Source organism: Micrasema longulum, unplaced genomic scaffold (genome assembly GCF_059751315.1).
Source record: "Micrasema longulum isolate JH-2025_06_02 unplaced genomic scaffold, ASM5975131v1 h1tg000546l, whole genome shotgun sequence".
In the NCBI taxonomy this organism is placed as follows: domain Eukaryota; kingdom Metazoa; phylum Arthropoda; class Insecta; order Trichoptera; family Brachycentridae; genus Micrasema; species Micrasema longulum.
The window spans coordinates 1-234,732 of NW_028277742.1; the positions used below are offsets into that span (position 1 = coordinate 1).

Sequence of the window (234,732 nt, forward strand, 5' to 3'; positions counted from 1 at the left end):
TCTAGTCACAGTGAAAAATTTGTAAGTACTTTTACATTTGACAATTATGTTATAAAATATATAAATTATATAGGAAACGCTACATTATTTTGTTATAAGTTTTACTATTGTCCGTAAAATCAAATCGTTCGCCCTCTTCTAGAATATGCCTCCGTAGTCTGGTGTCCATTCTATATGAATCGCATAAATCACATTGAATCAGTCCAAAATTGCATGCTTTGCAAAGTTGCGTGGATGCTTAGACTATAGAGAGGTAATTATTATGCTGGTATAGAGTCAATGTTAAATATTTCTAGTCTACAATAACGTAGAACTAATATTAATTCCATTTATATGTTCGGCATACTAAATGGCATAATCGATGTTCCATCATTACTGGGACAAGTAAAATTCCATACTCCGACTTGTAGGTTGAGAAACAATGAAATACTGTTCATCAATCAGCATAGAGCAAACTATGGGCTTAATTCTCCAATGACCTGTCATTGTCGTATTGTTAACTCAAGACAAGATCTGGACTCTTTTGGCTTAAGTTTACAACGGTTTAAACGACCACTAAATAAATAGTCTATATCTTGTCTTGATGTTCTTTACGTTAGTCAATCCTTCTTTTCTTTAAAAAAAAATGTTTTTGACTATTCTTTTATTGTAATATTCAACACTTTAAATTTTATAAATGGCCAATGTCCGTTAATAAATAAACTCAATTCATTCCCAGAGACATTGGACTCCTTCGGCAAAATATGATTTATCAACCATCCTACAAATCTCTGAACGACTTGAGTTAAGCTAACATCGGTCTTCCTTAAGAATTATTCACTTCTCGGTAGATTTTTTTTTTGTATTTATTTTTATTTAAGGAGGTAAACATGAACAGAAAAAATATAAAAGGAATAATAATGAAACCCACTAAACTTTTTATTTTTCCTTTACAAAGAAAAACGTTAGAGAAATCATATAATTTTAAAAAGAAATATAAACATTATTAAGAACTAAAAGCATACGTATTTTCACACAAAATTTATTTACAAAAAATTGAATAAATGATTGTTAACATAAAATAATAATCAATATAAAGTCTTGTAACATATGAGCCATTTAATTATTTTTTCCTTAAAAGTTTTATCAAGATTTTCATTTAGGGTCTGCTAAGGGATCTTATTAAAAAATTTAGTAATTGCATAATGAAGTGTTTTTTGGCCATGCATTTTAACATACCTCGGTACTGACAAGCTTTCACGTTGTGCTAGCCTTGTATCTGTGTATGTATATACCTTTTCTGGTGGTTACTATGAAATCGATATCTAGTAACAAATTTGAGCCAGGTAATAGCATTAACGGACAGGCACCCTTGATTTTTTTAAAGTTCGGGTACCTCTTCCTTATCAATTCTAGAAAATATAAACCAATAGCGTAATGTCACAATGCGAGAATATACAAACCAATAGCGTAATGTCACAATAAAATGTAATCAATATAATCATATATTATATTCTGCGTGAAGCTGGATATCACTCCTAATTACATAATATGTAATTCTACAAAGCCAATGACACTTTAATTAATAAAGCAATTCATTGCTTAGAAATTCAATACACTTAGCTTTATCTATTAATAATCCTTGATCACAGAACAATACGACAGGTAGAAATTAATTTGGGGATAATTAACAGACATGTTTGCGTCATCAATATACAATATTTGTGTGAAATATTATAATGCCAGTTTTTATTTATTTTTGTTATTTATTAAGAAGCAATAGTAGATTATATAATTGATCTTTGTTTTAATGCATAAGGATGCATGGGAGCTCCTACCCAGTTGGAGGTGACAGAAAGAAAACGATGATATGCTTTAATGCGTGTTTATTATAATGCCTGTCGTTTAAGACAATTTTATAAAAGATGCCGTATAAGACAGATATTTAAAAAAAAATAAAAACATGCAAAAATTGATGCATGGGAACTCCTACCCAGTTGAAGGTAACAGAAAAAAACGATGATATGCTTTATGAGTGTTTTTTTATAATACCTATACATGCCGCATAAGACAATTTTATAATACAAGCCGTATGAGACATATTTTTTTTGAAAATTTTTAATTACTTGATATACTTGTTATTCTTTCTTTTTCTCAGCTACGCTTGACACATTTTTATACTTTTAAACTACTTTTAATTACTTTAAGAATTGCTTTTAAAAATTATATAAAGCTTTTATTACTATAATGTGTCATTATTTTTGAAGATATTTTTAATAATAACTTTAATTTATTGTCTTTTTTTTAAGTTACTTCTCGTTTTTTCATTTTTGAATTCCTTAAAATATGTTTATTTATATGCACATATATGTTTTTCCTTTTTGAAAATATATTTTTTGCATTTGAACATGTTTTAATATTCTTATTTATTTTTCATTCTTACCTTTTAATTACTTTTACATTATTTCCATTTATGTAAATACGTTAGAAGTAAGATATAAAAACTTTTAAAAATAACCTTTTAACTTTGATTTTAATTTTTAAACTACTTTCATTTATGTTTTTTCCCCTTCTTTTTACACTAAAAATAGTTAATTGATAACCTTAGATCATAGAATTAAGATGACGTGTAATGCTTATATACTTAATCAGCTTCACTGGTCCATTAGAATTAAGTCTAACTGTTCATACTATAAAACTATGTAATTGTACTGTATGTGTCCTCAATAAAAAAAAGACAAGTAGATTAACTGCGTAGACATTTTATGTTTCCCACTCAATACCTCCCACTAAGGAAAATCCATAACACCCCTTTTGAAAATACGTTTTGTCCTTGAGAGTTTAATACGCTCATCCAAAATATTAAACTCTGTCGTTGGGATAAAGAAGAGATGTCTCTAAAAAGACGCGTGCGAGTTTTGAGTATGACATGATTCGTGCTCTGAGAAAACCTCGTACGAACATTTTGCTGAGATCTCTCCTTATTCCAGAATTGTGTTAAGCCAGGGTTTCCTAGGACAGCATTGCCCGCATCTTAACGGCCGTAGTGAACGGTGATGCGGTGGACAGTCATCGTAACGGTGACTAGAGAGTGGTTTTATTTTTTTACGTTGTTATTTACACCGTTTTCCTAGGAAACCACTCTCTAGTCACCGTTACGACGGCTGTCCACCGCATCACCGTTCACTACGGCCGTTAAGATACGGGCACCGCTGTCCTAGGAAACCCTAGCGTTAGTGCTTCTTTGGTACAGTTGTTTCATATCCAACACCTTCATGTATAGGAACAATTGTTCTGACGGGTATGTTTGAGGGGTCCAATATATCGTCAAATAATGAGGAATCTTCATTAGCATATGCACCCGACTCAAATTAGTAAATCTAACTTTGGTGCGTTAAAAGAAAAAGAAAAACCGAAGAGTTTAAAACAATATTCAAAAAAGTGTTGGCTTATTTAAAAATAAAAAATATTTTGGTATCAAAAAAGACTTTAGATTTATTAATATTTTGTTTTTTTTCTTTAATTTTTTTGACATATTTGAGTTTTTTTATATTTTTTTATGTATACATTATATTGTGTTACTAAAATATTTGAAGAGAGTAATCCCTGCTAAAAAAACCTGCCTTTGCAGTTTGGCGGGAATTAAACGATTGTTAAAAAAAATGCTCATGTAAAAAAAAAAAACAATTGAAAAAATTTTTGAAAATTAAAATATTCAAAGAGGGATGCCAGTTTCGCGTGGTTTTACAATGTTTGGGTAACATATTATATATTTTGGGGCCCAGAAACCTGAAATTTCTTTGCCCGAATTCAGATTTTGTGATAGACCTCATGTCTCATCCTCTAGTTTGACTTCTGGTGGTGTGGGAGTGTTCCTTTTGGGATTTGGTAGAATAATTGGATTTCACAAACATTATTATTCTAAAAATATATAATTGCCTTATTTCTAAAATCACAAATTCCTCAAATAACTTGATGCTGGGGTACCTGAAGGGCTTTTTAAAAATTATTTTAACTATTGATTTTTGAGTATATTCGAGAGGTTTTAATATTGATTTATTAGCGCCTCCCCATCCTATTATGCCATAAGTTATAATTATGTTGCATAAAATAGAATATAGTTGTTTTAGTTTAATTAGGGATAAGATGTTACTTATCGCCTTGAAGATGTGAGAAAGTTTTCTAATTTTTTGTATTATGTATTCTATGTGTTCTGTTCATTTAAAATATTTATCAATTATTATTCCCAAATATTTTATATGGTGTACTGATTTAGGTATTTCAGAGCATATTTTTAATTAAAGGTTTTGATTAAATATTTTATATATTATAAAGATACATATATTTTTGATATGATGTAATTGGATAAATATTAAATACTGTTTGTCTCTTCTTCAGGGGCGGAGCTGGCGGCGTGTACGGCGCGTCGGGCGCGGCGCCGCGCGAGCCGCGGGAGGCGCTGCCCGACGTGCTGCCGTCGGCGGGCGTGGCGTCCCCGCCGCCCGCCGCCGCGGCGCTGGCCGCCGCCGACAGCGTGGACGCCGCCGACGCCGACGGCGACGCGCCGCACCTCCGCAGGCCGCTGCGTAGAAAGGACTCTGTGGCGAGGATGACGCTGTCGGGACTCTCGTACGTCGTGACGGTGAGTCGAACTTACTTCTTACTCAATCAAATCGGCCAACATTAAAATAAATATATTTATCATTCTTCACATGGGACAGGCATGAGTTTCATTCTTATTTGGGGCAAATTACCAATTTTCCTCCAAGTTGCGGGCCAGAATTTTAGAGAAATAAAAACTGTAACTGAAAAAAACTGTAACTAAAAACTGTACGAATGGATATCAAATAACACTAAAAAATCATTTCCTCAAATTATTTCTCGATAACCCTTGACCTATGTGATTTAATGTTAAATAATATATTATAATTTGTATTTAAAAAGGTCTCCGAGATATGTCCATTTTTGTTTTAATTATGTTCAACAAAATATATTTTTATTTTTATCTGATAATCTTTAATTGTATCAATCCCTGAATGAGTTTGCTAACTCATGGGAATACAATTGTGTTTTTGTACATTTTTGTATTTTAAAATAAAAAATAAAAAAATAAAAAAAAAACAAAGTTTGTATGCATTTTGTTTAGTAAAAGATATAAACGTTTTTTATTTATATTTTATATAAACTCAGTAATAAAATAAAATTAACAATTATAAAATTTTCAGAAAGACGTGAATAAAATAATATGAACAGTTTTACATTTTTTTTAAAACTTTATAATTAATACAATAGCAATAAAAATTAGTAAAAATATACATTACGTGAATAAAGGGTTAAAAATATTAAATAATAAATAAATTTTAATGAAAAATATAATTTTTAAAATGGAGAAGAAATCATAAGTAATAATAAAATAATTAAAATATGTACCTGAAAAACAAATTTAGTAAAAATTTAACTAAAACGAATAACACCACCAACACCCATGATAAATATTTTATGTAATTATAAATAGGTTTAAAATATGTATTAAATACCAGGTTGATTTATAAGAAAACATTTTTATGAAATATTACTTTAAGCCCGCTGATGATATTATTTATCTAAGAATTATAAAAAAAAACTTTATCTAATCACCCACATGTTCGATCTTTGTAGTTTGCGAACAAGTTTTGGAAGCCAGCAATGTTTTGAGTATGTTCAAATGTTTGTAGACGGGCTGGATTTCCTCCTTAGGGAGTCATTAAGATCTAAATTTGTTGTAACAGGGAGGGAATATTTTTGAGAAAAAATATGGAAGTCCAAGCATTTACAGGGTAACAACCTGTCACTGACTGGTTTAAGTAGCCACTTTACACACTGAAACATTCACAATGTTAAAACGTCCACATTCCCCCACCTCTTCCACCTGTTCACTTTTGTGAAGTTAAAGAGCTGAAACCTTTATTGATGTGGGTGATATTCATCTGGCCGAATTATTACACCTACTAAGCAACGCCTAAAACCCCAATTTTAATTTTTATATTTCTGTTACCAGTTAGTTTAATAAACAATGTTTTGAGTATATCCAAATGTTTTTAGACAGGTTGGATTTTTTTCTTAGGGAGTTGTTAAGATCTCAACAGATAGTAGAGATGAAAATTTTTCACGCAGGTATATAGGAGCGTTAGGACTATGAAGTACATTGAACAGAAGTGAGAGGGAGTGATAGTCTCTCCGCTGTCCAATTTTTAGCTGTTTCAGTTGCCTACGATAATCAGAAATGTGGTCATATTTCCTAAGACCAAAAATGTACCTTATGCATGTATTCTGAAGTCGTTCAAGTTTATCGAGTTGCTCACAGCTTAAATCAGTCATGGAAACATCAGCGTAATCTAGAATGGGTAGTAGTAATGCTTGTACAAGGGTGCTTTTAGTATGAATGGGTAAGAATTTTTGCTACCTTCTAAGTGAGTGTAGAATGTAAAATATTTTGCTGTTTAATTCATTAGAATGAGCTCGCCATCATCTACTTTATGTTTGCATGTTATTCATGTGTTTTTTCATAAATACTATTTAACACGCTGATGGTAAAGGTGAAGGTGTATTTCAATATTTGCATGTTGGTGTAGTGAGTGTCCTGATAAAGAGTGTACGTCTTGAAACCGGTATACATAAAAAGACGGTAAGTGGATTATAAACACTAATATTTACTAACATTAGTTTAAATGTTTGACCACAAAATTAATGCTTTAAACATGTATACTAATATTTTATACGCGAAAGTGTGTTTGTTTGTTTGTTTGTGTGTCTTCCACGTCTCAACGGATAAACCGATTGACTTGATTTTTTGGACAGGGATAACTGAAGAGATAGGAAGTAAAATAAGCTACTTACGTTTTATCCTTCTTATTTATAAATATATATTTATTTATTTATTAACATACATAAGTTTACTGGACAAAAGTCCCAACTCCATGGGACTAAAAGTCCTGTGTTGAGATGGGACTAAATTCATATATAAAAAAAAACATTAAAAAAAATAATGGCATGTGGTAACAATGAGCAACATTATTTGAAAATGAGTAAGCGGTGAGGTGGAATATCAAAATTAATCAATTTGAAACGAATTCTTTACATTTCTATAATTCATGATATATTTATTTTTTTATTTATTAATGACAAATTAAAATACAATATTACAACTAAATACAATTTTTTACATTAATCAAATTCATATATTTACATTAACATTTCCCATTACGTAAAAGAAATAAACAATTCTTGTGTACATAATGGGGAGAGACGTCTTACAATAGATTATTTTATTTTAATCAATAATATTTTTAGAATAACATAAATAAATTACAAAAAAGATATTAACGATGTTTTTAATCAGTGTTATATAAAAAAGAATTAAAGATGTAATTTTTTACTTCTTTCTTAAATATATTGTATTCTCGACTGTACTTTTTATTATCTTTGTTCATTTCATTAAAGAAAAATATTCCTCTGTAAGTATAATGATGTGCCGTAGTTGTTTTTATTTTAGGAATTAAGATATTACCACCTGTTCTAGGTCGTTATCTATGGTTAGTTTGAATTGCTTTTCATTTTGGTTACGCAGTAGGATTTTGGATTTGTAAAAAGAATAACGATTCTACGTCGCTATAGACCGGAGGTTGGCAAACCGCGTCTCTTTAACCACTCGAGTACGGCTCACACAGCGCAAGTGATGTGCATTTTTCGTTTGATTTATTTCATCTCCTCAAAATCCTCATCCTACTGAATAACTTTTAGGATTACTTCTTTTTGGATAATTGAGGGTATTGTATACTGACATTAATGCACCGAGAAACATATTTAACTCTATGAAATTATTTTAATTTCAACAAATAGGATGAACAGTATGGCCGGAGTGAAAAAAGATTTTGTTTTTTTTATTTTGAAACCAAAAATTGATTACGTTTACCATTGCATCATTCATCAAGAAGCGATTGTGAGCAGGCTTTAACAGGAAAAATTTGCAATGTCATGAAATTCGTGCTCAAGATCGTCAACACAGTTGTAGCTTAAGTTTTTTATCATCACCAATTTAAAGAATTTTTAGTCGAAATGGAATGTGAATACGCATATTTTCTGCTGCATAGTACGTTTGTTTTAAAGTGGAAACGTTTGAAAACTGAATCAATTTGTCTCTTAAAGGAAATATTTATTGTTGCACTGCTGATATTTGGCTCTTTTGACTTATGGGTTTGCCGACCACTGTCATAGACTAACGAATCATCGTATTTCTTTCGTAGCGATAGTTGAAAGACCAAGCCCTTTTCAATCTCGATAAAATACATCATTTCACCCTGAAAATTATTATTAATAAACACAAACTCTTATTGGCAAACGATACGACTAATTAATAACCTAAATAATTTCTCCCTTATAACTACGTGAGCGAAGCCGCGGGTAGGTAAATAAACCTTTTAAAAAAAACATTACAAAATACGTGTTTCACCAAATACAGAATATATTTTTGAAAATTAAAAAAGTTTTTGTAATTATTTATCAGAATTTTTTGAATGTTTGATTAAATTTTATCGCAAAATGATTGACATGTTTTCATTAAATCCATTGGAGGGTTACAAAGAGTATTAAATTATGAATATTTTTCAACGGGTCCCAAATTTTCGATGCATGCTTGACACAAAAAAAGCCATGGCCTCATTTTCATAATACTACCTTATACGGACAGTAGAAGAGAGAAGAAAAATGGATTCGGGTACTATGTGATATGATGGAGTGCATTTTCCTTGCTTTTCATTTGGAATTTCCCTCTTTGCGGGAATTTTCATTTAAAAAATGAATGATTAATTTGGAATCGGGTTTTGCATTGTGCCACAGAATGGATAGCTACGTCGATAACTTAAACCTAAGTTATGTCACAAAATATTACATTTTGGGACAGCTCAAGGGGATTCTTAATAGAATATCATTTTCGATTTCGTTTACTTTATGAAAAGCCGAGTTAAGGCAGTAGACAGTCTGAAAAAAAGTAAGAAAATCATACGATTTTGCCACTTAAAAACGTCGTTCTTTCTGATAAAAATATAATTAAAAGCTTTTAATAACTACAGTAAAATTACTTTTCTTCAGGCAGATTACTTCTTTTGAAATAAAAGACAAAGTATTTAAATACTATTTATTTTGATTTAAAGATTTTGAATTCAACATGAAAGTTATTAAGGCCCAAGACACAAACTAGCGGGGCGCTTACACAAGGTAGTTCATGTACTTGAACAGTCCCACATCCAACCTTATATTAAAGAAAAAAAATCTATTCGTACCGACGTGCCTCTAGCTAAAACTATTCTTCCGAACTAACAAATAAATTAATATATCATTAAAATTATTTCGACGCGCTCTCGCCGGCCATTTTAATACTAATTTCTATGGAGACATGTGACTTCAGCATTCGTAATATTTACAAACTTCAATTGAATTGACTACAGTGAAAATTTCATTACTTTTCAGTGGTTTTTATTTGATTTCTTTTTTCTTTCAATGCATTTAAAGTATTATTTTACTTATTGTATCCGGGATTATGAAAGGACTTTTTATTTAAATGTCTTTAACAGTCGAACGGAGCATGATAGAAAGGGCATTTTCGCGTCTTTTTCCGTGAGTTCTTGCATTTATTTCTCATTGGATTTTAAAAATTTCCATTTGAAATTTCAAACACTGTGTGGCTTAGATTTTAACATAATTATCCGTGTCAAATTAACAATGCTATCATCAGTACTTAATATTGCTTCTGTAGAAATGATGCGAGGGGACGTTTTTAACATCTGACAATTATAAAAAAATTAAAAATAGAAAATCGGGCATTTTAAATCACACGAATTTTTCGCTATTTTTCTTGAATTCTAGATTAAATTATGCCTTTAAAAATTAAAAATACTTTAGTTCGAACCTTTTTTTGTGGAATTATGTTTTTTGTTGTTTAAAACATTTATTTGTAAATAAAAAAAAATTACGGTATGCTTTTAGCAAAATTTTCATGCCATCAATTGGCCGATATATTTTTTTTAGTGATTATGTGGCCGCGTGATTGTTGATGGCCGCAGCTAATTTGTACAAGTTGTATAACGTAGTTTAAAAGTAAAAAAATATAAGATGCAAATTAAGTTTATAAATCTTACAAACATATTTATTATGATGTACACATAAGCTCATTATGTTTTTTGTATAAAGTTTTATAAATAAATTGAATTGAAATATTTATAAAAATATTTGTTTTTGGTTCCTTGGTTATTGTTGTAATTTTCTATAAAATCAAATGCCAAAAATATCTTCTAAACGTGCGTTGTAAATTAAATTTTAATTATTTTTCATACAGTTGTATTATTTATTTTTAAATATTAACGCATTTGGCCTTAATTTACTATTTTTGTGTTTTAAGTATTTGAGTTAAAAAAATAAGAGTACAAGTACAAAATGCTCGATTATGTAATTTTTTAGCAATTTTTTTTTATTTAGGATTGGAAAGAAAGGTTGTTTCACAATCAGTTGCTATCATAAAATAGTGAATTTTGACTTCAATTTGCACGTTTTACGTCATCTCGTATATGCTATATGTTAGCGTTTCAAACATTGAGGTTAAGCATCTTTAAATCAAGACTTTCATCTACATCCGAATTCTAAAGTTACAATTTATTAAATAAATATATCAATTATCATCACTGATAACAGCTTATTTGACTTAAAGATTAACCCTTCATCTTGTCGCCCCAGTTAGTGACTGCAGTGTCGACACTCGACTTAATAACCAATACCCTGATCCCGCCCCGTCAGATTGGCGAGTTACTAAGTCCATCTCCAGGTTCCTGAGTAGACTTAAGTCAGGGAGAGATAAGGCACGATCATCGAAGGCTAAAGATAATTATTTAACTAGGCCACGTGATGTGGGAAGGCTGCACACGTGTCGCGGGGCATGCTTCTCTGAGAAGATTATCTGGTGTGGCCTGCACGCTATAACTATGTAGTAACTATTCTGAGATAACATTCACTTACAATTTGTTTATTCCATTTGTTAAGTATTAATATGTCGATGTCAATTTTTTTATTTTTTTTTATTTATTTTTCAAAAATATTTACAAAATAGTCTTAAATTAAAGTCCTGCTGAGTTGCATTCATACAACTCGTCAACAGGTTCTTATAAATTACATCGATTATTTACACTTAACCTACATTAACAATAATTTTACATGAAAAACAATTACATATTACATTATGAAAAATTAAAAACTATCACTAATACAAAAAACTTTTTTCTAATAACCATAATTTGAGCAAACGTCTCACTCCTGTATTTAAATCAGCATTTTTAATATTGTATGGTAACATGTTAATACACAGAGAAGAGGACATGAAAGCAGTAAAGTAGTACGAGTATCAGCGAAACTGATAGGAAGGCTTTGTTCTTTAAAACTTCTTTTGTTTATGTGGAGGAAATGCGATAACTGCAAAAAAGATAACATGTACAGGAAAGTAAAAATTATTATCAAAAATATTTTGAGTGTTTTTATATATAATGAAGATTGACATTATTTGAAAAGAACCATAAAAAATGAAAGGTATTTTCAGGCGTTGCCTATAAGGTAAAATAATTCTGATGAATTTCACCGGTGAAAATAAAGGTTTCAGCTCTGTTTCTGCTTAAAAATAAAATAAAATTGAAAAATTGCGGAAATTTGGATGTTCAAACAAATTCAGAATGGTCAATGAGGCACTGTGAGTAGTGGCCGCTTGAACAAGCCAATGACAGGTCGTAAGCTCAGTTAATTCTTTTCTCTAAAATGTTTATCCTGTCTGTTGCAACAATTGCACTTCTTACATTTATAATAATTACCCTGAAGTTCGAAATTAGATAGTATGTAATGTAATTAAAAATATTTTTTTTATAAAAGCGAAAGTACAAAATTATAAAACACCCTTCAGGAAATTTTTACAAAACCCGATAAACATATATTGGCTTTAGAATGCAGAAAATATTGGGGATGCTGGCTCAATGATCATTGCGATAACTTTCAGGAGATTAAACTTAGGACAGAGATGGCACGGAACTGCTTTTCCAAAATGCGTGACCTCCTTAGTAATAGAGACTTCAACCTCAATCTGCGTATGCGAATCATGCGATGTAATGTCTTTTCAGTATTTCTCCGTAGCGATTTTCACCCATGACACCACAAAGAGAATTGAAACATTTGTGTTTAAATAAATAAGAGTGCTTAAAATAGCATGGGTAGACAAAGTTTCATTTAATAACTAACATTGAAGTCTGAGAATAAACGCAACAGCCTCCTATAAAGAGCATTTTGAGGATGCGGCAGTAAATCTGGCTTGGACACATGCTACGCATGCCTCAGGAGAACCTAAATCCAAGTTGACTGTTCTTAAAACTTGCGGGCTCACGCCATCCTGGAATGCAGTCGATGACCATCTTTCGAGTTTATTCGGTGGAACTAAGGGTCGCTGGAATGACAAGAGTGCTAGCTGGCGTATCCTGGAGGCAACTGGTGATGTCCACGTGCTCCACTTAGAAGCCTATGTGGACAAGAAGAAGACAGAGTTCGCAAAGAAGAAGTATTAAGACGCACGAAAAAGGAATTTAAATAATTGAAAAAATTAAAAAAGTAAATCTAGAGTAATTTGGACATTTTATGCGGAGAGAGAAGTATGAAATAGTCTGTATCATATTGCAAAAAAAACGCAGTGTAGGAAGACGACGTATCATCTGACTTTAAAACATAGGAGAGTTCTACTGTAGCTTTAAATCCTTATTTAGAAGAGATGGGAACAAAATCAAATTTGTCATGATGATGGCCAACCTTCACCGTGGAGTGGATCTGTAGAAGTCACCTGGAAATTAATTCTCAGTGTCAGTTGACCTACTATCGTATTAAAGGCAGTGCACAAATTGAATCATACATTTTCTGCATGTAAAAAATAATTATCAGAATATTCGATTGACTTTTAACAAGCTGCTGAGCGGATGTAAATGTCGCTGAGAAACAAGGAATTAGTACATGACCTCAAAATCTCACCAGGAAGTAAAATGAACACTGAACAAAACATAAATAATAACATCCTCAGTTACAACATGCAGTTCACACAGAAGGTTCCGTCATGTAGTCAGTTTAGTAATCAGCAAATCAAGTTAATCGTTTACACAGTTGCTTTCTCCGTTAACCTATGTACATATTTGACATGTTATAAATACAGTTGAACCATTAACAACGTTATTTCCTGTCAACCTTCTACTAGGTAGGAGCTCCCCCACAAGCAACACGCATTCATTCCTACGTTACTTTAAAAAGAAGAAGAAGGCCATATATATATTAGCCGATTATTATTATTAATATTAGGCAGTAACTTTATTCAGAAAGATAGTATTTCTACGTACGTGTGTATAAAATCTCAATTTATCAGAACTATTCACAATAAGGTTGGGAGTTATATATTTAAGTGGTAGTGGCTTTGCGTCGAAAGGGTGGCGTAAGTTTATGACGTGACCGCCATCTTTGTTCTATCCCTGTAGATTTATTCTGCCACCCGCACCCTTAACATAACACAAAGAAATATGGAAATCTTAAAGAAAAAAATCAGTTCGGTTGCAAACTCCACATCGCACAGAATATTATATTCGTCCGTCTAAGACAATATTGGTTTCCTAGTATTGATTTTTTTTGCCTCTGGGTTTTCACGCTCGCTACGTTGTGTAATGGGTAGCGCGTTTTAGTTCCATGGATGAGGTTCCAGGTTCGACTTTTGTCAATATCGTCATATATTTATTCACATACGTATTGAAACCTTAACGTAAGATTAATCATCTTAAGTTAAACGTCACATAATTAAACAAATTATGTTACGCGATTGAACGAATGATGAATTTTATAATCATTTTTTTTCATCATCACATTTTCCTATCTGCACCTATTGGTGCATAGAACACTGCATTTGTACTCCAAGTGCAGCGTTTCTAGATGATTTTTGTTAGATGGAAGGTAAGATAATCAGTCTTCACGTGCAAGTCCAGGAACATTGAAATATTGCAGTGCATAGAACCACCGTTTAAACCCATTTTTCACGTCCACATAGGACCTTAATCTTGATAGGCGAACGTGCCAACTAAGTCACCATGAGGTGGAGCTTTCTCCACTCGATTTCCTTTTTCGTCGTCCCGGATTCTGGTTCTATCAACAGAACTGTATTCTTCGTCTACCCGGGCACAGACTACTCTTTTATTTTCTAATAATTGAAATTCATATGTCAACTTAATGTTATGACATTAAATTTTGTGTGTGTGACATTTTTTCATTTCATTGTGACACGGAATAAATAATTTTAATAAGTCCGTGACTAAGCAACAAGTATTAAAAAACAAAGAAAATCCTGTATAAAAGACCTTTATTTTATTTTTGCTTGTCAACAAAACACAAGCTTCTACTCGGTGGGGTGCAGATCTAATGCCTTAACCTCCTTAATATTAAAATTTATTCTAGCGCCAAACGTTTTTAGTAAAATATTCATTATTTGAATAAAGAATGATAAAAAATTCTTTGTCGAGAGGCGGCTGTGATTGGTCGGAAAAAATCGTATATAAATATGCATGGCGCGAGTGTTTCCAGCGTGAATAAATATTATATTCCGAGATATTTGAAAAAGCTTGAGCGATAAAAACATTACTCAAAGAAGTACTTGATTAGTATATGTGTTTTACCTTACTTTGCTTGGGTCTTAACTTAACAAAATATTATCAACATCAAACCCCGATTCACACCTGATGGAGCATAGGGCACTGCACTGGAAAAGTGCATTGTGTTTAGATTATGTGTTACAGGAAGGTAAGGTGATTAATCTTTCGCTTAGGTGCCAATCTAGGGACAGTGAAATATTGGACTAGAAAACTACCTGATAAACTACTGTACTACGAGGTGGTTTTTACTCCACTTGATTTCCTGTTTCAAGATTTTTACGTAAGAGTAGCCATTGAGTTGAAAAGTCGAGGTGAATTAAATACAGAGGCACAGCTTAAAGTGACATAACCAGCAGCTTAATCACAATGGCCGCACTTTTCGGCAATTACCGACATGACAAAAATTTATTTTAGATAAGTGCAGGTTAAGGATTTTTAATCAACGTTTAACTCTGTGATTGAGATGCGGGAACGACTCATGCCTGTGAACTTTTCCCGACTCGCCAGAAAATCCATGTTGAGTTGGGTCACTTGCAATGCATTCATAAACTTAGTTTCACACATACGTACATATATGTTTCTCTGTATATTAGGCAAAATTAGCAGTTCACAATGGAGTCCCGGTCTTGACCCTGATGTATGGGAGCGAAGCGACTTGGAAAAACAGGGATGAAAGTAGGCTGAATGCTGTCGAAATGCGATCTCTCAGGCGAATGTGTGCTAAAACTATGTTTGATAGATGCACAAATGTTGAGATCCGTACATTATGTAAGGCTGTGATAAGAATTATCGTTAAAATCAAGAAATGAGCTACGCGTTGGTTTGGACATGTAGAGCGAATGGACAGCGAAAGAACGGCTAAGAATATTTACTCATTTATTTATTTGAAATAGAGGAAGACCGAAAAAGACATGGCATGACCAAATCCAACAAATACTTGAAGATAGACATGTCAAAAGTCGGAATAATCGGCGCGCGTGCATGAGAAGATGTATGAATGTAGAGGAAGCGAGATCTGTATGCAAATGTAGGGTGATGTGGCGTTCTATCCTCTCTGCCTACCCTTACGAGGAAACAGTGTGATGGTTTGTTGTTGTTGTATATTAAAAATCTTTTTCGTATATTCTTGCATGTAAAAAAAAAGTATACGTTAAGTGTACTAGGCACGGGTAACCACCCAGTGAGGACACATTATTTTTATTATTTAATTGTTTATAATGTAAAAAAAAAAACAGTAATAAATAAATATCTATAACCCGTTAGATTATTAGTCATTCTCTGTATTCAGAAAAAGATCCAAAGTTTTGCAAAAGCTCTGTTATAAATCTTATATTAAATCGGTTTAAGAAAACTTGGTAGAAAATATGAATTTGAGATGAATAAGTCACTCAGATACCAACATAATATTAAAATTCCTAAATTCCACACAAGTCATGGTCAAAATAGTTTTGTCTTCAAAGGTGTAAAAAATTATAATAATCTTCCCAATGAACTAAACACTATTAAAAATATTAGGTCAACAAATAAATTTAATGTTAATCTAAAGAAATTTTTTGAACACGTGTAAAAACTACATTAAATTTCAATTAGTATGAATGTATTATTATTTTATGTGTTTTCTTTATATATCCTATGTTTTCATTTTTTTCTCATGTACTCGTATTTAAAATTATATAAACTCTTATAATAAACAATAAACAACTACAACAGTATAAGTCACTCTCCAAGCGCAAGAGTTAGTCTCTTTTTTGGAGAGTTACAGTGATAACATTTACAAGATGTGTAAATGTAGATATGTATAGAATTTTTTGAAAAACACGTACCTTTTCTGAAATTTATTAATAAAAAAAATAAAAAAATTCAAGGGTCATACTTATTATACCAATGTTGTATGTATTGTTTATTGTTTGTCAACCATAATAAATAAAATAATATTCACAGACACATGTGCATATTATAATTTATACATACGTATTATGTTTAAAAACTGGAGTGTGCTCCCGTGGTAGTATTGTGGACTTACGGCTCAAAGATCCAAGGTTCAAATCCCACTCTACCACAACTCGATTTTCATTTTTCCAGCGCAAATTATTTACGACCTTTAGGAAATGGTTTGAAAATTTAATTGTTTAAGTAAGTAATAAAAACTTTAAACTTATGATTAGAAATCAAACACTGATTTGAGTCTACTGAATACTTTATTTTATTTTTACAAATGTTATAATATTATTGATATTTTTTTCGACAACAATTATCTAAATTTACAAAACTATAAGGCTTCATTAATTATCTCACAATACATACTTGTATGTCAATAAATACTTACTTTTTTATATTTTCCCCGAAATTCAAATATAAATACCTAAATTCCCCATTACCTATTAAACACTTATCCTCACCCTTAACCATCGGTTTTTCCCTCAATTATGATTAATGTACATGCTATAGTTCATAAGATTATTTTTATTTTCTTCTTAAGTACCTTGAATTATATAACTATATAAGGACATTCAATCCAAATAATCTTCACATTCGTTTGAAAATGCCCTAATAAGGCGAAACAATTGTCACGAAGTTTTTATTTTTTTATGTTTATATTTGTAAAAATAAAATAAAGTGTTCAGTAGACTCAAATCAGTGTTTGATTTCTAATTATAAGTTTAAATATGAAGTTCTACAAAATAAACACCAAATCAATCAATAAATCAATAATAAAAACTTTAGTATTTCTCTTTTTAAAAAAGATCTAAAAAATCTATACACATAAAGGATAAACCACGGGAATCACATTGAAAGAAATGTTCAGGAAATAAGATTTTGTGAATGTGTGACTACCAAAACATCATAACTTTTGAACCAAATGAAATAATTTCAATGTATAAAGAACTTTCAATGTAGAATAATAATTTTTTGATAATAATAATAATACATATTCAAATAGTAAACAGGGACTACTGATGTTCTTGCAATAAAAAAAGTATACTTCTGATTTTTATTTCAGCTTAAAAAAGCATTTTTACAACGAAAGTGGACGCTGGCGTTTTATTCACGTATACAACAGAAAAATACCACATACTACAAATACCGATAAAAATATATGAAATGGATTAAAAATAATTAATTATATTTTCACAATCAATATGGAGGTTGTGAAGAAATGTTTTCATACATATAAGTAAAAAAGAAATTTAATAAAAATACGTTGCTAGAAAAATGCTACGTGTTTGGCCTTGGTTGATGTGACGTCCAGATTCGTGATATTATTTATTAACAAATTTCAATGGCCAAGAACAAATAAACATGAACCGTGACGTATTAGGGGCGTGGCCAATAGAATGGCCGTTTTTGCGGGAGTTCACAATTACAAATTTAAAAGTATTTTTTATTCTACTAAAATTATGAGATATTTTTTTTGCTGGACAGTATTTCATAGACCTTTATTGCTTTAAAAATGTAAAAGAAAACGTGATATTTCCTAATAGTGCGATAATTTCTACGTTTATAACTTTAAAGCGGTAAAAAGTAGGCTCTCGTGTTTTATCCTCTAAAGTACAGATATCAAATTATAATAATAATAATAATTATCAAAGTTTATTACAAAAATAACAATAACTTTATCTACTACATAAACACTTAGGTAATAGATTTCTCTGGATCATGTCTAGCCTGCCTTACTAGGTACAACCTGTTTTAAGGCAGACGTTTTTATTAATTTTTAATTCATTTAATTACATTACCCGTTTATACATATACATGTATTACATTACTTACTGCATTTACGCATAAATACATACAATAATTGGTCATCTCCACACATAGCTGAATTCTATGACCGAAGCTGGGACAATACAGTTTTGTCTTTGCCTCGTGTGAAATACGTATTAGGATCTAAAATAAATCATTTGTAAGGAGTTTTTTATGCTCATAACCTCAAACCTTGTCAATACCACTTCTGTGGGAGTGAAACTATCTATTTTCAAAATAACTTTCATAGGAAAAACTCGCATAACTTTATTTTTTTTACGACTCTATTTATAAGTTTGTAAAATTTTAATATTGTTTTTTGATTTCATTTGGTAAATTTGGGTCAAAATGAAATTGATGTTTCAATTTCGCGTGGCAACTTATTTTCGCATAAACTTTGTCAATTTCCTTACGTTTCCTACATTTATATTTCCATTGTGCTCAGTCGGCAAAGGTGACATGTAGTTTCCTTCATTACCGGCCGTGCTTTATCGGCGTGGTTCAATATTATTTTATGGCCATATTCACTTCACAGCGTTGTAAACAGTGTAAACACGTAACAAGACAAGTTTCTGGATAAAAATGATTTGATACTTTTTTGAACTAATAATGAATAAATAAATATATGTATAAAAAAAAAAATGCGTGAAAATTTTCAATAGTCTTCCCATTGTTGCGCTACATTATTGAACAATAAAAAAAAAATTTTTTTCGTATATATATTTTTTTAAAGAACATCATACATACATAAGTTGATTATAGAGACACAGTGTATAGTGACACAACTAGAATCGACCCATAACTGTGAACTTTCCCGACTCGCTAGAAAATCTGTGTTGAGTCGAGGCACTTGCAATACAGTCATTAACATACATTCATATACACAAACACACATGCATATATATTCACACAGACATAAATAATATATACCATCATCTTTATTCCCTTTCAGCACCCAATGGTGCAATTTTTTTTATTTAAAAAGGTGTTTGCACAACGCAATATTTCATAGTCCCTGGACTGGTACCTGAAGCGTAAGACTGATCATCTTACCTGTATGTAACAAAAATGATCAAGATATGATGCAATAGGTTTACCTATACAGTGCCCTATGCACCAATAGGTGCGGAAAGGTAATAATAATGATACCAGTGAACTAGCACCTTACACGTAGGACCGATCATCTTACCTTCAATGTTTAAAAAAATATCAAAAAACGCAGCAATTACCAATACCAATAAAGTACCATGATAAAATGCCTATATTTTCTTAAATAATTCCTCAACTTTGGTTGAGATATCCACCTAAAATATTATTTTCCTTCGTTTCTGTTGAAATATTAATATCTTTGTATTGTTTGCAACATACCTACTTATTTTAAAAATCAAAGAAATATCGGTTTGGAATTCATACTGTGATTTTAAAATTTCATAGTTGGTAGTTTTTTACATTATTGTTGCCGATACGCCGCAAATTAATAGAACATGACTCCGGAAGTGGGTGTGGAATTAGTCACAAGAGCCTAAGAGGAAGTGGCGTGGCCGAAAAGCCTTCCTGTTACGGCGTTTGGGTAAACATACTCGATTGCAACCTTATAGTTGTGCGTCAAAAAGCGTTTCTATACGCCAGTATTTTTAAAAAAAATGTTTAAATATATATTTGGACCCCTAAATTTAGTAGCCTTACGTGTCATGTACAAGGCTAAGGTACTCGGAAAAAATCGTTTTTGTTTGTCTTGGAAATGGGATGTTCGATCACTGATTTTGGTTTATTACGTTTATGAGTCCAATCACCATTGTTGCAAAGTTCAAGAACAATAGCGCGTGATAACTATTTTTAACTACAGTGTGGATATCTGTTAAGTATATTCCATCTTTCCTGCATTCTGCTTCAAGATTATGGCGTTGTAAAATGGAAAATGGGCACTGAAATAACAGATGTTTGATACTCTGTGAAGAAATATCATCGCAAATAAGCCAGTATTAACAACCATACAAATGTGTACGTTACGTAAAATAGTATTTTTTCATGTTATAATGGATTTTTTCGTTAATTTTAAACTAAAAAAACAACCATATCGACACAATAAAGGGAATAGCTAACAAACGACATGTAGCAATTTTACGAAAGAGTCAATTGAAGTGTTTTTTTTTATTAATTAGGAATCTTGAATTTCAAATTTTTATTTAAATTATGTAGGAATCACGCTTAAATAACACGTACTTGTATGTATGGGATTTTTTTTTTATAGAAAAAAAAATAAGCATGATTTGTTATTTTTGAAAGTTGCTACATGTCACGTTCACGCTCACGTAGAGAAACCGAATAAACTAATTAAATGTTTTAACCAACACGTAAAAGAAAATCTTCCTGATTTATAAAGGAATTGATTTGTATGGATTCAATTCCGGATTCGTAGGTTGAAAGAAATTTCTCAAAAGGGGAAAATAGGCCCACGTAGATTTCTTCGTTCGTCGAAACCTAAGCCTAAAAAATGTCTTCAATTGTAATCGACTTACGAAAGTGTACTTTTGGGCGGGAATCTATTTATTAAGAAGACGGAGGAATGAAGGTTTGAATGGCTACGATTTTAAAAATGGAAATTGGAACAATTGACAGGTTGATTTTTAAGTTGTTTACCTTTAGATTGTTCCGAAAAGTAATTTCAAAGGTTTAATGGTATGAATTTTTTATTTATTTTTTTAAAGAAACAAACAGTTGACAATGATATAGTAACATTAAAAAAATACAGTTTAAAGACAGACCAGCAAAGTTTCTAAATAAGAATCATACATATTATTAATTGTGTTACAACAAAGGGGTGTGTTTATGTGTATTTGTATGAGAGTAAGTGTAGATGTGTGTTTATGTGTATTAGTGTAGGAGTAAGTGTTCAGGTGTGTGTAAGTGTAAGCATCATTAAATAGTAAGTGGGATCGTATGGCAGCCAGAAATAATGATTCTTAATTTATTTTTAAATAAATTAAGGGGCACGTAAAATATATCAATAGATGAAAAAAAAGCATTAAAGTAAGAGCAAGAAAGATAAAGAAAAGAATTTTGTGCATAGTTAGAGCTACAGACTGGCAGATGGAACAAATACTTATTTCTTGTCACGCGAAAGGGGATATTGAAATTAATTTTGGAGAGTAGGTTAAAAGAGTTACTTTATTATTTATCAATTTAAATAGCATAATTCAGATACAGTGCGTCTTTTTTCAAGTTTGGCAGATTGGCTGTAAGTACATAGCGTTTTATTGTTTTTATAATCTGGGTATTTTAAAAAAATTCGTTGAACATTTTCAATCCTTTCTATGTTTGTTATGTATTTGTAAAGATCATAAAAAAGGAATTCAAATTACCTATTTACAATACAAACTTGTATGGCTATTCATTATTGATGTTTATGTTAATATCGTCATCATCATTTCCATATCCGTTTCCACTAGTGCATAGGGCACTGCTTTAAATAATAATGATAAAGTAAAAAAAGTGCATAATTAAGATTGTGAGTAAGTATTTCATTTAGTATAACCTGTTCTGAAATGGCTATCAATTATTCCCCTGCTATTTTTTTTTCAAAACATTATTTTGATTATTTTGTTATGAAAATACAGAAATAAACAAAAAAACATGCATTTATTCAATAAAAATTGTTATTGGAAAAAATCGGCACTCCAATTTTTCGCTTACAGTTCTGTTTGTGAAATAGAACCGGAAGTCTGGACGGGTGTTTTTAACTAGATGGCTGCTCTCAGGTAAAAGTCATGAATAAGGAAATCGAATGAAGATATGTCCACCTTGTTGCGTAATAGTATACGCGTTCGCGCACCTTTCTCGAGGTCCCAGATTCATATCTTAGTAGAGTGGGCGTAAAATATTATTTTTTAAGGTTTTTGCAACTGTAATATTTAATTGTTCCTGGACTGACACCTGAGGCGTAAGATTGATCACATTACCTTCGATGATCGAACTGCGCTCCATTTGGTTTACCAATTTAGTGCCCTGTGCACCACTGGGTGTGGAAAGGGGGGTTATGATGATTATGATATCATTCAAGGCCATATTTTAAAAAATCTCTTAGAAAAAATGCTAATTGCACAAAAAAACATATTTTATTTGTGATCACTTTATGAAAATTCATACGTCTTCTTCTTCTTCTTTTTCACATCCGCTCCTAAGTGGAGCATGTGGACATCACCATTTGCCTCCGGGAGACCCTATCGCCAGCCAGCATTTTCGCCTCTTCCCACGTCAATCCAGCGCCCCTTAGTTCCACCGAATAAAGTCGAAAGATCGTCAGCGTGAGCTCGCAGGTTCAAAGAAGAGGCAACACGGCTTTAGGTCCTCCTGAGGCATGCGCAGCACGTGCCCAAGCCAGGTTCACCACCGCATCTTCAAGACGCTCGTTATAAGGAGGCTGCTGCGTCCGTTCTCGGACTTCAATGTTAGTTATAAAATCGAACCACCTTATACCTAATATTCTTCTCAAAACTCAGAAGTTTGGTGTTTTGAGCTTTGGTAAGGTGCCAAAATTCGCACCCATTTAGGAGCACTGGCATTATACAAGAGTTGAACAATCGGCATTTCGGCATTTCATAAAATTCAAGAAAATTAATACATCACACATAAAACTCACGAATGTCGCACTACAATAAAAATCTGCAAAAAACCTTATCCGTTATTTCTGGAATGGATAAAAAATAAAATAATTCAATGAATAATAAATATATTAACCCTTTTACAACATTATTTTATTCGAGTTTTATAATGTTGGCGGAAAAACGTGACTTTCCCAAGGCCGCGTTTTCCGTTAGCGGTTTTTTCTTTTCCGTTTACGTAGCCCAGTTTTTGATTGATAGTTTGCCGGTGGTTGTACGCTATACAGGGTACAGGATGTCGGAGTAACTTTTAATAGACTTTCAGAAACATTTCGGTGCGTCACAAGTATTTGGGAAACTTCTTAAATTGGTCGCAAGTCATTGTGACCGCACGAATTCAATATGTATTATGTATGAGTAGAGTATGTATAGATATACACAGTAGACATACACATACACAGTCGATTTTATATTTTTGTGGTATTCTGATATATGTACATGTTAAGAAAAATAAAGCATATTCTTTTATATTTCTAGTCGATTACCTTTCTTTCGTGTTTTTCCCTTGATCAATCATCCTCGTGGTAATTAATTACCTTTTAATGAAAAGGTGAAAAAATAGACTGAAACACTTTTGTGATTATTGAATATTGAAATTTCAATATTCAATAGTTGCATAAATTTGTAAATCTGGGTGCATGATGTGTGTTCGAGCCGTAATTAAAATTAAAAATATAACAATAAATGCAATACTTCACAGTTGACAAAACATTAAAATTTTACATATAGGACACAAAGGTCCAAAGTTAGATGCATTAGAAATTTTAGAAATAAATATAATAAAAAATAATAGTGACAGAATTTTAGTAAATCAGCAAATAGAATTCAAAAACTCACCCTTAATAGTCCCCTTGTTGTACCCTTTACATTTTAATAAAACAATTTTTTTTTTCATTGAATAGAATCCTCTCTTACAGAAAACCCCCAACAGATGTTTTAATAATTTGTCCTACTCTGTTCCATTTAAATATTGCGCATTGTATCAGATCTCTTTCAGCTTATTTTTAAATGTAACTACGTACACTTAAGATAATATTTAGCTTTATATAAATTATCCTTACACTGTATAATATTCACCAGTCTGAAGATACCCATTAGAGGGTAAAAGCGCTAATTGGTCAAACAAATAAGTGGAAGTGTACCAAGTATTTTTAATTAATAACTTGTATGTAAATATAAGTTATTATATCATTAAATGCAAAAGTGTTAATCTTCGTTAAAATGTGTACTGTTCAGAATATAAATTGAATAATTCTAAAAAAATATTTAAATAATAAAAAGTATGTAGGTAAACAAGAGGTTACAGCACGAACGATCATATACAGACCCTGAAAAATATCATCCAGAAATATAATGAATATAATATGTCACTACAACTAGCATTCATTGATTTTGAGAAAGCTTTTGATTCTGTAGAGATATGGGCAGTAATGAAAGGTTTAGATAATTGTAGAGTGGATCACAGGTACTCAGAACTCCTAAAAAACATATACAATAATGCCACCTCTATTGTACAGCTCCATGAACCAAGCGAAAAGTTCCGCATAAGAAGAGGAGTAAGACAGGGTGATACAATATCCCCAAAATTATTTACACTAGCTCTGGAAGATGTCTTCAAAACTCTTGACTGGAACGAAAAGGGTATTAACATCAACGGCGAACTCATTAGCAATCTCAGATTCGCAGATGATATAGTCCTATTTGCTAAAGATGAGAAAGAACTCGAAAACATGATAAACGAAGTTAATACAGCATCCCTGAAAATAGGCTTGAAAATGAATGCTTCAAAAACTAAAGTTATGAGTGATGCAAACCAATCATGTAACATCTTAGTAAATGGAGAAATAATTGAAAAGATTGATAGTTATATATACTTAGGACATGAAATAAAGCTCGGCAAAGATAATCAAGAGGTAGAAATAGAAAGAAGGCGAGGTTTAGCATGGGCCGCCTTTGGTAAGCTCTCATATATCCTGAAATCTCCGAAGTATTCACATTACTTAAAGAAGAAACTTTTTGATGCTTGTGTTCTCCCTGTACTGACATATGGCTGTGAAACTTTTGTGTTCACGAAAAAAATTTTACACAAATTATCAGTGACACAGAGAGCCATGGAAAGGAGAATGTTGGGTATTTCGTTGAGAGACAGAAAAACCAATACATGGATTAGAGCGAGAACAAAGATCGCCGATGTGGTCCATAGGGCTGCCAACCAGAAATGGAGCTGGGCTGGTCATATAGCCAGAATCACAGACTCTAGATGGACCAAAAAAGTCCTGGAATGGCGACCCAGAACGGGTAGAAGAAGTGTCGGCAGGCCTCAGACAAGGTGGTCTGATGACATAAGACGAGTTGCAGGAAGTGGTTGGATGCGGTTGGCTCAGGATAGGGAAATATGGAGACTAAAGGGGGAGGCCTATGTTCAACATTGGACAAGAGACGGCTGATGATGATGATGATGATGAGGTAAACAAACAAACCATAATGCCGTAGGGGTTGGTATAGAGGATAGAACGCCACATCACTCCGTCTTTGCATACAGACCTCGCTTCCTCTGCATTCATAAGTCTTCTCATGCGCGCACGCCGATTATAATTTCATTTATTACTTCTTTTCATAACCCCTCTATCCCACCTGCTGACAAGCCTCAAAATAGAGGCTTAGCGGGTTATTCCTTTAAATATAAAAAAAATATTAAAATTCCGACTTTTGAAATGTCCATCTTCAAGTATTTGATAGACTTGATCGTGTTATGTCTTTCTCGGTCTTCCTCGTTTTCTGCATCCATCAACATTCGCATCGTAGATCCTTTTAGCCGTTCTTTTGCTGTCCATTTGCTCTACACGTCCAAACCAACGCGGAACCCCTTTCTTGATTCTGTCGATAATAATAATAATAATAATATTTTGCTGATTTATATAGCGCCATTTTTGTAAAAAATCACCTCAAGGGCGCTTTACAATTGTATATCTAAACTTACATTCTAACTAAACTTAAGAGATATATTATATTTCCAAATTTAAAATTGAGGGTTTGATAGTCTAAAGAAGTGAGATTTTAGTTGGGATCTGAACTGACGGACTGTCGATGATTCGTAAGTTTGAAGGCAATTGGTTCCAGGCAGAGGGGCTGACGGCGGCAAAAGCACGATCTCCAAATCTAGTGTTTTGGGAGCGCCGGATTTCGACAAGTTTTCCTCTTCCTGAATCAAACGCTGACCTAAGAGTAGATTTTCTTTGACATGTATTTTCCCTAATACAAAGGTCTGATCGGTATTTTGGAGTCATTTCATGAAGGGATTTGAATACTGTCCAGCACGGCTTGTATTTTATTTTCTCTGGGCTTTTTAACCAGTGCAAATCTCGAAGATGTTGTGAGATGTGAGAATATTTTTTACTCCCGTAATTAGCCTTGCTGCTAATTTGAAAACAGATTGAAGTTTATTAGTTTGATATTTTGGGAGATTTGCGTATATTCCATTAATGCATGTCTCAGTCTCACATAGTTCACGGATCTCAACATTTGCGCACCTATTATACATCGTTTTACATCACATTAGCCTGAGGGATCGCATTTCGACAGCATTCAACCTTCTTTCATAATTATTTTTCCAATTCCATACTCCACTCCCGTGCCTTTGTTTGGCCTGCTGAACAAATGAGTATTTATTTTAATTTTTTATATATTTTTTTAAAAATTCACTCACATGAATCAACTCGTAAATAACTCGGTTATTTAGTCACTGTATTCAAAGTGCATGTTAATGACGGAATCATAAATTTTTGCGTTTTATGAATTTTGAATTAAATTTACAAATTACTAGCTTTTACCCGTGGCTTCGGTCGCATTGTATTAGGAAAAGGTGAATTAATTAGTTTTGTCGTTTAATAAAAATAATTTTCCAGGTTAAATTATTTTTCTGTATCAATTGCCAGTCATTCAACTATTCTATGCAGAAAAAGGACGATTCTTATGTCTATGATAACGTTACATTGTTATTCTGTTTTAATAATAATTTAACACTAAAAAAAATTCCTAAGGAGTTATATTTTTTTCTGGATCAAAAAAAGCCTATGATATTTCTCACCTATCTGGATATCCTTTTAAGGAAAATCACCCCGATTAGTTGTTCTGTTGTGACGTGAAGAAAAAATAAACAGACAAACGACAAACACCCTTCCGCATTAATTTTATGACTAAAGATAATATCAATCCAAAGCCTACTATAAAACCACAACAGAAAGTAAATCAAACCAACCAATTTTTAATTACTAGCGAGGAGCTTGACTTTATTATATTTATTAGACATGTTTTGTAAACCAATCTGGTATTAATAATATGACAAAGGACTTCTTTATTTGAACATTTGTACCTACATACATAGTATACAATACAACTGATAAATCATGTCAATTTTACAAATTTAAACTAAATTGATTCCACAATGCTTTAAACTTATGCTCTAAAAGATAAAAAATCTCCACCTTAGAACAGACTGAGCCATGTTAGATGGAGACTATCATAAACAGAAAACACTCCGTTTTCATTTTATATTAATTACTTTTATAAAAATTCCCTGTTATTAAATATGTATACTGGTTTTATGCAATAAATTTATAAAATAAAATTTAAAAAATAAATGTTTTGAGTATTTCCAAATGTTTGCAGGCTGGCTGAATTTCCTCCCTAGGAAGTTATTTAGATATAAATTTGTTGCAACAGAGACGGAAAACATTTTTGAGAAGGAAATATGGAAGTCTAGACATATACAGGCCTTGTGACCTGTCATTGGCTTCCATTTTGACTTCTCAAAATTTTTTTCTCTCTATATTGCATCGAAATTAGATTTAATTGATTCCTTTTGACATCCCACCAGACCGCCTAAATATTTTGAGATAATGATGCTCATTATTGATGTATATTTTTTTCATTGATTTTTTTTTCATTCGTCGTGGAAAATAAGTATCGTATTTTACTTCTTACCTTTCCAGCTATCCCCACGCAAAAAAATATGTCAATCGGTTGCTTCGTTGAGACGTGAAGTAAACACAAACAAACAAACATACTCACTTTTGCATTTACAGTATTAGTATGGATAAATACTTAAATGATTATCTGAATAAGAAAACAGACCAAAATAAAGTAATTAAAAAAAGTATACATATTAAAATACTCCCACACTACCAGAAGTCAAACTAGAGGATGGGTCATGGGGTCTATCACAAACTCTGAATTCGGGCAAAGAAATTTCAGGTTTCTGGGCCCCAAAATATTCAATATGCTACCCAAAGATTGCAAAACCATGACCCGGATTCGATTTAACAAATTTGTAAAAAAATAGTTACTGGATTTAGGTCGAGAAAAATCGGAAAATTTACAGAAAATAAATTCCTAATAAATTAATATTGTATAACTGTTTAGTATATCAACAAGTAGGTAGTAATTTTATTGTTTATTTTTGCATAAAAATGTCTGCCGTAAAACAGGTTGTACCTAGTTAGGCAGACTAGACATGATCCAGAGAAATCTATTACCTAAGTGTTTATGTAGTTGATAAAGTTATTGTTAATAAACTTTGAATATTATTATTATTAAAATCAATGTTCGTTTCTTGTCAACTCATAAATCTTATTAGTAGGCGAGTGCCTAGTCTAGTCACCCGGAACAATATGCAATTCTACTGCGGTCAATCATCAACTAATTACAGTGTGAATTCATCAGTACTACGGATGTTTATACTTGCAAACCAATATGCCAGTGACATTAATGTATTTTACGTAAACATTATAAATTTTTATAAATCATTATGTTTTTTTCGTATCAAACGAAATAAATATGTTTTTTTTTGAATCTGGGTTATTTTTATTGCATGTTAGGTAAGGTGGTCAGTATTACCCCTTAAACGTCTGTCCAGAAACAAGTATTTTACGTGGACAAATTGTATTCACATAAAAAACAGCAACAACTGTTAAAAAGCACAAGAACATAGCATTATTTATTTACAATTCTTGATGGAATTCCATTGTAATGATGCAATAACTTATATTTACATATAAGTTATTAATTTTAAAAATACTTGGTACACTTCCACTTATTTATTTTGACCAAACGCCTTTCACGCTTTCATCTTCTAATGGACATCTTCAGACCTGTGAATATTATACAGTGTAAGGATAATAAATATAAAACTAAATATTATCTTAAGTGTAGGTACATTTAAAAATAAGTTGAAAAATATACAATACGCAATATTTCAATGGAACAGAGTGAGACAAATTATTGAAACCAGTCTGAAGATACCCATTAGAGGGTGAAAGCGCTAATTGGTCAAAATAAATAAGTGGAAGTGTACCAAGTATTTTTTTAATTGATAACTTATATGTAAATATAAGTTATTACATAATTATAGCATTATATATTTTTTTAAATAAAATTAGTAGGGAAAAATACATCGTTAATATGATTTTCATAGTATGGCCGGTATATTAACTCCAAACGATGCACAACAAATTTCATAACAAAAGTACAACACAAAAGCTTGTAATTATTTTCATTTAGTGCATAATAAATAATATAAAAACATTTATACTCACAACGCCTCGACGCACATAAACTTTTCGACTACCAATGCTACACCTTATGATATATGTATATGTTGTTTTATATTTTTATTAGTAACTTTTAATCATTTCAATATTTAATATTATTTTTCTGGGCCATATTTCTTTGTGATTTCCATTCGTCTTTTAGGACCATTTATTGGATTGTTGACTGTGTGTTTTTTGCTAAAATAAATGGATCGATCGTTTTGATTAAAATTCTCGATGTTTTATTGTAGCTTGTAACTTAACAAAGATTTACTGTATTACTTTACTGGTAAAATTATAATTGATTAAATAGTGACTAACTTGCGTGGACTAAAAATCATTGAAAATCAAAGAACTTTAAATGTTTTAATTTTATAAAATAAATATTTGCGTTCTTTTGATCTACCCAAATATTTCATTTTGACGGCCATTTTCAACGAGTTGTAAATAAATAGTTGTAAATTGATGCAAAGAGAGGCCGTGAATGGATTTGCGTGTTCTGAATTGAATTCACTTAGAACATAGGCCCAAATTAAGTGTGTTCAACCCAAGAAAAAATCACGTTATGAAAATAATTAAAAGTTCATAATAAAAATCTGTTTTTGAATAGCAAGTTATTTACAACTCGTTGAAAATGGCCCCCAAAAGCGAAATATTTGGGTAAGAACGCGAATATTTCTTTTTTTTTTTAAATTTGTTCTTTTAACTTTTTTTAAAAAAATTGTTAGTATTGTTATGAAATATTTCTTGGTTTATATTTTAAAGTTATTTGGGCGTATGTGAACATAAAATAATATAAACAATTATACGTAGTTATTTTCTTTGTATTGTAAACTTACATTTAAAAGCTTTATAAAGCTTGGCGTTTCCTCCACTTGAGAATAAAGTAGGCGACCAATTCGGGTAGTAAATATTGTAAATGCCAGCTGAAATCGGTAGTTCCTTCCCCTCGGCCAACAGGAAGTACTAGAGCGTTGCGCGCGCAGCCAGCAATGGCGGACAATCGGCGCTCACTTCCGGTAACGGGGGAAATTGCGCGCAATGTCCTTCGCTTCCGGTTTCCATGTCAGAGTGAGAAACAGAAAAAAAAACTTTTTGATTTATGGCTTAAAGTGCTAGATCAATAGGTTTTCAATGTTTGCCTAGACTTGAGCTTTATTTTGAAACTTCAAATACTTTAAAGTCCGATAAAGCTCCCAAATTTTAAACTGTTAAATTTTCGCACATCATATTGCTCTTTTAAAAAAACTATAAGTTATTTTATGTAAATCATATCCTTTTTACAATATGAAAACATAAAAAAATATCATGGATTATCTTATTAAAGGATCTGCAAGTTGATAACTGGAAATAGTTTGTTGAACTAATAGTCACTAAATTAATACAGAAAAAAACTGGTTATCTTAAAACAATAAAAATATAAACAAACCGTGATTAAAGTAAAAATTGCTCTGTGGAATATTTTTTTTTATTTACTTTTGAATGAGTAGATATGTGTCTGAATGTATTTAAAAAAAGTGTTTTTACACTAGGATATTTGATAGTCACTGGACTTGTGCGTGAAGCGTAAGACTGGTCATCTTACCTTCATGTAACAAAGATGATTAAATAATTTTTGATTATGTCCAAATGCTTGCAGACTGGCTGGATTGCCTCCCTAAGGAGTTGTTCATATTTAAATTTATTTAAACAGAGACAAAAAACATTTTTGAGAAGGGAATATAGACGTCTAGGCATTTACAGGGCTTATGACCTGTCATTGGCTGGTTTAAGTGGCCACTTTACACACTTTGTAACATTCACCATTCTGCCTATGTTTGAACATCCACATTTCCTCAACTCTTCCATCTGTTGACTTTTGAATAATGTGAATGTTGCACAGTGTGTAAAGTGGCCACTTTAACCAGCCAAAGACAGGTCATAAGCCCTGTGAATGCCTAGACTTCCATATTCCCTTCTCAAAAATGTTTTCCCTCTCTGTTAAAATAAATTTAAAGATGATTAAGATACACTGCGATTGGTGTACCGATGCAGTGCCCTATGCATCATTCAGTACGGAAAGGGAATGATGATAAATATGAGATATGTGTACCGTGGGATACTTGAGCCCTTTGGTACATACCGATTTACCTTCCTAGAAACTTGAAGATAATGGGTCGGCAGTGTATCTTCGCAATCGCCTGGGAGAATTTATCTTCAAATATGACGTTCTTAACTTCTGATTTTCATCGCGGTCCAGGGCCCTGATTACAATGGGAAGTTAACACAGTTAGCTTCGACTGTCTATAAAGAAAAATCGATATTTGTGTACGAAAATGAGAATATTTGCATGAACGTTCAAAATATCTTCGTCGGTAACCTATAATTGAACGTAGTTATGCAGAAAGCAGCCATCCATAGAAAAGTGAAACTGAGATAATAGCACCTTTATAAAACGAGTGAATAATCAAATCTACATAACAGTTGGAATGTTTTTGACTTTAAAAAATTATAATCAATGTATACATTCGTTTTTTTTATATTACAAACAAGAATCGAATGATGCATTTTACCAGTTTTAATGATTTTTAAAGTACCGTTAGATTTTTCTAGTGCTGTGGGTGTTTTTTGCAAATTTTTTCATCTCAGAGACCCTCTCTGAGATGGTTTGGTCACGTAGAACAAATGGACGACGAAATAATGGTAAAACAAGTATATATGGGTAAAATGAACGGTAACTTGAGACTAGGACGACCAAGGAAGACGTGGCATGATCAGATAAACCAAAATCTTAAGTCTGGTCATGTCAAAAGCAGACAGAACCGAAGGGCATGTATGACTAGATGTATGAATGTGGAAGAAGCTAGGAATGTATGCCAGGATAGACGTGTGCGGTGGTCCATTCTCTCTGCCTACCCCTACGGGGAAATAGGGTAGTAGTAGTAGCAATATGTACATTGGAGCATGTGTGATCAACCCAATAAATTATTCAAGCCCGCGGTTGACTTCTAAAACCCGATAAACTCCCAAAGTATGCGCTCAAAATACACACAACGATACAGAACAAAGCGACGTTTTGTATGTAATTACTTTAAAAGTTCCTCGTCAATCCTATTATACGCCTCCACCGAGGTTCCATTGAACTCTTCCGTATTAGGGTAAGGTTTATCATCCCTTATGCCAGTAAAAGTTCGAGTCGAATCTTGTTAAAAAGGTTTCCATTCCTCTATGCACAGTCTCTACTACCCCTATTTAGGTCGAGGTTAGAATTAATGACAAGGGTTGACTTTTGTCGGACTGAAAATATTCGATTTGCGGTCTTGATTAATGCGAATCGAATTCGATTTATGAACTTTTTGCCCTCTTATTCACGATACGAAACTGAATTTAAGCTCTCAAATTCAATTGTTTATTTATATTTTAACTTCTTTGTACCTACATTTTTTTTCCCGACCTTCTAAAAATATTTCTGATCCATTTCTTTTTAATAGAAAACGCGGTCTCACTTTTCTTCCTACAAACGTATTCCCGTATTTTTTACCTGGATTATGAAACTAGAGTAAAGGCTTTTTTTTACACGATGTAGATATTTACTATTGGCATGTTTCAATTGTTATGGTTTTTCGATAAATTATTTCTAATGGGAGTTAGAACCGTCTCTGCCGTCATTGAACATAGGTATACGAATATAATATAATTTTTTTTTTCAATGGAAAATGTACCGAAACAGAAAATTGCATCCTGATACTCTTTCTTTAAAAACATGACCAAATTCGTTCAGTTTTGGAGTGCGGAAAACAAGCCAACGAAACGTTGGTTTCGTCAATTTTGTCAATTTCAATAAAGCAAATTAGTCTGATGTGCAGTTGTCTTTTTGGACAGTATCAAGGAGACATTTGCGAGAAGGTGACAGAAAAAATAAGTTCAAAAAATTTGACAAAAATTACAGTAATCTCCCCAATGAACAAAAAACTATTAAAACTAATATATCAATAAATAAATACAAAGTAAATTTAATTTGAACCCGTGTAAAAACAGCATTATGTATTACTATATTTCCAAGCTATTACATTTTAATAAATTATAATAGTTGACAAATTAATATAGAGCACAGTTAAACAAGATATAAACTTATTAGTATACTCATTTTGATACATATACATATAGACATACACATTTATACACACATATATATATACACATATATACACATGTACATACACACACACGTACATACATTCATGCGCATACACATACATACATTTATAAAAACATAGGCAATTTATTTATGCAAAACTTCATAGTTGTCATCTTTAAATATATATTTTTTTAAATTATTGCTTATTTTCTTTATTTTATTTTCGACATCCAGTAAGAATCTCCAATCCGTGGCATGCATCAACTTTTCTGACTCCCCACGACCAATGTAATGAAAGAGCGAGGTCAACACCTTCCGTAACTTGACAACATCGTATTCGTATTTTCGTAATTATATAAATTCTAATAAATAAATAACTATAACAGTGTAAGTCATTCTCCAAGCACAAGGGCTAGTATATTTTTTTAGAGAGTTACAGTTATAACATCTACTAGATGTATAAAAGAAGTTTTGTATAAGAATATATTGATTAATAAAAAATAAAAATACCTTTTCATCAAAATTGTGTGGTATCGCATATTATCCAAGATAAACAAATAATATTTAAAAAAATTCAACTATGTAGAGTACATCATTTAATATATTCGTTTTTTTACTAAAAAAAAATAATTTACGCAAATATATTTTTTTTTTTTGCTTTTTTCAACGAGTTGTAAATAACTCACTTATCAAAAATGGAAATTAAAATGGGGAGAGTGGGGTTCGAACCTCGGACCTCTGATTCGTGAGTCCGCAACACTAGACACGGGACCACAACCTGATGATATCACTTATTTTTTTAATGTACCATAAAGGTCAACTCAAAAACCTACCAATACTGTGGCAATAATACTTCTAATAAATATGGAAGTCTAGGCAATTCCCATTCCAATTCCTTCTCAAAAAGGTTTTCTCTCTCGGTTGAAAAAAAAATAGCCATTTTAAAAAAAATTGTTTTAATTTATTTAAATTTTTTTTCTTAATTTTATATGTAGGTTCAAAATATTTCGATTTATCAATATTTTTAACTGTTTATTTATATTATTAATACTGTTTACATTTTCCCAATTCTTAATTTGTAAATAACTGTTAAGCTAGGGTTTCCTAGGACAGCGGTGCCCGTATTTTAACGGCCGTAGTGAACGGTGATGCAGTGGACAGCCGTCGTAAAGGTGACTAGAGTGTGGTTTTCTAGGAAAACGGTGTTATCAACACCATTTAACACCGTTTTCCTAGGAAACCACTCTCTAATCACCTTTACGATGGATTTCCACTGCATCACCGTTCACTACGGCCGTTAAAATACGGGCACCGCTGTCCTAGGAAACCCTAGCTTAAGTGTTACAATAAAGTTAATGCTATATTTTACTTATAACTTTAAAACTTAACTCAACTCACCTGTATGTATATTAATATATTTTTCAACTTATATCCAAAAAGAACTAAGAGCCGTTTATTTAAATAAAATAAAATGAAAATTATTTATTATAACCCAATATATAAACAGTTTGATAATTAATCTAATCGCTGAATGAATAAACAAAAAAGCTTGTTGATATTTGATAGGGAACGTATGCATTATTTTTTTTATTTATTTACACGGCTATGTCAAATGTACTTAAACAATTTATAACACAAAACCAATTTTCAATCTGTACCAGTTTTGCTGAAAGTTGGGTTAATCTCATTATATTACCCGCCTAGAAAAGTTTCAACTTGTGCCCATGAATCGGAAACTGAAATAGAATACAGCTGGGTCGGCTTTGGTTAACTTTAACTGTGTTTAAATTCCAACACTCCCCCATTAAAACTAACAGGAATCTCTGCTATAATAATTGCATTATTCAAATGCACAATCGCACAGAAATAATGCCTCCAAATGCATTTGGGTCGACTAATTTGACAGTAATGCTGTTTAAATTTTAAGCCAATTTATGGCAAAACAATTTAAATGTCAGATTTGTTGTTTGTTTCCATTAAATTTTGTGGTTTGATGTAATTTTTCTCTTAAAGGTCTTACTGCAACATATTGCGGGAATTAAATGAATTAACTAGTTGAATTGCCTACCGCGTGTAATATTTTACACGGAAAATAATTTAATAAACAACTCGAAATAAAATAAAGGAGGAACCTCTTCCTTACAGGAAATTGGATACAAAAATTGTTTTCTTGCGCGCGGTAAAAATCAAAGCATTAAAATGTACCGCAAAGTTTCTTAAAAATGTACGAAAAAAATAATAAAATATAATAAAATTACAACGAACTGCTTTGAATGACATCACTGGTTCATGTGAATCAATCAATGATAAGAGAGTTGTGAAAGATATGCGGTTTACTTACAGTAAACGGACCAATCAGTAGAACTGTCAGAGAAAAAGTGGAAGATTACCTCCGACGTCACATGCAGAGTAATTTCAGGAATACAAAATTCATAGTGCTGATAATACGATTTATGAAAATAAAATAATGGCTTAGTTTAATAGTCCATAAACAAAAAAAAACACCGAACTTCCTCATTATATCCAAACTATTTTGGGTTGTGATCTCGAATAGTGTTGTCGACTATGGATAAAATGTCTCAGGTTCAAACCTGTCTTACACAACTTTATTTCCATTTTCTTGCATGTTTTTTTTTACGGAACAAAATGATTTGAAATGCAATTATTTTAGTAAATTACAAGACTCACAATTATAATTCGTTACTTGGTTTTCAGATAAATTAATACTTGAAAACAGCCAAAGGGTTTTCTTTCCATTTTTGTGAAATTTTAAACATAAAAGTTTAAATACATTGAATTTTTAATCAAAATTGAATTTGTTTCAAATTAAAACAAAAACAGAAATTTTATTGAATATCTTTCTACTTTTTTTAAATGTACCTTCACTTATATATAATTTTGTTTTGTATAAATTATCTCTACACTGTATAATATTTACCAGTCTGAAGACGCTTGTTTGAGGGTTAAAGCGTTTATTAGTCAAATAAATAAGTGGTAGTATACCAAGTATTTTTACTTTATAACTTATATTAAAATACAAGTTATTATGTAATTGATATCATATTGAATTAAAAACGTTATTCTCTACAGCGCGCAGTGCGCCTACTGGCCAAACAGACAACTAAATTCATCGAGCTTGTTTTCAAAAAATATCAATTACGAGGGGTGGTTGATATGTTCTAGCCCAAAAATGCTTGGATTTGATACGTCGAGCTTATGCGTATACATTATGTAGCCTAATATGCCTACATATGTGTAAAATACCGAGCGATAAGTTGAAATTTGCAACGGTTAAGCTACAACAGGCGGCCTCCGTGGTGTAGTGGTCAAGACGCTTGACTCACGCACGGAAGGCTCCGGGTTCGATTCCCGGTGAGAACACAAAAATTAAAAATGTGATTTTTCTCAAGCCTGGGTGCTCTATGATGTAATTCACCACTGTAATTAGGCCTCCTGGCCTGTTGTGGTGCAAAAAAAAAAAAAAACTGTTATTAAAAAACTAACACTGAAAAATCCTGCAAGGTGCCGATAAGGACAATGCTCTCCAGCACACGAGGCGTTAGTGTCAATGGCTGCTTTTCACCGAGCTGCTGGTCGAACTGATTGAACGCCTCCCATATTCACATGATCTAGCCCCCAGTGACTACTAGTTTTTGCAAAAACTAAGGAACATTTGCGTGGAAACAATTTTTTGAACCACAACGAGGTTATGTGCTGTGTTGTGACATGCTTATTTTGTACAAAGTTTATATTTCATTCAAATTTGATTTTTCTGCTTTTTAATAAGCTTCTTTTTTATCTTTAAGTGCTGGGATCAGGGGGGATATTCTATAATGATATATCAGAAACTTCCCAGCATTTGTTCTAGTAAAGAGGAAACTACTTGAAACTCTTCAATAGAAGCCGGCCTGTTAGCAGTCATCAGCAGGCCTTCCATTGCACCAGAAGAGTGTTCGGTATTCTGTGACCTATTTTGGTTTATTTGACCAATGTCCTGCACTAACTTTACAATGTAAAATACTACCTGTCGTGTGAGTTCTTTCTGAAGTATCACCGATCCGATGTCGCATAGGTCTTCACCCAGACTCCTACATCGTGCTTCTAGCTGTTGTCTCTGAAAGCTGAAAGAAGGATGAACAGTTGATGGACATCGTGAGGTGTTTCATCATCACATGGGCTGTCGATCTTGGAGAGCTCGATGCGATGCAGGTAGCTCGTGAGAACACCGTGACCCGTGAGGATTTGGGTTAGTGAGTGGTTGGCAGGGGACGGATAAATGTTCTACCAGGAACCTGTAGAATTGTTGGAGCATCGCTGAAAGAAATGCATACAAGTCCGTGAGGACTACGTCAAAAAATAAGATACAATAACTTTCTCTTCAAAAAAGGCCGGGGTGCAGCGTATCAATCAACCCTCGTACTTTACGTCTTTAAACCCCGAGAACCTATGTTACGTATTTAAACACCTTCTATGTGTGATCTTTCCCATTAGTTTGTAGCTAAAAAACTCTTTCAAGCACTCGTTACTTCATAGTTTAAACTTAACGAGGAACGTGTTTATGTGAAACACAGCCATTAATTCCTCATTTCAACGTTACGTGGGTTGTTTGTATTTTAAAAGTTTATTGTTATGTTTACATTATTACCTGTACTTAGAAATGAGCACCTTTGCTGTTTTAACTGCTCTTTCAAAGTGAAAATTCTTGTTATTTTCTTTTAACTACTTCAAATTGAAATAGTTTTACCTTGATGACTCGTGTGCAGTATTTGCGTTGAAATAACGAAAAAACTGCACGGAAATCAATTGTTATATATGTTTTATACATACATTTCTGTCATACACGTAGTATATTTTTTTTTCACGTTTATTCATATCAGATTATTCTCAATATTGTCTCGAAGCATAAGTATTTTTAAAAAATCATATACATATTTTAAATATAAAAAATAAAAATTTTACTCATATATTTTTTCGTTAATTATGTCGGGGTCACCAGCCAGAGCAGTGGGTACATCAAAAAGATTTTTGAAAATAGTGTATTGATTTTACAATAATGGGCGGATGTTTCTGAAAAATAAAAAACATTTTTCTCTCAAGTTCGATTAAAAATGTTTTGCTAAATGTTGTGGTCAATTTTAATTGTTAGTTTTTTTCATTCGTAATTAATTTGCATCATAACTATGGGGCGCGAATCTGACTTCAGAGGATGCACAAGAGCTGGCAACTGACAAAGATGCCTGGAAGATTTTTGTAGACGCTTTGTGCTGCAATCAAGGAGCGGAATGGAATGATGAAGATGTAATCAAATTTAGATTTAGTTTATCTACTGATATTTCTTGGTGGAACTGCATTTTTATTATAAAAATAAAAATACGTTTATAGTTTTATTCCATTTTTATTTACAATTTTTAGTAGTGATTGGGTTTCGTCATAACCGAAATCGTCAGACTGATTACGACAAAACCCAGTCACTTTAAAATCTATAAATAAAAGTGGAATAAAACTATAAACGTATTTTTATTATTATAATACATGATATTGTCAAAAGTAAAAAATATCTGTTTCTCGTTTTACAACAACAGTGGTGTCTGAATTAATTATCCTAATTTTTATTGAATAACAATTATATTCGAATTGATATAAGCAGTTAAATAAGTTGAAAATCTTTTTAAAAGTTTTCACGATTAAAAGGAACGTTTGTATAAAACAATACATTTATTAATCTTGTTCTCAATTGTGTAATATTTTTCTTTCCTCGGAACTCATTAACCCCAGTGAGGGCGAGTAGAGGGAAGTTTAGTAAACGCGCGGGAAAACCAGCCCCCAAAACTGGGATTTGTCCACGTCTCGCAAGAAAAACGCAGAGAAAAATCCCGGGGATTAGAGATAGCTTCGAACCCTTAAAAACTAACTTTTTCTTCCCATTCTCTTTTTACCATATTTCTTTAATGTCTAAGGGTTTTCCCCTTTATGTATTAGGTAAATCTCGTTTTAAGATTATTGGCCTTATGTCGAATATTAGAAGGGTATTTTGCAATACCTCGCTCTTTCGATGGATGTAAATATTATATATATACGAGTGAAGATCGGATTATATGCAACATGAAAAAGCTGAAATATGCATGAAAAATGTAAAGTGTGAAAATAAGCAAAACGAAATAAATAAAAAAGGAACGATTTTTAATTTTTTTACTAGGAAAAATTGAAACAATCTTTGTTTTAAAACATTTAAGTTTGTAAGTGAAAATTCTTGATGGAAGTTCATTGTAATTTATTATATAAATAAAACACGAGTGATACTTTAATCCACAAATTTGGAATATCCAGTGACCGGTACATTTAACTTTTTAATAAATATACCAGTCTCGAAGATGTCACGAAAGCGATGAAACCGGTCACTGGATATTCCAAATTTGTGGATTAAAGTATCACTCGTGTTTTATTTATATAATAAATCTTTGTTTTTATTAATGTTAACAATACGTATTTTTTGCTCTAAAATTGGGCCTTCTATCAACCAAAATGTTTTTCTACCGAAGTTACCGAGCTGTGTTTGAACATATTGACGTAAAATTTCACCCTTGCCAATTATAAAACTATTAATTTGAAATACAGATTCAAAGCCAAGATAGTTTTATAAAATATTTTCAGTTTTAATTATTAAGGTTATAGCTACCTGTAAAACAGCGCAAATATGCCCAATCAGCAGGTTTTTAGTAAAATATGTTAAATTAGCCAAAATATGCAACGACGAAATTGAGTGTTTTTTAGTATTATTATTTTTGATTAGATTATTAGGCTGAGTCAAATATTTTAATTTTATTTTTAGTATTGTATTATCAGCGATATGGTTTTTTAAAGCTTTATATTTCTGAAATTTCTTCGCGTGTGACGTCTCAAGTTCTCTTCCGCTTCTTCTCGGTCAGTTCTGCCGATTGGTCCGTTGACGGTAAGTAAACCGGAAATCTTCCAAAACTCTTATAATTGGTTGATTCATATGAACTAGTGACGTCATTCAAATTTCGTTTTTATCAACATATTTTTTGTTTTTTTATCCGTACATTTTTAAGAAACTTTGTCGAACAATTTATTGCTCTAATTTTACCTCGCGTAAGAAAGCATTTCTGTATCCAATTTCCCGTAGGGCTGAAGTTCCTTTTTGCATATTATCCGGTCTCTATGAACGAGTATATATTTTTAATCAGATTTTTTCGTTGTTGTGAAAATAAGCAAAATGTGCGTGGAAAAGCCTAATTTATAGTTTATTTTAAGTTAAGTTTCAATATTCTAACCTAACGTTTGTTTTATTATTACATTGTTAGTACCATATACAAAATTAAATTTTAAAAAATACATTATATATTTGAATTTCGAATTTAAATGCTCGTATGTTATTGCAAGCGCCAATTTTTTTTTCAAGATTGGAATGGAACTCTTGTCTATTTAATTTGGCAATTTTCGGCCATTTTGGACGCTTAGTTAGTAATTGACAAACAAGTAAGACGCGTTTTGTTGTGCTCGGTGACTTTTCAAGATAATTGCAAAGCGAAAACGATGGACGTCCGCTCACGCCTCGTGGCTTTTCCGCGTCTTTTTGGCAAAAACCAGGCCGCGTTGATTTCCGGCCACCGTATTCACCGGACTTGATCCACTGGGACCTCTTCCTGTTCCCAAAGATAAAAAGAACACGAAGAGGACGACATTCGGTGACCATGAAGGATATAAAAACAGAACTGATGACGGAACTGAAGGCCGTACCGAAAAATGTTTTCCAGAATTGATTGGAGGATTAGATAAAACGCTGGCATATGTATATTATATCCGACGGTGATTGTTTTAAAAAGAAAACTATTCATATAGACGTATAGAGGAATAAATGATTTTTTTTTTTAAATATATGCAAATTCCGTGTGTACTGTGTATATATTTATTGATTTATTTTGATATTTTTTTGATTTTTTGTCCTGTGATGGAACGACAAGTTGTTCTTGAGTGTGTAACACTGTAGTATGTCATGGCCGCAACATATTTTTTTTTCTGTTTGCAAAAAGAACACGTACACAAGAAAATAATTCGTTGTCAAGTACGACGCCGTCTGCTTCAGCGAATTGTATAATTTCATCCTGAGAGGGTTTTTTCTTCTTCACTATGTTACTTAATCTCAAAATGAATTCTCCAAAGTCTTTCTTCTTTTTATTTTCTGCGATGTATTTAGCTCGCTCAAAGCCAACTTTTCTTCGGTCGAGTCCGATGATTACATAATTTTCAAGCATGTTTCCATATCCGACAGTCGCCTTTCTTCTTGTGGGTACTTATTTGAATTCTTATACTATCTTGTGGCGGGCAAACACCAACAGCCGTGAGGTTAGCAGGTCCAAACTCTGCTTTGGCCCGCAACGCGTAGTCCGCTGCAACGTCAGCCCGGACAAGGCTACTTAACACTATACATCGAAAATACTCTACACATTTATTTCATCTTGACAGTTCGTCTTGCCTGACCACCAGCTCTCTACCAGTGCTCGTTATTGTCAATTCCTTCTGTACGAAATAAAAGGATATAACCCGTGTGTAACTACTTAATAAATAACTTCAATTATAATCCATCTTTCTCGTTTAACTTCAAATCAACTCACGTGCACCCGTCCTAAAACCTCAACAAATGATTGTGTTACATAAGTTAGTTATTATTTAGTAGCAAAAATAATTATTAAAGTATCGTTTACAATAGAACAGGTAATTTCATACATTCAATAAATACAGAAAGTGCACAATTTTCATATTCATGAATTCCAAATTATTAATAAAAGGAAAACTTCGCAAGATTCTGTTATATTTTTTAATATAACTATTAATCATTCTAAAAAATCAACTCAATCTGCGTAAATTTAAGTCTCTGTTATTTTCAGGTAACAATTTATATTTTCATACGTTTTACAAAGGGCGCCCGTTTCATTGCTGAAAATATTTATGTGAGTTGTGTTTTCAGTCGTAAAAGCGTGGCCATATTTTCTTCTGAAATATGTCTGCCTTTACATTCACTCTTCTAACGATTTCTTTTCACGGTAACTTTTATTATTACACGTGTTACAGCATCATTCCGTGTGTTTTATTGAATTATGGCTTCATATTGCGAGCTTATCTATATTAATAAATTTTTCATATTAAAAAAGTTTTTTCAAAAAAGACTTTTATTTTCTTAGTTAAAAACACTTGATTGGAAAAATTCAAAAATTATTCTATTTCATAATGTTTATGTACGTATATCAATAATCAATTTTAGAATACCGAACAATGGTTGGAAAATGTTATTTAACTAGGTTAATTGATCGACACATAATTAGTGAAATCAAATGTGAAACTTTATTTTTTTGACGATCAAAAAAGAATATTTTGCGCCAAAAAAATATCAATCAGCAATTGTGATTTATTTTTTATTTAACAATATTACGAGTTAGTCAAAATGTTTAGGGACAAAGACAAGATTACACCCCCTATAGAGTTACTAAGATCAACACATTTCCTTCTTTTAAATGGTCTCCGTCTCTATTGTAATACGTTTTATTTTTTATTTGTTCTTTTCACTTTTAATTATGTAATACTTTACAATTTTTTTTTATTCACATTTAATAATAAAACATATATTTTTTAATATATCATGACGATATACGTTTTGGTCAATTAAGTAAAAAAAGGTAGGAAGTTCACTGGTTTTTTAACGTTTTTTAATTTACTTTTACCAACATTTAAAAGAATACGTTTGTATGTTTTGACCCTGGTATGGTGGTCAACGCAATTCTCGACATGGTTGACTTGAAACATTTACCTGAAAAGGTGTAAAAAAATATGCTGCGGTTGGTGACCAATGCAGTACCCTATGCACCATTAGGTGTTGAAAGGGAATGAAGATAAGAATGATGATAATTATCATCACTGCGATTTATTTACTTTTTGTTTTTTTTTTTTATTATTTCGCGCGTGACGTCACTAGTTCTCTTCAGAGAGATTAGTGAGTTTGTGGTTAGAGAGTGGAAATTTATCACAACACTCTGTCGTTGGTTGATTAAGAAGAACTTGTGACGTCATTTAAAGTAGTTTATTTTCAATATTCAAAGCATTAACTTTGTGGTCAAACACTTTTCAATGTTTACCCGATTAAACTCACGCCCCTCCGTTCATCCCTTCCCTCTTTTTTCAACTACTTCTCCCACAGCATAAAATATTGTCATAACCTAATCAGCGCATGTAAGGGTTGCCTATTACAATGCATGGCATATTTACTTTATATTTTTACGCAACAACTGTGGTGAAGGTGTATAGTGGGTTTTGCATGTTGGTTTAAGGTGATTCTAAACGATAATATGAAACTAATTATTCATAGATGATCACTTTTGATTACTTTTTATTTTAAAATTTTATTTTTACATTTATTTTCTATGGAAATTTTACATAACTTGGTTTGCGGAAACTTTACAATATATTGATTGTAACAATTGCCATAACAATATAATTGACGTCGTAGAAAACAAAAAATAACTTTTTTTATTTTTTGTTTTGTACACCATTTTATGAAAGGGGCCTAAATTATATTGTTTTTTTTAATAAAAAATGAATAATTAGTTTCATGTTTTTGTTTAGAATCACCTTAATTGGTTTTCTGACCAAGAAACGGGTACGTCTCAAAGCCGGTAGACAAAGAAAAGTCTGTACATGGTTATCTACAAATAATTAGTAACATTTTAGTAATTAGTTCATTTTTATTTATTTTTTCGTACGTTTTAGAGAAACATTGGCATTCATTGTAAAATGAAATGCCATAATTTTAAGTGCGTTTAAGAAAATATTTTGTTCGTTGAATTTCCTCATTTGTTTGTCTAGTTATATTTTCACAAATACACGTGGCGCTTGGCATCGCATACCTCATTTTTCAACGTCATTTCTTTGTCAAATTGATCGGAAATCAATATTCTCGATGATTCTCTCTTAAATCGGTCCCTTTCACGACCAACTGAACGTTTTCCATACAATAAGAGCAATCAGATAGCGCCAAACTGTTATCTCTTTCATACCGCTAAGTCTTGTGCTTCAGAGCGGTAAACACAGAAATAAATGACGCGAAAGCATGATAAATGATGCAGGTTTATCGAAAGCGGTAAGATTTATTTATTTATCACGGCGATTGTCATCCTGCTAAAGGTTACGCTCATTACACTTAATGAAAATCAATTTAATAATGTTTTTTCCTCTTTAATTTGTTTCTTTTTTGGGTGATACCGTGTCTGTTGGATTTGTTCCGACGTTTCGGCTACCATTGCAGGAGCCATTTTCAGGGTAAACCGAATGTTTTGTAGAAAAAAGTATGTGTTTAAGTACTAGTAATTTGTACCGTGTCGCAGTCGGCAGTAGGCACATTTCTATTCATTTTGTAGTAAGTAGTGCTGGGAACCACGTTGAGTTTAATTTCAGCCCGTCGTCTTTGTTTATGTTATTTGGGTGTCTGTGTATTTTAATTGCCCTTTTTATTTTTCGTGCACTGTAATTACTGGGTTTATGCAAAAATTTTGGTTCAAAGGCGAAAAAATGTCCGGTGTCTATAAAGTGTTCCGCTACTGCAGATTTATCAGGATGCCCAAGTTTACACGCTTTTTTGTGTTTGTCAATCCCTTTCTTTGCTGTGCGCCCTGTTTGCCCTATGTACATTTTATCACATCCGTGGAAACTTAGTTTATAAACAGCTTCCGTTTCCAGTGGATTAATATCTTTTGGGTTCAATAAATGGTTCTTTATTTTTCCCACGGTCCCAAACGTTGTTCCAATCAATTTTAATTTTAATTTTTTTTATATTATTATTTTTAAAGGCAAAAATTTTCCATGCAAATTCATAAAAAGTCGTCTCAAAAATCAACTTATTCGAGATGGGCGACGATTTGTCACATGCCAAACCTTGTTTAAACTTGCCATTTAATAAATAGCTCTGACTGCTTAACAGCTTTATTTTAATTTGAAAAAAAAAATAGAAATGTATAAATAAATACACGTTAAATATTTATAAATACGTATGATTTGATTTTTTAATTCAATAGTTTTTTAATTTTAAATCATTTAAAAAATACATTTATACTTAATTTTTAAAAAGGGTTTATTATTTTAGTTTTTATTATATTTTGTTTTAAAAATTGTTGAGAACCCCTGAGCTATTAGCACGAGACAGTTTGTAAACAATATACATTGCAACTATACCAACGAATCAAGAACTTATGATTTACTCTTTCTAATATCTTTATTTTTATTTTTTTTACCCAAGTATGTCAAGTATAATAAATCGCATAGTATTATAATTTAGTAAAATGTATAAAAAAAACTGTCTAATATGTATAAATATATTATTCTCGTATTATTTCATGATTTTGTAAAATATCACTATTATGATTAATTTATTTATGTTCATGCTTATAAAAGACATTTGTGCCACACGGCAGTGTACACAAATGTCTTTTAGATAAAAAAATAAAATAGCAGATAAAAAAAATGCATAAAATACATAATAAAAATAACCCTTAAAGCGTGTTTGTTCGTTTTACGGGGCAACTAAAAAAATATATGATAATTATTAACTCGAACTATTCTCGCGTTTATGAAATCTGGCATCTGACAATCCGTTACTCATTATAGTTCTTCCTAGAATTCCGTAGAAATTATATCGGTAATTTGAGAAACCCCATTAATTACGTTTTTGGCAGATGTGACTCTGACTTAAAACGCACTTAATTTATATAAATTAATAATGAAAAAATACGCTATTACCTACTATTTTATTTAAGTTAGACATTATAATTTCATTCTTAATTTTATAACAAACAGTTTTTCTATGATTTATGAAAGACTTAAACTGACTGTGTAATAGGGTTTCTCAAATGAACAATTCAATTATGTAGTTTGATTTATTCTTCAGGCTTAAAATAACTAAAAATAATTTGTACTTCTCAGAACCAGACGACTCAGGTCGTGATTTCTACTATACATGTATCGTAGTGGCTAAAGCAATAAAAAAGAACGATAGTATAGCTATATTTTTCGTTCACACACAACACTTAGCGATGTCGCGTTGCCCGTGACTGTCAGTTTGAATATCAACAAGTTATGACTTGACACCGGCTCGGGTAATTTGGTAATTAAAACAATGGGAAAAGTAAAATAGTTGCAATCTGCATTTTTTCGAATAAGTGTTAGTTTTTAAATAGTTTTACATGTTTGTAGTTTATTTAGTCTGTTTACAAGTTTTTTCTTGAAATTAGAATGAAAAATATCTGATTTTATTGTATACGACGCTGCCGATTTCTATAAATAAACTAATTTTTTTATTTGTCCCAAAAAAAAAAACAGCGCCGAAAATACATCTGAAAAGTACATCATTATTAACATACATATTTACAGAATATAAATTTCTTTTATTAAATAAAATATTTACAGCAATGCCTGTTTAAAAGGACTAAAGAAAATCCCACAGTAAAAAATATATTTAAAAAAACACTTTTGACATGCTCTCTCTCTTCAATCCGTGCCTCATGTCTGAGGATGGTGATTACGCCTGACTCCAGGCATGGCTCTTTTGTAGACAGTCTCCCTCCATCTGAAACAGTCTTGTGCTCTTCTATAGGAATTCGTCAGTGATAACTCAGTAACTGTGCCGCTCAATCTTGTCGGTTGCCTGTAAGTTTAATTAGATAGAAAAAGACAGTTCAAAGACAAAATACAAAATTTTACCCCCTAAAGAGTCATTAAGATTAACAAATTACAACAGGGATGGAGAAAATTTTTAGGAAGGCAAATGTGAAAGTCCAAGCATTTCCTGGGCTTATGACCTGTCGTTTGACTGGTTTGAGTGGCCACTTTACACACTGTGCGACATTGACTGTTTTGCCTGTGTTTGAACACCTTTATTTCTTCAATTCCTCCATCTGTTGATTTTAGTGAACGCTGAAAATCTGTAAACAGCTGAAACCTTTTTTGTATTCTTGTGAAGGGATTCATCTGATCGATTTAAGAAATGTATCAACAAACTACAGTGCACACTTGCCAATTAGGAGAATCCATGCGTTTGCAAATTAATACGTAAATGATCAAGATATATTTCATATAGTACTTTAAAAATTTTAATGGCAGTTTATAAATTTTCATTTTCAAATTTAAATACATTAATAATTTTATGTTGCAAAAATTAAATAAATTAAAACAACTTTGTTTATAACCACTTATTTTTTATTTTTTCTATGGAATTTTTAGTGAAGTATACTTTAATAAAGAACCTTGTATAGCTTTGAAACTAAGCGAATCGAATCGGTAGAAAAAATAAAAAATAAGTGATTAAAAACAAAGTTGTTTTAATTTATTTTATTATAATGAATAACCACAAAGTTATATATGAAAATAAATATGTTTAAAAAGAAAATATCTTATGTTGTTTTTATTATCTTATATCTGCATTCTTAATGATTATTTTTCTAACTTCTTATTTTAAGATTTTTTTAATATAAATGATGGGAAAAAATGCGCTTCTGTTTTTTCCACTGCAATATATATATATGTGTGCTTTATGTACACTCATATATTTTTTACTACTATGTAAGATGGTTTTTTATGTTTTTTATTTTTCTTGTTCTTCTTAATTCATTTATGTTTTGTGCTACTTTGTGTAAAAATATATGAAAACCTACAAGGCGCTCAAATAAATAAATCAATAATCTTAACTAAAGAAACGAGAGAGCATATTAAGCGCGAACAAGCCTTAATATTAAATTAATCAATGATCATTTTTCAGCGGGCTCTAAAGTACCTCCATATTTTCTGACAATGGCCGATTTCACCTTTTCCGTTACATCCTGTTATGAAAAGCGTGAAGTATCCTTATTTAACGTAATAAAGTTCTTTTTTATTTTTGTGAATGGTATAACATCGATCGGCGCCATAATCGTTTCGTAAAAATGGGGCAGCTTTGTCCTAGAGGTGTTAAACCTCGTAAAAATGAATCGGCCCTTAAAATTTGGAGTTACTGCAATTCCACGGCCCATTACGCCGCTCTAAGTGAGCCTCGCAAAAATCATTTCCCTTCCTGAAAGGCCGAGTTTGATTTCACAACCCCAAATGATAATTTCTTTCAGACGTCGCTGAAAAATTGTGGCTCGGGAATAATACGAGGTTACATGCGCTGATTTTTTTACTGCAAATCCCAGTTAATAAAAACTAAGCACTAGTCTATGCTTGCCATTTATCGGCACACGTCATTTAAGTCCTCGTATTTGCGTGTTTATTTCAGGCTTTTTCTACCGCAGTAAAAATCTTTCAGGAATACTCGTATAATACAATACCGTTAATCATCATTATCATTTCCCTATTTGCACCCAGTGGTGTATGGGGAACTGAATTGGATTCAGATACTTGAAGTGCTAGTCCAGGGATTGTCAAATGAAAGATCCTCTTTAAATAAAGTGTTTACACTAACTACTATAGTAGAACACATTTCGCAAGAATCGCGAAGGAATACACCAATGAAATTTGTTTTTCCTACGATATATTTCTATTTTACCTGCATTGGTTATTTTCTAAGAGTAATAATTCACTTCCGCTTTTAGAGACGCCCTAGTTCTATAATTTATACAGCGTCATTTTTTTGAAAATCATCTTAAGGACGCGGTGCAATAAATAAGTATCCCTGCACGTCCTGCAGCTACGGAGCGCATGGACGATTGGGATTCTAGGTCCTCCTTTCCAATTATGATATATTTCAATTTTAACATATGAGAGCTAGATTACAGCACATCTTGCAGCTACAGAGCGCATGAATGGTAAGTAATCTAGCCCCCATTTACGTTTTAATTTTACAATGAAGCAAAGTGTTTGAATAATATTAAAAAAAATGTTAAAAACTTATTTTTTAAAAATAGGAGTTAGTCTTACAGCTACTGAGTGCATAGACTGTTGAAATTCTAGACCCCATTTACAGAATATATGGTTGATAACATTTACATATTGAAGCAAGATTACCAATTGTCTTGCTGCTACAAAGCGCATGGACGAGTGGAATTCTAGCAATTTAAAATTCTATAAATAAATTTCCAAAAAATAAACATTAAGAAGTGTAGATAATTTGTCAATTGTTTTTAAGCAACACAATACACGTGTCGAGACAATAAATGCCAAAAATCAATGTAAATCATGGGAAAATACTCGAAATCAATTACCTGTGAAAACTAATTCCTTTAACACCTTTAACGCTTCTAATTCTGTAACCAAACATATGCAATTCACCATATTTATTATAACGTAAACATCTAAGTTATTTACAAACAAAGCTAAGCACAGCGACAAAAGCATCTGATAGAACCGTTGTGTTTGTTGTCAAACAAAATAAATGGCCGCCAACTTGTTGCTATCCAACATTTTATTTATTTATTTTTATTTGACACTTTATTTACATATACAATATATAAACATATAAGGGCGGGCATATTGCCTTAAGGCAATTACTTCCTACCTACCCAAACCGTTCAGTTTGAGAAAATTGTAAATACATGGACATATTGAATCTTACAATTTTATACAAAAATTAAAAGCAAAGATTAACAAAAATAAATATATACATAAAAAAAAAATAACACTATACTCTGAAGCGAGGAGAGGGGATGGGAAGGAAAGAAGAAGGGTAAAGGAACAATTTAAATATTTAGACAGTGACATTTCAATCTTGACTTAAATGTATATAAAGAAGGGGCGTCTCTAACATTAGTGGGTAGATTATTCCACAATCGAGCGGCTACTACTGTGAAAGAGGAGGCAAGAAAATTAGAGCGATGATAGGGTATGAAAAAGGTTCTCTCGTAATAGAACGAAGAGATAGTCCGTCTTGTGAAAGAGGTTGGATGAGCTCTCTCAGATAAACAGGCAAAGTGGGATTATTTAAAATATTCAACATTGCTTGCGTTCTATGAAACATGGTGTTAGGGCTTCTCCTTAGGTACGCATTATTACTCTGAGCGTTTGTCTAACCATATGTGCTGCCCATTACAGCTTTCGTTCTGCCACACAGTTCGTGACATCAGCAACTTTGGTGCTTCGTCTAACTGCTTCGTTCCTTATTCTATCTCCATGACTCGCACCAAGCATCTGCCGTTCCATGAGCAGTTGAATTTAAATTTTTGGACACTCTTTACTATAAGTGTTGTCTTTTCATTAGAAAATAAATATTGTTTTGTAAATATTTAATCAAACCTATACACAAAATAGTCAGTTATGGACTATACCCATGACTTACGTAGACAAAGGCTCATTCAAGCGGATGAAAAGTTAAACTACTACATAAATATTTTACGCTTGACTATAAATTTAATGTTCGTCGGTTACGTGTACCTTGTACAGTTCTATAAAACCGGGATTTAACACTATTTCGATGTAATATGAAAACTTTAATACTTTTGATCTATAAATATGACAAAGCAGGTATAATCGACGATTTGCAAAACAGTGATTTGATAACACACTTTTTTAATATATTATTATTTATTAATTATTTCGTATATATTCGTATATATTCGAGTACATAGCTTTTACTATATTTATATTTTTTTAAAACAAATTTCATATTTTATTTTATAAGGTAACAACGAAACATACAATTTGAAGTTATTTGTCGATACAATTTCACATACAATTATAGAATAACACTTATTTTTATTTTATTTATTTTTGCACCACAACAGGCCAGGAGGCCCAATTACAGTGGTGAATTACTTCACAGAACACCCAGGCTTGAGAAAATACACATTTTTTAATTTTTTTGTGTTCTCACCGGGAATCGAACCCGGAACCTTTCGTGTGTGAGTCAAGCGTCTTGACCACTACACCACGGAGGCCGCCAATTAATAGATAGAATTTGTTGTTTTTTTTTTAAATTTATTTATTTTTCAAAATTAATTATCCGGTATACAATGCAATAAACTATAATTTATTCCAAAGAGGTTATTCGCAAAAGTTGAGAGAGTATCGTTAAAAAAAATGATAATTTTGTTTTTTGGCAGAATGTATTATATTCCCAACACATGCGGGCCATATGTGCGTGGCGTGTAGCATTACTAGAAAACAAAAGCAGTTTAAATAAGTCCCGATTTCGGAGTGTTCTCAATCCCGCATTTATCCGTATTTTATTGAGGAGGTTAGTATCTACTTTATAGTTTGATATTTTATAGATAAATTTTGTATCGAAAACAACGCGACGTTTTGTCATAGAATTAAACTTGGGTCATTAGGAAACTAGGAAACAAATATTGAATGCCATAAAACGGGTTGTGGTCCCGTGGGTAGTGTCGCGAACTCTGCAGCAGAAGGTCCCAGGTTCGATTTCCTCTCTACCACTGGTCGTTTTTCATTTCGTAACACTGTTATTTAGGTTTGAAAGAAAATGGCTTCAAAACATTTATATGCGGTACTATACTATAACCGTCTTGTGTTCCATTTAACTTAGGCTACCGAACTTATATTTTATTTGCTGGGATATAGTATTACACGCGCAACGGTCAGTCAATGTAAAGCAGCCTAAAAGAGCACGACATACAGCTTCGAATTCACAGTAAACTGGCATAGACAGTAAGTATTTTTTACGCTACTGCGCGTTTTGTACGACAGCATAATTTGAACCTGTCATTCTGTGAAGCGTTATCTCTTTTTAATTACCTCAGTGCTTCAAAATTGAAATATCTGGGTTAATCATAAGAAGGCAAATATTTAATTTTTATTTAAAAAAAATTAAACCCGTACTGAGGTATAGTTAAATAGGAATTAATTTTTGAAAGTATGTTCAACATCGCCTAGCAAATAGTAGAGTAAAACAGACTAACTGTCTATACCAGTTTACTGTGAATTCAAAGCTGTATGTTGCTTCACATTTACTGACTACAAGTTTAATTTCGTAACTTAAGTTAAATGGAACACGAGACGGGTACTTAGTGCTGCATTTAGTGCATACATATAATATATCAATGCAAAACCGCTGTTTTTCCTCGCCTTGGAAATGACTAGAAATATTGATTTCGCTTCTTATTTGTTTTGATTGAATGAAATTAGAGTCACATTTTGAATGCTGTGTAATTTTTTTCGTGGGGTAAAAAAATATAAGTAAAACATTTATTGTGCCATTTAAAGTAAGTATACCTGTTTATTAATAAAGAAATCTTAATTTAAAAAATTTCATACTTTTAGAAAACGTAAAAAGCAATGTCAGCATTGTAAGCTTCCAAACCTGTCTATTACTCTCATTATTTGTACAAGATACCAAACAAATGAAGCTGCGGATAATCTGTGAATAAGTCATTTGAATGTGTTTTGTTTCAATAAGTTATTCCCGTGTTTTCATAAATAAATAAAAGGATAACTTTGAAACAGGTTTTCAGAAGGATACGTTATGGTTAGCTACGTGAATATTAAATCCACTTTAAGGGTTGTTACATTAATTCTGAACTACGTCCCTGGCAATTTCCTGAGTTAATAAAATTTGAATTACGAGTCATATCTACATGATAATATTCTCTTTAGGGAAATGGAAACGTATAAAACCTGTTATATTATTTCTAAATAAGTAATTGGAGGAATTTTATCACGGCTCTTAGGTGTAATTTTTAATTGAAGCTCCGCTTACAACGCCACCGCAAGCGCCTTCAAACTTTATTAAATATTCTTATAAAATATAACCGTTTCAACTATTGATATAAAAAAGACAAAAAATATATTTGTTTGTATACAAAGATTGGGTTTCACATTCTAGGGAGTAATTAAAATTGACAGAAACATTTTATAAAAAAACGCACATAATTTTTTCAAAGGATGCCCCAAAATTCACGCAGGATTTGAATGTTGCGCCATTAGCGTTGCAAAGTGTTGCCAACAAAAAAAAACAACGTAATAGCTGACAGTTCTAGGTTATTAAAAATGGAGTTGAATATTTCATAACATATTCGTTACATGGATTACGGAATAATAACAAATGGATGTTGTTTTTTGTAACAAAATCATTTTTAGCGATGAGGCTTATTTTCATTTTGATGATTTCGTTAATCGTCAAAATTGCATTGCATTAGGGGCTCAGAAAATCCACAAGTGATTATTGAGAAACAAATGCATCCATAACGTGTCACTGTTTGGTACGAATTTTGTTTTGCGATCATTAAAAAAATCGTATTTTTTAAAAGAAAACTAAACAAACATATTTATTCCAATTTTGATTTATTTTCCTTTTAGATAATTAAAGACGAGAATAAAATGCATTATATTTAGTCATTCAAAGTAACACTTGTTTACAAATTCATCGACATTGAAAGGTTTTTTAGGCTGTTTTTTAGGCCGTGTTAAGCCACAATAATAAAAAATACGTCGTATAATAAGTTAAATTATAATAACTTTTGATGCGGTAGAAAATCTATTTAGAAAAATAATGTTTAACTAATAAAGAATAAAACAACAAATAGTAGCATTCGAAAGAAGATAACATAAAAAAATAATTACATAAACATATAAAAATATACATTTTACAAACTTAGTTATAAACATAATCAAATGTATAAATAAAAGAATCATGGAAATCAAAAGAAAATAATACAAAAACATAATTGAAATGACAATTAATATCTCAGATTTTATTTATTAAGTAAGAAATTAAAGTAATAAGTAATATGCCCAATAACATTGAATACTAAATTTAATTAAATAAAAATAAATAATCAAAAAATACCAAGTATCAAGATATGTAACAAGCAAATAAAATCATGGAAGGAAAGCAGATTAGTAAATTTTCCCTAGTCTTCTTTAAAAGCTTTTACTATATTTAATATTGCTGTTACTATATCTATAAAAATAACAAAAATTACAATTAAAACCCCCCATTAAGACGAGCAATTTGCTCACGTATAGCTGTAGTAACGTGTAAAATAATATGCATACGAACGTATATTTGTAATTTGATTTAATGTTTTTATTTTGTATTTAATGTTTATTTAAATGAATAAAATAAGGCATTTCCAGTTGTTGTTGCTCAAGGCAATTTTTTGCATTTTACTTATTTTTTTTATTTTCTTATGATTTTCCTATCTCGCATACTGTGATCAGTTTTAAAAGGATTACTGGCTCAGTTATATTTTATTTTGTATGCGTCTGTGTGAGTGTTCTTTTTTACTGTTCCAAAATTAAATAAATAACAAAATGAATTTAAACATACCTGGATATAGTGTATATGGACCAAACTTGTCCTAGTACTAAAACTGATTTCAGAAATACACAACGTCGATAAATAAGCCCAGACTATTGGTTGGTTACCGAGCCACTTATAGGACGGGAGATTGAATGAAAAAAAAAACAAATATCCTACATGTATGTCTGTCCTCAAATGACTAGAGATGCGACGCGACTGACGAATCAAAAAAGTTCTAATAATTAAATACTGATAAATAAATGAGAACCGGGTTGTGGCCCCGTGGTTCTATTGTGGACTCATGGGCCAAAGGTCCGAGGCTCAAAACTCACCTTACCACAACTCGATTTTAGTTTTTCCAGCGCAAGTTATTTACGACTTTTAGGAAATGGTCTGAAAATTTTAATAAGAATAAGCAATAAGAAGAAGTTTAAAAATTGAAAAATTGTTTTCAGGCGTTGCCTAGTATGTGAAATAATTTAGTCAGATGAATCTCTTCACAACAATAAAGGTTTCAGCTCTTTAGCTTCACTAAAATCAATAAATGGTAGAATTGAAGAAATATGGATGTTCAGGAAAAATGGTGAATGTTACACAGTGTGTAAAGTGGCCACTTAAACCAGCCAATGACAGGTTATAAGCCCTGTAAATGCCTTGACTTCCATATTCCCTTATTTAAGGTATTCTCCATTCCTGTTGTAATTTGTTAATGTTTATATTTGTTTGTGATTTCGGTGTGTCTTTGTTGGTAACCTGTAATTATTCAACATGTTTCAATGCATGTTTTGTAGAAATATTCTATTGTTTTTACAAAAAAAATTGATTTTATTATTGAAAATTAACTGCTTTACCATTGTAATATGGCCCTATACGTATATTACAAAGGAAAATGAACAAAATTATCCTCAATGAGGAGGTTCAGTGCTAAGGGAAGTTGAATAAATATTTTTTTCTTACACGCAGTAAAAATTAGAGCGTTTAATTGTAATGCGAAATATATCGAAAATGTTTAAAAAATAATTAAAATTAACTTTGTACTTAGAACTACGTCGCAAGTTTTTTCGAATCAACCAATGATAGAGTGTTGTGTTATATTTTTAGTTTTCGGGAAGCCAACTCACTAATTAGTAGAGCTCACCGACTAGATCTTATGACGTCAACGGTGGAGTAATTTAAAAATTACAAAACTTTAAAAAATCGTAGCGATGATTATAAGATACTACGATAATACGATAATATATTTAAACTGCAATATTTCATTGTTCATGGACTGAAACAAACCTTCATGTGATCGCTATACGATGCATTTAATTTACAAATATACTGCCCTTTGCACCACTGAGTGTGGAGAAGTGAATTATGATGTTGCTGATATATAAACCTTTTTAGTGGTCAAATAAAAAAGATTGCCTTGAATAAGTCTACTTGTATTTTTTTCCGCCCCGTGGTCAAAAAGTTTGTTCTTTTGCCTACCGTCCAAAGGTTTCTGGTTCGATAAAAGATGATTGAACTACGCCGCCTTTGGTTTACTAACGTAGTACCCTATGCATCAATGGGTGTGGAAAGGGGAATGATAATGATATTTTTTTTAAGCTGGCTACGTATTTGGATTATTCGCATCACTAAATACGACATTTTACCGCGGTCGTAAGAAAAACCTCCTGTTTCTTTTGACCGCCACTTACACATAATTTAATTTTGAAAGTCTGAAACATTTCTTTTCTCAGAAACCATAACACATTAAATCTTTATTTGCTCTGGAGAGGGGGGAACCTTACTCAAAGTAAACTATAAATCTCCTCACAAAGCTTCGAGAAATTCTACTTTATTATTTATCTTGGGCATTGAAAGTTGTCGTATAACTCCAGATTTCTAGACGTTTCGAAGTGGCGGGAAGCTGAACCCGAGGGAGGTTTAAAGTTTGATTGCACTGGCCTCGTAGACCAGTAGACCACCGCTACTTCGGCCGTATACTGAGAAATTACTTTCCTAACGAATGGCTGGTGTCAAGATTATAGAAATATTGTAAAAGAAAATGTTCAGTGCGGCTCGAAATGGCATTAAAAAATATTGTGTTGAATAAAAATACAAGCGTCTTTTTTTATTATTTTTTTAAACGAATTACTAATATGAATCAATGAACATTTTACTACAAATATTACCAAACAATTAACCTCGAATCTAGAACTTAAATTCAACAGTGATGTACATAACCGCCGTACATGATTTTATAACTGTATCCACTTATAATCAACTTAAAAGGTTGAATGGCATAACATATTTGGGGATTTTTGCCTTTAGGTGAACATTAACTGGAGAAATCACATTGATTATTTAGTGTGTAATATACTGTCTATGTCTATCGGATATAGAATTACAGAGTCCATAATATACACTTCGCATGTAGACATGCATATGGACTCTGTAATTCTGTTTTGGCCGACGGATGTGTAAGTTTGGGAGGAGCTTCAAGAAGCCAAAAGTTGAAAAATCTGTTTTCAAATAAACTAAGAAGGCCGTATATGTCCCTGAGTGAAGAGTTGTTTAAAATTCTACGAGTTTTTGATGTAAGGCAATCTTATATTAGAAAACATTAAATACCCATGTACACTGGGGTACCCTAGGCGGGGTACACCATACACATGAAACACGAAGTTTTGTAAGGAATAATTTAATATATAACTCAGTGCCTTACATCTGGAAAAACAAAAATAGATCATGTTTTGGGAGAAAAATTTGCGAATGGTTGATGGACATTGGAAGCAAGGAGTCAGAAAACTTTGTGGCTTGATTTGTAAATAATCTAATTACATTATACCATATCTTATGTATTTATAACGAACACACCTCGTATACAACATTCTAAAACGAGACAAGAACAGTCGAGTCTTATAAACCAGGATCGTATGATATTGTTCTGATATTCTCGTATTCCGTCCACTTTTTTTTTCAAATCTTTTTTTTCTGAGAATACTTCAAATATTTCTAACTCGTTATTGTTTATATACCAATATTTAAGGGTTCAATAACCTGTCGATTAGTTTAAATAAGGAAGTCTACTTCAATCCAGTCAATTAATAATAATTGTGTTCTACTGAAAAATCATTTCCTGAAACTGTTTCTTGACAACCCTTAACTTATGCTTTTGTTATATTATGTTACATTGTTTATCCACTAAGTGCTAAATTTATATTGAACTGTATGAACCTATCTATATCTCATTTCTTAATCTCATTAATTACTCCTGTCCAGAATAAGTTTGTAAACTTCAATGTTATTTTTAAGACTTTTTTTCATAAGTTCATGAATATTTAAAGCATTAATTTTGTGGTTAAACATTTGTAACTTCATTTCAAATTGATAAATTTAATAAATAAATATATTAAACTAGCGGACCCGACAGACGTTATCTTGTCCGAACATTGGCAAAATACTTTTCATTGATAAGTATGAACCTAGATACTTGTTTGTGATTAAATTAAAAAAAAAAAATGTTAATATTCAAATATTGAATTCAAGTAGGTACCTTCGTACTTGTTTATGGTTGAATTCTAAAACATAAAATAAATATTTTTTTGAATATGGCATTCTTTTTGCAAACGTCAAACTCCGATCTTCTCACCAACAGAGAGGTGTACTTTTGTAGGAATACGATTTTTTTTAATGTATTGAATATAATATTATTTTAGTATTACCAAAAATCCAGCAAAAATAAATAAATGAGTAGAAATTATAAGGAATCCAAGGAAAGAATCTGATTGAGATCAAATGCTGTTTGTAAACATTCTAAAACAAACTTTTTTATGCACAAAAAACAACATCTTTCCATTTTTTTGGAAATGCATTCTCCTTGAATGCAACCCTGGTAGATAGATGAATAAAACATTTATGCTCCTCACATCTTTTTTACATATTAGATTGAAGATTTTGATATCTACGAACACGCACAGCGCAAAGATCTATGTTTCTCTAAAAACCGCACGTAAATTGGTTAAGCCGTTTAAAAAGAGTTCAGTGACATCACACGTGCAGAGGAATTACGTATATAAAGATTAACAGTAGATTTTTTAATTGGCTCTAGTATTGTTAACATATTTCAATTTACATACATAGTAATCATTAATGACCTCACAAGCGCATTTCAAATGTCATCTGTTGATATTTTTGTGAAGCAAACAGAGATAAATCGTATTTGTGCCAAGCGATATTATATAAATTCGGTGGACATCTGAAAATACTTTTCATTATTCGCCCTAAATATTTGAACGGTTTAAAAATTCAAATTGATATTTTTAGGTGGCAAAAATGCACTGTATTTTCCCCGAAAGAATTCATCCAATCCAGTCGACGGTATTTTTTTATTGAATACATAAATTGTAACGAGCTCAAAAGGTTTTAATTACTGGCAACTCCAATTACTTGGCGCTAGATGGCGCCAGCTGCACGCAATTAAAACGCGGGAAAATGCGTTCGAAAATTGATCGCGGCTTTTTAAAACGTCCGCCATTAACAAAACAATTAGAAAAATAGCCACTCCATTAACGCATTTTGGTATTGAGATGAATTGATTTTATAATCATAAAAATTCGACTATCCGCATCTAATTGTACATAAGACACTGCTTTCAGTTCCGAAAAAATAGGTGTTTATTGTAATGATGGAAGTAGGTTAAATGCTATCGACATGCGATCCCTCAGGCAAATGTGTGGTAAAACGGTGTATGATAGGTAAACAAATGTCGAGATCCTGGAGCTGTGCAAAGCTGAGACCATGCATTATCGACATAATCAAGAAAGGGGTGCTGCGTTGGTTTGGACATGTAGAGTGAATGGACAGCAAAATTACGGCTAAAATTATCTACAATTCCAATGTTGATGGATGCAGATAACGAGGAAGACATGGCACGATCAAGTTCATCGCGAATACTTGAAGATGAACATGTCAAGAGTAGAAAAATATCCGCGTGCGTGCATGAGTATGCAAAGACAGTGATATGGCGTTCTATCCTCTCTGCCCACCCTTACGGGGAAACGGCGTGATGGTTTATTTGTTTGTTATAAGGAAAACATAGTTTCATTATGATCTGTTATCAAAACAGTGAAGAAGGTAGAAAATTATACAAATAAGCAAAATTAAAATGTAAGCAAACATATTAGGCACAGTCTATTCTCATTAGGCATAGTAAATACCTGTTCTAAGGTATAAAGAATTTTTTTTATTAGAGATGTTTAAAGATAATAAATATAAAATTGAATAATATTTACGAGTAAAATATGATTATCTTGCAAAAATTCGTATTCCTATTGCCGCGTATCAGCTGTCATTAGTAATATGCATAAGGGCGATATGATCTGTCATACGCTTCTTCTCACTGCCTTTCCGCACCTAATAATGCACAGAGCACTGCATTGATATAGCAATCGCAGCGTATCTTAATATTTTTTTTTACATGAAGGTAAGATGATCAGTCTTACGCTTTCAGTGCCAGCCTAGGAGCTGTAAAATATTATAGTGTCAGAACACAATTTTAAATGAATATTTCGTGTCAACCATGTCGGGAATCGAACCCGAGACCTTTTGCATGGTAGGCTACCGTATTTACCTCAAAACTCGAAGATGCAGAGTCGATAGTGTATTTTCATTATAGCTCGGGAGAATTTACCATCAACTGTACAGACTAGTGAAAGTATATCTTCAATATCTTTCGATTGTAATCTTCTTCTTCCAAGTCGGTCCCTCAATGCTGAAGATCGTGATCACCATGAACACTTCTGATAAGTCTATTCCACTCCAGACTGTCCTCAGCTCGACGAACTGACTCATCAAATTTTAGCCCCGTAGCCTCCTTTATTTGGTCAGTCCATCTATATAGGATTCTACCCCGGCTTCTCCTACCTTCAATTCGGCCAGACATTATTGCCTTTTCTAGATTGTCTGGCTTACGTCTATGTCCAAAGAAAGACAGTATCCTTCTCAAACACACCACTGATAGACGAGTTGTAATATAGAGCTCTTCCAGTATCGATGCATTCGTCCTTCTGGCTGTCCAAGGCACACGCAGCAGCCTTCTCCAACACCACATTTCGAATGCATCGATCCTCTTTCTCTCGTATGCAAGCATTGTCCACGTTTCAGCCCCATATAGGAAAACGGAGAATACCAGGGCTACCATCAACCGCTTTTTGTGTTTATTGATACACCTTGATCTCTCTAAATCTTCTCCAAACGGTTCATTGCTTCTTTGGCCATTTGAATCCTGCGACCAATCTCAGGTCTGCAACTGCCGTTGTTGGAGGTAAACGAGCCGAAGTACACAAAGTCATCAAATTTATATATGGATGGGTCAGCAAGAGTAAGGATGGAGAATGCACTGTCGATTGTAATAGCCACCCCCAAAAGTTATATAATCCCCCCAACCCCCTAAACTATAATGATCAAGTAAAAAAAACGGATATCTGATTACTATCCAGTATACCCACGGCCTCTGTTTTAGTACCCACTATCAGGCCGGATTATATCATGTATCTGACCGGATTCGCACACATCTTGCGCCGAATATACGCCCGTAATTATGCTTTATAAATTTAGTTCATAACATCTTAACACTTTGTTTCCCGGAGCCGTGTAAACAGGTGATTTTATAACCACACGTTGTGTCCCGGTTCTGTGTTTTCACGTGGTTTACTAGCTATCTAAAAAAGTGCATTTTATCGACATCTAGTGACTTTTATTAATCCTTTTTCGCGGCTGGTAAACCACGTGAAAACACGGGACCAAAACACATTATTCTTTTTATGTCTCATAAATACATAAAAAAAATATTTTACCATAGTCCTTAAAATATAGCTTGATTAGAATGACAGCTGTTAAACTAATTTCATTAGTGATGGGAAATTACTGATCACTGATCAAATCGGTTTTATCAGTTATTTCATGCAATCATGAAACTCTGTTTCTAAAAATTGATATAAAAAACGAAAAAACAAGCCTATTATAGTGTGTTTAACATAAATTTTCACTAAACAATTAGACATTTATACTTTTTTCATGAACAACATCAAACGAATATATATTTTTTTCGATTAATTTACATTGATCAATTTGTCCCATCTCTAACGTTTTTGCAAAATGATGTAACCTTGTAAGAACGTCGTTAATAATTAGGTTTATTTTAGTTTTTTTTAGTTTTAAAGCTGATTTTATATATTAATGTTGATTTATGTTTCAAGCGTTGTAATAAAAAAATAAATTAACACGCCAGGTACAAATGATTTTTCGTGTGTCAATATAAATAACTCCTTTGACGTTACTACAAAGTTATTTCGTCACTTTTTCTGACAACTGTCATCCTTATCATGTTACATTTTCAGGACTATAACAATAATGAAGATAACATTATGATTCCAAAAACAACAATCTTAATATCTCAACGGTGGAAAGACTCCAAACTCTCTCGGATTTCATTAACGCAAGAAGTACGAGATGAACTGAATGCTCAGGACAATATTCAAATTTTTGCTTTAATATTAAATAATATTTAGAAACGAGTACATTTGAACGTGGTTATGCAGAAAGCAGCCAGTCCACAATTTTGAAAAAATAGATGTTCTTGTTATCGGGTAGTCAGATCAATTATATGTCCTGCTAAAAACCGCCAGACCGCTTTCATATAAAAAAAACTCTAATAATTACCTTCTGAAAGTGTTGATCACAAAAATTGAATTTCTCGATTCGCAGAAAATCGATATACAGATGCTGATCGGAAGATTGATGCCTCCAGAAATATAATTCTCTTAAATAAATTAAAGTTGGTAATACAAAAGTATTTTAATTTGATAAATTCATTAATTTTAAAATACCTTCAACAACAAAAAAAAGTTTTAATACGCAATATCATCTTATTTATTCAAAGTTTGAATGGGGTATGATTCAATATTAGATCTGGCCGTTTTCTGCAAAATACATATTTTAGGTTGTGTGGTCAGCCTGACTTTAAAAAAAATATCAAAATTCTTTTAACATATCGATCAATTCTTTTTTAGGTAATAACCCATAATAATAACAGTTAATTAAGTGATTCTTCACAATTAAGTACCTTAATATAAATATAAAATAATATGTTCTATATCAGATGACACAACATGCATCAGAGTTTTACTAGGGCTGGCTGTTTTCTGCAAAATGCACATCTTAGGTTGTTGATTAAAAATCATTCAAACTGGTAAAATGCATAATTCAATTCTTTTTTTCTTTTACAAAAAACACAAATGTAATCATTACTTATCATTCGTCAAAGTAAATAACATTCCAACTGTTGTGAAGATTTGAATTTTCACTCTTTTCACAAAGGTGCTATTTAAAAATTTAAAAAAGGGTTTTTTTTATAATTTACGTAAGAGGTAAAACAGAGTATTAAAAAAATAAAGGATAATTACATAGCAATGAAATACATATAAATAGTAAAAAAAGTAAACAAAAATCCCGCAAAGGCATGGCCTATTCGTGGGTATGCAAGAAAATGTTAATGAATTTTTGCTCCTTTAATAAATAGACGGTTATAATATTTTTGTGTAGCATAAGAAAGAGAAAATAAAACATTCTGTAAAAGCTTATTTGGTATTTTTTTTAATTAAAAAAGGAAATAAAAAAAATAAAAATAACATAAAAATATTCCTTATTATTAAAGGGCAAAAAATACATCATAGAAAAAAAGAGTTTTTATCTTTAGTTTGAATCCAGGATAGTGCGTGTTTTTTAAAAGAAAGTTTTGAAAGTTTGGAATCAATAAAATATTATCAGTAAAAAAGAATTAAACATTTTTGGGCCTATAAAATATGCATGTCTCTGTGCGAGCTTCGTTTTACAATGTGGTATTTCTAACACACGATTCCTTCTTTGACTTGATCTATTTGAATTACTTGTAAATAAAGTTTGGTTCTTAAATATATATTTTAAACATTGAAAACAATATATTGTCTAAAAGTTTAGCTTCTTTATCTCAGTTTCACTTTTTTATGGCTGGCTGCTTTCTGCATAACTACGTTCATTTGTGTAACGCCCTCATAAGGGTTAAGTAGGTTGATCTGTTCATTTTAAAGTTTGAAATGTCGTAATTCCTTAAGTGGATTCAGTTGTGGCCCTATGCCAGTCTGCCTTGTACGCAAACGTTTGTACATTGTTATGTATAATATTGTATTGTATACGAAACGTTAGGAAAGAAACCTTAAGCAATATTTAGTGTGTTTTGGCGTTATTAAGCGTAAATATTCTGTATAAATTCCAAGTTTAATCTTTCGAGAATATAATTTTAGCTAGCTGACATGTTTATCCGGATTTTCAGTCTACAGCACTTGGATGGAGGCTTTCAATGATTTAAAAAATATTAGAAAACATTTGTATATTATTGCGCTTCTCGTTTATTATATTCCCATTAAGTTTGAAATAGTTCTAAAAAAAAAGTATAACAGAAAAAAATATCCGGGCAAAATAATCCGTCGATTCTTTTAGTGATATATATTCTTATTCTTAGAGGTAGAGATTAGTGCATCTCCTGACGTCACTGCGACCTGTGAAGATCTATTGTGACGGGTCTTCCCATCCCATCTATCTCCGGTTTCAGATCTTTAACTTCACAAACATCACTAGTTAAAAGAATTGAAGGAATATTGATGTTCAAATATGGGCAGAACGGTGAATGTTACGCAGTGTGTAAAGTGTCCACTTAAACCAGCCAATGACAGGTCATAAGCCGTGAAGATGCCTGCACTTCTATATTGCCTTCTCTAAAAAGGTCTTCATATCTGTTGTTATCTGTTAATATAAACAGCTCCCCAGGGAGTTGAATCCAGTCCTTTACAAAAATTTGGACAAACTCAAAATATTGTTGGTAGTAAATTATTTTATTTCATTAAATTTGCAGTTTTATAAATTTTTAGCTAGGTAGTGTAAAATAATTTTAAAAACACCAGAGAAATACGGAAATAACGCAAACGTAGCTTATTTTCCCAGAACTATTGCTGACTCGCTTTGTACCGAATCTGTGTAAAAACATGAAAACTCTTTAATCAGCTCTCTAGAAGTTGTTAAGTACCTTATTTTCAATAATAAAAACACAGTCTCGCCTTCACTGAACTTTCTTAGAACTATTGCCGACTCGTTTTGTACCGATTCTGTGAAAAAACATGAAAATTCTTCAATCAGCTCTCTAGAAGTTGTTAAATCAGTTTTATTTGAGATGTTTTTCGAACTTTCGGTGAGAACATTTCCGTGTTTAGTTTCCAAAATAAAAAATGGCAAAGTTTAGTATTTTTCCTAGCAAACTTGTACATTACGACCGCCGGAAAGTTACTTAATAGCGGACGAATGGCCAGCTAGTTGATCTTAAGTTTCCCCGCCCACTGTATTACGAACTATCGATAAATTAGCTTTGACCCCAACTCGAGGTTACAAGTTGGGACCATTAGAGCGAATGCTGTCGTCTATAATATTTCACTGTTCTATAATGCCGAGACCGTTGTGCGCAGATGGATCTGCGCACTGGGCCCATCCATCTTTGCAATTTAATCACTTTAATTATTCCGCGTCGTGCGCTAAGTTTTTGGCGCCCTTCTGCGTAATTCACAAGTTGTTAATTAGTTACAAGATGCGGAGGATTATGAAGATGAATGTCGGTACTATTACTGGAAACTGAATAATGCTTACTACTTACTGCTTACTGTGAATATTGTGGGTATTCTGCGAAAAGGCACTGAGTCAAAAATGTGCCGTTTTGACTGAATGATGAGGTCATACTGTTGAAAAAATACTCTACAATCTGCAAAACGCACTAAGTCCTATCTACACTACAAGTCGAGAAATTTTCTGTAATAAGTCAATTTTTTTTGGACCATAAACTGACATACAACGAGCATATAGATAATACAGTAAATAAATCACCAAAATTCTTTGGCTTCATTAACAGAATATCATCTGATTTTACTCATGTCCGTACAATCAAAACTCTTCATTGCTCAACTGTTTGCCCTCTTCTAGAATATGCCTCCGTGGTCTGGTCTCCATTCTATGTCAATCGCATAAATTAAATTAAATCAGTCCAACATCGCTTGCTTCGAAAAATAGCGTGGATGCTTGGACTAGAGAGAGGCAATTATTCTTATGCTGAAATAGAGTCAATGTCAAATATTTCTAGTTTACAAAAACGTAGAACTAATATTGACTTCATATATATGTATGTTCGGCATACTAAATGGAAAAATCATTACTGGGACAAGTAAAATTCAATATTCTGACTCGTAGATTGAGAAACAATGAAGTACTATTCATCGATCAGCAAAGAACAAACTATGGCCTTAATTCTCTAATGACCCGTCTTTGATTATTAATAACTCAAGACAAGATCTGGAATTTTTTGGTTTGAGTTTACGGTTTGATTTAAACGAACACTAAATAAATAGTCCAGATCTTGTCTTGATGTCCCTTATGTTTGTCAATGCTTCTTTTCTTTTTTTATGTTTTAAACTATTATTTTATTGTAATATTTTAACCCTGTAAATTGTATACATGGACAATGTCCGTTAATAAATAAATAAATAGAACATAAATCCGTTCAGGGAAAAAGCATCAAGGGACAAGGGACGCCGTACTGGTGGGCCATCAATAACAATATTTCGGATGTATTCAGCGGAGCTTATGGAGCAGTACTGACTTGAGAAAAGGTGAAATTGTTGGTCGGTGACATGATATCCTGGGGATGTCTAGTAAATGATGTCTACGTTCTTCACTCAGGGGCAAACGTGGCAACTATTAATTTCTTTCTTTTCTCTTTTTTAGTAAAAATCTATCAATCTTTTACCTAATCCAATAGATACTGTACATTAGATAAAATGATTACGTAACTTTTTTAATAAAAAAAAACATTTCTCACAAAGTGACTATAGTAGGTACAATGTGACTTAAATTTGAATTCCTTACTGTGGTATTATGTATCAGCGAAAATTCAAATCATGTCAATACACTATTATTTTTTTTTAAATGTTCTGAAAGTTCAGTAATTATTTATTAAACTGTTGAATAAAATGTAGTAAACAGATCAATTTACCATTTGTTCAAGTTGGCTTAGTAATGTTTTGTATTAAAAAAAGTTATTTCGTTACAAACTTTGAACTTCAATTATCTCAGAAGTAGTAGTTTTGACTTAGTGCTTTTTCGCGGAATACCCACGATTTTGTCGGGGGGGTAACCACTTTTCGAGGTTGTACATTTTATTTACAGCGTTTTCGGTATTCGGTAGCCAATGATATCCGAGTTTGACGATAAGACAATACGTTTCTTTGAATATTGTCGTCGGGATTGTCCACTTTTCAAGATTTTACTTTATTTATTTATACTTCAACGGTTCAAAGCACTTTTTACAAAAAAATGTATTAAAGAAATAATCATAAAATAATCATAATTTCCTTTTCCGCACAGTATGGTGCATAGAGCACAAGGATGAACCGTGTATAGAAGCGATTATGCACAGCTTACCCATATATTTGACTATTCATAATAATGTTTTATTGTAACTTTATTTACTGAAAAACAAATAAATAAATACCATTTATTTTTAATTATTTCCACCGTTTGTATTTTTATCCTAATATAAATTTAAATAAAACGCGCCCAGCGCCTGCGGTGAGCCAAGAAACTAGCCGATTATTCCAGCTTATTTTTTCATACAAATAAGTATACTATATTTTGAATGTATTAACCCCAGTGCGGGTTTTTTCTCCTAAATTAAACTTGCAGATTACACAAATTATTTGAAAATTCTTGATTGAGAAAACAGTATTTCTTAAAGGCTATTATTCTTTGAGATGGTACTTTTGACATAAGATCATAATTTTATGCGTAATATTGCAGGACATATAGCGCTTCACGTGACCGTTTTTAGCACTATTAATTACTAAAACAATGCGGCCAGTTGACATTTCAATTGAATACCTAATAAAAACTGAATTCATAATGGTATTTTTTTATTATTTTTTAATGAATTATATATTAAAGTAATGGATATTATATATATATATAATATAATATATCACGATGTTACATCGTTTGAGTTGATTTCTTGAATGAGAGTTGTATCACACAGAACCACAGAAAAATATCAATTTATAGTACATATATTATATTACTTACATTATATTATGTACCTTCTATGTAGGTACAAACAAATGATATTTTTTTATAGTTTACTTGTAAATAAAATCACCATTCGCCAATGATAGGGCACTGTATTGGTACACGAATCCCAGCGTATTTTGATCATTTTTGTTACATAAAAGTAAGGTGATCAAACTTATGCTTCAGGTACCAGTCTATGAAACATTCTAGTGTAAACACACCCCTTTGTATAATATTTCAGATCAACTATGTCGAGAATCGAACCCGAGACCTCTTGCATGGTAGGCAAATAATAAAAAGGCAAGAAATAATTACAGCAGTGAACAATTTATGATCTAACACATAATATGAAATATAAAATAATAATTAAAACTAAACAATTCAGTTATAATAAAAAATCAACAAAATAGTAAAAATTAAACTTAACATTTGTAAAAAAAAATTTTTTTGTCAATATAAGGAAATTTTATGTTCTAAATACAAATATAACTAAATAAAGTAAATAATAATTTTACTTAAAAATGAAGTCGTCAGTAATCATCAAGTATTATTCGTTTTTATACTTACGTACTCACACACACGCACCCTCTCCCCCATTCAGTTACAAACGCACATACACACTACCCCTCATTCATTCACACATACACATACACACACATGAATACAAACGTCACACACATACAATTACGAAAACTATTTTCTTATATAATATTAGATTTACAGTGGATTTTTGAATTGACTCTAGTATTGTTAATATATTTCTAATTATTTTTTATGTAATAGCTGTAAAAATCCCAAATAAAATAAAATAAATAAATAAATAAAGTAATAATATATATTTTTAAAATTAATATTATAATTATACTTTTTTAGAGCAATACGAAATTTTTTATGATTTTTATTTGTTTTTGGTCTGGATGTTATTAAGAAATTGCTAGTGGCAATAAGTCCACCATTTAATATTTTATACTTTATTTTGGATTTATCACAGAATATACTTATATTATGGTTTACAATAAACTTCCACCTGGATATTCCAGTAATAAATGAAATATTTTTAATATTCATTTATTTATGTACGAATTTATTTTCAAAAAACCCTTTTCTCTGTTTCATGAAAGGTCTTTTTTTTAGTTTTTCTTTTTCTCTTTTCACATTGTGAAAAGATTTCGGTTAAGAGGGTCGTTTCTGAGCAGGCCGGATTTTATCAAACTTCAACCCCCAAACTTCTGTCTCAATTATCACGGGTTAAATGTTATCTAACGAGGCCTTGGAACAAGCACAAAGAAGCCTTAATATAAGTTACCCCATGAAGCATCCGATAGCCATCACTGCCCATGATGTAACATACCGATAGGAATATTATAGCCACTGTTCAAGTCTTTAACTATAACCATAAATTCATTAAGAGACATCTACCGTTAAATAAATTACGAACAAAAGGTTGTTTGGAGCTCTAAAAATAAAATATATCTCACCCATATAATAAAGATTCGGGGTTAGTTGATACCAAAACCATGATTACAAAAAGACGGTAAAAGGTTTATAACAATTTGTTGTCAATTTTTATTTGTAAAAGTCGTCACACAATGAAAACATCTTTTTTTTCTATGTCGTAAATTTATCTTTCACCCTGTAGTTAGATAATTGCATCCAATTATGTGCACCCGTTTATTTTATTATAACCAAAAGTTTATCCATAACTTCTACTTCCTTCTACAGGGTGGCCAGAGAAAACTACCGTTTCTGTGAAATAGCTCCCTTGTGATATGACGCTCTGTTTCCGGCACATAATTTACCCCTAATTACTCTTATTTATATTGTTTTATAGGTCCATATTCACATATCAACAAGTAAAACTTGAGTCTTAAAATTTAATAATTGACGCCATGTTTGTCGAATTATTACACAAGGTACTTATCAACACATCACAAAGGAGATAATGAACATTTTAGAGAAGTGGATAGGAAGTCCGGGCATATAGATATTTAATATCTCCTTAACATACAAATTATTGTATTACAATGTTACATTTCTTCTTTCAGAGTCTTTCGAAGCACAAACCTCGCTCCCGCCTCAGCGGGCGGCAGTGGTCCCGCAGCTACGCCCCCGGCTCGGCGGAAGACGTCCAGGACTCCTCGCCTGGGGGGCCCGCCCCCGGGGGGCCTGCCCAGGTGCAGCCGCCCCCGCTAGACGAGGACCGGATATTCGCTCCAGAGCCTGAGGAAGACGACACCGATGGGAGGCAGTCATCACCTAGGATGTAAGTAGAATATGATTCAGTTTCATTTTGTCGATTTTTTTTTATCTGTTCTACTCAGTTCTATTTCATTTCCTTCCATTCTGTTCCATTTCTTTATTTTTCATTATCTTTCTATCCATTCTATGCTGGTTATTTGTTGTCCTGTTTTAAAAAAAAATATATTAACTGCATTGAATGTTTAATATATTTTACGATACAAAACACTTATGTCCGTTATTTAGAGACAATACTTAAGTTAAAGAAAGTACATTTTGATTAAAGTTGTTAAAAAACAAATTATACAATTCTCCAGAAACAGCTGTTAAAGGAGCTGTTAAAATAAAAATAAATAAGCTTATAACGAAATACCAAAACCCCAAGAGTTGGAGTATTATTCAACGATATTGAGTAATGACACCAAAAATTATATGATAATTTATATATTAAATAAAAATAATGTCCCGGTGGGGGGCGAGACTCTTGACTTTCTCCCAAGCAAGACTTGGAACCCACGGGTTAAAAAACACTTCTCTAAATTGTTACTTTAGAAACGGTTTTACGAAACAGCTTAATTTGTAAAACGGCAACTGTTACTGCTACTCTTACTAAATAACCGAAACGTCCATTTCTGATTCTGATCTCATATGCAGAGAATTACTTTGCTCGTCACCTTGAGTTTTGTCTGATGGTCATTATACTCGGACATCAATAATATTTTTTTTGCTAAAAGATCATAAAGAGATGAAAGCCATATAGTAATAAAAAGAAGAAAAATAGTGTATTATTATGTCAAAACAAAATAAACATAAGTATTTACTTAAACTAATTCAAATTCGAATACCTGGTAGGTGCACTAGAAGTACAGAATTATTATATTGTAACAATTCTCGTACCAACTTCGAAATGCATTCACCTACATATATCCAGAATATATAGGTATGGAAATAAGTTCAAAAAAATATTTGATATTTTTAATACTAACTCTGTTAATACATTAAAATGTAATATCACTCGTTATTTTTTAGAAAAGGAATGAATTTATTTAAAAATATATTATTAAATTTAACTTTGTTTTCTTGGATAAGTATTTTTGTTTATTTCTTAATTTATAAATTATACATTTGTGGATTTATTGCCAAATTCCAACTGATAAAAAAAAGGTGTCATTAAGATTATTTAAGCTTTCATGTTGATCCATAAAAGTATTATTTATAAAGTATTATTGTAGAATTATTTTTCTTTTTCATTATTACCTAGCTAAATACTAGCCACTTAATGTTTATGTTAAATTATTCTCAATTTTACTTTGTTATTTTATATTTAGAGCATGAGATTTTTTCACTTTAATTGTTATCTTTTATTTGTCATCATGGATATTTTATGTTTTTTTTTTACTTTTTTGTAGTTTTTTAAAAAAATATTTTACTTTAACTAATTTGTTTAGTTTTAATTATTCAGTTGAATTATATAGTAATATTTCATATTATATATTACATAATGAACTGTTCACTGCTGTGATTATTTCTGTAAAACTTTTTATTGTAAAAGGTTCCTTAAACCGTTAGTATAAAAAAAAAATCATAACAGATTTTTTTAATACAAATTATGATCCGAAATTATTTAAATTTTACAGCAATTACTAAAGAAAGCAGATTTTTTGGATTAAATATTTCAGTAATATATGAATGAATCAATAAAATATCAAAACAAAAACATACAAAAACTTTCAATTTAATATAGACTTTCGTCATTAATTATACTCGTATAAACATCAAAAGTGCATTCAAAATAAAGTGGTTCCTAAATATATCGATAACGTGTTCAGTAATAAAAGTAACATTTATCGATTATCAATCGTCAAATCTTTTTTTATTATTAATTTAAAAAAACACTGAACGCAGGTAAGCAGATAATGTATTTTAGGTTCATAATTCTCATTTGTAAAAAGCAAAATATTTCATGTTAAAAGTAAAAGTTGTGTTTGAAGCACTAACTTTGTATAATAATATAGTGTATAATATTCCTTTTGATAAAAAACAATCTCGTTTTTAACCACTTATTTTTATATTAAAACGAAATAAATAAAACAACTTTGTTTTTCACCGTTTTTTTTTTTCCACCTACCGGTTTCAAAGCAAACAAGCTTCTTCGTTAAGGTTTACGTAACTAATGAATTGATTCCTTTTTTATTTTTATCATGTTCACTAAATACTACACGTGGACCCAATAAATCAAGTTGTTTTTTCCTTACACGGGTAGTAATTTGATATCACTATTTTCGAAGTTAGACAGGAGAGGACTAAAAATTTTTTATTTATTGGTTATTAATTATTGTTTTCTTATTATGAATCACTTTTTTAATTTCTGAGATTTCTAAGGTGTCTAATTGTTATATTTTATTTTCAACATGAAGTACTTTTAATCCAGTGTCTTCATTGAAGTTATGATTTTTTTTTCCACTGACCAGTTTTAAAGCTATACAAGCTTATTTATCACGGTATAATTAACTAATAAATTCTATCCCATTTTATTTTAGCGGTGGATGCTAAATATAATTCATTTGTTAATTACACCTTGATAAAGAAGCTTGTGTAGATTTGAATCCGGTCGGCAGAAAAAAATCAAAAATAAGTGGTCAAAAACAGTATTGTTTTAAATTTATATTTAGTTTATTTCAAGCCTTGACAAATGAAAAATCGTGTTCTGAAACCGGTCGGCAAATTAAATGTATTTAGTGATTTTACACAAAGTTAATATTTAGTTGTATTTAATAAAATTTATGATTTAGTTCGTGTACGCTATCAATTTTAAATTTACTTTTCGCATGCTTCCATACAAACGTTTGTTCTCTTGTCTAAAATATTTCCATTGAATTCACAATTCCGAGCGGCTTTTCGGAGAAGGAAAAAATTCCGGAAAAATAATAAATTTTATTCACAAAGTGAAATTCACAGTCACCTACTTTTCCATTTAAAATAAATTCCGATACTCTGTGTCAGAGAATAATATTTTGCATACGTATACAAACAAAAAGAACGCGTATAATATTAAATACTACATTTTCAGTTTTTTTTTAAAAATAGTAAAAACTCGAGTGGAAAAGTTGTAAAATAATTTTAAAATGTATTTATTAGAGATGCCATGAATATTCAGCTACTATTCTGTATTCGGTCTATTTGGCTACTTTTTTTATATTCGGTATTCGGCAAAACGCACATATGACTATAAATTTTATCTATTTTAATGACATATTATTAGTTTAATACTTTAAATCTTTCAGTGGTAAGTTGCAATGAATTAAAACAATTTTTCAGCATTTATTGGTAACAAACGATTGCGTTTTTCATTATAAATAAATAACCTCGCGAGATCTTGTTGTTACACAGCAATTGAGTTGTTTGAGTGCATGTTGTAGAGGGCAAATTATTCTAATGTTTCCCATATGTATTTGGCTTTCGTGTCGTTTGATTGATTTGTTTGTATTACTACGTTCTTCTTCCTTTCCGATGCGGGATCTGGAGCGTGCGGCCGCGGTCTCAATTCGGAACTAACACTGTAATACTGGGAAATTAGAAAAAGGTGATTGTGCTGACCATGTGTATTTGATTGATCACAAACTGACAATACTGCAGTGAGGGGTACAATGAAAGTTTTTAAAGTTTATTTGTTTTGTTATTTTCGCGGTTTGATTGTAAAGAAATATTAAATCTTCGCTTAATTAGTTTAAAAAAAAAAACAAAATTGATATTGATATGCGAAACTGAAGAAAGACTCAAGTCATTATGAACAGTTTCGGAAAACGGGTGGATGCTTTCATTGTTACACAGCAAACACACAGCCAGTTTATTATCTTCACTACAAATCTCATAACATTCCCAAATGTTTGTCAAATAGTGCCATGATGTACAATGAACAAATAATTACTTATTTTTATTACTAATAAGGGCTATTAGTAACACAATGTGATTTAATAAAGAAAAAATAAAGCGTGTTTGTAAAATAATGCTATGATGTACCATAAACAAAATATTACTAATCATTTTTATTAATCAAGACCATTAATAGCACAAAGTGATGTAATAATAGAAGAATAAAGCGTGTCTGTTTAAAAATGCCATGATGTACAATAAACAAATAATCACTTATCATTATTACTTATAAGGAATATTAGTAACACAATTTGATATAATAATTTAAAAAATAAGGCGTATCACGACATGATCTACTGGCAAATAAAACAAATACTCCCACCCCTTCACCTCCGTTCGCTCTGCAATAAGACAGGTCGTAACCTGTCACGCGCGAAATGCACACATTAGGCTGCTGAATGGCCAAAAGTGGGGCCGAATATTCGGTATTCAGCCAAATCACTACACGTGGCATCTCTACTACATACCTATGACAATTTACACCACCTTTTTTACGTTTTATCCAACGTTATTTACACGCTTTCAAGACATAATCAGGCATATTGTTTTCGAATTAAATGTAAACCTCACGTGAAAACCCATCTGGCGGTTAAAGAGCGACTTAATACGCGTTGGGCATGGCTGAGCGTTAGGGCATGGGATAAGTGTCATCATTTTTTAAAGTGCGTCTATGTGTATTAATAGGTCGATGGTTTTATTTAAGAAAACTGAACCTGTTTCTATGGTTACGAAAAATAATTATGAAGTAAAGTTCTGTAAGTATACATAATAATGTTTAATCTTAAGAGAAAACGCGGTCTTACCTTTCTTCATACAAACGTATCCGCGTATTCTCTCCTTGGATTATGGCACTAGAGCAGTGATTTTTTACACACTATAGATATTTACCATTGGCGTGTCGCTGTGATTTTGTTTTTTTTTATGAATTGTTAATTATGGGAACTAAAACTTCTCAAAAATCCGTTAAAACGCAGTTTTATCTATTGTCTTCGGGCGTACGGCATACAAATAATATGATAACTATTTTAGAAAAACGCAAAAGATGTCGACACAGGAATTTTTATTCTGAAACTTTTTCTGAAAAAAAAAACAAAATCTATTCATAAAATAAATAAAAACTTTGTTTTAACCATTTTTTTTGTACCGACCGGTTTCAAAGCTACACCAGCTTCTTTGCGAAAGTATTATTTTTTTTATTATTTTTTTTTCTTTTTTTCTTTTATTTAGGAAACACACAGTACAGTTACATAGTTTTATATTTTACACAGTTAGACTTAACTCTAATGGACCAGTGAAGTTTCCATATTATCAAGTAATTATATGAACACAAAAATAATCATTTGTATAAATATGATTTGAACGAAATAAAATAATTGATTTCAATCTTTTAATTGTGTTGATTTAATATATAGGTATACGCTTATATACCCAAATCCAGCAATAGCATAGCATTACTGGGTTCAACTTGTATGTATATATACTTTGAAAATATTTTTTTTCTCCTCCTGCACTGTATGATTTCCACGATAAATTTTAAAAAAATAACATTTTCGGTTTTTATTTAAAAAACAAACTAGTTTGTGTTTTTTCCTGTTTACATTTTTAAACATGTTGTATTACAAATTACGAAGTATATTTGTAAATATACATTTTACTACCTTACTTAAAATTACATAAATGACACGGTTCATTTTATTTGTTGCTTGGGAGAAATTACAATGTGGCAATAAACCAATGTACAAATATGCATATGAAAAAAGCTAGATACATAAATAACGAAATTAAGTTATATAATCAAAACTCTTTATTGCTCACTAGTTCGACCCCATCTAGAATACGCTTCTCCTGTTTGGTCTCCATTCTACAGGACTCATATTGACCATATCGAGTCTGTCCAACACCGTTTTTTAAGAAAGGTGGCATGGTTGCTCGGATTACAAAGGGGTAATTATTTTTATTTTGAAATAGAACAATCTCTTAATCTGTCTTCATTGGAGAGACGTAGAACTTAGATGGACCTTTTATGCATTTTCAAAATACTTAATGCTTTAAGTGATGTCCCATCTCTGTTGCAATCAATTTCTTTTCATGTTCCCAACCGTGTCACCAGAAGTCAAAATCTGCTATTTATAAAATCTTCTAAGAGCAACTTTGGTTTTTATGCCCCAGTGTCCAGAATGTGTAGATTAGTCAATTCATCACACGACTTGGAATTTTTTGGGATAGATCTTCCGGCTTTTCGTAGATCTCTTCGCGACTAAACAGTGTGGGATGAAGTTGGAATGGCATGGTTTAGCTCAAAGTTTTTGGTCTTTCGTTTTTTTAAATATATTGTATACTATTATTGTTTTGCCCTTGTTTGTCTTTGCTAAATAGTTTTATGTTCTTTTTGTTCAGTTTCTTGAATTTATGTTTCTTCATGTAACTGTTGTAATTGGCTTAGGCCGTATATATATAATAAATAAATAATATGTATTATTATTGTCAATATGAGATGCTAAACAATTGTTTTTTATTTTTTATTTGAAAATTTATTTATCAACCCTTGCGGGTTATTACATGCATTTTACAAAAATAATATATCATTTTTTAGTCATACTCTGTTGTTGATAATAATATTTTTTACATTTTTTGAAAAGTTTGAGTCTTTTGTTTAGTTTTATCTGTTAGTTCATTGTATAATTTCAGTCCCTAGTTTATTGGTCTCGACTGTCCTTGTCTCGTTTTAGAAGGTTAAATATTATATTATTTTTTTGTTCAACGCATGAGATCAGAACGAAACAAAAAAAAACATTTAAAATGTCTTGAAGTTATATTATTGTTGCGTTTTTTTATCAAAAAGGGGTAGTTTTACTTTAACCGCAACTTAAATAAATAACGAAAAAGGAAAAAAATAAAAGTATTACGCCACTTACTAAACACATATCTATACTTAAAAAGCTGTTAAAATGTAATTATTTATTGCAAAAATACACTTTTATTTCCCAAACGCGAATGATATAGGTACCTGTGAGTTTATAATCAACAATAAATATAAACATAGGAGACCCAGATTAAACCCCTGACGCATTCCCGTGGTTTCGAAACGCGACACTAAATATTGCACATGCAACAGAACTTTGTTATGCTATATTGTAGTCGCGAAAAGCGGAATGAAACGTTATGTGTCATCATGTAGGTATACTTAAATTCATTTATATTTGAACAGTAGATTACAGTACAACCTTGTGGGTAACTATGCCTCTGCTTATCCGGATTATATACCATTACCTGCATGCACCACTCGAGGTACATTTAGGTCGGGGAAAAACGTTTACGTAATGCATAACACGTAACATGATCAAATTGGAAAAATAGACGCTCTATAAAGTAAATCACGACACGTCAATACTAAATTATGACACAATACTCGTATTAATAAATTATATATTTTCAATTTCTAGATGGAATTTATTGTAATTTATACAATAAAATGTTAAATGAATGACAGGTTTGCTCTTTAATCCACTAGGGAGCAGGCGCTACAAAAAGGTGAATTTAAAACATATACAAAATGAGTTTCGTGAGTAAGATTAAACCACATTTTGATGAAAACGCAACAATTATTAAACTTTAAACTTATATGGACCAAAAACTCGACCTCTATAATATCCAGTCTTTCCAACTTTTTAAAATGTTTCAAGCAACGGAATAACATGACAAAAAAATTAGCTCCAATTGAACGTAGTTATGCAGAAACCAGCCAGCCATATAAAAGTGAAACTGAGATAATAGCACTTTTATGAAAAGAGTGAATAATCAAATCTACATAACTATTGGAATATTTTTTACTTTGACAAATCATGCATAATGCATACATTGTTTTTTTAAATATTACAAAAAATAGTTTCCTTATATGTTTGACCAGTTTTAATCATCTTTTAAGTCTGGCTGACCACACAACTTAAGATATGAATTTTGCAGAAAACAGCCAGCCATAATGAAACTCTGATGTATGTTGTGTCATTGTGTATTGAACATATTATTTTATATTAATATTAGGGTACATAATTGTAATTTTTCGTAAAGAATTTCGATTATTTTTTTAAAGTCTGGCACGCACACAACCTAAAATATACATGTTTCATAAAAGAGCCAGATCTAATATTAAAAGAGACCTCATTCAAACTTCGAATGTATGAGGGGTGACATTCTGTATTATCACATATTTTTATACTACATGTATTGTTGAATATTGATTGCAGAATATTTGTATTCGTTATATCTTTAATCTTCGCGAATTTGACCACATAACCGAGTATCGCACGCAACTACACTGGCTCAGTATCAGGCATAGAAGAAACATTCACATTCTATCACTTCTTCACAATATTTTAAATAATCCCACTTCGCCTGTTTATCTGAGAGAGCTCATCCAACCTCTTTCACAACACGGACTATCTCTTCGTTCTAGTAACGAGAGAACTCTTTTAATACCCCGTCATCGCTCTAATTTTTTTGCCTCCTCTTTCACAGTAGTAGCCGCTCGATTGTGGAATAATCTACATACTAATGTTAGAGACGCCCCTTCTTTATTTACATTTAAGTCAAGATTGAAATGTCACTATCTAAATATTTAAATTGTTCCTTTATCCTTCTTCTTTCCTTCCCATCCCCTCTCCTCTCTTCATAGTAAAGTGTTATTTTTTTTTTATACATATATTTATTTTTGTTAATCTTTGCTTTTAATTTTTGTATAAAATTGTAAGATTCAATATGTCCATATATTTATAATTTTCTCAAACTGAACGGTTTGGGTAGGTAGGAAGAAATTGCCTTAAGGCAATATGCCCGCCCTTATATGTATATTTATTGTATATGTATATAAAGTGTCAATAAATAAAAAAATAAATATTGTTTGATGAATTAATTTGTAAAATTAAAATTACAATGTATTTATCCACTTTAATTTATTAAAAATAACTAGATTTCTGAAGGCATTCTCATCAGCATCTATACCGTAAGATTCTTTTAGTGCTGTAGGTGTTTTCTGCAAATTGAGAAATACCATTTTTGTGATCAACATTATTGTCATAAGGTGATTATTACAGCTTTTTGTATGAAAGCGGCCAGGCTGTTTTTAGCGGAACATAGAATTGACCTAACTCGATAACACCGATATAATTATTCAAAATTGTTTAATTAACAATACTTTAAAGGCTATTAAAGATTTTTAGAAAAATAAGTAATCAAATATTTTTTTTCAAATGTTAGTTTAGTTTTTTTTTTGTATAGTTTAAACCCTTCGTATAGTTTAAACTTCTTAAAAAGCGAATATATAAAATGAAATGCACTATGCATAATTGGGTGCGGATAAGAAATGATGATGATGTTTTAAATTTAATGGTTTCGCCTTTGATATACTTTGAAATGAAACCAAGTGTTGAAAGTTTCCTGTACAAAAGCTTTTGTTGCCTTGAAATATTCAAAAGACAGCGAAAAACCATTCCCGTAATATTTCTGTGAAAATTCTTTTTTTTTCCTCCCTAAATCAGATTGCGGCCACTTCGCACATTTTCGGGAGGTTTATTCAATTTCCTCCCCCGTCCCTAAATGGTATTTGTTACATTATTCCTAGGGTATCGATATTTTGAGGAACCAGAATTTTATTTGCATAATTTATTGACATGAAATTTAGAAACCTTCTTACGCGGGCTTAGAAATTTATATTTTGCCGTTAAAAGGGTTTTCGTCGTACTTTGGAATAACGTGTAAACTTTTTTGTTGCGTAAACTGTCTGTTGATTAAATTAATACATATGGATTTGAAATTTGCCAAAAAATTCTCCGGCTCTACACTGATTTAAAAAACGACAAGACAAAATATAACTTGTTACAATTTTAACGGTTTTTTATATTTGATCAGCTAAGGGTTTTTCTTTTATGTTAGGTACTTCTCGATCATGTTTATTTAATATTTTATTTTATTTTATTTTATTTTATTTTATTTTATTTTATTTCATTTTATTTTATTTTATTTTATTTTATTTTATTTTATTTTATTTTATTTTATTTTATTTTATTTTATTTTATTTTATTTTATTTTATTTTATTTTATTTTATTTTATTTTATTTTATTTTATTTTATTTTATTTTATTTTATTTTATTTTATTTTATTTTATTTTATTTTATTTTATTTTATTTTATTTTATTTTATTTTATTTTATTTTATTTTATTTTATTTTATTTTATTTTATTTTATTTTATTTTATTTTATTTATTTTATTTTATTTTATTTTATTTTATTTGGGAAATCAACAGTTCTACATACATACATATTTTTAGTTAACAAACAGATATAGTGTATAAACTCAGAACTAATAACAGATTTCCACATAGTATACAAAGTTAGTAAAGAAATATATTACATATCAAATAAATACATACAATTTATACATATAAAAATGTTATTTTCATGTACTCAATAATCAAAGATTTTTAAATATTTATTTTAAGAACATTAAGTTACTGTAAATTGGGCGGCATAAGGACAAAAATGCTTGAAGAGAGGATAAGGAGGGGAGGGGAGATGTACATATTTATTATTATAATGTCTACTAAGTTACACAATACATTTTTAGTGTAAATTTTAAATCTGACAGAGTGATGTTTGTGTAATCTATATTTGACATTATTGTTTATTCGTAGCGTATTATTTTTATTTAATTTTTTAAAATTATTTTTCTTTCCTCTCACCTTTTGTTTATATATATATATATATATATATATTGATTAGACATTTATATGACGAAAGAATTTAAGAAATATGGATGCTCAAACATAGGAAAATTTTTGAATGTTACACATTGTGTAAAGTGGCCACTTAAACAAGGTAATGACATGTCATTAAACAGCATTAAAGGTCAGACATCAGAAACATGATTGGACGTTTAATTATGTACGGATATTTAGGTAAATATCTAAGATACACAGTGTTTGAAATCCCACATTATTTTTTAAAATATATCATGAGAAGTTAATGCAGGAACTTACGCAAAAACACGCGAAATGAATTTTCTGTCATGCTCCGTGCGTCTGTTACAGATATTTTATAAAAAAAAACCCTCTCATATAACTCTTAATGCATTAGAACCGCTTTAAAGTAATTACATTTTAATATATTACAACAAAAAATAAAATATTTTGGAGAAGGGAATATAGAGGTCTAGGCATTTACATGGCTTATGACCTGTCATTGGCTGGATGATGTTGATGATCAAACACAGTGAGAAAAGTGGCAACTTTAACTGGCCAATGACAGGACATTAGCCCTGTAAATACCTAGACTTCTATAAAGTGTTCTCCATCTCTGTTGCAATATATTAATATGAATTACCCCCAAAGGGAATTAATCCAGTTCTTGTTTCCAAAAATTTATATAGACTCAAAATATTGTTAGTTAAATTTTCATTGGAATTTAATCAAATTTTGGGAATATTTCAAAACGCTAGAATCGCCTGTCTCATTAGAAATTTGTATTGGAGTTTTGACACGCAGCCTGCGGCAACCAGCTAAAATAATTTTAACAATATTTATTTATCTATTTATTTGATAAAATCTAGTCTGCATTACTTTACGGGCTGTTTAACCCATTGCGAAATCCAGACTGTAATTATAAATTGCAAGTTAATGAATAGAATACAGATAGCTGCTAAAAAAAAATAGATCCATATTATCCACTAGAGGCGTATTCAGCAAGCGAATTCAATTAATAATGGGTGAATTTTTATTTGCATTTGTACGGCTTCTGGTGTATAAACGGGTGTATAAAACAATGCATGAGATCTGTATATTTTATCATTGGGAACATACAAACTGATCTTTTTCAGTATATTTGGATTATATTTATTTCCTATAATCAGCTTATCGAAATGTTTCCCAAGAAAATGTTGACGATGAGATTCGGGGGTGATGTAATCCATCATCCCTGCTAGAAATAATGATGGATACAATAATGAATAATGATTATTTTCTTAAGGATATAAGTATCGCAAAAATCGGTTTTGAAGCTTCTGTAGTTCTAGAATGTGGTTTGACTCAGAAGGGTCCCAAATTATGGAACAGTATTCTAGTATGCTGCGGACTAGTGTTTAATACAATGTGTGAATTGCAAAAGTATTATTGAAAGATATAGAGTTTCGAAGTACAAATCCAATCATCTTTATAGATTTATCTTCAGCACTAGTATTAATTTATTTGTCAGTTTGGAGAAAAACTTTAAGCTGGACGCACGTCTTATTGAATTAGTTTTTTTTACATGGCAGGATGTGGGTCTGTGTAAGTACATACATCAACTGTCTAGCTTCGGCGACCCGCTAGTTTGTGTCCCGGGCCTTTAGACATAGTGGCGTTTGTCTTTTTTTGCAAGACTAGTAGGAAGCAGTCGACTACCGCCGATTGTTGTATACTATAAAATTCAACCTCATTTAATCGGCCTGCCGGGTTTCTTTTAATTGCCTTCCCGGGCCTCGTTTTATCGGCCTTACAGGCCTCAGTTATACGATCATTAATATAACCGCACAACATATTCAGATAGGTATGTACATTTATTTTATTTTATTCGGGATTTTTTTAGCTTTTACATTAAAGTAAGTAGAAATATTTTATCAATACTAGCCAATTTAAAAAAATCCTCTGTAAATCTTTTTTATTTTTTTATTTCATTTGAAAGCAAACATATATTCATAGTATATTATTGTTATCAAAAACATTTTTCACTTTATAAAGCTTGCAATGCCGTGGTGGAGAATGATTCGTCTTCTGCAATTGGTTTCCCTTATTTTTCCGAACACTTCTGGCAAACAAATGGTGGTGTACCTTTCAGGATTGACCGTTCTACGTTGTTCTAATGGAACGGTGGTGACATGTTCAGTTATTTCGAAAAAAACAGGCGACCATTTGCTTCGAAGTGCTTCGTGCGCGAACAACTTTTGTTGGATTTGATTCGTCTTGAAAGACCCGCACAGTCAAATGTTCATGCAATATTGAATGTATGCAAGTGGAACTAATGCCCAAGCATGCTTCAATCTCACGGTATATCACATGACAATCTTGCAATATCAGTTCATGCAAAGCATAAATTTTTCCTGGCACAACAGTCAATTTTGGACGACTTTAACAAAATTCGTCCGGTAACATGCGACCACGATTGAATTCAGAAAACCAGCGAAACGCGGTGGCTCGAGATGGTGCGTCATCACCAAAAAAGTCGCAGCGTTGTAACACAAATATCACTCGTATAGCAAAAGGTTCTTAGTACATTTTTTATTAAAAATGGCAAACTTTACGATGAAAATGTCAGATTTGACATATTCACACTGGTGTTGCCATATCTTAAAACATAAGTAGCAACCATCGTAATAATAAATAAATCTGTAATTTAAAATCAGAAAGCAAATACTGGAAAAAATCATACTATACAAAAAAAATTACCTTTTCAATACGTGTCACAATTGTGGACAGTGACAGGGCCTGCATTGATAAGGGAAATAAGCATATTGATGTTGAGTAATCTTCTAATTTCAAATTTCCTTCTTTTTCCAGAACGTTCCACGTGGACGCTGCGCGCGCAGACGACGACATGGATGAGGGGCGCGCGGGCGGCTGGGTGCGCGCCAGCCGGCCGCGGGAGCCGCCGGTGCCCGCCGCGCCCCCCGTGGGCGACGGCCGGCGGGTGGCGGCTCCGCTGCTGGACCGCCTGGCGGACAACTCCGACCGCCGCCAGTACGGCATGGGCATCGTGGGCAGCCTCTTCGGGTGCGTGAATAATGCTGTACTTACTGTCGGTGACTTGACGAGTTTTGCACCTCTCGCGCACGACTTTACACATCTCCCAAGACACAAAGCACAAATACCAGAGTTACTAGACGCATCACCCTGATACTGCATACTAACAATTAAAAATGACTACTTACTACTACTACTCGAGTGTACAACCTACTTTTATTGTCCCTGAGGAAAATGAGGAAGTTCAGTGGTACAGAAAATTGGGTGTAAAAAATATTTCCTTACGCGCGGTAAAAATTAGGACATTTAATTTTACGGCGAAGTATCTCGAAAAGGAATATTATTTTTTTTTTAAAAACTACATTGAATTACGTCACAAGTTCTTTTGAATCAAGCGGTGTTAGTTTTCACACACCAATCAGCAGAGCTCACTGACTAGGACTTGTGACCTCCCTGGCAGAGTAATTTCAAAATTACATCACTTCAAAAAATCATAGTGCTGATAATACGGGACAAAAAAATATTTTTATTTTTTTTTTGGCTTAGTTTGACAGTTTATTAACAAATCAATTTTAATATTCCCCTCCTCTTAGGAATTCTCTATTAGGAAGAACAATTAGTCATTTCTCAAAATTTGAGAAGATGTACGATTTTGACTTATTTAACGACTCAGCTCTCCTCTACAAACAGAAGCTGCGTCTCATTTACAATAATAATATTTAGCCTCTATTAATAATATTAATATTTAGTCTCTTTTTTAAAAAAAATGGAAATAAAATAAACCGTATTTTACCCAAATCACTTCATAAATCACACTCCTTATTCAAAACTATGGAGATACCAACACAAATGGAGTCACGTGTTAAACGTATTCTCGTCACATTTTGTTGTCCTGTTCAGAAATTGTATTATATATTGTGTTATGTACGTAATTTGATTTGTCTTAGGTTTAAGTTTTTTTTGTAATAATATCACTGTAATCATACCAATATAGTACTGAGTGCACAACAATACACTGAAATAAAATAAAATAAATTAAAAAATAACAAAAAGAGGCATTGAACTTCCTCATTGATAAGTATCTACACAGTATAAATTTGCTATCAAGAAGTGGATAATGGAGTGGGTTAAAAAGTTTTTTTATTTGTTAGTTTTTTTAGAAAGTTAAAAGTTAAATTTTGTTTAATGTATATTTAGCACAGGTTTCAAAATAATGTAAAATGTTTCACTCGACATGGGACATTATTTGTCAAAGAATAAATAAATACATAAATAAAATTTCGAACAATACAAATTTTTAACGACGACAACAAGATGTAATGAGAATGAAGAACATATGATATTTTTTGTTTGTCATTGTTTTGTGATATCAACATATTACAACAGAGATGAAAAACAATTTAGAGAAAGTAATTTTATTCAGAAAACATACAGTCATTTATAATAAGTGTTAAAAACAACAATTTTTTTAACATTAAAAGACCAATAAGGTTTTCATAAATTATTCAAAAGATATATACATTGAATGTGACAAAAAAATCTTAATAAATAAGAAATTCAAGTGAGATAAGAATATATATTTATTTATTTATTCAGACTCTTTATCAAAATACAATTTCATGTTCACTTTGTCCAGCTAACAAGGGTACATACCCCGTTCCAAGCTAGGCAATTACATTTTAATAGTTAACAAATTAATATAGAGCACAGACAAACAAAATATAAACTTATTCGGATACACATTTTGACTCATATACATACAGACATACACATATATACACACATATATATAAATATACACATATATACACATGTACATACCCACACACGTACATACACCCATGCGCATACACATACATACATTCATAAAAACATAGACAATTTATTTATGCGAAACTTCATGGTTGTCATCTATAAATATTTTTTTTTTAATTATTCCTTATTTTTTATATTTTATTTTTGACATCCAGTAAGGTTCTCTAATCCGTGGCACGCATCAACTTTTCTGACTCCTTACGACCAATGTCATATATAATAGTTAACATTTGCTTTTTCCATGGAGGTTATCGTTGGTAATAAATTAGAATAAATAAAAATACCGAATGTACACTCCGAGCAATTCACGCACACACACATGAAAGCACATATAAAACATAAACAAACATATACATTACATGCGGCACATATACATAGCATAACCCACTCAAGATGCACATTCAGCAACTATCCCAAATAATCGACCCCATAAAGAAATTTTCTCTATAAATGCAACGTGCAGAGTCCATTATAATTTCTAATAATGAATGAATTCGAGGTATAATTGTTTTTACAAGTTCCTATTTAAAAAAGAGAATTTAATCTGGTATAGCGAAGAGGACAACGGAAACCAATGTTTTGTAAAAGATACGGCGAATTAACCATATTATTTAGAATTTTGAAAATAAAAATTGAATAACACGTAAGGCGCCTTTTTTGTAGTGATTCTATATTAAAATTTATCAAAGATGCGCCGTAATCATTTTCAATGTTACCAAAACGATATTCCAGGCTCCTTATAAATTTCTTTTGAATGTTCTCGATTAGATTAATATATACATTATACTGAGGGGACCATACTAAGGAAGCGAATTCGAGTTGACTACGCACGCGTAATATAGAAGTCTAGGCATCTACAGGGCTTATAACCTGTCACTGGCTGGTTTAAGTTCACAAACATAAAGAATTGAAGGAATATAAATGTTCAAATATGGGCAGAGTGGTGAATTTTACACAGTGTGCAAATTGGCCACTTAAACTAGCCAATGACAGGGCATAATCCCTGTAGATGCCCAGACTTATATTACCTTATCTTCATTGTTCTTCATCTCTGTTGTAATATGTTGATATTAACATCCCCCTAGGGAGTTGAATCCAGTCCTTGTGTACAAAAATGTTGACAAACTCAAAATATTGTTGATTGTTTTGTGAGTTTAGAGTGTGGTGTATTGAGTGTGGCGTGTGGTACGTGGAATGAAATCTGTGGAATGTGGTGAGTATGTTACGTGAGTTATGGAAGTGGATTTAGTCGGGATAAAAATATTTAAAAAGCTAATCATTATTAATGTCAATGAGACTCAGTCTCCGTTTGTAGCGGAGAGCTGAGTACAATTGAACAAGTCCATATCGAATTTATATAAAAATGTATCGATCGCTTTTTCTAATAGAGAGTTTTGAGCTGCTCCGGTCCGTATTACAATAAAAAGATAATAGTTATATTTAATGTTATATGTAAGGTAAAATTAAATTGCCCGTATGAAAAATACAATTAACATGCATTTTTTTGTTCATACAATGTTGAATTACAGGTTACCGATGGAGATATCTCAAATTTTTATACACATTTTCATGCACATAAACAAACAAACAAGCAAACCATTACACCGTTTTCTCGTAAGGGTAGGCAGAGAGGATAGAACGCCACATCACTCTATCATTACATACAGATCTCCCTTTCTCTACATTTATACATTTTCTCATGCACGCTCGCCGATTTTTCTGACTTTCATGTACATCTTTAAGTATTAGTTGGATTTGGTCATGCCATTTCTTTTTCGGTCCTTCTCTATGTCTCCATCCATCAACATTCGTACTGCAAATATTCTTAGTCGATCTTTCGCTGTCCATTCGCTCTACATGTCCAAACCAGCGCAGAGCTGCCTTGATTTTGTCGATAATGCTTACCTCAGCCTCACATAATGTACGGATCTCTACATTTTTAAATTTTTGTTTTTAATTATTAATAAAACGTGTAAAACATATAGTAGATATTATACTTCCATGAGTTATTTAAAAAATTGGGACCGTACATAAAAAAAAAACGTTTTTGTGACAATATATAATCTCATACATAGTTAATACATCCGAAATAGTAAGAAAACACAACACCAGAAACATAAAACACAGTACTTTACACCATCTAAATAAATTACATTTATAATTATCCCTATCAAAAAGAATTAAGTAATATTTTTTAATTGCGACACATTTGGATTTGCTATTCGACTTTTCGTGTTTTAGATCATCGGGCAGTTTATTAAATGAATGGCCAATATTTTCCAGAGACCTTTTGCCGATTTTTTTTTAAATACGGTTTAAAGACAGACTAGTGAAGTTTCTAAATATTATTAAATTGTGTTACAACAAAGGGGTGTGTTTATGTGTATTTGTATAGGAGTAAGTGTAGATGTGTGTTTATGTGAGTTAAGTAAGTGTTCAGGTGTGTGTAAGTGTGAGCATCATTAAATAGTAAGTGGGATCGTATCGCAGCCAGAAATATTGAGTCTTAATTTATTTTTAAATTGACATTGAAACATGCCCCTTAATTTATTTTTAAATAAATTAAGGGGCATGTAAAATATATCAATAGATGAAAAAAAGCATTATAGTTAGAGCAAAGACGATAAAGGAAAGAGTTTTGTGCATAATTAATGCTACAGACTGGCAGATTTAATTTATTTTTAAATTGACATTGAAACATGCCCCTTAATTTATTTTTAAATAAATTAAGGGGCATGTAAAATATATCAATAGATGAAAAAAAGCATTATAGTTAGAGCAAAGACGATAAAGGAAAGAGTTTTGTGCATAATTAATGCTACAGACTGGCAGATAGAATAAATACTTATTTCTTGTCACACGAAAGGTGACGTTAAGATGAATTTTGGAGAGTAGGTTAAAAGAGTCTACTTTATTATTTAATAATTTATGTAAATAGCATAATTCAGATACAGTGCGTCTATTATCCGAAGGTGTAAATACAAATTAAATAAAGTGTATGAAAAAACTATGAAATATAATACGATTTTTTATTTCTAGCCGCTCGGTGCGTAAGTCAGTGGCGCTGCGTGCTCCCGTGAAAAAGCAGCTGGACGACATGAGAGACTACAGGCCTTACTTCACGTACTGGGTCTCCACTGCCCAACTGTTGGTAATGCTAGCGGCCATCTTCTGCTACGGGTTCGGTCCCGTGGGGCTGGACCGCGTGCGGCGCTCTGGTCAGGTGCTGGTCACCAGTTTGAGTCTGCAACAGGTAAAAACGTTGAAATTATGATAAACGATTAAGTTTTAAAATAAGTATCCGCGTCAAAACTACGAGGTTTAAAGTGAGTTCCATTTGACAGGTCAAATAAAATTGTGGAAAAAACTTTAAACCATAAACTATTAATCTACATAACTCCCACTTTTGGTATTTATTTTTCATATGCCGTGTGCTTTCATAAGTTGGCCGGCTGCGATGTGATTTTTGTGTTCTTTATTAAGAAGATAATATGGTTTTCCAAAATCCAGTTTTTTATAGACAATTTGTGGAAATTCCATAAAGAGACCAGATATTATTGTAAACTTCCGTTTTTTTATTTTTTTCTTCAACTTCACGAATTAGTTCATCAATAATCAAAGATGGATGCCAACTTCGTTTGACGTCTTGCGCATTATCACGACCTTTATTGAGCTGTCTCACCCATTTCCTCACCATTAATTTTATTCTATTTTATTTGGGATTTTTACAGCTATTAAATGAAAAAATAAGTAAAAATATATTAGCCAATTAAAAAATTCACTGTTAATCTAATAATACATAATGTATAAGAAAAGAGTTTACGTAATTGTATGTAAGTGACGTATGTATTCATGTATGTGTATGTGAATGTGTGTATGCGTGAATGAATGAGGGAGAGAGTGCATGTGCGTGTGGGAACGAATGAGGGAGAGGGTGCTTGTGTGTTGGTACGTAATCACAAAAAAAATTAAAACTTGTAATTATATTGGAAAGGGTACAAGAAAGAACTTGTTAAGAAATGGATTATTAAAAAAAATATATTATACCTACTTTCGAAACTTTCTTGTTAAAATTTAAGTCAAGAAATATTAAAATATAAACAAGTCTTCTTCGAACGCCTCTTCCAGGAGTTCCAGGTTCGATTTCTATCAAGATCCAAAAATAATAGAAAAATATTTGGGTCTTTTTTTTTGGTGATTTAAGAATGTATTTTTGCATGAACCAAACGATATTGTCTTTGAAAATTAACATTTTATAGTAATAAACCAACATATATAATAGTTGTAAGAACTCAAACAAACTTGATAAAAAAAAGTTCCGAATGAATCACATCAGTTGTCGTTTATCTTTTAAATTATACAAAATCGAGTTTCGCAAAACTTTTAAATCAACCAGTTCTATAAAATTTATTCAGTTCATCAAATTACTAAATATATCAATATCTTCGTTGGTGCCTCCGTATCCCAATTCGTAGAATCCTTAAATTATTTTGTCTACTTTTCCGATATTGAATGTGAACATTGAATTGCGGGGAGCAACATTCGACTTGACTTTTGAGGAAAAGGAAATAAGGTTTCGAAAATAAATAAATTGCTCAAATTCCTAGCAGGTCTCAGTACGAATTCGAACATTCTCAATTCAAGCACTATTTAGCGAGTGAAAAAAGTAAAATAGAACGCCCTACGAGTAACTCGATCTAGTTGAAACATCGACTGTATTCTACATCGTTAAGTAATTGAGTTTTGCTTTTAATGAATTTAGTCTGTACCTCTGTAATTTTTCGGGATGGGTCGATAAATTGACTATTTGGTTTAATTCGATTATTGGGTATTTCCGCAGTAAATTCCCTGTAATTATTTCGTATTCTCTAAGGAAACAGAAGGATCAGCCCCCGGCAGAAAATAAGCAAGTTTCAACTAAAGGTTTTTTCCCTGTGTAGCCAATATGTTGGCAAGGGGATTATTAAACACGTTCGCAAAAATAGGCCCGTCAATACATATTATTCTTAATGAAATAATATCTATTCATCGAACCCATAATTTAATACCATCAATCAATTAAATTCTTATATCGAATATATTCCATAAAATCTGTTTATATAGGTTTCTGTAAACCAGTATTTCCCAGCCTTTATTATGCCATGCTGCACCGTAGTCTTTTCAAAAGTCAGATGCCCCACCGGCATCTTTTTTAACTAAACAGCAGGTAAATTTTCAAATCATATTGTTATATGTTTGTTAACATATGAACCCCTAATGAAATGAAATATTTTAATATGTACATATAATATAACTGAAATGATTACCAAACACAAATTGAAAATGTAATTAAGTAGAATAAAATTAAAATGAAAACAACAATAAAACACAAGTGACAATTGAAATTGAGTACAAACACACATATCTTGACGTCAAAGGGCCGGTTGCATCAAAGTTGGTATAAATTTAGTTTAAAGTTTAATATTTAAACTTACTTAAGGCTCAAAATCTGGTAACTGAAAAATTCCGTTGCATCAAAATTATTTTAGTTAAGTTAAAGTTAAGAATGTTGCCACTGTAAAGGTTCAAGTTTCACCCTAAAAATTGTTGGGAATTTTGCGTAAGCACGTACTTGTTTATTTACATGTAGTAATATACATGCCCCGCGACGCGTCTTTGGGCACAAACGTTTAAATTTCGTTCCAATTTTCAGTGTGTGCGAAAGGGCGAAGCAACACTGCGCATTCGGAGAAGAAAAGAACAAATGGGACATTGTTCTTTTTGAACTAGATAAAAAATAAAAAGAGCAAAAGCTAAAACAAAATTAATAACTTTTTACTCTAGAAATAGAGCAAAAAAATGACATTTTTCGGGCAACTATGGCAGCCTTAAATGCCCAGAAAGAGTTAGCTGAGCTCAATCTAGCTCTATTTAAAAATAAATAAATAGCATTTCAATACAGTGATGATTTAGATTTATTTTACACCACGCCCGCTGATGATCAAGTCCCGTGTTTTGAAAAATAATTAACAATTAAAAATTCAAATAATTAATAGTTCTTCACTTTTTTGACATTCGAAATATTGCAATAAAGTCGGATTCTTCCCACAAAAAATGGTCCGTTCGTGGTTTGAACAGTTTTTTTTCAGTTTAGAATATACTCGATGATAAATTCGTCATCGGAAGACGATAAAATTGTCATTTTGTGCAACTTTTCACAGATCGATCGATGGATTTCAACACTCACGACGCTTTTTTGACAGATGGTAGATCGCATTTAACTCTAAACTAAACTTTAAACGGCCCCCTAGCGGCCGGTTAAATAAAAGTAACTTTTTTGTTAACATTTAGTTAACTTTTTTTGATGCAACGCATTTTGACATAAAAGTAACTTTTATTTGACTTTAGCCCTGACTTTAACTTAACTTTTGTCGATGCAACCGGCCCTAATTCATGATTAAATTTAGTTACGCTTGCTGCAAAGAAATTTGACGTCCGTATCTAACTTAGTTAATTTCAGTCTTAGGTCCCCTCTATACCTTCATTAGTTATATCCAATCGATTTCGTTTTTTAATGAGTAAATCGCTTATGGCGCTAAAACCACATTTCACCAAATACGATAAGGGAAAGGGTAATAATAATTTTCTGGCATGCAAAGTAATATTAGGATACGTTGTGTTAGTTTCTTCGCAAATACATGCCATTACTCCTACATCCTGCACAGTTTCTGTGTTTTTAGATAATTATTGAAAGTGTAACGAGTTTCTTTCTATTTTAAGTATAATTTGGAGTAAACTTCAATTTTGTACATCTCAGGCATTTTTTTGTATGACCGATAAGTATTCCCCTTTATATGTGGAATGCCAACGAGTCCATCTCTGAAGCGTGGTGCCCCACCTCTGAGGTCTACCTTGGGAAACACTGCTGTAAACAAAACGCACATATGTCATCCTCCGGGAACTATCAATAAGCGAAAAATTCTCCGCGACATTCATAAATAGGATTGGGGTGGCGATTATAATTTGCGTGGATATTATTTGTCTGAATCGTTGATCTGTGTTAATTTTTGCGGGGAAAGAAAAAGGTGCGTTGCGCGGAGATGGGAAATACGAAAAAGAACAGTATGCGGCTAAACAAACCACAGCAAACAAAAATCCTACCTTTACGAAGACAGGAAAGAGAATCAGGGACAGGAATCCGGATGATATATCCAAGTCCTGGCTTCTGGGTAGTTTTTTCCTTTTTTGGTGAACACGGCACTTTCACTATAGTTATTTGCAGAATATAAATATGAAGGGCTATGTATAGCGTGTGAGCTCGCCAGTATATGACAGTAAAATTTTTATTGTCTTTGAATTTCCTAGAGTTTTAACCATCGAAAAAAAAGAAGATTGCAAAGAAATTCAACAGACAATGGAAATTTGATGTGTATTATTTTAATAGATTGTTTATAACAGAAAAATACATAGAGAAATATGCATTTTTATTTTTTGTAATAAAAACAGTCTAATAAATTCGAATAAATAAAAATACGCTTTATATTAACAATATTAATTAAAATAAATTAAAATTAAACATTGAATACTTGAAAAATAAATATTACTGAGTGTTACAAACGTAATTTAAAAAACGGATAGCGATTAAAAGTAAAAATTATCTTTAGTTTAATTCTTATAGCGATAAATACATAAACATTATAAAACAGGAGTTGTACAAATACAAAAATAATATTGTAACTAGGCGGCTACCTACACGGTTAAATTTCGAAACACCACGCAATTTATTATCTCGGCTACGCTATGTAAAATGAAAAAAAATATTTAAATTAATAATTTCATCACGTCATGAAGTCGCCCCTGGGTAGCGCCTGCTAACGTCAATCAACAAAAACATCCTCGTTATAATTACAATATTTCGGCTACGCCATAAATCTCTTTTTTTTAATAATTTCTCACGTCACAAAGTCGCCCCTGGGTAGCGCCTGCTAACGTCAATCAATAAAAACATCCTCGTTTTAATTACAATATTTCGGCTACGCCATAAATCTCTTTTTTTAAATAATTTCTCACGTCACAAAGTCGCCCCTGGGTAGCGCCTGCTAACGTCAATCAACAAAAACATCCTCGTTTTAATTACAATATTTCGGCTACGCCATGAATCCCTTTTTTTAAATAATTTCTCACGTCACAAAGTCGCCCCTGGGTAGCGCCTGCTAACGTCAATCAACAAAAACATCCTCGTTTTTATAACAGTATTTCGGCTACGCCATTAATTTCTTATAAAAAATGACAAAACGTCACAAAGCCACTCTCTGAGTGTCGCTACTGACATCATTTACAAAAACATAATTATTTGTGCTTTTTTCAGGTACGCAACATTTTTTTTAAATACACCTACCTAACCGATAAAATACTATTAGTAATTAAACCAAGGTGTGCTTTAAAGTTCCGTATGGCCAAATAATATTATTTATTATTAGAATATTATTGACATGTAGTTCAAGCATTGCTGCATTCACGTTGCTTTACTTCTGAGAGCTCAACTGCTATGTTTTTCTATGGTTATGTTAATGTCATCTGTCATGTATTGGCGAGCTCACAGGCTATACTTACGCCTATGAATGTGGCGGAGCGGCGGTCAGATGATGTAAAGATGTTCAGATGCGGGCAGATGATTATAGGACGAGCAGATGCGGGCAGATAAAATTATGAACATGCGGTAGTTGGCAGAATTTATCAGAAAGAGAAAAAATGTGATTGTTGATGTTGGTTGCTATGGATATAGAAAATTGTTCCCATAGCAACTGTAGCTACCCATGGCCATAGAGACGAGGAGAATAACAAACATTGAAAGTTGGGAGATCATAGGATGGGTAGGGTAGGTGGACCTTCGTCCACTGGCGGTCCATCCAGCCACAAACCACTCATCCCTTCAACCACTCGCGCAACCAAGGATTGATACTTTTTTCAACCTACTGCAAGAAATGAAGAAAAGAGTTTCGTAAAGATTATTAACTAGGGTTATTTACCCCGTTCTCAGCCAGTCGAAAAAAAAAACAGTAATCAATGTATAGAAAAAGTTGATAAAGGTAGTAGACATAGTGAAAATATAATGAAAAACATTGTAAAATACATAGTTTAAAAAACAAAGTAACAAATATAGTAAAAAATATAGTATTTTTACGTTTTTACGTATTAAAAAACCCAGTAAAATACACAGTAAAAACAAAAAAACATTGTAAGAAACATGGTAGAAGACATGGTAAAATACATATTTAAAAACCCAGTAAATACGTAGTAAAAAACACGGTAAAATAATTACATGTATATGTGTATAACAAAAACATATTTAAATTAAAAACAAAACAGTTAAATACATAGTAAAAAGAAAAACCATTTTGAAAAAAAAATGGCCTTAAAAATAATTTCGCAAATTAGAGGTTGTTTTGAAATTTACAATGTAACAACCTAAGTGTTACAGTAATTGTCCAGTTGAGGCAAAAAGTAAAGTCCGCTTCGTATACTTCAGCCAGCTAATGTTTTTATTTCATTGTTGAATACACAGAAGGATAATAACAGTAACCATTACAGGGTTTAATTTCACGGCGTAATGTCTGTTTTTTTTATTATTTGAATATGTCTACGATAGGCGATAAATTCATTTTTAACTTGTGGAAAATCCCCGAAGTCATAGGGGAGGAACAATATAATACGGTAGCATGTACATTTACAATATACAGAACGGCTTTTGTTTGAAAATACTGAATTAATGTTAACACTCAAGTTTTTTGTTACGACTTCAAGCCATTGGGAATAACTAATTAAAAGTAAGAGTGCTTTTGCATATATTTTTCATCAATTAGCATTTTTTAAAGGTTAGGCGGGGTCATGTGATCTCCCTTCTAAGTTTATAAATCAGCTTTTTAAAAGTCAAACAGACTATAGCTCTGTAGAAAAGCTTTGCCTTTTATTTATCTAACCACTATTATTTTACTCGTTAAATAAGATTTTTACTTTTTTGTTGAATCAAATATGCAGAAGATATATTTGTTGAAAAAAAAACGACCGTAATTTTCAGTTTGTTAATACGTAAAGGCCTCACAAATCAATTCATTATACATAATTCAAAACAATACACAAATGTTTTTTTTTCGCAAAGTAAAATAAACTATGTTACATTTAAACCGTTTATAAAAAAGTTTCTAGATTTAAAAAAAAGTAAATTGTTTAAATAAAATTTGTTGCTTGGTTGGAATAAATTGCCAAGCGTTGAATACGCAAATATACTAGAAATGTTTGTATAAGTGTGAAATCAATAATAACAATAAAAAAATAAATAAAAATAGATTTAAATGCAACTTATTTTTGAGTATCGATTATTTTTATTTATTTTCATTATCTTCAAACCATTATCTGTACCTGCTGGTGCATAGGGTGCTGCATAAGTCCACCAAATACAGCGTATCTGAATATTTGTTTACGTTTAAAGTATGGTTCTCAGTCTAATGCTTCAGGAACCAGTCCAGAGACAATAAAATATTGCAGTATTCCACCAAAAAATATTTCATGTCGACCTTGCCAGGAATCAAATCCGGGACCTCTAGTATGGTAAGCGAACGCGCCAACCACTACACTTCGAGGTGGAATTGCCTCTACTTGATTTTTTTATTAGATTTTTTACCTGAGAGTAACCAGTGCCTCAAAAGCGTTCGTCCAGGATTCTGGTTATATTTCAGACACATGTGTATTTTTTAACCTCCCGGACACAAAGTTAAGTAATATGGGAAATGAGGTAGTGATAAATAATAACATATTGTTTTAGTACGTAAAAGTCAAACGCTTATTTACTAAAAAGTATGTTATGTTGACATGACCTCGGATAGTAAGCGAACGCGCCAACCACTACACTTAGAGGCGGACTCGTCTACTTAATTTTCCCTTTCAGGGTTTTTACTTGACAATATCCATTGATTTATAAAATAAGGAAGACCGAAAAAGACTTTTGTTGAGTCTAACATTAAAAATATTTTTTCTCGGAATAGGCAATGATGCATTTAGGGGTTTTATCGGAATACCGACGATATATTGTTATTAATGATATATTGATATGTTGTTTGATAGAAACTGACACTTAAGTAATAGTCTTCTTTGCGATAGATTAGTTGTGACAGAAGATGGACACCAATTCAATTTCTAGAGCTTTCAAATTCATTATCTAGGAACTACACTGGAAAATTCTCGTTTGTGCACTAACTTGCCTGTCAGGTCGTAAAAATCTCCGAGCTTTTAAACAAAGTTTAGAACTGTTATTTACTATTCTGAATTTTCTCGGTTTTTCACTAAACAACAGCTCACATTATTTATTTTTCCCCTTTATTTAGGCCTTCTACTAAAACATTTTAATATCGGCCGAAAACGGGTTACGTATGCAAATATCGTCGGTATACTGGTAAAACCCTCTGATTGCATTATTGCTTATTTTGATACAAATCTATTAGTTTGACTCAACAAAAATCTTTTCGGGTCTTTCTTATTCATATATTGGACATACGTATATATTTAATGTGTTTATTTTATTTATAAAATTTATTTATACTTTATTGTGTTATAACTAACTAATTCATTTACTTTCTTGCCGTGTCCCCTCCAGACCAACTAGACTGTCTGATATTTTCTATATTCGTAATATTAAAACTAATCATAGGAAACACTCTACCGTCCCTCGTATATTTTTTTTTTTTTTTTTTTTTATTTCTTAAGTTAGCTTATATTAAAACTAATATAAACTATTATGTACATTTACATCATCTATATATATTTACATTTCCTTACAGTAACTTATACATTTATTTTTAAATTCTTTCAGACACTTTTCATTCTTCATACATTCAGGCATCTCATCATACATTTTTAAACCCTTATACATCAAACAATTTTGCGACTCAGCTCTTTTCAATAATGGTAGTCTTATTTGATCATTTTGTCTAGTAGCATATTCATGACAATTTTTGTTTAAGACAACTTTATCCTTAAAATATTTTGGTAATTTATCGTGAAAAAATTTATGTATAAATATCAACATATTAAATTTAAGTCTCCTTCTTACAGATAACCATTTTAGTTCATCTCTCATTTTTTTTACATTGCTATATTTATTTTTCTTAAGAACTATTCTCATCGCTTTATTTTGTAAAATTTCTAGTTTATTTAAATTTCCTTCGTTTGCTAAAAATAATATTGTTGAGCAGTAATCTATATGTGGAAGAATGATTGTTTTGTAAATTAGTTCTGCAGTATCTTTATTTAATTTATTTCTCAATCTACTAAGGAAAAATATTTTTTTTGATATTTTTTTATTAACGTGTTCAAAATTTGCATTTAATGTCAATTTTGAATCAAGTATTATCCCCAAATATTTCATTTCATTAACCTTTTCTATGGTTTCATTATCAATAAGTACATTCATCCTTGGGTTTGGCTTTTTCCTTCCTAACTCCATGTATTTTGTTTTTCCAACATTAAGCTGAAGTTTATTAATTTTGAGCCACTTAGATATTCTGTTTAAGTCTTCGTTTAATTTTTGTAAAGTCTCTGTATAATTATCTCCCGCTATATAGATTAATGTATCATCGGCAAATAATTGTAGTTTGCAGTGTTTTATTATATTTGTGATGTCGTTTATATATATTATAAATAAAATTGGTCCTAGAACTGATCCTTGGGAACTCCTAAATTATTCTCCAATGGTTCAGATATTTTGTTTTCTATTTTAGTTACTTGTTTTCTTCCTTGAAGATATTCTTTGAATAAATTGAGGGCCTCATTTGATAGTCCTATTATTTCAATATGTGAAGCATTTAACGAGAATTTTAATAGTCTTGATATATTTAACACTCCATTTAATAGGTACAGAAGAGAACTAATAGGCTTGACTCAGAATAACAGAGAATAGACGTTTTGTCTCTTTTCTTACTCTTAATCATTAAATTAAATGCAATTTTCCATTCCTACTTTCCTTCATTCAATCTTCACCTCTCCTGATCAATTTCTTTCTTTTCCTTCCCACTATCTCCTTGTTTTGTCTATATATATCTTTTATTTCAATATATAGTTTATTTATTTTTCATATGGTTTAAAATGTTGTCGCTTTATTGTAGTATAATTTAGTGAATACATATTATTGGATCGCAGGCCCTACTATGTATATATTTTTTATAGTTTTCTGTTTGCATTCGAAATAATAAAATAAAAGAAAACTTTTTAGAACTTTACAATTCTTCATCAAAATTTCTCTCAATTTATTTTTTCAAATTAATTTGAAATATTTCAATGCTTTCCATTTCTTTCATTTCTTCGAGTAACTCATTGTACAGCTTCAATCTCTTTTAGAATGAGTTTTGAGACTCTGTTTTTCTTCTTATTGGTAATCTTTTTTTTATCCCTAGTTTCATATGTATGACATTGTTGGTTAAATTTGATTAATTTTTTTTTTCATTTATCCCCTAGTTATTTTATTTTTAAAAGTTGCTACACTATCTTTTATTTGTTGCTTTACTGTGAGCAAGCCAATTTCTTTGTGAATTCTAAATTAGAATGTACATTTCTTTTGAATGTAATCCTCATCGCTTAATTTTGAAGGATTTTTATATTTTTAATTTCTCATTTAATACATAAAAAAATAAATGGTTCACAAATTACAAAACAAACATAAACATAACTTATTCATGTGAAAATAACATAAAACAGTAGTATCAGAGAAAAACCCACCAAAAACCTTAATAGTGCCAGTTTAATAAGAAAAAGATTCTTAAGCTTATATAACTGAGTTAGAAAATGCTGCAAAATCTTGGCAAGACTTGACCTAAAGAATATTGTGTCGTGTAAAACACAAATTAGGTGAATTCTGTGGTTATTCAAAGACACCCTGATACAGACATCTATAAAAATTTCTAACCTTTCAAGCCCGAAAGCAAATCATTATTATTAACAAACTACAATAGAAATGGAGAACATTTTAGAGAAGGGAATATGGAAGTACAGGCATTCACGGGGCTTATAACCTGTCATTGGCTGGTTTAAGTGGCTACTTTACACACTGTGTAACATTCACCTTTTTGCCTATGTTCGAACATCCATATTTCTTCAATTCTTCCATCTGTTGATTATTTTATTTTTTTATATATTAAACGCCCATAGGGCTTTTACAATACGAATTTGCTTATATAATACATAATAAGTAATAAAGTTTATAAACAAAATAAGTAGCAGTTATACAAAGGTTAAAAAGTTAAGTTGATAAAAACATACCGATAATAATAAAAATTGAAGCATAAATATAAATTTGAAAATATACTGATAATAATATAAATTGAAGCACAAATATAAAGTAGAGAACGTACCATTTATAATTAAAAAATAAAACAAAAGTGTAAATACTAGTAATAAAAAGAAAATTAAAACAAATTTAAATGAAACAAAAAAGTAAAACTAACATGTAAATAAAAACAATAAAGAGATATTTGGCAATTAAAAGCATCACAATTATTAGTCATGAATGTATTAAATTTAATTAAAATGTATTAAATATAATTAACGTAAGCAATAGACACCATAACCTAGTACAATGTTTTAGCTGTTTGTGTTTTCTAAACTTTTTTATTTACTTTTTTATTTTATTTTCCAGTTTTAAATTTTTTAAAATAATTTTTTATTGTTTTTTATTTAGTTTTGGTTAGACTGTAAGAAATATTAAGTGGCAATAGGTCCGCCATTTAACTCTGTATACCTTTGTTATTATTTTGTATGTATGAAATTGTATATTATTGGTAATTTTATATTTTATTTTATTTTATTCAGAAAACATATAGTCATACAAAATAAGTATTAAAAATCACATTTTTTTAAAATAAAAAGACTAAATAAAATCTTATCATCCATCAGTACACCCAAATCTCTCGCTTCCATTGAACGATTGACAATTTTCCCAGATAGTTTGTAGTCAAATAGTATGCTTTTTTTTCTTTTGAGTAAATGTCATGACAAGACATTTATCAGAATTCAATTATAACTTATTGTCCTTGCAATAGCAACAGATTCTATCTAAATCAGCTTGAAGAACTTCGCAATCATTTATTGTTTACACAATTTTGAATACTTTATTGCCATCAGCGTATAGAAACAAAATTTAGTTTTGAATGCATAAACTTATATCATTGATATAAATAATAAAAAATAAGGGTCCAAGATGTGAACCTTGAGGGACACCTGATGGGATTGGTTTAAATGATTAATTAAATCCTTTGAGTGAGACCGATTGACTGCGGTTACTAATGTAGGAACATATCCAACGATACAGATTCCCCCGTATACCAATGTTCCAAAGCTTGCGAAGTATGACCGAATGACTTATTTTATCGAAAGCCTTTGAATAATCCACATAATAAAGATTTATTATTATTATAAATGTAATGCTCAATATTCTCCTTCGCAGGTCGAGTACCAGGAGCCGGCCAACTTCTGGCTGGGGCCGCGCGCCGCCGACCTCATCCACCTGGGGGCCAAGTTCGCGCCGTGCATGCGCCGCGACGCGCGCATCGTGCGCGAGGTCGCGCAGGGCCAGCAGCGCGAGCGCGACACGGCGTGCTGCATCCGCAACGACGACTCGGGCTGCGTGCAGAGCAGCAAGGCGGACTGCTCCGTGAGTAACTCGCCTGATATTTTATTTGCAGTTCGCTACGACCGGTTATTGTGATCGAATACTTACGTTATTTCATATTTGATAAGAAAACACCGAACTTGAACATAACACAGTTAAAAATCAGATTCCCATTTAGAAAGAAGGAGAAGCCGTGAAATTCAATTTCATATAATGCAGTAAACAAATTAATATTGTCACGTGGGAAAAAACATTTATGGAGAAAAAAATATTAAAATTTAAACTGAAGGTAAAAACATTTGAGGTGTATTTATATATATATATATATTTGGATAATTTATATAGCGCCATTTTTGTAAAAAACACCTCAAGGGCGCTGTACACTAAATAAATATCCCAGCACGTCTTGCAGCTACAGAGCGCATTGACATTAAGTAATCTAGCCCCTATTTGGATTTTTATTTTTATTTTATGTTACAATGAAGTTTAGAGTTTAAGTGATATTTTAAAAAACTAAATAAAAAACATTAAAATAAGTAAATAATAATAAAAATAGCGTGTGTCCAGAAAAAAACGGGATTTTTTAATTTCGCGGGTTTGAAGAGTCCGATTGTCAAATTTTATTTCTTTTTTATTTTGTTGGTATACATGCCCCTGAAGTACCTACGCTAAAATTTTCAGCAGTGTAAAGTGGCCACTAAAACCAGCCAATGACAGTTCATAAGCCCTGTGGATGCCTGGACTTCAATATTCCCTTCTCTAAAATGTTTTTCATCTCTGTTGTAATGTTTTTTTTAAATCGGTATATTGGAAGTGTTGCAAAAAAATCAAAAGAAAAATCAAATATTTTTGCTCTTTTTAATAGACTCGCCTATTTTTTTCAAGAACCGGAAATACTCACCATCTTATTATTTTACTTCAAACAGTCTATAATAAAAAATATTAATTCCTGAAAAAGTTCAAATTTGAACTCAGTTTTGGAATAGAACCCTACATTAACAGTATATGTGATAAAATAAGTACATTATCTCTCTTCATTTTTATATATTTAAATCATATTTTTGTAACAATTTTTTTAATGTATTTTTTATTTTATAAATTTATTGCATAAAATAAGTAAACATATTTAGTAACAGGGAATCTATATAAAACTAGTGAATAAAAAATGAAAACGGAGTGTTCTTTAATTAAACGAACATTTTTATGAATTATGGAAAAAAAATTAAACATGTTTTTTCTATGTTTTTTTTTGATACCGGTATTAAAAAATAACTTGTCTTTGGTTTAATGTAACATGACGTTACATCACCTTTTGCTGAAGGATTATTTTGCAAAGCATTTTAAGGGAAAATTTAATTTTTCATTATTTTTTAATGAAAATGATCAGTTATAAAAAATTATGAATTACAAAAAACAACGTTTAATTTGTGGTTTTGAAAATCCAGATAATTTGTAAAAATGCGATTTCGAGAAAGAGTAAGATCACATTTCATAACGGAGTATTTTATAAAATCTAAATGCCTGTTTAAATATGATTTTTTTTACGAAAAAAATTAATAAATACTTAAATATTGTTTTCCTATACTTACCATGGATCATTTTTTTTAATTATTACGAAAAAAATATGACTTCTGCACATTGATATTTTCATTGTTTTTTTCATACAATTTTTTCTCTGTTTTTAATGTGTATTATTCTTATCCTATCTTTTTCTGAAATTAATGTATCAAATATTTTTGTGTACCAGATATTATATTATTATCTTATATATACTTACTGTGAACTAATTTTTATTATTTGTTTTTAACATTAATTTGTTAATACCATTTTTTTCATACGTATATATACATATATTTATTTTTTTGTTTAAATTCTTAACAAGTTATTAACAATTTCCTTTTTAATTCAATTTTTCCTAAATCAATATTTTTTTCTTTTTTACTATGTAAATTTTCAGTTTTTATTTTGCATAGCAGTATGCTTTTTATTGTTTCTACATGTATACAAAAAAGCGTTGTTTATTCTTTAAATTATTACTTACTATGTTTGTACTTACCTGTATATTTTTTTGTAAATGCCCCTTGGGCGTAGTGTAAAATTAAATAATAAATAATAATATTTATTGAATCGAAATTTATATTATTTCGGATTAAGTTTTAGTTTAGGTTTAGATCGTCGGTTTGTGATTGATTGTTTGCGAATTGTGGTTGGTTATTTGTGTTTTGAAATATTATCCCAAATACCAATTTAATGTTCATAACGGAATAATAAGGAAATTAAACTAGACAAACCTTCCGGCGACTCTGAGATTTACTCCTATAATCCGCAATGGACATATTATTCTGCTAAGTTCGAAGGTCTCCGCAAACCGTTCCATTTCAAATAAGGAAAATTATATTATAAATTTGAAAAATAAGTTTTATTTATATTTGAAGCACTAAATTCGTGGTCATTCATTATAATAAAAAATACATAAAACAAATTTATTTTCAACCACTTATTTTAAATTAGTTTATCACACCTACAAAGAAACATGATAGAAAATACATGATAAAGAAACGAGTGTAGCTTTAAAACCTGTCGGTAGAAAAAAATGGCCGTGGCATAGTTGTTATATGTTTATTTTATTTTGATAAATACTCTTTTATTTTTAATGTTTGATAGAATAGGAAAATTTAATTTAATTTAAACACTTTATAAACACATACAGTTTACATACATATGGATAAGGGCGGGCATAATTGCCTTAGGCAATTTTTTCCTACCTACCCAAACCGCTCAATTTGAGAAAATTAATCGTAAATGAACATATTGCTGGTATATTATAATTTATTTATTTATTTTATTGGGTTAAAAAACAGTATGTACACAAATATTGTCAATTTCTTTGTAAATTAGTGTAGGACACTCATGCACACACCAAAAAAATTGTTTACACTTAATACTAATAATAAAATAAAATAAAAAAATACAATAATTTAAATTATGTTAAATATAACAAATGTAAAAGAAACGAAATGAAAAAATATGTATAAAATAATAAATTTTAATATCTGCTTCTCTCAAAATTTCCATGATTTTTGACCAAAATTTACATACATTGTCATAAAAAATATCAGCCTCGGTAAATCTATTGTTATATTAGTCGCATATTCTAGGTATTGATTGTTTCAAATAGTTTGTTGACGCGTTTTCTGTATAAAACAGAAGATTTTGTAATAAATTAATAAAACTATAGTAATTTATTAAGAAATCTTCTTAATTATTAGGGGGCCTCCGTAGGTAGTGGTCAAGACGCTTGACTCACGCACGGAAGGTTCCGGGTTCGATTCCCGGTGAGAACACAAAAATTAAAATGTGATTTTTCTCAAGCCTGGTGGTTCTGTAATGTAATTCACCACTGTAATTGGGCCTCCTGGCCTATTGTGGTGCAAAAAAAATAAAACAACTTTGTTTTTAACCACTATTATTTATTTTTCACCGACCGGTTTCAAAGCAAACATGCTTATTTGTCAAGGTTTACGTAATTAATGAATTGATTCCTTTTTATTTTATTTCTATCATTTTATTTATTTAACTTTTGTACATAAAGTTATTTGTACATTGGCGGGCTTATTGCCAAATGGAAATTCCTTCCAACCAACCAATAAAATAAAAGTCATGTTCAAGTAGAAGATTTTGTCTTTATAATATTTTCATTAAAAAACAAAACATTGATAAACATCTATTTATATTTTTTAAGGCAGAAAAATTGACTTAATATCTACACTATACTATAAAGAAAGGGAGTTGGATGCAATGGACTCAAAAATATTAGTAGAACGATTTTTAACAGTAGTAAATTCGAAATTCGTCTTAAAGATAATGCTACGCATAAAAATGAGTATTAAGAATTAGGTTTTGTCAAAGCCCTCATATTCTTCACTACCCTAATTCTGCTGGCATGGTAACTTTTTCATCAGGGGTCTATTTTTTCTTAAGGCAAGATTATTTTTTTCTCGTGCGTTATGGAGTGGTGTGTTGGGAAGCCACCTGGCACGTATCGTTTTTATGGATATTGTATTGGTAGAATTCCGTTGCTCTCGTGTGTTGTGTCGAAGCGCCTCGATAATTCATACACATACAGCATCCATTTAAACGATACGCGCCAGATGGTTTCCCAACACGCCTCCCCACAACACACGAAAAAATGTAGTCCTACCGTTCGGCTCTCGATCCCACACTCCATCACAAGTGCATATGTATAATAATAGGACAAAATGAATAAACGTTATAATCATATAGGCAAAAAGCTCATACAGTTAAATTTTCAATACAAAAGTTTGACCATTTCGTCAGTGAGTTGGTTCACTTCACCCGGAATGGGCTCAGTTATAACCGTCTTTTTTTTTAAATACCTTTTTTCTTGTTATTCAAAAATCCAACGTACGGAGAAAAAGCCTAAAATTTATTTCCTAATAATTCAGTTGAATAGAACAAAGTTTCCAACTTACAATATATAAAAAAGGGTTGCCTTTCTATGAAAATGGCAAATTAAGTTTAACTTATTTTAAATCCCCTCTAAACGTCTTTTGAAATAAATATCAGAGAAGCCTTTACAATCTTTTGAAAATTAATGACATCTTATTTACCAGCTTTACAGAAATAAATTACATTATTTTTTCTATGTTATAATTCCAAAACCCACTCAGAGAAACCTTGTGAATAATATAAAATACATTTTAAGATCTTTGTAGAGGTCTGCGTCGGTCGTCAAAGGCGGTATTTAAAAAAGTAATCCTGATTTTCTTCAAGAGCTTTATTTTAATTTTTAAAATACACATCTGATTTTGTACAAACTTATTTTGTATCTATTAGTAACAGTCATTGACATGTTAATACATAGACGGACCCTATAGAGGAAAATATTTTTAAAAGTAGTGACATAGCAATTACGTTTGTTACCAGGGCTGCGTTCAACTATCATGCATACCAGTGGCGAGCAGTGATTTATGTTATAGGTAATCTACAAAAATATTCATTTATTTGTACCCACGTATAAGTACTTAATATATAAGTACCTAATATAATTACAAATGGCTATTTTTTCTGTGGTTCTGCGGGAATGAACTCATACAAAAATTATTATTAACTTGGCGATAAACGTAGCTTTATTCTATAATATGTTAATGCAGCACTTGTACAAAAGCTTATTAAAAAAATATCACAATGACATTCAGCGGATATTTCCATTATGATTGAAATGTCAACACTGAGCACTGGCCGATTCCCGTTAAAATTAATAATGCCAAAAATGACCACTTTAAACGCCACATGTCCTATGTGACAGATAATATGTCAACGGTATCCTATCAAAGAAAAATAGTCCTTAGGAAATAATGTTCGCTTTACTAGTTTCCAAATAGAGATTTTTTAAATCATATTTGTAATCTGCAAGCTTGTTTTAGGATTAGAAAACCTGACTGGGATAAGATGTAAAATATAGTATACTTTTTTGTATGGAGAAATAAGCTGAGGTAATCGGCTAGTTTCATTGTTCACTAAGAAAAAGTGAATGTTACACAGTGTTTAAAGTGGCCACTTACACCAGCCAATTACAGGTCATAAGCCCTGTAAATGCCTTGAATTCCATATTCCCTTATTTAAGGTATTCTCCATTCCTGTTGTAATTTGTTCATATATGTTAAGTCTTTGTGGCACAGCTTTTTATTAAAAAAATATATATTTACCATGATTTCTCTGATTTATAAAAAAAAAAAGTTTAAAACAACAGTAATCAAATGGAAAGCGCTTTTTCAAGTGGTATTGATTTGACTCCCCATTCTCCTCATTCTCCCCATTCTCCCCATCTCCTCATGCCAGTGAGGAAATAAGTGAACAACTCTTTAAATTAGTCGGAGACTTATGACGTATGTTAGCGAATATACAATGTCTATATTGTATTATCAATGTAATCTTTATTGATAATACAATATAGTAATCTATTTAAAAGGCAATGTTCGTTTGTGTGTCATCGATGGACTGAATAACTAATGGACCGATTTACGTGCTGTTGTTAGCGAAATGTAGATTTTTGCCACGAGCGCGTTTATAGCTTTTAAAATCTTCAATTTATTAAGTAGAAAAAAAGTGAGGAGGGTAAATATTTTTTCTATCCATCACTAGGGTTACATTCGACGAGAATGCATATAATAAAAAAATGTGAAGATGTTATTTTTTGGTGCATAAAAAAAGTTTGTTTTTGAAGGTTTACAAACAAAATTCGTTTTTAGTAGATCCCATTTCCTAAAATTCTTTATAAATTCTACACGTTTATTTCTTTTTACTGGATTTTTGGTAATATTAAAATAGTATCAACTGACATTCTTTACATTTTTAAAAATCACATTCCTAAAAAAATACACCTCTGTTGGTGAAAAGTGCAAGTTTGATGTTTGCAAACAGAATTCTAAATTTGAAAATTAATTATTTTATGTTTCGGAATTCAAACATAAAGAAGTACTCGGGTACCTACTTAAATTCAGTATTTAAATACGAATTATTTTTAGATTCGGAATGTAATCATAAACAAGTATCTAGGTTCCTAATTATGAAAGAAATTACTCTTTTTTCATGACAGCGAAACGTCAATTTTGTCTATTTTAGTTAGGCATAAAAGGTCTAAAATGCAGTTGTCTTTTTTCCATAGCATCGAGGAGGTATCTGCAAGACAGTGACAGGAAAACAATGTTCGAAAACCTATTTATTAAATTTTTCTGTCCTCATAATTTATGCAAACCGAAACACAAAAAATAATAATGTATACGTACCTACATATAGAATTTGGACTATATTCAACTGATATCAAATTTTGAATTGTGTTAATTTAATAAATATACTAGTATGTATTCAAATCGAGCAAAAGCAAAGCATTGCCGGATTCAGCTCGTTTAATATAAACCACGGTTTTAGAAAATGAAAAATGATAAAACACGGAGGCCATTTTTTGGTGTTTTAAAGTTAAAATGTAAAAATGATGATGACGCAATAAGCTATTTTTTACCTGAACAAGATTAAATGTCAATTAGTAATATTTTAGTATTACGAAAAATCCAGTACAAATAAATAAATGAGATTAAAATATAAGGAATGTAAGGAAAGAATCTGATTGGGATCCATAAAAAGCGAATTTTGTTTGTAGACATTAAAAAACATTTTTTATTAAACACAAAAAAACAATATCCTTCCATTTTTTGTGTATGCATTCTCGTCGAATGCAACGATCGATGAATAAAACATTTATGCTTCTAACTTTTTTTTACAAATTCGATTGAAAATTTTAATATCTACGAACACGCGCAACGCAAAGATCTATATTTCACTAAAAACAGCACATAAATCGGTTAAACCGTTTAGGAGGAGTTCAATTATCAGTCGTCACACGTACATAAGAATTAAATATATATAAAGTTAATATAAAAACAAAAAATAAAATAAAAATAACGACCGAAAGTTTTACGAAAAAACTTAATAGAATAAGAAATATTGATGTTCTGATGACAAAAAAATTATTGAAATTTTATGTCGTCATCTCTCGACTACCGTCGCCATCTTGAATTCAGAATCTGACCGTTCGCTATTTTAGATTTATAGTCTTAATAATTCTCAATCTATTGTTACGTAATTCGCAATAAATAAACCAGTTATCAATTCAAAACAGTGCCACGTTCACAAATATACGTAGATGCGAATGAGTCGAAGAAGTCAAAATACAAGACATTATTGAGCTCTGTTTTGAGAGCTTTATTCTTTTGAATTCCATAGAACGCGGGACAAATGAAATGAACCTGCAAATATATTTCTCCGTATTCTGTTTTCGAAATGACGAGCGAAATTTCTCTATTCATGCAGAGTTGGTACAGAAGAATACAAGTCAAGATATTGTTTCGCTAAAATAAATAAACCATTTCTGTTTTCAACGTTTTCTACAAGTCAAATATAACAATACCATATACGCTTCTTTTCGTTTGACGCAACATTTTTTTAAAACAGTAGTATGATCAACAATGTTTTGAGTATGTCCAAATGTTTGTAGACGGGCTGGATTTCCTCCCTAGGGAGTAATTAAGATCTACATTTGTTGCAACAGAGAGGGAAAACATTTTTTAATTCCCTTCTCAAAAATGTTTTCTCTCTATGTGGTAACAAATTTAAACAATAGAACGATGTTTTTTTCACGCTTAAAAAAAAATAAAAAAATAGAGGGATTAGGCTAGCAAGCACGCTTTTATACGATGCACAAAAACACGTTTTTCGTCGGTAAATGGATAAACAATACCTCAAGCGACGCGACGTCCGTCCGACTTCAGTGTTTATGTGATCCGAAGTCGTCCGAAGCGTCCGAATTATGTGATTAAATGGAAGAAGCTTTTTTTTTTTAGTTATTAAGTTTGCTAGTTTACCTTTAAACTTTTTCTTTTAAAAAAATATTCTGAGATAAACATTAGAGCCGGATGGAAATCGTGTCGCTTGAGGTGTTGTTGATACGTTTACTTACGAAAAACGTGTTTTTGCGCATCGTATAAAATATCCAACTCAATCGTACGGCTAGCCTACTGCCTCTCGCTAAGCTTTAGAAATACGGTCGGTACGAATATTTTAAGTGATATGTTATGTATTAAAAAAATGTACCAAATGTAAACACAATAGTTGTAAATAAAATTATTATAAATAAATAAATGTTCATTTAGAAAATTTAAGTAGTCTACGTGAATAAAAAAATTCGTTAATTTTTTTTTTTTGTTAATAGACTATCAAACTAAGCCAATATATTAAAAAAATATAGTATTATCATCGATATGAATTTTTAAGTTTTTTTTAATTTTGAAATTACTCCACCTGTGACGTCACTAGTTTTTGTCGGTGAATTCTGCTGCTATTTAAAAGTAGAACCTCGTAGCATCAAAATACGCTAAACGTTCAATAAAATGGCTACCCGGAAACTGGAAATCTATTGTGATGCGTAACAACGCTATAATTGATTGTTCACATGAACCTGTGACGTTTCAAAGTAGTACATTTTTATTAAAACAATTTTAATTAATTTAATTGTACATTTTGAAGAAACTTTGCCATTCAATAAAATGCTCTAATTTTTACCGCAAATATATCCAATTTCGCGTACTATTGAATTTCCTCATTACTAGCTATTCGTAAAATAAGTCAATTTTTTGCACTTGTGGGTACAAAAGTTAGCAAAACAGACGAGCTTATCGCTAACCTCCATTCAATCGACCAGAAATGCTTGTAATAAATGGCCCTCTTTGTACCATTTCTGTACTGCTGAAAGTGATAGACAGCTGATACTGTCCAAAAACCTAATTAAAAGCTAGTATTTTAAAAATCAGTATTTGAAATAGAAAAACATGCTACAAAAGATTTATTCGACAGTAAACTTCCAAATGATAATTAATGTTCTACTGTATAGTAGTTAATTCAAATGTGTTTAACACTCTGAAACATTATTAAATTTGGCAGTTGTTAAAAAAAATTTGTGTAAGAGAATTAATTGAAAATTTCGGTTGTTTATTTCTTCTTCTTAAAGTTATTGCCATGTTAATTTGTAAATTCTTTGGATTTCAAGGGGTGTCTTTTTATTAGTATGGGAAATAAAAACCACTTGCTAAAATCAATTTAATTCAATAATAAATAACAAACAAATCGTCGCGTTGGGGATACAACGTTCTATGTGGGTTCATATTTTTTTGAGACATGAAAGTTTGAAATGAAGACATTATTTTATCTAATATTTTTTATTAATATTGTCTTAATAAATTTAATAATAATAACTAATTAATTTCGATTTTCTTTAAAATTTTGATGATAGAACTGATATTTAAGTATAAATATAATAAAAGTTCAATGTAAAAAAAACTTATTATGTTAGATAGAACCTTGTTTCCCGACGCGACGAAATGTCATGAAAACATTTATAAAAATACATAAATTTGAACACATGATATAATTTATCATTTGTTATCATTTAACCTCAAATAATTTATTTATTTTTATTTGGGAAAAAAGCAACAGTTTTTACATATATTGTATACAGAAAATAAGAATATAAATAAACGAAAATTGTGAAAACAGTCAATATAAATTTTCCACTGTGGTGTAAGCTATTGATTAAGTACATTATCGGTATTAAAATAAAAGTGATTTAACAATTAAAAAATGTTAGGCACTTAGAAGTTGCAAATAAAATATTTAAAAAAATATTTATTTTCAGTAATAAAAATAAAGTAAATGGAAACAAGATAAATTTAAATTTAAAGAATAAGAAAAGAAAAAGTTACATAAAAATAATTTAAAAGGTACAAAATATAATCATGAATATACGAGTAATATAATGATATAATGCAAATAATATGAGTAATCAGATGCTCTAACAAGAGTCGAACTGTCTGTCCAATGTGACTATTGTGATGCCATTTTAGGCGGAAACACGTATTGCAACCTAGCGGACAAAAATAGATTCTATAAAGAAGATTGCCAGAAATGGAAAAACAAAAACCAGACTTATTTGTTTTTTTTTTTATTAATAAAATCGTTAAGTTAGTGTTCGTTTGAACATACATACGGTATCAATGAATAAATGGTTTATCATTTAATAATAACAATTAAGTAATAATGTGTTTTGAGAGTAATCTCTTGGGGAGAATATTAGGTCTAAGGTGGTTCGATTTCATTACCAACATTGATGTCCAAGAACGAACGCAACCATCTCCTATAAAAAGCGTTTTGAGAGTGCGGTTGTGGACCTGACTTAAACACGTGATGCGGATGGCTCACGAGAGCCTTAACCCAAGTTGACTCTTTTTTACATCTGCCGGCTCCCGTCGTCTTTAAAGAAGTCGATAACAATCCATCGGCTTTATTTGGCGAAACATAGGAGGATACGAGAGTGCTAGCTGGTGATAGAGTCTTCTAGAGGCGCTGGTAATGTCTACATGCACCACTCAAGAGCGGGTGTGGAAATAAAAAGATTATTTTTCTTAATACATGTACCTTTGTAAAAAAAAACCAGCATATTATATTAAATCAATACAAACAAAAAAATGTAATCCGATGACGAGCCTCCGTTACTTAAATATTCCTAGTAAAAATCAATTAACGAAAGTATATATAACGCAATCTATCAAAGTTAATTTAATGTGCGAGCCTTATTTTTTTTATTTTTAATCAGTGCCTATAATGTAATTTGTATCATAGTCACAATCAAGTACAATCAATTTCTCCAAGAACACAGAAATTTACACATTAAAACGTAAACTCTCCCCGTATTTACGTCAATATTGGATGACATAATATAATATATTTGAGTTGAGATTCGAATAAAAGTAAAATTGGCAAGAGAATCCCTAAAACTGTGTTCAAACCTTAACCTATCGAGTTATAGGAAACCATTAACAACCCTCTCATACACAGTGTGAAAGATTGACCTGAAAACATCCCCTAGGAACAAGGTCAAGCATTTCCGCGTCGAATTTTCCACCGTTTCCATAATGGCCTCCCTAAAGTAAAACTCCGTAAAAAAGAGTAATAAAATAAATATTGCCTATAACCTTTGACACAACCCTCATTATATCCCGAATAAACTCGACGGAAATGACTTATTTTTTAGCTATGATGGACGAAAATACTCTTGATTCTTTTTTTATGAATCCATTTGTAAAGTTATATTGTCTATGGTCTCTTTCGGACCGTTTGCGAGTCTATATTGTCTGCAGTACCTTCCCGGGGCGACCGCTATCCTATGAATTTTTCGCTATTTTTACTCTGTATTGTTACGGAAGTATTAAAAAATATTTTACGATGCCGGAGTTGTAATCGCGATACAATTTGCCCCGCTTTTGTGCTTTAAAGGGTGAAGTAAGATTTAGGTAATAATGGGAACGTAATTACGCGAAAGCGGGTTCAACTCGAAATGAATATCGACTCGTTTTACGCACTAGCCATTGAAATTTGAAAGCTTTATAACTCTATTAAGCAGTCTTTAAAAATCGATTGGGAACAACACAACATAGAATTACTAGTGATTTTCTTTGTTTCTTTAAGGCGACCTTAATAAAACATTAAATGCTTTACGTTTAAGCAGAAAATTACTTTTTTTAATGTACCGTCTCTTCGTTTTTTGGCCATTTTTACTAATTTGCCATGAGGAAGTTCAGTGTTTTTATATATTTTTTTCATTTTTTAATAGACTATTTAACTAATCCCATTTAAAAAAAAATATTTTTATGTATCGTAGGTATTATCAGCGCTATGATTTTTAAAAGTTTTGTATTTCTGAAACTCCACGTGTGACGTCAGAGGTTCTTCTCTGTCAGTCTTCCCGATTGGTTTGCTTACGATAAGCAAACCGGATATCTTTCACGGCTCTTATATCATTGGTTAGTTCATATGCACCAGTGACGTCGTTTAAAGTAGTGCGTTTTTATAAAAAAAAAAAAAATTTTTTTCGTACATTTTCAAGAAACTTGGCACTGCCTAAAAAGCCTTAATAAGTACACTTATATTTAAACGAGTGTAATTTTGAATGAATAAATAAATATAATTTATCCTATAAAAGTAACACTACAAATAAAAACACTATTTTTCCTATAATTTGGCCTCACCTACTTATTAATCCGTGCAAAATCCAATCCACCTTCATAATCGATTTTTTTATAACAATTTTATAGTGAAATTTACTAATTGTCCTTATAGACAATGGAAGTAGGTTTTACACTTTAATCGAAAAGTATACGAATCTCTTTTGACTGAAAGGCATATAATAAAGTACTTAATAATTAGGTTCGGTTATAAATTTATAATATTACATTATAGAAAACGCATTTCATAAATTAATAACGTATCTAATAACTTGATATTTCCGTGACGCTAGCTGCCGCGCGGAAGCGTTCACAGCTTCCGAAAATCTTCAAAATGGAGGAATGATAAAAGCATTTTCCCTGTCTACTCAATGACATTAATTTAGTTTCTCTCATAAAGAAATATCTGACAGGGCGTGCGGTGGGGGAAATTGGCGGGAAGGCGAGGGAGGATTCCTCTTGCCTGGGTTTGGCCCCGGGCTTACACTGGGTTTTACTCTTTGTGAGACCGAATAAAGGATCAACTTGGCTTAGTCCTGATGAAATCCAAAGCCGCGATCTTCGCCCGGGTTGTGCACATTTTCCTAAACAACGTTTCCTCGGAATACATTTTCGTTAATCATTAGATGCCTAACTTAAACTGAATATGGAAATATGTATTACAAAACATGTATTTGCGGAGCGGATTATGTCAACTGTCAAAGTTTAGCCGAAGACGCGACGGTTGTTCGACACTTGCCCGGCAAGAGGCAAGATACACGCTTGACTTGTGACTAGAGAAAAAAACGGCTCTCATTATTACTGGAATCTAAATCGACTTCACATACTCGACAATAACTATTCTGACGTTGTTGATATTTTTAACATAAAGTATAGTTTATATAAATCAACTTTATTTAATTATTTCAAAGATGGTGAACGGTAATTTACATTTGTTAGACTATAGTTACGGATGTACTTACAATATATATATATGTATATTTGTTTTCCATTTCATTTTTTTCCTACTTTTTGTATATTTTTGTAAATATGTTTTGTAGATTGTTATTTTTAACTTAAAAAAAGCGTTTTTCTCTCTAACTTGGTATAATTATACTTTGTATATTTTTTCAATTTTCCTATGATTTAAGATATACCTATCTGTCCTTTTTTATTATTAAAAAAAAAAGATTTTTTTAATTGTTTAATTTTTATATACCTTTAAATTATTTATTTTTACACAATATGTTAGCGTGATCACTGTGTATAATATGTGCATGTACACCTTTCATGTTTTTTTTCGTTTATCTGCTGTATATTATTTGAAGTGTTTATTTCTACACACTATGTATTTTTTGTATAGTAAAAGGTACTACGTGCCGTGCATATGTATAAATATAACAATATAAATAAATTATCAAATAAACAAATAAGCCGCGTGATATCCGACAGAGAATGCCGCATTTCACATTTAATGTACAAATCGTAAAAAATTGGTAAAATTAGGGAGAAATGAGATTTATATATAATTTTGTATTAACAGTATCTCCTCAACTTCATTGTCTCCTTCGAAACTGGTTTCCCCATAAATGAGTTCATTATTCATTCAATTATACAGGATGTTCATTAAACCCTGTCACATTCGAAACCACGATGATCAGTATGAGTAAGAAGACATATTGGCACATTAAAATCATTTTTTGGAACGAATAAAATTTAAAAAATAAAATATCAAAGAAAGCAAATGGTTGCTTACTTCTGCAGGGGAGAAACGAGGGGGGGTAAGTCTGATACGCTGACAACCGCACGGCCGCGCTCCTCACTTTTCCCCTGCAGAAGTAAGCAACCATTTGTTTTTTTTTAATATTTTTTTTTTTTTAATTTTCTTTGTTCTAAATATTTTTATTAATATGCCAATATGTCTTCTTGTCCATACTGATCATCGTGGTTTCGGATGTGACAGGGTTTAAAGAACGCCCTGTATAGGTATGATGTATTTTGTGAAGTATTAAATAAACAATAATGTACTTTTTTAAACTTTATATTTCGGTAGTAATAACAATGTTTATAATAAAATTCCAGCTGTATAATACAATTTCACAATTAGTAAATTAAACTTAACAAATTAATTAATTCAAATCAACAATACAATTGAAATTAACTATCTAAAATCAATAAACTCGAATCTCTGTCCAAACTGTCTTCTCCTGCAAATATTATTCGACTCTCTCTTTCCAAAGAGCCTGTGCTTGATAAAATATATGTATTAAGTCTATATACATATAAGGGCGGGTATATTGCCTTTAGGCAATTTCTTCTTACCCACTCGAACGAAATGAAAATATTCGGATCAATGAGGAAGTTCAGTGGTTTTTATTTTATTTTTATGTATCGTATTATCACCGCTACGATTTTCTAAAGTTTTGTAATTTTTAATTACTCCGCGCGTGACGTCGCCAGTTCTCTTCGATCAGTTGCCCTGATAGATGAGTTGGCTTCCAAGAAACCGGAAATCTATAGCACTCTGTCATTGGTCGATTTAGAAGAACTTGTGACGTCATTTAAAGTAATTAATTTTTATTATTTTATTCATACATTTTCGGGGTACCTACTGCGCCGAACAATTAAGTGCTCTAATTTAAACCGCGTGTGGGAAAAAAAAAATTATACCCAATTTCTCTTAGCACTGAATTTCTTTATTAAAAGAACTCAAACATTTATTATGTAAAAAAAAAAAACCTACAGAAAATTCATTATAAAAAAATATCAAATACGTGTACGAGTGTAATGTTTTTTTAATTATTTAATGAAAAATATTTTTAAAAGATCTGGGGTTAAGCTCTGTTGTTTCATAATGTTACAAATATATTATTTTCATAATATTAAAAATATAAAGGCTCGCCAGACCAAAAATACAGTTCTTTTAGAAATAATAAACGAAATGATTCCCTGTTTTATAAAGGAGACGTGAAATAAAAATACGCCGTTTAAAATGAATAAATTGCTCTTTATGGCTCTTTAAACAATAAAATCTTTTGCTAAGTTCAATTTACTTCGCAATAATAAATTTAGCCTTAACACAAATAACATTTTACCATTGTGTTTTAATGTATCTTTAGATATTTTCCCTCGCTTTTAATTCCTTGAAATTGGTTACAGTACATATAAATATTTACATCAAGCATTGTAAGTACCTGCCTACATTAATGTGTTGCCATATGTGTAGACAGATCACTACCTATAACATATTTTTTATTAGTGATGCGAACGGTTGGACGACTATGAAATTATTCGGTTTTTTAGATAGCAGAATAATTTTTCACTTTTATAAAACGATTTCAGTGGTAAGCGGATATTTTTATGATTCATTAGACAACATCTAAATAAATAAAACCGATCATGCGTATATAAATTCGCAATAGAATATTTCTTTACGATTATGTCAACCGATTACTAGAATTGGATGCCAGGCTGGTCGCGTCACTTACCGGTTGAAATGTAGGCGCACAATCGATAGGTCACTGGTTCGTGAATTCTATCATCATCATCATAATCAGCCCTCTCGTTAAAGATTAATATTCAATTATTACACGGTGCAAGGATCCAAATTACAATGGCAATAACTAAAATAAACAGATACACAATCACGTGCACTCGCGTGGTTCGTCAGTATAAAATTGCCGTAGATAAATGGATAAATGGTAAATTTTAATTTAACATAGCAAACTATATTTAATATGGTGCAACCAAGTTGTGTTATTTTTAATGATAATTATCTGTCCTAAAATCAATCACCATTTATTTTTTGAAAAACTTATGCGAAATGATTTTATAGGTATTTGATTATATTAAAAAACTGAAAACTCTTTGAAAAAAAGATTTTCAAGTCCCTCATTTATTTTTTCATTCAAATACTTCTATTTGTCAATTGCATATAACTCCGTTTTCTGTTTTTTTTTAAAAATATTTTAATCAGTCAACATTTTTCTGAATATGCCAACGTATACAAATGTTTACAAATAAAAAATCTTTGAGTGTGCACAGATGTACACATTTCAAAAATAAAGCTGTTATGGTTTTGGATTATCTTTGTATTATACATATATCAATATTATTTGATTTGCACATCACTAGTTTTATAATCATAGATGAAAATTCATTTTAAATCCGAGAATTTCCCGCCGTTATTCACTTTTGTTCCCGCCTAATCCTTTCGCAAACTAGTCCATGGAAATATTACGTAATAAATGTATTATGTTTGCATAAATCTGGGGAATTTGATTTCGACTCAATTTACAATTTAGGGCATTCTCTGTGCGACCATTAATCGCGCACGGATTTATCTCAGTTATGGCAAATATTTTCGGAATTCACCGTCAAAATTCCACACACGTACGAGCCGTAACTATTTGCGTAAATAATACTTTGGCGGTGATTAATGGTACCTACCTAATGCAACGATTAGCTTTTTTGTCGAATTTTAACCTGAACAAAAGGGGCATATTGTATATCGGACAACCCAAGATAAGGCTTTCTTTGTATTTTGTGAAGAATTACGCATTGATGCTATAAACAAAATAATTCATAAAGTTAATTAATGTTATCCGATAAACCCAAAGAAAATTATATTGCTTAATAATTTATTCATTTAATATGCTTCTTACAACAAATATGACATGTAGAACATTTTAAAGAAGAGAATACAGAAGCGTCGTAACTAGGGGCTGGTTAGACGTGAGGCTGCCAGGGGCGCAACCCTCAGGGAGACGCACTTGCAGCCTTCTTTTCTCTTTCTCTTCCTAGAAAATAAGTCTTGGGGGGCGCGAAATTCAAATTTTGCGAGGGGCGCCACTGACCGTAGCTACGACGAAGGTTACCACTCGGCCCATGATTGAATATCCACTTTTCTTACATTCTAATGCTCTTTTTTTTACTTTTTTTTTATTTAAATTATTTATTGACAGTTCCGGATGGAATTCCATTGTAATGATGCAATAACTTGTATTTACATATAAGTTATTATTTTAAAAATACTTGTTACACTTCCACTTATTTATTTGACCAATTAGCGCTTTCACCGGGCAATGGGCAATGGGCTTCTTCAGACTGGTGAATAAATTTTTCGATTCATATGCATGAATCGAAAGTTTAGGTACATTTAAACTTATTTTTAAATGTACCTAAACTTTAGATAATATTTAGTTTTATATAAATTATCCTTACACTGTATAATATTCACCAGTCTAAAGATACCCATTAAAGGGTGAAAGCGCTAATTGGTCAGATAAACTAATGCTTTTAATTTATTTGTTTTAAAAAAATATTTGCGTTCTTATGATTTTCCCAAATATTTAATTTTGAGGGCCATTTTCAACAAGTTAAAATGGGAATCAAATTGGGGGAGTGGGATTCGAACCACGGACCTTTGAGCTGTGAGTCCGAGTCACTGGCCACGGGACCACAACTCGATTCAACAATATTTTAAGTATGTTCAAATGTTTGTAGACTTGAAAAGATTTCGCTCCCGAGGGAATTATCAAGATTGGCATTTGTTGCAACAGACACCGTGGCGCAATCGCTCCGACGGCCAACTGTGAAACTGACGTCGCGGGTTCGATTCCCGCCAGTTGCAAGAAAAATATCCAAGAAAGATGTTTTTTTTTCACAATACGTCTGGGCGTTGTGGTGTATTTTCGTAACTTTCTTCCCTATCCTGTCCTTGCCACCTGCTGACAACTACATATATATACTCCCAGGTGTTCTTCATTCTAATTTTTATTTATTTTTTAATTTGTCTAAAGCATACAAAAATTAACATATAAATTTTCAAGTCCTACTGAACTGCACAAAATGCAGTTCGTCAGCAGGTGCTTATAGTTAAGTTCTAATATATATACATAATCTTATCTCTTAAATTCTATAAACATATGAAAATTCTTATTACTATAGAAAGAAAATAAAACATGTACATCGAAAATAAAAAAAAATAAAAATTGACCAAATGAAAAAAATATTAATATTCTACAGAGAATAGATACAGATCGAGAGATGAAGAATACAGTTATGTGTGTAAAATACAACCAGAATCCTGGACGAGTGCCTTCGACTCGATAGCGATTCTCAGGGAAAAATCTTGAATAAGGAAATCGAATGGAGTGTAGTCGTCGGCACGTTCGCTTCCCGGGTTTGATTCCTGGGAAGGCCGACATGAAATATTGATTAAAAAGGTGATTTTAAACTGCAATATTTCATGTTCCTGGACTGGTACCTGAAACGTAAGGTTGATCACCTTACCATCATGTAACAGCTGACCGAAATACGCTACATTTGGTTTGAAAATGCAGTGCCTTATGCACCAATGGGTGCGAAAAGAGAAATTATAGTAAATAATTTATACAAGTAATTAATATAATACGTGTATAAATAAATATTGTATTCGATGAATTGCTAGATAAACATAATGTTATTACAATTCGACAGCTTTACTAAGCTCCGTGGGAGCTTTCATTGTCCGAAATTGAAGAGGATTTCATATTACAGATGAATAAACAACTTTATTATTTGGATACTATTTTCATTTCAAATATCCACCCACTTGATAATTTTCATGGTAAATATTTTTAGCCGTCCATTCGCTCTTCATGTCCAAACCAACGCAGAAGTATTTTTTTTGCTTATCTTACACGTGAGCACCTATCTTCTAAAGTTTAACTACCCTTTCGCCTGACAGATCGTATTTCTACAGCTTTCAGCGCGGGCTGAATGTAGGTTCATCCCTGTTTTTTTTCTCAATCCCATACACAAGGATCGGCACTCCACTGTAAACGGCTCATTTTGCCACCTGCGACATTTATTTGCCAAGGTTGATTTTAGTGCGCCGTTCATAGTTTTTAAATGCATGTCAATAGTCCGGCTTCTCCTGTATGAGTTTCCACCACCAGATTTTCACACTATAGTAAAAAAAATAGAAGGAACATACCTTTTGCAGTTAATATAAGCCTTGTACATAATAATCAAGGCAAAAAATATGCAACTCCTTTAGTAAAAAAAGTCTCTGTTGCAACAAATTTAAATATGAAAAACTCCTTAGGGAGAAAATCCAGCCAGTCTGCAAGCATTCGGACATACTCAAAACATTGTCGCTTATTTAAATTTACTTGTTTGTTTTCGAGACTGCTTCCTTCTCGGCGAATCTACTATGGCTATAGTGGGCCCACTGTGAACTAACGTGGTACAGTCTGTAGGTATACCATACCGTGTTAGTTCACTCACAGCTAGTTCAGTTTAGCATACACCGGTGACACGTATTACTGTAATTTATGTTTCTGCGGGCGTTACGTTATGAGTGACCCACATTTTATCATTTGCCCGCCCCCATCCCTTCCCCCTGTCGTGTTGCTATATTGATTACGTTCGCGTGCCCCGTCACCCCTTCCAGACGGGGTACGCAGATAAGCTGCTAATTAATAATATGTTTAAAACTAAACGAACCCCCCGGCGAACAATAAACTAGGTTAAATAAAAATCTCCTCGTTTATCTTATGCGCGCCTAATAGTGCGCGGGACATTCTAATTAGTGATGCTTTAACACCCTTGCCTTGGGGTAGATTTTAGAGAATATTACTGGAAAATTCTACGCAAAAAATATGATCTAAGTCATCTCAGAATCCTGGAAGAGTGCTTTCGACTCGATGGCTGCTCTCTAGTAAAAATTTTGAATAAGGAAATACATGAATATTGATTGAAAAAGGTCGTTCTGCAATGCAACATTTCGTGTTCTTGGACTGGCGCCTGAAACGTAATGCTGATCGATATAAACTAGTTAGTGTGCCACAATCACCACTCTCCGAACTGGAAAAATATTAGGAATAACGTCATGGACGAATATCTTTTAATTGCGTATTTTTTTTTTATTTACGATAATTCATACATGTACATTATAAACAATTTTTTTATAAGACATACTGAACTGCATATTTACAGTTCACGTGAATCTTAATGTGTATTTTTTAAATTTATTTTTTTTTATTAAAAAGTACGCATGGATAAAAATTAAGATACATAAACAAGGAATATATTTAATTAAAACAAAAAACACCAAGCCTCTTTTTGGTGAAGTTGACCGACGTAAATATTGATCATACTTAAAAATAAACATCTTTACATAAACAGTTACAGTCAAAATAAGGAGCAGTAGTTTAACTGTATCCGCTTAAACAAAATTAATAAAAACAAATACTTATATCATGAAAAGAAACAATGCACATATAAATAAAATTTTAACCCATTATTTATAGACCAATTGTTTACTTAAAATTAGAAATTGGCTTCTTTTTACATTTATTATTAAATCTAAGGTCAGTAGGAATTCAATAAACAATGTAAGGTACAATAAGGGTACAATATAATTTAATGTTCTACTGCCATATTTATTACTAATTCGAGGGTTAACTAAACCATCATTATAAGTAAAACGAGTGTTGTGATTATGATTTTGATAAATTTTTAATATATTAGAATTATACTGCTCTAAAATGATGCAGAACCACAAAATTCCTAGTACTGGCAGAGTTTTAAGTGATTTATAACGGTGTCTTTTGTTATCTCTCTGATTGAATAACTCTAGTGGTACAATTTAACAAAATACTTGTATTTTAGATACATTTATTACATTTGATTGACTGGACGGTCGTCACGCGTTGGCGACAAATATCAACTACGTTTGTAGGCACCTTAAGTAAATTTCAGTGATTATAAGCAAAGTAACTATATGAATAGTTTGGAACTAGAATCGTTTAAATAACCTGAGTCTTTAGCACGTGCAAAATCTACCGGTCTTCTCTTAAGCTAGGGTTTCCTAGGACAGCTGTGCCCGTATCTTAACGGCCGTAGTGAACGTGATGCGGTGGACAGCCGTCGTAACGATGACTAGAGAGTGGTTTCCTAGGAAAACGGTGTTGATGAATCTTATCTTAAACCACTCTAGTCACCGTTACGACGGCTGTCCACCGCACCACCGTTCACTACGGCCGTTAAGATACGGGCACCGCTGTCCTAGAAAACCCTAGCTTTAGCCTACAATATTAGTAAAACTGCAACGCAATAAGAGGTGCTTATGTATAATTTCATATAAATCACAGGTTTTAACAATTTTCAATAACTATTTGGCGAATTGACGATTTTTCTGTGTTAAACCCTCTGTTGCTTTGCATAGTATGTTTACCTGCAAACATATTACGTCATGAATTTATCTATTTCTAATTTTGTTCATTGAATCGGCATTCACTTCGTAACACTTCATTATAAATTATTATGAAAATGAATTTTTTTTATTAGTCTTGTACATTCATCGCTTTCCTATGAAAAAATTGTATGGGGGGGAGCTTACAAAAACTATTTTAAATCATTACAAACTGTTCAAAAATTTGTATTAAAAATAATCCTTCACAAAAATCGCACTTTTCCCTCTTTCCAATTACTCCAAGAAGCTAAACATTTAGACACAAGACAAATATATTGTTGTTGATGTTTAAAATATATATTTAAGAACCAAAATTTATTTACGAGTAATTCAAATGTATCAAGTCAAATAAGGAATCGTGTGTTAAAAATACCACATTGTAAAACGAGACTCGCAAAGAGACATGCATATTTTATAGGCCCAAAAATGTTTAAAAAAAAATTTACTGATAATATTTCATTGATTCCAAACATTCAAAATTTTCCTTCTTTTAGAAAACACGTACTATCCTGGATTCAAACTAAAGATATGAACTCTTTTTTTCTATGATATATTTTGTTAATAACAAAGTTTTGTTTTCATAATAATTTATCTATTTCTCCCAGCCTTATTAATTTCCAGATATTAAAGACAGTGTAAGATTACTTAATATATTCCAATTAACGCCAGCATCTTCCCGAACACGGGGTGGAGCGTCTCGAGCACGTAGCTGAACCTACAGATAAACACTCTAACTTCCCTTGCCGAGTGCAATCCACGCGTCTGCAGTCTCGGGTTAATCTTATTAGAACTAACAATGAATACTGATCCCCTGGCATAACAAACATCGTGAACAAATATAAGTTAACGCCGGATACGGGTGTGCCACATACGGGCGGGGGCGCGGGCCACCCGAGACTCCCATGTACACTTAGTACCCACAACATCCCTACAACCTACAACAGCAACCGTTTCCCGGAAAATGCCACGAGATTAATTACAATAACCCATTTTTCATCTGTCAGCTCTTTTGCATACCAACAAAGCTTAACTTTTTGAATATTTCAAATACCCTTAAGCAGAGATGTTGCCCTTATCTTTGAAAATTATTTGGACGAAAATTTTTCACGTTTTTAACAAGTTTACATACTACACTTAGGCATAATACTGCCCTCATACGCAAAAAGGTAGCTTTTGTACAAAATCACAAAATAAATTAAATATAAGGTAAGGTTCTTTAAGAAATTTCAAACCCTTTGATATAAAGAAATAAGCAGTAAAAAAATATATTTAGGTACAAAAAACTATATAATGTTTTTTTTGTTTTTTTTAATCAATAACAGAATATCTAGAGATTCATTGGTAAAAACAGTGTCGATATTATGACACATACAGGTTTCATGCTTATAAACAATTGAGTTTTTTATATTTTACTTTTTGTGCTGTTACATGTTCACTTAATTGCCATAGTTACTAGTTCTTTGCTCAATGTTTTATTTTTGCGTTTTTTAAAATTATTTTTTAATATTAACTTTTTAAAATCATTCTTATGTTGTTGAAATTCCTTGTCGATGCGTTTTGAGCTGCAAGACTTTTTGTGGTGTTAGCTATCATATTATTTTTATCATATTATGTTAATGTTATCAACTATCAAATATCTAAATTTAGTAAATGGGGTCTAGAATTTCAACCGTCCATGCGCTCAGTAGCTGCAAGACTTGTTGTTATCTAACTTCTAATTTTATAAATTTGCTTTTTATTTCGTTATTAAAATATCACTTAAACTCTGAACTTCATTGTCAAATAAAAATTTTAAAAATAAAAATGTAAATAGGGGCTAGATTTATTATTGTCCATGCGCTCTGTAGCTGCAAGACGTTCTGTTATCTAGCTCATATATATCATAATTGGAGGCAATGAACTAGAATCCCAACCGTCCATGCGCTCTGTAGCTGCAAGACGTGTTGGGATATTTATTTATTGTACAGCGCCCTTGAGGTAATTTTCACAAAAATGGCGCTATATAAATTATCCAAAGGTTATTATTAATATTATTATTATGATAATGATGATTATTTACAGTTTTCTTTTATATTTTGCATAAAATTGATAAATACCAAAAAGTGTCGTATCTCAAAATACGACTTTCGCAAATACCCGTCTTTTTCCTTATGAGGACAAGTGAATCGATTTTTTGGTGTCTTGTATTGTTTTTAATATAAATCACATTGAAATTTACTGGAAAACAGAGGAGTAACATTATTTAACCAAGTATATATTTTTATTTTTTTACACAACACGCCAGAATGCCCAATTACAGTGGTGAATTACAGCATAGAACACCCAGGCTTGAGAAAAATCACATTTAATGTGTGTGTTGTCACCGGGAATCAAACCCGGAGCTCTATGTGCGTGAGTCAAGCGTCTAAACCATTACACCACAGAGGCCGCCTTATAAATATTGGGCAGTATTGTTTTAAACTTTGTACGCTTTGTACTTACAGGCAATCTGCCAAACAAAATGGATTTTGTACCCTTGAAAATAGACGCACTGTATCTGAATTATGCTATTTACATAAATTATCAAATAATAAAGTAGACTCTTTTAACCTACTCTCCAAAATTAATCTCAATGTTTCCTTTTGCGTGACAAGAAATAAGTATTTGTTCCATCTGCCAGCCTGTAGCACTAACTACGCACAACACTCTTTCCTCTATTGTTCTTGCTCTAACTATAACGCTTTTTTTTCATCTATTGATATATTTTACATGTCCCTTAAAATTTATTTAAAAATAAATTAAGAATCCTTTATTCTGGCTGCGATACAATCCCACTTACTATTTAATGATGCTCACACTTACACACACCTGAACACTTAATCCTACACTAATACACATAAACACACATGAACACTTACTCATACAAATAAACTAAACACACCCTTTTGTTGTAACACAATTTAATAATATGTATGATTCTTATTTAGAAACTTTGCTGGTCTGTCTTTAAACTGTATTTTTTTAAATGTTATTATATCATTGTCGACTATTTGTTTCTTTAAAATAAATAAATAAACGAATCTTAAAACTCTAAAAGTTTGTGGTTTTTTCATTGAAACATAATTTAAGGGAACATATTTTAATTTTAAAATAAATTTTTTCATTTATTTGAATTGCTCATTTAATAACTTGTGACAAAGACGTGGTCCCGTGGGTATTGTCACGGACTTTGGATCGGGAGGTCCGAGGGTTGAATCCCACTCTCGATTTCTTATTTTCTATCACGGTTTTTCGCGACTAAAAGAAAATGCCGGCAAAACTTTTATGAAAATCACAAGAACACAAAAATCTCTTTAAAAAAAGTAAGAAATTATACCTACCTACATATTGGTGCAAGAAAGTTGTGTAACTGAATTATGGTTTTAATTAAACTACGTTGCTATTCAATAATTCAACAACAACAAACCATCACGCCGTTTCCCCGTAAGGATAGGCAGAGATGATAGAACGCCACATCACTCTATCTTTGTCTGCAGATCTCGCTTCCTCTACATTCATATATCTTCACATGCATGCGCGCCGCATTTTAAAAATAATGATAAACCTACCTATATTTTTCGTATCTTTTATTTTTGCGGCTTGTTGCTAATATTTTCATACAAGCAAGGTTTTCCTTGCGTTTTCTGTAAACATTTTTACAAACATTTCATGCATGCAAAAAACGTTTCATTCATAAATAAAGAATTAGCTATAAAATATTGTGTAAGCACTTACTTTTTACGGGCTGTTTCTTTTTATGGTCGGTGCGTCTTTTCCGTGCGTTTGAAGTCTTCGTATCACCCGTGGTTTATTCGAGTCATTTAAACATAAGATAATATTGACATTATGAAAACTCTCGAATTTATACTCCGTATAACACAGCAATTATAATTATGATTACATTTTTATTTTGAAATCCTTGAATACGATTATTTAATTAAATACTTTATTATGTTTAGGCGTGAAAGCAATGCATAAGGATAAAAAACACTAAGCGCAAGTTTACTGTAATACAGTGTAAAACTTTGATTGGAAAAAAAATTGTTTAGTTTATAAACTCCGGTGACAACTGTCATCAAGCGGAGGCGATACGATTGGCTGGGCCATATACTGCGGATGCCTCCTGAGAGCCTTAACCACGCTTGCCTACTTTACAAGGCATCAGGTTCTCGACGTCCTGGACGTCCGCTGCTCACTGTTCGTCGGCAGTTTGCACAGAAACTGCCAGCTATTAGAGATGCCTGGCGGCTCTTTGAGGACACCATATGCTCCAACTAGGGAGCGGGCATGAAATGATAATTTGTTTATGTATTTTTACGCCTTGACAAAGAAAAGTCGCATCTCAAAACGGTCTGCATATTTTTTTTAATTATTTTACAGTAAATGCGTAGTTAAATTGTTCAAGTAGAAAAATCTCAAATTTAGTTTAATTCATTGGTACTTTACTTATTTCTAAAAATCAACTTCTAAATTAATAAATCAACCAATCTACTAGGGTTTTTTTTAAAATAAAATCTTATGAAAATAGACTGCTAACAAGGTATTTAAATACAGACATGAATATATGATTTAAGCTGTGAGCAACTCGATAAACTTGAACGACTTCAGAATACCTACATGAGGTATATTTTTGGTCTTAGGAAATATGACCACATTTCTGACTTCGTAGGCAACTGAAATGGCTAAAAATTAGACAGCGGAGAGACTATCACTCCCTCTCACTTCTGTTCAATGTACTTCATAGTCCTAACGCTCCTAAATACCTGCGTGAAAAATTTCAACGCTTATTAGTTCATGGTTTACATTTTCGTTCTAATTCTCAAGGCACTCTCTTAATACCCCTCCACAATTCCTTTTTCTTCTCTAACTCATATAGTGTCCATGCGGTGGAATCATCTCCCATCCACCATCAAAGATGTTACTACATTATCTCTGTTTAAATCAGGTCTGAAGAAACATCTCCTTTCTCTTCCTTAATCTCTCCTCCTTTCCTTTTTCCTCTTTCCTCTTTGTTCCTTTTACCCATTGAGTAATGGTTTTGATTTAAGGTAATTTATAAACAAATACGTTTATTTCTATTTTTATATATTTTTAACTTTTTAATTTTTTTTTTCTATTGAATATGTTCTGTAACTTGGATTATAAAAATAAAACTTTTATTTTATTGGTTGGTTGGAAGAAATTGCCATTTGGCAATAAGCCCGCCAATGTACAAATAACATTATGTAAAAAAAGTTAAATAAATAAATAAAAATATTTTGATTCCGAAAATTGTACACTGAAGAAGGTTTTATTTCAAATTTACATGTGCATTACAGCACACCGGCCTATTACAATGTACATATTATTTATTTATTTATTTTGTTCATTAACGCCCAAAAGGCATTTACAAAAAATAAAAATGAAATACATGCTAACATACTTAAATAATAAACAAAGAACATACAGAAAAAATATGTGAAATTAGTCAAAAAGGATATAATAAAAAGTTTTACGAAGTAAAAAAAAAAACAATAATAACAAAGGTATGCAAGAAAAAAACAGTAAGCATATAAACGAAAAATGCAAAGATATAAGCTTATGAAATAAATTCTGTAAAGCAAACAATAAATAAAGTTTTACGGTAAGCAAGAAAGACATTTTTAAGTTAAATTAATAAACAAGCGATCATATATTATTACGGAAAAATAAGAAATAAAATTATGTATCTATGAAATGCGTATTTGCCAATACTACAATGCAATTTGATAATGCAATTTAATAAAAAACAAGCCTAAGGTAATAAAAATAAACAAGTAAGTATTTTTTTAATTTATGGAATTGAATTATCAATAATAGTTTGACGAGCAGCTACAAATAAACTTGATATTGTGGACTTATAAGATAGTAAAGAATTGGACAGAATGTCTGCAGCCGTTCCATAAGTGTTACCTAACCTATGAGTATTAAAAAAACGTCAAATATATACAAAATAGAAAATTTAAAGGTACAGACGCATATAAACACACTGTCATTGAAAACAAAGACAACTAAATCACCAATACAAATAACGATACATTGTTATAGAGGAAGAATCCAAAACTGATAATCCCAGCATGAAAGAGATCCACCTTTTTCCGCAGGCTGTTCAACAGACCAATCATCTTCCCCACAGGCATCATCAACGGTAATTGGTCCTGCATTCAGGAAGAACAAATAATAGTCTGTGTTGCCCAGCTTAAGAGCTAGGCAACTTAAGAGGGTGGGCTACTTCAGAGTAGTTGTTCGGTGCATATAATTTTATGCGCTGCAAATGTTAGGATTATAAATTAACCCATTCAGAAGTTTAAAGACCATCATAACCCTCCCTTCCCGGTGATGTGTAGCTGGTAGACATTGTATCTAATTACTTTAATAGCTCTTAAAATATAATAAACGCTGGATTAAAGGTATCCCTTCGTTATACATTTACATATTGGTTAAAATTATTTTTCATTAAATAAAAAACGTTTTATCATAAATTGGAGATAAATCACCAATAAATTTGAAAGTTTACTGATGGTTCGCATGTCACGGCGTATGAAGTAAAAGAGTACTCACACACTCTCTACGTCTCACTCTCGATACTGCGTTTATACTAATTGGGAACGAAGGAGATAATTTCACGCGTGAGACGCGTCAATTGCAATGTTGCCAGTACTTCAGTATAGTACGCCACAGGCGCGTGCGGTGAATACTGTCAGTAGAGATGCTGACAAAAAAATCTTGTTTTTCTTTTTAGTAGGCATGATAGCAGATACTCATAGGTAAATATCTAATTAAAATCAGTTTATCATAAAATCACTTATATATGAAAATGATGCTATATAAGTTTTCTATCAGTATATAAAACTCGAAATGTTCTTTAATTTTGGTCAAATTTCAATAATACGCTACTTAAATATTTATGGTATTAGTTGTTTTTTCTTTGCATTACAAAAGTTGGATGCTCTTGTCTCTACGCGTCTAGTAGAATATAGCAACGTTATGAATCTTAATGCGCGTGCGTGGAAATCCGATCATTTGTAATAGGACTGGACTCAAAATAAAGACTAGTATGCGGATTTCAGCGTAATACTATCAAGTCCTAGGAACCTTGGTATTCTACTGAACATATAGGAAAACGCATACGTAGGTAGGAATGCGATAATTTTAGGAATAATTATCGTAGATTTTATTTTCATATTTATATTTTTTAATAATAAAATACATATTATTTTCAAATATTCAAGGGATACGCCGCATCCACAGTATGTATGGGCGGAACGCGCCTGGTACGCCAGTAGCTCTACAGTAGCTCTCCGAGCTTCGTTAAGGGTGGACTTCTCGCTCGCGCTGTGAGCGTGTGTTAATGTTTTTGTTTCATGTTTTAGCAATTATTATTATAACAACTATCACTTTCACTGAAGTGAAAAGTGATAATTGTAGATAATAGTTGAAACTATAAATAAATTAAGCAATTGCCTATGGATATTCCATTGTTCCTATTTAAAATCTCTCATTTTTGCATGTGTGTCGACTACGCAGCATCGTAACGCGAGAATGTTATTGGCACAGGAAGGGAAGGGTTAAGCAAGGCGATGCTCCTTCTGGCCCGCAACTTGTGATACCAAGTATATCTATAAGGAACGTACTGCAATGTGTAGTAATCCACACTCCCTCGTGTAGACATATGCATAATTAATTGGTGAAGTAGCCTCTGTCTCCTTGGGAATATTGTATATAATTATGTATAATATGTTTTCAATTTAATAAAAAAAAAAAAAGCTTAAATTTAGATTATAACAAAATTTCGAATTTCGATACACTTTTTTGGGTTGCTATGCCGTGTGTCATTAGCGTTTCTTGCTGGTTGTTTGGTCCGCATTACCTGGTACACCATGATAATGTGCCGTCAATAACTTTTTATATCTACGAAGTATTTTTATTAATTATTAACTTATAACATTGTTGTATATATATCTACATGTATTTGTAAGAATGTTGGAGTACTGGGAGCTGGCCGGTGTAGCGGTGATTAATAGCTTGCGACGGTGGCCTGTTTCTCGGCTCAATTGTCTACACACTACTTATGTTTTGGTGCTTACATTTTTGCTATTATGATTATATATATTTATGTGTTATAGATACTTCATATTTTAACTGAAAATATAATATAAATAATGTAAATTAATGCCACGACACGGGTAGTGCTCAGTGAGGTGGTTCATATAGAAAATAAAAAAGGAAAGTATTTTGTAAAACAAAATATATAAATAAACTATCGGACCCGACAGACGTTGTCCTGCCCGAACGTCGGCTTGCCTTGGAAAAAGACTTTTCATTGATAAGTAGGTGCCTAGGTTCTTGATTGTGATTAAATTCCAAAACTAAAAATTGTTTATTTTATATTAAAATATTGAATTTAAGTAGGTACTTGTTTATGGTTGAATTCCAAAACACAAAATAAATATTTTTTTAAATATGGCATTCTTTTTGCAAAAGTCAAACTCCGGTCTTCTCATCAACAGAGGGGTGTACTTATGTAGGAATACGATTTTTTTTAATGTATTGAATTTAATATTATTTGAGTATTACCAAAAATCCAGTAAAAAGAAATAAATGGGTAGAAATTATAAGGGATTTAAGGAAAGAATCTGATTGAGATTCACAAAAAACAAATGCTGTTTGTAAACATTCAAAAAGCAACTTTTTTTTGTACACAAAAAACTACATCTTTTCATTTTTTTGGAAATGCATTCTCCTCGAATTCAACCCTGGTAGATCGATGAATAGAGCATGTATGCTCCTTACTTCTTTTTTACATATTAAATTAAGGATTTGAATATCTACGAACACGCACAGCGCAAAGGTCTATATTTCTCTGAAAACCGCACGTAAATCGGTTAAGCCGTTTAGGAGGAGTTCGGTGACATCACACGTACAGAGGAATTATATATATATAAAGATGACTTAAACTAATTATATATAATTTACTATTTATGTAAAGTAAATGTTAAACATCTTTGTTCTTGCTAACATAAGGTTCGAGGATTAAGGCCTACCATGACGGTGAGTATTCTATTTAATGTTTACTAGAACTATAAGTTTTTTTACCGAATATAGTATTTTTAATTGTTATTTTAATAATAAAAAGTTTGTTTTTCAGAATATTTCTTCATTGAAACTACTCAGATTTAAATTCAAAGTTATGCCGTATATATATGTATTTTAAGGTACATTTATTTGTGGCATAATTTTGACAAAACTTTTGGGTAGTTAGTAAATTATTCAATATTATATTGATTCTAACTTAGCAGAAAAACGCTTAAAAGCTTAGGTACTAGCCTTTTGCTAAGCCGTAATGTTTTATCAATAAAATAAGACACAAATTGTGGTTTTTATCAATGTTCGTAAATGTTTGTATACGACCACTTATCGACTTTTTTATGTTTACCGGTTTCGACATGAAACCGTCCATTTATCAGGATACTAATCATACTAACTTGCAAATCCTACTAAATAATAAAAATACAAAACGAACGTACTTATATGTACGTGCTATTAAAAGCTTACACCAACGTACACAATAAATCATATCAGCTTTTTGGTTTTATATTTTGGTGCAACTAGGGTCAAAGCACCAATGAATCGCCGTTTATGGTTCAGCTTGTAATGAAATCCACATTAAAGGTATAAATTTCATTATTTAAGCGTACAAAATAAAGTAAAACAACAAAAAACACATTAATTTTTTTAAGTATATTGACTTTTTTATTGAAATACGAAATCGGTAGATACAGAAAAGTCAGTAAGTGGTTATGTACAAATATTTACTAAAATAAATTTATAAAAAAACACAATTTGTGACTGATTTTATTTTGATTATCTATTCTGTTGTTATTACATAAAAAATAAGATCCATATTAGGTATTGTAATTATATTTTCAGGAAATACCACAATTATTTTTTGTATGTTTCAGAACACAATATCAACTTGGAAGAAATGGTCAGCTGGGGATTCGGGACCTGGGGGGCGGATCTCAGGTTCGGTGTGCGGCCTCGATCCAAAGTAATTCCATTTATTTTTTTCACCTAACCCGCCCGGTCTTGTGATGCAACCGGGGTTGCAAATTGCACTTAATTCATTAATATCTCGGCAACTAATTTATTTACATTCTGGATAATTTCTATTTCTATAGTGCCATTTTCATGAAAATTAGCTCAAGGGCGCTGTACAATAAACATCCCAACGCGTCTTGCAGCTACAGAGTGCACGGACGGTTAGAAATCTAGCCTCCATGTGTATTTTAAAAATAACGTGACTGGTTTATATTTAACAAAATTACAGATAAATTCTAGATTACGATAGAGCGCATGGACAGTTAGAAATTTAGACCATATTTTTTATAGTTGAATTTTATGTTAGAAGAGTGTTAGTGTAAAGTTTATGACATTTAGTTAGTTAATTTACGTGATATCACAGCTAATATCGAATCGGGTTGTGGTCCCGTGGCTAGTGTCTCGGACTCACGGATCAAAGGTATATTGTTCGAATGCCACACTACTCCAACTTGATTCTCATTTTCTAATAGTGAGTTATTTTCAACTCGTTGAAAAATGGCCCTCAAAATTGAGTATTCGGGTAAATTATAAGAACGCAAATATATATATATATTTTAAAATTATTACTAAACTTGCAGCTACAAAGCGCATAGACAGATGAAATTCTAGCAACTAAAAATGTTTTTTTTTTAATTTACCAAAAAAACTCAAATTAAGTACATCGAGAAATGTAATAAGTTTGGCAGTTGTAAATATATATGTAGCATATTTCGGCACAAAAAGTAAACCCGTAAAAGAAACTAAACAAAAAGAGTATTCCTCAACATCATTTATAGTCAGGAAGATAACAAAGGCGATAATCTAACAATTGACGTAGATATATTTAATATAACAATTTTGAATTTTAAAAGGCAGTGTATCAATTTACTATCTTCAAATTGCAATACCTAAATAATACTATGTTGATTTTAATTGTTTACCGTTTATTGACTTATATCTGTTTTCTAAATTAGAATTTTTCTAACTTCTTCTAATTTTAAGATTATTTTAATATAACCTACACGAAAAATTTACTCCTGATCTCCACTGCACAATTCTACTAATATGTAATGATTTTTATTTTTTCTATTATTATTTTATTTTTCTTTCTCTTAATTAATTTTTATTTTTTGCTCCTTTTTTGTGTAAAATGCATTTCTGTCTTCATATTTAAAAATGCACTTCTGTTCTTTCCACTTTTATACTAATATGTAAAGATGATATTTTTCAATTTCTTCTAAAAATTGTTTATAATTTTTTTGCTACTTCTGTGTAAAATACATGTCTGTCTTTATTTGTAAAAATAAATTGATAAATTTTGTGTTTCTATTTAAATTTATTTAGTGTTATATTTTTTCAATTTTTAAAATTGTTTAATTTTTTATTTTGTTTTGCATTTTTTGTTTCTTTTTTATGTTATTTGGTAAACTTGCCAAACACAAGAGCCAGACTCTTCTTTGGCTAGTTCAACCTTGAGTGTTCCATTTTTTTACTGAATGTATTGTTTATTTATGCTAATAAAGGTTTTTATTAAAACAAAAAAAAATGTAAAAACATGTAAAAGCCTAAAAGGCGTTTAAATAAATAAATAATATGAATATGAATATGACTGTTGTAAGTTTCACACTAGTGAGATGCGCTGTGATTGGTGTACTAATGCAGTGCCCTGTGCACCATTAGATGCGGAAAGGGAATGATGATATAAAAAAATACTTTATTCTGCCCGGAGAAGGGATTTAAAAAATATATAAATTTTAATAATGATTGTTGTAAATGTTAAATTATAATAATTATTGTTGTAAATGTTGAATTATAATAATGATTGTTGTAAATGTTAAAGGTTCTGCGACGCGCCCGCGTCGGTGGCGCCGTTCGAGTGGCCCGACGACATAACGAAGTGGCCGATCTGCCGCAAGCCGCACGGGTTCCCGCGCCGCCACCGCGACAAGACGGCGGAGCACATGGCGTGCGAGGTCATCGGCCATCCGTGCTGCGTCGGCGTGCACGCCGCGTGCCGCATCACCACGCGCGAGTACTGCGACTTCGTGGGCGGGCACTTCCACGAGGAGGCCAGCCTCTGTAGCCAGGTAGGCGCACACTCGACACTCGTTGAGCATGAGCCATTCCTGGCCACAGTGGTGGTGGTATTCTAAATATTATCTTTAATGTGACACCACTTTGCTTCATCTAATGGCCACACTAATGATTAAACGTCAAATGGTGGATAAAACTGCTTCAAAAACGGAAATTAACTAATACGGTTTGGTCAATTCAACCTGATTAAGTGTTTTGGGTAATGCTTAAGGTCGCAATAATGTTCTATATGAAAATCATCACGTTTGATTTCACGTGTTCATATTTTTGGGACATTTAGTCATCAGTGTGGTCATACCTCATAGAATTAAGAATAGTCCAGAAGGAGCGTAGAATCATATTTGAATACATCAGACTGTGTCCGATGTATTCAAAATAATTCCCCCGTGAAGTCGCCGAGTAATGTTGCACGATGGGAAAAAATAAAATTATAACACATATGTAAGGTAAAAAAAAGCAATCTGTTAATTTCTCTAAAATTTTATTGTGCACGCGGAAATATTGATTGACACAACAGAGTAAATAAGTAAATGGTCATATAATAAGAGTAATTGAATTAATGAACTTTTAACTTAAAATATAAAACAAATTTTATTTGACATAAAACGGATATTTTTATATCATGTTAAATAATATTTTATGTTTTAAAGACAATGTCGAACAGTTGTCCACGATAGAGTTGTTTAATCCGATATCCAATTTTCATTAGTTCTCTTATTAGATGGGCAAAGTAGGGTAAAAAAAGTTACTACCCTGGCAACACTAACGAAATGTTCATTTTGTTTCTTCGACAATCTGACAGGTGGAAAAAATAATTCAATTTTTAAGTAATGCACATTCACATACACATTCATTTGCTAATTACACATGAAATGTGATTGCATCCTGTTTCTTTAAGATCCTAGCAGTATTTCTTCACTGTAAAAGGACACAACAAGGCATAGTTGAATTCAAATCAGGAGCGACGTCTACAAAGAAACTAATGGGTCAAAACGTAAACCTACTCATTTATGAGTAGTTTAGTCGCCTTCAGTTTGATGTGCGTATGTGGTTTCTGGACTATTCTTAATTCTATGTTACACCTATATGAAGCAAAAATTAGTCACAGAAAAAAAAATCTCAAATTAACCACTCTCTAGAGCTTTGAGCACCCCTGCTCTAGAGCAGGGGTGCTCAAACGGTCGATCGCGAGTGCTTTTTGAGTCGATCTAGAGAAAAAATATCCGTGCATATTGGGCGGAAAACTAATATCTATGCCACGATACACCCTACCTAGATGACAATCCTTCATCAGACATACTCGCAACCTCTCAGAGTCGATCGATCGTAGTCTAAGAATATTGAGGTAGATCGCCAGCAGTTCTAGTTTAGCACCCCCGCTCTAGGGGATAGATAAGATTCATTTTTACACCCCTGGTTTACTTACCAAAAACTGTCTGTGTACCTACAAATCTCACCCCCAGAAATGCGCTGTGGTATGTCTAAAATGGAAATTTTGCAGGAGAGCAAAAACAAACTTTGTTATTTCATATTGTATATTGACATTACAAATGCCTATTTTTTTGTGGTATTTGCTCATTTGACTGTTAAAACCTATGTTTTCTATGATGAACACTGCAGCATCAATAACTGTCGCGTTTTTCTCGATATTTTTTCACACAATTCATTTTAAAAAAATACTGTTCACTCTAATTTTTTTAGTACGTCTTGCTCAGTAAAATCGTAGAGATACGTAAATGTTCCCTGAAGAGAAAAAAAAATGTGATTAAACTGCATTCATAACTCAAAACAGCCAAATTTAGACTGACGACAGTGTACTTCTGGATGTGTGATATGTAGGTACACGGACCAGTACACGGACACAGAAGTGTATGGTTGATTCTTCACTGGCTGGGATTGAATTGATTGGACATGATCAATTCGTCAAAATGATGTAGGTACATATTTAGCTACGCAGATAAAAATCTATTCTTTATCATTTATATCCAGAACTTCAAAAGACACGTTATCTGGAGTGCTATTCTGAACCGCTTTCGCGGCACGAGAAAATAATTTTTCTCGTGTATTTTGTATGTAATTACGCGAGATTATACGGGCGCTCTCGCGTTTGGAATACCACCCCTGGCATGCTGACAAGGCATACTATAAAATTGTGAGATAATTACAACTGGGTAATCAGCATTTTTGAGTGACCACTTAAAACACATATTTGTCTCTTCCTCCATGAATGCTACAAATGGACAAGTCGTAATTAAAATCATATTATGATGATTCAATGACTTGTCTTTTTGTGTTTTTTAGTGGGTAACCAAATGATTTTAAAGTTACCTAGTTGTACTAATCACCCCGTGATATAAAGTGTGGTCTAAAATAATAGTCAAAATTATTTTTGAAAACATAATGTAATTATCAAAAAAACACTTTTATGGTTGTTTTTTTTTTTATTTATAAATAAATGTAAACTAAAGTAAAAACGTGCATAATTTTATAAAACAATATAATATCGACAAGGGTTGTGTTCATTGAAAAGAAAAAGTTTTATGTAAAATAAATAAATATGGGTTTACCCAGGTTTCTTTAGAAAGAAGTAAAATCAAACGAAATACGAGTATGTATATGTGCAAAAAAATCTCATTTGCTTGGTGATTGATTGATTACGTTTATCCAACATGATATTTGCAAATACTTATTTTTAACTATATTTTTGTATAATTTGTTCATTTAAATTTACAATATATTGAAATAATTTAAGGTGTCTTGTTTGGATGACGTCTGCGGCATGCTTCCGTTTGTATCCCCGGGACGCCCTGACCAGTTCTATCGGCTGTGGACCTCCCTCTTTCTCCATGCCGGAGTATTACACCTTCTCTGTACCCTGCTGCTGCAGTGGATCCTCATGAGAGACCTAGAAAAGCTGGCGGGACCGCTGCGAATAGGGCTGATCTACCTGGGGTCTGGTATGGTGGGAAATCTGGCCAGTGCTATCTTTGTGCCATACAGAGCGGAGGTGAGACTTACATCTTTTGATTAAAATCTTAGTACTGTTCTCGGTAGTATCAACTTATCAATAACTGATTATTATTAATTCAAAAGTCAAAGGCTGGGATATTTTCATTTTGTTATTTAAAAAAATGTGTAGTATAAATAATTAGCAAGCGTAACTTAACTTAAATGTAAACAATTTATATATTTATTAATTTACAATTTATTTTTTAAAATTAAAAATGATGTGTGTACTTGTGTATATTTTTATGTACTTGTGGTTTTTTTTATTGTGTTTTCTAGATTATGTTTGTAACTTTGTAGTATTTTTAAGTATTCAATGCTATTTTTTGGACTGTTATTCTTGAGATTGTTGTTATTGTATATTATTTTTCCAAATTTACTCTTCTTTCCATGTTAATTATTATGGCTTAATACAAGTCTTAAAATCCATAAGTTCATGAATATAATTATGTGAAATATAACTTAATTTGATATGAATAAAAATAAACAAACGTTCCCTCACTGGGTGTCCTGTGCCGAGGGAAACATTTTACATTATTTTAAAACATCCCCTAGATTAATTATTCAACAAAATGTTATTTTTACCATTTTTTATCCTATAAAATCTTACAACACTTTTTTACATATTTGGCCTAATCCACTCATCAATTAAACACGTTTTTATCGATACTAAAACTGTGAATTAATTTTTATATTTGTGTCATAGGTGGGTCCAGCGGGAGCACACTTCGGTCTACTAGCGTGTCTGGTGGTGGAGGTATTAGGAGCTTGGCCTTTATTACAACATCCTCGGAGAGCTTTACTGAGATTGTTATCTGTGGCAGCACTTTTTCTAATACTGGGAGTACTGCCGTGGATAGACAACTACGCGCATCTGTTTGGTTTTATCTTCGGTTTTCTGCTGTCGTACGCCCTTCTTCCGTTCGTGTCCTTCGGTCCCTACGACCGCCAGAAGAAGCTAGCCCTGATCTGGGTGTGCCTGCTGAGTGCGGCCGTCCTGTTCGCGGCTCTCGTGGCTCTGTTCTACATCATCCCCGTGTACGACTGCGAGATCTGCACCTACTTCACCTGCCTTCCCTTCACGAGGGACTTCTGCGCCTCGCAAAACATCGACTTCAAGCGTGAGGAGCCCGTGGTATGACAAAAATGTAAACGGCCGCATACACCAGCCGTACTCACCACCGCGAGACGTCGCTTGCGAGACACAGTGGCCTCCTACCGTGCGCTAATCGTGGCATGGTACCGGGGGCGAGCAAGAGGGCTGCGCACTCTGGGCAGAACTCGCTTACGCCAGGACTGGCCGAGCTTGCTAATCGGATAAGGGCCAACACAGCGGGGATAGTGAAAGCGGGATGTTTGTATAGTGCCAATCGAAATATCAATCTCCGGGGAGATGCAATTCGCTCGGTATTTTTTTATCTAAAAAGTGGACAGTGAGCTGTGTACAGCGGTATCTTGTAGTTATAAAACATAATATTCACATTTTAACAATTAATTAAGAAGTTTAAGGAAATCCCAATTTGTTGAAAACAAAGTGCTTTATTGTAAGTGAAGTGACTTATTGGGGAAAGCTTATAAAACAAAGTGAAAATCAGTTTAATCAATTCTTTTGTAATACTGTAACAAGAGAAATTCGGAAGCTTTCGGAATGTCGGTTCACCGACTAGGCGAGCTCTCGTTAATATGTAAAAAATATGTATAATATTCAAAGTGTCACACATATTCACATATATTTCTTTATAAAGGACAATTATTATTATTGTATAAATAAGGTTATCCATGATATAAATCATTTTCAATGGAAGATGTTATAAAAATCATTAAAGAAAACATATATTTAAATGAGGAAAAACATTATAAAATGATCAAAAAATATTTTAGTATCGTGTTTGACATTGTTGGATAAGTCGCGTTACTGTTTGTGATCTTGTAAACATCTCATCTCACTGCTCCTCTGACACCTGAGGTGACTACTCTCACTAACTTGCCTTAATACAAATACACATTACCTCCAAGTAATTATTATGTATTACATTCTCTCGTCAAAAACATTCAATGTAACATCTGACTATTTCTTTCAACACTAAGTTATTTATCTGATTTTAAAAAGGTATAACATTTATATAATTATGTGGATTATTTTCGTATTTTAGTTATTGAAATATTAGCATAGCTGAAAAATTGACCAAGAATAATTATTCGAGTAAGTTAAATGACTTGAAATTCATTTTGAACTTTTTGATATACTTTGGAGTTATAATTACAGTCGGGTTTAACTCTTCAAAATACTTCTTACTAGAATTCTTAGATTGAATTAAAAATACGTTTAATTTGTAATCATTTAGGTTTGATCAATTAAATTTATTGTTTAAGATTATTTGAGAACGTAATGAAAATAAACCTGTACCACTGCCATTAGAAAATTAAAATAAATAAACCTTAGTAACCTGATAATCTTCTAGATATCAATTGTTGTAAATATTGAAATTCGTGTTATGATAGGGAACCCAGAAACTCAGTGTGAGATTTTCATCTCCAAACATTGAAATATGTCCTCGTAATTCCCACCCATTCTCCACGGAGTGTCTACTCAGTTGTCAGAGTAAATATAATTCATGTAATCATCTCATGTACAATATAATCATCCGACTGATATTAAGCTCCACCATTAATTTTGTTGTGATCTTTCTTTTTCACACTCTGCGTAGATAGTTATATAACTTAATCAAGTTCGGGCATATTTAAATACACCAGCAATGTGGCAAAGCCGGTGCAAGTGTTATAAGCATGCGATAAATAGGCTCTATAATCCAGAGTTTTATTGAAAATTAGTTATTATTTATGTAAATTATAGGAAGTGAGAGATATGTTTCACGATACATTTATTTTCTAACTGGCCTAAAAAAAATTGGTATATAATACATTACAATTTTTTCAACCTATCATTTATTGAGCCTCAAACATGGTACAATGAAATAATCTCAGAGCGATGAACCGCGACCTGCTTATAGAAACACTCTTTGGATTGTATAGATATTGCAAACGTATTGGGTAGAACAAAAGCGTTGCAAATTTTTGGTTTAACAACAAATGTGTAACGGACAGTTTGTCGCTTGCAATTCTCAACCTGAGTATTTACGGCCCGTTGTTTTGCTGTAAACTGTAGCTAACTTCGTAATTGATAATCCTAGAATGGTTTTTGTCCGTATCGGCGGTTCTACAAGCGGGTCGTGAATTATTACTCTGAGTAAATAATGGTAAATAAAGGAACCTCAAAAAGCAATGCATGCTAAGAAACCAAACATTCCTAATTTTCTTTAACTCGAATTTTGGGTAGTATTTTAGGCAGGTGTATATTCCTTCTATTATAGTTTATTTCCCAAAAAGTACCGCTTAAATAATCTCAAACAGTGATGTCAAATAATGTACATATTATACATAATTTTGGTTGAGTGTCAATTATTTTTCTCATTAATTTAATTTGAATCATAGAAGAAACACTTAAAAGCACTTACTATATTATGAATCCCCATGTGATAATTATTTATAATAGAGTTGAAGTTACGTATTATGATTATCATGTATGTTGTACATGAAAACAAATACTAACATATTGTAGCCAAACCCTGGGAAACGGGACTCTTTTTACCGCAATTACATACAATTATAATTCATTTAAAATGTTATCGATTTTTCGCACAATGTCCTTAAAGTTTTCAATCATAATTAACGTTTATTCATTCATATATATATTTGTAAAAAATATGTTTGAATAGCGACATGTTTAGTTGTGAATTGTATGTTATTCGATTATGTGCATTTGCTAAGCATCTACAACAAAGAGGAGAGTCGAGACTCGAGATAGCATTTCCAGAAATTTTAGGTTAAAAATTGGGCACTCCATTATCGGTATACCGATTGCAGCGAACACAAGATGCTTTAGGCGCCTGTCCAGGGACTACGAAATATTGCAGTGTAAAAACACTATTTTAAACCATATTAGGTTCACGTCTACCATATTGGGAATCAAACCTAAGATCTTTTGATGGTAGGCAAATGAGAAAACTTGACCACGTGGCGGAAAAAAATACAAGCAGACTTATTCGAGACAATCTTTTCATTTGACCACCAGCATTATCATCATCACTCCCCCTCTCCACACCCAGTGGTGCATAGGGCATTTTTAAACCAAACATATTTATATATAACCTACAAAATTCCATTGTTACATAAATGTTAGGTGATCAGTCTTACACTTTATGTGCCAGTCCAAGAACAATGAATTGTGGCAGTTTAAAAATCACTATTGTCAAATCATATATCATAATTTATCTCCCAGGAATCGAACCCAGGACCACAAGAATGGTAGGTGAACGGCACCAACCACTTCGCTACGAGGTAGACTTATCTCCACTCAATTTTCTTAATCAGATTGAATAAAAAACCAGGGTTCTGGTTCTATTTCACACACAGGACTGTATTCTTCATCCGCCGGGACACAGAGAGTATTATTTACCTAGCTTATAAAACTAAGCACTATTTTGTTTTCAATTTCTCCTGTTCTCCTGTATACGATAGTGTCATAAATAAAAGAAACAAACCATTATTGTTTTTACTTATAAGTAAAATGAATCACTCCAAAAAATAATTGCCGAAACTCTCTCGAAAACAATTGATTTCTTCTCTCGAAATTTGGTGATCTACAAAGGTTGATTAATATGCTACATCGCTGATCTATTTCAAAGTGGATGAGAAAAAATCGTATCTTATTTTTTATGTGGTCCCCTGGACTCCAACATTTTCGTAGCTTCCTGGTAGAACATTTGTCCGACCCCCTGCCAACCACTCATCTACAGAGCAGTTGCAAATGTCTTTCCACGCAATGTTCCTTGAGTTTCGGAGATAGCCAGTCAGAGGGGACAAGATCAGGTGGATATGGGGGTGTTTGACCGATTCAAACCCAGCTTTGTGAATAATTGCCATTGACACTAATGCCTCGTGTGCTGGAGCATTGTCCTGATGAAACAGCACCTTGTAGCATTTTGCAGTGGTCAGCGGCTTGTGTAGTAGCCGTTGCAGGTTTCAACTTGTCACTCGGCATTCACACATAGAAGCAGCATATCAATCAACCCTCGTACAACTATTTTTACTTATTGTAGAATAAGGGTTCTATTTTGGAAATCGTTACAAAGAATTTTTATGGTTTATTTTCATTTCTTCAAAATAAATGGGAAACATTATTGATTCCCAGTAAGAAAATAACATCTTACATAATTCTGGGAGCTAAATGCATGGACTCTCTTCTTAAAGTTTTTAGTATAGAACATAAAAATCACACTATTTATTTAAGACGTGTATCCCAGAATAACATTAAAATATTTTTAACCGCTCAAATATTGTCACAAATGAAACATTTTCTTTACAAAGAACAAAATATGCTAAGCACAACGCAATAAAATATATTTTCTATAAGTTTGCAAGTTTGTATGTATTAATAGAATAGTGTATTTAATAATACAAAAATATTCATGTTGTAAAACAGCTTAACGTTTGTTTAAAATGTCCTTATTATAATTATTATTACTATAAACTCTTTTGATAAAATGTTGTTAAGTTTACAAATTCACAATTTTAGTTTAATGTGACTTAAGTTTATGATTCTATCAATTTAATTGATTGTGATATTTTGACGTTTCGAACAAGGACTTTTTTATTCGGATCATTTTGAGTATTTTATAATTATTCTGATTTTATAAAACCTCGAAACAGCATTTAATCATATTTGTATAATAAAATATAATCGACTTAATTTTGTTTACCCAAATAAAGATCCATAGTAATCCCGAGATGTAAATACATGAAAATTCTCACAAATTGGAGAAATTATACAACCCCAAAAGAAAAAAAAATGTCTGTATTGTTTTTAAGACTTGCTACTCATAATACCTTCATAATGTACATTATAATGATATGAATTAATTGTAAAACTTTAGTCTTTATTAAATATTTCAAAATTTATTGACCATGTACCAATTTTTAATTCCCTTCCATTGTACTTATAAATTCATCATCATTTCACTATCTGCACCCAGTGATGCTCCGGCCACTGTACAGGTACACCGAATGCAGCATACCCACAATTAATCATGAAAGGAAGGTGCTGACCCTACCAGAGGTGCTACTCTGAACCGCTCTCGCGGCACGAGAAAACGCGGCCGTATTATCTCGTGTATTTACATACAAAGTACAAGAAATAATACGGCCGCGAGAGCGTTTGGAATACCACCCCAGGAAGTGAACCCAGGCAGGACCCATAGCATGCATGGCAGGCGAAAGTGCCAACATCTACACCATGAGGCGGGACTTATCTCCACTGGATTTCCTTTTTGAGCTATGGTTTCCTAAGAAAGCGGTGCCATTATCTAGTGGTTGTAATATACTGCGATGCGGTGGGTGTAATAAGACCGCTGTCTTAACCGTGTCAAGAAATGTAAACTTAGAGAAAGCGGTGTCGTTAAATAGTGGCCATGACAACTTAACCGTCAAAAATATGCGCTGGAAAAAGCGGTCTTATCCATATTATTCAGTAATTATAATGTGGAAATTGATAAAGTAGAAATAATATCATTATAATATTTTTTTTGTAGCAAATGAAAACTTTTATTATTCATATAATTTGATTGTTATTCACATTTTAATACATTTTTATGTATCTAACATCTCGAGTGTTGTTCCGATATTTCTCCACAAATTTGGTTTTAACTGAGCTTTTTTTAAAGTCTTTGCTCTCCACATTGTATAAGGTTCCATATTTTTTTTACAAAATCAATCAACATTTTGTTATTTTCAGTACTTCATGGTTCACATTTGCACTCATTTGACAGGCAAAAATGTTCACTGCTATACGAGAAAAATCAGTCGAGAACTGTTTGCACCGCTATGACGCCTGTCCTGAAAATGGCGGCATTGCTGTTTGACGTTCTGCTCATAATCATTGCTCTCTAAGAAACCAGCGCTATTAATTTGTACAGACAAAGTTTTAAATCACATCATTCTCTGCTCCGCTCTCTTAGGAAACCATAGCTTTACTATTGGGACGAAGAAGCGCTCATCGAGGGTTCTGGTTCTATTCCACTCATTGAACTGAATTCTTTACCCGCCTGAAATATGGACCGTAGTCAAATGTGGTATAAAAATACATTAAAATTATGTTCTTTTTTTAAATAATTTATATTAATACACAAAAAACATAACTAGAATCAATTTAAAAAATAGCCAACAAGTAAAGGGTGAAATTCACTGGTTTAAGTTTAAGTCTGTGCGTTGATTGAGCACCCGGATGGTGTCCTCCACAGACAGATGGCGGATGGATATCTCCGCGAGGGCTCGGGAGGCGCACTCGTCCCCCGGGAGGCCGCAGCTCCCGGACTGCACGGCGCTGGAGAGGGCCTCACGCAGGAGAATGGCGGACCCGCGCAATAAACCCAGAAGGCTACATGACTCTTTAATTCTGAAAATTGTGTTTACATTAGATACCATTAGCCTATCTTTTGGTAGTCGCTTTAGATCTACTACTACTACTACCATCACACCATTAACCGTAGGGGTAGGCAGAGAGACAATGTACACCACCATACACATCTATCCTGACTTACATCCCTACCACCTTCATACATCTTGTTTTCTCAAATTCAGTTCGTTCATATGTTTTGTCGAATCAACATATAATGCTAACTTCCACGGCCATTCGCTATTTTATAATTCGGTAAGAGGGCGATGCTTTTCATCAAAAAAGTTCAAAGAAGCGCTGAAGGACTTGTCCGTAACTTAGCCAGCGTACAACAATATAATATGGCAAATCACTTTTTCCAATCTCTTCTCTTTAATAAACTTGCGGAATTCTCGGTTATTCAGCCCAGTTTTAGAACTTCAGACATAACCAAACATTTCCCGCACAGAGACTGTTGATGAATGATACAATGTAAGACTAATGGTTTTGAACCACCATCATTTTCTATAGCCTTTGACACAAGAGCGACTACTCCTTTATTTTTACCACACATGCCTCCATCAGTTGTAATAGATTTCAATTTTTTCCATAGAGGGTTCTTTTTATTAGTGGCATTTTCAACTCCCTTAAAAATATCTCCACCAGTGGTTGTGCCGTGAATACTATCAATATCAAGAAATTCTTCATATACTTCATAGCTTTTATCCACTCCTTGAATAAAAATCAACACCTCAGCAGTATCTGACACATCCGTTGATTCATCCAAGGCCAGATAAAACCAGTCAAGATGTCCACTTAGTGTTGAGACTAAGACTCTGTTGTGCACTGCCAGTTTACCAGTCATATTTTTGTCTTTTTATTAGCAATTACGCCAATTACTGTGCTTAGTGCACCGTTCATTTTGTTGCCCTCATTCAGTATTGTAATTATATATCCTAATGTTGATGGCTTCTTACAGGTAACGCAGTCTAAGTTGAGGCGAACACAATACTCACACAGATGTATAATTTGAATACAGATGTTCTTTTTCTGTCCACATTATATTTTATTTGAAATAATAAAGTATGTCTACCTCGTAGTATAGTAGTTAGCACTTTTGGATGTCGTGCATAAGGTCTCAAGTTCAAAACCTGACGAAATAACTTAAAATATTTATTATGTGATTTTTATTTTAAATTAATTAATTTTTCTATTTAAATGCAGAAATATAAGCGTACTTATAATTTACTCAAATACTTCAATTTTGGTGGTCATTTTCAACGAGTTGTAAATAACTCACTATTAGAAAATTAAAATAAAGTTGGGGTGGAGGGGTTTGAACCTCCAATCTCTGATCCGTGAGTCTGCAACACTAGCCACGGTACCACAACCTGATTCACCAATATGCACACTTTTGTGTGTGTTTGTTTACCTCAACTTATGTTGCATTAGCTATATCATTGTGGTGTTTTTTTCCATTTATTTTGCAGTGCCCTTGAGATGTATTTCTGAAAAACGTCTCAAGGACACGGTAATAATTAATATATGGACATCACAAACAAATATGGCATGTTTTAATGGATTTCAATAGAAATTTAAAGATAAAAAGTTTAAAATGCAGATTCTCTGAGTTTGAAAGTATTATTTCAAATTTCTTCAGAATATACTTGTAAAAAAGGGGTTATTTCAAACTGAATTTGAAATCGGTACTTACTTAGGCAGATAAGCTTCGGGTGAACTGGTGTACTGCGCAAATATTGGCATCAAGTTTCTGGTCATGTCAAACTGGAACTGTTGCGCTCCGCCCAGTCCCCAAAGACATTCTACGACTACTTCCTACAAAATTACCAATCCAAAATATTTCAATATAATCAATTTGATTGAATTGATAAAAATACCTTATCGTCTAAAACAGCTTGCTTTAAACTACAAGAAATAAGTGCCATTATTATGTTAAACAAGCGAAAATGAGCATATCGACGGTACAAAGAATAAAGGACTGATATGTCATAATTTTGTAGGAGAGTCAATTATTATGTAGGATTTCAAAAAATAAAAAATTAGCATAACTTTTTTGTTTTATATTAATTCCAAAACAATGGGTAAGATAAGTGTTGTGTAAAACTATTGAGGCCTAAAGTTATAAATACCAAAAACCATTTTTTTAATGTAAATTTAAAGAATAAATCGTAAAAGTAGGTCCGATTTTGTGTGATGTTTAGTGCGTTTGAATGTTTAATAAGCCTATGTTAATGCGTTAGTGCTTGTCGGTGAATCAAGCAAACATACTATTTTTGCTCATGTATATCCAGATCATTACCAAAATATAAAATCTCGAAACAAAAACCTCGCTGCTCATAAATGAGTTTTTTTGTCAAAGCAATTAACTTTGCTGGATATGTTTAAATAAGTTTTTAATGTGATTCTAATTGGGTGTATTATTTCAAAAGCAATAAAAAAAGTGATCATAAAAAGTGAAAAATTTTGTGTTTTCGTTCAAAACAAGTGCCAGACATTATCCAGATTTTTGTATATCTGGATAACGTCTGGCACTTGTCAATCCGGAAAATTTTAGTTTTACTTTAAATGAAAACTTCATGTTATGCATATGCAAGCAAAGTTTATTAAATGTTTTGAATTGACTGTAAATCTATTGATTTTATGAGAGCCGTTCAAAAGGTTTTTTTACAAAAATGCCAAAACGGACATCTGATATCCATGAGTGTAGACTCATACGACGCACTTTAAAATTCTGAGAAAAGTTGTGTATATAACTCAATTTTGGCAAAAGTAGCGCATCAGCCTTTTTACTGTTGATATAAATATATCAATATGATAATGCATTATAGGTTGCATTTGATTAAGTCTCTTATATAGAATCAATAATATGGAAACAAAACAATATTTAATATTTTAATCATTTCATACTAAACAATCTGTTCAAATATTAAAATTACTTGCTATATGTTTAAAGAGTTAAATTTACATACTTCAAATATAAAGTTGTCTATCTCACGAGCAACGGCTCTAGTGAGGGGGGCAAACAGTTGCGGCATCAGTGACGAGTGTAGCTTCAGAAGGCGGGAGCTCAGAGCCCCTAATGCTCCACACAGGGCCCCTGACAGGGTACGACTTCGCCAGTCACTGGCCTCGGGTAGGCAGTGCCATCTTGGAAAAGAAAATATCAAGTTTCAAAAGTTAAGAGATTAATTAAGAAAAAATAATAAGCACTTCTTGATACAGGTAGAGCCAAATCATCACAACACACCCCTATCTGCACTCGTGGTGCATAGGGAAGTGAATTGGTACACCAAATGAAGGGTCAAAGTGAATTATAGCAGTGTTAAAACCATCTTACTGACAAACATTTCTTACAGGCGTACAGGTCTCAAATACGGTAGGCAAATGCGCCAACCACTGCACTTCGAGGTGGATTTAACTCTATTTGATTTTCCTTTTTAGGATTTTTACTTTTCCTGTTCTATTTTACATACAAAACTGTATTCTTCATTCGCCCAGACACAGACAAAATATTAGTAATAAATTTAATTCTTTGGTAACACAACAGGGTTGTTGAATTAAAATAAAATCCTTGCAATATGTAAGGGTGATTTCATTGTCCATTGAGATTTCAAATCAAAATATGTACACATTATTGCATGGTAAAATATCAGTAGTGAATGTGTTTGAGTAAAGATGATTAGATTAAATTAAACTTACCAGAAGTTTTGTTGTACAGGTCGTGTGTATTCAAATGAAAGATGCACTTACATATTACATAAAGTTTATTACTAATTTGAACATCTTACTTATCTATAACAGATGTTCAAATATGGTAATATAAAATAACAATAACAAACTGAATTAATTTAGCTGTTGCGGTAAAATGAGTTGAATTTACGAAAATATCATGTGTCGGTTGCAACGTTGTGCTTGACGTCTAGTACCAGAGTTGAACAGAGAAAGTCTGGCTTGGCTGGTTTCCATTTTGTAGCGGCTAGTGGCGTGTTATATCGGTCTCCCTGTCTCTGGTGTTGCCAGAGGTGGCCATAAATATTTTTAAAAGCATTTAATAAAATTGTTTACAAACCTTACATAAATGCATTATTTCATGTCGGTGGTTGTGTGACAAAGCTGTTAAAATATTTTTAATGAAGATATATAAAAGAAAATATTTTATTTTTTTTTATAAATATTTTGAGTAATGCTTCTTTTGCTTTACTAAGTTCAAGCTTTGAGAGCTATCAAAGATAATATATAGAGTCCAACATAATGTTTGTGCATAAAGCACCTCAGTAAGCAGTAGTGGATCATACCACAAATACCTTATTTTCTTTATAATATGCTTTTGGGAAATACTGTGCACCGTACTACTTCACTAATTGAATTTTCAGTAAAATGAACTTACTTTTGATTACGATAATCTCTGGAAGCCGCTTTTACTTCTAGTACTAGGTCATCACAGATAAGAGTGCATGTTCCATCCACCAGCCGCTCCAAGAGCCCAGGTATTTCCTCGAAAACTCCAGCGTCCGGGTCACTCTCCTCTTTAAATAGCAGCTAAAATAAGACAAACCATATTTTAACTGCAAACACCCATTAAGAATTTTCGAAAATATATCACGTTAATTATAACAATAGTTTTTGTTGAAAGTTAATTTTAAAATATCCTTTTGTTTGTCTCTTCAATAGAACAATGCACATATCATCAACTTGAATTTGCTTAGTATAATAATTACGTATTCCAAAGTACTTAAATATTATTATGTTAAGGAAAACTTAATAATTGTAAAGCTTCCGAAAAACAGCACTATACAAATCGGTTAAGATTTTATTTTTATTTCCCGCCTCGCAGTGGTTATCGCATTTTGATATTATTAAAAAGAAATATTTTTTCATAAAAATATTTTATAATTTTGTCACTTCTAACTGGTATAAGAGGTCCCCTTACAAATAACATAATGCAGTGCCCGCCATAGTGCGCATAAGAGATAGAAGAAAAAATAATACGGGTGATATGGAATACCTGATTCTTTGGATCTGCAGCGGCTTGTGCCTCATGCTGTAGGTGTAGTGCCTCCAGTTGTGCCAACTGCCGGGACTCTGCTTCAACTTGCAAGAGAGATATGGAGCCGCCACGATCTTTAACACAATTCAACATACACTTTCAATATATTTAAATACACTGACGAGATTAAATTTTGTAAAAAACATGTTTTTAGGCTATTCTATAATGTATTATGTATATCTGTTTCGTAATAAATCTTCAGTGCCAAAATAACCATCAACTATAATACACAAGTACCATGAACGTGGTTAAGTTAAAGTTGGTTAGGTCTAAGCTCATTTTATAAATTAGTAAACGAGCTGTGGACAAATTTGCCTGGATGTCAAATCAGAACTAAAAATACTGTATCCTTATTACAGGAAATTCATTCAAAGTGCACAATAGTACCTACGTAAACTTTAAGTCACCGTCACGTGACACTCAGTCAACAGAATATTTCTTATTTATTTATTTATTTTAATAGGGTACAATAACAGATAGCTGGACATACATACATAATATTACTAGACCCCTCACCCTTTACATTTATAAAAGTAATAATAAAGTATAAAAGCTAAAGAAACATGTTTTCAAAAGAAGAAAATGTACATTATAGTAAAACCGTTAATAAAAAACTAGGAAAATTAATAAGAAATAAAAAAAATAAAATAAGAAACATTGTTATTTAACTCAAAAAAACTCTACTTTTTTGTTTCAACCATACTTTTGGGGAATAACAGTATCCTTTTTTGAACTTTATTTTTGAGCTTCAATTAAAAAATCAAAAACAGAATTAAAACTTAGTCCTTTGTGATGGAAATAGCTTTAATTAGAGTTGAAAGTCTGTATTATTTAATTAAATACCTACTCTAATATTATTAAAAAAATTATAAAGAGGATTGGCCTACTACTCGGTTAAAGTGTACAATCTACTTTCATTATCCATAAGGACAATTAGTAAGTTCTCACAATATAAAATTGCTATTAAGACATGGATAGTAGAGGTGGGTTGCGCACGGATCGATGGGTAGATCAAGCCAAATAGGTAAAATGTGTGTACTGTTTATGAAATTTGTTCTATTGGTCTATATAAATTGGTGTGTTTATAAATTGGATGTTTTTTATGATTATTTTAGTTTTTCATTGTTAATTATATTAAAGATAATTAGGTTCATTAGATCAATTACGTTTTAATTATTGTTATTATTATGTTAACTTTTTTAAATAGCTAATCTTAGGCATGTTTCACATTTTGTAAAATGTTTCCCTCGGCACGGGACACCCCAGTGACATTATTCTGTATAAAAAAAGAATACACACAATGTAAAAGTATAAATAAATACTGTATATCTTACTTCTAATAGATGGAAGTGTACTTGCTATAGGCCTGGATGGAGTTGTATCCAGATCAGGAATGGGCATATGCTGTAACTCTGTGAAGTAGTGGAACTGTCTCTTGTAGTAGTGCAGCTGGAGATACGGCTGGAAATATGGAATAATGTGTTTAACAGAAATACATTTTAAAAGAATATAAAATAAAATGTAAATACTTTAATTTGTCGATCAAAAATTATAAATAAAAGTACAGACCATCAACATAGAACAGTGAGTAACAATATATGTACACAACTTGAGGAAAATTATATAAACGTCACACCTTACGGAAATCGAATGAAAATTCTTACATCAAGATATGGTATTAAATGATTGCATAATATAATATGACATACATATTTACATCCATGAATATGCTAAAATTTTTCGATATTAAAAACAATAACAAACTTTACCTGTTGGTAAACGTGGTGGTGTATTTTAGTATTTACATGCGTAGTCATACATGGCGAGTGTCTCGGCACATGATGAAGAGATGGGTACATTTCAAAACCGATAGGCAATAAGACATCGGTAAGTGGTTATATACTAATCATCATCAACATTCCATTTCCGTAACGAATGGTGCATAGGGCACTGCATTGGTACCTCAATCGCAGCGGCGCATCTTGATCATTTTTTGTTAGTTTTTTTACAGAAAATAAGGATGATCAGTCTTACGGTTCACGTGCCAGTATAGGGACTATGAAATATTTTACACTTAGTATTTACACTAGTATTTTACACTTTTTTTTTTAATATTTCATGTCAACCATTTTAAATTTGTCAAGGAATTGATCCTGAGACCTCTTGCATGGTAGGCAAACACGATGACCATTACACCATGTGGCCAACTATGTATAATTATTTACATTAATAATAACACATTTTTTACTATCTGATTATTACATATTTTTATAACAGTTATAAGAAAATTAATAAAAAAATATATGATGTCAAATACAATTAAAATATTTAAAAACCCGTATAAACCAATAAATCAGCTAATGACATATTTATTCACCACTTAAAAAAAGTTTATTTGTCTCATCCCTCGATCGTCAAATTCAGTACCCATCCACAGAGATTTAGATATATCCAAAATATTCCTAGTTTAATTTTTTGAATTAATAAAATAACTGTACCACAGAGTGCGACCAGTCCACTAGGGCCTGGCGAATGTGGTGGGCAACATTAAGGAGAGCGAGCAACTTGGTAGCCCCTCCCTCGAGCCCCCTCCCCTCCCCGCCGCAACTGCTCCCTCTGTGTAGCTCCTCCCCGATAAGCTGCGTCAGGCGAACTCGCAACTCTTCACACAGCTCTATCTGCAGCTCCAGGAACTGTAACCTGCAAAATTAAAGGTCTTTTGAAACATACTAAAGAGAGGAAATGAATCAACTATGAGTATTTTGAATTTGAAAGATAAAAGTTATGTTAATATTTTTTAATATTAAAAGAAATGGATAGATTTGGTTTTATGTATTAGGGTCACCTGGAAACTAATTGGGACACCTGGGAAGAGACAACTGTATAAGATTGCTCCGTAAATAAATTTAAAGTATCGATGCTGTCTTCATTATTACCCTTATATGTTTACAAATAGATATAATTTTGAATAAACTTAATGATGTTGCAAATATGTATTTTAACTATTGCTAATTGAACCATAATATAATTTATAAATATGTATTTTAACTATTGCTAATTGAACCATAAAATTATTTACTAATCTATTTACTAAATTATAAAATTACATATTGTACCATAAAAATTAATTACCATTATTATTTTATTGAATTATTCCATTTTTATTAACATTTTACAACAGAGATGAAGAACATTTAAGAGAAGGTAATATAGAAGTCCAGGCATCTACAGGGCTTATGACCTGTCAATGGCTGGTTTAAGTGGCCACTTTATACACTGTGTAATATTCACCATTCTGCCTATATTTGAACATCTATATTCCTTCAATTCTTTCATCTGTTGATGTTTGTGAAGTTAAAGAGCTGAAACCTTTATTTATGCAGGTGAGATTCATCTAATTGAATTATTTCACCTACATACTAGGCAACGCCTGAAAATATTATTTTTTCCATTTCTATACTTCTTCATGGACCAGGTAATTTATCAACAATTTATCCATTTTTATTTTTACTATCAAAATTAATTACTAAATTGATTTATTCTTAGATACATGATCTTAACTATGCTATAGCATGTATTAGAAAATAACTTATCAGTATTATATTCTTTGACAGGCGTAAATTTTAATAATGTATTTTATATATTGATGTGTCATTATATTTATAAATGCATTAATTTAAGTATTGAAGAGTCCCTACTTAACAGGGAATTTTCAAACAATCTAATTTCAAACAAATAGATAAAACATGGGTAAGTACTACAAGAAAATACACATTTTATATTTACAAAGAAAAACCAAATAAAGGTATTATACAAATCATGACGAACATAATTAAAAATGCAGATATTTACAATGAAATAAGGACCTATGTATAATAAAGAAGAATTCCCTAGGTAAACCATGACAGTGAATCCAAAGACAAGAGAATGTGTGTGTTCTGCTCAGAAGAAAGCACAGTCCCAACTGTATTAGCATCCCACAGGATCAGCTGCCTGTCTCACTATATTTAACCCATCTAGGAGTCTGCGCATTTGTGGAGTTCCCAACATGATATCCTGTGGTATCTACAGTCCACTGGAGATAATATCTCACCTGTGCCCGGGCTGCGGTAGCACCGAGTACCGGTCATGGACAGTGTGAAGTAAGGAGATGAGCCAGTCAGCTCCCTGAGGAATGCCTTCGGCATCTCTCTCTGTACCATCCTGTGACCCGAGCACTTGGAGCCATTCATCGCCACTTAACATCTCATCCATCTTTTGGATGGCAACTGAAATAGAAATAAAATATATATAAGTACAGCGCCGGATCTAACGGGATCTAGCGGCCTGTCATTTACTGAAAAGAATGGGATTATACACATTTGTAAATAATCACGAGCATATTATTCTCTCTTCCCTTGTAAGCATGTATCTAGATCTTTGTGCACAATTTATCATTTCTTCTAATTGTTTTACTGTAAATGGGGAATCATATTTTTGTCTAAGGCTTCACTCAAATACAAGAAACTAAAACATATTTTTTTTAAATAAATATATGATATAACATGATTTAAAATAGTACTTTCCACTATTTTTCAATTGAAAAAGAGAATACATTTTCTATAGTAAATAAAATGCACTGAACAAAAATATGTTTGAAAACAAGTGGAAGCAAAAGTATATCTTTAGTTAAATACAAATCATCATCATCTCCCTGTCGACACCCGATGGTGCATAGGGCACTGCATTGGTACAATGAGAAAGTTCAGTGCTACAGGAAATTTGATATGAAAAATGTTTTCTTACAAGCGGCAAACATTAGAGCTTTTAATTGTGCAGCGAAATATCTAAAAAATGTGATTTTAATAAAAATAAACCACTTTGAACTGCATCACAAGTTCTTTCAAATAAACCAATGATAGAGTGTTGTGATAGATTTCCGGGAAGCCAATTCACCAATCAGAACAAATAAATAAAAATTTGAACTTCCTCAGTAATGTGGCGTACATTGGTCATCTGTTACTGAAGGAAAGGTGATCAGCCTAACTTTTAAGATACCAGTCCAGGAACATGAAATATTGCAGTGTAGAACTACCTATTTAATTAATATTTCATGTCGACCTTCCCAGGAATTGAAACCGGGACTTCAAACATGGTAGGCGAATGCGCCAACCACTGCACTACGAGACAGACATATCTCCACTCGATTTCCTAATATGGGATTTTTACCTGAGAGCACACATAAAGTTGAAAACACTTGTCCAGGATTCTGGTTCTATTTCACACACAGATCTGTATTCTTAATCCGCCCAGACACAGACTACTAATAAGTATATGAAAACTATTAAATTACAATTTTTTCATGAAATAAAAGTACTATTAATTATGTTTATTAACGTACATTTCTTTTCGACTGCTAGCCATCTTTGTAGATATCTGGCATCGGTAAGTACCGAAGTAACTCGGGGACTGGATTCATCATCTGGTGAGGGAATGTCTCCAACAAGAGATCGGAGCTCTCGCTCGAAGCCTAGACACTCGTCCACAGCGTGGGAGAACAGCACATCATCGGAGATTATAGTAGCAAAAAGTAAATGGAGACGATCCACAACCAAGCGCAGGAGACCACAAGTAAATTCATGCTACAAATTTAAATAATACAGATATGTATGGACAAATAATATAAAATAAAAATAATTATATGAAGACAGGGCAGTATTATTAAGCAATTTTTTAAGAAAGATTGTTGATAGAAACCTATTTAAATGTAAATTTTTGGAGTTGTGTGTATTGCAATATTTTTTATTTTTTTATTTACTATAAAAGTACATATTATATTATAATATAAGATAAAATGGTAACGTATCCCAAACTTCGTGGGACCAAAAGCCATGTGTTGAGTTGGGATACAATATGATTGAGAGTGGAAGCATATATCTTCTTCTTCTTGTGCCTTATCAGGTGTCCCCGATATTGGCAATCACTTATAAAAAGTTAGCACTTCTTAGTATCTAATTACTAAATTATACCTTCATAAAGAAACTTTGTAGTTTTGAAACCGGTTGGTAGAAAAAATAAAAAATAAGTGGTGAAAAACAATTATTTTTTTTAATAATTAATCAATTTATGTAATGGCTCGCAGCAGTCTCCTGCAATAGTCTCTTTCCCTAGACAAATTATAATATTAGAACACATTGAATCACACTATTTAAAATATAATTTAGACTTGAATAAGCTGAGAAATAAGAATATAATTGACGCTAGATTGGTTAACCTTATGCACACCTGATGATGCAAGGGCGATGAATCGGCACAAAGCACAGGCGGCTCCTTTTCATTTTGTAAATATGAACAGAATATATAAGGTATAAAATTTATTAGTATTATAAATACAAAAATGTGTTTATCTGTATTTTTTTGTTTCTTACACGTCGCAACGGAGGGACTGATCAATGTAATTTTTTGCATTGGGATAGCCGAAGAACTAACAAGTGTCATAGGCTACTTTTCATCTTCTATTCTTAGTGGAAAAATGAATTAATATAATAACGATGCTACATTTCCATAGACTAACGGATCGTGGTATTTTTTTAATAGTGATAAGTGTAAATAATAATAGTGATGATTTTGTTTGTATTTTGTTCTATTGCACTAACATTGTACGTAACTAAATCATAGGAATTATTAAAAAATATTCTGTCAGCACGCATATTTAATGAGAAGTTATAAACAAACTATCTGCACATGTCCTAGCACTACACGGACTATGTATATTGTCTTTTCTCCAACGCATGATTTTCCGCTATTATAGTCTATCTCGCTCAAGCCACAATTTCATCACATTTGGTATTTTTTATAAAAACTTAAGAGTTAAAAACAAAATATACACAGTGACAATTAGCGCGTATGTGAGATGACAGATAAGAAAGTCGTCTACTAAAGATGATCTCACTAGACCTTTCGGAGCTGGTATTGAATAAAATAAAAATATAATTTTGCAATGAATACAGGTTTCTGTATATCTCATTTATAACATAAATTATATTTTTACCTCCCAGTGATGTGCACAACATACTACATACCTGAACGTCGATGTCCATATCCAAACCCTCAATCACCGGGTTTAGATGTTTGTCGATGAAGGGGAGATGATCACGAAGCCAGGACAGGATCTGAGTCATGAACCATTCGGGTCTATCCAGACGATTCGTCTTTCGATTCCCAGAGAAATGAAATGTGAAACGTTTCTTTAGAGATTTCAGCATTATGCGTATAGGCAGACTAGAGTCTTGATCTAAAAAATATTCAAATTAAAAAACTCACCTTTTTACATAAACATTTATACTTCAACTGTTTAATTAATATCTGCAGTCGAGAACTATTCTGGAGTACATTCTTCAACAAGGTAAATAGTTAGCATTCTCATAAGAAAGCTCTTTGAAATCTACAGTTTGAAATTTGAAGTTAAGGGTGATTTTAAGAACACCATTTTATTTTATATGAAGAAATAAATGGAACATTTTATTTTTAATTTAGTAAAGTTGAAATAATAAAATATTTGGAATAAAATACAGAAAGGCATCAATGAAATAATAACAGGACAGAAAATACTTACCGCTTGTAGCTTTTCCAACATCTTCTGCATTGTTCGTGGCTTTGGGCATCTGAATTTGCAGAAGATATTGCGCAAGGACTTTAAACTTAGCCAACGCCTCGGGAGAGACAGGAGTACGGAGAGACATGGTGGTAGAATTGAAGGGCCATTGCAATTGCTTTAGGCAATCTTCAAACTCCCTGTAATTTTATTTTATTTTTATATATCGCACCTCCGATAAAATAGAGTTATTCTCAAAAAATTTGATATTAAATTATTATACAGAATTAATTATGAAAAAAACTTGCCCATACTAAGAAAAAGGCAAAGTTCTAGCTCTAAAATTTAACTACCTTATGGCTTTCTGACACACTTACATAAATATTTATTTGAACGCGTTAAAATATTTTTAAAAACACACATGAAATAATTTCAGAGTTTAAAAGATTTCTGAAATTATATTAGAAAAATCCCAGTAATCGCCAAATGAAAGTAATTCTCTAATGAAAGAACCGGGCGACTTCTGGAAAGTTTTATTTAAGGTGATTCTAAACGAAAATCCGAAACTAATTATTCATAGATAGCACTTTTATCATTTTTTATTGAAAAATGCCATTTTTACGTTTATTTTCAATGGAAATTTTACAAAACTTGGTTTATGGAAACATTACACTATATTGATTGTAACAAATACCATAACAATATAATTTAGGTCCTATTCATAAAATGGTGTACAAAACAAAAAAAAAATTATCTTATTTTAGCCGTCTAGCTGACTGCGCCACGGCGCCTGTCATTGCATAGGTATTTATTATGTATCGAATAGATAATGGAAAATGGTTTCTATTAATTTTATAGCAATAACAATCGTAAGATAAAAATAAAATAAATATATAAACAATCATATTTAGTAAAAATCAAATAAAATATATAAATGTATACATATGAATATTAAAATTAATGAAAAACGAACTCCCTCTCTAAACACGAGTTTTCACTTTATTAGAGAGGTAGAAATGTTATAATTAACTATGAATCTACAAAACATTAACCTAGACTTTATAATTTTTTTAAAAAAGAGCTACTAAAATGTGCAAAGGAGAAGAAAAGTATATTTCGATGGAGTTTCAAAAGCTAGTGTATTTTTAATGTTTTGGATGTTCAGTGTTTATTTTTTTTAAGCATTGTATTATGGTTACCATTTTTTTAAGGGTTTAAATTACTCCACCGGTGGTATCCAATTTCCTATAGCATTGAATTTTCTCATTATAATTTAAATCCAGTAAAATAACTGTAAATGAATCAACACCACAGAAAAATGCTGAGAAAAGCATTAAAAACATTTGTCATTCACAGTATAATTATAAATAAGCATTTGGATTTTTTTTATTAGGCCATGTAAAGAATTCTACTACTTACTTTGAAAATTTCTCCTTCAGAATATTATACCAGTAATATGTTGTGTCAGAAATAAACGTTCCTCGGTGACCTGTATTATATTGAGACTTCAATTCGTAGAGACGTTGGAGGTAAAGTATGCTCTGTTCAGAATCTTTGCAATCCTTCAAATCCAAACTACAAGAAATATGTTATGTGATCATGTTGCATATAAAAACAAACTTAAAGATTTACGATACACAAATAATATAATAAGACATATCTGATACCAAACTATCCTAACTAATATATATGTATTTTTAATGTTTCTAAATTACATTATTGAAATAATTATTACAAACTCAATAATTTATTATCACAATAAATTATTATTCACAATAAACAAAGAACATGAGATAAAAAAGTGTTGCCAATATAGTTAAAAAATAAAAGTTCATTTTTATTCAAAAATGTTCCATTTTTCCACTTATTTTTAAAAGTACCTTTTTAGTGTTCAGCTGTTTTAGGTTATAAATTTAAATATCAACTATAAAGGTAGTTATACAAAGTAAGAGTGACATTTGAAATTTTAAGGTTATTTGATAAACAGACATTGAAAAGCTATTACTTTTAATCAAATTGATTTTGGCACAAAACAGATATTTTTCAAAAGGTAAGTAAACACTTATGTTTTTTTCTAACTATTAACTGTGCATAGTGCGCTACATTGGTACACCGATTTTGCACCATTATCTTGATAAATTATCCATTAAATGTAGCATTAAGATGATCCATTTTCTATTTAAGATATTAGCCCATGTAAGCAATAAAATATTACTGGTGTGGATGACCTTTTAAGAATACACGTTGTATGTAATAGAAAAGATTAAACTTCTTAGATTTTCACGGCCGTTTAGATGCGCAATAAGTTTTTCTGGGTTATTATGCGGTGTGTCATTTGTACTATTAACTGACGTTTCGGATCGCATTACAGCGTCCATCATCAGGGTTGATGTATTTTGTGTAGACAGATGTGTAATAAAATATTAAACCGTTGAGTGAAATAAACTTTGACCATGCATACCTCACTGTGTCGACACTTTGTAATATCTCTAAATATTCCTTGGTGGCTTCCAATCGCCAAATATCATTCACAAGAACGCCGAGTTTTTCAGTGATGGGTGTCATTTGTTTTATAAACTCTTCATTTTTTTCACAAGCAATGGTTGCCTTTTCTTTAAGTGATTTGATTTTCTTCGAAGCTGTTTCTGCCCTGGCGAGAGCTGCAGATACTTTTGAAGGGACTTCGCAATTGGCTAACGAGAGCTAGAATTTTTTTTTAAAAAATCAATAAGTGTAATGAAAGTTTAATTAAGAATGTTGATTAATCAATGAATGCTAAATACTTATGTAAATGTACTTACAGATTTTTCTAAATCTTCCTTTTTAGCCAAAAGTTGAGTTCTTAACTCATAAATTTTATCGAAATCCTTTAAATCTGTTCCCAATTTTTCATTTAACTCATAAATCACATTTTTCTTTCGTTCTTCATTTATCTTATTCATTTTGATTTGATTTTATCCAGTGCAGAAAAACCAAATTTAAGATGCATAGCTAGTACTCGAAAAGCTTTTTGCAGATAACATTTTGTAAAATATATTTACAATATCAGTTCCCTGACCACATTTTTTTATATTGTTGACACATTTACATTTTCAATTTTCGTACTTTAGTGACAAGTGACAGTGACAGAAGCTGACGCTGTCAGAATAAATGTTACCAATCTTCAAAAAATAGCAAATACGGGGCAGGTTGAAAAAATATTTTTTAAGTATCTACCCATTAGTAGGTCTTGTACCAACCCTTGCAGGTTTTTTTACGATTTACATTATCTCCGACTACTGCCTGAATAAAAATATAACGTAATTATAAAAACCCTTAAAAAGCTTCATTGTCTACTTTTATTTGGAACATAAAATTACCTTCAATTCCATTTAGATTTTCATGGCCGCAGCAAATTGACTTTTATTTGGTTGTTGTGCCATGTTTTGTTTGCACTATTTGCCAAGGTTTTGAATTACATTGCAATGACCATTATCAGGGATAAAATTTTTTACTTACCTATTCAAGAACATAGTGTAGTAGAACCATGTTTTCGATAGTAATTAAATTTAGGTTATTTCAATAATTAAATGGAAGTTATAATACCTAATAGAAAAAAAAAACCTTATCTTGAATTTGAATGGTACTACCAAATACCTCGGTATGCAAGGTATGTACTATATACAATAAATAACCACCGTGCAGTATAATAGTTAGCGCATTTGTCCCTTGTGCATGAGGTTCAAGTTTTTATTTCTGACTAGCTCGACATAAAAAAGGCATTTGGGATAGTTATTGTAACGTACATCTTTGTTTTTGTTATTTATTCGTCATAATTTATAATTGAGTTGTTAAAATTTAGCAATACATAAATAAAATATTGATTGAACTCAGTTACATTGATATTGCAAACAAAATGCCATTTGTAGACAAAACTGGATTCTACTCCCTTTAGAGTTATTAAGATTGCAATTTAAGACTGATGAATCTTACATATACAAACGTCAACAGATGGAAGAGACGAGGAAATGTAGGTGTTCAAACTTAGGCAGAATTGTGCATATTACACAGTGTGTTAAGTGATTACTTAAACCACCCAATCACAGGTCATAAATTGTGTAAATGATAAACATCATTTATGTTCCTTCTCGGAAATGTTGCATAAATATCAACATTGCAAACAATTACCTACCTGCATCAAATTAATATTTTCCATGCTTAATGTCAATCCTATGATACATCCAAAGAATGAATATACTTGACATTGTGAAAAGCATACATTTTTATTAACAGCACCATTTTTTTTTAAATTATCTACCTGGATGTAGTTTTGTTGTAATAAAATTTTCACTAAAATGGGGTAGATTATACATACATGAAATGGTACCTAATTACTCAATGCAATAACGTGCCGTCTTAAACATGTCACCTGTAACATTTTCTTTATGATGTATAGAGATTTTTTGTATTTTTTTAAAAAACCGAGTGAGATTCATCTGATTGAATTATTTTTCCTTTATATTGGGCACCGCCTTAAAATATTTTTTAAAGTTTTTGTTTCTTATTGGGCTCATTATGCAAGTAAGGGGTTAAAAAAATTAATGTATTTTTCCACATTTTCGAAAGAACTTGTGAAAAAAAATATTATCAAATTAGTTTTTATCTCAATGTCATTGCCTAGCCAAGGGCCGGATTTAGATTAGAACGTTCATGAAAACATGTGATCATTACGCTTAATTTCTGAAATAAAAATTATGAAAAAAGTAGGTACTTCGTATAATATAGTCAAATGTTTTTAAAAAACGTTTGCGTTATTGAAAAGAAGCTATTTTTAAAAAAAAATTGCCCGTGAGTACATAAAATACAAGAATCAGTTTTTTTTTTTTTAATAATGTCGAATGAAGTCGTATTTTGTTAGAACAGGCCTAAATTATGTGAAGATTTTAAGACACTATGAAAAATTTATTATATTAAACTATATTTATTTGCTCAATTTTTCTTTTAAAATACTTTTATTTAAAAACATGTCATCTTTTGCTCAATGTAACACGACGTTACAGCAATGTTTCCAGAGTGATTTTTTAGAACAATATTTTAAATGTTAAAATCGCCCTGAACTTCGGTACTTGTAACGTTGCGTTCAATTATACATTTGTAAAAAAATTGATAAATGGAAAGTGATCAGTGAAACGGACATACTGATAGAAAGACGTAAGCTCAACTTATAACGTTATAACTCATTAGTGATGAGGGTCGCGACATACTAAGTGGACGCCTTGATAGCCCGGCTCTTATGTCAGAGTTATCATTAAATTCCCCTGGCTACCGCACCCGTCACACGTCGAGCTCTCTAATTCATATGCCAGCAGTTCGTACGAACTATGCCCAAAACTCTCCACTTATACGTTTAGCTTGTGAGTAAAATTTAGACTTTCCCCTTATTGATCCCTTTGATTGTAAAAAAATAACATTTAAAATGCGCGTTTTAAAACACACATTTTTCTCTCATACTCAGTAGTTTCTATAATAAAATCTAATTTATATCGATTTTTTTATATTTTTGACACTTGTGCAATAATATGAACACAGATGTTCACCCTAATACACCAACGTGTATTGCACGAGTATTTCATGTATTTCTGTGGATATCTGTCATTGGTTTTATTCTCTGTATATTTTATTTATTATATTTTTTTACGTGTATTACTGTTGATATCCCCAATAAATAAATATTTTACAGTAAAATATTTAAAATTGCATTTCTGGTTACATTTAAACATTCTCATTCTAAATCCTTCCCTGTCAGAATATTGCATACAACCCCTATGTTCCTGAATCGCCTTCCGTGACGTATTAAGGTGGCACCAGCTGCCTAGCATGAATAAAGGTAGGTATTCGTCCTTTTATAAAATAATAATGTACCTGTATTATCCTAAATTCTCTCAACGGAACGGCGAGCATCGAATAGGTAATTATCTCTGTAGCACGGGTCTTTTTAAGTACCTACCCACCTGTTCGAGATAAGAAATATATCATTTACTGAAATCATCATCGTTGTACCCTTTCCGCACCCAATAGTACATAGGACACTGCATTGGCACACCAACTGCAGCATATTTCGATTATTTTTGCTACACGAAGGAAAGATTATCAGTATTACGCTTCATGTAGGTAACTAAGTAAAGCAATGCGTATAATTTTAATGCAGTAGAGAACAAAAATTACGGATATTATATCAATTGACTAAATAATCAAATTTAATGCATTGCTAAAGTTTCAATGAAATATGTTGTTGAGGAAAAAATCCTGATCAATCACTAACATGGATGTTGGTTATTTTTATCCATGAAACTGATGAAGTCCAGAGCATTGAACTTTTATGAAAGCAGCTGAATTTCTTGTACCAAAGCTGTTTAACAAGCTTCCCGGCGAGGTAACGGGCTCTACCAATCTGGAGTAAAGAAGCAAACGATAAATGGACTTCCTCATCAAAAATCAAGACTTCATGTGTAAAACATGTTCAACCATTATGCACCCTTTCTTTTAATCATTATACTGTTTTTAAATTCGTAATATTATTTTATGTTTTGTTTATATTTTTAATATTTTTTTTGGAAACGCGTCACCAAACTTTTATTTATTGTTAGTTTGACCCAATCTAGGTTTTGTATATTAATTTTATGTACCTATAATAATAAAAAAATAAATTATCACATTGTTAAAGGGGTTATACCAAAACATCAAGAAAAAAATTCACTATTTCATAAATATGCAACATTAAGGGATAAAAATATATTGTTAGAAAATAAGCCAATTTTATTAAACATTAACATAATGTTAATATTTTTATGTGAAATGTATAAGTGAAACTGCACTTACTAAGAGGCAGACTAATCTCCAATCGATTTCCTTTTTTAGAATTTTTGCCTGAGAGTATATATTGAGTCGAAAACAATTGTCCAAGGCCCCGATTACATTGGGAAGTTAGCTTTTAATAAAATAAAATCGAATTTTCTGTACGAAAATGTGTGTATTTGTATAAAAAATTGAAGTACAAAAATTAATATGTTTGTCAGTCGCCTGTAAATTAAGATGTAACATAAAACAACTATGACATGAACTTTTAATTTTTCATTCAGAAATACGCTTTTACTTTACAGATAATAAAATATAACTCTATTAACTTCCTATTGTACTTGGAGCCGACGATCCTGGTTCTATTTCACACACAGAACCGTATTATTCATATTTCCAGACACACACGAAAACAGAAAACACATACAATCGTTTATAAAAAACGAAGTTATGATAATAAATCCAGTATCCGGTTTTTGGAAGGTTGTAGGTACTGTGTAAACACATCATTTAAATGAAAAAAACGGAAATGTCACGTCGTCTATCAGGAGTAGAAACGTCAATATCTAGTTGGTAGGTATACCTACTCATTTGTAATATCTATATAGGTAATACCTACATAATGTATGTGTGTGGATAGAAATTCTCTTTTAATTAATAAATTATCATTTTATGTTTAAAGCATTAACTTTGTGGTCAAACATTTTAACTAATGTTAGTAAATATTAGTATATAACCACTTACCGCCTTTTTAGTCTACCAGTTTCGAGACGTACCCGTCTCTTCGTCAGGACAATCACTACACCAACATGCAAATACTACAATAAACCTCCACCTTCACTATCACCATAGTTTTTTTATTTTTTATTAAATTGATAACATACTATACATAATTTCATATAATATTACCAAGGATTTTTTTTTTAAACTCATTAAAGGACATGCAGATAACAATATTTATTTAAAGGCGTTTTTATATTTTAAACTATTACATTATTTACAAAAGCAGAATAAAAATTATGATACACTACAAATTAAAAGGGTATAAAAAATATTTAAAAATAACAATATAAACATAATACTAGGTATGGAAATAAATTCAAAATGATGTTAACATTATACAATCTGGGAAAGAAAAATTAAAAAATATAAAAAGTTTAAAAATTACATATATGTTTATACACAAACTGAACTAGTACGAGAGTGCAAATATTAAAAATTACAAGAATAAAAAAAGTTTTTTGCGCACCCAATACAGGTTAAAACAATATCAAAAACGTATTAAAATTACATAATACAAGCTAAAAAAGTATAAAAAAACACAAATAATATTTCAATAGTATTAAAAATTATATATACAAGCAAAAACGGTAAAATATTAAAAGTTACATGTTCAAGATGCATTATCTGGATAATCTAACATTATTTATTCAAATTACTTCTGGAAAAAAAAATCTTCTATTTTTCTATCTTCTTCTATCTAGCATCAAACTTCGTTGACTTCACAGATCCAATATAAATATTATTTTTTGATCGAGTACTGTACTGATGGATGTCTCTAATGAAAGCGGGCTTTATGTTACTGTGCATTGAGTCAAGAGTTGTATTAATGATAGTGACAGTTATCTCGAAATAGGAAAGCATGCCAAAAGGCATGATTTTTGTTTCAAAATAAATGTCCCTTACATGAGTATCATACGGTAGGTGAAACACATTTCTGGTCGTGGTGTATATATGGTATTTCCAAAAATACATAAATTACATGCATATTTATAGAGATGCGAACGCCACCGTGTCTAGTCATGCACTGAGCTTAATTTAAAAATATATATATATTTAATCTTCTATTGAAGAATCGGTAGGGAGTTGAGAAGGAGGTAGAGATGGGGTTGCCCGATTGGTAAATTTTTAATTCAAAAAGCGGGCTGTACTGAAAACTTATTTGATTATTTATTAAGGGAATATCGTTTAACCCCTCTCTCTCAACTCCCTCCCAATTCTTCAATACAAGATTAAATATTTAAAAATAATAATTAAGCTTAGTGCATGACTAGACACGGTGGCGTTCGCATCTCTATAAATCTGCATGTGATTTATGTATTTTTGGAAATACTATATATATACTACGGCGATGATGAAGGTGGAAGTGTATTGTAGTATTCGCATGTTGGTGTAGTGAGTATCCTGACGAAGAGACCGGTATGTCTCGAAACCGGTAGACTCAAAAAGTCGGTAAGTGGTTATATACTAATATTTACTAACATTAATTAATTATCAGCTTAGATCAGTAAATACTGATCATAATCGTAATAATACATAATTATCATCATCAAACCCGTATCCGCACCCAGTGGTGTACAGGGCAAAACAGCTTAAAACCAAATGTAGCGTATCTTGATCATCTGTTACAGGTGGGTAATGTGATCAGTCTTACGCTTTAGGTGCCAGTTCAAGGACAGTGAAATAGTTCAGTGTTAATCCACCTTTAAAAACTAATATTTCGTGCCAACATTTCGAGGAATCGAACCCGGTACCTCAAGTATGGTAGGTGAACACACCAACCGCAGGACTACGAACAAGGCGGGTGTTTCTTCACTTGGTTTCCTTTTTCAGGATTTTTGCCCGAGTTTTAATCAAGTCAAAAACATTTATAAGAAATTCAGGTTCTATTTCACACACACAGAACAGTATTTTTCAACCGCCTGGACACAGACATTAATTAATTGCACCAATATTAATCAACAACACGCACTTGTATGTATCATCATCATCATCATCATCATCATCATCATTACCTTTACGCATCTAATGGTGCATGGGGCACTGCATTCGTACTCAAATCGCAGCATATCTTGATCATTTTTGTGACATGAAGGTAAGATGATCAGCCTTACGCTTCAGGTGCCAGTCTGGAGACTACGAAATATTCCAGTGTAAGAACACACTTTTAAAAATATATTTCATATCAACCATGTCAGGAATCGAACCCATAACCTCTTGTATGATAGGCAAACGCGCTGACCATTAACATCTCGAGGCGGACGTGTATTTTATTGAACGTTAATTTTATTCTAAATTTTATATATAGGTTATGTTAAAATTGTTTGGTTTTGTATTAATAATAAACGGATCACATTTTCCAAAACATCTTATTAGATTTTAAACACTTACATGAAATCCATAGTTTACGATAAGACAACATTTCCACGACTGAATGTTTTTTTCAATCTATTCAACTAGTCATAAAAAACAATAATATTTACAAATTTTAAGAGGGGGCAAAATAATATTACAGAAGACAAAACAAATAGAATGGGAAAATAAGAACCTTATACAAAATTAAAATGCAAAGTACACATATTATTATACCTACTACCGAACCGTAATATAAAAAAAATGTAAATGTACCCATAGGAAAAACCTTTTTTCATTATTATTTTTTTTAATTAGAAAGTAAATATGCAGATATTCAAACGAGAAAAGGCAATAGAGTAGAACTCTAACTATCCGAACTCCAGCCATCCGGATTGCCAAATATCCTGATCGTTTTCAGGAAATAAAAAATAAAGGAGATGTAATAATAACACAAAAAAGGTTTAAAAAGTTTTTTCGTCAAAGCAATTATTTTGCTTTACACGTTTAAGTAAGTTTTTAATAGTAATTTTGGGTTTTCTTTCAAAACATTGCCTTAATTTAATGGTTAATTTAATCTATTAATTATCCGGATTTCTGCATACCCAGATAACGTCTGGCACTCATTAATCCGGGTAGTTGGAATTTTACTGTAATTATACTTTTAGGGAAGAGAAATCTAGTAGGTGTATAGAAATTTATCTACAAATATTTAAACATAATAAAAATATTGTTTGATTGTAAAAGTAAATATCAAACATTATATTAGTATCGCTGCGGGATTAAGAATTGTGTATTGATCTGTATACCCGGTGACATCGTTATTATACATGCATAATTCGAATATATCTTTATACATTTTAATTTATTAGATTGATAATGCTTCATAGCGCGAAAATCAACTTTAGCGATCGTTAATTCGTCGTTACTAGACGTTTTCCGTTTCGTATACCGTCTACATACATACATATTATGTTGTATTGGTACGCCGCGTATCTACACGTCTACATTGTACGCTAGTGGTGTATGAAGGTGAGTTGGTCGGAAAATGAGGACCTCGTTGATTGAAAGTATCGAAACCCCCATGGCCGGCGGTGGTAGTAGATAACAGTACGCCCCCAACTCTTTCATTCTGCGGGGATATCGATTGGGCAGCACCTGTGAGGCGCCTACACCTGCCGAGGGCCCCGTTCATTCAAGTCCCGAGTGCCGACACGAGCGGACCGCAGTATGGCAACGCGCGGCTTCACCCTCGCGGGGTGACAGGTGTATGGGTGTTGGGCGCTGGGCGTTGGGTGTATGGGGGTGGTCAGTGGACGCGACCGCTCGCGCTGTCCGCTGGAGCGATCGATCAGGTCCAGTCCCAACTAGTGGGGACAAAGTAGGGTACTCGCAGGCGCCTCAGCCGTCCGACAAATCTCGTTTCTCATCCCGGCGCTTAAATAAGGCGTTTGAATTTCAAAATTTCAAATTTTAAACTGTTTTCAGTGCAGTTGAAACGATAATCGTTTGTTTTCCCGCGGGACACGCTCGCTACAGACGGCGACGGCGGCGTGTTCGGTAATTATTACCCCCTTCGTCGCGGCGTCCCGCAGTTGCGAAATATGCTATTCATCGTCGACGACTATAAGGCGCATCGTTTTTCGCTGATCAAGTGTTAAAGACATCCAGACAGTGTTACCCCTTCGAGTAAAATAAATAACTTTCTCGAAAATGTTGATCACGTCGAATTCATCCCCAGCGTCGGGTGAGCTACTCGAGGACGGCGCCTTCGAGTCGGAGAGCAGCGAACTGCCTGGACACTTTGTGCCAGAATCGTCGCACACGATAGAAATCAAATATATATCCCACGTTCCCGAATTGCACATATACGATACGAACAATACCGTGACGGAAGGAGTATTCCTCGACGACTCTTTCACGGAGCCGAACTGCTTCCGAAATAACGAAGAGTCGAGAGTCTATTGCGAGTTTGTCGAAGATGTGGCAGCTAACGAGACCATTCCAGAAATCTGCGACCGAGACTTTCAGCTGGATACTCTCTCCTGTTCCAACGACACCAGCACTGATTCTTGCAACATGGACACCTCCGGAGAAACTGACCTCACCAACCTCAACTGGCTTCAGAACATAACGAACATCATGGCAGTGCCGACTATTCCCTTCCCCGCAATGGCCCCGAAGCCGCCAGCGAAGCCGGTAATCCAGAACGCGCGTCTCCAAAAGTTGAAGCAGACGATATTGAAATGCCAAGAAGACTTCTTGGAGAATATTGAAGAGTACCAATCCAGTAGCGATAAGAAACCCCCGTATTCTTATTGCGCCCTGATATGCCTCGCCATGCGCTACAATGGAAACAAAATGACTCTCGCTGCTATCTACACATGGATAAGGGAACATTTTAAATACTATCGAAGTGCAGATCCAAGTTGGCAGGTGAGATTTTTAAACAAATCGTTACGTAGCCAGTTGAAAATGCAATATTTACGAAGCTAGCGAGTATGCGCAATTTCCATATTAATATAATTAGGACTCGGTTAAAATTAAAACAACTATGATGTCATTGCGAATGTACTCCATTCCACGAAAAACTAGCTCTTTGTTTTGACTTTGATTTATTGATTCGTTAAATTAAAATTTAATGCTGGACAGTGAAACGTACTATAAAATGGACTAAAATTACCCTGACAACTTGAAAAATTAAATTAGAGACAAATTTAAAATCAACATTAAAAAGCACCTGATGACTACACACACCAGACGAGACAACATGACATGACGTCAAAATATATTTATACTACCCCAACGGGTTTTGAAAACAAAAAAATAATAAATAATACTAATTTATCAATTACTCAATTTAAAATGAATTTTATTTAAACTCTTTTAGTGCATACTAAATATGTACACGAATGTTAATATTATTGCATTTTACATTAGTAGGCGCAATCTAAAACGGCATTATATTTATTTCATTCAAATCCTAGGTACTTTTTAACACGCACTCATAAACATTATAATCAATCTACTGTAACAGCCATTAATTAAATGTTCCGTGTCCAGGCGTATGAAGAATACATTTCTGTGTGTGAAATAGAACCAGAATCTTGGACGAGCGTATTTGACTCGATGGCTACTCTCAGGTAAAAATCCCGAAAAAGAAAATCAAGTGGGTCTAAGTCAGCCTCGCAGTGTAGTGGTTGCGACATTCGCCTACCATTCTTTAGGTCCCGGGATCAATTTCTGGATCAATTGAGAGACAGCGTGGGACGAGACAAAATACTTCTTTTGCTGTTGATTTGCATGGTTCAAACTATGCTAAATACTCACCGATTCCACGGCTCCACACGTTAGCAAAAAAACACGGAAACTTAGATTTATTTCATTTATCTTTATACAAATTAAAATCAATACTTTTTAATCACTTCTTTTCTAAATTATAAAAATGTACTAAGTGTTATACTTGTTTTACTGTTTATACTATGATACATCGCTTCTGTTACTTGTGAAATTGCTGCATACCTATGTTATAATTTCTTATTTAATTTTCCTTTATTGTATCTTTATTTTCTGCTGATTTTACTTTATGTATCTATATTTTCTATACTTGTGTACGGGTGTTTTGTTTCATTTTCATTGTTTTTCAATATTATTGTCAAAGGCGTAAGTCGTCGAAATAAATGAAAAATGAAATTATATTTCCACTTTCTATTATGTTGTATCCCAACTCAACACAAGTCGCTAGGCCTCATAGAGTTAAGGATAAGTTTTTTTATGTATCTTTATATGAATAAATAAGCACTAATTTGAGACATTATTTGTGCAAAAATATAACACGAAAAATAAATTAAAAAATAGACGTAATTTGCATGCTTTAACGATATTCCTGTTCACAACCTAATTTTTCTATTGACAAAATAGTTTTGCATTTTTAGAAGTTTACAACTTACCGAATCAACTGCCATCATCATCATTTCCCAATCCGCACCCAGTGGTGCATATGGCACTGCCTTAGCACTCCGATCACCGCGTATCTATATATTTTTTGTTGCATGGAAGACAAGGTGATACGTCTTGAGCTTCAGGAGAATGTACAAATTCATAATGATGCAGCGTTATAAACAGACTTGGACAAGTTAGCGATGCCAGTGTTTGAAATACAGTAAAACTCAAATTATCCGGATTAATGAGCGTCAGACGTCATTACATAAAAACTTACTTGCTTTGACGAAAAAACGCGCCGGCTGTCAGTGCCTTTTGTTGTTGTTATTATAACACCTCCTCTATTTTTTTTTCCTGATAACGATCCTGATATTTGGCAATACGGATGACTGGAGTTCGGGTTAACGGAGTTTTACTGCACTTAATTACCTTCTATTTATCGACTAGTTTACAAATGACGCTTTGATTTGAACTTTTAATGGCAGTATTTTTTGTCAAGTGTATTTATTTACATACCAGCGGACCTGACAGACGTTGTCCTGCCCGAACGTTGGTTTGCCTGCTATTACCTTGGAATAAGACTTTTCATTGATAATTAGTTACTTAGGTACTTTTTAATGATTGAATTCCAAAACTAAACATTATTAATATTGAATTTAAGTAGTACCTAGATACTTGTTTATGGTTAACTTCCAAAACATAAAATAATTCATTTTTAAATATAGAATTATTTTTGCAAACGTCAATTTCAGCTGTTCTCACCAACAGGGGTGCACTTTATTCATGAATGCGATTTTCAAAAATGTATTGAATGTCAGTTAATAATATTTTAGTATTACCAAAAATCCAGTAAAAAGAAATGAATGCGAAGAAATTATTGAGAATGTAAGGAAAAAATCTGATAGGAATCCATAAAAAGCTAATTTTGTTTGTAAACATTCAAAAACAAGCTTTTTTAAACAGAAAAAAAAACAACATCCTTCCACTTTTTTTGTATATGCATTCTCATCGAATGCAACCCTGGTAGGTCGATGAAAAAAAGGTTTGTGTTTATAACTTTTTTTACATTTCCGATTGAAAATTGTAATATCTACGAACACACGTAGAGCGAAGATCTACATTTCGCTGGAAACCGCACGTAAATCGGTTAAGCCGTTTAGGAGTTCAGTGACATCACACGTACATAAGAATTATATATATAAAGATAACATGCTCAAAAAAAAAACATTATTTTCGCATAACTATTGCACATCTCTCTGAAACTTTTAGATGTATGTTTTGCAATGAAGACGTCAAAACAAATTTACACATATTATGTAATTGTGATGCTTTGTTTCACAAAAGAAGCCGCATCCTCGATGGACTATTGGTCAAACGTGAGGCGGTGAGAACACTCGCACCCTACCTGATACCTGCCCGTTACTTGAGACTTGAGTTTGGATGTGGAGATTTATATGAAAGCACACATCCTCCATTCTGTATCCCGGCTCTTCTAATACTAATTAGTTTGCTACCGACCCCCATTTACAAGACTATAATAGAAAACAATAATAATTGTTGCACATTTAAGGATAATAGTTGCGAAGTTATCTCCAAAGCTAACTAAAAAAATACATATACGGTTAATAATGTACTTGAATTTTTTTTTTAATACACCTTGTGTTTACTCACTGACTTTTAAATCCGTCTCCTTTTATAACTAATTTGTTCACAAAAACCAGTGTCAGTTGCAAAATCAGTTACTTCTACCGATCACCATTTTTCTTTTTTATCGACCGATTCGAGTAGCTTCAAAGTACGTTACATCCAAAATTGATTTTGGATAATTTAGTTAAATATCTGTATTTTAAGATTTTTCGTTAATCTACTGTCTCTTTTTAACTTTTCTTTGTGAAATTGTGAAAAAAAAAGAAAAAAGTAGTTTGAAATAAAAGTAATACTTAGTTTTATGCGATTACTATCACTACGAAAATCGGTTTAGGTAAATGCATTTGAAACTTGTACTAGTACCTAGTACCCCTCTCATTTCTGCATGTGAATAAACAAACGTCAACCATTGCCCCATTCTTATCAATATTACATAAATATTAGTCTACATACGAGTAGATGAAGAAGTATGTTAAATTTAGTCCTTAAAACTTCAAGTATCTACCGTGAAAATGTAGTTACATAAGTCAAAAAGTCGAAATTACTGTCTAAATCCTCGAATTTTCCATAGAAAACTTAAAGATAACTGTCAAAAACCAAAGCGGCCCTAATACACATTTCTTTTTATACTTTATCGTTTATTTCAATCGTTATTTTACTTCACCGGTATGGGCCCGCTATTATCATAAATATTGTGATTAGCGGTGAGCGAACAGATGTTTACTTGAGTTAGTTTACGGACGGCTGGTCACGAACAAAATAATATGGCGGATTAACGTTTAACATAGAATAACCGTTGATATAATTAATTTCACGTCAAGTCTGATAAAGTCGTAACAGGTAGCATCCTTGGAATCATTTTATCCACATAGATAAATAATGTTATTCCTAAAAAAATCATTGATGTATAAAAAATACGCGTCATACCTACTCAATGCATTTAAGTTTGACTAAATATTCGTTGCTCTCAAAAAATTGAAAAAAAGGAGATAACGAACATAATTTATGAATGCCCTAATATTGACTTCAATCTAATGAGGAAGTTCAGTGTTTTTTTAACTATTTTTATTTGTTAATAGACTTTTGAACTAATCCATTTTTTTTTTAATATTCCCCCATTCGTTCATTGACGGCAAGCAAACCGGAAATCTTCCATAACTCGCTTATTATTGGTTGATTCGTATTAAACAGTGACATCGTTCAAGGTCGTTTATTTTTATCAAAATATTTAAAATTATTTTTTCACACATTTTCAAGAAAGTTTGCCGTACAATTTAATGCTCAAATTTTTAACGCGCGCAAGAAAACATTTATTATATCCAATTTTCTCGGAGGTCTAAAGTTTTTCATTTTAAGTAAACTATAAACTACTTTTAAAGAACTTACTTATTTACGATACACATGCAAATATTTATGTGAGAAATAAATGCTTGCGTGGCTAAGTGTCGCAGAATCACGGATCAGAGGTCCGAGGTTCGAACCCCACTCTATTCCAATTTGATTTCTTTTTCTAATAATGTATTATTTACAACTCGTTGAAAATGGCATCCGAAATCTAAATATTTTGGTAAATCATATGGTCGCATTTAAAAAAAACGAAGGTACTTACGAATTAAAATGCCATTTATTACGCGCTTGGAACGTGTGTATTTAATTATTAATTTTTGCAAAAGTAATTTATGCATCGTATTTTATTTAAATAGATATAGTAGACAACCTACGTCGAATGTTATTTTTCTAAATAGGTGAGATACTCAGTTACTTGATATTTTTAACTGTAGTAAAAATATATCTAAGGTGCAGCTGAAAATAATTTAACATGGTTTAACAAACTGGCAAGCGAAAAATCACTAACATGATAAATTATTTCGTTTAAACCTGATAATGCAGCGTGCTGCAGTCGATTTTTAAATCGATATGAATCAATTGATTGAAAAGTCGATTACAGTTATAATAACAAGATATTGAAATTAAAATAATGTATAGTTTGATAAAAATGGCATAGGTATCCATGAAATATTTTTTCCGTATAATAAATAAATAATTTATGTTTAACATCTAAAACTCATTTATAGGTAAATAGGTATGTAATATCATTTTATATATATCTCTACATACTTAGTTACATGTAAACTAAAAATATACCAAATTAATAAATCATCATCATTCCCTTTCCGCACCTAATGGTGTATAGGGCACTACATTGGTACATCAATTGCAGCTTATTTTGTTTGTTTTTTTTTTACATGAAGGTAAGATGATCAGTCTTACGCTTCAGGTACCAGTCCAGGGACTATAAAATATTCTAAAGTGAAAACACCCTTTTAAATAAATATTTCATATCAACCATGTCGGGAATCGAACCCGAGACCTCTTGCATAGCAGGCTAACGCGCTGACCATTACACCACGCGACAGAAAATTAATTCAATTTAGGCATATTTATTGAGATGCGAAATTCCCAATTCTATGGGACCAAAGTCCTGTGTTGAGGTGGGACAAATAATACATTTAAACAATATAGTACAACAAATATTATACAAGAAAAGAACATTATTTTAAAAAACGCATAGAACATCAGTAATAAAACATCATCAATATGGACTCCTTACTACAACTGTCACCAAAATTCTCTTGAAAGAGTCCAAAAAAAATTCTTACGGTATATGCATTTTAAAATTAGAATCAGTCATGATTTTTTAAATTACGATTTTTTTTACTAAAAACATTAAATTTGTTAAAACTTAACGATAGAAGGACCTTTTAAATTTATTCAATATGGGATTGCCCTGAACTGTTATTTCTCAGGGTACCTGGAAGAATGACTAGACAGGTGCCACCGTTTTGTAGCAACAATTCACGGACAGTGTATACTTGTAATGCAGTATTAAATAGACTTCATGAACTCGGCAATAATTATTCCCACGTATCTGATATATTTAGTGTAGGGTATTGTTCCTATAGGAACAAACCTTTTGAACTTTTTTAAAGATGGTGAATGGTAATTATATTTATTTATTCATGCATTTCATATACAATTTATTGTTCACTTTGCCTAGCTGTGTGAAACAGTACTTATTATTTTCTTGTTGTTTTACTGTAGAATGTTTTATTATTTAAACTTTCTACTGAATATGCTGTATAATTTATAGGTTATTTTTTAAAATATAAATCTTGTATAATTTTTGGTGTGATTTTTTTTTTAATTTTTATAAATCTTGTTTTTAATATTCATGTTTTGGAAAAAAAATACTAAGCCAAATATGTTAATATTATAAATATTTGTAAAAGGCAGATTTGCCGTTTATGTTAATGAAATAAAATAAATAAAATAAATAAAATAAATAAAATAAATAAAATAAATAAAATAAATAAAATAAATAAAATAAATAAAATAAATAAAATAAATAAAATAAATAAAATAAATAAAATAAATAAAATAAATAAAATAAATAAAATAAATAAAATAAATAAAATAAATAAAATAAATAAAATAAATAAAATAAATAAAATAAATAAAATAAATAAAATAAATAAAATAAATAAAATAAATAAAATAAATAAAATAAATAAAATAAATAAAATAAATAAAATAAATAAAATAAATAAAATAAATAAAATAAATAAAATAAATAAAATAAATAAAATAAATAAAATAAATAAAATAAATAAAATAAATAAAATAAATAAAATAAATAAAATAAAATAAAACAAAGAAAACAATTGATTTACATAAACAGACCAAATCAAGTGTTAGAAAAAGAATTAGAATAATTACCGTATTTTGCGGACGATAAGACAAATCGGACCAAAAAACGCACCCCAAATTAATCTTATTAATTTTTAAAAGAAAAAAAAATGTTCTGGACGATAAGACGCATCGGACCATAAGACGCACCCTAATTTTTGGTTGAATTTTCATAGTAAAAAAGTGCGTCTTATGGTCCGAAAAACACGGTAATCTCAATCGGTCTTTTATACTCGATAGAAAACAGTCGCATTTTTCATTGTTGGATATGCATATTTTTTAAAGATTAAAATATTATTTTTTGTGTTTTTATTGAACAAGATGGCCGCCAAATAAACTGTGCCATGCCACTACGAAATACAGCGCACTGACAAAATGATACGCAAATTGCATGACAAACAGGCGCATAGCATTTTTTCATACTATTAGACTTTTTGTTAAAATTTGTACATTACAATGAAAAACTAATAATCAATACCTACATGGTAGCTATAATGAAAGAATTTTGGTACTTTGATTTCAACTCAAATCAAATGCAGTAAAATATAAACGACTGCCTGATCAAAGTCTACAAAATAAATACAATTATTTTGACTTTTTATTTATGATGTATTCATTACATTCATAGTACCTATATTTTATTTTTATCAACAAATAAAATTTTAAAAATAAGGTTAATAAAAACATTTATTTATACAGATTTCTTCAATTAAAAATTTCCTTTTTTTTCAGAATTCTATCAGGCACAACCTATCGCTAAACAAAGTTTTCGTCAAAATAGCAAGATCAAAGCAGGAACCTGGAAAGGGGGGCTTCTGGAAATTAGATTTAGCAAGGCTGGAAGAGTCCAGACGGTACAAAAGGGTATTAAAGTCTCCCAAATCACAGAAAAAGAAAAAGCCCAATGTTACAGAAATAGATATACAAATAGAAGAAGGAAAATTTGATGATAATCAATTGTCAGATCAAATGCAGAGCGACATTTTTGATTCGGTTAGAGATATGAATGCCTCCATGGAAGATCTGTCAAGCAATCTTCCAGACTTTAGCCTTGATGGATTAGAACCAGTTATGGTCAATCAACACTCCGATTGTCAAGTCAATTCAGCTAATGTCATCGTAGAATCGGTTGTTCAAGATGAAGAACTAGGGGCTCTGCTGCTCTCTGCTCCGTGGGAAGACTTACAACCAGATTTATTGGACTCTTTGCTCGATTCCTATCTTAAATGAAGAAACTGACTATTCACTATGGATTTCCAATAAAAATCTGAGGTAGTTTAAATAAAAAAAACAAAAGTGTAACTATATCACTTGAATTAAATGTATTTATTTCAGTATTAACACTGTGTGAAGTGGAAACACTTACACACATACATGTAAAGCATTGTGAGGAATTATAAATCCGTCCAAGATTTTGTCTCAATTTTGTAATTAACAAAGTATATATTTACACATTAATTTAATTAATTAAGGGCTTCTAAAGTGCACAATTACTTTTAAGATATGCACAAATAATTTAATGTTTTGAAGATGTATTTTATAGTTGTGATTTTACATAGGTGCAAATTCTACCTTAAAAATGAAACGGCATAACACAGGTTTTTATTTTCATTGAATTTTGAAAAAAGTCTTTCTGTTTATCTCTTTATTATAAAAAACAAACTCTGTAATGAATTAGATCAAATGCATAAAGATTTTATTTTTAATACAGAGCTTCGCCAAACAAACAAATAATATTTAATAAAGGTATATTAAGGATCTAAAAATTTAGTAACAGTTAATTTGTCCATAATAACTAGACAAGTATCAAGAATATTCTGATAAAAACTTTTTTCAAGTGTCTAGACACTTTCTAGAAAGAGCAATAAAATATTAAGCAATATAAGAAAGCAAAATATGTATAGTAGGGTAATTAACTATTTAAATATTTAATATTTGTGATTTGTAGAAAACAAATCAAAGAGTCTACTACAAAATACCTTTATTTGAATATCTTAAAATGGTTGAGCGAATGATCCTATTAACTATTTGAAAAAAACATTTAAAAAATAAGCTACACTTATTTTAAAATTGATTGGAGAAAAGGGTATTAAAAAAAAATAATAATTGAAAAATACTAGTGATGGAAAAAATACTAAATAAGATGACATTAAAATATCAATAAATTTGTGTTTAGTGCTGTTTTTTCAGTGTGATTAAAGCTTCTACCTTAAACTAAAAATGGATTGTAGCAAGTATAACTGTAATATTTTTTTTATTCAAGTATATTTATATTTAAGTAATATGCTCAAATCTTGACAAAGTAAAAAACCTTACTTTGCTCATTACGGTTGTCCTTGCTCAACTTTAATGGAAAACAAATAATGCTATTTATAACTACATATACCAAATAAATTATTCATGTTTTAAATGTATTAAAAATGAGGTTGTTTTAAAAGGTAAAAAGAAAATATTAACATTTTCCAAAAAACAAAATATTTTTGTTATAACTGAACGTAGTTATGCAGAAAGCAGCCAGTCTACAATTAAAAAAAAAAAGATAATGGTGTTATTCAGTGCAGTAAAGTCAATTCTATGTTCTGCTAAAAACAGCCAGACCGCTTTCATACATAAAACTGTAATAATCACCTTCTGAAAATAGTTTCGATCACAAAAATTGCATTTCTCAGTTTGCAGAAAATAACTACAGCACCAGAAAAAATTTACGGTACTTTCAAAATCATTAAAACTGGTCAAATATATAATTAGATTCTTGTTCATAATATTTTAAAAAAACTCATGTTTAAATTGTTTATGATTTGTCAAAGTCAAAAACATTCCAACTGTTGTGTAGATTTGATTATTCACTCTTTTCACAAAGGTGCTATAATCTCAGTTTTACTTTTCTATGGATGGCTGCTTTTTAAATAACTAAGTTCAACTGTTGTTTTGGATGCATCAAGTTTGACTAGTTTTAAAGATATGTATTTAAATATTTGAAAATGTTTTAAAGGGTAAACATAATTATTAAAAACTGAAAGCAATACACTATTTAAATTTGTTAAAATATGAAGCAACCATGCAAAAACAGTTTTTTTAAATATAAGTAAATGTGTAAATGTTTTCTAAATTTACATGTATACATGTGGAGGTGCTTTTATTATTAAACACTTTTTTCAATTCAGTATAAGTTGCAATTTGACCAAATTTAAAACATAAAGATTGATATTTCCAATGCAATTTATTTATTCAATAAAACAAGACATAAATAAATCTTTGGTAGGTTTATTTGTTTAACTAACTATTCCATAACGTGGTGTTTTTAAAAATTGCAACACCATTTATAATGCATGCAGTTTTTTTTTTTTAAATATTTTCATTTTACAATATTAGATGCATACAGTTAACAATTTAAGCTTCAAATAATATTTATTATGAATGGAGTGTCTTAGTCACCATTAGTTGTGAATAAGATAATTGAGAATTTGTACATTTTTACTTGTAATTATTATTAATCATTAACAACAATTAATTTTTAAAATGTCAGGATTAAAATGATTTTGGTCCTTTTCTGGAAACATTATTGTCATGCAGAGTTTGATAATTCACACACTGAATGTTAACATGAAATTGTATTGAATTTTTATGTGTAGAAATGTATTTTGATAAAAGATAATATGCATGCCAATTGGAAATAATCCGTTACTTATAAAATCTTTGTCTGCGTGCCTTTTATCACATTTGTGTGATTTATAACACTGTGTGTGCCTATTTAGTGACCCATAAGAAATATCTTCCGTCCAAAAAATTAACACTTGAATTTATGGTAGGTAGCATCTAGTCATGGATAAATATAATATGTGAATTAATAGATTGTAGGGAGAGTTATAGTAAACATAGGCTCATATAGTGTAAAATTAAGAAAAAAATAGTTTTATAATCTAGAATTGTATCGATTGATTTTTAAACTCAATAATACAAACAGGGATAAAAATATCAACATTAAGTTTAGTGACAAATGCATTTTACACAGGCTAATTTGCAACAGAATCGAGTAATGTATAAAGTTGTGTAATATTCATAAAATAATGTTTTTTCGTGAGTAAAACCTTTGATCTTTCAGAATTAGTGGAATATAAACAAAACTTAATTTACAGTGAGAAACTAATGCATGCCTAGTAAAAAAAATATGAATTATGACTTGAAAATAAGCAATAATAAACGTAACAAAAAAATAATGTTATGTGTCAACAAATGTACTAATATAATTGTTTACCCATACTAGAAGAGGCGGTACTCTAAACATAAGGAAGCAATACTAAAAAATATATTTGTTTATTAATTTATTAACAGACTTATTTGTCCATATATATTAAACATACTGATTAGAATGCATTAGAAAAAAAATACTCCACAAGAAAAGGTTTTTTTAAATCCCATTTAAAACTGTATGTACCAAATAATTATTATTCAAAATCATGATTTTTTTAGATTCAGAGATGTTAATGGATGTAAAAAAAAATAACACTACAACAATATGTATGGTATGTACAAGAAAAAAAACATAAAAAATATGCCAATTAACACGTTGATTGCCGATCATGCATTTGTGTGTGATGATGGTTAAGTGGGGTGCCGATCGTGGATTTGTGCATTATGACAGCATGTTATTTCTATTTGTCAATATTCCACTGTCAACTATCGTAGCAAGTTGTTTATTCATTGGCACTAACCTTGAAGGTTGTTCTGTTACTATAATAGAATATTATACTTAAATCATTAGCAGACATCATTTAAGCGATTTCAAAGGGGAAAAAAATAAATTCCTCACCCACCTTTGGCAGAGCAGTCAACCTGTTGAGATAATTTTATTTATAAAATAAGTTAACAATAATTAAATCCAAGAGATGGAAAATATAAAACTAGTATATTCAGTTGTCAACAGAGTTGTGTATAAAGGTTGAATTTATTTTTATTGGTGAAACCAAAAATTAATTTGAATAGCATTTGCTCAAATTTGTACAAAGCTTCACAAAAATATTTGAACTGGATTGTGGTTTCGTGGTAGTATTATGGACTCATGGGCCAAAGGTCCAATGTTCAAACCCCCCTCTACCACAACTCGATTTCCATTTTTTAAGCACAAGTTATTTACGACTTTATAAAATGGTCTGAAAATTTAAATATTGGAGTAAATAATAAAAACTAAATTATTTCTCTTTTTTTTTAATATCTATTTTTTTATATGATTCTGTCAGATAATAATAAATTCAGAAGGGATTTTTATTGGTTATATTATTATCTAGACTCCTTATAAATTAACATTTAATGACATTTTACAATAAAAACTGAAAAGCATAGAACCACCATTTTCTTTTTTTATGAGTTTATTTTATAATTTAACTACAATAGATAAAAAACATTAAAAAATATGTAACTTTTGTGGTTTAAAAAACAAATTGCTGATTAATCAAATAATTAATAATGTTCAACAATTTTGAATCTGAAACTATAAATAGTGGAAAATATTGTTTTTATGTTTTACTATTACTGAAAAATATGCCCTATAGTAAAAAGGATCGTGGAAAGTGATTTCTAAGAATCGCTGCAACAATTGATTTATCCTTAATGTTTTAAAAATAAATATTGATACAGTACTTACATATAGGTTTAGAATATTATTTTGCATGTGCACATAACAAGTATAAAGTATTAATAGAAAAATACATTTGTGTAATGAACTTTTTGTATTCTATAATATAATTTTTGTGTGAACTCGCTCAAAAATGCAATATTAAAGTATGTAAATCAGTATTCCAAACTAGAAGTGATTTATTTACAATAAAATATTGGATAATAAAGAATTTGGTTTTATGTAGCACCCTGTTCTTAGGACCGATCATCCTTAATACCTATTTTTAAATTTAATGGACAAAAATTGTACTGTTAAATATATTATTTGATTATGGTACAGGTACTCAGTCAAATTTAAAAAAAAATGTTCAGAAAGACAAAACAAATAAATGGGATTTTTTATTAAATATCGAAGCAACACTTGTCAAAATAATATGTTAAAACTTCATTTGCAATTGACTATTTATCAACAAAAAAAAAGTTGTTTTTCGAAATACTAGCCAAAAAAAACCTTTTATTGACAAAAACAGAGTATGAAATATGTAGATGTTTTACGAATTTTAATACTAGAAATGTTTATCTAAAAGCAAACATATTTACAATAAATTAAAAGATACCCAGTAGTACACTATGGTATGTTTCAATGTAGGCTTTTTTGCAGGAGACCAAAAACAAGTTTTTAAAAATTTATTAATGTTTGTAACCAGTGGCGGCTTTCCCTTATGTCCATTGGGTCAATGACCCCCCAAAATTTGCCATCGATTAAAATAATTTACTTGAAATACATTATAAAAAAATGTATATAATATAATGCAATTGGGTAATATAATTTATTTTTTTTAAATCATCATTTATTCAAATATATAAGGACCTATTAGTCTTCATGTTTTTATAGATGTTATCTAGAATAATATTAAAGCACGTGCGTCGTCAAATATTCATGTTATGTCGAATGTACGGGTCATTCCTGTAACTGTCCCAAAGCTAATGTCTTTTTCAAAGTGAAAGAAAGAGATGAAACGTCCCGTGCGTACCTGGACATCGGAAAATTTCGCTTAAAATTAGTTCGAACGCGACATTGTCCCAGTAAAAATAACAATATGGAACAAGAAAGAAAAGAATAAAATTGATAATAATAATATAACATTGGCATTGGTCTAGACTGGAAGAGATACGATGATAAATGAATTCCAATGTATTTTACATACCTCTACTTAAAAAGTACAAATTTTTAATGGAAAAGATTAACATAAGTTTAAATATTCTCGTCCCTTTTTACAAGATTAAAATGTGCTTTGTGAATTGATATTATTATAATTCATTGTTTCTTGCACATGTCCAATTATCTAGTGTTTTTTAGGGTCCTGTTTCGTATGCACTAAACTCATATTGACTCATAAAATTGTAGTAATTTGCTTGTGTTTTAAAAGTAAAATGTGCTAGTTATTTTTATTTGTGAAATTACAATGGTGACAGTTGAAAGTGAAAGATGTTTTTCAACACTAAAGCGAATTAAGACCTTTATAAGCCAAGATAAAGTGCACTTACTATGTTAGGTATTTTGTAAATTTGTGTATCATATTGAAGAATCTATATATATTCCAGTATTTTTACAAAAAAAATGTGTGATAACTATTGTAAAATACGAGTACACATGTACCTATTTAGTAAAAAAAAATGACCCCCCATTTTTAACCCCCTCAGCCGCCAATGTTCGTAACTTAACGTATGTTGACTTTATAATGGCCAGTATTTTTTGTGATATTTGCTCATTTGACTGTTAAATTATGAGAAAATACTGTGGCATCATAATTAATGCAGTGTTCTCAATTGATTTCAAAGAATACTAAAGTTTATGGTATATCTCGCACATAGAGATGTGTTTTTGCTCTCCTAAGATAAAAAAAATGTGGTTAAACTGCATTCGTACCTCAAAAATTTAGACTTACGGCAGTGTACTTCTGAGGGTGTCATTAAAAATGAGGATTATGATAATTGGCATGTCATCATAATTATACCCCTATCTGTACCCGGTAGTGCATAGGAAACTACATTGGAACACCAAATGCAACATATTTAGATCACCTATTTCGTAAAAGTAAGGTGATCAGTCTTATGCTTCAGGTACCAGTCAGGGACAGTGGAACATTACCACCTTTAAAACAAATATTTCACATCGATCAAACTAAGAATCTAGGCATATGCGCCAACCATTACACTACTAGGTGGACTTATCCCTATTTCATTTTCTTGTCCACGGTTCTGGTTCTATCGTGGACATAGAATGGTATTCTTAATCCACCTGGACAGACAAATAGCATGATTTTATTTATGAAAAAAAAAAAAAAAAATTAACAGGGGTTTATATTAAAGGTAAAACAATAAACTGTTTTACTAAATGATAGTAATAACTATATTTTTTTTATTCCAGCTCGATTAGGCGGGTAGTGCAATACCCAACCGGCCATATAACCGTAACAAAGTATAAATAATCAGAAAAACATGATAAAAAATAGCATAATTCATAGGATAGTTAAACAGTTATAAACAATTTACAACAAATAAAATATTTAAGAGAAAACTAGAAAGGATTTAATGATAATAGAACTAAAAAGAAAGTAACAAAATTAAGAAGAATGACAGTTAAGCATCTTGCACAATGCTGCCACAACCTCGATTCCCTACAATGTTACACCAATTGGGTGTTCACGATGTTAAGGCTTTTCCCCAGCAAGTTATGCATAAATTTCAAGTCAAATTAAAATCAATGGTCATAAAATCACTTTGTAAACCCTTGAATATTACGAAAATGGCAGTATATAAGTTATCCATAATAATAATAATAACAAATATTATTGACATTATTGTACAATTCTTCATTTTCATACAAATTAATATTAATTACTAACAACAAATTGACTAGTTTGATATGGTTATACGTAAATGTTAAAAGTGCATACATTATTTGTGCACTTACTGCTATAAATATGTGTCTGTGCATACAAAAGGTTTCAAATTCAATTTCTAGCTGGATCAAGATAAATACAATCGGCCAATAATAAGTAGTGTCTATTATAACTATCATAAAAAAATATTAATAGTATTAAAAATAAAATATGAAGTATGCAAAATAATATTTATTATTACTCGCATAAGCGCAAACAATTGAGGATAATTCGGTTACTCTGTCGTACCTTACAGGCGTGCCACCATCAGCCAGCGGTGTTGAAGGCACAAACTAAAAATGCCTGCTTTACTTATTTATATGGCAGTTCTTTTTTACACAAAAAAATTGTATCTATGGGTTCATGTACATTTCACCATTTTCACTTCAGTTGACTATTTATTTACTTACATAAGTTTATTTAGTGATCAGTGACATAAGTCCAAATTCATGGGACTAAAAGTAATGTGTTAAGATGGGAAGAGCAATTAGTTGACGCAGACACATGAGTAATATCACCACAAATATAGGATCAGAAACATAAAAAATAATTTTAAAAAAAAACATATATGGCAAATCAATATGGTAAACCGTAAACTCTAATATTCAGAAAATCACTATGCATCAGTATTAGGGATTGTTAGGCAGTGTTTAGTATAAAAAAGAACGCGGCGCCATGGCGCAGATGGTTAGACGGCCAACTATGAAACTGGCATCGCGGATTCGATTCCCGCCAGTTGCAAGAAAAAAATCAATAAAAGATTTTTTTCTCAATTGGTCTGGGTGTTGTGATGTATTTTTCATTACCTCCTTTCAAATCATCTCTATCCCACCTGCTGACAAGCCTCTAAATAGAGACTTAGCGGGTTATTCCTTTGATAAAAAAATGAATAAAAAAAACAAACACATTAACGCCATTTTGTGGTTTCTTCAATAAATAATAAGAAAACAAACTCTGGTGTCAAATTGATTTTGTCATACCATCAAGCTCTGTGTTCATTTTGCGAAGAAAAAAAAGGAAAACTTTGAAACTTGTGCTTGTCAAGGAAATGTAAATAAATAATTTTATAAAACAATGCATTTTCTCGGCTAACCTTTATCAACAAAAAATGCTAAAAAAATTGGAATTATTTCAAAATAAATTAACTATTACATGTAAATTTGTGTGAATAATAACGCTTCAGGTGCCAGTTCAGGAACTATGAATTATTGCAGAATGTTTTTTTTTTAAATAATAATATTCCTGTTTAACATGTCAGATATCTAATACGATACCTCTTGCATGGTAGGCAAATATGCTGATCAATCTAATGCTACATAGATTAAGTACAGTTCCTTAATAATGCTATCTTAAACCCCAGATAGCAAAAAGCACATTAAATATAACATAAAATGTAATTTTTTCATCACGTGTAATGTAGGGTAATTTGAATAACAAACTATATTGCATTGATAACAGAAATAAACAATTCAGTGCTGATAACAAGGTAGATACACTTAAAATTACCCTCTTACACCTTAACATACCTTATAATATAAACAGTATTTATTCGTGCTGTATAAGTTTGTCGGTAAATATTCTGGCAATAAGAGCAACAGCAGTATTAATATTTCCACTTGGTAAAGAAGGAAACAATGATGCATCAGCAACAAAAAGTCTTTTAATGCCTTTGACTTGAAAATCATAATCAACTACTGTTTCTACATTGTCGAGAGACCCCATACGGCAAGTACCAGCAGGGTGATATGTTGTCAAAGTCAAATGGCGAATATAACATTTCCAATAATCTCTAGTATCAAAAGGAATATTTTCACAGCCTGGGAAAAGAATTGTGTTCAAAACAGCACCTAAATTAACCATAGCATTCGTATTTAAAAGTTCTTTGATCAAATCAATTCCTCTCAGCATAACCTCCATATCTTCATCATGAGAAAAGTATTTAGGATCTATTAAAGGATGATCAGATGATTTAACACTATTAAGACGAACCGTACCTTTACTTTTCGGATGTAAAACAATCGGCAAAAAAGATACTGAATTGTTAGGAGTTATTTTTGAAAAGTAACTTTCCCAAACTGAATCAGTAAAACCCATTGAAAACCGTAAATGTTTCCCATGATCTGTAGAAACGCCAATTGGCAAAACCATAAGTTGCAAATCTGGCAAATTCGAGTCGGTTTTATTGGCACTTGATTGGTCAAATTTTTTAATATTTGAATCTAAAATTGCAACTATCTCACATCCAGAGGCCGTCCAAAGACCATTACCATTTATAAAATAATTCCAAACATTAGCCGGGCTGAGGATATTTGAAATACCGAAATTGACCGATTTATTCAATAATACTAGATCCAACCCTGTAGAAGCATGGTCTATTAAACCTTCACCAACTGGTAGATCTTGTATTACAGGTATTCCGATATCATTGAGATGTTTTTTAGGCCCGATTCCAGATAACAGTAATAGTTTTGGTGTACCGATAGCCCCAGATGACACGATAACACCCTTTTTAGCAGTCACAGTAATCTTTCTACCATATCTTTCATATGCTACACCTTGGGCAGAATGAACATCAGGATCTATAATTATTTTCTCTACTAGCGCATTAGTGATAATTGTATTCCTTTTATTGGTAAAATAGCCACTTCTTAGATTATGGAATGTTGACCACCTGGCACCGCCTTTCTGATTAACTAAAGTGTCCATAAAACCAGAAGTCGAATTGTCTCCAAATTTATTTACATCGAAGCCTAACTCACCGGCAGCTTTCAAAACAGAATTTGACAAAACTGTTTTGAAAGATAATTTTTCATATGGCAAATCAAATTCTTCCAATTCTCGTAAATGATTCTGTAATTCTGGAATGCTAATTTTATTATTAAACCACATAGCAATTTCATCCAAGTAACTTCGAATATGAACCATGTTGTTTAGTCGTGCTGATCCACCAATTATTTTTCCCATAGGCCACATGCATTGCTGAAAAAAAAAAGTTACTTTAGTAAATTGCCAATTAAAATCTATTTTATGTTATGAATAAGTCACAAATCTAGTAAAATGCTTGGATTTGTACTTCGAAACTCTAGATATTTCAATAATACTACTGCAATTCGCACATTATATGATACTCTAGTCCGCAGCATACTAGAATACTGTTCCATCATTTGGGAGCCTTCTGAATCAAACCACATCCTTAAATTGGAAAGGTTCAAAAGCGATTTTTACGATACTTATATCTTAAAGAAAATAATAACTCAACAATGTTTGAGTTAAAAATAATAACTATCCATCCATCACTATTTCAAGCAGGGATGCTGGATTACAACACCCTCGAATCTCGTTGTCAAATTTTTCTTGGGAAACATTTCTATACGCTAATTTCCGGTAGTATATATAATCCAAATATTCTGAAAGAAATCAGTTTGTATGTTCCCAATAATTCTACTAGAGCGAGATTTCATGCACTGTTTTACACACCCAGAAGCTGTACAAATGCAAGTCAAAATTCACCCCTTAATAGGGCAATTCGGTTGCTAAATACGGCTTTGGCGGATAATATGGATCTATTTTTCTGTAAATATAAGCAGTTTAGCAGCCATCTGCTTTCTATTCATTAATCTCTAACTTATGTCTACAGTATGCATTACGTGATGGTTTAAACAGCCTGTAAAGTAATACAGAATAACAATTGTCAAATAAATAAATTGGCAATGAGATTTTTTAGACAGTAAGTTTTATCTACCCATTATGTATTGTACTATAAGAATCTCTTTTCTGTTAAATAGGCACTATCAGGTTTTTGGTGGGTTTTTATCTGATAGTGCTTATTTCAATTCATATTCAAATTTAAAATTCAATAAATAGTTGTAAAAACAAAGTTAAAACAATGAATAATGTAATGTGAATTTTCCAGATTTCTCTGGCAATGCTTGAAAATATCACAGCGCTCTCTTTTTGCAGGAACGTATACTTCTGACTCTGTAATTAATATTTAATACATAGAATTAAGAATAATCCAGAAGGAGCGTAGAATCATATTTGAATACATCAGACTGTGTCCATAAACACCCCCCTTTGCCCCACTTTCCCCGCGTGCATGCGTGAAGTCACCGCGTAGTGTTGCCAGATCGCAAAAAATATAACCATAACACAAAGACAATTACATTTTTAAAAAAAAAACAATTTGTAAATTTCTTGAAAATTTTATTGCAGTGGAAACATTGATCGAGTTAACAGAGTAGATAAGTTATGGGTCACTTAATAAGAGTAATTTAATTAACGAACTTAAAACTTAAAATATAAAACAAATTTTATTTTACATAAAATGGATATTTTTATGTCATGTTAAATAGTATTTGATGTTTTAAAGATAATGTCGGTCGAATGCCCACCACGGCGTTGTTTGATCCGAGAGGTCCAATTTTTATCAGTCTGCTCATTGGATGAGCAAAGTAGCGTTAAAAATTTGACTACCCTGGCAACACGAACAAAATAAACATTTTGTTTTCTTTGACAATTTGACAGATGGAAAAATTATTCAATTTTTAAGTAATGCATTTGCTACTTACACATGTATTTGCTACTTACACATGAAATGTGATACCATCCTGTTTCTTTAAGATCCCAGCATTTCTACACTTTAAAACGACACAACACGGCATAGTTCAATTCAAATCGGGAGTTGCGTACTGAGCGACGTCTACAAAGAAACTAATGGGTCAAAACGTAAAACTACTCGTTCAAGAGTAGTTTAGTCACCTTCTGTTTGATGCGCGTATGCGGTTTCATAACTATTCTTAATTCTATGATTTAATATATGTTTGAAAAGTCTATGGTTTACAAAAATATCAATTTATAATTTATTGTAGTGTACCAGTATACCTTCTTATTCATAGCATGGCATGAATGTTCCTGTGGAACAGTTTTATATCTCCAGTCATGAATTGTCCCCTGCAGAAAGGGACCCACAGCAGGAATATCCAGAAAAGAACCTCCATTACCTCCGGCTTCCAAAACCAAGAACGAAACATCTTTATGCGCGCTTAACCGATGAGCAATGAGTGACCCAGCTGTTCCACAACCAACTAAAATTCATTAAAAAAATATACTTCAAAACAGAAACACGTTCTATTTTCGTTAGTCCAGAAAAAGTCATCTTAAAACGCACCGATAATGTAATCGTATTCATTTTTTGTGTCACCGGCTTCGAGAAAATAAAGTAAATATTCAAAATATGAATTCAATGAAATAAAAATATGTAGAAAATAAACAGATAGAGAGTAAAATAACAACACTAGTATTAATTTAAAATCCATTGCACTATGTGTGAATTATTGCTTCGCGGACTACGTGCTAGCTTTTTTATCACTAGTCCAAATTTCAATGATAAGCCCCATGTTTCATTGTTTTTTGTTTGTATTTTTAAATGCTACATTGACATTGACTTGACATCTTGTCTTAAGTGACAGTTCAATATATTATTTTCTCTATGGTTATTCGATTAAAAATTGCCATAACATGGGGCGTGGAAAAGGTTTACTTGAAAAAAGGTACTTTATTGCACGAAAAGGTAAGTTTTGTTGAAAATTATAGATCTTTTTTATACTAGGTAGTCAATTTACTATCTAACAGCCGCTCTGTCTATGTAACATTTCATATTCTATTATGCATAATTCAATTAACCATGTTGAAAACAGTTTTACAATATTGTTTTATGGCTTTCCAAAATAAATATAAATTCTCAATTGCAAACGATCCTGATGAATGTTCGAATGCATTTTTTTTTCAATACAATTTTATGACAACTGCTATTCCAAACGCTCTCGCGGACTAAAAAAAAGCTTTTATATTGCGTGTTTACATATTAAATACGCGTTATAAAGATGTTTTTAACAGCCGCAAGTATTTGGAATAGCAGCGCTGGCTTTTTGAAATTGCAGTATAGAAAGTAGTTTAAAATAATTGTAACGGAGAAAGAATAATTTATTTTAAAAATAAATGCACAAAAGAAAGCAAAAATTAAGAAGAAAAAGAGTAGAGAAAGGTTTTAGTTTATGTTTTAAACTACCTCCTGGTTTACACCTTTTTACATTTACTGCCCTTTTCTTCAATGTATCTCGATATGCAATTTGATGTTCTTTAGTAATCTTTATATCTGTATTTTAATTTAATTTTTCATTTTTAGATTAGAAAATTTTGTTTCAACAAAATAAACTGAAATATTTATTTTTTAAAAACAACGTCATCAAAAGGGACATTATTTTATTAAACTCCTTAACAATTTTTACAAGGTTACTTAATAGATGTTGCCAACGCAATGACAATATGCAACAGTGATTTTTAACCTGCGGGTCGCGACCCCCTGAGGCCACAAAGCCTTGCTAGAGCGGTCACGGTCAGCAACTGGATGTACCCCTTCCCCCCCAATCTTAATTTTATTTGACTTTTGCCTTGCTCTTGACCGCAACCCCCTAAGCATGGCAAAGCTGGTGTCACGGTTTTTTCTTCTTCTTCTCTATTTTGTATGTTTACATTTTCTATTAATACAAAATTAAAACACCGAATTTTCAGAATATAAAAATTTATTACATTTTTAATGACCTTTTTGTCATCACAGAGGTGTGCAATATCTAAGCGTGCTTAACAGTGCGCACATATTTATGTAAATGCGAATGCATAAATAATTAATGTGAGGTTTATTTCTTCTTTTTTTTGCACCACAACAGGCCAGAAGGCCCAATTACGGTGGTGAATATACTAGTAAACTAAGCACCCAGGCTTGAGAAAAATTACTTTAAAAAAATTGTGTTCTCACAGGGAATCGAAACCAGAACCTTAGTCGAGAGTCGAGTATCTTGGCTATTACACCGTGGAGGTTGCCGCTACATTTTACCACTACATATACACTCAATTTTTTTATTATAAGAAAACCAAATATGTACATATTTTTATGAACATTTAATTACATAGTAACATGAAAAGTTTTATCAAATTCATATTTTATACATTTAAAAAATATTTAATATTTTAATTATTCTCAAATATAACATTAGTTAACCAACTGCAAATTATTATTACTTGGTTCCATGAACAATGGAGTAGATATATCAAAAAATATATCTAGTAAAATAACATTCATTATATATGTAAATGAATTTTTATTAAATTTCAATGTGCAAATGATACCCTAACGAAGAAAGAATTTGTGATTGTTCAGCAAAATATTTTATTTGTTTATGACATTTTAATCAATGACAGGTAACTCGAAAAATAAGGAACGTATTATTTTTATAGATACTATTAAGAAGATCATTCCATGTAGGTGCGAAGGTTTTCACAGTCACTAAACTAATAGTCAGTAAACTGTGTGATTTTTAGAAAAAAGTATATGTTAATATACTAGTAATTTGTGCTGTGTCGCAGTCCGCAGTAGGCACATTTCTATTAGTTTGTGTAGTTTAAACGATCCATTGCTAAGTAAAATTGAAAAATTAAAAACACAATTTATTAAAAATATTAAGAAATAAGACTTAAGTTTCTTGCCACCATATCGGCAGCACTCGAGTAATACAGCAAACCGTGCATGCTGGTTCTATGGCGGCATTACAACCAATTCAAAATTTATTTTTTAATCTTATGGCCCAACTTTGACTGATATTTACGAGTATTTTACTTCAAATCTGCTGATATTAATTTCTAGGTGAATTTTTTTTTCACCTTTTTTTATTTTAACAAGTGACTAGGTTTTATTGTGACCCGGTTGCTTGTCAAAAGAAAAATTTGATTGAAGCTAAAAATACTTAAATTATATAATTTATATAAAATATATATGTGATTCGACTACATATAATATGGCCAGTAGAAAAGATTTGCTGAAAACCGGAATGAATGCGGAAGATCCAAATCCCGGGAATTGAAACCAGAAGGTGTAAATTAATTTAAGCAATTCACAATCATAAAGCTAGAATTTGTGGTTCTAATTTCAATTTATCTAACGTTTCTTGAGGCATGCAGTAGGTTGGGTTTATCCGTTTCACGAGAGTATTTCCAAGTAAAGAGAGGCCAGCGAGACCAAACAGTGTGTGGAAGGGATCTGCAATATCACCCGGGCGGTCACTGAAGCCCCCAGTCTCTGGATCTTGACACGCAAGCATGAAGTCTTCAAGCGCTTTCTTATCCACCCAATGAATGCGATTTAACATGGAGAGTGACGCCAATACCCACCTAGGAAAAAATAATCTACAGTTGGGTATGCATGATTTTTTAAAAATAAAAATTGAAATGAAAATCTATATACATTATTTACTCACAAAACTGGAATAGAACAAAAAAATCTGGGACCTAATGGTTTTCACTGGCTTATTTATAAGTACAACATAATAAATTTTCAGTTCATTTCTCACCATAAAATTTCACATGAAAAAATACAGTTTAAAGGTTGAGTTTTTTTATTTCAATGATAGTTATCAGGAAAGGGAGAAAATATTAATATAAATATACATATTCATAACTCTATGAGGGCAAGAGCTCTGTGCTGAGTTGGGATACAACATAATGGAAAGTGGAAGGATACATATTATTAAAGAATACCAAAAGTAAAAATTATTACATACATTTTAATAAACATCTGGATAACACGCTTCATAGTATATACAGTACCCGGAAATAAAGATCGTACGTCGGCATTTAAAATGAGACCTTTAGCTATATTTGGCTTGGTAGAGCTTCGTCTTTGTCATACGCGTGTTACGTGTAATGTCCGCCAGTGGTTGTTAAGCATTCTCAAGGACCGTTGGGACAATTTTAAATTTACTATCAATAAAATAAACTATCAGAATGAAATGAAAACTATCAAACTATAAATAAAATGAACTATCAGAAGTTTCAATAATTAAATAGCTGTAAGCATTTTTATAACTGATGACTTATGAGATGTCAAACGTTAGAGAAGAATTGATAGTTTATTTTTGTTCGATTTTGTTCAATTTACAAATTAATAAGGTATTTTTAGATATACAATTTGTTAAGAACAAAAAAAGCCTAATTAGAGGGTAATAATGAAGAGTTACGAAAAACACCTCACAATTAAAAGAGATGGGTACATTAATATTCAATCCATTTTGGAAATCCCAAATAAGCAGTTATTTTTTAAAATCCCAGTTAAAGCAATTAAAATAAATTCAATTTCAACTCATGAGTCATGAGTCATTACTAAGACCCAGACGGTTTGTCATATTTACACATAAAATATTGTACCTAATCTAATAACTTCTAAATTGAATACACTAGTTCCTATGAATCAACAAATGATGAGAGAGAGTTGTAAAAGATTTCCGGTTTACAGTATGTAAACAGACCGATCGGCAGAACTGACTAAGAAGAAGTGGAAGAGAACTTGAGACGTCATATGCGGAGTCATTTCCGAAATAAAAAACTTTAAAAATCATAGCGCTGATAATACGATACATAAAAAAAACAACTGAACTTCCTCATTCTTGATTACACCTTGATAAAGGAGCATGTGTAGCTCCACAACCGGTCAGTAATTAAATGAATAATAAGTGGCTAAAAACAAGGGGTTTTTATTTAAATTATAAATTATTTTAATTTGACAACAGTCATGAAATCCATACTGCAATTTATTGTCATTCCTATAACATCACTACTTCCTCCTTGTATAAGATAGCTAAAACATTTCATACCATGAGTAGCAAAGGTCTGGCAATTTCTCTGGTCTGCCATTTAGTCCACCACTTGGTAATTGTCGCTCACACAACCACCATCCCAGCTCATCGGCCCTCAGAGCATCAAGTCTCCCACACACAGAAAGAAAACCGACACAGCAGTATATTAAACCTGTCAAAAACGTTAAAATCATGATCAATATTATTTTACAATTGGTAAATTTTATTGTTTACTACTATACTCTTGCAAGGCTGAATTGGTTTTGTTAAGAAATAAAAAAAAATAATAAAGAAGGTACCTGCATGACTTTCGGAACCAGGACGGGATCCAAATCCTCCGTCAAAGTTCATACAACTGATAACAAAGTCAATAGCGCTATCCAGATGTATGGCATCGAGCCGATGAAGAAGCGATAACGAAAGAACGGCGCAAAAGGAAAACCGTGTGTCTACTTCTCCCCATTTATCACCTACAATAACAATAATATCAGATAATTCATGCAACTTGAAAAATCACCAGAAGGCAAGTTGCCTCAAAATAATTAATGTAAAAAAATGATATAAACAATTACATAATTTACTTAATAAAGTTCTTATTTAACTATTTATTTATAACCAAGTGGTTTTTATATGTAGACAGAATATAAAATGTACCAATCAATTACTTAAAAAAATATTTTTGAAACAGGTTGAAGGGTCAAAGGGATATTCATTAATAATAACGATTTATATAAAGTAAATTAAATTTACATAGTCCCGTTTTTGTAAGAAATCACCAGAAATGTGCTTTTCAGTTTTGGAAGTAGATAATAAAATTTTAAAATAACTATTGGTAACACAGGGTAAAAAATATGATTCTAGTTTAACCGCACTACCCATACGAATGTACGTGATATGTCCGCGATATTAACGCCCGAACGCAACAAGCTGTACCCCGTACGTCCAGGTACAAAAAAGTATACCCACAACAACAGAAACGTTTGTGATACGTCAAAGTCCTACTTGCCCTACTTTCGTAGTTATACGGTGACTTTAGTATTTTGAGGTAAGTCGAAGTTAACAGATGTGTTCGTCTTTTGTTTGTATGTGTAAGGAATCGGTAAAAAGTCATAATTCAGAAGCCTTTTAATATTTAACAGTTCACCTTGAAAATGTAACGGAAAAATGGCCAAGGAAAGGTATTGGTGTTCAAAATGAACGCTGGCAACGCTTCAATCGCTAGCTACCTCATTTGCATTACATTCAATTCATAATATATTTAAAAAAATATTAAATAGAATATTATTACAAACAATTATGCAGCGACATCATATGTTGAGAATTGCATTGAGTTGACTTGCAAAGGATTTGAAAAAGGGTCATAAATTTTAAAATGTTGTTTGGTACATTGTAAATAAGTATTGTTATTGACATTATTTTTACTACCTTAGTTATTGTCTTATGAAAAAAACCCGATGATTTTTTACCTACTTTTTTAATAATAACCCAAAGGTAGGGCGGTTAAATCTAAAAATTTGTAAGGTTTTCTTATTTAACTCCAGTAAGCAATTTATTATGCAGGGATTATGCAACGTTTCCCAGCTATTTTTAAAGCAAACATTAATGAGTTGTTTATTCAGAGTAATCATTTGCTAGAGAAGCCCTATAGTTCTATCGCATAGAACAAAAGAATTCCGAACTTTTGGTTTAGTTTTTAGTTTAATGAAAAACATGTAATGGACGGTTTCATTTTGCATATGCAATTCTTGACCTGAGTACCTATGGCTTGCTGTATTGTTGTAAACTGTAGCTAACTTTGTGGTTAATAATCATGTAATGGTTTTTGTCCATATGGGCGACTTTATTAGCCAGTGGCATATTATTACTCTAAGATTGTTTTAGTAAACCAAAAGTGAAGATTAATTGAATATATAAATGCACTTATATAATGATCAGCATTTATATTTAAATAATTATGATGAGGGTAGGTAATTCATTTCTTCCACTTAATCAAAAATGTTTCGGACATGATATCGAGCACTTAATTTAGTGAATTTGCAGTCGCAAGCCGCAGCAGAACTACCAAATTGTCTAAGTGAAATGATGTTTTGGAAAAAAAAACTTTAAACCCACCCGTTCTCTGAATCATTTGAAATCCGTAGCATGTGGTGACAAAAAATGTTGTTTTACTAAAAAGTTGTACATAAATTTTATGTAAAATTAAAATCAGTATCCATAGAAAATCATTTAAGTTGGTAAGTGAAAATTCTTGAAGGAAGTTCATTGTAATTTATTATATAAATAAAAGACGAGTGATACTTTAATCCACAAATTTGGAATATACAGTGACCAGTTTCATCGCTTTCGCGACATTTTCGAGACTGGTATCTTTCAATGAATTTATACAAAACAGAAGTAAGAATAGATAATTAAAAATTAACTGAAAGTAAATTAAATAATGAGTTGATATAATGCTATTTTAATGAGTTTAAGTATTTTATTTTTAGTGCCCCATCCTTCGTGAGTGTGATTTTAAGATAAAAATATGTAATGTAAAATAATAATGATATGATTCTTAAGATAAAAATAACTTAATTTAATTTACTTTCATATAATTTTGAATTATCTATCCTTACCTCTGTTTGAATAGATACATTGAACTTCTTAATAAAGATACCTGTCTTGAAGATGTCGCGAAAGCGATGAAACCGGTCACTGGATATTCCAAATTTGTGGATTAAAGATCACTTGTCTTTTATTTATATAATAAACAGTATTCATAGAATTACTTTGTGAAGCGCCCTTGAGGTATTAATACAAAAATAGCGCTATTTATTTATTTTGAAGAAACAAACAGTCGACAATGATATAGTAACATAAAAATAAAAAAAAGTTTAAAGACAGACCAGCGAAGCTTCTAAATAAGAATCATACATATTATTAAATTGTATTAGTGTTTATGTGTATTAGTGTAGGAGTAAGTGTTCAGGTGTGTGTAAGTGTGAGCATCATTAAATAGTAAGTGGGATCGTATCGCAGCCAAAAATAATGAGTCTTAATTTATTTTTAAATTATTTAAATTATAATAAAATTATTTTTAAATAAATTAAGGGGCATGTAAAATATATCAATAGATGAAAAAAAAGCATTATAGTTAGAGCAAGAACGATAGAGGAAAGAGTGTTGTGCATAGTTAGTGCTACAGACTGGCAGATGGAATAAATACTTATTTCTTGTCAAGCGAAAGGGACATTAAGATTAATTTTGGAGAGTAGGTTAAAAGAGTCTTCTTTATTATTTAATAATTTATGTAAATAGCATAATTCAGATACAGTGCTTTTTCAAGGATAAAAAATCCATTTTGTTAGGCAGATTGGCTGTAGGTACAAAGCGTTCGCTATGTAAGTCATCTGTAATAATAATAATGAGAAACTCAACAAAACATGTCGATAATAACCCAACAAAAAATCTTACTTGTAAAAGATAAAAACTTAATGTTACAAGTAAATAAATGTTTTACCTGTAAAGCTGCCATCTTCAAGTTGAAGTGATGAAATATAACTGACAACGCCATCAACATCGATAGCATTAATTTCATCATACATACTGAGGACCTGGATAGCACTGAGGGTATAAAGTATATGGGGATCATGTCCAATGCTAGCGGATATTCCTCCAGTATCTTTATCTTGGCACTGCTTTATAAAATCAATCACATCACTTCTTGGTATCCTAAACAATCAAATTAATCGTACAGCCTAAAGAATGTATTAAGTGTAGAAACAAAGTAATTTACTTACTTAGATGATTTTCCCATGAGTTCTAAAGCCGTGAGACCCCAATACATTCCGGACATTCTCAAAAACTCCGTCATGCAATATTCGTAGTCATCTTTATTAGTTCCATAAGCAGCAAGATACTCCGAATGCTTTTCAATTAACAATATCTTGGGACGATCTTCAGCCAAAGTAACATCTTTAGTGGCTGCCATGATTTAATTATTTTATATTCTACCAAATTAATAAATATCGAATTTCATTCCAGACTAAATCTCCTGTCAAAGTAAATCTGACATCTGCAAAATTGACAATAATTTGAAACTCTGAGACGCTTCATGTCTATGGTAAATTATTTGACGCACACACCAAAACCAAAAGTTTGACGTTTTGTATGTAGCATAGACTAAAGACGTATTGTGTACACATAATATTTTTATCTATGACGTTTACGTTCGCTCGTCGCTGTCTACTGACGTGTCTGATAGCCGCATTTGAATTACAAAATAGTTAATAAAAAATGGATTTCTTCAAATCTATTCCTACATACATCGATTACGCCGGGCAAGCTCGCGCAGAACAGTTATACAGATTTATTATAACCTTATTCAGTATTGTCGGCTTAGTGTGGGGTTATATCGTTCAACAGTTCTCTCAATCTGTGTATATTCTGGGTGCAGGATTTATTCTCGCTACAATTCTCACTGTCCCTCCCTGGCCCATGTACAGAAGAAAACCTCTCCAGTGGCAGGTGCCCGAAAGTCAAGTCACAAAAAGAACATCGGGGAAAAAAACCCGCAACAAGGAATAATCTTGACTTCTCGACCAGGCTGTTAATCATGTTTTACAATAAACCACTTCTGTTCATCTCTGAAATAGAAAGTGCTGTAATTCGAATGTTATTTTTGAATTATTAAATTACTTTCTTGGCTTGTGAGCCTCCTCAAAAGCAAATCATTTTCTTATACTTACCTCCTACATATTTTGTAAAATACCTTTTTAACGCATTATATTGGTGATATTGGCAAGGATTTATTATTTTTCCCTCGCATTATAGCTTTTGTCGTGCATTCGGAATTGCCAAGACTCGGATGATGATTTTATGAAATATTGATTCTTACTGATACAAATGAACAAAAGGTCCGGTGGTCTGACAGTGTACTGTCGGATCCGTCACATCACTGTTGCTAGCCAAGAAATGCTTCCAGTATCACCAGATCACTAGATCAAGTTTCGATCCTCCGCATGTAACTAAGGTATTTCGGTTTGGGCTGATTTGAAATGAAGAAAGAACAATATTAAGCTGGTGTCTTAATTTGACCGTTTCTAGATCAATCATTTTACATATTTACAATTTATTTTACAGCTTGTTTTCATAAATCAGTTTTTTTTCGTAGGGTGTGGAATGAATACTTAAAATGTTTGCAGGTTTAATTATTTATTTATACACAGCTTACCCACCACATACCGCACACCGCTGAGGACATAAGTCTCCTTGGCGGTGCCCACATACACGGAAAATTTGCTCGTTGTCAAACGAGAAAAGCTGCCCAAGGAGCTCTCTGAATCTGGTAGCCTTAGCATCTTTGTGCTGAAAGAAAGTAATCCAGAAGTACATAATATGTACTTCATTGGATTGAGAAGAGAGGGAAGTGAATTCTTCACTGACTGGGATTAAATTGATTGGACATGATCAATTCGCCGAAATGATTACAAAACTTTTTAAAAGCCTTGAAATTATTTTTAGAAGCCACCAGATCTGTATATCCGACAGGACCTATAACAGGGCCACGGATAGTAGCGAGAAGCTCCATTCGGTAATCATAGAGAAGGGGAAAGGGACAAGACCACAGGATGTGTTCAGAAGATTGGTTAGGATATCCGCAGCAGCACGAAGGGGAGTCAACAATATTAAAAACAAATAATTTTTGATTAAATTTACCATGACCTGATAAAAACTGCGTAGTCCAGTGATCGGGGATAACCCTAGAAGATTCTAAGCGCTGACGGATTGAAGGAAAAAAAAGAAAGTAACCCTCCCTGAAGGGGAAGATTCCCATCGCGATTGTCAAGCATTAAGAAGAGCATTTAAAGTCATTTTTTAAATATTTGATCGAGACATTTGTTCAGTTGGGAGTAGACGGACGCCACCAATAACAGAGGAACGCCTTCTTTTTAGGTGGAAATTTGCAGATCGTCACTGAACCTCCAGATCTAAAGGAAACAAGCCTGTTAGAACCGGGAGTGCATCCGTTGAGCATGTCCTATATGCTCTAGAAAGAGCCAGAAGAGGTTGCCTTTGTCCGCTTAAAATAATTCGCCTGAAATATTGCAACTCACATCGGTGTGCCCAACGGCCAGCTGCATAGCATACGATACCTAGGAAAATGGATTTATGATAGACCGTTGAAGTTTCTTAATTATTTTTTCTAATAGTTTCTTCATTCTGATTTATTCACAGACTACAGTCCATTAAGGTTTAATAAAACACATTTCATTTTCTTATATACCAGCTATAATGCTTTATAACTACACAAATATTAATACCAATAATTATAATAATAAGTATTCAACAAACAAAATCAAATAAAAAATATAGGTACAATAGGGTATTTTCTCGTTATTTATCATTTTTAAATAAGCAAAACATCACACTGGTAACACCCTATTAATATTTTTTTCATGCGACGTCGGACAATTCTACTACAAATGTTTAAAATATGCACATTTTTGATTGCCCAAAAACGAGACATTTCGCACCCAGTGAGACAAACAGCACGTATGGCATTTTAAAACCAAACTTCTACGCAATGTTTATCAGAAGTGCAGTCGGGGGTCATAACGAGTGCCATTTATATGTGCTCGTTTTCAAACCTGAAAATTCTAGTTGAAAACTTGTTTGAATTCATTGATGGTTATATCATTAGAATCGTAAAAATTCGCTATAAATATATATTATATTTTTAACAATATTCCTGACTTGTGAAAATACCCTATTGTTATTGTAATGAATTTTTGTGAAGATGCCACTCATATATTAGTTAACTCTTAATAGACCGTGCTAAAAAATCCCGCAAGAAGCAGTGCTGTAACATCATGTTACATTAAGCTTAAGACAACATATTTTAAAATACAGATATAAAAACAAAAATTCAACACACATGTGTTTACTGTTTATTTCCATAATTTGTAAAAATAATCATAATTTAGGCCTGTAATGGTTATAAAAGACTTCCATCATATAAAAAAAATAAGGTAGATATATCAAGATGATGATGGGAGATGTATTCTACCTAGACTCATGAGACATCACAGCCACACACAAGGGTCAACGAGATAAATTTGATATTAATTATGATTTGAGAGAACAAGTTTATTTATTTCACTGTTTTTACAATGCACAGAGGTTCCTTGTTTCAGGTGCGGACTAGCTAGGAATTTCCTTTATTTAGGCAGGACTTTCTTTATATCATATGATTTTTCATCAGATAATGCTTAAACAATTAAAATCAATATTAAAATTAAAAATATTGAAATATAATTTACAAAATATAAAAAAAAAAACTAAATATAATTAAAATTAAAACGGACAAAACATTATGTCAAAGAAACAGTTTACAGGATATTAAAAGGTCTACATTTTATCCACCTGATCATCATCTTCTAGTATGCATCGCAACTGAAAGACGTCTTTATGTCAGGATCTAATATGTTTTAAAAAAACCTGGGACCCATTACCTACCATGCAATGCGTCTGAAAAAGGGGAGTTCTACTTTGAGGTACCAACCTTTAAGTTAATGCTATTTGCACACCGTGTTTTAATATTTTGTTGCGTTCTATTCTTTATTGAAAACCAGAAGTAAGTTTGAACTGCCCTGACTTAAAACGAAATAAAAGACGATTCTTTAACATACAAATTTCGGTAAGTTAGGTTAGCGCATTTAACTCATTTACCGCGGTGCTCACAGCGCATGTGAGTAGATTATTATCTAAAAACTTCGTAGCCTAAGTATTCGTCAAGTATAGAGTCTAAAGTTATGGCCACTAACAATTTAAGTGTTTAAACTAATAAATAAAATACATCAATTTAAATGCGTGGAAAAGGTTACACTTCCATTGGTTTGACCTCCGGCAAGGTTGATTGATACGAGGTATTTATCAACAATATTTGAAAATGTTAGTTTTAGTTTTTTCGTTTAGTTGTAATATTTTATAAGTTTATTATATCAATTGAAATATTATTTTTTTTCAAATACATTAATGACAAAGTTTTTATTTTATAATGGTTTAATAAAATCATTTTTTGACAAAGTTTTCTAATTAAAAATTAAAATGTAAAACCGCAAAGCTCAAATACATTAAATAATCTACAGATGTTGAGTAGTAAATAGACAAATGGAAAGTTGACTAGCTGCACGATGGAAAATATGTACATAAATTGTTTTAACTAACTGCATATTTTACAAAAAGAGTAATACTGTTATTATCAAATGGCTCAAACATAGGGAAAATGGTGAATGTTATGACGGGGGTGTATGGGAAGAGGATGTGGACAGGGAGACTTGCAAAATATACATATTTAAAATTCTAGAACCTATCATACATGCTATTTAACCTTTAAGTCAGTATGAACATACCGTATACGTCTCAAAAATTCATTCATAAAGGAATATGGATGTACATTGTACGGCATCGCTTGTCAAAAATCTTCCATTCAATTTATTTATAAAAAAGACATCTATGGATGCCTATGGGTAAATATTTAGAATAAAAACATTGATTTAATTTTTAACAAAACTACATCAACTAATTTTTGTCTCAAAAACTCACTTTCTTAGAGGTTAAGTGCTTATTTTATAAAATGATATTTGTATAGAAGATATCTTCAAATTTAGTACTATATAATTAACAAGACCGACAGAAAAAGGCATTCTTGGCATAACTAGATGTTTTACTTATTGATGTCTTATACAAGACGTTTAAGGATAACAGTAATATTTATTACAAAATGTACAATACAGCAAACTTCAAGACTATAATAATATGCACTAGTTATGTAAAGTTTCTAAAATATAAATCTTTGTTTGATCAACAATCAGACTAATAGTAATACTGAAATATTTAAATAATAAAAACTATTTTTAGTATGTTAATAAAAAAACATCACACAAAAAAATATTTACATCATAATGTTAGATTTCGAATATGAACATAACTATGAAAGTTAATATTAATGAATTTTACAAAAATCTAAAATGGCGTGAATTTATTCACCAAATGATTTATTTTACAAGACAGCATAATAAACTGTGTGTAGTTTCTATACCTTTTGACTCGAGAAATTTAAAACTAAGTGCAGAATTAACATAGAAAAAATCCGAATTTCACAGAATACAATGTGCATTTTATGCAGAAAAAGTATGATGAAAACAATAAACTCATTTAGTCATTGGATCATCATTCAACCAAGTTGTGGTAGTGTTGTGGGCACAGATCAAAGGTCCCAGGTTCAAATCCCACTACCTTACAGCCTGAGTTATTTAAAAATTTTAGGAAACAGTCTGAAAATTGAATTATTTAGGTAAATAATAAAAACTCAAATATTGATTTTAAAAACAAATATTACAAATAGCGCCCTTTTTCGTTTAATATATTTTTAAAATTCAGAACATATTAAGTTATGAGAACATTATTTTCGCTAGAGCTTGCTTTAAAATCAATATTATAAAGAATGGTTTTGTCATTATTTTAGAAACTAAATATTTGCGTTCTAATGATGTACTCAAATATGTTCAATTGTTGGCCATTTTTTACTGTCTCAATCAACTGATAGAAAATGGCAATCAATCAATGAACAAATCTTGGACCTCTGATCCAGAGTCCAAGGTACTACCACAGTACAATGAGTTGGTTGTAAAAAAAAAAAAACAGTATTATTTTTCATTGCAATTAACATAGGATTTTAATGTGTAAATTGAAAAAATAATTAGATTCACAATAATCTATGTTGCATAACCAAGATTTTTATGCATAAATTTTTTTTTTTTAACACTTATACTTCTTTACGATTCTTAACCTCTTCCGTATTATAGTTGCATGTATTCAGCCTTACAAAATCGTGTTAAAAAGTTATGGTGCATGGTTGGCATGCATTTATTTTTTGTAACTATAAAAAAATTAGGCCAAAATTGTGACATCTAACGACACCTGTGGGTGGAATATAATAGATATTTTTAATTGTTGCGACAGTTTAAACAGTATTTTTAAATATCACATGACCACGGCACCAATTTCAACGAGATTGACAAAAGTTTGTCTGCGATTGTGAGAACTTATTCCTTATTTAATTAAATCATTCATTATCCATTCATCAATTGCAATTTTTCAACTACAAAATGGTTATTTGATTTTTTTTATTTATTTGTGAAACGGGTAATTTTAAATTAGATTTGTCATTACTTTAGGACTAGAATTTGATTGCAGTTTTGGTGCTTTAAGTCATAGATACCAATAAATATCACCTGTATGTAAATTCATTTATAAAAAATGATTTTTTTTCTTTAAAAAATCTAAATCTTTAATGCACAGCTTTTCTATTAAGAGGTTCTCTACGGAAGAGGTATATTACTTTTTAAGAAAAGCGTTACAGATAAAGGTATTTAGTTTTTATGTCTCTTAAATTATTTGTTCAAATTTGTAACATTATTTAACATGTAAAAATGCAATATTTACTACATTTCCTATTCAGACTCTAGTTTTTCTTTAAGAATTCTGAATTTTTCTAAATCCGTTTCCTCTTCAATCAGCGATGAGGCAATTTTAGGTCCAGGTGTGGATTGCGAAGGCTCTCCTTGGTTTGTATCTGTACTGGAAGTTGGTTCAGGATTTTCATTTTCCAGATCAGGCGGGTTGTTGGATTCTTCAGATTCAGCTTCCACAGGCACGGGAAACAGTTGATGCAATGTAATGATGGCGAATATGGCGGGGAGACAATAGTTCAAACGGAATAACGCCATGGGTGTTACCATTATAATTATGACCGATGTAATGTATAACAATATGCTGATGCCGTGGTAGTATTTTCTAAAATATAAAAAAAAAAAAAAATATTTATTAGATTAACACCATTGTAAGCCATTTGTGTCCGTAAAAAAAAATAACAACACATTTTCAATGATGCATTCAGACTGATGATATTATTTAATTGGAAATAAGTCTTACATATTTGGTTTAGGCGCATCAATTTGCCATAAAACAGCTGCACTCGTGCACATTATCAAGCCCGGAATGTAGGATGGATCCGGCTCCAACATTTTGTTGTACCTAGAAAAAAAAGTTGATATCTTTTCCTCCTGTAACATTCTTATTTTTAATGACGGGAAACTTCAGCCCTACGGAAAATTTGATACAAAAAATGTTTTCTAACAAGCAATAAAATTAGAACAAATTGTATGGCAAAGTTTCTTGAAAATGTATGAAAAAAAAATGAACTACTTTGAACGACGTCCCTAGTTCATATGAATCAACCAATGAAAAGAAATTTGTGAAAGATTTCCGGTTTACGGTAATTGAGCGGATCAATCGCCAAAACTGACCGTGAAGAAGCGAAAGAGAACTTGAGACGTCACGTAATTTCAAAAATATAAAACTTTAAGAAATCATAGTGCTGATAATACAATACATAAAAAAAAAATTTTGGCTTAGTTCTATAGTCTATTAACAAGTAAAAAAAAAAAAAAAAACCACCAAACATCCTCATTGTACGGTGAAGATTCTCAAAAATGAAGTTCTTATTAGTCAACCAATCAATGATAGCGTTGACATATGTTGTGATAGATTTCCGGTTTCCTGGAAGTCATATTTTTCAAGGTTCAGCTATATTTTAATAGCTACGGGGCTCTACTTTTAAGTTTCAGGAAAACTCACCAATGAGAACTAGTGATGTTAAGGGCGGAGTAATTTCAAAATTACAAAACTTAGCAATGAGAAAAAGATGCACAATTTTTTTTTTGGATAAGTGGCTATTATCAAATAAAAAAAAATACAAAAACTACTAAACTTCTTCATTCTATTTTCTTTGCAATCAAGCATATATTTTAAGTTCTTTATTATTGAAATAAACATACTTATAGTTGTGAGCCCATGTAAGCAGTGCCGGTACATTCAGAAGAGTGACAAGACACCACAGGAAGAACATGGCGAAATGAAAATGGAGAGGAGTTAGAGAGAATTCTTCTTTGGATTCTTCTCCTCTTTTACTTTGTGGTTGTACCTCGACGGATTCCTGGGACTGATCTTCAACATTATCTTGTACAGCCTCTCCGGCATCATCTTTTTTCACCAAATCAGACTTCAAATCAATATCAGATTTCACAACAGAATGGTTATCCGAATCTCCAGACTGGATTTGACTATCCTTGATGTTTGATACATCTTTCTCTTTTGTTTCATCAACCGGGGAATTGTCATTGTCTTTATGAGTTGTAGCTTTGACTGATTGTTTTAGTTCCCCGCTTTTGATACTTTTATTTAAGTTATCAGCTTCGTTGACATTCTCTGAATTGGGTTTCTCAAATTTCTGTTTATCTTCGTTAGTTTCTTGTTTTTTGCTGGATTTTTTTCTCAGTTTTTTTGCAACTTTTGTTATGGTTTTATACACTAAATCTTCTAAATAATCTTCATACATTTTTGTCAGCTGAAATTACAATATAGTAATCATTAATTTTATTGCCTATTTCAAGTGTATGATGTACATAAGTTTATATATGTAGTCATATTTTGCTTGAAAAAAAATTGTAATACAAAACTCTAGAATTGTAAGCTATGTAATTATCGAAATAGAATACCAATATATTTTAAGCACAAAAACTAATCAAGATAAAAAGATATTTATTATGTTTTAAATTGAGTCAAGTTAAGATACCATGTTAGTGTTTTAAACTTTAGTCGGTTCAGAAACTTTAATTCCTACTCCATCAGAATTTTATTTGTATTTTCTTTTTTACAAATTAATACTACTGTCTGGAAAAGGTCGATACAATTTGAGCATGTAGATATGCTATAAAAATATTGGTCAAAAATATAATTGTGTCAAGGTGCAACTAGTTAGCCAAGGACGTAGTGATAAAGATTCAAATATAATTTTTTTTTAGAGTGAAAAGTAAACTATTATTATTATTAAGATTGATTTATTAGTATCATAAACTTCAGTGAAAGCACTCCCTCCAAAAACCCGAAAACTGTTTTAAAGATCGCGATAAACCGCGATTTAAATTTAATTTAACTCCATTGCCTCTTTCACTGTGAGTTTGGCAAATTATTTAAGAGGGCTTATGTTGAAAATTGTCATTTTTCTATATTGCAATTACACAAATGGTAGCAAAAAAACTGTGTTTGCTTGTATTGAATTCAGTGCAAAAATATATTTCCTCTATGGAACTTTTTACAAATTTAAAAACAATTATTTAGATTACTATCATCATTATTTAAAAATATTACTTAACCCTACGTCATTTATACAAGTCACCAAAATATTAATTACATAATCATTCAATTAACACCGTTTCAATAAATTATTAATCATTCTACATTATGTGGTATTATAGACTAGTTACGTTGCCTTCGCTATGAACTTACAAGGAAGAAGTAGAAGGCAGCACCTGCTGTGAGGGCCACAGCCCCACAGGAGCCTGTAGCCAGCGCCACCAAGAGGGCCCCGCCAGCCCCCGGGGCCTTGCGGAGTCCACCAGCAGCCCACTCCCAAACTCGGGCACCTCCCCCACTCTTGCCGACAGCTAACAATCTAAATAAACAATATTTATTTAGTAGTAATTTACACAATATTCCTAGTGTTGGGGTCTACATTCATAACGCAAGGAAGAAGTGAGTTGTGAAGCTGCTTGGTCAAATTTCGATAAAAAATGGAGCGTCGATATTCATGAAAAAATATACATAGGATTTCCACAAGTTTACTAATGTTCATTGTATCAGAGGATTATATTAACTTTGGCAAATTAAGTGTAATAGAATTGTTCATGTTTCTGCTTTAGAGTGTTTTCTCATTCAAAGCATCTTTATAATTATTATGTTTTAGTTTTAGCTGATTTGACTTTACCAAAGAAAAACTTTTTAATCACTTGACATTACGTCTAATTATTTTTAAAAAGTGTTGGATTTAATAAAATACATACGCTTTCATGGATTCACTATTAATTGAAAATTATCAAATTATATTTAGAATTGAGTTATTTATGAAAACACATAACCACACAGTTCATTCTTTAATGAAAGTAAATTATAATTTTTTTTTTTTTTAATTTCGTTAGTTTGTGTAAATACATAATTTATTTTATAACTGATGAGAAAAATGGTTTGTTAAAATGTCGAAAACCGTATTTAATGACACAATGCGTTCAATATTTAGTAAAAAGTTATTTTTATTTCTTTCTAGTAAAGTAATTCATAGGTTTGCGGAAGAGTGACAACATTATAATACAGTTTTCGTGACATTCATTACATTATTTCAGTCAGCTTCAGTATTACAACTTTGGGTCACTGTTTGCATACATAGTTGATAGTTTCGGTAATGCATTATTTATCCATTACATCAACATCTGTACTACCAATAATTGTCTATTTTAAAAGCAGACATACATTCTCCGCCTGATGCTCTTTATATGCCATCATCTACACATATATATTTAATAAATAAAAAATTTAAAGCCCTTTATTTAACTTGTGCTCTTCAAGATAAAGATTTTATTTCAACTAACCTGAGCAAAATCTTATGCGCCAGCTGACCGGAGAAGATGAGGAGTGCCCAGCAGCCAGCTCCCAGGATGTGCAGTGCCCCAAGGGCCACAATATGCAGAAATATGGGGAGAATGACAAAGGGCTGGGATGCTGTGACCCCCACCTTCAGCACCGGTGACAGATTACTCAGGAATGGGATAGTGCTGAAACCAACCAAACAAGATGGTTTTGAGCAACATACAAGCAACACTGTGCAGATGAAGCCTCGGAGATCAGATTCAATTTTTATTTTTACAGTATTATTGACCTTGCTTATAATTCAAGCGTATATTTTGTTTTCGGGCTATCTATATCTGAGTTGTTTTGGGAAAGGAAGGGAATTTGGACTGTGGACCTTTATAGGACTTTTAATTTGCTTAACGAAGAGAAAACCACAGAAAACTCATTCAAGAGAAGCTGGATTATTGATAGACATCAATAGGATCACAGCATTTTTTATTCTGTTATCATTTATTATATTTCACCATGTAAAATTTACAAAGCAATTATTGAACCACACGTTAACTACTGTAGTAGCATTTTATTTTTATCAAACAAAGAAAACATAGATAAACTAACTGTATTACAAAATAAAGCCTTTAGAATCATTTTGAAAAAAACCAGATATACGAGGGTAAAGTCGATGGTAAATGAAATGAAATTATTAACATATAAACAAAGAATATTTTACAATACAATGATATTTGTTCATAAAATTATAAACTCTAATAAAAAAACAGAATTTTGGAAAAAAATGATCGGAACCAGCATGAACACGATCACAATACTAGAGAAAAGAACAAAATTAGACTTCCATTTAGGAAAAAGGCAAAGTCACAAAATTCAATTTTATTTAAAGCAATTAAAAAGTATTACGAAATGGAAAAAAATATTTATGAAGAAAAAAACATATCAAAATTTAAAATAATGGTCAAGACATATGTGATAAACAATTTATAAATTAAATATATTTGCAATGTTATTATTAGAACACACATAACAATATGTATGATCACGCGCCCTTGAGGTATTTTGTTACGAAAATGGCGCTATATAAGTTATCCATAATAATAATAATGTGTGCCCTACTTTAAGATTTAAATAAAATAAAATACTACATTTTGTAATAAGCCACTGTGACTTAGATCCTCACCAAAATAAAATACTACATTTTGTAATAAGCCACTGTGACTTAGATCCTCACCAAAATTTCTGCATCATGCCTTCAGGTTATGTCTTTTGAAGCTGAAAAGGGGGCAATGCATCAACAAGTGTTTTTCGTCATCACATGGACAGTTGTTAATTGCACAAAGTTTGAAACGGTGCAGGTAGTGCAAAAATCCTGGTAATGATCAGTTTAATATCTATCCTCAGGATTGTATTAGAATGCATTTAGCCTTCCCCACCCTCCCTTTATTCCGCATACTTTGACACTTTTTTATGAGTAATGTCTGAATAAAATAATTTCCACGTATATTATAATACTAATAAATGCAAAGTAAAAACATTTCACTAAAAAATATATGTTTGCAATATCATAAAAAAAATAGATATTCAAATACACCGAAAAATAAAAAGTAAATTTATCACTAAGCTTATTAATATTTATCATCATCATCATTCTCTTTCCGCACCCAATGGTCCATACGGCACTGCATTGGTAAACCAATCGCAGCGTATCTTGATCATTTTTGTTACATGAAGGTAAGATGATCAGTCTCACACATCAGGTGTCAGTCCAGAGAACTATGAAATATGTAAGTGTAAAAGCACCTTTTTAAATAAATATTTCACGTCAACCATGTCGGGAATCGAATTCGAGACCTCTCGCATGGTAGGCAATCGCGCTGACCTTTACACTACGAGGCCGACAAAATTTAATCAAGGTTTTAATTACATGGATGCGGTACAGTAAATAAACTGTAGGTAGGGTTGTCAACCCTCGTAATTTCAGGATGCTCTTGGAAAAATCCTATTACTTTATTAATATCCTGACTCGGAATCTAATCGATAACCATTTTGTTTTAAATTTCGCATAGTAAATAGACATTGATCGCGAAGCTATAATCGGCTCAACGAAGCTTACATAAAATCAGAATACAGGTGTGCACTATACATATATAGTTAGATCATTTATACAGCGCCATTTTTGTGACAATCACCTCAAGGGTTAATTTGAATACCAGCCATTGTTCAGAGTTTTATAATTTTATTGAGGTCAAAACAAAGCAAAGCAAAAACATAAATATTACTTACATAAAAGGCACGGTGCCCAATCTGGCCGCTAAAATAATGTAGTATGGTTTGACGTGCTCGCTACAGAGTGCCGAGTGAAAGGATCCTCCCCCGCTGTGACCTTCTTGAGTCCTCTGCTTCATGGTGATTGCCGAGTGGCGGAGTACCAGCAGAAGTATAGCTGCCAGGTACGAGGGGAGGGAAGTCGTATAGTAGCGAGAGAGTTGCCCCAAGGCATCATATGGAGAGGCAGCGATACTAAAAACAAAAAAAAAACTTGTTTTGTTTGGGTACTCTAGTGATGAAAAAGTAAAGATTAAGATTTGAAAAATAAATAAAATAGATGTATTACAGTAAATAAAACTAATGTTTCATATCGGGAGTCAAATCTAAGACTCCAAGCATGGTAGGAGAATGCATCAACCAGTCTCGAGGTGGACTCATCTTTTTATTTTTTTATGTTTTTTTACCTGGTAGCCATCGGGTGGAAAACACATGTCCAGGGTTCTGGTTTGATTTCACACCCGGACATAAATTCTTTTCATTGAAATGTATGGCTTTTAAAAAATACCTGACACGGTACGAGCAGTGGGGATCCAGAATCAATTCAATACTTGGGAACTGTGAACTATTCTTGCGGTTTGGATTTCCCTTCAGTAACCTCAGCCTCATCGGCGATCTTTGAGCAGTTCTGAAATTATATTTATGTGCATACATACATTATATTAACCCTGGATCATTTTAATACAGATTCTAGTGGAACGAGCAATTAAAAAATACAAAACAATAAAATGGTAAAGAAAATAAATAACTTACGTAAAAAAACTATACACTTCATGTCCTTCTGCCCACGGAACAGATAACTTTGCACTCGCGTGATCTGCTTCACAATGATTCCCCGTGGGTTCCACATAGAGAGAGTAAGCCTGATACAACATGTCGAACCCCGGAAGGGTAATGTTATACCTCAGTGCATTAGGAAGAGTCTCTGTTATGATAGTACGTCTCGTGGGATCATACATGCCCGGTAAGTTAGCTTCAACTGTGCGTGAATCTTTACGATGAATGTCAACATTCACGCGAACCTGGTCATTAAAAGAAATTATTGTAAGTTAAAATATGATTAAGACGTTTTTATATTACTGTTTTTTATCCACATTAATAATGCATGGACAGTGTACTGGCTACCAGTGGAGAGCCGTGATTTATTTTATAGGTAATCTATTAAAAATGTTCATTAATTTGTACTACATATAAGTACTTACATAACATGTAAGTAATGTAATTATAAATTACTACTTTTTCTGTGGTTCTGTGAAAATCAACTCAAACAACAATTATTACTAACCACGCGATATACGTAGCTTTATTCTACACTATTTTAATAGAATTCTAAACTCATGGAAAAGTTTATTATCACATACCACAATGACATTTGGCAAATATTTTCATTATGATCTGTCATTGACAGTACTGTCAAGACTTGAGCACTGGTTGATTTCTTTTAAAATGAATAATGCCTAAAACGGCCACTGCGAACGCCACCTGTCCTATGTGATACAAAATATGTCAACGGTATCCCATCAAAGAAAAATAGTCTTTCGGAAAAAATGATCGAAATACTAGTTTCCAAATAGAGAATCTTCTAAAAATCTTTGTAATCTGCAAGTTTGTTTTAGTACTAAAAAAGCCGACTTGGGTTAAAGATGAAAAATACAGTGTACTTTTTTGTATGGAAGAATAAGCTGAGGTAATCGGCTAGTTTTATCGTTCAGTGAGAATGGACTGGGTGCTGGCGCTGGGCGCACTTCATAGATATTTTTTTGTAGAAAGATATAAACGGTGATTGAAACGGTGATAAATAACAATTACTTTATATATTTTCCCATAAACATGGTTACTATAAATTATTATAATTTAAAGTCAAATATAATGGTAAGCTGTGCATAATCGCTTACTTTGACGATTCGCCCCTGCTGGCTACATACAGAAACAATAAATTTATCTTCCATCACACACTTGCAAAATTATAATTTAACATTATGGATAACATAAACAAAAGTGAAAACATGAAATGTGAGAGATGCGTTGTTGTTCCAGAATCGAAAACAAAGATGTTACAATTGCATTACAATTTTTTTTAAAACTCAATAACTTTAGATAGTGCTTTTGTTTAACACTCTCGCCCCGAATTATAACAAAGGCTTCTTGTCTTGCTCATTTGAATAATTGAAGGTACAATTTTCATTTGCGGTTACTCTAGTTATCTGTATCCAAGAAGATTATATCTATATTATGACTATATTAGGAGATACCCTACTCTGATACTCTTACCCCGGGTAACGGGGCAGGAGGAACAGTTGTGGAGATTTTTAGATTATTATTAATAAGACAATGTTTTCGTTGTTTTTGGTGCAAAAAGTAACTTTATATAAAATAATAATAAATGTACTTTCATTGTTTAGTAAATAAAAAAAAAGAGAAACTCTGGACACAGAGAGCATTTAATTTGAATTTAGAAAAAAGCCTGACATTTTTACGCCACCTGATCATAATTTTTATGATCAGTTTTTATTGAATTCCAAAAAGAAGCCGACAAAATTGTAAGATAATTACGAGAATTTATAATTTATTTTTCAGTATATATGCCTACATATGTGTTAGTAATGAAAGAAAGATAATGAAATATACTTTTGCCATCAAAAGACACGGTTTCATAAATTCAAATTATGTAAAAATGTACACATGTATAAAATAACAAGCATGGTAGACAAATGCACTAACCACTACACCATAAGGCGGACTAATCTAAATATGAAAGCATCGATCAAGTAGTTGATCAAATTCATCTAGGGTTCTGGTTCGATTTCTCACACAGAACTGTATATTTATCCGCCCAAATTTGGAAAAAAAATTACCTTTTTATGTGTTGGAGAGATTCTTAGAATTATATGTGTCCATTGTGGATAAGATAAACGAAAAGCTTTCAAATCCAAGGAAGCCATTCGTCTCTTCCCTTCCCTAGAAGCCACCCAATAGCCGTGACCCGATAAGTGACGCCCATTTAGGCTAAAAATTATTTTAAGTTACTTATTTGAATTAATTTTATTCGGGAAAGCCAATAGACATAAGTTATTTTATAAATAATACATACGGTTTCTCATTATTATCATATTTAATGATGTCAAACACAAACAAAAGTACATAGTACCCTTCAACAAACCATAAATAAAGAAGTATCGTCCTGAAAAATTATTAATATGTCATGGGTACATACAAATCATCAGTGAGATTATTATAATAAGACATTTAGGAAAAACTCTAGATGAGATGAATAAAGTTTCTAGAAACAATAATTATAAAGTGCAACAAAAAGGAGGAAGCAAAAAAGTTCAATTTTGGTGGTCATTTTCAACAAGTTGGAAATAACTTACTATTAGAAAATGGGAATCAGGTTAGGGTAGAGTGGAACTCAAATCTCGATCCGTGAGTCCGGGACACTAGCCACGGGACCACAACCCAGTTATAGGCTTAGAAAAAGAGTGTTAAGATGTAAACGACAATAAATTGAAAAAAAGTAAAACTGTGATATTAAAAGCAATTTATAATGAATATGATAAAGAAGATTTCCTGGAAGACATTTTACTGCACAATTCTGAAATCAATATATAAGAAAATTAAAAAAAAAAAGTTTAATGAGTTTATGCACGCAAGCATGTTGCGGGAGTGGAGCCGAAAATAAGAAGAGCAGTGATATGGAAAAATAAGGTGAATATTGGATTTGAAAATTTATCATGGTTGAGGATGCATGACGATGCGTATTCCAGTTGTAATCGCACCAAACAATGCTGCTAAAATTTGTTGTGTTACGGATAACGAAGTCCAGCATCTGCATGGTCTTACTAGCAATATTGTCATTCTATGAAACTAGCTAAAATATGTGGAGTGACTTAATTTTCCTGGCATGCATTTGCTTATGCCTCAAAAGGGCTTCAATTACTTCATTACAAAATACAAAACAGCAAAAATATATAAAATACTGGATACCGCATAGATTAGATAAATAATAATTAATAAAATACACTTACCAAACCCTAAACTGTCCATGTACATATTTAGCTGTGCAGCCGAAAATCCAGTCTTTATCTTCCACATCCACAACTTCCAAAGACACTTCTTCATCATCTGGCATGTCGACAAGGCGTACCATATAATAATGTGGTCTAAAATATCACAAAGACACCACATGAGTCAGAAAAGGAGGTAATGTGGATGGAAATGGTATCTACTATGCGCTTAAAATGCATTAATTTAATAATATGTCATTGATTGTTGACACATTTCTTGTTTAGCTAAATGTTTTGGTACTTTATTTTTGTTAAATAAATAGTTTTGTTGGTAAAAAGAGGCTCAATATCAGTATTGGCAAAAAAAAAAACTTATGTTGACTAGTCAACCCCGATCTTGGCTGAATGAAAAAATATTTTTTTACACATTTGATGGTTGAAAAGGCTTCAGAAAATCCCAAACAAAAGTTTTTTTTGGTTTTAATCAAAGTTTATTATGAATTGTGATAATGCAGTTAAGAATAAAAAATATGGTAAAGCGTCTTTTAGATCATGAGAAAAAATGAGATCATATGTATCTTATGGGATACATTGCCAAGAAAAAGGCTTAAAAAACGTATTTCTTTCATAGTACTGACATTTATTCAGCTAGGTTAACAACACTTTTAGGAAATATTTATTAACGGATATACCACAAATTTCAAATGAAAAGATATGGAAAAGTTTGTTACAAAACAGATATTAGATATTTTCAAATTGAGTCTTTTTGTCCCCAAGATTATATGTATATTTTTTAAATTATAGTGATCTACGTACACTAAGACACCTTTATGATGAGTAAATGAGTAGCTCCTTCTACTATCTTCATGCCAAACACCATCCGGTATAAAGTCTGCTAAATTATTATAGTACGATGCATTCTTGCTGTGACCAACCTATTTGAAAGATTAAACAAAAAATATCAGAGACACTTCTAATTTTAATTTCTCGCTGTTGATTTTATGATATTTTGTTAGGATGGAAACATGCAACACAAAAAAATATATATAACAGAAACTTGTATATATATTTTTTTAAATCATGATGGAAACATGCAAAAAAGTTTCACTTTGAGTGACTAACATAAATTATAATTGTCCTAAGATCTTGTATTAAATCAAATTCAATAATTTTCAAAATATTTTGCATAATTTATGATGAATTCCATTTATTATAGAGATAAAAATACTATTTTATACTGTAACCAACAAGTAGGTATCATAAATGAATTTTAAAAGAGGTTGATCAGTACACAAATATTTGAAGTCAATTTTTAAATGTTAAATATTATAAGTTTTACAAAATTCAAATAAAATTTTATTGCAAAGCATCTAACGGATGATCTATCCCTAGAAAGGTGATACATGAATTGAACGTAGTTATGCAGAAAGCAGCCAGCCATAGAAAAATGAAACTGAGATAATAGCACTTTTGTGAAAAGGGTGAATAATCTAATCTACACATCAGTTGGAATGTTTTTTACTTTGACAAATGATAAATAATGCATGCATTCGTTTTTTTATGATATAAAAAAAGAATCCAATTATGTATATGACAAGATTTAATGATTTTTAGAGTCTGGCTGACCTCACAACCTAAGATGTGCATTTTGCAGAACACAGCCAGCCCTAGCAAAACTCTGATGTGTGTTATCACGTCATGTATTGATTATATTATTTTATCAATGTTTGATTATGTCCAAATGCTTGCAGACTGGCTGGATTTCCTCCCTAGGGAGTTGTTCATATTTAAATTTATTTCAACAGAGAGGGAAAAAGCTTTCGAGAAGGGAATATGGAAGTCTAGGCATTTACAGGGCTTATGACCTGTCATTGGCTGGTTTAAGTGGCCACTTTAGGGTGGATGGAAATGTGGATGTTCAAACATGGGCAGAATGGTGAATGTTACACAGTGTGTAAAGTGGCCACTTAAACCAGCCAATGACAGGTCATAAGCCCTGTAAATGCCTAGACTTCCATATTCCCTTCTCGAAAGCTTTTTCCCTCTCTGTTGAAATAAATTTAAATATTATTTTATGTTTATATTAGGGTACTCAATTGTAAAGAATTTTTTAATTGCGTAACTTTAATTACGTTTTAAAGGAATTTCGGAGGGTTTTTTAAGTCTGGCTGACTACACAACCTAAAATATACATTTCGCAGAAAACATCCAGATCCAATATAGAACGAAACCTCATATAAACTCAGAACGCATGAGGTGACATTCATTTTCATGACATTTTGACATCCAGGATTTTTCTGACCGTGATTATTTCAGTTTTTTGTATAAAAGCGGCCTGGCTGTTTTAAGCAGAACATAGAATTGACCTTTCTGAACTTGATAACACCAATATTTCATTTTTTCAATATTGCAGATTAGCTGCTTTCTGCATAACTACATTCAATTGGCCTTTGTTATTAATTTCAATGTTGAATACGTTTTACCTTCAAAAAATGCTTTCCCATATTAACAATGTGAGATGTTTCATCAGTCAGTTGTTTGGTAGATGGATTGACAATTTCGAAAAGAAATCTATTTAATACCAAGACAAGTTGTTTGCACCAAACAATGCAAAGGTGATCTGTCGAAAGCCAAACTCCAGGTATGGATGTTGTCTGAAAATAAAAAATAAATTGAGAAAATGCTTGATAATATATTATAAAATGATTCTTTAAAAATGCAGTAGTTTTTCTTTCAACGATATACAAATGTTTAATGGCATACCCAAAACACGCTATGCTTTTACGGGATTTTTTGTTGTTAAACAAAATATGGTATGCGTCCATTTTTAGAATTGAGATATTGTTTTACTATATAACTATAAGCAAACTTTCACATGATCCTACTGCCATACGATTTTTTTGCATAAAATATATAGAAATTTCTTTCGTTACTTTAAAAATAAAGATGTTACCAAGCACGATAAATCAATGACCAAATTGTGCTAATAAACAATTCACTTGATAGAACAATTAATAATAATTAATAATCAAATTTTAAAAACTCTATATCGTGGGTATACCGGCAAAAAACTTTAACTCTCCAATCTCTGTTTTGAGAATTCAAGCATTTAAGTTTTGTTCCAATTTTACTCTTTTATATCTTATTTAAATATAGTAAGATGTTAAGTGCTCATTTAAGAACATGTTTTTAATTTTTCCGTTTGATAATTTTACATTAAGTTATTTAAAGCCTGAATAAAATACCCGGTATACGACTTAACCCTAAATTTATTTTTAAAACTACAGATATATGAACTTTCATATGACTTAGTGTATTTTGCCAGTTTGTAGTGTTAAAAACTTTTCAAAACTGCATCATTAAGTCAAATCCGCATATTTTCATGTTACTTAAAAAATACTTTCATTATTCTTTTACTTGAAAAGTTTGTATTGTAATTACCAATGTATTAATATCGCTGTGAGATGAAGAAGTAAGATAAGATGGAACCAGCAAATCTCTGACTCCTCCGCCAATCGTAATGAAGACTTTGCTGCTCCATGTCTTGGAGCTTGGAACAATTTTAGTGACGTTGATTGTTTTCATTGTCCACTTTTGGTCTATTTGTTGGTAGAATCTGTCAAAATCATAATCCAAATTCAACACTGGCATTTCATGAGGAGACGCTAATGTTAGAATTAAATTCACTATTGGTCGGTTTTCAGGAAAGACGAGTAATGCCCGGGCTATAACTCCTCCCTGCAAAAACAAATACATTATATTTCACAAACTAATATCTGACAATGCATGTTGCGGGGTAATTACTACAACTAGGTAATTTCAAAATTTGAAATTTTGAGTTAACCACTAAAAACAATTCTGTGTATCCTCCTCCGTGAATGCTACACAAATCATCAGAATATTACTAAATGTTATTAAATATTTGTATATAACCACTTCGTGACTTTTCTATGTCTACCGGTTTCGAGACGTACCCATCTCTTCGTCAGGACACCAATAAAAGCAAGATGCAAACCAACATGCAAACCCACTATACACCTTCACCATGGTTGTTGCAAAAAAATAAAAGGAAAAAAAAATTTGGTTTAGTTTGATAGTCTTAACAAATAATAAAACATTTTAAAACCACTGAACTTCCTAAGTTTGTCCATTATGAAACATACATATTTAATTCTCAAAAGATAAATGCTTGACAAAAATAAGAAATAGACATATCAGTGTATGTTTCAGACATTTAAAATTTTTTCTATAGTTTAATGAATGCTTAAGAATAAAGAAGCATGATTTTTATAAAATATCACTAAGCGTTATCAACAACGCTATGTTTAAAGCGACTAAGGGAGCTAATATTTAGAGTGTCTAATTTTATTTATTTATTTATTTATTTATTTATTTATTTATTTACGGACAAAGTCCATTATAAACATTACAATTAAAAGAAATTTTTACAAAGGAATAAAAAAATATAAGGAACAGAAATAAGCAGCAAAGACAGATGATAGATTTTTTAGATTAAGTAAAAAGCATAGGCTAACTATACAGATTCTTTAGCTGATTTGTAAAGAAAGACATCCTTACACCATAATAATCAAGATCTCGATGATCGTTCACCCGCCTGATCATTCTGGGCAAAGGCGACTGTGCACCATAATTGGTCCTGTAGTGACCGAGGAAAAGCATTTCATTATTTCTTAGTCTACGGGTGGGAACGTTAAAAAGAATCTTTTGCAAAATTTCAGGGGCATCAATGAGACAGTTCATAATTTTATACATGCAGATTATATCTGCAATGCATCTGCGTTTATGAAAACCATTTTCTTTTTAGTTGAAAAAACAGCAGTTACAATTTTTATAAACAATGTACACATAGAAAGCATACAAAAATGAATATTTTATTATGTCTGTAACTAAATTTGCATAATTCATATTTTATTATTTACATTTGATTGATTTTTATGTTATTTTTTCTTTGGGTTGATAGCAAAGGAATAGTCCTTATAGTTCTTTTGCTATTATTTATTTTACTGGATTGTTATTATATTGTATCACGTGTTATTATAATTTAATTTATTATACTATGCATTTTTTCTTAATATTAATCAATATGACTTAACACGCGCAAAGTCTGAAAAGCCATAAGTGCATGAATTTGTAAATAAATGTCATCTTAAATGAATAAATATATAAAATTAAACAAAAAAATGCAATAGAGAAATGCTGCAAGGGAGATAAGGGAAACTTATGCCCGTATTCACAGACAAAACTAAAGCTGAGGAAAGTATATCTGTCATCATCTTCGAGTTGTTCTCTGCATGTGCGAATGCACATTCATCAACTTGAGTTTTGTGTCTAAATATGAGCATTATTCACAAAATACACATGTTTTTGGTTCTCTTCATATTTATAGAACTGTATGTTTTTAATTAATATATGACAATAGAGACTTTTTATGTTTTTTTTGGATGATATTGTTAAATATGCATTAGTTCTGTCTGTTTTACATTAAAAAGTAGAGTAACTTACCATAGAATGACCGATAACTATAACAGAGGTTGGCTTTGGACCAACAAACCTCAAATTTGACTGGTACAAGTCTAAAATTCTTTTCAAACAATTAGAAGTAAACTCAGTTTGACGATCTAGAATCCCTCCAAACAATGCAGATTTTTCATCATTAAAGTCAACTGAAAACCAAGAAATTCATGATTATATAAAAAAATTAAGATACGTACATTTTTTTAAGGCATAACCCACTAAGCCTCTTCTTTAGAGGCTTGTCAGCAGGTGGGAAATAGTATATGAAAGGAAGTTATGAGAAATACACCACAACACCTAGACCAATATCGAGAAAAAATCTTTCAATATTTTTTTTGTTGCAACTTGCGGGAATCAAACTCGCGGAGCCAGTTTCACAGTCAGCTGCCTAACCAACTGCGCCATGGCCACTGTCAAACAGTAAAATTATTAAAAATATATATTCCCCGTAGCCAAAGAATTTATGCTTTATATTGTTTGCGGCGATCTTTGTTATGATAATTTTTAGTCATGTTTTGAAACAGAGAAGAATCGATATAATTTTTGTATTATAATGATACCTATCCGCTCCAAAGCAAACATGACAGAGTAAATTAGAATTTTAAGACGTGGGTTTTGGAAGGTAACCGAAATGCATAAAAATGAGCACCCAGCCGCAACACAAGGTATCTGAAATGCACAAATGTGTGCACACCGTAATCAATGTGTTAAGTTAATTCATAATACCTTAAGAACCAATATAAACATTGAATAACATTACATTTAATATCAAAATTTATCAAGAACATAATGTAAGATGGTTTATTGATTTTGAATATTTTAAGGTTCCTGTTATTCTGTTTCTTCCAGTAGCTCATTATACAATTTTAAACCCTTGTACAGTGCATTAGAATATTTGATGGCCTATCTTTATGTGTGCTTATCGGTAAGTCAACTAAATATACCAATTTTGTTTGTGGCAAACGCACATAAGAATATTTTATTTGAAAACTTTCTGTCATGCACACATAAACCATTTGAATGGACTGTAAATTAAGTTTATATATTATTAAACATAATTTTTATATAGTGTTTTACTTTTCTGAATATCTTTAGGTAATATACTCATAAAAAATATTGCAAAATAAGAGAATAATAATTGTTAAAATTTTTGATAAGTCGCTTTTTAGCGGTTTGCCATCGGGTGCTTATTTTATTTAAAAAAAAACAGATAGAAGAATTAAAGATACGGTATTTACAAAATTTGCTTTGGAGGCTTTTTTTATTTACATGATCGAGCAAATTGCAAAAAAACAATTGTTTTACAATTAAATATTACAATAAATAATTGCGTGAATAATTGTTTAGATTTGTGACTAACGGTTGTCAATATTTTATTATTATTGTCTTATTTTATAGATTTTCGAAACATTAATAAATGATTATGATAAAATTATAAATAAACATCAAAGAAATTTCTTGGTTTAGTTTTACTTTTTATTATTTTGACCAACAAGTGCTTTCGCCTAAGTAGGTATCTTCAAGACTGGTGAATTTTATGTTTTCTGTCCCCTGTTAAAATACTTATTTGATCTTGTCTTCAAAATATGTTAAGAATAGTATAAAAGCTGTAAACGTTGTAAACAATTCACCAGTCTTGAAGATGCCTACTTAGGCGAAAGCGCTTGTTGGCCAAAATAATAAAAAGTAAAACTAAACCAAGAAGTTTCATTGATAAGTTTATTTATAATTTTATCATAATTATTGACTATGGAGTTTTATCGAGAAATATCAACAAAAAGATCAATATTACATTAACAAATGATTACCAAAATTATTTATTTTAATTCGTCCAAAGCGGGTGCATAGAACTTGCCGCTGCATACTGCATCTGAGGATATAAGTCTCCTTCGCAGTGCCCACATACAAGGAAAAATTGCTCATTGCCGAATGAGAAAAGCTACTCAAAGAAGCTCTCTGTAATCACATAGCCTTAGAATCTTTGAGCTGAAATAAGGTAATATAGAAGTAAATAATACGCACTTCATTGTGAAGCACAAGTGAATTTTTCACTGACTGGGATTAATTTAATTGGACATGATCAATTTGCCAAAATGATTACAAAACTTTTGTCTTGCCTTGAAATTCTTTTTATATATCAGACGAGAAGTACAACAGGACAACGGATAGTAGCGAGAAGCTCCGTAAGACTAAACCGTAGGGTGTAACTATACAACTCAAATACGGATACACCAAAAATTAAAACCACTTAGACCACCTAAAGCATCTACCTAAACATTTATATTATTTCAAAAATGATTTCCATCGCTGTTGTGATACATATCAATAGTTATTAACTGCTACCTCAACCACCCGTTTCAATACATTAAAACTGAAACAACCGATTTATTGTGCAAAAAGAAATCTACATACCAACAGTATACTATTAAATAACTGAAAAAATGGTACCTGTGAAATAGTCAAAATGGAAACCGTATTTTGATGAGGAAATTGCTTTCCGCAAAGCAACTGAAGCGAGAGATCTCACTTGTTTATAACTTCCAACATTTCCTGGGATAAATAATACTGGTACACCGCTAAATCTAAAATAAATAGGAGCTTAAATGTAGTGTTAGTAATAAAAGAGCTAATTAATAAATATAATGATTCTATTTCATTTTCTACCTCATTTTTCTTGCCCTTTCCGTAAACCTCCCTTCACTGTATGCATATAGGCCATATTGGGGGTTCAATTCATTATCCGGAACTCTTATTTTCTAAAATAATTTTAAAGCGTTAATTCTTAAGAACTTTAAATATTAATATCATAAATATTTTTTTTTTTTTTAAATATCTTTTTAGTGTCATTAAATAAAAATATTAATGATTGTTTCAATTAATTTATAATGTAAGGATGTCTTACAACAAATTGTGGATATTCAAACATATACGTCATTTCGCATTCGTTTTCTGTGTCAATCAACAAATTGTTTAGAATTCCCACTAAAAACAGTGAAAATACTACGACGGAAAAAACTTGATATACACTAAATATTGCCATTTTTCTTCTCTTATTTTAAACGTGAATCATACAATATTTTTACACAACTATCATACTTAGTTTAGATATGACATTAGTGCAATATTATAATATATTATCATTTTCTTTTATTGTTATCTAAAAAGAGGTAAAATCTGACAGTTCATAAATATTCGATTATTTAGTCTATGGAGACCAGAAGAAAATTTAACATAGAAGAAATAAATTAATTTAGGTACCTACGTTTATGGCACACGAAAGGAATTTGATTGTGACGCTGCCGGTTGTTTCGTTATAAATTTGAGCATCGATATTAACTAATATACTGAATCTGAGGATAATATGAATTTGGATAAATAAAGTGTAGGTAATCGAACTGTGAACGAATTTTCTTGACATTGTTTTATAATTCTTCTTCTTCTTCGTTTTTTCATGGCCTTTTCACATCTCAACTTGGGTGTTCTGGCCAGTGTCGAGTAGTTTTGTTTTGTTTTTTTTTACATATATACACATGTGTTAGTAATATAATATGTAAAAGTTAGTATGTTAGTATTTAATATAATATATACATATAATAATAAAACATATTTACAGCTTTACACCATTTACAACTAGATATTTACATAGGATTTTAAATACACGTTTATTGGGTGGGGACAGGAGAGTTAGAATATGAATAGGGAATGGGATATTAATATCAGAGAGGTCGGATAGGAAATCAGGATAACAATCATTTATGGGGCATCCAAAAAAAATATGGTTTAAATCTTCCTCATCTAGCTGACATTCGCAAATGGCAGAGTCCCGGACATGGATTCTGAACAGGTGAGAACCATTGCAGCAGTGCCCAATGCGCATTCTGCATATGGAGGATGTCTCAAACTTGTTCAGAATCACTTTGGAAAACCAAGGCTTTTCTGTAACATTTGGTTTCAGTTGGAAAAGATGTTTACCCTTGGCTTGGGAAGAGGCTACCCAATATTCTTGCCATGTGCGAAGTTGCTTCTCCTTCGTCATAACAAGGAGATCACCTAGTGGTAGTAAATTACTATAGGCAGGATCCCCGGAGTGGACCGCCTCCTTTGCTAACGCGTCCACTTTTTCGTTACCGGGAATACCACAATGGCTAGGGATCCAGGACATAACAATACTCTTATTGGATGCCTCTGATATAGAAAGAAGAAATCGAGTTTCCACGCAGAGCTCATCCTCGGGATAAAAGGATGGAGGGGATTTGATTTTTTGTAAGGCACTCAAGGAATCCGACAGGATTAGGAACTTGCTATATTGTGAGCTTAAGGCGTATTTGACAGCTTCTCGGATTGCGATACATTCTGCGGTAAATACAGATGCATTCTTGTGCAATTTGTACAATCTTTGAAAGTTGTTGTCTTCACAATATATAGCCGCACCCGTATGGGTTGCCGAATCTGACCGAGATCCATCAGTGTAGATAATTTTCCAACCTATCCATCTTGACGACCGAATACGGTTGAATGTACACCGGGGCTGTAGGTGGCTTTCGACTCCGAATGTGAGTTCAATACTTGGGGCATAAATAGAAGTTTTAAATGGGAAACGATAAAGGGGAAGAAGGTCTTTAGGGTAAATGTTAGATTCGAAAGATTTGTAAAAATGAAAACTGTTGACTAGTAAAGGGGGTGGTTTATGAAACCAAAAAGATGAGGATGTCACGCAGTCAGAGAGAAATTGTACCTTTTTGAGGAGCAGGTTGTTTTTTTGGATAGAGCATTTTAGAAGAAATCTATCCGCCAAGTATTGTCTTCTCATACCAAGTGGGGGATCACAAGCTTCTACTTGTAAAGCGTTAATTGGAGATGACTTCATGGCTCCGACGACTAGTCTCAGACTTTGGGATTGGATCCGGTCAAGTCTTTGGAGATTCTTTTTTGAACAAGGTTCTAAAAGGAACGAGGCATAATCTAGATGGCTCCGGATATACGCAGTATAAAAAAGTCTCTGTATAAAAGGGTGGCTCCCCCACCATACTCGCGAGACTGCTCTTAACGTATTCAATCCGGCTTGACACTTGTTTACTATATGATTTATGTATGAGTTCCATGTAAGATGAGTGTCCAGAATTACTCCCAGGAACTTAATCTGGGACGTAAAAGGTACTATCTCATCTCCGTGTTGAATTTTTATGGTTGGGATTTTTCGCTGTCTACAAAAGGTTATGGCATTACTTTTACCAGTCGATAGATCCAAGCCATGTTCCACTAACCAATTCCTGATGTTTCTCATACCTAAATTTAGAGTATTTTCTAGATTATTTGGGTCCTTCCCATATGTATACATGAAGAAGTCGTCCGCGTATTGAAGCAAACTTGTCTCTGAGGGAACAATTCCGCTTATGTCATGCGTATAGATATTGAAGAGAATCGGGCTCAGGACAGAACCCTGAGGTAGTCCCTTGCTCAACTCTCTCTCCACCACAGCATGACCGCGAACACTGATTTCTACCTTTCTGGAGAGAATCAAATTTGCTATAAAGGAAGTGAGTTTTCGCGGGATTCCAATTCGTAGCATTTTAGCTTCTAGAATATGGATAATAACATTGTCATATGCACCACTTATGTCCAGACAGACACCTATAAGAAATTCTTTCTTAGTAAGAGCGGCTCTGATATCAGATGTCAGAACCGACACGCTTTCAATAGTGCTCTTTCTTTTCCTGAATCCAAATTGAGACTCGGGGAGAGTTTTCGAGCTCTCCACGAACCAGTCCAAGCGTTGTCTCACCATATGTTCCGCCACTTTCAACAGTGTGGAGGAGAGGGCTATGGGGCGGTAGGAAGACCCAAAGTTTGGGTTTTTGTTGGGTTTAAGGATAGGGATAATGGATTGGGTTTTCCATGAAGGGGGGATGTTTCCTGATTCAAAGATCATGTTGATCAATGATAGGATGTAGGAGAGGGTAGGATCACTGTTATGTTGGATAAAACTATACAGTATACCGTCAATCCCTGGAGCTGAGTCTGTGAGCCGGGTCAGAATAGTCTTCAGTTCATCTAAACTGAAGCTATGATCTAACCAGCTTCTATTTGTAAACTGGTACCAATAGGGAGACTCATTCCAGTTATTTGCGGTCTGCGGGGCTAATTTGTTGGCGAACTCCTCAACCCACCCTAGGGTCTCAGGACGTCTCACTGGTGGAGTGAAAGAACCTCTAAATCGACGTATCATGCTCCAAACAGTAGATATAGGCACGTCTCGTGATAAAGAGCAACAGAAGTTTTTCCATCCTTGTCGTTTCTTGTCTCTTAAGAGGCGTTTTGTTTTAGCTTCAACCTGTTTAAAACTCAACAGGTTTTCTAGGCTCATGTTTAAGGAGTAAACTTTAGCTTGCTTTTTCCTTTTCAAAACTGCCTCCGCACATTCGCTATCCCACCATGGGGCAGGGGGGGGTTTACTTCTATTGCCTTTCTCCTTTACAGGGACATGTTTGTCTGCTGCTTCGACGATGCATGATGACAATGCTTCATAGCACTTCACTACATTCTCTTTCGTCGGGGTGGGCAGCTCGTTCACTTTAAGTTCAATGTCGTCAGAGAAGTATCTCCATTTAACTCTTTCTGTAATGTATCTCGGTCTTCGTCTTCCCCCAGGGGATAGGCCACTTTGGCAATATCTATGGCTGGATATGAGGCTGACTACTATAGGGTAATGATCACTACCAATAGTGTCATCCTTAATTGACCATTGCACAGATGGTGCCATTGCAGCGCTGGAGATGGTGAGATCCACTGCACTGGGTCGCTGATTTGGAAGCTGAAGGCGCGTTGCGGAGCCATCATTAAGGACACACATATTCAGATCATCCAAGAGATCAACAATATCTCTTCCCAACCTGTCGCATGTCGGAGCACCCCACAGGGCATGGTGAGCATTAAAGTCACCAAGGATAAGGAACGGAGGGGTCAATTTTTGGAACAAAGATAAAAGTATCGATTTTGAGGGTTTGTTGGTTGGGGAGATATACATGGAAAGGATGGTCAAGTCATTAACCTTTGCAGCTGTCACTTGGAAAGGACAGCCATCAGTCTTGACATTAATAGGGATAAAGGGAAGGGAGTTTTTGATGAGGAGGGCAGAGCCACCCTTCCCATCCTCACGATCATCTCGCAGACAGTGGAATCCCCGGAATCTAATAGTAGATCCCGGGACCATCCACGTCTCCGAAATGGCCGCAATTGAAATAGATTCTTCTTGCAATGTATGCAAGAGATCTTCTTTTTTATTAAAAATGCTATGGCTGTTCCACTGCAGAATCCTCATCTGAGGAGCCATGGTGGTGGTTAAGTAGGGAGGTTATATTTAGAAGTTGATGGGCGACGTTGGACGGTATTTGTGGATTGTTTTGAAGGATCGATACTAGAATACTCAATATGGTAGATATAATTGTATTGTTCGATGTTGGGACTGTGCTAGGAAAAGCATTCCCATTAGAACCAGATGGAAGTTGTCCATTCGGGAAATACAGAAGTGAAGGGTCATGATGAGGAACATTAGGTTTGGAAGGTAGTTTTTTTGACCTCGACTTCCTCTCTACTGATTTTTTGTAGGATATTGGCGCGGAGGGCGCGGGCATAACAACATTGACATTCGGTTTTGTCGTTTTAGAGACGATTTCTGCATAGGAAATCGTCGCTTTTCCGAACATTTTAGAAGCTTCAATATATGAAATGTTTCTATCAGCCATCGTGTGTTTTATGTTTTGTTGCCTTTTAAGCTCAGGGCACAGCTTGCTGGTGGCAGAGTGGTTACCAGAACAATTGAGGCATTTTATATCTTCTGCCGCCACCGTGCAGGATTCCCCATTGTGTGAGGAGCCACACTTGTAACAGCGCACAAGGGATCTACAGACAGTCTTTGTATGTCCGTACTTACAGCATTTAAAACACTGAATTGTCGGAAATACGTAGAGTTCTACGGAGAGGGACACATTGAAGATGGAAATGTGGGAAGGTAGAGATTTTGAGTCGAAGGTCAAAACCACCGTGTGGGAGGGTTTCCATTCGACTACGTCACCATTACTCGATCTGTAATTCAGTCGTCGAGCCTTGATTACTTTTCCGAATCCATGAGGTACCTCGGCATTCTCCACAATGTCCTGTTCAGACCAGTGCGAAGGGATGCCTTTGGTAACACCTTGTTTAGTTACTAGGAAAGTCGGAATGAAAACGTTATAATTATCTTTTTTAGCTATTTCTGATTTTACGAACGTATTGGCTTCGTTTGCCGTCTTAAACTCCACAGAAATACGGTTACGGCCGACGGACTTGATTCCGTTCCAGGCAGTCCGAATATTGTTTCTATGAAGAAATCGACCGAAGTCAATATCGTACAAGTTGGTTTGGGTGACGCCGTCTACTTGTACTTTTGTTACATGTACGATAAATGGAGCACGATCCATTCCATTGTACATGCGGGATTGGACTTTGGTAGGTGTGGTAATAGGCGATAAAGTGTTTGTGACCTCTGGAGTACCTGGGTTTGTAGAAGCTGAGGGTCGGGGGCTAGGTGTTTTGTGTGGGAGGGGGCGGTCTGACTCAGAACTCGATTTCCTCTCCGAATTTATAAGTTTGAGTTTTTTTGATTTAGGCCTTATTGTAACAAATTCGGCGGGATCTGGAACAGTGTCCATTGTACCGCACGACGAATCTAATTGAGATCCATCCGGTGGATCCGGAGGTTTCTCTTTATCATTCATTTATAACAAATAAAAAAAAAGAAAAGTACAAAACAAGTTGTAAAAACCAAAAAAAAATTTGGCTACACGTGTATGGAAAAAATAATTGTTACCTGGTTATTAGGTTTCGGGACAGAGAACGAAAACAAACACAAACTACTGAAAACACTTAATAATAGATAAAATTGTATGTACACCACTCTTTTTTTAACCCAATTAGTGAATTATTTCGACTTTTTAAGGAAAAAACACAATAATTATTATCTAAGACAAACAAAAACGACCGCCACCACTGTTAGTCATAGACCGTTTTATAATTCAAAGATACCTTAATAACTACTGTGTTTTCTGCTTCACTGGTTTGATTTTTTAAACTTATTTATTTATTATGGTTCACAAACAATAAACAATACATACAACATTGGTACAATAATCACAATTAGTCAATCATTACTTTTTTAAGTAATAGATACAGTTATTTTTTTAAAATTGAAAATGGGTTGGGTTCAATAAAATATATACATAGACTTTTATACTCATTATAATTTTTTTTAAAGTATTTGTAAAGAATTTAGATATTTATAAAAAAATAATAGCCACACCATTAATACTGACCATTTACAAAAATTTATAACCCATTTTTTCATTTAAGTGTTCATTTCGTGTTTTGCGTGAGAAATTAATTATTGATTTTTAGCCGCCCTATACCATTATTTTATAAACAATACAATCCATTATTGTATACTTTTCATATTTAGAAGAAACCGAAACATATACTAGAAATCGAAATATAGATCATATGCATTAAAGCAGTATGACTAGCACTAATGGTAAGGGTCCATCAGGTGAGACGCGGGAGTGGGGAGTTCCTACCTCGCCAGCACATCTTATTGTGCATGTTATGAACGTGCGCCCGGTCTATACTTACTCCTAAAATTATTTTTTTTCAATTGATTTATTTCTAATAGCAAAAGGGATTTAATTATATTTTTTTAAGCCCTTTACCAAAATAAGAATATTACTGCCAAAATAAATGTTTAGAGATTGCATATTATTATTTATAAAATCAAATACAGTTTAGCTATAAAACAATCCATTAAGAAATACAGATACTTACACAATCATATATTTCCATGAGAATTAATTGTTTACCATCCTATAAAACATTTCGTAATATGCATGTCACACATAATCATCTGCATCATCATACTCTTATCCCACCTAATGGTGCATAATGCATGGATAGGGCACTGCATTGTACCAATTGGAGAATATTTTCATCATTGGTTACACAAGGGCAAGAGATCAATCTCATGTTTCAAATGCTGGGTCGCCATTACAATCGGAAGTTAAGGACGTCATACCTTCACTATGACGGTATAGTTAAAGATAAATTCTTCTGAGCAATTACAAAGATACACTTACGACCAGTGGTGGGATTCAGCCGGTTCGCTAGAACCCGTGCCTAAGATTTTCAGAGTACGCCGAACCGGTCCTTAACCCCTTGTTGTCACACAATATTCCGATTGAGATCATGTGTCGGAGCATGCTCGGTTTAATTGGTCCGCCTTGGTGTAAAAATATTTGAGGGGCCAGAATAAGATAAAACATAATACATAAAAAATGCAATAGAAAATCTAGCGCCCTTTTCATAGCTCATTGTGGTTAAGAAACGCTGTTGCTCTGTACAACTCTGTAACATTATTGTTAATTAACTTTTAAATCTTCTTATGCGCAGAATAAAAAACAAATGAATAAAAATATAAAAAAATTGGGGGGGTAGAAGAGGGTGAACCGGTTCTTAAAAATGTTGAATCGCATCACTGATACCCTTTATTTTTAAGTTTTGGATAGGTACATCAATATGTACCAAGGGGACGCATACATGTATGCTACGGTACACATATCTACGAACTTAAGTCACATACCTTAATTATAACATAGTTGCAAATTAATTCTTCTGAGCGATCACGAAGATACACTACCGCACTACTGACCCTTTATCTTCAAGTTTTGAGGTAGGTGCATCGATATGTACCGAGGGCTCAAGTAACCCAGGTTACAGATATCGACTCATCAAAAGTGACAAAAATGTCGTCCCACTGAGCAATTTTTGCTTTACTTACGATTTATTTAAATTTACAATCGTTTCAAGGTAGCTACTTTTTTCCCTTAAAGCCTATTAAAAATACGAAAGGGAAACAAGTAATTAAAAAAATATCATTGAACGTGAATGAAATTCATCTTAGACAGTTAATCTATATTACATACCGAACAGCTAGACGCTGCTATCAGCATCTAGTCATTCAGTTTAAAAACTTGAGGTAATTAAAGCGAGTGCTGGTTTCTTCCATCTCCGACAAATCAAATCCGTCAGGATAAATATTCCTATGGACGCAACTAAAGCTCTTGTGAATGCTTATGTCATCATGCGTCTAGATTACTGTAATGGAATATAAGCAAATTTCCCAAAATCCCAAGCTGATAAACTTCAACCTGTTTTCGATGCAGCAGCAAGGCTAATTAGGGGAGTAAAAAAATATTCTCACATCATCTTCGAGATTCGCACTGGTTAAAAAGCCCAGAGAGGATAAAATACAAGCTTCGCTGGGCAGTATTCAAATCCCTCCATGAAATGGCTCCAAGGTACCTATCGGACCTTTGTATTGGGGAAAATACATGTATAAGAAAATCTTCTCTTAGGTCAGCATTTGATTCAGGCAGAGGAAAACTTGTCAAAATCTGGCACTTCCCAAACACTAGATTCGGAGACAGTGCTTTTGCTCTTGCCGGCCCTCTGCCTGGAACCAATTGCCTTCAAACTTACAAATCATTGATGGTCCCAGACAGTTCAAATCCCAACTAAAATCTCACTTCTTAGGTTATCATACCCTTAATTTTAAATCAGAAAATATATGTCACTTTAGCTTAGTTAGAATGTAAATTTAAGTATACAAATGTTAAGCGCCCTTGAGGTAATTTTTCACAAAAATGGCGCTATATAAATCAGCCAAATATTATTATGAGTTAAACCACATGACCTTTGAAATTTGGTAAAAATATTGCGACTATGAAAAATAAATATAATTATTGTATTTTTTCCACATTCCTTCCTATCTTCCTGAGTGCACGTATGGACATATCGATAGAGGCAACTTTGTAATACGTAGGTAGAGATAGATGGAAAGGTAACTGTACCGTCCTAGGAACTTTTAAATGTCATATGAATATCATGTTCAAGTCAGCACTTTTTGCTTTAATTGCGATTTATTCCAATTTT

The 234,732-nt window shown here is 31.8% G+C and overlaps 7 protein-coding genes across 8 annotated transcripts; 3 read left to right on the top strand and 4 right to left on the bottom strand.

Moving 5' to 3' along the window:
* Positions 1-4,377: 4,377 nt before the first annotated feature.
* rho-5 (rhomboid-5) lies at positions 4,378-144,686 on the top strand (the record flags this gene model as incomplete). Its single annotated transcript, XM_088227870.1, has 9 exons — positions 4,378-4,621; positions 70,253-70,470; positions 83,961-84,173; positions 88,998-89,211; positions 101,428-101,634; positions 133,443-133,531; positions 135,404-135,650; positions 138,410-138,664; positions 139,370-144,686. Coding segments are annotated over 9 exons (2,122 nt in total), but the record flags the coding sequence as incomplete, so codon positions are not given.
* Positions 140,214-161,936, bottom strand: Rint1 (RAD50 interactor 1). Of its 2 annotated transcripts, XM_088227867.1 has the most exons (14): positions 161,595-161,936; positions 161,255-161,496; positions 160,213-160,368; positions 158,815-158,993; positions 158,282-158,493; positions 156,601-156,841; positions 155,314-155,488; positions 153,719-153,920; positions 152,555-152,681; positions 151,179-151,294; positions 150,561-150,712; positions 149,143-149,320; positions 147,867-147,988; positions 140,214-146,173 (listed from the first exon to the last, which is right to left on the bottom strand). In XM_088227867.1, exons 1-14 carry the CDS (start codon positions 161,733-161,735, stop codon positions 145,960-145,962), a joined length of 2,457 nt encoding a protein of 818 aa, XP_088083993.1. In that variant the 5' UTR covers positions 161,736-161,936; the 3' UTR covers positions 140,214-145,959. The 2 variants fall into 2 exon arrangements, with proteins under 2 accessions (XP_088083993.1, XP_088083995.1); XM_088227869.1 differs by lacking the exons at positions 161,255-161,496; positions 161,595-161,936 and adding an exon at positions 160,509-160,596.
* An 8,016-nt stretch (positions 161,937-169,952) lies between these two features.
* Positions 169,953-179,438, top strand: LOC148280753 (uncharacterized). The gene is made up of 2 exons (XM_088227856.1): positions 169,953-171,195; positions 178,828-179,438. The coding sequence occupies exons 1-2, from the start codon at positions 170,473-170,475 to the stop codon at positions 179,323-179,325; spliced, it is 1,221 nt and encodes a 406-aa protein (XP_088083982.1). The 5' UTR covers positions 169,953-170,472; the 3' UTR covers positions 179,326-179,438.
* Positions 179,439-187,732: 8,294 nt separating this feature from the next.
* On the bottom strand, positions 187,733-192,113 carry LOC148280754 (glucose dehydrogenase [FAD, quinone]-like). The gene is made up of 3 exons (XM_088227855.1): positions 191,821-192,113; positions 191,535-191,737; positions 187,733-189,632 (listed from the first exon to the last, which is right to left on the bottom strand). Exons 1-3 carry the CDS (start codon positions 191,966-191,968, stop codon positions 188,199-188,201), a joined length of 1,785 nt encoding a protein of 594 aa, XP_088083981.1. The 5' UTR covers positions 191,969-192,113; the 3' UTR covers positions 187,733-188,198.
* A 2,360-nt stretch (positions 192,114-194,473) lies between these two features.
* Positions 194,474-200,421, bottom strand: RabGGTb (geranylgeranyl transferase type-2 subunit beta). Its single transcript, XM_088227857.1, has 5 exons — positions 200,116-200,421; positions 199,836-200,047; positions 196,636-196,806; positions 196,355-196,508; positions 194,474-194,876 (listed from the first exon to the last, which is right to left on the bottom strand). Exons 1-5 carry the CDS (start codon positions 200,304-200,306, stop codon positions 194,606-194,608), a joined length of 999 nt encoding a protein of 332 aa, XP_088083983.1. The 5' UTR covers positions 200,307-200,421; the 3' UTR covers positions 194,474-194,605.
* Positions 200,422-200,535: 114 nt separating this feature from the next.
* On the top strand, positions 200,536-201,119 carry Spase12 (Signal peptidase complex subunit Spase12). Its single transcript, XM_088227858.1, has one exon. The coding sequence runs from the start codon at positions 200,612-200,614 to the stop codon at positions 200,900-200,902; it is 291 nt and encodes a 96-aa protein (XP_088083984.1). The 5' UTR covers positions 200,536-200,611; the 3' UTR covers positions 200,903-201,119.
* A 5,112-nt stretch (positions 201,120-206,231) lies between these two features.
* Positions 206,232-225,929, bottom strand: PGAP1 (GPI inositol-deacylase). Its single transcript, XM_088227854.1, has 17 exons — positions 225,623-225,929; positions 225,385-225,476; positions 225,169-225,302; positions 222,709-222,869; positions 220,627-220,923; positions 219,669-219,839; positions 218,002-218,120; positions 217,207-217,341; positions 216,037-216,187; positions 213,935-214,203; positions 213,690-213,809; positions 213,140-213,376; positions 210,865-211,047; positions 209,729-209,894; positions 208,219-208,787; positions 207,314-207,415; positions 206,232-207,175 (listed from the first exon to the last, which is right to left on the bottom strand). Exons 1-17 carry the CDS (start codon positions 225,758-225,760, stop codon positions 206,833-206,835), a joined length of 3,387 nt encoding a protein of 1,128 aa, XP_088083980.1. The 5' UTR covers positions 225,761-225,929; the 3' UTR covers positions 206,232-206,832.
* Between the last annotated feature and the right edge of the window lie 8,803 nt (positions 225,930-234,732).

Coding starts and splice junctions, on each gene's coding strand:
- Rint1 (XM_088227867.1), bottom strand. CDS start 161,735: ATGAATAAGATAAATGAAGAACGAAAGAAAAATGTGATTTATGAGTTA. Junction 155,489..156,600: donor GCTAGCAGTCGAAAAGAAAT/GTACGTTAATAA, acceptor TTTCTATTTCAG/TTGCCATCCAAAAGATGGAT. Junction 147,989..149,142: donor TAGACAACTTTATATTTGAA/GTATGTAAATTT, acceptor GTAATTTTGTAG/GAAGTAGTCGTAGAATGTCT.
- LOC148280753 (XM_088227856.1), top strand. CDS start 170,473: ATGTTGATCACGTCGAATTCATCCCCAGCGTCGGGTGAGCTACTCGAG. Junction 171,196..178,827: donor GTGCAGATCCAAGTTGGCAG/GTGAGATTTTTA, acceptor CTTTTTTTTCAG/AATTCTATCAGGCACAACCT.
- LOC148280754 (XM_088227855.1), bottom strand. CDS start 191,968: ATGGATTTTAAATTAATACTAGTGTTGTTATTTTACTCTCTATCTGTT. Junction 191,738..191,820: donor TGAATACGATTACATTATCG/GTGCGTTTTAAG, acceptor AATGAATTTTAG/TTGGTTGTGGAACAGCTGGG. Junction 189,633..191,534: donor GCCATGCTATGAATAAGAAG/GTATACTGGTAC, acceptor TTTTTTTTTCAG/CAATGCATGTGGCCTATGGG.
- RabGGTb (XM_088227857.1), bottom strand. CDS start 200,306: ATGGCAGCCACTAAAGATGTTACTTTGGCTGAAGATCGTCCCAAGATA. Junction 200,048..200,115: donor CTCATGGGAAAATCATCTAA/GTAAGTAAATTA, acceptor TTGATTGTTTAG/GATACCAAGAAGTGATGTGA. Junction 196,807..199,835: donor TGAAGATGGCAGCTTTACAG/GTAAAACATTTA, acceptor TTGTTATTGTAG/GTGATAAATGGGGAGAAGTA.
- Spase12 (XM_088227858.1), top strand. CDS start 200,612: ATGGATTTCTTCAAATCTATTCCTACATACATCGATTACGCCGGGCAA.
- PGAP1 (XM_088227854.1), bottom strand. CDS start 225,760: ATGGCAATATTTAGTGTATATCAAGTTTTTTCCGTCGTAGTATTTTCA. Junction 225,477..225,622: donor TTGAATATCCACAATTTGTT/GTAAGACATCCT, acceptor AAATTATTTTAG/AAAATAAGAGTTCCGGATAA. Junction 218,121..219,668: donor TGGGAAAGCATTTTTTGAAG/GTAAAACGTATT, acceptor TCTTTCAAATAG/GTTGGTCACAGCAAGAATGC.